At 34.7% G+C, this 263,605-nt stretch overlaps 1 protein-coding gene and 1 long non-coding RNA gene across 3 annotated transcripts; one reads left to right on the top strand and one right to left on the bottom strand.

The window, feature by feature from the left end:
- Window positions 1–44,871: 44,871 nt before the first annotated feature.
- On the top strand, window positions 44,872–215,681 carry LOC111053334 (plexin-B-like). Of its 2 annotated transcripts, none has more exons than XM_039441246.1 (22): window positions 44,872–45,612; window positions 53,342–54,523; window positions 56,461–56,637; window positions 57,214–57,342; window positions 78,760–78,860; window positions 81,839–81,971; window positions 82,621–82,986; window positions 102,514–102,750; window positions 104,251–104,508; window positions 116,240–116,917; window positions 153,868–154,134; window positions 154,842–155,018; window positions 156,545–156,788; window positions 157,857–157,957; window positions 158,709–158,842; window positions 160,628–160,976; window positions 161,252–161,311; window positions 164,187–164,331; window positions 166,448–166,633; window positions 207,182–207,527; window positions 210,321–210,675; window positions 211,482–215,681. In XM_039441246.1, exons 2-22 carry the CDS (start codon window positions 53,372–53,374, stop codon window positions 211,587–211,589), a joined length of 5,703 nt encoding a protein of 1,900 aa, XP_039297180.1. In that variant the 5' UTR covers window positions 44,872–45,612; window positions 53,342–53,371; the 3' UTR covers window positions 211,590–215,681. The 2 variants fall into 2 exon arrangements, with proteins under 2 accessions (XP_039297180.1, XP_039297179.1); XM_039441245.1 differs by having other exon boundaries at window positions 157,815–157,957.
- Window positions 172,024–193,504, bottom strand: LOC120354313. Its single transcript, XR_005572941.1, has 4 exons — window positions 193,373–193,504; window positions 172,528–172,638; window positions 172,261–172,404; window positions 172,024–172,140 (listed from the first exon to the last, which is right to left on the bottom strand). It is a non-coding gene; the product is annotated as an uncharacterized LOC120354313 (long non-coding RNA).
- Window positions 215,682–263,605: the final 47,924 nt, after the last annotated feature.

Genomic DNA, 263,605 nt, shown 5'->3' with positions numbered 1-263,605 from the left:
AAAGTTTAGAACTTGACTATCAGTTAAGTTAAGGAAGACTGACTATGAGTGAGGAGAAAGAGGCAAAGTTTCTGGGTTTCACACTTGACACTTGCCTTAGTTGGTCCCAGCATATTGATATTGGCGCTAGCAAGCTGAATAAGGGAGTCTTCTTAATTAGAAAACTGAGGTCATATGTCAGTTTGGATGTTTTAAAGGTGATTTATTATGCTCACATCAATTCTCATCTGTCATATGGCACCATACTTTGGGGTGCCAGAGCTTACAGTGGTAGACTTTTTAGAATACAGAGAAAGGCTATCAGACTGATTTGTGTGCTTTCCAAGCGAGCACAGTGTGATGAGCATTTTAAACTTCTGGGAATATTGACTCTACCTTCAATATTTGTTCAACAGAGTCTTATTTATGTTGAGGAGAATTTGGAGAAGTTTGTGGAGCAGGGGGTAGTTCATAGCCATTACACTAGAAATAGGGGTAATTTGACTACTTATCGGTATACCTATTCTAGTACACAAAAAAATTCTATTTTTATCAATAAAATTGTTTAATTCACTTCCTGAAGATCTTAGAAATATGGAGAATGCCGAGAATGGAACTTTTAAAAATCATATGAAACGTTTCTTAGCAGTTAACCCTTTAAACAAGATTGAAGATTTTTATACATTAGCTAGGAATATTCGGTTATAAGTTGAAAATCAGGTGACATATTATCATAGGGTACTGTACTGATAGTGTAACTTACTGATGTAATATATTTGTATTTTGTATCATGTTGTATATATGTGACACTTGTATTGTATCTAACGACCTCAGATATTGATTGCTGCAATAAATTTCTATTCTATTCTGCTATTCTAAAATTTGAAACATCGCAAAGATTTGTTTTTCTTTTTAATATCACTTCACACAGAATCATTGGGCGTCGTAATGCGTAATAATGTTGTATCAAATTAAGGGGGAGAATGTCTCCTTTATATTGGTGTCTGCATCATTTTTATCCGACCCATAGTTAATTTTTAATTAATGTTCAAGTTCGTCAATGTCGAGATTTCGAGCAGCAAAACATGAAATTTTTGACATGCAGGAAACTTTTTTGTTTCGAAAGATAAGTGGATGGTGTATGCGAGAAAGTTTCTCAGAAATGATTGAAATTACTTTTCCAACTATCAAACGTTTTTATAAGAACGTATTTTGGCCTCTTAGGAGTTCCAAAGTCAAGGATAGCGGCTGAATCGTGTGACACCATATTCTATCAATAGCTGGGATCAACAAAAACAAAATAGCCTACAGAATGCTTTAAAAATTCAGCGATTGCAAGCCACATGATTATATATAGTGATAATGGCAACCTCGCCTCGAATAATCCAAGCAGTGTTTCATTACAGCCTTTCTAGAGGCAATCAGCTGCTTGCGTTTCAAATAATTCAGTAAATTGCCAGCTTTCGACCTTCCGACTAATTTTTACAATTAAAAAAATAATTTCAATTATTTCTGAGAAACTTTCTCGCTTTCACCACCCACTTATCTTTCGAAACAAAAAGTTTCCAGCATATTGAAAATTTCATGTTTTCTGCTCGAAATGTCTCGATATTGACGAACATAATCATTAATTAAAAAATAACTATGGGTCGGATAAAAATGATCCAGACACCAATAGAAAGGAGACATTCTCCCCGTTGATTTGATATAAAATTGTTACGCTTTACGACGCCCAATGATTCTGTGAGAAGTGATATTAAAAAGAAAAACAAATCTTCGCGATGTTTCCAATTTTATCATAAATGTTAAATTTCCTTTTAATTCTTCTACCATGAAACTTTTTTAGCTCTACTTGGATATCGGGGATGATATTCTACATCCAATTCTGATGTTGAATTGGAAATTTGAGAAAGTTGCAATCTTACACGAATTGGCAACCTTGTAATTTCTTCAGATGGAGGGCCAAGTCTCAACTTATTTTACACAAACTATAATGTTTTTATTTTTAATTATGTACCCGCAATGCGAAAACGCATTTATGATGTGCTTATATTTGCCCCAATAAATTGTAAATCTCTATGATATTTTTATTCAATTACAGGCTAATCTTTCCAGTCAAGTCACTGATAGACTGACTGCCGCACTGTACAGTCGGCCGAAAACGCTGTGGAGTGTCGTGCAGAGTACAGTTCAGTACTGTTCCGAATGTTGCATATCGATGAAAATGACACTCCCTTATTCCTTGATCAAAACTTTGTTATTGAATAGCAGATAACCCGTGCTCCGCAAGAGGCTATTTCAAAACTTGACAAACTGAAAACTTTACGTAATGAAAATTTGAAGAATTTAAAATAGGCCTATAACCATCCTCAGTTAATTAAGAATCTATAGTCTATGCAAAATTTCAAGTTTATCAGTCCAGTAGTTCAGACGTGATAATGCATCAAAAATAATTGTCCTATCCCGTATTAGTATAAGCCAGTTCTGTACTTTATTATAATATAAATAGGTGAGCCTAAAAAGGTCCTATCCACTTGAGTGTTTTTTTTTTTTTTTTTTTGGGTTGCCAAAACATAGACCAAACCAGACACCTTTTGGGGGAAATTATTCTACTCTACCTACTTTTTCGTGAAATAACAATGATCAATGTTCTTACGAACAAAAATCTATGGCAAGTGGAAAATATTTATAAAGGAGTCAATTTTTGTGAGTTAGTATATGCTGTAGTATTCATTAAAATAAATAGGATATGGAAATCACAGAATCTATTCCAGTCAACTTATGGTTAGTTGGTGAAATAAATTAATTATTAGTTGAAAAATAACAAAATGATTCTAATTTTAAAAGGGAATAATTGTCATGATACTGAGTTCTTGGCCAACAATATTTTAGTATTGAAATTTATCCAATCATTAATTTTTCAGAAATTATTCTATTTGCATTAACATTATTTATCGATTCCTATAAATTTATTATTCATGACAATGAATTGTTCAAAATATAGATTAAATAGAATGACAAGAGGCCTGTACTGTATTAATGTTTGCGAAAGTATTCGCATGTTTTCCACTTGTGATGGATAGCCAAAATGGGACCGCAAGCTGCACGGCGAATTTTAATCGAGGGCTCTGATTGGCTGAAAATTTCGGCGAATGGCGCGTAGAACGGTTAAAAGAACTGCGCGGTGGTTGTTTAACAGCTGAGTTTATTTATAAAACACATATTGAAACTTATGGCTAATGTTCGATGCACGGCGGATTGTACGATTCGAGATTGCTGTTCGAGGTTCGGTTTGGCATGTGTGGAAATACCTTTATATCCGTAGGTATAATTCCGTATCTGATGTAGGTATTATGGATATAGAAATTATTTATAGTAAATCAAATCACTTATATGTTTTTTAGAACCTAAAATGTTCTGTTTAATAATAGTCCAGTCAATATAGACATGAAAAAGGGGATGTGCTTGCAATATAAATATTGTAGTTCTGTTTTTTCAATATATTGTTTGGATACATAAGAGAAGTCCAGACTCAATTTTTGCAGGCAAAATTCCTTGTGCTAGTTACAGAGTGGCCCAAACACCTCGTATTTTCGGTTCATCTTCTAGTTTTCATCTATTTCCGCCAAATCCAGTCGTCAGACAATAAAATTTGCTCTCGCTCTTTTCAGATTATAAAAAATACTGAATGTACTAAAATGAAATCATCCGGAGCTTTCTATATCGAATGTGTTCTGATTTACAAAAACGACTAAAATTTCAACAAAATAACAATTTTAATGAATTAAAATTCATTAATCTTAGTTTTCACATTACACATCTTAGTTTTCAATCAACAATATCTTCTGATTGCCACAATTCACATGTATAATTCAAAATCCCTCTGGGCGTAATTTTGTGAGCTCTCTGGTCTCAGGTTGAATAACACAAAATTACGCCCAGAGGGACTTTGAATTATATTTAAATTGTGGTAATCGGAAGATATTGGAAATTGTGCATGCAAAATTGATTCTAGACGTCTTTAATGTATCCAAACAATATATTGAAAAATCAGAACTACAATATATGAAAACACCAATGTATATACCGGTAGTGACTGGACTATAATGTTTTAAAGGTTAAAGGGTAGGTTAGTGAGTTTCGTTTTTTCTTATAAATTCCCTTTCTTATATTATTCGAAATACAGTGTACAGTTATAATTGTATAATGTTGCCACATTTTGACGAAAAACATACTTGTGCACTTTTGAAATTGTTATTCAAGAATATTATATTTATTTCAAATTGACCCCCCTTCTTAGTAATCCCTTAAATCCCCCACCTATTAATCATGTGTTTTAGCCAGTGAGGAAAACCGGGAAAACATGAAATATAAGGGTAATTTTCGGGAATTTTAGGAGTCTGATTCAGTGGACACCCTGATATCAAAAGTTCTCATCCCTACGGGTGCTAGAGGGATGAGGGTGGTTTAGAATTTGCATTTTCTTTCTTAAACACTTGAGCCCGGTTGCACAAAACCCGGTTAAATTTTAACCGTGATTAACTTTATGAGAACCAATCAGAGAAGGCTTTTTTGAAAAGACTTCTCTGATTGGTTCTCGTGGAATTACCGGTTAAAATTCAGCAGGCTTTTGTGCAAACGACACTTAGCCTATAACTTGGAAACAATGCACTTGACCGTTGACCAACATCCAACATGACTTACGATTCAAACATCTTGATGAATCTTGATAAATGTTCTACAAGTTTTGTGATATATTCAATAGCTTTCGCGATATCTGCTCCTGAAAGTGTGAATATTTCACATGCTTTCATCCAACTTTTTGCAGGTTAGGTTATGAAAATCTCTTTCCGTATATATTCCACCTTGGACTCACACAGTATCTGTCCACACCAGCCGCGTGAATCCACTGTGGACTCACACGTAATTCTCTCAGATACAGTATGGTGTCATATTGGCTTCACATTTTGTATTTGTTTGTTTGCTATTACAAAGTGCATGGCCAGTAGGTCCTGAAACCGCCGTGGCCTGGGCAAATTCGAGTTTGTTACATTTTTATCATGTCATTGAAAATAAAATATTGAAATGAAACTTAGCCTCAAAAACATTATTCTATCACAATATTATTTGTTTTATAATTCAGATGTTTAGCATTATAATGAGATCAGCTGCTTGCTTTGTTTTTATAACACATGTTATTCACTATACTATCATTTTGTGCAGTTGGTGCCATGATAAAGCAGTCTGTTTATTACAAGTCTGTGTTTCCAATGGGCCTGTTCTGTGTACATGGAATGTGGTAAATTGTCCGATTCACAATTTACCAAGTAAAAAGTTCCACGTTCCATGGGAGGAATTTTGACAGATTCTGTTCCAGAATCCTGTTCCAGCTCCAACTTTCTGCCCCACAGTCAAAGTGTGGTAAATTGTCCAACCTGGTACAGTTCCAACAGGTTTCAACTATCTGAGCTCTGATTGGTCGATTATTGTAGTCTGCTTGCTTCTCTGCTCATGCGCTGATAGTTTGTTTACCATAGCATAGCATAGAATACATAACCAACAATATGATGTTTGATAACCATTCATTAAATGAATTATTCTCGATAGAAAATTTGAGAGTAATGGAATAGAAGAAATTTACACTTTTCTAGACGGTAGGTTTGTAAAACAGCCTTTCTTTATTCACGCAGCTATAGTGAGGTCCACGTTATAATGGCAGTGGATAAAGATAGAAGAATAGTGATGCCAATTCTCTGCATTAATTAATTATATTTCTACACTGTCAAAAACATAATTGGCGTCGTTGTGGACCTAGAAAAGGATAGTACCACCGGCTTTATCGAATGATAGACAAGGATAGCAAAACAAAAGTTGATCAAATACTGTCATTATAACGTGGACCTCACTATAGTAAACGACACAGGTTAGTGTAAATCAACTTTATATGTGCGCGCCAAAAGCTTGAACCAACGATTTTGAAATGGCATTCCATGGTAACATTTTGCACTATAGTGTGGTCCACGTTATAATGGCAGTGGATAAAGATAGAAGAATAGCAATGCTGATTCTCTGCATTAATTAATTATATTTCTACACTAACAAAAACATAATTGGCATCATTGTGGACCTAGAAAAGGATAGTATCACCGGCTTTGTCGAATGATAGACAAGGATAGCAAAACTAAAGTTGATCAAATACTGTCATTATAACGTGGACCTCACTATAGTCATGTGATGGAACAATTTACGATTGGAACTGGAACAATTTACTGTACACAGAACGTACACAATGTTGACTACGTAAACATAAAATTAACGCAGTGGCTAGAGTTATGGTAACCGTAGCTCCAGTTCGCGTTCCGGTAAAGTTATGACTTCGTTTGCGCATGCGCCAACAAACTTCGTTGTCACAGCACAGAGAAGAGGAGGCTTTTCTGATTGGTTCTCGAGGCATTTTATCACGGCTTAAATTTTACAGCCCATTGTGCAACCAAGTCTTTAAAGTAGTAGTCTAAAGTAGTATTCCTCCTACTTTGTAGTCACAGCAATCATTACCGGAGCTTACCTTGTCTAAATACAGCATTGTAATGCCTATATTATATATCCATATACACATTACAATGAGTCCGTATCACAGAGACAAGTTCTCACAGAGACAAGTAGTGTTTTTGAACGATATTAGTGTCACAGAGACAAGTTTCATACAAACAAGTATTTTTATAAATGGCAGTCTCACAGGAACAAGTTCTCACAGAGACAAGGTGAGTCTCACAGAGACAAGGTCAGTCTCACAGAGACAAGGTCAGTCTCACTGGAACAAGTAGTGTCAGTGGAACAAGAAGAGGGGTAGAGTCCCATTCGAAAAAGTGGAGTGTCACAGAGATAAGGTCAGTCTCACAGGAACAAGGTTGGTGTGGTGTGTTGCCTACACATGAAGATGAAGGCATTCCATTTGTTCTAATAAATTGGATGTCATCTGTTTTTTAATATATATACATATATATTATGGTGACATGAATATATTAGAATGACTGCCTTTATTTCTCTTACAGAGCGAAGTTAGGACGCAGTCGACCCTCTCTTACACTCAACTCTCTATCAAGTATGGTAACAATACAAAAATAATACAAATAATATGATTAAAAACAAACAATAGTTAAGTTATCTACTTATTTAAAATAATAACAAATTTTAAATTATTGAAAAGAAAGAGAAAAAAATGACATTGAAAATAATACATAACAATGCTGAATAATAGTATTTTCTGATACTTCATCACTTTAGTAAAAAATAAGACACTACAGAATACAATACAGGCCTACATAGCAACTGAAGTGTTTGCTATACATTTCATTTCCTACTTATTATCACTATGTAAATCTCGAAGTGGATAAGTAAATTACATTATGATTTATTTAAATAGTAAAATAGAATTCCTTCAATCAACAATCAACGTGACAAAAAACGCTCCTTCAATCCACGTGACATACATATATAAATATATATTTTACATATATAAATTTAATAATTATTTCACACACATTATTTAATAATGTGGTGACATCATTTGATGCCAGCTTTAAACGTTTCTCCTGGGGAGAAAAAACGATGAATTTAGTAGACTGTTTAGTGGATCCTAGACATTCAGATTCAAATCTACATAACAATTGATTCCCCTTTTCATCCAGGATATTTGTGGTTTCTTAAAATTTCGATTTATTGACCGAGCGAAGTGAATTCTGAGATTCAAGTCGACGGCTTTGCATTTCTCTTTATGTTTATATGTTCCGCAATTACGGCGAAACGCAGCAATAGATTACCATGAAATTTGACAGGTATATTTCTTTTTAAATTGTGCCTCGACGTATATACAAGGTTTTTTTTTGAAATTTTGCATTTTAAGGATGATACAATAGGTAAAGTCTCCTTCGAATGCCAATATTACAGTAAAAATCAGAATAGAATCATTCATCATAAATCAGCTGTCGAGTGGATTTTTAATTGCATGGATTTAATTGGATTTTTTTAATTTAATTGGATTTTTAATAAGGGTTAACCTTCTAGTCCTGACCCTATTTTTTCCCGACGTTAGTCGTGACCCTGGGTCCCAGGGACCCGCTTCTTTCATATTGAATATCTCAATATATTTCAAGATATAATGTTATTCCATGATTCTAATATGTCCAAGGGTTATTGACAGGACAGTTGAACACAACGAGCACTAATGTAAAGCAGAAATCGATCTTTATTATAATTTTAAAAATAAATTAATAAAACCTTGCATTCTTAGGGTGGTGGAAAAAACGTTCGGTTATTATTTTATATAAAGTGAACAAAAAATGATAGTGATGAATACAATATTATGGATCTCACATGCAACATTACAAGAAAGATGGGAGAAAAATTGGAAGGTCATAGTCCAATCTTAGGGTAGTTTTTACCCTACCCTCAAGTTCATGTTGCACAATATTTGCAAAACTTATGAAATTATAGTGATGAACATTGGCGTAGATAGCTGTTTGACATTGTAGGGGACGTACTGGGGTGCCTGGGGGGCCTGCCCCCCAGTCGAGGGGGGTCTCGGGGGTGCCCCCCAGCGAAGATTTTTTTGAAGAATAGCTTATTAAAATGATGATTTTTTACTTCAAATCAGTTTTAAATCCTCTTATTTGACAGTGGTAAATTAGTGGGTAAATAAAAAAAATCCGAGTTAATGGTTTTAAGTTTTACTAAATACAAATAATTATTTACAAAAAAAACAGCATTAGTTGTATTGTTTGTTTTGATTACCAACCAAAGCAGGATAGCTAAATAACCATAAAAAAGTTCTCCACTCACAAAACATACAAAGATGTAATTTTTACTTAATAGCTTAAACTGTGTTACAAAGATCAACATGAATTTTCATGAGTAATTACATTTTTCAAAACGAAGTCTTAAATCTTTCTGATTGTAACTCTTGTAACTGTCCTTGTTTGAAGAGGGTTTCAGATACAAAATACTTAGGTAACAATCGTAACATAATAGATGAACTCCTTAAATGAAAAAAAGATCATACTAAATTCTTGTGCGAAAAATTGAACTAATAAAAATGTGTTATCATAATTAAAAACTTGGAAAAAATATCCGAGGGACATAGCCTATACCATAGAATATTGCGGGGACGCGTCCCCCGTGTCCCACCAGGATCTACGCACATGGTGATGAATACTACTATAAATCCTGAAACTCTACTAGAAACATGAAAAATATATAAGGTCATATAAAGTTTACTTTTAGGGGAGTTTTGGTATCCCTAGGATCACTTGAAGCTCATAGGTTTCACTATCATCCTACTCAGGGCCAGTATACTTATCTTGAACTATGAATTTATTCTCATCATCACTAATGTCATTGAAATAGAGATCTAGAGGTCTCTGTTCAAAATGTACATGTTGACTGCTTGAATCCAATCACTATTGCATGAAAATGTGCATTTGAAAAAATGAAAAAAAGTTACGTTAGTCGTGACCCTTGGGTCCCAGGGACCCAAAAGCATCATTTCACGAAAACAACAAGTCACAGAGCACTAACACTCTACATCAAGTTTAAGTGTCCACTAACATGAATTTACATGGGTCACAATATACAGTAAAGTGAACGGAAGCAAAATTATAACTAAAAAAAAGATTGCTGGGTCCCTCGGACCCAGGGTCACGACTAGAAGGTTAATATCTCAATGTAACTTAGTAAAAAATCAGCTGTCGTGTTGACTATTCATTGCATGCAATTAATAACGGAAAGTAAACATAGTATTTTCTCTCGACCTTTCTCTGCTTTCAACTTGGGCTGACCTGTTGCCAGTGTGTTAAAGGAGATTAGCTTTTGATGTTAGCATATTTTTGATACACTAACCCCAACAGCCATTAGCCTTTTCCACACCGACATCTTGCCGACACGACATACAGACAGGATTTACTCTCATGGACAGTATGAGACGAGGCTGTGTTTTATAACTGAGCGAGGTCTACTGTTGACAGAACTACTAGTCCAGGATTAAAATGTTGTTTTACCAGAATCATAAAATATTTAATAATTCAATACAATGATACATGTACAAATGTGAAGCTGACTAGCACCGAGGTAGAATCAATTCAATCTTAAATAATTAGAACAATATATTTCAAGTTGTTAGGCTTCATTCATTCATTCAACACCTATTTTATCATTATGGATTATCAGAACCTATTAGAATTATGCAGTTAGCCTTTAATGAATAAATTGAGTTCCATGTAAATGTATCTCTACCAAACTCCAAAATAACTATTTCAATGTGACTTTTAATTGTTCAGGTCAAGGACAAATTCTGATACTGCAGTAAAATTAACTCATACATAATTGATATCAATGTAAGAAAGAACAGATTATATACTTCTAGATGAATGAAACAATATTGGATAGATGTTATCCAACGGTATTTGAATACAACCCTGACTGTTACTGTATGAGAGTACCACCAGTAATTTATAAGTTCTCAATTCGTCAAAAGAGTGGTCATAGATACAATAGTGTAATCAACGGTTATAATCTTCTCCTATCTATATCTTCTAAATTGTTATTTTGGTGATAGTAGCTTAACCTAGATTTTGATTTGGACTGTAGTATTAATTTGAAAAGTGACAGTTTTGGGTCTGTCAGTGCCTCCTCATATCACTGTAAAAATAATTCTACGACTGAGAAAATGAATAAATAAATATAAACTATGAATTTAATCTTTCGTTACAAATTTTCTATGCTTTCACACCCCAGAGCAAAGCTCGGTCCCCCGATATTTATTATTAAACGGAAATCCAAATTAGATGCTGTAATTCACCCCGAATACTTCTGCTACTGCAAATATTGACAACAGGGTAAACAACAGGGATTTAATTCAATTCATAATTTATTATTAATATTTAATTCGGATTTTCGATTAATAATAATAATAATTTATTCATTAGCATTTGAATATTTGCAATATCTCTGTAATTTCGATCTGTAGACTGGCTGGCCGCTATGGCTTTGTATAAAATGAGCGCTGCTATCCAGAGATTGTCAGTTTGGTGTAAAGGTAAGCATTCCTGACCGGCAATTAGGAGGTACTGAGTTCGATTCCCGGTCTGACAAATAATTCTTGAATAGTAGCGCTCATCGAATTTCCATCAAACTGTTTACCCTGTTGTCAATATTTGCAGTACCTAGCAGAAGTCTTCGGGGTGAATTACAGCATTTAATTTGGATTTTCGTTTAATAATAATGATTAATTCATTAGCATTTGAACTAGTAGTTCTGTGAACAGTAGACCTCCGCAGTTATAAACCGCAGCCTCCTCTTATACTGTCCATCAGAGTAAACCCTGTCTGTATGTCGTGTCGGCGAGATATCGGTGTGAAAACGGCTAATGGCTGTTGGGGTTGGTGTATCAAAAATGCTAACATCAAAAGCTTGATCTTCAAGACATACTGGGAACAGGACAGCCCGAGTTCAAAGCAGAGAAAGTTCGAAAGACAATACTATGCTATTTTAGTTATTAATTGCATGCGTTATTGCACGCAATCTATAGTTCATTTAATAGTGCATAAAAAATGTATTCAATGAGGCAAGCAATTAATAGTCTACACAGCTGCTGATGTTTTACCAAGTTACATTGAGATATTGAATTGCATGCGTCATGGCATGCGATTTATAATTCACTCGACAGCTTATTTATGATGAATAATTCTATAGTCTGATTTTTACTCTAATATTGGCGTATGAAGGAGGCTACTTTTTCTTTTTATATTATCCTTGAAATGCAAAATTTCCAAAAACCTTGCATATACGTCGACGCACAATTTAAAAAGGAACATACCTGTCAAATTTCATGAAAATCTATTACCGCGTTTCGCTGTAAATGCGCAACATATAAACATTTAATCATAAAGAGAAATGCCAAACCGTCGACTTGAATCTTAGACCTCACTTTGCTCGGTCAATAATTGCAACATTCAAATGATTGACATCTGTACAATAATATTGTAGGTTGAAAACGTAATTGAATATTTATTTTAAAAATCTGGTGTGGCGCACTCACACAACTTTCCTTGCCGTTATGAAAAGTTATCACCTGACACTATAACGCTGGAGACACACGAGGTCTGCTATCTCTTCATAGTGAATGATTTAATAGAATCAACAGTTGCCAACAGTTTGCAATTAAAATAATAGAATTTTCTCGAATTTCGAGCTTATTTTAAATTTTAGGTAAAACTGTTACTGAACATTAATTGTAGAGATTTTCATGCTCAATCTTTCCATTTGGAATTTTCTGTTTAAATTGTATCTGAAGCCTGATAATAATTGAGAATCTAAAATCAAACTTTGCATAGATGGGGTGGGGTGGAGCTCCTGGAATTTTTACAGATATAAAACTTGTGGCAGTTGATAGAGCTTATCAATGACTATTTTTGGTATGCATTTGATCAAAATCCTTGAAGCCGTTTTCGAGAAAATTGCAAAAAACCCCGTTTTTGACAACATTTTCGCCATTTTAACTGCCATTTCCAATTGCATTAGATCGAAATTGTTCGTGTCGGATACTTATATCGTAAGGACCTTGAGTTCCAAATTTCAAGTCATTCCGTTGATTGGGAGATGAGATATCGTGTACACAGACGCATATACACTCATACACACACACACACACACACACACCACACACACCACACACACACCACACACCACACACACACACACCACACACACACACACACACACACACACACACACACACACCACACACACACCACACACACACACCACACACACACACACACCACACACTCACACACACACACACACACACACACACACACACACACACACACACACACACACACACACACACACACACAGACCAATACCAAAAAACCACTTTTTTGGACTCAGGGGACCTTGAAACGTATAGAGATCTAGAAATTGGTGTACCTTAATTTTTTTCGGAAAGCAATACTCTCCTTAGGTATGGTAATAGGGCAAGGAAAGTAATAAAATATAAATCCCATTTTCCCGGTGGTCTAAACTCGTTATTTGATAATAAGTCTGCCGTTTAAGAGCCATCACTAATAAATACGTCACTTAGTATAAATACAGAAGAACAAAAATCATAAACTTTATTCCAGGCCACTTTCTCATTACTTCTAAATTCTCGTATACGTGTGTGATAAACGAAATTTGAATTTGAAATCACATTTTTAGAAAAACGTACATTTTAATTACGTGCATATTCTACGAAAATTGAAACCCCTTTCTTAGTTGGCGTCTAGAAATAAGAAATATATTGACCGATAAATACAAACAATTTGGATGTAGATTGGGCGATTAGGCCTTGTCTAAAGAATTCAGCTTATAGTCTGTTATACAATAAATGAGCAATTCAATTCATAACATCTTAGTAGTCATCTTATGAATTGTGTAATCATTCATCAAACCAGTCTTAATATTATCAAGTCATAATATTATCATCACCCATTACAATTGAATAAATTAAATCATTCATTGAAAAAAAAACATAAATTATTGATAAACTCACAGCACTGAATATCACATTTTAAACAATTTGAAAATGAATTTACGGAATAATAAGCATTTTTATTCAGAATTAGATTTACTGCGTTTTTTTATTTATTTAGAGGCAAGTTTCTTCTAATATAAGATAGTGGCAGATTATTAAACATGGAGTACACTAAATAGGAATAAATTTCAAGCTCTAGCTCGATAGGAGTAACAATACTCTAGTAGTCCACATAACAGTAGACCTCACTGAACATCCTTTGCAATGTAGTAACGAGAATATTCAGCCATCTACTAGAAATGCTATCTACTAGGAATAAAGTCATTGTTATAATATCATGGCTTTTTTAAAATGTTTGCCCATATCAACCATACGATCACATTTCATTACATTACATTACCAGGGCTACCAGACATCGTTTTGCAGTAGTCAATATACTATATTATCATAATGGAAAAAGTAGAACTTTGATATGAAAGTAATGAGCTTACTTCGTTACAAATAAAATCTATTGATGTGCTAATCTAAATGTTGTACTACTTCAATCCTGTAAAAATGAATATATATAATACTTATACTGAATTGATGGAATCCCAAGTCCCATTGCGCTAATGATAATTTTAAATGTTACTTTATTAACTCAGTAAGTTCAGAATGTCATTGCTCAGTTGAATCATAGCTACGATTAAAAAGATGATTTGGGAATTATCAAGTGGCACTTTTTGTTTTTCACTGGGATTTTCACTTTGTAACATGTAGAAACGCTTGTAGAACAACAATCTGTTAAAATTTTTATGGGAAAGATTTCATGACGATAATGAAGTTCTTCATTGACATTATTATCCGTAACTCGGAACGCCATGATAAATCTTGGCATCTGAAGCTGCGTTTACACCAAAGCTATTAACAAAATGTTAATAACTTAATCCTCACAGATTCTTATAGATTGAACGGCACTTGAAAAACACATATGTTCATCATGTGTATGATAAGTTATGTTCAATCTAATAGAATCTATAAGGAATCCATAGAATCTATTGGTGTTAACGCAGCTTTACTCTGTGACTGCCTGAAGTTAATATTATATCAATTTGAATTTACAATTCGAGACCGCAGCTCGGAAAAAGAAGAAATGATTAGCTCATAATATCTGGGACCGAGCTTCGCTCAGGAGTACAAAAGCATAAACAATTTATTACGAAAGAAGGAATTATAATGAAAAACCATTTTGGCCACATGGTTTTTAAGAAGCGGTGATGAATAGGTCAGTGGTAGGCTATTTGGCTTTTATATATTCCATTTCATATTCATATTAATTATTCTTTCGGGTTGAAGGTCTAATATATACTTATTAGATATATTGGAATAGTTATCTTGGAGTTTGGTATAAATATATTACATTTGCATAGAACTCAATTTATTTATTTAAGTTATCTTCATAATTCTATCTATCTTCTATCTAATTCTAATAGGTTACCAACCCATCCCTATCTTATATGATAAACCTTTAATCATAATCATATACCTGCATGATTAAAAAACAGCAGACATTCAATTTACTAGAACAAATAATGGAGTGCCTTCAAGTTCAGATGTAGGCAACACGCCTAACTTCTTCCTACATTCGCTACCTTGTCTCTATGACACTGACCTTGCTTCTGTGAAACACCTTGTTCCAGTGAGAACTTGCTTCTGTGAGACTGCCATTTATAGCACTACTACTTTGGACGGAGACCTTGTCTCTATGAAACTGCTTGTCTCTGTGGGAACTTGTTCCTGTGAGATTGCCATTTATAGAAATACTTGCTCCTGTGAAACTTGTCTCTGTGACACTAATATCGTTCGAAAACACTACTTGTCTCTGTGAGAACTTGTCTCTGTGAAACATCCCCATTACAATGCTGTATTTATGAAAGGTGAGCTTAGTGCGTATATATGCGGATGTATGGTGTAGCATATCTGAATAGAGCATAATTATATTAGAGCAGCTGAAAATTGAAGACCAACTGAAACTGAAAGTATTACTTCTGAAGTTGTTTCCTAATCTATCTTTCGGGGTTTCGGGTACAGAAACCCCTACACCACCCTCCAACACAAAAAAAATTGGGAGTTCAGGTAATAAATAGCTTAGGTCTATAATGATTTGTTTAAAGGCTTTTCGCATATCTTTTTCCTTGAACTTACTTTTTTTGGTCTTTGTCACTTGGACTTACTTTTCATTACACCACCATGAGTACATTTGTACTTCAATTTATAATACAAGCTCATCTTTTGATTTTTTTCTTTTTCCCCACTATATTTTTTCAAATCCTGGAAGGATGTAAACTTCATGATTGAAACATTGAAACGATAGGTTACTTATAGTGCAGTCCACGCTATAATGACAGTATTTGATCAACTTTGGTTTTGCTATCCTTGTCTATCATTCGACAAAGCCGGTGGTACTATCCTTTTCTAGGTCCACAACCAAGCCAATTATGTTTTTGACAGTGTAGAAATAAAATTAGTTAATGCAGAGAATCGGCATCGCTATTCTTTTATCTTTATCCACTGCCATTACAACGTGGACCTCACTATAGAAATCATAACCATGTGACCAAAAACACAACAATGCACATGTAAATAGCGGTAGCCGCGCATGCGGAAATGTTTACCGGAACGCGAATGGAGTTACGGTTACCGTAACTGTAGCCACAGCGTAAAATTAATGCTTGCAGTGTGTTTCTGACTTTCTGTCATTGATATATATAGTCTCTATATATATTCTCTATATCAATGCTTTCCAAAGACCTTAAAGATGCATATATCTTTAAGGTCTTTGATGCTTTCTGTTTGTTTATAAATATTAGTTTATAGTGAGTTACAAATAAGTGATTATAGTGAGTCTATCATAATATAATATGGCAGGGGACTATGAATCAGAACAAAATCAACTACGAGATTTACTTCAAGAGTTATTGTCAGATGAGGAGTCAGATTCACCATTGGACAATATCTATTTATCTGATGAGTATCATCCTTCTGGAAGTGATGATTCTGAGGACTTTGATAAGCAACCCCAACGAAAAAGACAAAGAGCTGTAGAAAATTATGAAGCAGGTGAGCCAATTCCTTCTACTAGTGCAGCTTCCACAACATCACTTTCGATAAGAGAGTCAATTGAAAGGGTTATACGGGATTTTCAGTGTGATAGTGATAGTGCCAGTGATAATGAGGATGATATAAATGAGGACAATCTAGACTGGTATCCAGTAACAGGAATGTTTCTTGACCCTTTTCCATTTACTGAACCCGATCCAGGGATATGTGATTCCATAAAAACAAATTTCAAGGACTCCCTATTCCTACTTCCTCAATGACACTCTTCTCGAGTACATTTCTGATGAAACTAATAGGTATGCAGGACAGCTTATTTGAAAGGGAGTGTCAAGAAAAGCCAGACTGAGTGATTGGAAGGACACAAATCCAGATGAGTTACAGTATGACACTTTTTTGGCATAATAATATGGATGGGGTTGGCAAATTATCCAAGCATCGAGTCATACTGGTCGAAAAAGGAGATTTACAAAAATTGCATTTCAAAAGTAATGTCAAGAAATCGGTTTCAATTGTTATTGAAGACAATACATTTCAGTGCTAATGAAGTTATATCCACTGATAGACATTGCAAAATAACTCCATTACTTACGAAACTACAAGAACTCTACAAATCCTGCGTGGTGTCTGGAGAAGCAGTTTGTATTGACGAGACTGTTGTTCCCTTTATAGGCCGGCTATTGTTCAAACAGTACATCCCCAACAAGTGACATAAGTTTGGGATAAAACTATTCAAGTTATGTCTGGATGGAGGTTACACCTATGATTTTAGGGTCTACTGTGGGCAGAGCAAGCAAAAAGACACTTCTGTTGCAATACATATAGTGATGGATCTGATGAAAGATTTGTTAGGGAAAGGGCGAACGCTATGTACTGATAATTGGTACACATCAGTTACATTGGCACACCAGCTTCTTAAAAACAAGACTCATTTAGTAGGTACTTCGAGGAGGAATAGAAAAAATAATCCCAAAGAAGTGGTTGATGCCAAATTAGAGGCAGGTCAGACTGTGGCTAGGGAGAGCAACAGTGGGATTCTTGTCCAGAAATGGAAGGACAAGAGAGATGTTATAATTCTGAGCACAAGACACACAGACGAAATTAATATGATCCAAAGGAGAAGTTCAACAGTTTTGAAGCCTTGCAGAAATTAGATCATAATAAATGGAAAACCTTCATTGATCTTTCTGATCAGAAAAAAGTTTACCACTTCTCTAAGAAAAGGTGTAAAGTGGTATCGGAAGTTGGCCATTGAACTTCTAGTGTGTACAAGCTTGGTCAATGCAATGCATGTCTATCACTCCTTGGGCAATGTTCAAACATTGATGACCCTTTTCTAGGAAAATGTTGTAGAGTAAGAATAAGTGCAACAACAGCTCCCACAGCACCACAGCCAACATCCAACAACCCTCATCACCTTACAGATGTTAGTCGCAGTGGAAGGAGAAGATGCTGCTGATGCTATGAGAAGATTACTACTTAGAGTGGCAGGGCAGTTGCCATGACCAAAACACCACAGTCCAAGTATAAGTGTGAGGGTTGTGCAAAATTCTACTGCCTTGAATGTTTTTTTTATGCCCATTCATGTAATACTGAGTAGCATAAGTTTGATTTTTTCCATATTTTATCATGACTAAATAAAAGTGTAACTACTTATCATATAATTTATCAATTTTTTTCAAATTAGATACATAAATCAATTTTATAATATTGACATGGATATTTGCCTTGAATGTTTTTTTATGCCCATTCATGTAATATTGACTAGTCTAAGTTTGATTTTTTCCATATTTTATTTTTACTAAATAAAAATGTAACTTATCATATAATTTATCATTTTTTCAAATTAGATAGGTACCTAAATCAATTTTATTATATTGAAATGGATATTTTATGTGAATAGTGATCCATTTTGTCCACAAAAAGACATTAGCAGCAATTAGAAATGTGTGGTGCCACATTGGCTTCACATGGCCCTTATGATCTCCAAGTTCAATTCTGGCCGCATATGACCAACATGTCACCACATTTTAAAATTTGGATTGAAGCTTCAATTTTTGTCAAAAGTTGTTCTAATATGAATAATTGTTGATTACATATAAAATTGCATAGGTATATGTGAAAAATGGAGGTTGGCCGGAATAGACATTTTTTCTCAGGTATAGGTGGCAGTCAAAGTGTTTTAAAGCGAGCTCTTTGTCCTGGATTTTTCTCAGTTGAGCATTGGACTTCAAAGCAAATGGACGTTATCTATTAGCCGGCAGTGTCATGTCAAATGTTTTAGTTCATATCAAGTTGGACTGTGCCTTCTCCAACTAAATTTACTTTTGAAACAGTTCAAATAGCTTATTTTCTTTTTTCTCAAGTACCTATTTTTTTTTTTTCAATGAGTGCATGCGGCAAGTGTGGGCTTCTCATTAAGCATTTGGAAAAGGTCAAAATAAAGTGTAGTCGATGTGAAACATATTTCCTTGGTAAATGTGTTAACGTAACTGAAACCGAGATCGAGACCTTGAATACTCGGGGATGGTTGTGAAGGTCCTGTGATTCCAAGTTTCGTTTACAATGTAGTCACTCGGATTCTACACCAGTCAAACTAACAGAAATGGATTCCCCTAAGCAAATGATCACGCTTGAAGTTCTAAATAAATGCCTTGATACCTTGAAAGAGGATCTCTTAAAATCACAGGATCTTGAATTTAATGCACTTCGCGATGAACTCACAGCTTCCCTGAAATTGTGTCATGAGAAACTGGACCAAAGTACAAAGCTAATTGCCAAACAAGATGAAAAAATAGCATCCCAACAGACTATCATCTTAAAACTAGAAAAAGAAAACCAGTGCTTGAATAATACTATCACATATTTGTTCATGAACTATGACCACCTAGAGCAGTATACTCGATGAAACACAGTTGAAATCCATGGTGTACCAATGTCGCCAGGTGAGGATACAACAAGCACAGCGGTTAGCATGTGTAAAGTGCTTGGAATGGAGATTAATAAAAAAGACATTGATTGCTGTCACCGTCTCAGGAAGCTTAAGGACCAGCCAACGATGGGAATCGCTGAACTGATGCCGATGAGATTCTCCGACGGCGATGAGCCGACAAGCGAAGCGCGACCTCTCAACGTGACACATAGGAATCGCTGGCTAGTCAAATCCCATCTATGTGAACCAGTCACTTACAGCAAGGATTGGCAAATTCTTTGTAACAAAATGACACTGACTCCCGGTGTCAACCAAGAAACGAACATCACAAAGCTGATCATTACAATCTCGAACATGTGCAGTGACGGTCGACAACACAATGGTCGAATTTTCTACATCGATGGATGTAGAACAACAACTAATAGGTGATGTGCCACCTGCCTTGGAGTTCGACGAGGACGCAACACCTTCATTGGAACTTGATCTGGAAAAGTGCAATAAAGAATGATGAGATTCTCGACATTGAGCACACTGAGTTTTACTATGACAATTTCTACTCAAATGATCCACATCAAGACAACGAAAACAACAAAACTTTCCTTTAATCAAACAATAACGATCCCAAGGAGTCATTTTCAAGAAACTTGCACAATCTACTAACCGATGACCCGGTTTTGAGCACTTCAGACAATTGGGATTTTTACTAGATGCATCGTTAGATGAATCATTAGATTGAACCACAAACACCTTTGATTTATTATCCTTTTTGTGTTTCATATTAAATGATTCAGTCTGTTTCTCATCAGAAGGAAGAGTCTTAATTTGCTTTTCAATGAATTTGACATAATCGGTATAAGTTGGCATAGCCTTGTCACGGACGGCCGATTCAAAATTTCTATGAGAACTTGGATCCAGCAATCTCAAGCCATGATAGAGGAATATCGAGTCTGACAAATCAGTGAGTTGAAATCTCTTCAATGCATTGATTGAACTGCAAAACCCATCCAAAATCGCAATACAACCTGCCTTGGATTCTGATTTTATTGGACAAAATTCAAAAATTTGTTTGAAATAGGCATCGACTTGCGCCCGTGGATCGTTAAAGCGGGTCAATAATGCCTGCCAAATTATTTGATAATTGTTAGCCAATGGTGGCAAATGACGACAAATATTTGCTGATTGTCCAGTAAGTCTACTTACAAGATATTGGACCTTCTGCTGATCGTTCAAATTCTTGTTGTCATGTACCAATGCCTTAAATAGTTCATAAAACACCGAACATTGAGTCTGGTTCCCATCAAATTTCGGAATGTCGATTTTAGGCAGTACCGACTTGGACACGACCGGCTGTGCACTAGCTGCTGTAGCTGCCGAAGATTGAGCAATAGCAACAGTCGCCTCTTTCTGTTTGAGAGTGTTACCCGCTACTTCAATATACTGAAACAGATCTAGGTGTGAGTCGTTGAATGCTACAACATGATCTTTATTCAACTTAAGTTCCAACTCATTAACCACTAATTCTGTCTTTTCATAATCCGAAATGGTCTGAGACACCCGAGGATACAAGATTGGAAATTGCTCAGCAACTTTTGGATCAGAGACATTTTTAGACAGGTCATAAATTCTTTGCAATCTGGCATACAATTGTTCCAGTTTAGCGCGATGCACCCTGATTTGTTTCTGTAATTTTTCCTCCATCTTGAACTCATACACAAAACAATTCAGCCCCAACAATACAAACAACAGACAACAAAACAAGAATGAGTTCAAAACTAGATGAAAGGAAGAATCATGAGTTAGTAAGTTATCAAAGTTAAACTTTGATTATCAATTCACAAGATGAGTTATTGCTGAAAACAAAACTATATGATTAGATAATGTTCTTCCAACAACTCACAAACAAACGATAACTTGTTGAATTGAACAAACAAAATCATGCTGGTGATTAACCTTCACTAACATGTATAAAAAATGGACAATACAAATTCCAACAAACAAACAAATTCCTGAAAAAAGCACAATGAGCCCAGTTTTAGGAAATTATAATTTCAACTGAAATAAATTTAATTTCAGACAAATACAAATTGACAAGAAACCTTGCTCTTAGAACAAGGCTACAACAAACTTAAGTTGAGCATGGATCAGACCATTCTCAACATGCCAACATTGGACAAATATGAAACTGCCTAAATCCAATGTGTGTGAATTAATCAACAAATTACAAATTTAAATTCATCCCGGCCTGGCAGGATAATAAAATGTTCTGAACAAAGCTCAGGCTAGAGCTACCAGAGGACTGTAATTTACTATTTAAATAATCAAATACAAACAAGGGGCAAAATTTAATCTTCAATTTGAGCCAGGTTATTTGTACAGTTAAACTCTGCATTAATGAAAAATAAAAAAGAGCAAAAACTCACCAGATTTATTTCAATCTTGACTACTTGCCCTTCAAAGCCTTTATTAGGTGTTTTGGTCAGGTTCATGGGTGGGACGAAATCTGGGAAGATAGGTTCTTGCTTCTGGGCTGCCTTTTCGTGTTCAACTTGCAGGCTAAGCACTGTGTTTTGAACAAAGCTCAAACTGGATTCTTTATAAATTCAAATCCAATTCAAATTAATTCAATTCAATACTATTTATGCTGTTATATTCATAATTCACACACACTACACTCAAACAATTTACAAGAAATTTCCGATCGAAATTACATGACAAACACAAATTTGTTCTTGCAACAGAACGGGCTGACGAGACAAGACAGACAAGACTTACAAAAAACATCCACACAATGCCACGCAGCAGGATGGTCTGCGCCAGCGCAAACACAAGCCTGCTATTGGCAGAATTACAGTCTGGTATTCTGGCACTACAATTCAAGTTCTCTGGCCAGAACAGCTAGGAAGACATGGGATACGACTAACGAAGTACTTGACATAAAACAAAAAATTTTAAAGCCAGATATTGATCCTGAAATCTTAAATAAGCACTTTAAGAAATTAATCCGAACAATAAATGAACTGAAAACTAACTCATCTCCAGGTATTAATAACATTAACAACACCTGTCTAAAAAAAAATAGCCCATTCAATTGCAATGCCTTTAAAAACTGTAATTAACAAATGATTTGAAAAGGGTTTCTTCTCGAAGGAATTTAAAATCGCCAAAACTATCCCACTCCACAAGTCTGGTGACACCAAAAATCATACAAACTACCGTCCAATTAGCCTACTTAGTGGTCTATCAAAAGTTATGGAGAAACTTATTAAAAAGCGTTTGATGCGATATTTGAAGGAGAAAAATGTGATTCACCCAAATCAATTCGGTTTTCAAGAGGAGAAAAGCACGGAGGATGCAATTACATTTGTAGTTAAAACTGTAACAAATAATTTCACTCTCAGTAGAAAATCAATTGCAATATTCATCGATCTCAGTAAAGCTTCTGATTCCATTCCACACTCAAAACTTTTAGAGATGCTCAACCACATCGGTATCTGCGGTTTGCCATCAAAACTCTTTTCAAGCTACCTTGATGGACGAACGCAATTATTATCTATTGACAAAAAAAACCAGTATTGAACATCTTTTTGACTACAGCTTGCCTCAAGGAACCGTTCTATCCCCGGGTACGCGCCACCTTAGTCCTCCGACACACCCAGAACCTGACAGGAGTGGACAGCGACCAAACAGCGACTATCTCATCCATCGACACTGTACGCCAGCGACAGGGAAAGACTGTTTTGAAAGAGTCTCGAATTGGCGTGTGCGTTAGGCGCCAAAACCGGACACTTTTACATCCGTACAGAAACGACAAAGTCAGACACATCGAATCTCTGACACTTCAAAAACAAGACGGTCAGGTTATACTTCTTGGACGGACTGTACTACGCAGAGCTGTCTGGTTTTCAAACAATGTTATTGTTCTGATGAATCCCCACATGTAGGCTATTCTTAACAAGACCATTGACAATTTATTTCTGAAACCTATCACTCTTTTCTATCCCTCTTCGTAGTAATATCAGGTGATGACTTATCTTGTAACTGTATAATTCCTATTTATCAGTCCTATATATCTATTTATAAGTCCTATATATCATTCCTATTTTGTGCAGTTGTCTCTCTTTTCAGCAGTTATTTGGAGCTTAAATAATAGAACTATTAGAAAATTTCTTGACACAAAACAAAAATAACTTCACTTAATAGGTCAATTGTCAATTGGTCAAGGTATTGGTCAAGGCCTATTGTCGTAGGTCAATTAGTGAGTACACTGAAACTTCTCTATGATTCGTAGTTTTGTCATCAAAAACACTGTAATTAGTATTCCCATAAAGATAAATACACTAATATGCCATAGTAACTAACTCCAGTAATGAGTTCATCGAAAATTATGCTACAGTAACTAATAACTCCAGTGATGAGGAGACCGAAAATCACATCAACTGATGAAGTGAATTGGAAAAAAGGGTGTTGTGATTTATCATTATTAGTAAGCTGGAATATTAATTGCATGCAATTACCACAATATACCCATTTATTCATAACAGCTAATGCTATTTAAGAATAATCACATAATACTGTCCTTATAATGCCCCGAATTCAGAAGATTAATATACAAATTTTACATTAACTCGCTTTCGTTAATGTCTGTCTGCCTGTCTAGGTATTGTTTGTTTCCAACATAGCCTATATGTATTAGATAATACAACTTGTGATAGCAATACCTTTAACGTTATAGTAATTGGTATTATTAGTTTAGGGATTTTGAATTCTGATTGTGAATTATTTACCCATACGGAGTGAACTTTAAAGTTCTATGGATTCACATATAATAATATAACTAGAGACACCCTTGGTTGAAGAACTCGCTCATGAACAGTTGTATTGATCTCTGAAATCTTTTACAAGTATGTGAAATTAATATTTAACAATATTTTCTAATATTCATTCATAGAGGCTATATTATGAATTAATTATGGGCAATGATGGGATCAGTATCAATAATATAATTTTCTCGTATTTTGTTTTATCAGCCTCGATATTGCAGAGCTTGATATATAATTCGTTACCCTCCAAAATTCGTATTAAATGCTTGGTCCCGTAAGCTACAAATTATATAGGTTCTACTGTGTTGAATGTAGTCTAGGCCTACTGGAGGGTTAATTACTCGAACATTGAGAATTTTTAATATAATAAAATTATTCAGTATTGTTTTTCATTTTGAATTTCATTTTCAATACCGGTACTGGAAGATATACAGTTATCATTTCCCAAAATAGCGGGAAAATGTTATTTTTTCATGATAATATTTTGATGATTGATTTTTCTACGTTTCAACGACGGGATTTGCTTTTGTCTGTATATGTATGTTGGCATGTTTGTAAATTAGCTTTTGATGATTACAGGTTGGCAATGCTCTCGGTTTTATTTATAACAGGTAATATTGTCATCGTCAATACACGCCAATCAGTCATTGGCCTTTTCAACACTTACGATTTCTCGTCACGGTACCGGTTTCTTTTTTCCGATGTCCGAAGGGCTAATTGGGGTGACATATTGACAATGAGATCGGTTTATAAATGCTGTACGAGGTCTACTGTTCACAGAACTACTAGCTACAAGTATTCAACTGCAGAAGTCGGAAATAGACATTTCATTTTACTCATGGAAGACACCGACCCTTATCTATCTACTTCACGTCTATGAAGATAACAATATCAAAGAAACAGAGTTGAAAGTACAAAGACATATAGATGGAAATTTAGAAGTGAATGAATTGTTATAATTCAATTACTCAGGTATATTAAAACTGACTACTTTAGCATTTACCTGATTAATATTACCGCAATCATTATGTTTCAAATTCAAATTTGCGTTGCGTTGCTGTCACTCGGCTGCTCTCTGCACCTATTTTCTCGATTCATGCAATAACTTCAAAAAATTGACGTCAACAAACTTGGTAACTCAACACATCTGTCTCGTTTTCAACTGACAATGGCAAACTCTCTCGATCAGCTATTTTCAACTGACGATGAAAAAATCTCTTGATCAACTGTTTTCAACTGACGACGGAAAACTCTCTCAGTCAGCTGCTACTCGGTTGATGAATATTATTACCGTACCTAATCATTTTTAAGTTCCCTCAGTGAGTTATCCTAAACATGAGTCCTAATCCAAATGATGATTTTCTTATCACAAACTCTATATTTCAAACTATATACTATATTTCAAACTCAATCAAAATCGTTGGAGCCGTTTTCGATTTCCATCAGACATACAAACAAACTAACAAACGGAAATTGAATACGATGATAAATACGTCTATAGTAACATCCATATGGGAACGTCTGTTATAGTAGACTGCACAAAACTAATCCGATGTTAGTTGGAAGAGCTGAGTACCTCTTCACCCCTTACCATAAACTTTGCCAATTGTTCAGGTGTACTGTATTATGAAAATATCAATATTAATTCTTACTTTATCAATATTAATCAGCTGCCTAGGGGGCCTAGGCCCCCCTCAAGGATCAGATAAATAATGAAAATGCGGGTCTATCTACACGAATCCTTAGAGTCTCATAATGATTTAATACTTTTCTTTATCAGCAGTAGTATAATTCCTTCTACAGTATCAACAATGTAGCAAAATTGCCTTGAAAGTATGGATACGGGTACAGAGTAATAAATAATATATTTTTCCTACAGTTACGTTGAAAAGTGGCCATTGCTGCACTGATTACAGAACGCAAAGAATCACTTTTCCGCTCTAGTGCGGGAAAATTTTTTCTGCACTCCAGATTTGCAACATGGCAACGCAAAATACTTAGTAGGTTATATGGAGCAACAGTGCAGCAAAATCAAATTGAAGTTGGTAACAGTGAGTGGGCTGCTATAGTGAGCAGAGGTGCAACGAAGCACAACGCTCTAATTATTATTCATTATATATTATAACCAAGGACAACGAGGACTTTAGGATTTTAGGATTAAGTTTTTTATCAATAATAAAATTACACAGAAAAACATTTGATGGATTTCAGGCAATTTTACCCATAATTACCCACTTTTCATATTCAATGGTAACTGTAGGAAAAACTTAATGTGAAATACGTGCGCAAAGTTCCTCTGCTGCACTCAAGAAACCATTCCACCCTCGCCTACGGCTCGGGCGTAAACGTTTCTTTCGGTGCAGCAAACTGTCACTTTGCGCACTAGTTGCACAAATAACTATTTCTCTGTACGGTAGTATAGTTTGAATACAGAATGTGTACACTTATTGATCAGAGCACAATAAGTGAGTTATTGAATAAATTTCAATGTGAGATTTAACAAGTTGCTAGATGTCACAGTGAAAGCAAAAGAAAGGGCACAATCAGACAATCAAAAATGTATGTAAAGGGTTGTTGAGAATTATGGGAACAGCTTGATGTATCTTTAGCTTTCTAACTGAAAGTTATTTTCCAATTAGAATATGATTCCCAATGAAATTGTTGAAATTGTCATTCTAAAAGAAAAATTTATCTTTTTCCATGATTCTTAAGAAATCTGTTTCAGTGTATTCCTACTTTAGGGCCTCTCTGTAGATCTATATTTCTAATAAATATTTCATGATTGAATTTAATAACTAATAATGTATATGTTTGTATTAATACTTCAACCACATTTGTATAAAATTGGAAAAAATGAAGCATATAATAACATCTTCTAATGTAACATTTATGGAGGAAAACCCAGGTCCCTCTATCCTTTGGGGGTATTCCTCCCCCCCCCCAATACCTCTTGGTTTTTGGTGAAATGGCACCACTGACGTTGAATGAAATCAACTTCAATTATTGTATGGTAATTGTATGACAAGATTACGATACTTATGAGCTCTACTTAGAAATGGATTGTGAAACAAGATAATTGTACTGGAATGTAATACCTTCTCAATTTTCTATATTATATTAAATTTTAAATTAATGAGACTATTTAAATTATTTAAATCAATTGAATTTTTTACCCTTAAAAACCAAAATAACCATAAATCTAAATATATTATCCCTAAGAGGTCTCCCCCCCTTTTAGGAAACTGTGATATTTTCATGATTATATAAAGGTTATTAAGCCATTCATTTCAATCATTGAGAGAAAAACCAATAAGATGCTCATATTATCTTCTCAAATCTTAATACATTAACAATACACTACCGGTAACGCACGTGTAAATAATACTGATGTGGTCGATTTCAATGAACATTAAATGAAATGTTTGTTTTCTTCTAAATGTCTATACTTGAGCATTCTGTTAATTTCGAAAAGAGATCACTTTTACGGAGTTTTCTCAGATGATGCAGCAATCACTGAGGAATATCCAACACATAACTCAATAATCCAGGAGAGAGTCATCTAAAATTAAAACTATTAATATTGCTAAATTATTAGTGTTTTTCAATAAATTATTAATCCCATAAATGTCTCTCAATTAAATGATAAGTTATGGAGTTCCAAATATTATAATATTTTTCGCATTCCCATTTTTCTTTTTTTTTTATATTTGAATCGCTTCATTTGGGTCACTCGTTGTTTAGTCGAATATTTATTAGTATTATTCAGGTATATCTATCACATAAATCTCTCTCAGCAGCTACTATATAAACGCTTAAAATAGGTTGCTAGGGAACGATAATGATAAGAATATGTGATGAATAATCTATCCTGTTCTAGGCGAGCAATATTTCTGTATCGCAGATATCCAAAAACTTCAACACTAAAATGTGAATATCTTTGAAACGGTTTGATATATTTATGAGCGATTTCCACCATTCATTGCCTATTGAAATTCTTTATTATTTGAATCTTGTATAAAAACCTTCCCATAGAAAATTTTTGATTCAATGTGGCGGAACGAAGATGGCAGACCAAAATTATTTTGAAGCTACCTACAGATTTTTTTTTCAATTTGAATAAGAATCCCAGTGAAGCCCACTGTTATATAATCTTTGGAAAAGGAACATTAAGCTGTTTTCCTATCAATATTACGCTGTAGGCCTACGTGAATCCAAAGGACTTCATAGGTTTCTCCGTATGGGTAAATGATTCAGAATCAGAATTCAAATTTTGTTAAATCAATAATACCAACGACATAGCAACTGCCATCACAATTTGTATCATTAATATTACGCGTATGCTACTGAAGGATAATAGTCAGGCAGACACCACAGGAGCAAGTTATTTTGTCTCATGCAGTACTTTCAATGTTACTTTTATATCCTTAAAAAAGACGAAGAAGTGAGTAAAATATTTTGTTGTTCAACAAACTTGACCTGTGTTCGAAGAGTGCGTGTTCAAAATTTGAAGCTGATCGATCAACTCTTTCTAAAGTTATTGTAGTGCATTCAAACAAACAAGCAAACCCACAGACTGGCAACAACTTTGAACTTGAGTAAAAAGTAAGAACTTGCTAACGCTCGTTCAACAACTATTATTGAGAGAACAACGGGCGGTATTGTCAAGTTGGGAGCACATAGCTTGAAGGAGTCAAATTATTTCAGTGTAGGGGATTGTGTATTTCACAAGAGAGTGTGGTTCTGAGGGATATAGGCCTATTGTGAGAAAGTGAAGAAGTGGGGATTTAATTGAATTGCAGTTTTAGTTTTTTTTGCACGGCCGGCCCTCTCTCACATTCAACCATCAACCCTCCAGTACGATGCTACATCAACTATATTATACAATCCTACTTGGTGGAATGGAGGAATTCACAATATTACAAGCAAGAGTTGATAGTAATGAATATTATTGACACAAAGAAATTTACAAATCTAGGCATGGGAAAGTCAAATTCAAGATAGGTTGTAGATAATTATGTCTGAAGCATTGTATGAAATAATAACAAAACCCTGAGGGGTTTTGAAGAAAGGAGAGCATTAGCACACAACCGGGTAAGAGAGAGAGTTAGAGAGAGTGAGTGTGTGTGTGTGTTAGACAGAGAGAGAGAGTGTGAGAGAAAGGCGCAGGAGTGATAGAGAGAGGGTGATTGAGGGGGATTGATTGATTGATTGATTGATTGAGTACTTTATTTATGTAGATTACAATATATACTGGCTTATACACTTGTATACAATAGCTTACAATACAGCAAAGTTATAGATGAATTTACATAATATAGACTAAGAAAATAACTATTGAACTGTATATTATATGAAAAAGCAATTGTAATATAATAACTATAGATAATAATCATATTGTTATGCATCTACATAAATTGGCGGAGCTTTGGACATATCAATGTCCATTCTTTGGGAAGAATATTAAAAATATCCTCCCCACTAACTCTCTACCAAAACGTTAATTTCGTTATTTAAACTAAGGATTTATTTATTAATGGAAATATTGTAAAAGTTTTAATCAATATGAATATTGAAGAGAAAAAAAACAGAAAATTGATAAAGTAAAATAATTATATAGGTAGATAAGATCAAATAATTGATTAATAAAATGAAGTAGGCTGAAAGTAGATCAGGGTTATCAAATTTCAGTAATATACAGCAGTATGCAGTGGATAATTTAAATAACATGAGTTATATAATATATATATATATATATATATATATATATATATATATATATATATATATATATATATATATATATATATATATATATATACAATTCGTTCTATAACATGGTTTAAAGGTTTATATTGGTGGAATGGGTGAGGGATGGTTGTCATGTGATCGTTCTAGGGCCGGACAGTTTCAGTCATTTGTTCCAAAATATGTTTTTTTAAAGTCAGGTTGAAGCTCGCTCGGCTCTCGATAGACCTGATAGAAACAGGAAGTGTATTCCATGCACGACAGGCACTGACTAAGAAGGATTTTGTGAAAATAGTAGTTCGATGATTGGGTATCCTTAAAGTACTTTCTCCGGTTCTAGTATGTGAAGCATCTATCCTCCTACCTTCAGAGACAAATTTGAAATCATCTTTAAAATAGTTCGGATTACCGTATTTCAAGATATCTCTAACAAGCTTGACTATTCGAAAAAGCCTCTGATCGGGAAGCTTCAATGTTGAACTAGCAATGTGGGCTGGGGTGATATGATCATGGCGTTGGAGAGAGTAGACGAAAGGTAGACAATAATTTTGGCAACGCTGTAGTTTATCATTCAGAGTGACTTGCATATCATTAAGAACAGAATTACAATACATTAAATGTGGGAAGATGAGAGATTGAACCAATAATAATTTAATGTTTCTAGGGAGGATATCGCGCATTTTCTTCAATGCATGCATGGCTGAGAATACCTTTTTACAAGTTTTGTTCACTTGTTCTGACCAGTCAAGAGTATTATTCATAATAATGCCTAAATTTTTAACTGAGCTACAGTAAGGAATGTCATTACCGTCTACACTAACTTTGTGAATCGATTCAAGGTCAATATTGTTTATAAAACGAGAATATCCAATTATAATGGGTTGTGTTTTGATGGGATTAAGCTTAAGGCCATTTTTCTTTGTCTATTCCACTATCGAATTGATATCCTGATTCATTATTCCAACTGTTTCATTAATTTTTGTTATGGGACAGCTTAAATAGATTTGAAGGTCGTCTGCATAAGTATGGAAACTGGAGAATTTGATAATGGAAGAAAGGTCATTAGCATACAAAGTGAAGAGGAGAGGGCCTAAAATTGAACCTTGTGGTACTCCATGCATAACGTTTTTCCAAGTTGACTTTTTGTCACCGACAGATACACATTGTTTCCTACCTAATAGATAGGATTTAAACCAAACTAACGAGTTGTGACTGAAACCAAGAATAGCCAACTTATTCAGAAGGACTGTATGATCAACAGTATCGAATGCTTTAGAAAAATCAAATAGGGTGAGGATGGTGCATTTTCTTTGGTCCATAGCTAACCTTATATCATCAGTGACACGAAGCAGAGCTGTCTCAGTTGAATGGAATTTTCTAAAGCCTGATTGAAAGTTATGAAGCTTACTATTGTTGTCTAGAAATTTTACAACTTGAGCATGAATGAGTCTTTCTAGCACTTTGGACAATGCAGGTAAAATACTGATTGGTCTAAAATCCTAACCTTATTGGGTGATGGAACTTTATTTAGAGGGCGAACCAGAGCAAACTTCCAGTTTTCAGGGAAAATGCCTTCTTCAAGTGACTTGTTGAAAATGTATGTAATGGTTGGTAAAACAGCAAATAACATCTTCTTGATAAATTTAATAGGAATTTTGTCTACAACCATAGCATTACTATGAATACGTTGAATTGCTTTGAAAGTGTCTTCTTCTGAGATTGGATGGAAATGAAATTGATCAGTGATTGGTAAATCTAAGTTTGTAACCTGCTCTTCAAGATCATCGATATGATTAGCAATGACAACTTCGTCGCGTTGGTTGGAGTGTGAAACGAAATGGTCATTTATATTGTTCAATGGTGAGTCAATTTGGGGATTCAATTCCTGTTTGCCAAGCCCGAATTCTTTTATTCCCTGCCAAAGTGATTTAGAGTCTTGTCTATTGTTTGTCATGAACGAATTCAAGTACCTAGTATTTGAGTTCCGTAATTCCTGTTTAACTCTATTTCTAGGGCTCCTATACTCTATCAAACTGTCCAAGTCAAATGTCTTTTTAAATTTTCTATGTGCTTTGTCTCTACGTCCCATCATCTTAAGTATGTCTTCAGTCATCCACGGTACTCGTCGTTTTCTATTAATCCTCCTTGTCACATAAGGTGCATGTTTGTCATACAAAGTCAAAGTCCAATTCTCGAAAGTCTTGACCATGTCATCAACTGAGGGTAATGCTTCAATTTGATGCCATGGAGTCTGAGCCACATCAGTCAGGAAGGCGGCTTCATAAAAGTTTTTGAAGTCTCTATAAGTGATAATTTTATGTTCTGGCTTGGGTATCTTATGGGAAAGTACACAGTAGATCAAATCATGTCTAGAAATAGCTGGGACTGAGATTTGGCCTGCTTGAACAACCTCATTGGGATCACTAACAATGGGAAGGTCAATGAGTGTGTCTGATTCATTAGTATGATGAGTTGGATCGAGAGGTAAAATAGTCATGTTTAGGCATTGGAAAATTGTAGTCAGTTGATAGTAGTCAAAGTTCTGATTTGTCATGTTCAAGTCAGTGTTCATATCCCCCATAACTAGTATACGGTTATAACAAGGCATAAGAGAAAGCAAGGCACTTTCGAAATCTGTGAAATGACCTATTTTTGGTGGGCGATAACAGATACCAACGAGTAATTTATCAGTACTAGATAAGGATAATTCAAGTAGCATAAACTCTGGTCTGGAACAATACTCTTGTTTAGATGTGATTAAAACTTTTGTTTTGATACCATCTTTCACATAAATTGCTACACCCCCACAAGCTTTATTTAATCTATCATTCCGGAAAAGATTATATCCAAGCAAAGCAACAAAATTTGATGGAATACTAGGCTTCAAAAATGATTCGGAAATTCCGATTATATTGAAGTCCTGAAAACGGAAGATTGCTCTGAGTTCATCAATGTGGCAGCTGAGGGATTGTACGTTAAGGTGAGCAGCCTTGAAAAGTTTTTTGAAAGAGTGGAGCTTATTTGCTAGAAACATACCTGCGTCATTATTACTATTATTGAAATAATCATACCTACTTGAGGGCGAGCGAGCTGACGTGTCAGTGAGAGGCATCATGGAAGCAGCAGACAAATCGTGAACCGACCTCAGAACGACACATGACGGGGAAAATGGGGATGAAACTGATAAAACTTAACCTAAATGAAAAAGTCTCTTGATTCGAGTGCATTCAGTATGCCTTGGCATTTCGGCTCCCTTCACTAGTTTATAGCACCAGTTCAAAAAATTCACTAAACACAATAAGATGTAGATGTGTGGAGTTCCGGTGATGAATAATCCTAATGGTGAATAAGATGAAGATTGAGGAAGAACTTGTAGTGGGAGATCTAGTCCAAGTGGAGATACAGCGAGTAGGTATCCGGTAGTGGAAGAATCGGGTCCAAGTGGAGGTAGAGCGAGATTCAGATTCAGAATCAGATTCCTTTATTCATGTCAGAGTCCAGCAGATAATCCAATGTGGTGGGCAGTTTGCAGTGGTAGATGCTGATGGGAGCGAGCAGGTGGGGGAGCGAGAGAGAGCCAGGGCGGCGGCAAGAGAGAGCGCGTGCGAGAAGTCACAGGAACCAGGTCTGAAAACAGGAAGAAAACTCCAGCAGAAACACAGCAGAAAAAAGTACAGAAAGTATATGAAAATCATTAAGAGGATAGACAATTAAAAGAGAGTGTACAGAGAGATGGAAAATGAGAACGAGAAATATGAATCAGTAGATTGATTTCAAATTGCAGTTGACGGTTGTTAGAGAGAAGAATGTGAAGAGAGGACTAAGCTGTGTGAGAATACACAGAGATTATGTAAGATTATTGTCTAAAAAGGTGGATGAAGAGAGAGATATTAGAAGAAAGTAGTAAATATCCGGTGCATAAAATGAGGTAGATAATAAGAAAATGAAATTGGAGGGATGAGAAAAACCAAAGGAGAGAGAGAGGGAGTGAGTAAGAGAGAGCGAAGGGATTGATACAGATAGCATAGAGTACAGTGTTAATGATCTGGTATAGAAATGAAGTAAGCATGTCTATATTATTAAAAATATACAGTATAACTAGTTTTGAGCATGAATTGAGCTAATTTGGAGGGAGGTCAGAATGAGAAGAGGTAGGAAGAGAAGAAATAATAGAAGTTACAGACAGGTAATACTGCATAAAAGAAAACAGAATAACGAATATATAAATAGAATACGCGAATAGAAGGTTGGAATGTGACTATGGTGAAAATCACAATAGAAGTGCCAATCATAAGTTTACCGTCATTATTACGATGACTGTTATTTCTGTTATTGTTATCAATTCCACGAAAAATCAACTTGAATCCTGCTGTAAGTTTTCTATACACACTAGTAATATACATGTGGAGACTGGATTCAGGCTTTGTTGATAAACAGAAATGAATTTAATAGATTATGGATTGACAATGAACTGAGATGAGGAAGAAGCGTTATAAACTCAGCAATTCGAAATAGGTTATAAATGTATTATTAAAGTGAACTTAGGTTTCGGAGCAATTTTCATAATTTTATCTGCAGTTGAAAAGGTTCTATTTTTGTACTATGCTATCGTTAGATAAAAAGTGACACATTGGATTAGCTGGAAACATCATTCGGTTATGTCTAATGGAATACTAGTTTCCTGATTGAGTATTGGATGATTCAATCAGTAAAAACGTTTCAGTATACTAGATGAATAATTGCTATAACTAAATTGATATAGCTTTATTCCAGTTATATTTTTTCCATGAAAACAGTATTATATATGTTCAAAAAAACAAAAATTAATTTTAAGATTCGTAAACATAGAATCCAGTTATATTTTTTCCATGAAAACAGTATTATATATGTTCAAATAGCAAAAATTAATTTGGTAAAAATGGTATCTATAGGGCAATTGTCCAACAAAAAATAAAAGACTGAAAAAATGAAAAGAGAGAAGAGTGATGATTACATGAAGAGGCACAATTGAAATAATGAGAGCTCACCTTTAGTAGGAAGATATGACGTGCCAACACCGTGAAGTGTTTACTGGAGGTCGGCAAGAAACACGGCAGTGTAGATGCGTCGTCCAGGTCCCTCTCCGACGGCGTACTTGATGCGGCCATCGACTGTCCACGTGTTTGTTATCCCGTACTTGTTTGCTGCTGCATTCAAGAGTGCCAGTCGGTGTTTCGTCAAGTCCTCCCTCACGGTGATGCCAGTGTTCTTGAGCATCCGCTTGGCTGCGAACACCCTCTGCCTCGTCCGGTAGCCGTCGAACCTCACAATGATGGGACGATGACGAGGATAATTCAAGTAGCATAAACTCTGGTCTGGAACAATACTCTTGTTTAGATGTGATTAAAACTTTTGTTTTGATACTGACAGAATCCAAGGTCAGGGCAGTGGACTGTGAATGATAGTTGGTATTAATACCTACAAATAAATCTTTGAATTCTGTGCATAAAAATACTGATAGCTTGAAGTGTGGTAAGTACGCCAATAAAAGACTAAATGAATCAACAAGATGAGATTTAATAACAATAAAATAATAATAGGCAGATGGCCACATACAAAAACAATTGTGAGTAGACTGAGTCAAATATCTTGGGATAATTACAACATGATAAAACGTTAGAGAAATACAAAATTTAAATGAAATTAGGTCAATGACATTGATGACTATTGAAGCCTGACAATAATCGAAAAGGTAATATTAATGATACCTGAATTGCGAATATAAATTGAGTGCTATAATGAAAAGTTATTGCTGCAAAGTTCAATCTTAATGATTTATAAGAGGAATACTAATAAATGACAATGATTTACAAAAGGAATAATAATAAATGACAATAAGCTGCAGATAGTGCTCAACAAATAGAGTACATTAAAATATAGGCGGCATAGGCCTTCAGTAAATTAAATGTCAAGTAGATATCAATTGAGCAATTAATAGGCGTCAGTGGCCTCAGTGAATTTGAATGTCAAGATAGACATCAATAGTACAAAAGGAATAATAACAAATGACAATGAGCTGTAGATAGTGCTCAACAAATAGAGTACATTAGAATATAGGCGGCATAGGCCTTCAGTAAATTAAATGTCAAGATAGACATCAACAAAACAATTAATAGGCGTCATTGGCCTCAGAAAATCACTTGTAAAGCCAAGGGTAGCTGTCAAATCCAATGAATTAATAGGCGTCGGTTGCCTTAGTGAATTGAATGTCGAGATAGACATCAACAAAACAATTAATAGGCGTCAGTGGCCTCAGAAAATCACTTGTAAAGCCAAGGGTAGCTGTCAAATCCAATGAATTAATAGGCGTCGGTGGCCTTAGTGAATTGAATGTCAAGATAGACATTAATAGATCAATTAATAGGCGTCGGTGGCCTCAGTGAATTGAATGTCAAGATAGACATTAATAGATCAATTAATAGGCGTCGGTGGCCTCAGTGAATTGAATATCAAGATAGACATTAATAAAACAATTATGTAATACATACGTAAAGAAAAATTGAATAGAACGATTTACATAACCTGAATAAAATTTTGAAGAGGAGATGCAGCCAGGCAGACAGGCAATGACTCCGCAATACCCACAGGAACAGGACATCAGCAAGCGATGATGTGATCTGGCCATGCGATGACAAGCATGGAAGCGTCCACCACAGCAGGCAAATCCCCCAGTGGAAATGAGAACAGGAGCAAGTAGAATTCCAAACGAATAATCCGACCTTCAAGTTGTGGAATTTTTAGAATGATTTCCAAATGGTAGAGATGATGAACTTGAAAGTTTGAGTTTCAAGAGGTGAAGCCAATTGTAGAAGAATGGCAATTGAAGCCCACACGAGGTTGTGAACTTGACAAAGTTTATCAGCGTAAATATGCGAAGAAATCTATGAATAGTTGAATCACAATTGAAGAATAAAATAAATGAATTAATTTGAAGGAGTAATTCACACTTTAAAAATGTTCCGTAGATCAGATAAATAGCGAAAAACGTCCACACGAGGTTGCAATTTTGACAAAGTTTATCAGAGTAAATAAGTGAAGAAATCGATGAATAGTTGAATCACACTTGAAGAATAGAACAAACGAATTAATTTGAAGAATAATTCACTTTTAAAAACGTTTCGTAGATCTGATGAATATGGATAAAAGGTTTAGACCGAAAGCGTAAATGCACTCTCGACTGGGAACCATTGCAAAAGACATGGAAACCGCTAATGCTGGTCAGAAAAAGGAAGATGCCGGATGTGTTTGAAACGTAGGTAAAACGTTTGCAAACGTTTGGTGAAAAAGTAGCAAATATCTAGAAAGTAAGATGCCTAAAGACAAAATAAATTCCAAAAAATCGAATAGTATAAATATTAAAATTGAAATGACAAATAACACGACTAAAAGTATAGAAAACCAACTTGATTAAAGCAGTACCGTAGACCGTGACTGTGACGTCACCAGTCAGCACAGACAGACAAAATGACGACATGATGTCTACGTAGTAGCGGAACGAGTAACAAGTGGAACCATTCCAATAAATGCTTTGTCAGATTTTACAGATACCATCTTTCACATAAATTGCTACACCCCCACAAGCTTTATTTAATCTATCATTCCAGAAAAGATTATATCCAGGCAATGCAACAAAGTTTGATGAAATACTAGGCTTCAAAAATGATTCGGAAATTCCGATTATATTGAAGTCCTGAAAATGGAAGATTGCTCTGAGTTCATCAATGTGGCAACTGAGGGATTGTACGTTAAGGTGAGCAGCCTTGAAAAGTTTTTTGAAAGAGTGGAGCTTATTTGCTAGAAACATACCTGCATCATTATTACTATTATTGAAATAATCATACCTACTTGAGGGCGAGCGAGCTGACGTGTCAGTGAGAGGCATCATGGAAGCAGCAGACCAATCGTGAAACGACCTCAGAACGACACATGATGGGGGAAATGGGGATGAAACTGATAAAACTTAACCTAAATGAAAAAGTCTCTTGATTCGAGTGCATTCAGTATGCCTTGACAGTTCGGCTCCCTTCACTATTTGAAGCACTAGTTCAAAAATTCACTAAACACAATAAGATGTAGATGTGTGGAGTTCCGGTGATGAATAATCCTAATGGTGAATAAGATGAAGATTGAGGAAGAACTGGTAGTGGGAGATCTGGTCCAAGTGGAGATAGAGCGAGTAGGTATCCAGTAGTGGAAGAATTGGGTCCAAGTGGAGGTAGAGCGAGAAGGAATCCAGTAGTGGAAGATAGAGTCCAAGTGGAGACAGAGAGAGATGGAATCCAGTGGTGGAAGATTGTGTTCATGGTGGAGATAGAGCAAAATGGGATCCAGTAACAACTGAAAAAGAGAAGAAGAAGCCAGCAGAAAAACGAAAAATCTTTGAAGAAAATTATCAATAGAGGAAAGATACATAATACAACTGATAATGAATAATATTCGCATAAAATTGAAGAGGAATAGTAGGATTTAATGTGGGAAAGAATCGAATATTATATGGATAAATATATGGATATTATAATATAATATATGGATATTAGTAGAAGGTAATCAGATAGAAAGAGAGAAGGTAGAAAGATAAATAGATATAGAAAGAGAAATAAACATTTTAACATGCTGGATAGCAAGTGGAAAAATCACAGGGAAAATAATGATAATAATAGGGAAGAAAAGAAGAGAAAGAAGGAATGTGCACAAATTGCGAAGAACTTATGAAACTGAACTATAGAATAAGAAATAGAACATCGCATTGTGATCTTGAATTAATCAAGGAGAGAAGAAAAAGAAGAAAGGGAAAAGAAAGAGAAGAAGAAGAAGAAGGAGAAGAAGAAGTAGAAGAAGAAGAAGAAGAAGAAGAAGAAGAAGAAGAAGAAGAAGAAGAAGAAGAAGACGACGAGAGAGAAGACGAGAAGACGAGAGAGAGGGGAGAGAGAGAATGAGAGAGGAAGCAATAGAACTAAATAAGGTTGAGATAAGAGACAATGTCACGCAGGAGTATTGTCCAATGGTGGTCGCACACACACACTTCTACAGTCACACTAAGTTCTAAAAAGAATATTTCAAAGAAAGTACAGTCTGTGCCAAAATTGAAACCAGTTTACTTCCAAGCTATTCTGCCAGCTTAACAGACATAAGCGTCAAAAGCTGATAGCGACAACCAGAGACTGTTTTCCAGGTAGAGAGATTAGTCACGAACTCGCCCCTCCAAAACAAGACACTTCTTTTTCAGCACAAGAACGACAAAAGTAGCCACCGCCAAAACAAGACTGATTTTCAGTGCTAGGATGGATGTGTCTGACTTTGACGGTAGTGTATCCTGACATCGCCCCTCTATCCCCCATCCTGTTCCTAATATATATATATCAACGATCTCCTAAGCATAAACATTCAAAATGGCCAAGCAATCTCCTTTGCTGTTGATACCAGGGGGTGGAAGCCGACCCATCACTCTTGCAGAGAGCTTGAAGCTAGTTCGACGCCATCTTGCGATAGGAAAAACCGGCGCTAGATTCAAATTGGGTCTTCTCTTATAGCATTGCAGTAGTAGTTTGTAGTTATTCAGCGAGAAGACTCACAGAGTAGAAATTCCTTCTACTTTGTGGAAGACTATACCAGAAATACAATGCAGCCTAATTGATATTACTAGTAGTTCTGTGAACAGTGGACCTCACGCAGTATTCCAATACCTGATTGAAACTATAGAGCTTATGGTAATACAGCAATAGACTGGCTTCTTCACACAATCTGTGTAATCACTTGTCAGCTGATTTATGATGAGTAATTCCATAGTCTGATTTTTACTTTCCTTGCCCTATTACCATAGGTAAGGAAAGTATTGTTTTCCGAAAAAATTAAGGTACCCAATTTCTAAATTTCTATACGTTTCGAGGTCCCCTGAGTCCAAAAAAGTGGTTTTTGGGTATTGGTCTGTGTGTGTGTGTGTGTGTGTGTGTGTGTGTGTGTGTGTGTACACACGATATCTCATCTCCCAGTTAACAGAATGACTTGAAATTTGGAACGTTAGGTCCTTACACTATAAGGATCCGACACAAACAATTTCGATCAAATGCAATCCAAGATGGCGGCTGAAATGGCGAAAATGTTGTCAAAAACAGGGTTTTTCGCGATTTTCTCGAAAACGGCTCCAACGATGTTGATCAAATTTATACCTGGAATAGTCATTGATAAGCTCTATCAACTGCAACAAGTCCTATACCTGTAAAAATTTCAGGAGCTTTGCCCCACCTATGCAAAGTTTTATTTTAGATTCTCAATTATCAGCCTTCATATTCAATTAAACAAAAAATTTCAAGTGGAAAAGATTGAGCATGAAAATCTCTGCAATTAATGTCCAGTAACATTTCTACCTAGAATTGAGAATAAGCTTGAAATCCAAGAAAATGTGATTATTAATTAATTGCAAACTGTTGGCAACTGTTGGTTCTATTCAATCATTCACTACGAAGAGATAGCAGACCTCGTGTGTCTTCAGCGTTGTTGCCCTGTCACCATCTGGCTCAAATCTTTGAATAGTAGACTTGAGATGCACGGGAATACTAGCGTCAGGTGATCAATTTTCATAACGGCAAGGAAAGTTGTTTGAGTGCGCTACACCAGATTTTTACCCTAATATTGGCATATGAAGGAGGCTCCTTTTTCCTTCTATATTATCCTTGAAATGCAAAATTTCCAAAAACCTTGTATATATGTCGACTCTCAATTAAAAAAGGAACATACCTGTCAAATCTCATGAAAATCTGCTACCGCTTTTTGCTGTAAATGCGGAACATATAAACATTCAAACATTTAAACATTAGGAGAAATGACAAACCGTCGAATTGAATCTTAGACCTCACTTCGCTTGGTCAATAAATGGATTTGATTTCACAAATGAATTACGAGCATCGATAATAATGATAAAAGATAATGATGGTCAACTGAATACTAATAAAAATCATAACAGTTCCTTACCAATCTAACTAGTGACCCCCTGAATTGGAGAACTCGCTCATGAACTGTTGTATTGTAATTATCTTTGTAATCTACAACTTTCAATTATACAGAGTTGGTGAAAATTACGAAAACAGCATAAATTCCTTTTCAAGAATAATTTGACAGTATGTTTCATTGGGGATCCCATTTGAAATGGAAAATTAATAATTATGAATTCAAATTATTTTTCTGTTTAATGAAATGGTGGTCATGTTATACAGGATTTCGATACAGAGTTCCAAGAGAAAATGAATGGCGAAAACCACACATTGATGTCTCAACTCCAGTTTGTTGATGTAAAAGTTGTAAATTATGTAGTATATTAACCATCATCAAGTGTGTCAGTGCATGAAAGACTGTGATCCCTCCCAAATTGCCTCAGCTGATGTTATGAATGAATAGATGGAAAAACTGTAGTACCTAATTGCATGCAATAAGTCAGCTGACTAAATGATAAATAACACACTTTTTTTCTTATGCACTTTCAATGTTATTTTTATATTCTGAAAAAGAACAAAGAGGTGAGTCAATTTTGTTGTCCAACGAACTTGACCTAAAAAAAGGTTTTAAATAAATTCATATAACTATTATCAGAATAAAATAGCAATTCGATAACAACAATAAATTTGAAGCAGGTGAACTAGCCTACATCAAAGTTTAGTGTAGACATGATTAGTGGCTAGTCACATTTTTGGTGAATTCTTCAATCACCCCCACAGTTGACATATTATTAAAATTGATAAATATAAAATGTTGTTTATTCATACAAAATAAATTTTCAAGAATATCTATCCTACTATTTCAAAGAAAAATCATTGACTTTCTCATAGTACCTAAACAAGTAAGTGCTCCTTTATAGGTTAGTTGCTATATACTTTATCCTCCTTGGTTGATACCACGCTAATCTTTTCAGGTAAAAAGTGGGAGGAAACTAGAGCTGCAGCTGAGAGAGGAATCGCGGATGTCAAAGCTTGGCTTGACTACCATACCTTAACATTGAGTCATAAAAAGTATTCTTTCATGACATTTACTCCCAATGCTGCCACTCAATCAATTACTCAAATATCTATAGAAATCCACAAGACTGGCTGCATTAATTTAGTCTCACCTAATACAAGTTGTAACTGTCCTGCCTTAGAGGACTCAAAATCTGTTAAATATTTAGGGGTAATGATTGACCGGCATTTGAGGTGGGATTGCCAAATTCAATCGTTGTGCAACAAGACCAAGTATTTAACAAACAAATTCTATAAAATAAGTCAACTAAAACTGCCAAATCTTTCTATGATGATCTATTTTGCATACGCTCAATCTGTTCTACAGTATGGAATAAGGGTAAGGGGTGGTGCAGCTAAACAACACATAAATAAAATTTTCAACATGCAGAAACACATTATTAAGGTTGCACTAGGCAGGCCAAGGCTGTACCCGACTCAAACTCTTTTTCAGGAAACAAATATTCTCACAATCAAACAGTTATACATAAAGAATCTAATATTGTACATAAATAAAAACAGGAACCTTTTCAACATTCGAATCACACCCTACAACACTCGTCAAACATTTAGAACATCAGTCTTAACCCAAACTAATTTACAGATTTGTAGGATGCAATTCCGCTATATGTGTGACAAACTGGTAAATACCGTTCCACAGGACTTTCTCTCATGCTGTTCAATGAATATATTGAAAAAAGGAATCTTCAGATGGATTAAAACGTCTACAGACTTATATGGAGACATAACTTAAGGCATTAGTACAGTAATTTATGTAATATAAATTGTTTAGCAGTATGGTTCATGTGTTGGGGTATTAGTTTGAGAACATGTAGGCAGGTTTAATCCTTTAAGAAGGTTAAATGCTGCAGGACAAAGTATTCAGATATTTTTCTCCCAATTAGAATTAGTTTATTTGATCTGTCGACACTCTAGTGGTTTCTTTTCTCTCTTTTGTTAACATATTTAATCTTACTATAGCTTCTTTAGTTTTTTTCAAACCTTTGTTCTTCCTCTTTTGCTTACCGTAGTTATTGTTTTTCACCTTTTTTGTAATTTCTTGATTGTATTTTCCCTAGGCTCACGATCAGACGAAAGTCTTGTGGGTCATTTGATTCTTTTTATATTTTTATGATATATACAAATTATTTTGTGTTTTTTCAATTGTTGTCAAAGTGAAGAAGAATCAATAAATTTATTATTATTATTAACTATTAACTGGATATAATTGATGACAGAGAGAGAGGGCCAGTTAAATTTCAATTGTGATTAATTCCACGAGAATTAATCAGAGAAGCCGTCTTATCAAAAAGGCCTTCTCTGATTGGTTCTCGGTTTAATTAATCACGGTTAAAATTTAACCGCGTTTGTGCAACCAGGACAGAGTTTTTTAAAACTTCGCTCCCCTGTCTTGATTATCCAATGTATTTGCAGAATTAGCCCGTCTGATCTTCTGAGTGGATTTTAATGTTCCTTCTGCCCTCAAATTCCTATGAACATTTACAAACAGCTGATTAGAATCAAATTATATATTTTTTTATCCAAGCACAAGAAAATCATAATTTGATGTTTAATACAGACTGGTAGGCTTCCTTGCTATTTACAACGAATTTGTATTTTGCTGCCTCGTAGCACACATTTTATAGTATCTCTGTGATGCTTTGTCTGATTCTCATTTTTATGGTGTTGACTGATTGTAAAAAAATTACTTAAAAAAAATTGTTCTTGGTAAATTTCTCTATAATCACCGTTCTCCCACAATTTTGGATTGAAAGTTTAAAATGGCAGCCATTTCGAATTTTCGAATTGGGCAAAGTTGAATATTTTTTCTACAGTTCATCACTCTTATTTGAACATAGGTACCTACCGATTTTTATAGTGATCGGTAGGAAAACTTTGAAGTTGAAAATTAATTTGTAAAAAAATACAAAATGGCAAATATCTCGTAAATGAAGTGTTTCAGGTAAAAAAATTATTTCACATTTTCTGTTTATTTTGACCCATAGAAGCTATTTCCGAGGTTTGGCACTTCAATTTTGGGACAGTCTGTATATCAGATAGCTTTTAGAATGCTGAGGTATGTGTGGAACGCCTACTAACGGACACACAAAGAACGCCGAGGCATGTGTCCGCACGCATGCTCGCAAGAATCTGTGTGCACGTCGATACGGGCCTTAAGATCAGTAGATCTATTAGTAAGCCTTTATAAAATAAAAATGAGAATAACCCTACTAGAAAAAAATAGAATAGGATTAGTTAAATAAACTAGTAAGTAAAAGTAGCTGGAAAGTAAACCTAGACAAGAAGAATACTAGAAATAAAAAAAACTAGTTTACTGAACTCGAAATTGAATCAACTTCCTCTTAAATTATAAAAAGCCTACCAACCTACACAGGTCGAGTATTATAAACTGAGGAACTTAATTTATAAATAATTTATTTTGAATTTAATAGAATCATTAAATAAATTTTGTAGGCTAGCTTTCAAAAATTATTGGCGAGAATTTGAAATACTATTTCCTCTCAAAAACAAGTCAATGTTTTGCTGCTTGCACACAATCTAAGCAAGGAAATTGACAACTTGAACTTTCCAAATATTGACAATGAAAAATTATAAAATATTGACATAACTCTTTAGAAATTGACCACGGCGCTATTAGACTAAGGTTTTTGGCCTATGAACTCTGGGCGTTTATGTTATTTATAGTTTGACTGGCAGGCAGTGTTGGATTGGTCAAGATGGCGGTCGTTTTCTTTGGACCTCGGACGAATATTGAATAGCAAGTTTTCAAGTGGTTTGTGTTCAAAAGTTTAGGATTCAAACGCATTTATGTTGTATATCTGATCCATTGATTCAATTATTGAAATTGGACATTGTTTTGTGAAAAACATTTATATCGCGAGCTAATTTCATTAAATCACATTAGTACTTTAGGCCTAATAATCTACGTATCATCCACTATAAAATTCGTCCTAGAAACCATCTAAATGAATATAAAATATAGTGAAAACATTTTTAATTTTCAATTTTGAATTCTTTTTACATTATATTATTCATCAGTTGTGCGTTGTCTATGATGAAAGTAGATCGTGAAGTAATTGAACATTATGGACATGGAACAGTGCGTCAATAAAGAATTCTGTGTTTACAAGTGAATACTAGGCCTACGACTGAAATAGTACTTCAATGATGAATTTAGGCTTTTTTAGTGTCGTTGTCAATGTTTCTTGTATTGATGAAATGTTTTAGCATTAGGAATGGCTTTAGACTTGTTTACAAAACATTTTTTTACTTTAACTCGTCTTCATTTCAAGTGGACTTTACTATTTGAATTTTATTGTGTGACCAGTCTTTCAAAAATATTGAGTCAAATATTAATTAGTTAATTGTGGGCCTTATGCATTGGCCAGAGGCCCTTTAAGGCCTGGCCTTAACAGGCCTTTATTGGTAAGTAAATTTTTGATTATGATTTCCTTCGTTAATGATTCTATGGTATTTTGAATTCTCACACTCTGACGAATAAAATTGCAAAAATTTGAATGCTTTGCTTGTGTTGCAACAAAGTTTAATCAACAGGAGTCTGTGATTGATCGTGTCGTATGCCTTAGATAAGTCACAGAAAATGCCTACCAAGCTACCCTCCGTGACTCAATGCCCCAAGAGTGCTTTCAATCATATCTGATTTTGCTTGATTTGTCTACTTACTTTTCTTGGAAAAGTAGACTACAATAGATAAAAAGGTTTTCTCATATTATATATATTTTCCTAACCTTAATATGTAGTGTTGAAAATGATGATTGTTGATGGAAAGTGGTTGGCCCAGAGGTCGTGCTTGTATTTGATTAACACGATTGGCAAGCGCATGTGATCGCTTGGTGTTCAATGAATAAGTAGATAGACTAGTACCTGAAAAATCATTTCTCGGTGGTTCTGAACTTTTCCAAATACTGTATGTCCACAGTTTCGCGAGTGCGGGCATCATTGCCTCCTAAAAGTTAGATTATTAATGCGCCGTTATCGAAATAAATTGTTGATATTAAAAATCACAATCAGATTATTATACTGATCAATCATACTGATTATGATGCAATGAAAAATGTACAGGAAAGAGATTCAATGTAATTGGTACGGTAGTTGTTTGCTTCAAAACGTAACATGACAAAATAAATATGTAATGAATTTTTGGGATGAAATATGTATAGTGAGGTCCACGTTATAATGGCAGTGTTTGATTAGAAATGGTATTGCTATAGTGAGGTCCATGTTATAATGGCAGTGGATGAAGATAGAAGAATAGCGATGCCGATTCTCTGCATTAATTATATTTCTACACAGTCAAAAACATAATTGGCATCGTTGTGGACCTAGAAAAGGATAGTACCACCGGCTTTGTCTCTGCCTTGGCACTGCCTGCTATAGATACCGGTATATCTGGGGCCTGTTTCACAAAGCTACAAGTAGGTTACAAGTCTTGTCAACCAAGGTTTTGGAGAACAACTGCTTACAAGTGTTTCAAAAAAGCAGGATTGTAAACTTGTAGTTACAATGAATTTCTACTTGTTTACAAGTGATTTTCTTGTTAAGAACAAGTTATTTTGCCTGTTTCACAAAAATTTTCATTGTAGCCAACAATTTTTCTAAAAATCACTTGTTCATAACTAAGAAATTATAGGCTACCGATGTGGAAAACTATATAAATGTTTTACAAGTGATCATTGATCATTAAAATGATTATTTCTACTATCCAAAAATGTCCTATATTCCTCTATAATTCATTATTTTAGAAATATATGTATGGGGAAATTAATTTCAATAAATCTCCAAAATAGTCATTAATGTACTTTAGTATATATACACAGTATATATAGTATACATTATATATAGTGTATATAATACACTATATAAATACTGTGTAGGTTACAAATTTAGCAAACAATAAGTAGACTGCTCAAAAAACTTTAGCCTATATTGCTTTCAAATGTTTTCGAAGTACTTATTAAAACGTAGCCTACAAGTAGTCTTTTAAAGGATGAAAAAAGTAAATTGTCATGAAAATAGGTTATGTTTACTATTTTACAAGTTCTTACGTCCGTAACCATGGTTGGTAACAATAATTGTAGCTTTGTGAAACAGGCCCCTGATGTAATGTTAACTTTTCATTATTATTTAAAATACTCAATCATATGCTATTCGTCAAGAAAAAATATTTTTCAATTATTTAATAATAAATTTTAAGAATAAGAAGAATTTTATCGCCATTAGGCCTAAACAAAATCAATAGCAATAGGCGTTTTCAAAAATTATACATTCATTATTCAAATAAAAATGTATATAGTATACGATACAATAACAAATCAATACTTGTAAAATAGTTTATGTAGGCTGGCTAAAAACATGTTCGGGTATGTGGCTTTATAAAATTGATTATTTTTGTATTTCATTTTTATTTGCGCCCAGATATTCATTTTGGCTGTAAAATGGTTGGTTCTTCAGCCACCTACCAATCACTGTTTCAGAATATTTTTCCTGTAGAATGTATATTAATGGGAGTTTATCAAATATCAAACAACTGTGGAAGAGTTGGCTCTTGTGAGTTTTTGACAACCTTACTTGAGCAATGGCAAGATCAGACCTATGTTAAGTTATATGATTGGTCAATAGTTTTAAAAGTGTTGAAATTATTTTCTACTTGAATAAAATTATTATTATGTATAGAGTTGGTAATGTCATTATTTGAAATTTTACAAAACTGTCTTTGTATGATTATTTATCAGTATTTAATCAAAGACTTACTTTATTACTACATGCACCTCTCTATAGATAGTGACTACTTATGTAGACTGTTCTCACACTTGTAGTCTGAGAAAAACCCTGATACACCTAAGTTGATAAACTCAACTTAGCGTGTTTCAGTGATTAACCTACAAAATACCCATTTATATCTGTATTTAACATCTTCCAACTATTCAACCCAAACAATTTCAATAAATAACCCAAACAAAACCTCATATCAAAATCGCTAATACAATCGATTAAAATTATTATTTTACTAGTTTTCAACCATACTTTATCAAGTTATGTTCATGATCCAATAAATAAATATAAACTTCTACGCTAACAAAGCCAACTTATATTATGCAAACTTTTTAGCACGTAGATTACTGATATCAGTTAACATTACTGATATCTGATAATACTGATAATAATATTCGTGCTAAAAAGTTTGCATAATATGTTAGCTTTGAAGTTTATATTTATTTATTGGATCATGAACATAATAATGAATGGTTGAAAACTAGTAAAATAATAATTTTATTCGATTGTAGAATATAAAATATTTAGCCAGTTGCACAAACTTCGATAAGTGTTTTCTTTTTATCAATATTAATGTTTCAATACTGAAAAGTGATAATACTTCTCCACTTGCAACTTTTCCTGCATCAAGTACCATTTTTGGGGTTGTAACCAATCGGTCGACCTGCAAATTTGTCCATCTGAGTTCAGGATCTAAATGTAACTGTAATATGTTTTTAAAATAAAAAATCTAATCAATTTTAAATTATGCTAAGTAATACCATTTATAGTGATGAAAATTCCCGGGAATTTAGGATCGAGGAAATATTCCCAAAATTAATAAATTCCTGGCAATTCTTTATTATTTTTCAAAATGACTAAAAAAACTATTTTTCCTCAAAACGAGTTCAATCACAAATCACATGAAGTTATAAGTAAATGTATTATAAAATGTATTATATTAAAAAACTGCAATTAGATAATAATAATAAATAATTTTATTTGTACAAGGTATAACACCATACAAATGAGTTGAGTATAACAAATTCTAACAATGACTAAATTAAACCACATGAATAAAATATTTGGCAACAGATCAAACTAATAAACTAAAAAAACTAATATCAATAAGATAATAGTAATGGGTTAGAATTCATCAACTTGAGTTTATATAATGATGATAATTTCATGATAGGTGTGAATGGAAAGGATGAATAAGCACTCATTTCCAATCATTTAATTACACCACTATTATCATGCTACATTCAACTTATGACTTGAAAGTTGAATCTGTTTCATATGAAATGTCTGTCCGTCAGATAATAGTAGTAAAAAAATTGTGGGTGTACTTCGTCTTGTGCTGCACAAGAAGTTAAATGGTATAGTTATTATAATTATAAAAAATCTATCAATGTGCAGAAAAAGAGGCTGACAATAATTTTATCCCAAAAATTCAAAATCCACAACAGTGTAGAAGGGGACACTTTACTCCGAGTGAACCAGTAAAGTCGATAGTATCGAATTCCAGAGTAGATACTATATAACCAAACTTGAAAATATCGATACAAGTGATCACTTGTTTGCCAAATTTATTGATGTGATGTATGAGCTATTTACTCTGCTTCTATGAATCAATGTTAAATTGATTATCATGTCCAATTTGAACTATTTTAAAGCAATTTTTTAATTTGTAAATCCACATCACTGATTTAGAACTGTATCAACTCTATGGACATGAGCACTATTAAGCCAAACAGAAGATCAGTACTCTGCAGGAAAGAAAACCAGAGCTAGAAATAACTCACTCTCCACTCACAGACTCAAGTCTTAGTGGAGAGTATTCACTGTTGAATGTGTAATTGAATTTTATAAATTTATATTATGTTTTGTGAATAAAAAGCTATTCGATTTGATTTAGAGAAGATATACTCAGAACTAGGGCTGATGCACCCCAAGACACTCCTGCCAACTTCTTAATTATGCTGTTTCGTTTTTTAGTTTTCCAGCAGGTTTTTGGAGGTTTAGCCTGAATGAAAGTGTATGATCATGTGTAACTACCAAATATTTAGGGGATGATTGAATAAAACACACATATGTTGTCAAATTCTACACAGTTTTGACTGTAGACTGTGTATAATTTGACAACATATGTGTGTTTTCATTCAATCATGGAACGGTTCTACAATATTGACAATGACTCAGTCGAATTTTTATTTAGGGGATGGATTGAAGGGGAGAAGATAGTCATTCAATCTTATCCTAAATTGTGCTCCAGCCTGTCTGTTGTTGAGATGGAAGCAACTTGTTTCTGTCTTTGTAACACTTGGATGTAAACATCATTCCTGGAAGAAACTTTTAAGACTCTGTGGGTCTTTTGAAAGTGTCACCTCCAAATCTTGAAAACGTTTACTCTGTGTTGCAATGGTGGTGGCATATTGGTCTGCATAACCAAATTTCCTAGAAGTGGTGGCTGGTAAGACAGCTATGTATACATTGAAGAGCAAAGGTGCCAAAACTGAACTCTGAGGTGATCCATTGTTCAACTTCCTCACCACAATTGTATCATCTCCCAGTGTCACTTTATGTGACTGTCAGCAATCATTCTGTTTATGAGGTTGACTGTTTTTCTACACTTGTTGATTTTTATAGGTTTGAACAGCAATCAAGAAAGCCAGACAGTGTCAAAAAGCTGCTGTGATATTTAGGTCCACAAACACTGCGTCTTTCTTCAATCCCTTCTCATACCCTGCTTTGATATAGGTAGTTGAAGCCAGTATTTGATCTTACAAAATTGAAAGAATCATATCCAAACCCTTCTGACTTCATCTCTCCTTTCACACCTAGAAGAAGTGAATCTAGTTCTAGGACTGATGAAGGCAGGCAAGAGGTTCTTTTTTAAAAGAAATATTCCGCTGTTTCTAACTCTGAATATAGTGTAGATATGGAAAAAGACGATATATAGATAGAAGAAGAATGATAAGATTGAAAAGGAAACCGTTGAATGCACTTTTGTATCTATGAACACTCCTCAAGCAAAGTTGGAAAAGTATAATAAACTGGAAGATGACGAATTGAAAACTTGACGTAATGAAATCTTGAAAAATAGAACATAGGCCTATGAATACCTCAGTAAATGCAGAATCTAAATTCAAAATTTCAAGTTAATCAGTTCAGACGTGATGACCTATCCCCTACATGTATAAGCCGATTCTTTCCTTTATTATAGATTAATAATCAAAGAAGATAGGAGACTATACTGAACGTTTTGTTTACCAGGTCAACCATTTTGCAGGTTGTCCAATTTGTGTCGCCCACTCTATTTTGGACGAAGTGAATAACGTTTAAGGCGAAATTTGATAATACTTTTTTTGTCATTCTCAGATTTACTAGGTTGTTGGTTTTTCAATTAAATCCTTGTCTCTGTTGAGAGACACAGATAACTCAAGATTTATCTACTATAATCTCTATTTTCATTCCAATTGACAAATTCCAATATTTTTTTATTACATGTGGTAGGTCATTTTTATTGCATGCTCTGCTGGGAAGACTATATATGAGTTGTGTCAAGCAGTCGCACGTTTCCAGGGAGTAGGCTAAAGAGTAAAGCATTAGCATTTCAAAAAAACGTATTTTCATAGAATGTATTCCTAAAATCTTTGAACTGATGAAAATGAATGAACATGATAATTAGATAACTTCTCTTTTATTATGAAGAAACCTTCAACACTAGAATGTATATTTATAGAAAAAATCTTATCAATAATAAAATTTATCTTTTCATTAACTATCATAATTACTTTCGACTCTCATTCATGATTTATTCAACAAATTAGTTTTAATGCTGTTATCACATACGTTCTGAGAAGAATGCTGCTAATAAAATGAAATATTGCAAACATGAACATCATTCTAATTACAAAAACATTTCAATGATAGGATGGCACTTAGGAACTAGTATCTTACGAGTAGTTTTTTCGTTTATTAGTATTACAAAAACGATCTTGAACTCTTACAATTTTATGAGTTCCGTTGGAAGTTTTCACTACATGCTTAGGGTGAACCGTAGACTACATACTTAATAATTAATCTTAATTTTCCTGTATAGGTATCAAAAGATATTTTAATATTCTTATATACTAAGCAGTTTGCAAAACTAATGACAGGCAAGGTATCTTTAATATCAGATTCATCTTGAACAAAACGTTAAGCAGTTGGTTCGAAATTGGAAATAAAGGCGTTATCTTACAGCATTTTTAGCCTCAGGTTAGCTGAGCATTTATTTTATCAAGTGGCATGATTTGATATCCGTTAAGCTGGATTCCCTCGTATCAGTATCAGTGAATGGGACCATCAAAGTGATCACAGTGAAAATTTAATTTCCATGAGTTCTGATTGGACAATTCCTACTCGAGCGATCATAAATAGCCCATTATTAGAACTTATTGGAATAATATTCTCACTGCACAGGTCACTTTCACTGGTATTAGTGCAGAATTGGAAAAGGATAGAACTGCTTCGTCCAATGACAGACAAGGATAGCAAACCAATTTTAATCAGCTGCTAACTTCATAACGTGATTCTCACTGTGCAAAAATCACTGATTATTGGCTCTCTCTCTTTTTCTATCCGTCTGTTCATTCACTTCCGTCCATCATAAACTTGTCCAACCTCTTTCCCCAAAAGACTTCATTGAAAAAATGATGTCGTTGAAATAGATGTAGAATGATTATGGTTTATTGGCATTAGGCATAACTCAAATATTTATTACAACCATAAATTGAACATCAGTCTGGAATAATTTATCTTCTACGGATCCATTCTTATCTCACTTGAATTGAACTATTTGATTGTTAATTATAATCTGTGATCAAATGTATGTAATAAAAACTACTCACTCAGTGTAACTAGTTGCGAGATGTAATTATTGTTCAGTTGTTACTGTCCACTTGAAACTATCAAAGAAAACTTATATCCTTTAGTAACATATATCATGAACATAAATGGAATATTTTAAAGCATATTCATTGACGATTGTCTTAATTTAATGCATTCATACATTAATAATGATATTTAAGTGATTTTTCAACATATTTTTTGATATTTTTGACTATATTATGAAAAGATAAATTCATGTATTAAAGATTGAGTAGTGATGTAATTCAACTATAACCCTTGCTTTTTTCTAATGTTTTTAGTTACAAGGTGTTTCATGACCAAAAGTCTTGACCAAATTCGAATATTTAATCAACGATTATAGTTGTATTTGTTGTTAAGAAATTTGTGGTAGATTAAAAGTATGTTGAGCTTCTGTTTTAGTCTCGAATTTCTGATAAAATAATTGAATGAATTGATAGTGATGCAATGTGTTGTTTGATGGTTGCAGGTGCGGAGATGAGCTGGTAGAAGGCACAGAATGGGCCCTGCACTGGTCACTTGCACTGCACTGCTGCTTGTGATTGGAGCCGGGGGCAGCGCAATAGTATCCCGGTTCCCGGGAAGCGGGAGCAGTGGGGGTGAATGCGGCTCAACCAGCACACGGCTGCGACTCAACCATCTAGCCGTCGACAAGCAGACGGGCAAGGTGTTAGTAGGAGGTGTGAACAGGCTCATCCAGCTAGACGCTTCACTGCACCTGGAGCAGTGCGTTCTGACAGGCCCCAAGCAAGACAGCGTGCTCTGCCACGCCAGGGGTTGCGACTCACCTGACATCGAGAAGTCGTCCACTGACAACATCAACAAGGTGCTGGTGATTGATGGCGAGTCGCGTATCGTCATCGCCTGTGGCTCGGTCCTGCAGGGCGCTTGTGAGAAGTACAAGGTGGACAACATCTCGCTGTCCAGTCAGTTGTTGCCTGTCAGTGTGGCTGCTAACGACCCCTCCTCTTCCACTTATGCCTTCATTGGGCCTGAGGACTACAGTGGTTGGCGGCCGTCCAATGTGCTGTATGTGGGCACCACGTTCACCCGTAATGGCGAGTATCGACACGATGTGCCTGCTATTGCCAGTCGCAGCCTCTACAACTTAGACATTGCCGAGTACTCGTTCTCAAAGCAGTCGTTGCTGCGTATTGATGTGAAGTACCGTGATCACTTCTTGGTGGAGTACGTGTATGGCTTCAACTCGAGTGACTTTGCCTACTTTGTTGTTGTGCAGAAGCGTTCGCATTTGCCCGGTCAGGAGGAGCTTGGATATGTGACTCGGTTGGCTCGGGTGTGCATAGATGATGCCAACTATGACAGCTACACCGAGGTGACGTTACAGTGTACAATGAGTGGCAGTGATTACAATCTAATCCAGGATGCTCAATTGGCCAAGGCTGGAGCTGACCTTGCTGCCAGCCTGGCTGTGGATGCTGACGACTATGTTCTGGCAGGTAGCTTTTCACCGAGCCGTGGCATCACTGATGAGCCGCAGTCCGAGTCTGCGCTCTGTATCTTCAGCATGGATGATATCGAAGCCAAGTTCAACGAAAACATCCATATGTGTTTCAATGGCAGCACCAAATACCGTAACATGGGATATGTTTCTGGGCCTATTCTTAATGGAGATTGTCCTACAGCTGGCGTAAGTTGAAATCATTCTTTCATTAATTTCAATTAATGCAATATTTAACCCTATCATCCATCCCTATCAAACACGAAATATGAATATATTTGGAATATCACAACCCAGATTAGTTAGCAACTGCCACAGATTTAATATTCATAACATATGCTACATTCTTTATAGAAATATACCAGCCCATATAAAGCAAATAAAACCCCTTAGCCTTAACATTTACAAACCATCTTTAAATATGTGGTTATTTGAAACCGGCAGGGATGCCGCTGATCAGCTCATCTACTCCTCTTACCGATTTTAATAATATGTAATGAAGTTTTAAATTTTATCATGTGCCTTGTTAAAGCTGTATACCGTAATTTTTATATTGCGCTACTTAAATCCAAACATATATCTTCTTCATTAAATTTAAGTTACTTTTTATATGAAGTTTATTTGTAAATATTGATTTTTTTTTCATAGTACCAAATTATGTTTCATTATAACTCTTTCCCCACACACAGATTTGTCTATGTGGGGAAAATTCACAAGTGTTGTATATATTTTTTATTTATGTACTGTTTACTGAATTTGTGAATAAAACTTTATTTGATTTGATTTTAATTTTATAAGCTGTTTAGCGATTAATATTGAGAATTTTCTTGAATTGAAAAAACAAACCATTACAAATATAAGGTTGGAAAGTACTTCTATTAAATTTTTCATTGATTATGATAAGAAATTAAAATCTGTTGAATAGTGGTTATTTACATCTGAACACTTCTGCATGCGTTATGAGAATTTGTGTATATTCGTCTGAAGCATTTCACGCGTATACACAAATCTACATAAACAAACCACGTACACAGAAGACTTGGGGACTATGGAACAAGAAATTTGAGTTCCTCGTGAAATGCTTCAGATGTGTTTCGTAAACTTCTCAAAACGTTTACCGGAGTGTATCGATCCAAAAGTCTCCATTTAACATGATTTATGTTTTCCATAAAACATTTTTTTAAATATATCTTGTTTGAAGTTGCAATTGTTAAGATGAAATTCGAGTTAGGTTGAAAAAATCTCGTAACAGTTATTTATATTTTATCCATACTTCCCTGTTTAACTCAGTACTTTGGGTGCGAAAAATTTAAGCTTTGTACAGTATTGTTGATTTTAAAAGCTTTGTTCTGCACACGACAATGCAATGCTTGCACAATTAAAAAAGTGTTATTCCACAATAATAGCCAATTGTTGTGTATTTGCAACCTACATAATTATGACGAAATGAATAAAGAGTGATCAAAATCTTCAACAGATGAACAAAACAGCAATCATTCTTGACTGTGACTCATTCTAGTGTACGTTACTCTTCGTTTTACTGTAGAAACATAACCTATTTTTTGGACATTTTATTAATTTATCAAAATTTGGGAATGGAATAGATTTGGGCCAAGCCTGTTGTTCCTTCCTAATCATATTTAGTCTATATGATGTGTGATTCTGTCCACGAATAAATAAATAAATAAACTTCTACATTTGCTAATGCTTAGCAATAAAATCAAGTTCAGTACACTTGAGATGTAATTTTTCAAGTTGACATTTTCCTTTTTGATGATTCTATTATGGTAGACTATTGAACGAAGCCATACAATTTATTATAGCTCAATTATTAATTTTAAAAACTATATTATTACTTATGGCTTATTTTTATAAGGATTCTTATTACTTTTTGACTGAGTAAACTAGTACCCTTCATTATGTTTTTTTTCAGAGACGATTATTATAAAAAAATAATATCGTAGGCTATTATTAAACGATTATTATTATTATATATATTATGTTATCGGTTATCATGCTTTGTATTGTTCAGGCTTCAATTATATTTCCATCTAAAGGTGCTTTATGTTTTTCTCTTGATTCAATTTCTCACATAATTCAACATGCTGGTTGTATTGGTTTTTCAGAGTACTGGAAATATTTTAAACTTCTGTGAAGTTGGACTGAAGATTTCTGGTGTAGCCCCCATAAGTACATCGTCAGCTATAGACTTTCCCAACACGTTGGTAACGTCGGTTACTGTCACAACGACTGAAAGACATACTGTGATTTTCTTCGGAACATCCACGGGTTATTTGAAAAAGGTGGGCTCTAAACTTGACACATTTGGTATTGATTGACAATATTATTGATTTGGTTAAATATTGTAATGCTTGTAAACAATCATTTCCTTATTCGATTATCAATATTAAGTATTAAGTGACGAGCTATCGAGTTATCAATCATCAAGTAATAATAACAACAACATGATGACGAGTACTCGGTCCTCCCGTTGATGGCAAGCATCGCAAACTAACTCGATTTGCACCTAATTTGGATCATTCATTCATCATCAATCATAGTCTTTGTTGATGTGTGATATTGATGTTATCATGATGTTACTCAAGAAAATATTCCTTTTTCGTCACTTCGGTTTTCAATTATCTGGTTGTTTTTTACGCCCTTTATATCAGAAACATTTATTGTGTAGTATGTGTGTTACTGACATTGTATATTTCTTCAACATTATTTGCAGTCAATCTAATATTTCGTTGTTCAGAGTTTGTTGAAATTTAATAGTGAATCATTTATTCCTTCAATTTTGTTATTTAGTGATTTTTTACTAAAAAAATATTACTGATAATCAAACTTGTTACTTCTAATAGTATTGTTTCTCACAGGTTTTAGTCACTACTGCCAATTCAGCTATTGAATATGAAGAAATGTTAATCGATGAAGGGAACAAGGTTTTACCAGACACCGTGATAGCTCCTAATGGCGAGCACTTTTATGCGCTCACAACTGCCAAGGTATACATGTCCAATCATTTTTTGGAGCATACTCCAACTCTGGAGCATAGATAAATATTGAACTTTTTTAAGCTTGTTGCATGGATGTTGTGTAAGTAAGAGCTCTTGTTGTCATTAGATGTTTGACTCTACCACTTGCTCAAAACTTGGTCAACTGTTTAACAAACTTTCGATTATAATCATTCTTTAATTTCCATTCCTACTTGCTCAAATATTAAAAGCAATGTTATAATTCGGAAAAAGGGCTGAAACAGGCACTTTGTTCTAGCGTGTTTCAGACGCTATTTTCCAACCGATAATCATGAAAATGGTATTAAATTGTTCAGAAAGATTAGGACATCTTGGGCCGTACCGCCAAATTTTGATATCACTTATCAATTTTTTTCTATTGAACGTCAAACTTTGCCAAATTTTCTCCAAGTTCATCGAATTTTAAAGTTGTAGAATCGAATTTTATAGTTGGAAAATTGGAATTTGGCGGTACGGCGCGAGATGTCCAAATCTTTCTGAACAATTTGGTACCATTTTCATGATTATCGGTTGGAAATTAGCGTCCGAAACACGCTAGAACGAAGTATCTGCAAAGTACTCTCAATCGAGAAAGCTTCAATTCCGTACTAGCCTTTCGAAAAAGTGTGGTCGAACTCACTAACACAGTCCCAAACTGCTATGATTGTGAGTACACACACTTACACACAACCGGAAAACTGGTTTTCGGTCGTCGAAACAATTGATTGTTTTTGTTCAATGAGATATTACCCGTCTTCTTGTCTGCGCTATTGTGTTTTATGTTATATACTATATTCATATATGCTCTATTATTCTATATGCTTATACAGTAGTTTGACATCCATATTATTATTTATTCCCATTTCATTTCAATATCACATGAAATCTCTACTATATTCTATTTGTACAGCGATTTGGGAGACATGGTTCATTCTTCTCTCATCGAATTCTTTATTATCCACGTTCGGCCATGCATGGCAATTCAAATTCAACCCAAGAACTTTACATGATAACACCCGGGAAAAATTTAGTTTTGGAGAGATCAAGTTTTACACGTTTTTTCTTATACTGTAATTAGAAAACCACCAATCATTCGTAATTCTCGAGAAAAAGTAAGTTATTGGCTAATATGAATGAATAATAGTTTATGCTTCAATGAAAATTTCTGCAATAAAAAAATACTTTTAGTATACTGCAAGATTTCCAAGATAAGCCAATTATCTGTTCACTGTTTATTTTTTCATTTACATTTACTTTCTATGAAGTGGTAATAGGGTACAAGTGTTCATTTGGAAGAAAGGTGAAATGCAAAAACTAATGTATAGTATGTCACTGTACATTGTTATTGTCCAGGAGAGCTAACGTGGGGGGGGAGATTGCGCAGACTGCGTCCTTGTCATTGTAGTGAGGGGGGTTTCCAATAGGGTCAATATTGTAACGACTGACGATATTTTCGTTTGGAATGTTTTTTGAATCGCGCTAATACATTCACAAATACTTTGCTTCTGAATAAAACTATGCTTATATGAATCATAACTTGTTTTGGGTTTAGGCGCCTGCTGGCGCCTGCGCGGTAGATTCTATTAAATTCATAATTGACCAGAAATGAATTCGATTGTTTATAAAATAAGAAAAATAGACAGTTATCAACTGTCCATTGTTCAGTTGTTTACAGGCCGTTGAACATGGTGATCTGCACTTGTTTTGGTGAATCAGGAATTAGGTAATTCCCGTAATATTTGCTACCGTATATTAGTCCAGTCAATATAGACATAAGAAAGGGATGTGCTTGCAATTTATATTGTAGTGCTTGTATTTATATTGTATTTTAAATATATTATTTGGATACATGAGAGAAGTCCAGAACCTATTTCTTCATGCAAAATTTCCTTGTGCTAGATACAGAATGGTACAAAAACCTCGTATTTTTGGTTCATTTTACAGTATTCAGCTATTTCTGCCAAATCCAAGAATTGGACGGAAAAATTTTCTCCTGCCAATTAGTACTGAGTTATGATTTTTCGAAAATGAGTAAAACTTTAAGAAAAAATCAATTCTGATGATTTTTAGTTTTTGATCAGCAATATCTTCCGATTGTTACCATTTAGATGTATGATTCAAAATTCCTCTGGGCGTATTTTTGTGCTCTGCAATCTAAGATCAGGCAAAGCGCTCCTTATCATATAGATTTCCTGGTACACCTGACAACAATGCTCCTTTTATTGTGAAAAACACCTGATTTTCAGCTTCAACCATCATCACCAGCTACATTGCCTTCACATTGATATTTCGCAGAATTATATAAGTTCTTGAGATTATGTTCTATAACAATTACCCGTTAGATGCACTTCATTTCAGTAATAATAAATAATAATAATAATTAAAAAATCTTTATTTCACTTTCTTACATAATTCATCTTTGAAAAGAATACATTTTTTACAGCAATGGCCACACGGCCGTCTGCCAGGAGTTGGCTTTTAAGTAATACAATTTTTCTTTATTTTTTAAATCATACATACATTTTATTTACATTTTATCTGCAAACCTGAAAAAGAAATTACAAAATAATAGATATATATTATAATTAATCAATCATTGTGTTCTTCTTATTTCTAAATTCCTATCTTATCTCTATTTCATGTGTTAAATTCCTCAATGAGTTGCGAGCGATATCTTCATGCAATTCTCACATATTTTATTAATTTCTCCCAGCTCTCACCATTTAACTGCTCTATTACTTGCTGCTCGGTCAATTCACGTTTATCCCAAACCTCCCATCTAATTTCTGATAAAATAGAACATCTTCCTAAGAAATTATATGTGTCCTCCTTCAATCTGTCATTACACATTGAACAAAGTGCTTGGTCTCCGTCTCTATCTATTCTATAATTGAGAGGCCACAAAGCTGCTCTTGACTTCAGTATCATGGCTGTTTCTGCTCTATCAAACTTCGCATTTATATAGTCCCTGCCACCTAAATCCTGTTTTAATTTTGCATAGATGTCATGATACCTTGCCCTTTTTGCCCTCTCGCTACACTTTTCACGAAATTCCTTCATCATGCAGTCCATAAGTAGTTCTTGTTGTGCTTCCTGATTGACAATACTTGTTCGGCTCACGCCTACTTCGCATTGATATTTGTTGCCTAAATTCTTCCATTCCTTGAACCAACCCATATTTTTCTCTATCATGACATCGGCTAAAAAACGAGGCAAACGAGATGTTGGCAACTTCAATACTCTAAGAATGTATTTATAGTGCAATCTAAAACTATGAAAAAACAGAAGATTTTTCCCTGTTTCTAAATACAAAATGTAGTTGGGTGTACATCTAGGTAGGGAAAATAACTTTTTGATAAAAAATTTCTAGCTCTTCAAACATCTTGTAACCCCAGACCTGTCCACTATAACTCACAATCGCTCTAATTGCTGCATTGAATACCTCCCATTTAGCTTTGACTGGAATTGTGTTGTTAGTAATTATACTGCTCCAAACTGTATTCACTCCACACTTAGCTGCTGACACCCTATCTTTTATGTGAGTTCCGAACCTCATGGTGGCCGTGAAGATAACCCCCAGATATTTATATGTTCCTACTATTTCAATTTTCTCTCCACCCCAAAACCATTCTTCATGACTAGCCAATTTCCCACCCTTTCTAAAAACCATTATTTTTGATTTATTCATATTTATTTTGATTCCCCATACCTCACAATACGATTTAAGTTTATTAATCATTCTCTGCAGAGCTTTGGGTGTATCTGACAGCAGCACCAAATCATCGGCATAAAGTAAGCCTCTAATATTTCGATCCCTAATCCATAACCCATCTCCTACATAATCTAATAAATCATTAATGAATAAGGAGAAGAGAATCGGCGATAATAAGCAGCCTTGTCTTAAGCCGCAGTAAGTTTCGAATTCCTGTGTTAGCCCCTTAGTGGTCCACACAGCTGATTGTGTGCATTTATATAATTCCTGTAACATTTTTATTAATTTAAATGGTATTCCTATGTTATATAATTTGAACCATAGTGCCTTTCGGTCAATGACATCGAACGCAGCCCGGAAATCGACATACATACAATACACTTTAATGCCTTTCTTCGCTATTTTTAAAGTAACAATACTGTACAAATTGAAAATGTTGTCTACTGTAGAGTAACCCTTTCTAAAACCGGCCTGACTCTCTGTTATAACATTGTGTTATAACATTCTCTACTAGTGCCACATCTCCTTTTTTATGGATTGGGAAAATTATGGCTTTATCAAAACTAGAAGGTAACTCACCTTTTTCAAAAGCGTGATTGAAAAAGCAGCGCAGCAATGCAAAAAAGCTTCTAGGGGCATATTTGAAAAATTCTCCTGGTATCCCATCTATGCCCGGTGCTTTACCCTCTTTCAATTTTTTTAACACTTCCAATATTTCGGCATCCGTTATTTCGGCATCCAAGAGTTGATTTTCGCAACGGGGCGCTGCATACAAGAACTCATCCGCCGCCCCTTCTAATGACAGTAATCTTTTAAAATGGTTAACCCAATCATCAGATGTTATATCAGCCGAGCATTTAAGTTTACTAGGTTTAATAGTTTTTATCAGTTTCCAAAAATTCAGTTGCGTCTCTTATCTCTCTGAACTTATCACCTAGAGTTTTGAAATAATTCTCCTTTTTCAGTTTACACAGTAATTTATATGCTTTATTTGCACTGAGATACATGCTCCTAGTTTCTTCATTATTACAGGCTCTATATAATTTTAAATTAGCAAAACTTCTATCCCTAGCCTTCCTACAGTCCCAGTCAAACCACATTTGTTTACAAGATTTCCCATTCCCTTTTGTCTGATGCGCCTGTTTCCCTGCTGCTTCATAAATCATTTTTAAAATATCTGTCCACTTTCGCTCAATATCCTCTTCCCAAGTATTGAATTTGAATTGAATTTTTTATTGTTTCCGAAAAAAATACAATGTAGCATACAAATGTAAAAAACACATGTACACAAACTTAAAAAATAAAATAATAGAAACCACGCACACATGAGCCTAAAAGGTTTGTTCGTGAGTCGTGAGTTGAATTATAAATTAAATATTGAAATGAAAGAAAGGAGTTCTGAATTTTTAGCCGACTATAAACAAAATAAAACATCTTATAATAGAAAGTAATTATTAAAAGCAGAATTACAGTTTAAAAGACATATTGAAATTATGTGATTGTCTATAGAGAAAAAAAATGAAACAATAATAAACAGGGCACTCATACCATCACATACACACAGGAGGGGCACAAGCACTCACACATACACACACAAACACAGCACACTCACACAACACACACACCAACACGCACATAGCACATAGTACAGTACTATGAATGCAAGGATGAGCACTATCATAAGTACAACGATCTGAGGAGACTGGAGCAATCGTCATCGTTTAAAGTGGCTAACCACGATTGGATTGCTCTCTTATAAACTTGAATGGAGCAGTTGCCAGGTCGACTGATGCTAGGAGGCGCATTACGAATTAATAAATGTATTAAATATGTTACATTCCTGTCACATGCAACCCGAGAATTACGTTCAAGCCCTGACTGATGTAGTAGAGAGCCTCTTGTAGGGTAAGGATGAGAAGTGGAATTATTGAAATAAATTTTATTTTTGAAAGCAAAGGAAAGTGCGGATTTAATAAAAAGTTTTTTTATAGTGAGAACATTGAAAAGGAGAAAAAGACGATTAGAAGAGTATGTTCTAGCCAGGCCCAACCCGGCCTTAATTATGGCTTTTTGACTTATTGCAAGTTCTTTAATCAAAGTATCAAATGCACCTCCCCAGGCAATAATTCCGTAAGACAAAATTGATTGCACATACGCGTGATAAACTGTTCTCATTTCATTAATATTGAGAATTCCCTGTAGTTTTGAGAATACATACATAAGTTTACGGAGTTTTTTCTTGAGGTAGAATATATGAGGAGACCATGTCAGACTATTATCTATTATTATACCAAGGTATTTAAATTCGTTTACTGACTCAATGATTTGACAATTACAATTCACATTCCACGCTTCGCCGCACGTATGTAATTTTAGACAGAGATTTGCCGTAGGGGCTATGGTTTTGTGGAGAAAAATTGGAAGAATTTTTGTTTTATTTGTGTTCATGCTCAAAATATTAGTATCGAACCATTTTTTAAGTTTAATGATGTCATGGGAGGCCGCCCGGTAAACGTCTTCCCAGCTGTCAGCTTCAAAATATACAGCTGTATCATCAGCGAATAGGAGCATATTTCCTGTAATGTTACATTTGGTGATATCGTTGATATATAGAAGAAATAAAATCGGGCCCAAGGTACTTCCCTGTACCACTCCATACTCAATATCACGAATATCACTATTCACACCCCCAGTGTCACTGGACCTGTTATTGTCACTGATTGCATAATCAAGAGAGCCAGTTGTATTGGAAGAGCGGTAAACATCAGGGATGTTCACCACCTGCCTGCGACCCGTCAAATAATTCTCGATCCAACTGTAGGAAATTCCCGAGATAGGCCTACCCATGGATTTTAATTTGTCTAATAAAATTCTACGATCAATTGAATCAAAGGCTTTCGCCAAATCAACGAATAACAAAAAAGAATATATTTATTTTTATTTATTCCTACCCTCAAGTAATCACTTAATTGATAGAAACAATTAGCGGAGTTGCAGTCATCTCTGAAGCCAAACTGACAGTCAGTAAGTAAATTAATAGTTTTTAAATATTGAGTGAGCTGTTTTTTGAATCATTTTTCTATTACTTTAGAGAGTACACTTAATAAAGATATTGGCCGATAATTGTTCACGTCTCCCTTCTGCCCCGATTTATACAAAGGTATAACTTTTGCCAGTTTGAAAGCATCGGGGAAAATACCAGTTGCAAAGCTACGATTGATGATATGTCACAATGGAACAATAATAAAATCAATATAGGTTTTAATCAAATGGGCAGGAATATTGTCACAGCCAGGAGCAGAGCGCCCTCGAAGCTCGAGCACACACTGCCTCACCTCCTGCTCAGATACCCCCCTCAAAATGAATCGCGAGTCGCAGACAGGTTGCGTCGGAGCCCCCACCACCTCACCATTCTCTCTTATCTCAGCGGCCAGTCTCGCTCCAACATTTGAGAAAACATATTAAACTCATTTGCTGCATCAAGAGTTGATCTGGTATTACTGTTATGATTATCATTATTATTTTGAGTATTATTATTGTTATTATTATTATTGTTAGACCTAATAAAATGATGTAGAGGGAATGATGCGTTCCTGGCACTTGACCCAGCTATCTCGTTGATAGTCCTCCAAAACATTTTAGGGTTGTTGGTAGATTCTATTATTCTTCGCTTGAAGTATTCTTTCTTAGTTTGTTTCAACAGCTTACTCAACAACCTGCGATATTCGTTGTATTGATTAATAAGATTGCGATTGAAAGGCTGACGTTTTATTAATCTACTGAGTTTATTTCTTTTAGAAATTGATTTAATAAGCCCGTTTGTAATCCACGGTTTCAGTTTTTTCAATCTATTATTATTATTTTAATTATTCCTATTATTTTTATTACTATTATTATCATTATTACTACTATTTCTATTATTATTATTGTTGTTGTTGCTACTACCTCCGTAAGAAGAGCAGCTCAGCTGCAATCCTGTTATAATCTCATTGAATTTACCAGCACAAAAATTGGGATCCTGACATGATGTAATTTCATTCCACGACTGCTCAGCTATTAGTCTGGAAAATTTTGCGTAATTAATTTTATTGCGTGAGAGGCTTTGAGCATGAACATTTTGTGTTCATGTTTATAGTAATTCCAACTGCATAATGGTCGGTAATATCAATTTTTAACACTGCTGGTAATAAAGAATTAGAATCTGGATGTTTTACAAATATGTGATCTATGCATGAAGAAGACATAGAAGTTTCCCTAGTTGGCTTATCTATACAACAGATAAAGCCCGCTTCATAAAGAACGTCAAGATACCTGCTGCTAAGAGTATTTGTTTGTTCGTTGAGAATATCACAATTCATATCACCGATAACCACTTGGACTTTATTGTTATCATTATTTTGACAGTAACGAACCTCCAATCCGTCGATAAAACTGGCCAAGTCAGTACCATGGCAACGATAAACGCAAAGTAGATTGTAGTTTCGATTATCCTTATCACATTCCAAGTTTAAGCAACGCAGGTCGCCAATATCTACTTCCTGGCAGGCGGACGGCAGGCTAGAATCTACGTAAATAACAATTCCATCGTTTTGATTAAATTGACTTGAAGTAGTATATGCAACATACCCATCTATCTGGTTCACACAGTCATCCTCATTCATCCAAGTTTCAGTCAACACAATAATATTGAATTTAAAATCTAATCCATTCAAAGATACCAAAAAATCATCAAAGTTCTTATTGTAGCTTCTTATATTCATATGTATCACACTCAAACCATTCATCCCATTCACACGAAGGAAATCACCATACACACAACAATCATCAAACACACTACAACTCACATGCCTAAAATCATTCAAATCATCTAAAACATTCATAGCTCATTTAATTCGCTCGAGCCGTTAATAAGTGGAATTAAATTTTAACTGCAGGAAAATTTAGTACTTCATACATTCATAATTAATTCATTCATTATACATTCATTCATTATTCATTCATTCATCGTCACTCATAAATCAGTTTACACATTCGGCTATTCTTGAAAATCAGCTGAGATGAAATTATTTTTACTTAACACCTGAATGATTATTAATCCATGTTGGAAAATTGTAACTTAAATTATCATCATATAATTAAAATTAAATATTTTTATAATAATTAAGTAATTTGAATTTAGTTATATGTAATAAAAATCGATGATGAAATCAAAGAGGAAAGTATTTAGAAGAATCTCTTTAGAACTCTTTTAGAGTTATAATAACTAATTATAATTGCAAAAAATGTTGAATGAGTTTTTAACTAATTTATAAATGCAAAAAAATTGAACTTGAGCTTAGGCTTTATCCACTTCAATTTAAAAGTCAAGTATACTAATTAAAGAGTGTATGATTTGCGTGTCAGTATTGATTAAAAATTCTTGAATAAGATATTCAGCTTTTGTGGAATACTTAATATAGAGGTTGTAAAATTGATAAAAAATTCCGAACTAGAGATAGTAAAACCTGAACCATAAATTACATATTAAATAACTTATTCGAAAATAAAGACAAATACTGCAAATAAATAATATCACATAAAACACGATATGAAAAAAGTAGATGATAAATAAATTTTCAAGTTCGTGATTTGAAAGAAAATAAAATTCAAAAGCACTCATTGTTAATGTCTCTTGTATAACATGATTAGTATTAAGTAAGTTTTTTGCAAAGTAGATAAAATAGTTCTTGGAAAGAATCAATTATCTCTTGTTGATTAAACATATTAGTAGCTCAAAAATTAAGAAAAGTTTCTCGATTTCATTACTGGTATAAAATTGTTATGTTCGTTTCAAGTAGTCTACTTCACCATCACCATTCTTTATCCAAGTCAGCTGGATCGAAGATCGCTCTGATGGGACCGTCACTGGTTTTCCGAATAAAGAGCTTTCCCTCACGATCCATGCATATGCTAGTTTTTTCTCCTTAACGTAGCCTTTAGCTTTGCCAAGCAATATTTTATTGTGAACCGTGAGGTGCTCATTGATATAAACTCTGCCATCCCCAAAAGAACCGTTAAGAAGATTTGCCCGAATAACCTTCATTTCACGCGCCGCCCTCAACCAGATAGACCTACGTTTTCTAGAGATGAACTTCACAACAATTGAGGGGTGGGAAGCATCTTTCCTCTTGGGAATTCTATGTGCTATAGAAATGTCTGAATGATCATAAGGCACTTTTAGAATACCTGCGAGTTTTTCAACGATGAAATAAACATCCTCCGCCTGGGTCCTAGGTACTCCCGAAATTTCTAAATTAGTATTCCTCGTATATTGTTGCATTTCGCGTATTTGATTTTTTAAATCGGTATTCTCGGCTTTCAGAAATTTATAGTCTTCTTTAAGTGAAGCACAGTCTTTTTTTACAGAGTTAATTTCGTTGCGAAAATTATTGAAATCCGATCTAAGTTCTCCGATTTGAGTTTCGATTGATTCAAATCTCGTATCAATTTTAAGACTAAGGTCTGTTATTGATTTAGCCAGCGCGCTAATACCAGAGTCATTATTTGTGACCGATACTTTAACAGAAGACATAGAGTCCTTGCACTCACCGCACTTCCAAGACTGTATTCTGGCACCCATTTTACGAAGATTTTCTCCATTCCCAATTTGGCAGCACTCAGAATGGAAAAGATTCTTGCACGCTGAGCACTCAATTACGTTTTTTGGGTCCGCAGATTCCAATTTGCACTTGAAACACAGTTTATTCATTTTGCAGTTATATTCAGTAACGTGGAACGACACGAACGAAAGTTGTTTACAGAGCCAGAGCTACCGATAACCTTCCTCTCTGATAGTCGAATCGCAACTGAAAATCTGAAAGTAAAATCTCTACATCTTATTTCTAAACTATTTTTATAATTTTCATCATTTTGTTTCACCCATTTTAATTTTGGTACTGACTTAAGCGTCCGCAAAGACTGACTCTCTTCTACCTTCAAATCAAGTTGTACAATAATAGGCATATGATCGGAAAAAATATGGTTACCAACACTAAATTCGCGCACAAGCCCTAATATATTCAATGACATTAAACAAAGATCAATAACGGAAGATCCCATAGCTCCAACAAAAGTATATTCTCCCATACAGTCACCTCTCAGTCTTCCATTTATCACCGTCAAACCAAACGTATCACACATATTCAAAATCATTCGCCCTCTTGTATTTACAACTTTATCTTTCGAGCTTCTAACTGCTTTGATTTCCCAATCACTTTCTAAAACCTCCTCGTGGATAACCTGTCCCTCCCCAATCCTCCCATTAAAATCCCCTATTAGCATCAACTCCTTGTCTCCATCACAAGTTTCTAAAAATTCCCACATATATGCATAATTATTTTCCCACAAAGCGCTACTAATGAAATAACATGGCACTATATACAAACAATTTTCTCCTTCATATTTTAAACTAATAACCTGCATTTCTCCCAATTTAACGAAATTACAAATACCCTGCATATAATTTTTAAACCCTATCAGCATACCCCCACTCGCCCTACCATAATTACTTTCTCTTCTAGCAGGCATCCAATGAAGCTTATAGTTTAAAAAGTAATTTTCATATTTACAAAAATCTTTTTCCTCCACAAATGTCTCAATCAAACAAAATATATCAGAACTCTCAATAAATGAAATAAACTCTGGGACACAGCATTTACCTCGCAAACCTGCAACATTAAGCGCTACTATTTTACAGTCTCTTTTAATTTCTATCGCCTGACAGACGACGTTTTCCTATTTATCATTTTTATTTTCCTTCACAGCATCCTCCAGAATCTTGGTAAAATCGTAATTGAACATCTGTTTCAATTTTTCGGCACCGTCCATTTGACCGCAGCGGAGTTGCATATTGTCAGTGAGGGTGAACCACATGCCCTCCACCTCCAGGCGATCCACAACGAGCGCCATTCTCTTGTCTCCAACGACGCGGGAAATCTCCTTCTTCAAACGGGCCAGTTTTCCTCGCTTCCTTCTGGTCTCGAAGCTAAAGTCTCGATGCACTATATAGCCAGTATCTCTTAGCTTTTTTACATTTCTGAACACACAGTCCACATCTTCATCTCGAGGAATGTGCGCTATAACGGGAGCATTGCTTCGATTTTGTCCTAATGTATGTGCTCTATTGACAACAATTTCTTTTTCACATTTGAGCACGTTCTTACAGAACCCTGCTACTACTTTTCTACAATCTTCACTAGCATTGTACTTGAGTCCTTTAAATATAACGTTATTCCTCCTAGCCCGATCTTCAAGACTGGTGACTCTTTCATTCACTTGGCTGATTTCCTTTTTCAGATGGTGAACCTCCTTTTTGAGACTAATATTTTCCTCGACCAATCGTTGCATCTCCATGGTTAGACTTTCCAAATCTTCTTTTTTTGCTAAGATGTGAAGTTTTTCATCGAGTAGCTTTCCCATAATGTCTGCCATGTTTCCGAGAATATCTTGGTTGTCAGTACCGGTATTTGAAGTTGTACGCTTCGCTGCGCTCTGCGAGGTTTCTGGTGAAGAATGCGAACGCTCACGTTTTTCTTTTCGAACCGGAGTAAAAAACTTGTCCATGCTTTTATTGGTTTTATCCGCCATTATGTACTGTAAATATTTACTATCCACTACTAAGTCACACGTAATACGAGTTAGAATAGTCTAATTCGGAAGCTTATTAAAACGGGGAAATTGTTCTATTAAGATGGAATTATCGTAGTGAGAAAGATAGCTCAGCTTTTTGACAATGTCCTGTCCTATTGCCCTATTTAACGAGTGATAAGCCGCCGGCTGTTGAATTGATAGTCTTTTACACAAGCTATAGATATTGGTGTAGTATATATAATAGTGCTCCTACAGACAGACCGCTGCTATGGATATGTCAATTTTCTATGAGTTTTGTATCAGAGCTTCCTGCCAACAAAGTCAATTGTTCCACTTCACTAAGTTGGTATAACTGCAGAGCGCCAGATTCAAAATATCCAACACTGACGCACTTGGGGATGATAAGACAGTATTTACACACTAATACAAGCACACCAATCAAGCGATAGCACAAATTTCGTCTTGTAGCTTGTTCGAATCACATTCGTAAAGCAGAGTCCTAGCCAGACGAGAACTTTCTTTTCCTTAGAAAATGTTGTACTCACGTGAGATCGCCTTAAATGAAACACTCAACTCACAAACGACACCTATACATCCAATAAGACGAAACACTTTTACGCAACAGCACGAATATATTTAATAAATTGCTAAAATTCACAGAGCCAACAATTTCTGTAACCTTCAACAGCAAGTCAGGCTTGCCAACCCCACTTCATTTCAGTATTTCCTAGTCGAGAGACGTGCATAAGGACCCCTGAAGGATCAAAATTTCAAACACTCATAACTCAGATTCCATCGTACTACACTTCTCTCGGCTAGTCAAGGCGGTCCAAAATCATGCATCATGAGTCAAATTCGGTCGAAAAATTGCAAATTTATTGTTTAGTGTACTTTAGCCCATATTCCAATACACAAAAAATTGCCAAAAATGGAGTCTGAGCTTTGTGTCAAAAGTTATAAGTGTTTGAAATTTTGATCCTTCAGCAGGGGTCTTTATGCACGTCTCTCAACTAGGAAATACTGAAATGAAGTGCATCTAACGGGTAATTCTTAAAGAACATAATCTCAAGAACTTATATAATTCTGCGAAATATCAATGTGAAGACAATGTAGCTGGTTATGATGGTTGAAGCTGAAAATTGGGTGTTTTCCACAATTGAAATTGAAATTATCTCTATTCTTCTTCTTAGAAAAGTACAAACAATATACAAAATGCATATGCAAAACTTGAAGAAGGTTCCTCACATGGACAAAGCCTGTGTGCTAGGAACGAGTTATCTACAATTCCATATACAATTATGTTCTCTACATACAATTCTCTACATATACAATTATGATAGGTATAGCAATGATACAATACAATTGAAAAACAAAACAATTTCAACCAATAATAAGCACTAAACCATAACATATTACCAAAACAAAAGAAACAGAGCAATAATAATGATTAATTACAAGATGTATTACTTACATACGTAAAATGATAATTAATGGTATAAGGATACTACAAGAAATCAATCCTAAAAGAGACATCCCAAACACATTCAAAATTCCTCAACACACCGTACACATTGAATTTCGTATAAATTCATTTGAACTTCCCTATTTATATGTTCTATTTCAATTTTTATTCATATCTATATAAATTTTTAATATTATAGTATACTTGCGATCTTATCACACCACTCGACCACCATGGATCAGAATAAATTGATACTACATAATTCTCCATTTCCTCACGATTCACACTAGTAAAGTAAATTCGTATGGCTTTTGTTGGTGGGGAGTCCCTTGCGGGAAGGTCCCACCGCCTGAATATATAATTTGAGCCGTCAATGGACCTTACGACTGTCATACTTTAGCCAGGACCGACAGTTTAACGTGCCCATCCGATAACACGGGAGTGTTATCACTGACACTCACTGGAGTGTTATCATGATTCACACTAAGTATCCATTTGTTGACTATTTGCTTGAGATGGCTTATTTTATTATTTTCGGGATTTTTTATTAATTGGTAGCTTAGGGAAAATCATATTGATTTTATAATGCGAGGATGTAGTTGTAAATATTTCAAGCAGTCTAGGAGTGATGATACCTGTGTTCAGAGAAGTTCTTGTTTGGTAATTGTGGCGGTTATTAGTGAATAAAGAAAACTTGCGCTTAAAAATATACCAAATCAGGGTTTTGACATAGATTTGAGTAATGTTGAGAACTTGAAATTGGTTAAATAGTGCGTCTGTGGGATATTGTTGAGGCTGACGAATTGCAGTTTTCATGATAATTCTTTGCATGACTGATAAAGGGGAAAGTAAAGTCTTATATGCACTACCCCGAGCAATAATTCCGTACAGCAATGTTGATTGGATATATGCGTGATAGACCGTTCGATACACGGAGCATTGTTGTCATGTGTACCTGGAAATCTATATGATATAGAGCGCTCTATCTGATCTCAGATTGTAGAGCAATATGCCCAGAGGAATTTTGAATCATACATCTAAATGGTAAAAATCGGAAATCGAAAATTGATCAAAAACTAAAAGTCATCAGAATTGATTTTTTCTTAAAGTTTTACTCATTTTCGAAAAATTATAACTCAGTACTTATTGGCAGGAGAAAAGAGTTGGAGTTGAGACACGGTAGAGAGCAGACGTGTTTACGGTGCACTCCGTTATCGGAGAGATAGTGGCGTTGAATAATACTGTTACTCTCGCAAATAGTTTTCAAGCTAGGTTATGTTCAAAGTTATAATTTATATTATACTTAGTGAATAGTAATTCTGTTTTATGAGTGACAAAACAAAAAAAAAACGCTCGCGTGAATCACCGGGAACAACACAAAGTGCCAGTAAACGAGGACAAAATATGGCGGACAAGCAAGTAGGCAATATGACCGTGGAACAGTTGATGGAAATGTTTGGTGCGTTATTGGATAGTAAATTAGCTTCAGTGGCATCGAAGGAAGATGTTCAAGTGTTGAGTACTAAAGTTGAGACGTTGGAAAACAAAAGCAAGGCGTTGAATAGTGAAGTAAAGAGACTGACTCAAAAATTAAATGAACTGGAGGGGAGATCGCGTAGGAACAATCTGATATTCAGAGGTTTTCAAAACATACAAAAGGAAAATTGTTTGGGGCAGGTCAAATCTTTTTGCAAGGAGATACTGGGAATTACTCACGAGATACAAATAAACCGTGCACATTTGCTAGGCCGTTCGAGCTCAGTGATTATTGCTCACCTGCCAAGAGACGAAGACATAGCAGAAATATTCAAGAATGTGAAGAAACTTAATAATACCGGATACGTCGTGCAACGAGACTTTACAAGTTTAACCCGTATGAAAAGGAGTAAGCTGCTGTCTTTGAAAAGGGAAGTGGAGAGTGTGACCGGTAGGAAAGACGTTTGGATGGGTCATGATTTTCTAATGAGTAATGAACTGAACCTCAAATTGTTTTGGTGTGAAGAGGAAAGGCTGGTGACGAGTGCAGGAGAGAATGGGACAGAAGCATTGAAGCGACTACTACGCTACGATTTTGGAGCCAAAGTGGAAGAAATTGCAAAGAGAGGAAATCGGCGTCGCGACGACCAGCCTCAGGAGGACGCAGCACAACATTAGGGAGGGCTGCCGTCAGTGGAAGAGAACTTGGATAATGAAGCGGTCAAGGTAATAAATATTGTCTACATTAATGTTAATGGGTTGAAAGCAAAAGTCAAGGACAGTAATTTTTTAAGTTTTATGAATGAGCAAGATATTTTTATTTTAGCAGAGACATTTGTGACAGAAATAGAAGTAGATTATTTAAGTAATTTTTTTAAAAATTTTGAAATGAGATGGGTGTATGCAGTCAGGACTTCACGGTTCGGTAGGGCGAGTGGAGGTATGCTATGGGCAATAAATAAAAGTTCTGAAGTGTCTAGTTACATTAGTTTTAGTAAGATTAATAGAGTAGATGTGATTAGATTAGAATTAACCGATAAAGAGAGCGTTAATATTTTGCCGATTTATCTCAATTGTAATGACTGGACGAATGAGTTTAATACTTTAAGTGATTCAATTTATGGGAGTGAAATACCCAACTTAATTCTTATAGGGGATTCAAATGTTAGGATAGGCGAGAAACAAGAATTATCTGATGAGATATTTTTTAACGAAGAATCGTCTTCGCTAGTCAATCTGTCCTTAAACAGAAAATCAAAAGATAAGATATCAAATAGTAGAGGACAAAAATTTCTCGAACTATGTGATGACTTTGAATTAATTGTTTGAAATGGGCGAGTAAAGGGTGATACAGATGGCAATTACACATTTATAGGAAGTATGGGAGCATCGGTGATTGATTTGGTTGCAATTTCTAAAAATGGCATAACATTTTTGAATGGGTTCATTGTTGTTCCACAGATTTTTTCTGATCATTTGCCAGTGCAACTCCAGTTGAAGAAAATTGGCGCGGCTCAGGACAGGGTTAAGGCATACAGTCGTCTGCCACCGAAATTAATTTGGAGTAAAAGTGATGAAAAATATAAAGATAGAGTTATCTGCAACATTCAGCAATTGAATATTAGAGGAAGAAGTTTAGATAATGTCGATACAGAACAATTAGTTTTTGAATTAACCGATTGCATTAAGAAATCTTCAAATAAAACCTTACAGATAGGACAGCAGAAAGTAAAGTTCAAGCAAGAGTGGTTTGATGGGGATTGTGCTAGACTGCGTGATAAGATATTTGCATTATTGAAAATATTCAGAAGGAATAATTCTGATTATATCAGAGAAATGTTATTGACAGAAAAGAAAAAGTATAAGGAACTTTGTATAGCTAAGCAAAAAAATTATCGTGCTGTTTTGTATAGTAGATTGGAGACTGTAAAAGATACAAAATCGTTTTGGGAGGCGGTGAATAAATTGAAAAGACGTGACTGTCGACTCGTTAACAAAATTGGAATTTCAGATTGGTTCAATCATTTTTCAGAGTTACTGAAATCACCCTTGAGTTCAGAGACATTTTCTTTTGCTGAACCATACATAGAAAATGAGCAATTAGACAAAGACTTGACACTAGAAGAGCTTAAAATTGTATTAAAAAAAAGGCTAAAAATAACAAAGCGGCGGGTAGGGATAGTATACCATATGAATTTTATAAGAATGCACCAGACCAGCTGCTGAATGAAATTGAGTTTGCAATGAGTTATTTTCAAGAGGAGATGTTCCATCGAGTTTTAGGCATTCCATAATTTATCCATTGCTCAAAAAAGGTGATATAAATTTGGCTTCCAATTACAGAGGTATTTCGTTTATTGATGCGATTACTAAGATTTTTACTGGCCTTCTGCTTCTCAGACTGGAGTGTTGGGTGGAAAATAATGGGATTCTGAAGGAAAACCAAGCAGGATTTCGCAAGGGTTACTCGACAGTGGATAATCTATTCAGTCTCATCTCATTGGCTGAGTTGAAGTGCGCAAAAAAGGGGGCAAGTTGTATGCTTTCTTCGTCGATTTCCGTGCTGCATTCGATACAATTCACAGGGGGGCGTTGTTATACAAGCTTTCTACTATGGGATTGTCAACTAAGGTTCTCGCAATTATTAAAAGCTTGTATAGAGATACAGCGTCGAGTGTGTGGTATAAAGATGGTATAACGGAGTCGTTTTGTACAGGTACTGGTGTCAGACAAGGTTGTTTATTAAGTCCATTATTGTTTGCACTTTTTTTAAATGATCTAGAGGATGAATTGAGAGGGGGTTCTTGTTTGGTAGGGTTTAAAGTAAGCTTATTAATGTACACAGACGATATTGTTATATTGGCAGATTCCCCAAAAGAATTGCAAGGCATGATTGTTAGGTTGGGAAAATATTGCAAGATGTGGAGTCTTTGCGTGAATTTAGAAAAGTCAAAGATAATGATTTTTAGGAAGGGCGGAAGAATGAGGAAGGATGAAAAATGGATTTTCAGAGGTGAAGCTATTGAGGTTGTAAATAGATATAAGTATTTAGGTATGATACTTACTCCAAATTTGAGTTTTACAAATCATATGAGTGAAAAATTGAAGTGTGCAAAGATGGGATTGAATGCAGCATGGAAGCATATGGTCAGTGAGGCGAGTGTGCCTTTGTCGTCAAAGTGGATATTGTTTAGAGCGGTTGCTAGGGCAGTTATGTGCTATGGAGCGCAAGTATGGGGATATAGAAGGTTTGATGAAGAGGAGAAGCTTAAGCGACTCTTTATAAAGCGATTGTTTGGATTGCCCTCGAATACACCTAACTATCTTCTTCTCTTGGAAACTAGGGAGTTGCCTTTATATGAATTCACCCTCAACTTGCAGGTAGCTTACATTCTTAAAGTACTATCATATAGAAATGGGAGATATCCGAAAAAGTTGGCTTTCCAGATAATTAATCAACGATTGTCTTGGTATAAATCTTGGAATGAGATAGCCGGAGATTTGGGAATTGAGATTAATTTGGGTGTTCAAAGTGTTCCTAACTGGAAAAAAGAATTGAAAAAGTTGACAGAGGGAGTGAGATTAAAGAATCTGGAAAACTTGCAGGCTAAGGCGAGAGATGCAGAATATCATCTGATATACAAAAGTCTGAACCATAGCCTGGGAAAGGATAGCTATCTTGGAAGCGACCTGAAATTTACGGAGGTTCGATGGATTATGAAGGCGAGAGGAGAATTAATTGACTTGAACTACAGACCTTGGATGCCGGAAAGAAATTGGTGCTGTTCGCTATGCAATAAAAAAGAGCAGGAGGATATCTATCATTTTATAGCAAGATGTCCAGTGTTGGGAGAATGGAGAAGGAAGTGATTGGGAGAGGCATTTTTGCAAATGGATGAGTTCAAGGACTTTATGAATGGCAAAAATTGGAAGAACTTAGCATTATATTGTAGGGACGCATGGAAATATCGATGGTTTTTAGTAGATAATTTCAATAATTGATCATTCGCATTGTGCTTTGTTTTGAGCTTTTCTCTAAATTTAATATTAATCATAGTTTTAGTCTCATAATATGTTTCTTTTATTAAATTCTGATGAAATTTTGTTTAAACTGTATAACTTTAAATACTACTATAGTCACTAATGTATGATTGAAATATATGCATAACTAAATAATTATGAAACTCCATCTTCAGCTGACGGCTTAGAAGCCAAGCTTACGATTTAATTTATATTTGGAAAGTGTGTATTGTTTTGTTTATGTCAATAAAGCATTATTCTATTCTATTCTACTTATTGGCGATAGAGAGTTCCGGATGATCTCATTTTATTCAGAATTCTATAATCTGAAAAAAGGCGGGAGAAAATTTCTCTGTCCGATTCTTGGATTTGGCAGAAATAGCTGAATAATTTAAATTGAATAAAAAATACGAGGTTTTTGTGCCACCCTGTATTTAGCACAATGAAATTTTGCATGAAGACATTGGTTCTAGACTTCTTTCATGTATCCAAATAATATATTAAAGATCAGAACTACAATATAAATTGCAAGCACCAATGTATATAGTGACTGGACTATATTCTCAGTAGATATGCTTTTTTGGTTCATGTAAAGGATTGTATCCAGAAGATGCAATCAGGGCAGAAACGTTTCCTTTGATTTCTGTTGATCGTAACTTGGTTGAAAACCAAGTTACGATCAACAGAAATCACAACTTTTTCTACCAAGTTCAGGGGCAGCTTCATAAATATAATTTAAACTTATACTCAGATATAAATATACTTCATATATCTCTTTATTCACATTTTCAAGTTGAATTATTATTTCCGCTATATGATCAGGAAAATATAAATTTCCAGTTTTCATTAGATCAAGAAACTTAGATCTAATAACATGTAGGAAAAGAGGCCTTCTGCTTGGAGATTATCTACTCAGTTGACCTAACATAACTATTTCCAAAAATGAATCGATGAATGGTTTTCATTCATTGACAGAAGCCTGTGAACCTGTCGAAAGGGCCGGCTATTGTTTGCTAATCACCTTGCAGGTAGAGACCCCAGATATGGTCCCAAAATCCCTCTTTTTCATAGTTGATTCCACAATTACTGGTTCCAAAAATCCGGTCACCTTGCAAATCTGAACGCAATCTGAAGAAATAATTACTTTTAGGCTTCTTTTTATGAAGTGATTGAAGGGTGCAAGTAGTGCTCAATCGGAAGAAAACCTAAAAATCTAAACACTAATGTACAGTAGTCTAGTCCTTCTTGGCCTTTGATTTTTAGAATGATTCGGAATGTTTTCCAAATCACACTAATACAGTCACAACTACTTATTATCACCCTTCAGCACTTACTGCATGTATCTATATATTATATGGTGCACTCGTATATTGATGAACTTGTAAGTTGATTTAGAAAAATAGTGTTTAGTAAAATGAAGTGTTCTTTGATAACACTGTTGAAGCAATAAAATAGCCTGGCTACTTGAAAGCAGATCAGTCATATTGTTAGAAGCTTAGAACAGCAGTAGAATGAGTAGACAATGGAGTGTATAATAATAACTTCTCTAGAAAGAGAAGGTCGATGTGTGAGTCAGCGAGTCAATTGTGAGAGAATGTTGCTACTGTAATAATGAACTTCTCTAGAAAAAGAAGGCTGATGTGCGAGTGAGCAAGTCAATTGAGAGAGAGTACTGCTAAGAAGTCCGATGTTTGTGAGCCAGCAAGGTTTTTTACTCCGTTCCCCATCTCATCCGATATTCTAACGAGTACGACTTTCCTTGGAAGCCGAAACTATACATTAACCTTAAGCGCAATGTATAATGTGTGTTAGCCTTCACTGATAAGAATGCATAACACTATTATATTCATTGTTTTCGATGGATTTAATAACTTGAATTTGATGGACAGACACATATAGAATGTGATACATTTTTTTGTAAATTAATTGCCGATAATGCATCTATGATGTAACACCACGATAATGAAATAATGTGACAAAAAATTAAAAATGACGCAATATACTTGTAACGCATTCATTAGGATTAAGACGTATACTTATCATTAAAGTTTTATTAATACATAAATAGTCAATTATTTTGGTTATATATCAATAAATTATGTCCTCGCAGGTTTTGAAAGTAGCTGTTGAACATTGTAGCAGCTACGGTAACTGTTCCGCCTGTTTGGAATCAAAGGATCCTTATTGTGGGTGGTGCTCTTTGGAAAGGAGGTAAATTTTAAATTTCACTAGGCTATTTTCTCATTTTTTATCTAAATTAGTATTTCAATCATTATTATTATTGCAACTAAATTATACATGTAATCTTAATCATTATCATGATTCAAAGTATGCATCTTCAAAATTTAGTTTACTTCATTGTACCAATGTGAGAATTTTGTTCTCATTAGAAAATAATAATTGACCATGAAGAGAGGAAAGCTGAGGTCTCACGGAAAAATGAAAAGCTAGTTTTTTGATACTTTTTTATTATTGCTATCTATTAATTTATCAATAAATTTGTAGTAATCAAATAATAATTCTTCCAGAGTTTAGATATCATTTCAGAAATCTACCTAGATTTCAAATCAGAAACCTTTGCATGCCTTTGTTGAATTTCTGCATGATAATAACAAAGAATGATCTTTGAACATTCTAGACGCTTTAAAAATAACAAGAGTAATTAAAGACAATTCCCAGTATAGTTTAAGTTAAATGACCAGATTCATTTCAACCAATACAACACTGTGAATTCAGTTTTATCATAACCTTGCTAGCATACATTAGTCGATAGTTTTTCCACTTACATAAGTGTTTTATTTATTATCTTTCACTGTTTTCTTGTGTTTTATTTTGTACTGCAATTAAATTTTGTTATCATGGCGAGTCTGTTGCTTAAACCGCCATTTTGTGACGTTTCTATTATATGCACCGTTAAGTGGGAGGAGAATGTCTAGCTGGGCCAATAACAGGCGTTCATGTGCTTGACCAATAGCGGTACTTGCCTACTAGTATAAATTATGCTGCTCTTGTATTTAGTTTTAGTTTATCAGAGATTGACAATTGTGTACCAACTGAAACCGGTTTTTCTACTTTTAATAAATTCTGTGGTTTTAACAATTTCTTAGTCTTTTTATTTAATAATAGAAAAAAGAATTAAATCAAATAATTCATGAAAAAAAATGTTTTAATTTTTTTGAAAGATCATTCTCATGTTTCAGTAATGTAAGGGAATGACAGAAATCCATCATTTAATGACTGATTATTAATTCTCTCACAAGTCTCTGGAGCTCACCACTTTAAGTAAAAGTGACTGAATCTCTATTTAAAAATCACTTCGGGCTCAGGAGGCCTCAAAACATATAGAAATCATAAGTTTTTGATACAGTACCTTGATTTATTTTTGTGAAAGCAATACTTTCCTTACCTATGGTGCTACGGTAGTAGGGAAAAGAAAGTAAAAATGATGGGATGTCGTATTAGATGCTCAAATTTCGGCGTTTGATTCAATAGATAGTGACAAGCTACTTGATAAACTTGAAGCTATTGGTGTTAAAGACACTCCTATTCAGTGGTTTAGAAGTAATTTTTGTGAACGTTAACAATTTGTTCAGATTGATGGTGAAGACAGTGATAGGGATAGTGTGGACTATAGCGTCATTCAAGGAAGTACGCTGGGTCCGGTACTGTTCCTGATATACATAAATAATATTTCCCGGCTCAATACTACAAGCAGGATATTCCTATTTGCTGATGATACATTGATTATTTCCACAGTGAATCTAGGTGAAACGAAGTATGGTACTTGCCAGTTGTTTCAAGAAATCAACCAGACCGAGGGTGAAAACTGTTAAAAATGCACTGATGTAGGGGACGTTGGATCTTTAGCCTGTGCTTGTGGAGTAATTAGCAGAGTAGATCAATATACAAATCGGGGGATCTTTCAACGTTGGATCTTTAGCCTGTGCTTGTGGAGTAATTAGCAGAGTAGATCAATATACAAATCGGGGGATCTTTCAACGTTGGATCTTTAGCCTGTGCTTGTGGAGTAATTAGCAGAGTAGATCAATATACAAATCGGGGGATCTTTCAACGTTGGATCTTTAGCCTGTGCTTGTGGAGTAATTAGCAGAGTAGATCAATATACAAATCGGGGGATCTTTCAACGTTGGATCTTTAGCCTGTGCTTGTGGAGTAATTAGCAGAGTAGATCAATATACAAATCGGGGGATCTTTCAACGTTGGATCTTTAGCCTGTGCTTGTGGAGTAATTAGCAGAGTAGATCAATATACAAATCGGGGGATCTTTCAACGTTGGATCTTTAGCCTGTGCTTGTGGAGTAATTAGCAGAGTAGATCAATATACAAATCGGGGGATCTTTCAACGTTGGATCTTTAGCCTGTGCTTGTGGAGTAATTAGCAGAGTAGATCAATATACAAATCGGGTGATCTTTCAACGTTGGATCTTTAGCCTGTGCTTGTGGAGTAATTAGCAGAGTAGATCAATATACAAATACCTGGGGGTCATATTTGACCATCGACTGAGTTTATCTCCACATATACAGAGTGTCAGACAAAGGCTTCTACGGATGCTGTATTGTCTATTCTATCTCAGTTGAGCCAAGTTCTGGATACCAGATTAAACAAAATAATATATCATGCTTATACACTATCAGTGTTAGAGTATGGTATCATTGTCTGGGGAGGGGTATAATGTGTTCCCTTACTATCTAGCACAAATTGTTTAAAGAAATTTGCCTAATGACATCGGGGAAGCTGAGAGTTTCAGCGATGTGGTGTATAAAAAGAAGCTGGTGAAATGGCTCATTCGCATAGGTAGGGCTGGAGCCGAAGACTTACTCAATTCCTTTGCTTGTCAAAGCGGTTCTGGAAACTCTACAATTCAATAAATACATCGTCACGGTCTTGGGTCCTCTTGCTCTTTTTTAGCTCCGTCTTTCCTTTTGGGAATCTTAATTATGTATTATCCATAAATAGAGACAAAAACAGCAGGGAAGTGTAATGGTCTGTAGGTTGTACTCAGCATCATTCTAGTATCTATGAATTGAATTAAATTGAAAAACTGTAAACTTTACAATAACTGTTATTTTTAAAACTATTTTCAGAATGTTGGTTGAGTTGAGAAGCTCTTTGAAACTATAGTTTGATTTATGTTGATACATATTTATGATTATGTTTTGCCTTTCAGATGTACCATTAGGAGTGCATGTCAGAAGGCTAGTCACAGTTCGCCAAGATGGTTGTCCCTTGGAACTGGACAACAGTGCATTGATTTCGAACAGATTCTGCCTGATCGGATACCTATCAATCAAATGACCATGGTATGTTTCATGCAATTCTTGGTAGTATATGATATTTAAAATAAATCAAAAGTCAGAGTACAATACTTCAAAAAGTGAAAAGAAATCAGAACATACAAAGGGTCGTTTACTCTTTAGGATCGAAAGTTATCAAATAGCCTCTGGATAGGATGGAATACAATACCCAATACCAAAATATTAATTTAGTAGTTGAAAGATTCATAAAATGTCGTTATTTTTACACTCTCACTTAGAGTTATGGGTAAAGTTGAGGTAATAAAATTATATTATTCTAAAATGCCCAGTCTCTCTGCGCTAATCTGTATCCATTGATGCAGACTATCTGTATTCCAGATGGCGTATACCACATCATGAGTACACTGAAGCAATTGCTCTCAATGAGCAGTCAGTTGAACTTTTGGGGAACACTAGACAGTTTAGTGGGTATGCATTTAGTGTTGAGAGTGTGGCAATGCTGGGGACGCTCGTGTGCGTGTGTGTGTATCAAACGCTGGTTGGGCTCTTCTCAAAAATAGACAGTCCCACATAAGGTGGGTTTAGCTTGCTAGGTTCATATCTGCGCGTAACGCATTCTACTGTCCTTTAAAAAAAAACATTTGCATCTATTATGAAACATCAAGTACATTTATTGGATGTTTTGGTTTGATAGGTTCAGTTGACAATAAGAACGCTGCCGGAATTACCGTTAGGTGCCAAGTACCGATGTGTGTTCGGAGACGCAGAACCGATCGACGCACAGCTGACCGCACAAGGCTTGTCGTGCGGCACCCCCGCCGTAGCAACGCGACCCGTCATTCCATCAGACGTAGACCATGTGCTTGTGCCATTGGCCGTGCGATCGTCCGAGACCAACAAGGACTTTGTGTCACGCAACTTCGCCTACTATGACTGCTCGGCGCACACCAAGTGCGCGGACTGTGTTCGAGCGCAATGGGCGTGCAACTGGTGTGTCTACGAGAACAAGTGCACGTACAACACCACCAACTGCCAGCGCACTGTCATTAGTGGACAAAATGTAGGCAATCAAACATTTACTTCACTACTTACAAGGCATAAGTATAAATATAGGTTGTTCATGCTGTAAATTAATATCGGGGTTTTAACTCTTAATAATATTTATTACATTGAACTTACAGACAGGTTAGGTTAGATTAAAATATTACATTAAACTTACAGTTCAATGTAATTCGACTTCAATTGAAGATTTATTTATTTATTTACTAGAAGGTAACTCGTGCTCTGCAAGGTCATGTTTAAAGCACAAATAGATCGAATTCAGTTTTATAGCCCCGTTATGATATTTAAGGTACAATAGCAAACCTATTTGATCGGTCGTTAATATTACGTAAACATCATATCACAAATTGAATAATTGTTTTTTAATTATTAAAATTATAATTAATTGCTCTAATGTCTTCATCTGCTCTGATGAAAAATAAAATATAGTAAGATCCACATCAATGTGTCAGCATTGTTTGAATAGGAAGCATTGATGCTATTAATATTGAATGCTACCAGAAAAGTAAATTCGTATGGCTTTTGTTGGTGGGGAGTCCCTTGCGGTAAGGTTCCACCTCTCTAGTGGAACTTCTACCAGTTTGAAGTGAATATCGACAAACTGTTACACATATTTTTCAATAATTTTATCAAAAGTTACCTTCTGTTCCCTTTGGTAAATCAATCAATGTTTGGGAATAATTGATCCATGGAGAAGTGCCTCAGTTCTATTGAAAATATTTTTACATTTGGGACAACAGCTATTTGGCCGTTTCAATAAAGAATCCCATTGTTTCCCCATGCATGTTAAATCTGGAACTAATTCTCTAGGCTTTGCACACATATTCCGTAACAAAAACTTCTGAAGTTTCAAAAATATCCTCCACCTATCATACTGGATTCAAATTCAAATTCAAATTTATTGATTCTCAAAAAAATATACAACACTTTCAAGACAAAATATATATATATAAGAATCTACACCTGCAAAGAAACCCTGTGCGCAGGTGTGAGTTGCAATATAAATGTTTTCCAAAAATATTTAACAAAAATGATCCAAAACAAATTTATTAAAAAAAATACAGAATAAAAACTAGTACTTAATAATAGAGGATACTAAAAATAAAGGAACGGAAGGAGAAAAGACGGAAAAGGCCAAGAAGAAAGAAGAAGACGAAGAAGAAGGAGAATGAAGAAGAAGAGAACGGTAAGAGGTAGGTAAGTCAACTGCAACCATGGAGTAGACGAAAAATATGGGATTGACATCATTAAGATAAATCTTCTGAACATAGGTTTTCCGTTGTCTTGGATCTTTTATTTTCTGTAGCTCTACTACTACACTGCATCATCTTTAGTTTAATGGATGCTCCATCCACAGTGGACGCATTTTGATTCAGACTTCTTTAGTTTTGTGCAGTTGATTGTGTTGTGCTTCCCAGCACACTTCACACATCTTGGCTCTTTGTTACAATATTTTTGTGTGTGTCCAAAACCTTGTCACATTGAGACACTAATTTATATGAAACCATGACTCATTCTCCACTTTGCATCCCATGATATGTTTTATTTCATATACTTTTTTAACATCTTCTCCAGTGCTAAAAGATAAAATAAACATGTCAAGTGGCTCATTGGTCTTCCATTTTAATTTATTTTATTCACAGCATTCAATATCTTGAATCCTCTATTTTTGAGGTCAGCAACTATGCTTTCTGGTTGACAAGTGCTATGCAGTTTCTTGGCTATCACTCGAGGATCAGTTGAACCCAATAAAATAATCGTGAGAGCACTAGTACACAGATCACACTCTTCTCTCCAGGGCGATAGGACTAGCCCTCTTGCTTCAACTAACTCCACCAACTATGTAAGTCATAGTCAGCTACCATCTCCATCTCAAACTAGGAAACGAAGAGTTGTAATTCTGACTGATAGTCAAGAAATCTCAATTCCTACTTGTACTTGACCACAAAGATTGTGATTTCTTTGTGTATTCGAAACCAAGTGCCAAGCTGAAACACATAATCGAAGATGGCAATGCATTCATAAATTATTTCACAAAAGATGATTTCGTCATTGTCCTAGCAGGTTCAAACGATTTGCATGGAGATGACCCTACCAGCTAACATTGAGACAGGGAATTGATGCATTGACAAGCTTGTCAATTGATACAAACGTGATCTTCCACACAATTCCATACAGATCGGGAGCTTATTTGATAAATTTAATTAACGGGAAAATGACAGTGACTGTGAAGGATACTAACCGAATTTTAAATAGAAAATGTTTCACCCGTCACGGTCTGCACTCTTGCAAGCTGGGAACGCGAATTCTCATGAAGTCAATTGGTGATGCACTGAGAGACGTTTCTGGGACTTGGACGGAAGCACAACACTCATTTCCATCGCCAGTATTGCGGCCCGTCAACCATGGAAACATTCTGACGCAAATCAATGTGTCTCGCGTCCCGAGAGCATCTGCCATAAATGGTTACGCAAGAGGTCGTGAGGAGTCTGCTTCCCCCATTTTTTAGTACGTGGATTCCCTCCCTTCCGATCACACCCAATTCTTCCGACGAGTCTCCTGTGTCCTGCGGTTCAACTCATGACGTGACGGACTCTATAGGTACCGTATCTACTCTTTTATTCATTCAGACCCACATCAGTCAGATGAAGAGGCTGATTTTTTAGATTTATGGACAATAACTTGAAATTTTTTCTGATGAATTGAAACACGAATTGAATCCGAGTTGATTTTAAACAGTAAAATAATAGATATCCTCTGTATAAATGAACATTGGATATGCAAAGATGAAGTATCATTACATGTACCGGTTTTACACTAGCTGACTGATATTCAAGGAAGGCGCCAAAAAACATGGTGGCTCATTCTGGTTAGAGAATCAATTGAATTTAAAAGAATTGAAGTATCAATGTTCTTGTCAGATAGCATTTTTGAATTATCAGCCATAAAATAACTGTCATTAGATTGTATTGTACTGTGTTTGTATAGAACCCCAAACTCTAACGTTAACAAATTTTCAAATATGCTGTCTTATCTTTCCGTCTTCTGCCCAATGAAAAGACGCAAAAAGGGAATGTGAGACACAAGAGCACAAGGTAATGGTAAGTGGTACACTCTGGAACTGAAGGCAATGAAAAATCACATGTTAGTCCTGTATAAAATTTGGAAGAGCCGAGATGAAGTAGAAGACAGTGTTAGATTCGAACATTTCAAGAAAATATATGCTGAAGATGTGGAGAGAGCAAGGCTAGCATATAATGACAAGTTGATAAAGGAGTCAGATATAGTATATTTTGCACCTAGGGCCGAAAATGAGTCTTTTCCGGCTCGAAATCGGTTTTAGAAAAGATTGAGAGCCGGAAAAACATTTTTGCCCGTGGTGCGAACGCTATTTTTCACCACACAGAAAAATAAACTATATATATATATATAACAGTATAAACAGTATAAACAGGATACACACGACACGGATAGATTAAAAACACTTAAAAACTTACATTTTAACGAGAATTTTTAAACGAGAAAACGACAAAGGGAGCCCAGCTCCCGAAAATTCTCGTTTAAATGTAAATTTTTAAGTGTTTTTAATCTATCCGTGTCGTGTGTATCCTGTTTATATTTATATTATATTAAGCACTTCCGAAAGCAAAACTGGAGGTCATAGCTCTAGCAAATCTGAGGTAATCTGAATATCAGGAAATTGTCCAAGTATTTTTTTTATTCTGATTTGTCTAAATAACCTAAAAGATTATGTTCAATTATGTGGGAGGTTGAGTTTATACTTTTTTATTCTTTCAAATCACAATAAGATGATATTATTATAAATGTTTTAATTATTGAATAATAAAATCAAATAATGAAAAGTTTTTTGATCAGCTGTTTTAGCACACTTGAAATTTAGCGGCCGGAAAGGGTATTCTTTCCGGCCTTAGCCGGAAAGAAACCTGTTCTGACATCAGTCGAGAGTCGTCTGCAAACAATGTCTTTCAGATCTACGTAAGGACTGGAAAACAGCTGCTTTCTGTGCAGTGTGGCGAACATAAATATAAGGCGGCCTTGAAAATGATAAACAATGAGTCAAAGCAGAAAGGTTCATCAGCTCCGATAGATTATTCCTCCAGAGACCCTGAACGATTATTTTGTCAACGTAGGAATAAATGTACAGAATATACAGCCTACTACTTCGTCATCAACAATGGAAGAACTGTTGAATAATTTCAAGTTGGTGAATTTACAGAATACTGCAACTCCGAAGTTCCAGTGGAAGGAAGTGGACATTGGTACGGTGAGGTCTATAGTAAATAATTTGAGCTCCTCTCGCAGCGAGGATATATTTGGCCTTTCAAATTATATAATAAAGAATATTATTTATTCCATTATATTATCAGACCATTGACCTGTATAATCAACCTTATTATGCTACTTGGTACTTTTCCAGATTGCCTGAAAATGTCGATAGTAAACCCGATTTATAATAAAGGTGAAAGAGACCTCCCAGAAAACTACAGGCCTATAGCAATATTTGCAATCATAGGTAAAGCTATCGAGGCTTGTCTCCTGAAACAACTGTATGCGTACTTTGTGGAAAATAATTTCTTGATTTCAAATCAGTTTGGATTTAGACCAAAGCTTTCCACAACTATGACGGTGGAAAAGGTTGTTGACTTCATACTGGAAAGCTTTGAAAAACAATGTATGGTTGCTGGCAGTCTCTTGGACCTGAGCCGAGCATTTGGCTCCATGTCACACTCACTGCTCTGTAAAAAGTTAAGGTACTATGGCATAGAGGACAAAGAGTTGAATTTGATCTAAAGCTTTCTGAGCAATCGGGCACAGGTTGTCAAAGTAAATAATAAACTATCTTCCCCAAGAACGGTAAAGACTGGTGGTAATCCCGTCCTGTCCCCAAACCTATGGATTTAAGATTTAATTCACGAAAACGTCGACAACCCCAAAAGTAAGTCTTTAATTTGCACTAACCTTGGAACTGGCGAGGAAGTGGACTGTATCTCGTGTGTAGAAGTTACTGCTGACGATATCCTGTCTTTATGCGTAGGCCTATATGATATTGCACATATATCACAAAACGAAACGAGGTAATTGCGTTCAGCTTGAACGCCACGGAACGGAACGAAAAACGATGTTGACTTCTCGACAACGCTTCTTGAAGTGGTGGTTAGAAAGATAAACGGGGAGGATGAAGGAGGGGTGAGGGAGAGAGGTTATCTTGCCTCTTTGGGAGAGGGGGAAGGGGAGGAAAGCACAAACTAAATCAACCCACAATCAAGGCTGCCGATCCTCCGTGAATCCACCATCTCCGCCCGCCTTGGAATGCCCCATTTCCAAGAACATAAACTCAAAAAAAACTAAAATTTAAAAGTAAAAGAAAAACAAAACAACATGCACTGAACGGTAGAAAAGGAAAAACGAAGGGAAAAAGGAATAGGAAAGGAAAACGGAAAACTTAGGGTGTGGGTTAAACTAATAGGGAAGTATGGGGCAAGTTTCCTAACTGGCCTAACATACTCACCAGAGTTAGTTTTCACATGAGCTGAGCGCACAACACCCTTAGCATCACTTATGATTTGGGTGACTCTACCTAACGGGTATGATAAGGGTGATGAATTGTCCTCTTTAATCCATACTAACTGCCCTACCTGAAGGTTTGTGTCACTCTCAAACCACTTATTCTTCTGTTGAAGAGTGTGGAGGTATTCACTCTCCCACCTCCTCCACAATCTCTGAGTGAAGCGATTAACCTTTTCCCAACGAGACAGTCTGTGCTCGTTGACATCACTCACGTCAATTTCAGGAACCGCCAACAGAGGGCGATGAACAAGGAAATGACCAGGAGTCAGCGCCTCGTAGTCATCAGGAGATGAAGAGAGCGCATATAACGGTCTCGAATTGAGTATCGCCTCAATTTTCACCAACAGAGTGGAAAGCTCAACAATAGTTAGGACCGAATTTCCCACTTCACGAAACAAATGGAATTTCACATTTTTAATATTAGTCTCACAGATTCCATTCATGAAAGGAGCATGTGGAATATTAAAACGAAATTGGATGCTTTTAGATGACATCGCATCACAGACGTTGGATTGATTTTCTGATGATCTGAGAAATTCAACAATTTCCTTCAATTGTCGTGCAGCACCTTTGAAATTCGTCCCTTGATCACAGAATATTTCTTTAGGCAATCCACGCCTAGAAACAAAACGATGGAGAGTGTTAATAAACTCTTCGGATGAAAGACTTGTAAGCACCTCAATGTGACAAGCTTTTGTTGCCAGACAGACAAACAGTGCAAAGTATGCCTTGTACGTACGAGCTTTGGGCCGAATACTCTCTTTGACAGTGAAAGGACCAGCTAGATCGACCGCAGCCTTCAGAAAGGGAGCACTGGGAACAACACGAGAGCTGGGAAGATCACCCATGACGGGAGCAACAGGAGTTGCATTGAATAAACGGCAACGAGTACAATTGAAAATCACATTTCTGATAACACTGTGTGCTCCAAAAATCCAAAAATAACGCTGAATAAGAGCACGCACTATTCTTGGTCCAGCATAAAGATGAGAAATATGATAATACTCAATGAGGAGTTTAGTAAAATGACTATCTTTATGTATCAAACAAGGATGCTTGGCTTCATATCCTAAAGATTTACCAATCTGCCACCAACACGAATCACACCATCACAATCCAAGAATACAGACAATTTTTGGAAACTCTTATCACAAGGTTTACCCTCTTTCAATAGGTCGAGTTCACGATTGAAATGACACTTTTGAACAATTTTAACACAATAAATTTGTGCACATTTCAACTCTTGAACACTAAGTGCGCCTGATTTACGACAGACACCACTAATTGATGCTTTACAGTTATTCACGAAACGTAAAGCATAAGCACAGGAACGTGACAATCTCATGTATGAGGAGAAACGTGTTATCTGAATAACAGCAGTCTCTTCAGTGATATTCAAAACAACACCTTTATTTTGTTTCACATCAGGCAGAATTTCAGTAGCAGGGTAAGTCATAGATGACAACGGCCAACATGACAACGAATTAGAACACCACGTATCCCAATCGATGTCCAACATCCACAGCTCTTGTAGAAAACATTTCATTTTGAATATTACTGGAGCTATAAAGCCGAGAGGGTCATACAGACGCGCGATAACGGACAGAACAGTGCGCTTAGAGTTTTTCTTTTGAAACTCTGGAACGGAGACTTTAATATGAAAACAATCAGTAGTTGGGTTCCACATTATGCCAAGGACTTTCACATTTGAATTAGGCTCATCACTGATATGAAGTGGTACTTGAGTGTTTTCAGAACGAATCAAATCCAAGAACTCAGGAGAATTACTGCTCCATTTATTCAACTTGATATGAGCACAGTTTAGAAGATTACAAAGTTGTGATTTTATTTCACAGATTTCTTCCAACGAATTAGCACCTGTGAGAAAATCGTCGTGATATATATCATCACGAATAGCTGCTGCTGCCAACGGAAATTTATTTCCTTCATCTTTCGCCAATTGAATGAGAGCACGTTGAGCAAGAAAACCAGACGGTTTCAAACCATATGTGATTGTTTTGAGCTCATAAACGACAATATCATCGGAAGGATCTTTACGAAACAATATGTGAAGGAAAGAACGATCTTCTTCATCAACGAGGATAGCACGATACATTTTCGTAACATCACACGTGAATACGAATGAGTGAAGTCTGAATCTAGTTAACACATCACATATGTCATTTAACAATTTTGGACCTGAATGAAGAACTTGTTTCAACGAAATGTGACTCTTTTTTGCAGACTTATCAAATACAACACGAACCTTTGTTGTAGGTGATGACGGGTTGAATACACAAAAATAAGGAATAAAATATTTACCTGGTTTTTTAGCAACTTTCATATGATCCAAAAGAAGATACTCTTCCATAAATGATACGCAATCAGATTTCAAACGAGCATCACGCAGCATACGACGCTCCAACGACAGAAAACGATTTAAAGCAACATCATGAGATTCATGAAACTTGAGTTGATTAGTGTCAACTTTGAAAGGGAGACGAACAACATATCTTCCTTCAGTATCACGCGTGTAAGTTTCAGCAAAATGTTTCTCACAAAACTCATCATCGGGACTAGGAAATTTATGATTAGGAATTTCTTCACTTTCCCAAAACTTATGAACCAAATTATTCAACGAGTTCTCAGAGGTGGGACACGTCATTAATGCAGTCAATGACTGATTAAGAAGACCGGAATGATTTGGAAATTCACCCAAAATAATGTCACCAAACACGGTAGGAATCACGCAAAACGAACACTCTTCACTAGATGAGACTTGACTATGATGACGTAATATTTTGTTGAATAACTGGCATCCCAATAGAAGATCAACGGAACGTTGTTCATAGAACACAGGATCAGCAAGGTTGAATTTTTTCAACTCATTTTGCACTTTCGAACTGAGATAAATAGGGGGCAATGAACCAACTATTTTATCAATCACGTAAGCCTCAGCTTCTAGACGAGGGTGATTTGAGCCCTTAGGTTTCAACAAACATTTCACAACACCAGAAGAATTCCCTACACTCGAGGAATTCAAACCAGAGCAATTTTGTTGACAATCATGAACAGATAAACCAAGTTTGATAACAAGATCTTTTGTGATGAAATTAGCAGTACTACCAGAATCAATCATTAAACGAACACCAATAAACGAACCAGATGAATTTTTAATAACTGCTTGAGCAGTACCTAGAACAACACTCGTTTTAGGAATTAAACTAACAATTAATGACTTATCAATAACATTATCAGTGATACCACTATGCTTAGAAGAATTTGAATTCTCAACAACATTCATAGTGCTGTCAGTTTGAGTGATCGAATCAACGGATTTCGATTTCAAAGCAACTTTAGAGATGTTATCAGTAGACTTCTGATAACGAACAGGAGAATTCGAACGGCTATTATCACTACTACGAGGATAATGAAGTAATTTATTATGCATACGACCACAATAACACAACGATTTAGACTTGCATTGGTTTACATCGTGAAATTTGGAGAAACAATTGAAACAGACTCTCAATGATTTAATAAATTCATTCCTAGCTTTTGGATCTCTTTTCAAGAAAGCAGGACATTTGAATAACGAATGATTCGTTGAGTTGCAAAATGAGCATTTTGTTTCAGCACTATCATTCAATTCTCAAGTAACTAAGCTGCTTTTATTTTGAACGCTGTTATTAGCCTGAGTAGATAAGACAACCTTTTTCTGAAAAGACTTATTTTTCGGCTTTTCGATAGATTTTTGTTCATTAACAGACGGCACATCAGATGCAGATAATTGATAAGATCTAACTCTCTTATTCACGAAATCAATCAACTGTTGACAAGAAGGAAAGCTCTTATCAGCTACCTCGAGCTCAAACGATTCACGTGATATTTTGTCTAATTGACGAATAGCTAATGAGTACAAGATATAATCAGCCAAATCAGGAACTTTCAACGATTTCAGAGTGGTAATACTATCACCTACTTTAACAAGAAAATCTTGAAGCGATTGTAACGAAGGTTTAAATGGGATTGAACTAGTTTTCAAAATCTCATTTACGCAGTAGTTAGCTAGCACCCTATCACTTTCATAACGCTTGCATAGAGTTTTCCATGCCAAATCAAAATCACTACTTATCTGAAAAGATTTTACTACTCTGGCTGCTTCGCCTTTCAACAAATTATGCAAGATATGGGATTTATGAACAGGAGAATAATATTTATCATCCACAATCAATGATGAAAAGATATTTTTGAATCTAGGCCAGTCTGAAATATCAGAGCCATCAAACGGTTTTATTTCAGTTGGAGGTAATATCATGTTCAAACGGGGAGAATGAGAGGTTGAAGGTGAGGGTTCACTTTTCTCCTTCGGCTTCTCATTTTTCATTTGATTCAATTTATCACGAGCATTTATTATTGCACAGGATAAATTATCAATAACGGTAAGTGATTGATATTCAGGTTCTTTAGTAGGTTCAACTTGAATAGATAATTCATTGATTTCATCTAAGAGTGCAGAATATTCTTTCACAGTATTTTCAATAGATATGCTTCTTATCAAGAATTGAGATTGAATTTTAGGGTCATTGATGTCCTTCAACAAGTCATAAGCTTGTTGAACACGGCTAAACAAAGTTTCTTTCTTCTTCACTCGAATAGTAAGCAAGGCTTGTGGGCTTGCCATTGAAACTAAGTAACTGATTAGATAATCAAGGAGATTTGGAAAGGAACTTTGTAACTGGATTTAACATGGATATCCGTGCATGTATCAACAAGTAACTGTACTATTAACGAATTGAAATTTAAGTTAAAAAATAAATCTCTTGGAAATAGAACATATCCCAGGCCTGGTGGACCATGTGGTAATCCCGTCCTGTCCCCAAACCTATGGATTGGGGTACAGTTAAGATTTAATTCACGAAAACGTTGACAACCCCAAAAGTAAGTCTTTAATTTGCACTAACCTTGGAACTGGCGAGGAAGTGGACTGTATCTCGTGTGTAGAAGTTACTGCTGACGATATCCTGTCTTTATGCGTAGGCCTATATGATATTGCACATATATCACGAAATGAAACGAGGTAATTGCGTTCAGCTCGAACGCCACGGAACGGGACGAAAAACGATGTTGACTTCTCGACAACGCTTCTTGAAGTGGTGGTTAGAAAGATAAACGGGGAGGATGAAGGAGGGGTGAGGGAGAGAGTTTATCTTGCCTCTTTGGGAGAGGGGGAAGGGGAGGAAAGCACAAACTAAATCAACCCACAATCAAGGCTGCCGATCCTCCGTGAATCCACCAACTGGAGTACCCCAAGGCTCAGTTTTGGGGCCATTTCTACTTGTTGTATTTGTGAATGATTATAGTTGTTACATCCCATGTTATTCGGTACTTTATGCCGATGACACAACAATCCTGAACTCTGGAACCAATCTAGGAAATCTAACTCGTGACCTTAAGCTATCATCTGAAGCATCGAAAGCATGGTACATCTCTAATTGCCCATCACTTAATGAAGACTAAAACGTAGAAAATATTGTTTTCATTAAAGAGCAGTCTGAATACTGAATTACAAAATTACACACAACCAGTTAAATTACTTGGTATAGTGCTGGACAGTTAACTGTGTTGGGATGAGCACGTTGAATTTCTTTGTAAAATACTTTATTGAACAATCTGAATCTCATGAACATGATACCAGGAAAAAGTTCGATTTGGTAAAGCCCAACATAAGACTGCGCAAATCCTACAAAAGCCATAAATATCAACAGTTTGTACTGTTCAATAAACTGCTCTCAGTAATCAGAAACGGGGCGATGTCAGTATACACCACCGTCAAAGTCAGACACATCCATCCTAGCACTGAAATTCAGTCTTGTTTTGGCGGTGGCTACTTTTGTCGTTCTTGTGCTGAAAAAGAAGTGTCTTGTTTTGGCGGGGCAAGTTCGTGACTAATTTCTCTACCTGGAAAACAGTCTCTGGTTGTCGCTATCAGCTTCTGACGCTTATGTCTGTTAAGCTGGCAGAATAGCTTGGAATTAAACTGGTTTCAATTTTGGCACAGACTGTACTTTCTTTGAAATATTCTTTTTAGAACTTAGTGTGACTGTAGAAGTGTGTGTGTGTGACCACCATTGGACAATACTCCTGCGTGACATTGTCTCTTATCTCAACCTTATTTAGTTCTATTGCTTCCTCTCTCATTCTCTCTCTCCCCCTCCATCACCCTCTCTCTATCATTCCTGCGCCTTTCTCTCACACTCTCTCTCTGTCTAACACACACACACTCACTCTCTCTAACTCTCTCTCTTACCCGGTTGTGTGCTAATGCTCTCCTTTCTTCAAAACCCCTCAGGGTTTTGTTATTATTTCATACAATGCTTCAGACATAATTATCTACAACCTATCTTGAATTTGACTTTCCCATGCCTAGATTTGTAAATTTCTTTGTGTCAATAATATTCATTACTATCAACTCTTGCTTGTAATATTGTGAATTCCTCCATTCCACCAAGTAGGATTGTATAATATAGTTGATGTAGCATCGTACTGGAGGGTTGATGGTTGAATGTGAGAGAGGGCCGGCCGTGCAAAAAAAACTAAAACTGCAATTCAATTAAATCCTCACTTCTTCACTTTCTCACAATAGGCCTATATCCCTCAGAACCACACTCTCTTGTGAAATACACAATCCCCTACACTGAAATAATTTGACTCCTTCAAGCTATGTGCTCCCAACTTGACAATACCGCCCGTTGTTCTCTCAATAATATTTGTTGAACGAGCGTTAGCAAATTCTTACTTTTTACTCAAGTTCAAAGTTGTTGCCAGCCTGTGGGTTTGCTTGTTTGTTTGAATGCACTACAATAACTTTAGAAAGAGTTGATCGATCAGCTTCAAATTTTGAACACGCACTCTTCGAACCTTTTTACAGGTCAAGTTCGTTGAACAACAAAATATTTCACTCACTTCTTCGTCCTTTTCCAGGATATAAAAGTAACATTGAAAGTACATGAGATAAAATAACTTGCTCCTGTGTGTCTGCCTGACTATTATCCTTCAGTAGCATACGCATAATATTAATGATACAAATTGTGATGGTAGTTGCTATGTCGTTGGTATTATTAATTTAACAAAATTTGAATTTTGATTCTGAATCATTCACCCATACGGAGGAACCTATGAAGTTCCATGGATTCACGTAGGCCTACAGCGTAATATTAATAGGAAAGCAGCTTAATGATCCTTTTCCAAAGATAATTTGACAGTGGGCTCCACTGGGATTCCTATTCAAATTTTTAAAAAATTCTGTAGGTAGCTTCAAAATTTTGGTCTGCCATCTTCGTTCCGCCACATTGAATCAAAAATTTTCTATGGGAAGGTTTTAATACAAGATTCAAATAAAGAATTTCAAGAGACAATGAATGGTGGAAATCGCTCATCAATCTATCAAACCGTTTCAAAGATATTCACATTTTAGTGTTGAAGTTTTTGGATATCTGTGATACAGAAATATTGCTCGCCTAGAACAGGATAGATTATTCATCACATATTCTTATTATTATCGTTCCCTAGCAACCTATGTTAAGCGTTTATATAGTCGCTGCTGAGAGAGATTTATGTGATATATATATATATACCTGAATAATACTATTAAATACTATATTCGACTAAACAACAAGTGACCCAAATGAAGCGATTCAAAATATAAAAAAAAAATAAAAATGGAAATGCGAAAAATATTATAATATTTGGAAATCCATAACTTATCATTTAATTGAGAGACATTTATGGGATTAATAATTTTCTGAAAAACACTAATAATTGGCAATAATTATTTAGCAATATTGCACTAATAGTTTTAATTTTAGACGACTCTCTCCTGGATTATTGAAATCTGTGATTGCTCAGTGATTGCTGCATCATCTGAGAAAACCCCGTAAAAGTGAGCTCTGTTCGAAATAAACAGAATGCTCAAGTATAGACATTTAGAAGAAAACATTTAATGTTTATTGAAATCGACCACATCAGTATTTACTCGTGAATTACCGGTAGTGTATTGTTAATGTATTAAGATTTGAGAAGATAATATTTTATTGATTTTTCTCTCAATGATTGTAATGGATGGCTTAATTGCTATTATATAATTATAGAAATATCACAGTTTATTACATTCCAGTACAATTATCTTATTTCACAATCCATTTCTAAGTAGAGCTCATAAGTATCGTAATGTTGCCATACATTAATTGAAGTTGATTTCATTCAACTTCAGTGGCGCCATTTCACCAAACTTCAAGGGGGGGGGCAAAAACCAAGAGGTATTGGGGGGTGGAGGAATACCCCCAAAAGATAGAGGGACCTGAATTTTTCCCCATAAATGTTACATTCGAAGTAATAAACAAATGATAAGTCGAAATCACAGGCAAACACCTCGGAAACAAGATGGCCGCTAAAATTTTCAGGGTTTTGCTATATCGCTTGTATTTCAATAACCGTTCAAGATATTCAACCGTTTTTTAGACGAGAATATTTTTAAAATCTTCCTCTACAATTTTTGTTTCATAAAACTTTCCTCTAAAACGCATATTTTTGCAATATCGAGGCTGATAAAATAAAATAGGAAAATTATCATGGATACTGATCCCATAATTACCCATAGTTAATTTATAATGAATGGATATTAGAAAATATTGTTAAATATTAATTTGACATCTCTCTCTTGGGTTAACAGCCGTAGGGCTGGTTGGCAGCAGCTCTTCATGCTTTTCTGTCGTCCGCTTTCCGCTTCAGCTCGTAGTATGATCCACATCTCATATCCCGTAGCAATTGTTTCATATACTCCAGCCTAGGTCTTCCTCTCATATTCCTTCCCTCAACCATTCCCTCCATTATCCTTGTCAGTAGAGTGTCATGTCTGATGATGTGGCCAATCATCTGTGCTCTTCTTTGCTTGATCCACTTCAAGAAGTTCCGGTTCTCTCCCACTCTTTCAAAAACTTGCTCATTTGTAATCATATCTCTCCAACTGATCTTCATCATTCTTCTGTAGCACCATGCCTCGAATGCAGCCAATCTTCTTTCCTCTCTCACCCCCATTGTCCAATTTGACATACTTGTAAAAAATTTCAGAGATCAATACAACTGTTCATAAGCGAGTTCTTCAACCAAGGGTGTCTCTAGTTATATTATCATATGTGAATCCATAGAACTTGAAAGTTTACTCCGTATGGGTAAATAATTCACAATCAGAAATCAAAATCCCTAAACTAATAATACCAATTACTATAACGTTAAAGGTATTGCTATCACAAGTTGTATTATCTAACATGTAGGCTATGTTGAGAACAAACAATAGACAGGCAGACAGACATTAACGAAAGCGAGTTGTAAAATTTGTATATTAATCAGCTGAATTCGGGGCATTAAGGACAGTCTATATGATAATTCTGAAATAGCGTTATCTGTTATGAATAAATGGGTAAATTGTGGTAATTGCATGCAATTAATATTCCAGCTTACTAATGATAAATCACAACACCCTTTTTTCCAATTCACTTCATCAGTTGATTTGATTTTCGGTCTCCTCATCACTGGAGTTATTAGTTACTGTAGCATAATTTTCGATGAACTCATTACTGGAGTAATCAGTTACTATGGCATATTAGTGTATTTATCTTTATGTGAATACTAATTACAGTGTTTTTGATGGCAAAACTACGAATTATAGAGTTATCGAGAAGTTTCAGTGTACTCACTAATCTTGACAATTGAACTATTAATGAAGTTATTTTTGTTTTGTGTCAAGAAATTTACTAATAGTTGTTCAGCTCTGCGTAGTACAGTCCGTCCAAGAAGTGTAACCTAACCGTCTTGTTTTGGAAGCGTCAGAGATTCGATGTGTCTGACTTTGTCGTTTCTGTACGGATGTAAAAGTGTCCGGTTTTGGCGCCTAACGCACACGCCAATTCGAGACTCTTTCAAAACAGTCTTTCCCTGTCGCTGGCGTACGGTGTCGATGGATGAGATAGTCGCTGTCCACTCCTGTCAGGTTCTGGGTGTGTCGGAGAACTAAGGTGGCGCGTACCCATCAGAAACCTACCAAAAGATATGTTCAAGAAAAAAGTGAAGGAGCTACTAAAAACTAAGGTGTTCTATACTGTTACGGGTTTCTGCACTAATAAAACACTTGAGGCGATTTATACTGATTAGATGTATTACTTACAACACTATAACACATGGAGTTGAACTGGAAACAACTATAAACTGATCACTACCTTATAAATTACACAGAGTTATCACAATGGTATGTTATATAAAATAAATAACTGTCACTTAAAATAATAACTGTTTCAACAACTACAAAAGTCTATTATCACGTTATCACTAGTCTGTCACGATGAGATGAAGTGAACACTCCACTGTAGTTTCTTAACTATACGCCAACTGCAACACACGCCATTTATATAAGCTCTATAGAACAATCGCGAAGGATCTGGAGATGTGGCAAACTTCCAACCAATCGCAGTGCATGGAAACCTGTAGAAGATCCGAGAATGCATTTGCCATTGGTTGATGGTTCCCTTCACCAAAGCCTGAATGCGCTGAAATAGTCTCGAATCCCCCCTGCTTCCCCGCATAAACCCTCTGTGGAAGCCCCCCCTGATTCCCTACGTCAACCCTCTGACGGCCCTGTTTCCGCTGCATCCCCTCTGAAGGCACACTCATAATAATACATTAGAGGAATACCTCAGCAGCGAATTTGTTACCACATAATGATTAAATTGTAAAGTAGTCTTGATTTGGCAAAGATCTTTCATGTTATCTTATGCTGTTTTATGTTATCTGACATTGTTTTATATTGTACGGTAGCCTATCTGAGTTAATTCATCTACGTAAATGTCTATCACTTTCCTTTGTAAATGTCACTTTCATCTACGTAAATGTCTATCACTTTCCTTTGTAAATGTCACTTTCATCTACGTAAATGTCTATCACTTTCCTTTGTACCTGACCTACGTGACGAGATCCATGTATATGTTATATATTTGTTGATCAATAAAATGTATTCTATTCTAATCTATTCTTATTGTTCTCATATGAGTATCATGAGTATGTTGCTTCATTCAACCATTTTGTTGCTTTTCTGAAACCTTTTTCTGACTGAAAATTTATTTTCAACGAATTTCCAGTCAACACTCTGGAATTGAAAGATTCTTTACTGGAAAATTCTGTTATCTCCTCATATAATGATTGAAAAGATTTAACGTTTTCTACTATCCTTGGTGGAAGGTGTGGAATCGTTTTTGCTTTTAGCTGGCAACTTTTCTGCATCCGATGAACCATGTTGAGCAACATCTGACTGCTTTTGAATGTCATGACGTGATGAAGCAATCGGAGGGGAATTCAAGAGCTTCCTCTTCTTTGTTGATCGTTTATTGCGAGCTCTAACCCACTCAGTTTCCTCTGCTAAAGTGTCGTCATCTGTTTCTTAGATAATAACCTGGTTTGATGAAGATGATTTTTCTCTATTCTCCGTAGCTTTGCGTGACGCACTAACTTCTGCTTCAAGATTTTCAATTCTCTTGATTAATTGGTGTTTTTCTTCCTCAGATTTCTTCCAATTGAATTTATTGCCAAAAATCACAAATAAATATCTGTACAATATAATTGAGTATTCAATACAAATATTTCAGCTCAGTTTCCTTCCAACCATTATAGAGGGTTCTGCTGCTAAATTGAGTTTGTTAATTCTGATGTACTTATCTGGTGAACACTACATTGATGAACAATCAGCAGCATTTGATGGAAGCTGTTGTTGCTACTATTACTGAAGACAGTCTTAGCAAAGTTTTGGATGAACTCGTCTGAAGACTTGATGTGTGCCATGTGACAAATAATGGTAGTTACATTGAGTTTATAAGATTTCCGATAAAACTATTTTGAGTTTTTTATCCCTTCGACGTATAATTTGCAACTGCAAATATTCTTAAGGCTGTGCAAAGGCTAAAAATAAACTTTCTACTCGTGATATTTTTTCAAGTTTTTCGATTTGTATATCATCAAGCTATCAAAATGTAGAAGTTTTCTCAGGAAAACATTTTTTTCCCGATCATTACTTTTTGAGATATGAGCGCCTGAAGTTTGAATTTTTGGGACAGAACATTTCAAATTCGGTAAGATATAAATCCATGAGATTTAGAAGATGGATTCTTCATGGTATTGTTGATCTAGTAAAACAAAAATATTCTGAAAATATTATTTTTTAAAAAAGCTATTCAATTTACCAAAAATAACAAGTAAAAATTATTTTTAGTAAATTGAATAACTATCTTAAAAATTGATATTTTCATAAAAGTTTTGTTTTATTAGATCAACAATACCATTAATAATCTATCCTCTGAATCTCATGGATTTATCTCTTACCGAATTTGAAATATTCTGTCCCAAAAATTTAAACTTTAGGCGCTCATATCTCAAAATGTAATGATCAGAAAAAAATGTTTTCCTGAGAAAACTTTTTCATTTTGATAGTTTGATGATAAACAAATCGAAAAACTTAGAAAAATATCTCGAGTTGAAAGTTTATTTTTAGTCTTTGCACAGCCTTCCCACGATACTCATTTATAAACACCTTGTACTTGGGGTGAAAGAAACTCTTCACTTCATCTTTCTCCAACTGCCACACTACGTGACTGATCAGTTGGATAACTTTGATAACAACCAATTGAAACTGCATACCCACGTTAGGGTGCTCGCATAGAGAAGAGATAAGAGTAACATGTGTTTATGGAGCGTCCGCATGGAGAGGTGTCCGAGGTTAGCTGCACAGTGAACCTCTTCCGTTACCTCTTCACATTCGAGCACCCTTACACTTCGCACCACTCCTAATGTAAATGCTATATTTATTACAAGCTTTTATAAAACAAGTCACTTTAAACTTGAATGTCAAAAAAATGTACTTGACATAAGTAAGCTGCGGTAGCTATCTTTTTCAGTCAGGCAGCGTCAAGTCATCCAATTCACGAAGATCTGCTTCTGGATTTGCCTACTCCACTGAGGCTCAAATCCAGAAAACTTTTTTGGCAGTTCACCCCACAGGCAGAAACCCCTCAATCACATCAACAGTGGACTAAGGCTTGGCAATCTGTTTCAGTGAGAAACACAGACATAGTTTATGATCCTACTTGGAGGTTGAATAGTTTTGAGGCTTGGCAATCTGTTTCAGTGAGAAACACAGACATAGTTTATGGTCCAACTAGGAGGTTGATTAGTTTTGAGCTGCCTCGACAGATGTGAATGAGACTGAACAGATTCAGAACAGGGAGATGCCAAAAAAAACATGCATCGATGGGGTATTTCAGACACCCCTCTTTGTGAATGTGGTCAGGAGCAAAACATGAACTACATCATTACCAAGTGTTCTTTGTCAAAATTCCAGGGAGGGCTACAGAAATTGCATGTAGCAGATGACGAGGCCATGCATACTCTGGCTCAAAAACTTGAAAATACATGTATGAACTGTTTAATTGTTTTTATCTCTCTCTTTTTTATTTGTTTCTGCCACTGTCTATCCATACGACATAACGACAGAATTCCGTGTTGCATAGTCTATCTCCCGTGAGGCTTCTCAAATATATAAGTAAATGAAAATTGTATAAACCGTCAAATATACAGATTCTTCATTGATAATAACTTACTATTCATTTTATTGTACTGTATAAGTAAATACGATTATATTCTTATCCGTACAAAAGCTGTGCATATACAGCTTTTAAAGAGAAGTAATCTTGAAAATAATGAAACAAACTTGAATCTTGTATCTTGTATTCTAGGATTGTATCTTGTATTATGTTGTATTTTACATATTCCTAATTATTGTATTTATGGTTTACATTACTTGATTCTTCATTCTAACCATTGATTTTCTCATCGACAGAATCCCGTCCATTTGAACTTCCATGGAGTCGGCGATTGTCCAAGGATTCGTGATCCTGACCAAAAGATTCTTCTGCCCAACAGTGTTCTCAAAGAAATCGTGGTCGAAGTTGAGAATCTGCCACATCCGCAAGTTGGCCATACTGGATTCCAGTGTATTGTCAATATTGAAGGTGCCAAAATGATGATTAGTGCCAGAGTAGATAAGAATAAATTTGTTATCTGCGATAAAACAATGGTAAGTCAATAATACCGAATTTCAATTCAATAATTTTTATTTATATTTTTTTATCTTATTATTCTGTCAAGAGAAAATACAACGAGAGACCCGTTTGAATACAGAGTGGTAATTCATTTCTAACAAAGGAAAATATTGTTTTGTCGGATGATGGGCTAAGATAACGACTGCCTAATTTAAGACACTTCTTCTGCAGCATAAAGACAAGTCCTTGCATGGCTTATTCTATAAGCATATTGAGTAGCAGGGCTTGTCCAAAGAGCTGACCTTTGCTTTCTTGAAGTCAGCAGTCTTTGAATCCGAGACTGAGGCGGTTCATATTAGCATTTCAAGACGGTGTTATTAAAACATTGTCTTACCGCAGCAGAGTAATGCACTTGCCTGTGCTTGATGTTAGTTGTAGGATGTGTCATAGAGCACCAGAGACCGTGATGCACATATTGTCAGCTTGTTCTGTGCATGCAACTGCAGGCTTCATCCACAGGCATAATGCTGCACTGCTAGTGCTGTATTACCATCTAAGGCACTCATACTGTATAGACAAAACACCAATGCTGCCTTATGTCCCAGGAGATATGGAGTCTGTTGTGGAGAATGATTATAAATTCCGATTATACTGGAATTATATTCAGTGTCCATCACTAGGCTTTTAACAGCAACAAAGCCTGATATTTTACTCCAGGATTTGGTTGCAAAGTCAATATTTGTTATTTGTCATTGAATTCTCAGCACCAGCTGAATGCAATATTGCTGCAAAGGAGGAGGACAACTGGATCAATATCAGGAGCTTCTTGTGGAACTGCTCAAACTGAATCCAGGTTACTCAGTTGAATTGATCGTGCTCATAATTGGTGTCCTTGGAGGGGTTCACTCATCGCTTCAAATTTGAAAACAGTTCCTGCTTGCGAAAAGAGTGTTAACTCACTGGCAGGCTAAATGCAAAAAACAGTTATCTTGGGCTCACTCCGTCTGCTCAGAGCAAACGATTTGTGGATCACGGACATGGCATGATTGCTCACCACACAGATGTGAGGAGTAGTTGTGTCACAATTATTATGTTTTCTATATAATGTCTTCCAGTTATAATCCAGTTTTTAACGGCGGTTATGAATTTTCTTGGATTTTGGATTCTTGGACTGAATAATCTTCAGTAACTAGGAAATGAGTAATAAAATATAATATTATGTCTTTTATGTATAACAACTATACATTTCTATTACAACAAAATGTTCGTTTTATAAATTCATTAAAAACTGTCTACAAAATACTCCTGTAGCTAGTTGGTATTTTAATGTATTCCTTATTTACTTATTCACACATGTAATATGTCATTACAATACTCTACATTTACAATACTCGACAATACTCTACTCTATCTCATTACAATACTCTATGTCATTGCATTACTCTACACATGACAATACACTATCTAATAATACAAACATATATCAATCAAATAAGTGGATGTAACAAGCTTATGTGATTAACTTAATGTTGCAGTACTCATATGAAGCAAACACAGGGGAATACGAGGCGAGCGTGAGCATTGTATGGAATCGCAACCATCATGTGGACACGATCGGAGTAATGTTGTACAAGTGCGACATACTGGGATCTCACCGCGAACATCCGGACTGCTCGCTTTGTGTGACCCGCCACACCAAGTACCAGTGCACATGGTGCAGAAACACTTGCAGCTTTACCGAGACCTGTCAACATCAGCCCCAAAATGAGTGCCCAAAACCTCGCATTGACATGGTCAGTCCTAACACTATTATGTTAAATTAATATGCATTCATCAAATTGTTGCTGATTTCGATATTTGATTGATTCTTGCTGGTTAATATTCGATAAAAATTGTTTCCACTGTTGACTGAACTACTACTACTGGATTCTACTGAATTCTCCTATGGGGTAATTCTTGCCATGCATCAAAGGTATAAAAGGCAAAAAAGGCAGTGAGAGTGTTAGGAAACTTGAATAACAGAGAGTCATGTAGAGAAAGCTTTATGAGACTGAGGATATTGACGTTCCCTTCCCTTTTCATAATGAACAGCTTGTTGCACGTTAAAAGTAATGAATAAGTTTTCTCATGTCAGGGAAATAATCATGACTACACTATCCGGCATAGGAATGATATTTTAATCCTACAAATAAGATCAATCAATCAATTTATTTAGCCTGAAGATACAATCGTATATAAGGATACATCACAAAGTATTTTATAAAATTACAATACATAATCAAATCATAATGCACCAACTTTCTATACAATACAAAGACTTTCCAAAACAAGGGATAGCCACATATTTCAGCGAATAAAAATCAACAAGTCTTTCTTCAGCTGTTAAGATAATTTATAAGGTTTAACGGCCGAAATTATTTTGTATAAATTGAAACTAAGAGTGCGTGTGCGTGGTGGTAGCAGTCAGCTTGAACTTTGAATCTTTTGGAACACATAGCGCCCTTATTCGTGATGTGGAGAGCGAAAAGGGACCAGTTGTCGGAAGAGTAAAATGTTCAGGGCAGACAATAATAGAGACTAGGTTCAAAAATATCGATTTCGAGTTTTCAATCGATTATCATGCAGTAACATTTTCTTTGTTGATCAGAATCGATTGAAAAGTTGACTTTTTCGTCGATTATATGAACAGTCTATTATATGAACACATGTAATGTTGCAGAAAAGGGAACAGTTGTCGTTATGGAGTTATAACATTGTCCTGTTTTTATGTTTGAATAGGCATAACTCAGTCATTTTTCAAGATATCAATCTGATTTTTTTTTAAATTGTTCTTTATAGTCTCCTCTATTGAGAAAAATTGATATTAGTCCAGTCACTATATAAATAAATAAATGTTCATTTTCCAAAAAAAAACTAAAACTACAACATCAATTACACAAAATATTAGATAAATTACAATATTACACACAATAGTTAGTTACAAAAAATTCTTATAATGTGTCCTCTACTTGTTTCGTTTTTTATGTGTGGAAATTGACCTACTCCACTATGGCGTACCATGTTCTAGAGTAGGTTTGTTAGTTTTTTTGTGCGTATTATTAATTAGTTAGTGTTTAGTAAGTCATTAGGTGGTTAGTTGTTATTTGAAATAATGTTTTCTATGTTCTGTCTTCCTTTGCTCATCAACCAATTGTGTACTATTGTTTTGAACTTTCTAGGATGATTAATCTGTTTAAAGTTTGCAGGAAGTAGATAGTATATAATTTTGGTGCTAAATGATTGAAATAATGTCTCTGGTATAGTGCCTTCCTTGCAACACTGGTGATGAGAAGATTCCTGTATCTGGTGTTGTGGTTGTGGTTTCTGATTTGAAATGTTGTTGGGTTCTTGTGTAATGTGCATAGTATCTCCTTGGAGTAAAGCTGTCTTGGACCCATCACGTCAAACTCATTGAATAGCTGGTCTGATGAATAGCGTGGAAGCTTCTGGTTGATGACCCTCATGATCAGCTTCTGTACCCTGAGGAGCGGTTCGATGTGCAAGAAGCTTGTACCTCCCCATCCTACAATCCCATACAGCATGAGGGACTGTGCTAGAGAGAAGTAGATAACTCTTAGACATCCCTTGTAGACCAGTGTCCTCAGAATCCTGAATCTGCAGATAGTCTTCCTCAGTCTCCTGCATAATTCATTGAGATGATGATCCCAGCGCAGAAAAGAGTCCATTGTAACTCCCAGGTATTTCTGTGACTGTTTCCTGCGAACTGTGTATGAAGTGTTATTCCGTTGATTCTTGATTACTACTCTTGATCTCATCTACTGTTGGCTGTCCATGTTGAGTCGCCGAAAAGGTCAGAAAGAAGGTTTTCTCATAGTTCAATGTTGGCAGATTTTCAGCCAACCAGCGAGACACCCTCTGAAGTCCTGTCTCGGCTTCTCTCCAGCTCATCTCCCAGGTCGGTTCAGAGAACAGTAGAACAGTATCATCTGCAAAGGTGGTGATTGATCCATTAATTTCCATGTTGCATAATGGATTTATGTAGAGAAGAAAAAGAATTGGTCCTAGTATTGTTCCTTGTGGCACTCCAAACTTTACAGTCAGCTTGTTGCTTATACATCCATTGACTCTGACACATTGTGTTCGGTTTGATAGGTAGCTCTTGAAAAGATTCCATGCGACTCCTCTTATTCAATAGTTATCAAGCCTTGAAAGAAGAATGTCATGTGACACCGTATCAAAAGCCTTCTTTAAATCTAAGATTACTGCTATGGTTTCTCTTCAGTGTTTATTTTATCGGCAATCTGAGTGGTTACATAGTGGATAGCATCATTTGTACTGCGACTAGATCTAAAACCATATTGGTTTGGCGATAGAAGATTATTTTTTTCCAGAAAGCTGATCAGTCTTGTTTTGATACACTTTTCAAAAATTTTTGATAATGTACTGAGTAATGATATGGGTCTGTAGCAATTCATATCTTTCTTATCTCCTGTTTTGAAGATTGGACAAATGACAGCTTCCTTAAGACACTGTGGAAAAACACCTTCCTCAAAAATTCTGTTTGCAATATGTGTTAAAGGCTTGGCAAGTATAGTATTATTCTGTTTGAAAAAAATCTGGTTTCAAATTATCGAGTCCAGGTGCACTATTAGCTTTAAGACTATTAATGATTTTTACCATTTCGTCCTCACTGACAGGTGTAAAGAATAATGACCGGCAGACTATCTGATCAGCTGCCGCATGCTCATCTGCGCCATTACAATCGTTATTTAGAATGTCCTGGGCCAGTTTTGATCCAATACTAATAAAAAATTCATTGAAAGAATTGGCCATATCTTTATCATCATCTCCCAATTTCAATTCTCTCCCTTCCAAGTTGATTTGGTGGATTTGTGTTCTTGGCCGTTGCACTTCGGTTATTTCTCTTATTACTTCCCATGTTTGCTTAGAGTTGCTGGAAGTCTCAAATCGCCTTGAAAAGTATTGTTTCTTCGCATTTTCTATTACAGTTGTTAGTAGATTTCTGTACCTTCTATAATACTCTCTAAGCTGTAGATTCGCTGTATTATTCTTGCTTTGTCTGTGTAATTTATCTCTCTTCCTTATTGATGTAATTAATCAATTTGTAATCCAAGGCTTAATTTTTCTTTTTGTGTGCGATACTCTATTAATAACTTTACATTTTTCTGTGTATTTCTTCAGTATTTCTATCATTCTCTTCAAAGCACTATCAGCGCATTCCTGCAGGTACACGGAATTCCAGGTCTCATTCGTTAGTGCTAATGAAAGTTTATTATAATCAATACTTTCATAGTAGGGTTTTCTTCTGTTGTGATTGTGTTCCACCGCATCATATTTAATTCCCAGAATAGTTATAAAATGATTTGTGAATTTGGGAAAACTATTAATATTATATCTTTTTTAAAGTTTATCAGAATATGATCTATACATGAAGCGCTATTATTTCCAATACGAGTTGCCTGCTATATACAATGTAGGAATCCATATTCACTGAGTAGATTATCATAGTCTTCCAGTTGCCTGTGCTGATTTGGTTCTTTTGTGTTGATGTTCAAATCTCCTAGAACGATGTGAAAATGCTTTCCATTATCATCCAAAATCTGCCTCAGATCAATGAGAAATTCTGTTAAGTCCAAGTGTGATGGAGATCTATATAACGCTGTTATAACAAAAGTATCTTTCCCAATTTTCAAATGCATATTCAAACAGTTGACTTGCCTAACTACAATTTTTTTATTTCGACAAAATAGTCGGATTTGACATAAATTATTACTCCATCATTCTGTAGAATATTGTTTTCTGTTTTGTGGCAGGTATAATTATTAATTGATTTCAAGGAAACACCACCAGCAATCCAGCATTCCGTTAAGACTATCACGTCGAAATCCACGTTCATGTCTTCCAGTTGAATAAGAAATTCTTCAAAATTTTTATTGTAGCTCCTGATGTTGAAATTGAAGAATTTCAAGTTGAAAGGTTGGATTGTATTGTTGACATCTTGTGAATTTGGAATCGAAAAGCCTTCAATGTCTAATAAATCCAAATCCTCCATCAAATCAGCCATTTTTGTTTTTGTGTTTATAATTATTTGTGTGCCAATTGTAGATATCCTTGTCCTCAACTGATTGTATTTTTTGAGGTTATGACAGCATGAGATCTTGCTCTCCAACTGTTAAATATCTGAATGAGTTGGTATACCTACTAAGTGCTACTATTACGTGCTGAATTCTATTGTAAATCTTGAGTGGTTTAGTATTTTTCCTCACTAGGATAACATCTCTAAACGTTAAACCCTGAGCTTTATGTATAGTTAGTATTGTTAATGAGCCAGAGGGAGCCTTGTTTTTAACAGCTTCCAGTACCATTTGTTTTTCTGATTGCATGAATGTGAGGGTTGAAGTTTGTGGTTGTAGGTTGTGAGGTTCTCCGTTAGTTATTGTTGGTTCAATTGATAGAATAATTTTATTTGTAGTGCAGATATCATTGTAGTAGTTAGACAACAGACAGCACACATCCATTGGACACCTGTTGGTTACTGATTGGTAAGAATCCGGATCCGCGAAAACAGAAATTTTTTTCCAGACTGCTGGTAAACCACTTCTCTCAATGTAAGATATTTATTTTGAGTCTCCAACCAGTACTATCTCGTCTGCGCCTGTCAGCTCGGAGACGAATCCCACAAAACCGGCGTGCATAAGGACAGCTTCATCGATGAATACGCGCTTATATTTTTTGTGGCAGCCATTAATTACAAATGACGTCACGGTTCTGTAATTTGAATTGATGATTGAGTTGAATTCAATTCCGTGTTTCTCCTGTATAGTTGATCTTATTCCTTTGATTGCGGCTCTTGTTTGAGTTAGTATGAGGTCTTCCATTGGTCGATGTTTATCAACAATTAGATGTGTTTTTCCGCTCCCTGGAACTCCATCAATCCATCTGATTCTTAGTATCTTGCATCGAGATATATCAATTTTCAAAACAGCATCCAACAGTTCCTCATTAAGCATCACTTGAGTGTCTCGACTAACCATAATATATTTTTCATTGGTCCTAAATCTGCGAGAACTGTTGTCAAATGATACGTAAGCTCCGCCTCCCTCCATACTGAATCCCATTCTATATTTTGAAGTAGTTGGTAGATGAACATTTTCAATTCATTATCGTAAACATTCATACTCCTCAATTCAATTTCTCTGAAGACTGTCGATGAAGCATGAAGATTTTCGGTTCGAAGTGTTAAAAGAGCTTCTTTGAAAATATCTGCGTTCATTTCTCATATTGCTGTAAAAGATTCAATCATGCAATTTAGAAAGTTATGGTGCTTGCTATCTTCTGTTTGATAACCTCTTGGGCATACTATTTCTTCTGGCCGATCTGGTTCTGGAATATTGAGAAAATTCATGCTGTTAGTGCCCCTATGATAAAATATATATTTCAAATGATTAGTTTATAAGATAAAACTGAGTAAATCAATTGAGGATAAATCTGCTAGCTGGCTGAATTCATCTATGCCTACGACAAGTGGATAATTCATTGATGCCCATTCATTTATTTCCAATAGCACTTTTTTAATTTCTTCTAGAGCATTATAATCATTTACTGGCAACAAGTAATTCCGAATTAATTGTCTACTGTCAGGCGTGTTGATTGTTTTCAGTAAGATCGCCGAACATTTGTTTTGTAGACTAATTGGCTCAAGGCTACACCACTCCTCTAGCGTCAGCGATTTTGACTTAAGTACGTGCGAGAATCCATCTGAGACTCGAATCTTATTTTCTCCTACGTAAGCTAACGCTAAATTAATATCGGAATATTCACCGTAATTCTGAATTAATGATACTCTACTTTTTGACGTTTGTCTATTTACATGTAGCTTATTTATCTTTTTTAGAGATTTTTCAATAGTCGACGGCTCTCTTCTATTGATGCTAGGCTTAATTAGAGTTTCTTTTTTCAATATCCTATTTTTAATTTTTTTAAGCAATCCCATAGTTCGTTCTATCAATAACTTGTTGCAGTGCTCTTCTATAACATGGGCATTTTGCGTCATTAGCTTTATGATTAGCTGGCTTGTTATTCTTTTTACAATTAACACAAGTTGGAATTTCCTTTTCGGAAGGGCAGTTTTTAGAATTATGTCCTATAACTGAACAGTGCCCGCAGACATCATGTTCTTTTTTACAATGCTTCATCACGTGATTGAACCCATGGCACCGGAAGCATCTCCGAGCTACAGTATAGTCGCTGGCTTTGCAGCATGTAAAGTCGATAAACAGCTTTACCTTGTTAATTATTAGCTTCCTTATTTCAGGATCGCATTCAAACACCCAATGAAGGGTATCTTTATCTCTCGGGCCTAACTTGAATGATGGGACGCAGCCTTTGACAAAGTCTTCTTTTTAGATTCCAGAGTTATAGAAATTCTTTTCATAGATGATCTCTGACAGCTCCTCTTTATTTACATCTGATGGGACATCGTACAAGTTTATCCTTGGCTTCTTGTTTGCAGGCTCCGTGATTTTTATCCCTCCTTTTTGTAAGCTTTTGTTTGTTAGTATTTTTTTCTTATCATCCAATGTATCCAGAACAATAAGAAGGCCGCCGCCTCGAACATTAACAGTTTTCTTCACTCTTATATTTTCTTTCTTTGGAATGTTTTCCTTCAGACTTTTCTTTTTTTTCACTACTCTGCTTCTCATTATCTCCTACCAATTCCAATTTTGTTGCTTTTAGAAGAAGTACATGCTCTTTAGGTTGGATTCTTCTTACGTTTCCTATTTTTTCTGCTGTTGATGCCTTTTTTGGTAACTTAATCAATTCAGCAAAACTGGGTGGCTTATTACTGATTTCCTGCATTTTTTTATTTAAGCTAACTATTGTTTCTTGTAACTTTGGCGCACCTGAATTGAGATTTTCTGTCAACTGACTGATAGTAATAGCCCTTGTTTCGATTCTAACGACAGATTCCGTTGTTTCAACTAACATCTCTGAAAATCTATCATAATCTACTCTTAAAAGTATCTTTCTCTCATATTCAACTGCAGCCCATTTTTTAAAATCCAAGAGTTTATTATATAGTTCCTCAATATCCTTTTTGAATTCATTGGCCATAACTTCACTTATAGTATTCATATTATTACCTTTTTGCAGCTTCACCTCCTGGTCCTGTTTCTGCTCCAAAGGGCTGATGTTAAAGTTTTGTTGAAACGCCTCACCTTCTTCTTTCTCCTCCTCTTCTTCGTATTCTGGAATCACTCCATATGGTGGTTTTTTTGGTGATTGCATTTGTTGAAAAGACACCACACTATAATGTTGATGTTACTACACTATATAGCTGATGTTAAACTAGCACTATTCAATTGACCTACTTTTCACTGATATTGAAAGCTACTCTACTCACTAATTTAGATGTTTACTGTACGACTGCTCGACTACGACCAATATACATTGGTGCATGCAATTTATATTGTAGTTCTGATTTTTTAATATATTATTTGGGTACATAAGAGAAGTCCAAAACCATTTTCTTCATGCAAAATTTCCTTGTGCTAGATACAGAGAGGCCCAAAAACTCGTATTTTCGGCTCATTTTCCAGTTTTCAGCTATTTCTGCTAAATCTCGTAATCGGACAGAAAATGTTGCTCTCGCCTTTTTTTAGATTATAAAATTCTGAATAAAATGAGATCATTAGGAACTTTCTTTCATCAATGAGCACTGAGTTATGATTTTTCAAAAATGAGTGAAATTTGAAGAAAAAATCAATTTTTAAGAATTTTAGGTTTTGATCAACAATATCTTCCGATTGTCACCATTTAGATCTATAATTCAAAATCCCTCTGGACGTATTTTTGTGCTCTACAATCTGAGATCAGGTAGATCGCTCTACCTCATATAGATTTCCAGGTACATCTGACAACAATGCTCCTTGTATTGTGAAAAACACCTAATTTTCAGCTTCAACCATCATCACCAACTACATTGTCCTCACATTGATATTTCGCACAATAAAATAAGTTCATGAGATTATGTTCTATGAGTATCACCCGTTAGGTCCACTTCATTTCAGTATTTCCTAGTGGAGAGGCGCGCTTAAGGACACCTCAAGGATCAAAATTTCAAACACTTATAGCGAATTTGGTCGAAAAATGGAAAATTTATTGTTGAGTGTACTTAAGCCCATATACAATACACAAAAAATGGCCAATTTCTATATTCAAAGCTGCATGTCTTGTGAAATACTTCTGATAAAATGTCCAAATCTAGTGAGGATGTGGAAATTGGCCCCCTCTATCCATTCCAATAAATAATACTTTCGATTCCAATAAAATTCAAAAGTTACAAAAGATTTTGAAAATGGCGATTTCAGGTTTTACATTTTTATTCGTGTTTTTACTGTTGATCAAGAGTTTCTAAAACGAGTCTGATACATCATAGAAACTCACGATTGATTCCAAATTGTAGAAAAATTCATCCTTTACGAGCTCAGTTGCCTAAAATCCATCTTGAATCACTCTTCCTTATCATAGAACTGCCAAAACCGTTAATATGAGTAAAATATCTACAATTTCCAGATTTTTTTTCAACAATCAAATCTCACTTTACGAACATATTTGTTCATGAATTGTTTACAGCAGATGAAATAGAAAATTCTCTTGTACATTTCAAGATCAAGTAATGATTTTCAAAATAAGGGGTTACCGAGATACATAGCTATGAATATGGAAATTGGCCATTTTTGTGTATTGTAATACTAGTGGGTAACCCGTGCTTCACAAGGGTCTATTTTAAAACTTTGCAAAATGAAAACTTGACGTAATAAAAAATTCGAAATTTGAAAATAGGCCTATAACCATCCTCGGTTAATGAAGAATCTTTATGCTAAATTTCAAATCAATCAGTCCAGTAGTTCAGACGTGATGATGCGTCAAACATAATTTTCCTACATCACGGAAAATTGGCTGGCTGTATGAGCCAGCTCTTTCCATTATTATAGTAAATATGATGGATAGATGGATGATTTATCAGTATCTTTGAATAAGAATAACTTTTGAACGGTTTGAGAAATCGGTGCGGTTTTGATGCGACAGAAAATCAGTTATTTTTATTCGAATAGGATCCCCAATCATACCTATCATCTAATGTCCCTTTTAAAAGAAATGTTCAGCTGCTTCTATACAACAACTGGAAGCATGACAAATTGAAAACTTGACGTAATGAAATCTCGAAGAACTGAAACTAGGCATACCATACCTAACCATCCTCGGTTAATTGAGAAACCATATGCAAAATTTCAAATTAATCAGTCAAGTATTTCAGACGTGATGATGCGTCAAACATAATTCCCTATTCCTTACGTGTATAAGCCAGTTCTTTCCTTTATTATATAGTATAGAAAACTGAAGAAGACATAATACTTGAAAACCTCACAGAATCATATTGATTTCTTTCAATACATCAATAAATTTAAGTATCGATTAGATCCTCCTCAATTTGAATCAGGCAGCCTTTTGTTTTCCCAATTTCAAACAAAATACCTAAAATACTCGTTTCATTGCGAATTTGTGTTTGATAGTACATTATAACTGAAGAATATAAATTATTACTTATTTTATTGTGATCTATTAACAATATTATTTGTTAATAAATATTGACAATATTGTTTTTCTTATTAAATTCAATGATAGGCCTACAGCATGAAGATGGTGTCCATTTCATTTGTACTGGTGGCAAAATTTTACATTAAAGATAAATTATTTGATAAAATCCAAGTTCAATTGTAATGAAAACAAATTCCTTCAAAAAATAATTGATAATAATACGTTTCGACGGAAAAAATTAAGAACAAAAAATTGGGAAGAATCGGGATTCGAACCGAGGAACCATCGCTCCGATAGCGAGCGTTTTACCGTTACGCCACACGGACGTTCGAAAATGATTGTCTTGTAACAGCATTATAACCTTCTCATAAAAAACACACTTCTGAGCTACAACAATGTAGCCTATGGAACTTCATGTACGTTAGCATAGATGAAATTTGAACATTAATTCTGTAAAATCTAGAAGGAAAATTGAAATTTGGGCTTCCAGGTGCACGAGATTGATATTTTTAGAATCTTTGTGCAAAATTTGGAGATCTAAATCATACCCGTTTTTCCGGTATGCAATCCACAAGTTGACATGTTTTTTGGTGCAAACAAACGAACACACGAACAAACATAACCCTACTCTCTCTTATTATATAGATGGGCGTAAGTACAATCAAGAATAAATTTTCCATTTTTCGACCGAATTCGACTTATGATGCATGATTTTGGACCGCCTTAACGAGCCGAGAAGAATGAAGTGTAGTATGATGATAAAATCTGAGCATTGTGTCAAAAGCTGTAAGTGTTTGAAATTTTGATCCTTGAAGTGTCCTTAAGCGCGCCTCTCCACTAGGAAATACTGAAATGAAGTGGACCTAACGGGTGATTCTCATAGAACATAGTCTCATAAACTTATTTTATTGTGCGAAATATCAATGTGAGGACAATGTAGTTGGTGATGATGGTTGAAGCTGAAAATTAGGTGTTTTTCACAATACAAGGAGCATTGTTGTTAGGTGTACCTGGAAATCTATATGAGGTAGAGCGATCTACCTGATCTCAGATTGTAGAGCACAAAAATACGTCCATAGGGATTTTGAATTATAGTTCTAAATGGTGACAATCGGAAGATATTGTTGATCAAAACCTAAAATTCTTGAAAATTGATTTTTTTTCAAATTTCACTCATTTTTGAAAAATCGTAACTCAGTGCTCATTGATGAAAGAAAGTTCCTAATGATTTCATTTTTTCAGAATTTTATAATTAAAAAAAAAGGCGAGAGCAAAATTTTCTGTCCGATTACGAGATTTGGCAGAAATAGCTGAGAACTGGAAAATGAGCCGAAAATACGAGGTTTTTGGGCCTCTCTGTATCTAGCACAAGGAAATTTTGCATGAAGAAAATGGTTCTGGACTTCTCTTATGTACCCAAATAATATATTAAATAATCAGAACTACAATAAATTATATTGTAAGCACACCCCCTTTTTTATGTTTATATTGACTGGACTATATCTCAAATTTGATTTTTTGAGACAACTGGGGCCTGTTTCATAAAAATTTAGAAGTCCTGTAATACAGGAACAGCTGATTTTATCGGCTGTATTGACCATGTAATTGGAATGGTGATTCTCCTGTATTACAGGACTTGTAACTTTTATGAAACAGGCCCCTGGTCTCTATTTGCTTTCCACATCCCATTTACAGACAAAAAAATCAATAACGAAAGCAAAAGTGAGCAACAAGTTGTTTATTTTTTTAATATTTCTGGAAGCAATTTTTAAAATCGGAGCAAGTAATTGCCCTGCTGCATTAAATACTTCGACGTGTGTGTAGCTAGCCTAAATCATCATTTTGACCACTGTGAGATTAGAGTTTTGTTGAGTTGATACAAGATGCTGATGTTGTTTGCAGATCAAACCTCTAAGTGGGCCTGTTGAAGGAGGAACTTTGGTAACGATCGAAGGAAGTAATCTCGGCCTGAAAGAGGAAGACGTCAAGGGAAAAATTCGAATCGGAGACACTCCATGCACTCTTGTCGAGTACGAGGTCTCTGTCAGAATAGTTTGCAGGACGGGGGCATCGGCCACTGAGAAGGTAGCTGCAGTCATCATTGGAAATCAAGCCGGCTACACTGAGTCATCAGTGCACTTCAGTTACAAGAACATAGTAGTGGTTGGAGTGTCGCCGTCAGTGGGACCAATAAGTGGGGGCACACAGGTGGCAATCACCGGCCAATACCTGAACATCGGCAGTGAAGTGGCGGCTTGGCTGGACTCGGTGCCCTGTCAGGTTGAGGCCGCACAAGCATCCAGCAGTCGCCTCACCTGTGTCACTTCTAATGTGCCCACACCCACTGCTGTCTCCACCATCACTCTGTCCATTGATGCGGCCAACCGCACTATAACTGCACACGACAACTCTCCACCATTCACCTACCGCCAGGACCCCACTGTGCTCGAGATCAAGCCGCTCAAGAGCTTCGTCTCTGGCGGCCGCATGATCACTGTGCATGGCACTAACCTCGACATCATTCACAATCCGGAGATGTTCGTCTATGCCGATTCCTACACCATGCCCATCAACAAATCCGTAAGTTCTGTCATTAAATAGTATTTCACTTCCTGTACTGTATTATTCTCGTGACTATTATAAACTTAATAGTTGTGATTTTCTGGACAAATAAGGACTGTATTTCTATTTTGAAAATAATTACATTAGTTAGATCAAACATGTGAAATACATTTTATGAGCTGACAATAGTTTCATGAAGTAGCAAATAACATTTTATTATTGACTAGCAGGTAACCCGTGCTCCGCAAGGGTCTATTTTAAAACTTGACAAACTGAAAACTTTTGACGTAATGAAATCTTGAAGAATTGAAAACAGGCCCATAACCATCCCCGGTTAATTAAGAATTTATATGCAAAATTCCAAGTTGGTCAGTTGAGTAGTTCAGATGTGATGCGTCAAACATAACTTTTCTATCCCGTACGTGTATAAGCCAGTTCTTTCTTTTATTATAGTATAGATATATGTAACCACCACTGTTGTATTAATGTGGTGATGCAACCATAGCAACCTTATTTTTTCAGTTTGTTATTTCCTCCTTTTCAACCATTCATGCTCAGTTCTAATTGATTGAAGCCTACATTTCTAAAAAGGTCTCTAATTCTATTATAATTATTATCAAAGAAAAGGTTGGGTCGTAATAGATAGTGATATTTTCCAACTTTTCAGGTATAAGTTTTCTAATTTTTCGACATCTGTTAGCAAATTCTCCATCTTTTTACTTTTTAAAATAATAATAATTAGCATAAATAAACTACGTCAAGTTTTTTTATGTTTATAGAAGGCATATTTAAAAAATTGTTATTAACCGATTTCCCCTGAATTGTATAAGCGATTGCCCTGCTACATTATATACTTCATCCAAATAATTTTTTTCCAAGATAATCCAATGTGAACTTTAGACGTGATGTGTTTCAAAAAGAATACATGATTTGACTATTTTTACATAGATATTATGTGTCATACATGACATGACAATGGATTTTTTCTTGAATTCAATTTTGAATATTATTTTAAAACTTGAAAGTTATAGTCGTGGAATTAATATTATTGACATAGTTGGTAAAGCCATTCAATTTTCAACGTGCAAGATAGATGTATGCTTTATCACGTTCAGAAAGGCAATATTATGATTTAACTCCATGCATCAAATACAAACTAGAGTGAGTTGGCTTTTGGTCTGTAAATCAAGCTCTTGGATGGAATCACATAAATCTTGGGTGGAATCACAGTTTTTGAATCTTCTGTTCGTGGTCCATCATCCGTCTGTTGTTAAAGGCTAGTTTTACACACATTCGGTTTCATTCGGTTCGGTTCGTTTTCTGTTCGTTGCCGAAAACAAATGAGACATTCATACATATCAGGTTCCAATTCGTACGGTTCTAACAAGATAATTTCTTCTCAAACAAAGCTGTGTTTGGATTTTCACAATTCATGCTGGTATTGAAAAGTAACAGCTGGTGTTCAAATAGTAAGATATGATTTCTTCAACTACAAAATGTTCAAGTTAATTTAAAATTGTGAACTTTTTGAATGGTTTGTTTTGGATTATGTTAATTTCGGACGTTCAGAGTGATTATTTTTTAAACTGAAAATTTGTTTCTTGTTTTATTTATTTATTCACAATGGAGATAACGTGTTTCCCCAAACATGTCTCCTTTACAATAAAAATCGTACAAATTCAAATGAAAAAATAATACAAATGAAAGATAATACTTATGCAAAAAGAAATAATACAGATAACAAAAATAGTACCTAACTCAAGAAATACAAAGATTTCAAATACTCATTGAAAAAAGTAAAAATAAAAAATATGAAGAATTCAATAATGTCAAAACTTATTTTGCTAAAATAAAAATTGAAGAATATATTAACAAATAATAAACAAAAATCTGGTGTGGCGCACTCACACAACTTTCCTTGCCGTTATGAAAATTGATCACCTTTCGCTAGTGTACACGCGCATCTCAAGTCTACTATTCAAAGATCATAGCCAGCTGGTGACAGGACAATAACGCTGGATACACACGAGATCTGCTATCTCTTCATAGTGAATGATTTAATAGAATCAACAGTTGCCAACAGTTTGCAATTGAATAATCACATTCTCTCAAATTTCAAGTTTATTTTCAATTTAAGGTGAAAATGTTTCTGAACATTATTTGTAGAGATTTTCATGCTCAATCTTTTCCACTTAAACTTTTTTGTTTAGATTGTATCTGAAGCAAGATAATTGGGAATCTAAAATCGAGCATAGATGGGGCGGAGCTCCTGAAATTTCTACAGATATGGGACTTGTGTCAGTTGATAGAGCTTATTAATGACTATTTTAAGTATAAATCTGATCAAAATCGTTGGAGCCGTTTTCGAGAAAATCGCGAAAAACCCTGTTTTTGACAACATTTTTGCCATTTTAACCGGCATTTTGAATTGCATTTGATCGAAATTGTTGTTCGTGTCGGATCCTTATAGTGTGAGGACCTTAAGTTCCCAATTTCAAGTCATTCCGTTAATTGGGTGATGAGATATTGTGTACACAGACGCACATACACACACACACACACACACACACACACACACACACACACACACACACATACAGACCAATACCCAAGAACCACTTTTTTGGACTCAGGGGACCTTGAAACGTAAAGAAATTTAGAAATTGGGGTACCTTAATTTTTTAACCTATGGTAATAGGGCAAGGAAAGTAAAAATTCAAAGAATACACTATCAATAGAATAATGAATTTATCTGAGGATTTATTTGGCGATTGAAACTTAGGAATTTGCATTTTGTAACATTTATCTTTAGTCCATTGACTTCACACCAATGGGAAAAATTGTCAATATCACCCTGCAATGCAAGTCTATCATCCACGTTCCTGATCTCCTTAAATAATTTAAGATCATCTGCATACATTAGGCAAGAGGAATTCTTGATATTGGAAGGAACATATTTATGTACAAAATGAACAAAAGGGGACCAAGATTGGATCCCTGAGGCAAACTCGAACAATCTAGATTTAAAATTTTTAATTTTAACATCCTTCATTCTTGATTGCAAGTAACTCAGTAGAAGGCTCACTAAATTATTACTGAACCCCATCTGCCCAAGCTTTCTCAACAATAGTTTATGACTAATAGTATCAAAAGCCTTGGATAAGTTGGTATAGATTACATCAACACGGCCTCCTCCATCCAAAACATGTGATATTTCATTACTGGAAGTTATTAGGTTGGTCACCGTTGAGCGACCTGGCAAAAATCCATGTTGCTCATCCGAGATGGTACTCTTGACCTGCCTAAATATAATTGTATGCAAATTTTTTTCCAATATTTTTGAAAATCAATTTAAAATAGAAATTGGTCTGTGATTTACAATATCAGTTCTTTTACCAGATTTAAAAACAGGTGTTATTCTCCATTTTTCCACTTTTGAGGAAATCTGCCAGATTTGACAGATAGATTTAAAATATAATGAATAGGTTTCACAAGAACAGGAGCACAGCCTTTTACAATAAACGTGCGTATTGCATCAGAGCCCTCAGAGCAGCAAGACCTTAAGGTACCTATAGCGGTAATAATCTCATTAACAGATATTGAACCTACACTAACATTCAAACCTGGGCTCCCAGACGCCTCCGGCCCCCTCTCGCGCCTTTCAGAGGCGATTGGCTTATCAGCCTCATATACAGATTGAAAATATGTTGCGAAACCCTCGACAATGTTTGAACGGGGCGATGTCAGTATACACCACCGTCAAAGACAGACACATCCATCCTAGCACTGAAAATCAGTCTTGTTTTGGCGGTGGCTACTTTTGTCGTTCTTGTGCTGAAAAAGAAGTGTCTTGTTTTGGCGGGGCGAGTCCGTGACTAATTTCTCTACCTGGAAAACAGTCTCTGGTTGTCGCTGTCAGCTTTTGTCGCTTATGTCAGTTAAGCTGGCAGAATAGCTAAGAAGTAAACTGGTTTCAATTTTGGCACAGACTGTACTTTCTTTGAAATATTCTGTTTATAACTTTTATATAACTTTGAAATAACTGTTTCGGTGTGACTGTAGAAATGTGTGTGTGACCACCATTGGACAATACTCCTGCGTGACATTGTCTCTTATCTCAACCTTATTCAGTTTTATTGCTTCCTCTCTCTTTCTCTCTCTCCCAATCTCTCTCTCTCTCTCTCCCTCCCTCACCCTCTCTCCATCACTCCTGCGCCTTTCTCTCTCTCTCTCTCTCTCTCTCTCCCTCTCTCTCTCCCTCTCTCTCTTTAACTCTCTCTCTCTTACCCGGTTGTGTGCTAATGCTCTCCTTCAAAACCCCTCAGGGTTTTGTTATTATTTCATACAATGCTTCAGACATAATTATTTTCAACCTATCTTGAATTTGACTTTCCCAAGCCTAGATTTGTAATTTTTTTTGTGTCAATAATATTCATTACTATCAACTCTTGCTTGTAATATTGTAAATTCCCCCATTCCACCGAGTAGGATTGTATAATATAGTTGATGTAGCATCGTACTGGAGGGTTGATGGTTGAATGTGAGTGAGAGAGGGCCGGCCGTGCAAAAAAATCTAGAACTGCAATTCAATTAAATCCTCACTTCTTCACTTTCTCACTATAGGCCTATATCCCTCAGAAACACACTCTCTTGTGAAATACACAATCCCCTACACTGAAATAATTTGACTCCTTCAAGTTATGTGCTCCCAACTTGATAATACCGCCCGTTGTTCTCTCAATAATATTTGTTGAACGAGCGTTAGCAAGTTCTTACTTTTTACTCAAGTTCAAAGTTGTTGCCAGTTTGTGGGTTTGCTTGTTTGCTTGAATGCACTACAATAACTCAAATCAAATTTTTTATTCACAATAAAAACAGTTGAGGGTCCTGCCAAACCCAAAGGTTTTTCGGCGGGTGCCCAATTACAGGAAAAAAATGAGTTACAAAAGATAAATAAACTTAGACAAGATAAATATTACACTTCAAAGATTTTAAGTAAAAAATGAAAGAAAACTAATACAAAATGCAAAAATAAAATAAGAAATATACATAATATTTTGATACAGAATTGATAAAAAAGGGAAAAATGAAATTTATTAGAAAGGAATGAAATAATAAGGAAAAGGGAAAAATTGTTTTACACAAGTCATAGAACATTTTTATCGTTGAGGCAGGCGGCAGTGACAATAAAAGGAAAATTTTAAAACTTCAGCCAGCAAAAATTGAAAAACTCTAATAATGTAAGCATATGCTGTCATTTTTTCTAACTTGACGTCTCTTAAATTATGTGTACGTTGGTAATATTACTAGTTTTATAAATTGATTGTGCTGTTATTATTGAGATACAACATTACATCCTTCTTAGAGTAATCACAAATATTTGGAGGTAGTCTGTTAAATAAGTAGGGAATTACATAATGTAGGGATCTTCTACCATAAATATTATTGAATCGTTGGGTACTACATATATTGACGGAGATCTTAAATTTTAGGGTGAGGGAGGAGCAAGGATTCTATAGTATAAATTTTCTTTGTGGATTATTACAATTTTGAAAAGATAGAAATGTTTGGGCGGTAAGGTATGATAGAATATTTGTAAGCTACGTGGGTTGTATGGATCAACATAGAATTCCTTATGTTTTCACTTTGTTCTAATAAAGATATACGTTTTTTCTTATCTATGATAGTTTTGAATACTTTTTGGTCATGATTGGGTTTCATTGCAACCAATGATATAATGATCGGAGATCTTTACATTGATGACTCCGATATGAGAAATAAAATTACTATATAGACGTAAGAATAAATGATCAATACAAGTTTGAGTGAGCAAACTTTGTCTGAGCTCTTCTCTTGTGACAGCAGAAATACCTTTTTTGCAACCATAAGAAAAAAGCATTGATTCATATAACTGTACAAATTGATCATTGGATTTAAGAATATCTAGGTTCGCATCACCGATAATGATAAGATTAGCTGTATTATCAACCTCAAGAATTAACTGCTCTAGTTCAGTAATGAAATTATCTTTATGAAAACTGTGTGGTCTATACAAACTTATTATATTGAGAGTCAGGTTATTAACATTGAAATTCAGCATAATATATTCTAGATTTTCTGAACTGAAATTTACAGATACTTCCTTGAAATTATTATTTTTTCATAAAAGCAACAAGGCCATGATAAAATGTGCTTGGAGCACACTTGAATACAGCTTTATAACCATTTATTTGAAAAAGGCTACTTAGGTCAGGATCGATATTGATTTCTGATAACAAAATAACATCGATATTCGCATTATAGATAGCTACAGTAAATTCGTCAAAATTCTGTCGCAATGATCTAATATTAAGGTAGATAATTTTGAACGGATAACTAATCTGTTGATTTAACAAGGAAGGGACGCTCTTATCAGCAAGCCAGCTATCGATTGTCGGAAACGTTTTGCATGGCAAAACCATCTCCTCAATTTGAAAATCATTGTCAATCATGATTGTAGTTGTTGATTAATTAAAAGGGGATTGCAATTATAATTTTGAGTTTACCTGGGATAGTATGTTCATGCATTACAGAGAATAGGGTGATAATACACATTATATAAAAAGAGATTTGAAATAGCAGATAACAGGAATAAGAAAACAAATTATGTAACTACAAAGCACTACAAGTACAAATATCTTTAAATAATTTTGTCAAGGTTATGTCATTGTTAAACAATATTGTCAACTTTATAGAGTTGATCGATCAGCTTCAAATTTTGAACACGCACTCTTCGAACCTTTTTACAGGTCAAGTTCGTTGAACAACAAAATATTTTACTCACTTCTTCGTCCTTTTTCAGGATATAAAAGTAACATTGAAAGTACTGCATGAGACATAAAAAAATTCTATAGGTAGCTTCAAAATTTTGGTCTGCCATCTTCGTTCCGCCACATTGAATCAAAAATTTTCTATGGGAAGGTTTTAATACAAGATCAAAATAAATAATTTCAAGAGACAATTAATGGTGGAAATCGCTCATCAATATATCAAACCGTTTCAAAGATATTCACATTCTAGTGTTGAAGTTTTTGGATATCTGTGATACAGAAATATTGCTCGCCTAGAACAGGATAGATTATTCATCACATATATCATTATCGTTTCCTAGCAACCTTTTTTGAGCGTTTATATAGTAGCTGCTGAGAGAGATTTATGTGATAGATATGTACCTGAATAATAATACTATTAAATACTATATTCGACTAAACAACGAGTGACCCATCTGAAGCGATTAAAAATATAAAAAAAGAAAAATGGGAATGCGAAAAATATTATAATATTTGGAACTCCATAACTTATCATTTAATTAAGAGACATTTATGGGATTAATAATTTTCTGAAAAACACGAATAATTCAGCAATATTGCACTAATAGTTTTAATTTTAGATGACTCTCTCCTGGATTATTGAGTTATGTGTTGGAGACTCCTCAGTGATTGCTGCATCATCTGAGAAAACTCCGTAAAAGTGATATCTGCTCGAAATTAACAGAATGCTCAAGTATTGACATTTAGAAGAAAACACCATTTCATTTAATGTTCATTGAAATCGACCACATCAGTATTTACTCGTATTTACTCGTTAATGTATTAAGATTTGAGAAGATAATATGAACATCTTATTGGTTTTTCTCTCAATGATTGAAATGAATGGCTCAATTGCTTTTATATAATTATGAAAATATCACAGTTTATTTCATTCCAGTACAATTATCTTGTTTCACAATCCATTTCTAAGTAGAGCTCATAAGTATCGTAATCTTGCCATACAATAATTGAAGTTGATTTCATATAACTTCAGTGGTGCCATTTCATCAATGCCAGTGGGGGAGGGGGGCAAAAACCAAGAGGTATTGGGGGGGGGAATACCCCCAAAGGATACAGGGACCTGGGTTTTCCCCATAAATGTTACATTCGAAGATGTTATTATATGCTTCATTTTTTCCAATTTTATACAAATGTGATTGAAGTATCAATACAAACATATACATTATCAATCAATCTCTTTATTCAAAACATACATCAAAATGTACATGAATGCGTCTTTCTTTATTATTTTCAACAAAATAATAAAATAAATACAATTAAAAAAACAAAATACATCAACAATAGGTAGTCTAAATACATAATGGGTTGGCACTATAAAATTCTTCATAACTGTATAATTCTAATTCCACGATATACTTTTTCAGTTTGTTTTCAAACCTAGTAATATCTTTTTCATGATTGATCTTAGTAGGAAGGTAAGTAATGAATTTGATGCCCATATAGGTTGGGCTTTGTTTGTACTTCTCTTTACTATGTTCTTTGATGATAAAGTTGTTCCTATTTCTTGTATTATAGTCATGCACACTGGATTGCCTGGGGAATTTGTCTTCATTATTTTTTACGTGTAATATTGTTTTATAAATATAAAGTCCATACACCGTCATTAATTCTAACTTTTTAAAAAATGTCCTGCACGACTCTTGTCTATTTAAATTAAATATTTTTCTTACTGCTTCTTTTTGGAGTTTTAATATCCTATTCAAGTTGAATGCACTAGTCCTTCCATAAATCTAAATGCCATATGAAATATGAGAGTGGACAGTGGCATAATACACGGATCTCAAAGTTGATAAATTACAAATGGGTGCCAGCCTTCTTAGTGCAAATATTCCTGTACTTTTTTTTTACATACTCTTGATACATGCTCTTCCCAATTGAGTTTGTTATCTAGATCTAGGCCTAAGAATTTTATGTTACTTAGGTTATTTAGCTTCACTGTACTTTTTCTTTTGGGACTTCTACAGGTGAAATGTACAAATTTCGTTTTATCATTATTCAGTAAAAGGTTCATTTTACTTAAAACGTTTTTTAAAAGCAATATTGTGTCATTACATTTTTCTTCGATTATATCAAAATCTTTGTCGAATATGCTTAAACTAATGTCATCAGCGTACATACAAAATTTAGTATTTTCAATTACATCTTTCGCATATTTTGGTAATCCCCCCAAGTATCAAAGGAACAAAAATGGCCCCAAAACAGATCCCTGCGGAACAGAGTAGTTCATGTACTTTAAACTAGATTTAATATCACTTACTTTATTTTCATCATAATACTTTATATTTACATATTGACTTCGACCCACCAAATATGATTCTATCCAGTTGAGCTCTTTTCCCCAAATTCCATAAGTTTCTAGTTTTTTTTTTAATAATATTCTGTGATCTACAGAGTCAAATGCTTTTGTTAAATCTAGGAAGGTGCCAACAAACATAGTTGCTTCTGATGGTCAGTGAGTGAACACGTGTGCAGTTCGGCTCCATTGAAAAGCGTTATTTTGTAGAGTTATCTTGTTAAAATCGATTCGAGCTTTACATTAGTGCATTAAGTTTTTCACATAGTTTAATAAAATATTTTTAAAAGTCTGATTTTCTTTGTAATTACGCAGTAATTACAATAAATAGTATTACATAACCTCCAATTAGTTTGACCACAGTTTGGTTTATCTATTGCAACATGGTGAAGAGCAACGGTAAGAAGCAGGAAACTCCCACACAAAAGGCAGGTAGGCGTGCAACGGTACATGTGTCAACGACCCCTCCCTGTCAAGACACAACGCAACTGGCCGACGAAATTCTACAGAGGATAAACAAGGATCTTCCAATCCGAATTGGATCGATTGCAGGGTGAGAATAATGAACTTCGGCAGAGGATGGCAGCAATTGAGAAGGAGACAGAATTAAAAATCGACGATCTTGAACAATATGGTCGCCGTACCTGCCTGCGATTCTTTGGAATTCCGGAGACCAAGGGGGAGTCCACCGACCAGATTGTTCAGCGAGTCTGCAAGGAGAAGCTGAACGTGGAGTTGAAGATCGACGACATTCATCGTTCGCATCGAGTGGGACCAATCCAGCAGCCAGGTCAGGACACGGGCAGAGCAGCCGGCAAGGAGCGTCATCGTCCCATCATTGTGAGGTTCGACGGCTACCGGACGAGGCAGAGGGTGTTCGCAGCCAAGCGGATGCTCAAGAACACTGGCATCACCGTGAGGGAGGACTTGACGAAACACCGACTGGCACTCTTGAACGCAGCAGCAAACAAGTACGGGATAAGAAACACGTGGACAGTCGATGGCCGCATCAAGTACGCCGTCGGAGAGGGACCTGGACGACGCATCTACACCGCCGTGTTTCTTACCGACCTCCAGTAAACACTTCACGGTGTTGGCACGTCATATCTTCCTACTAAAGGTGAGCTCTCATTATTTCAATTGTGCCTCTTCATGTAATCATCACTCTTCTCTCTTTTCATTTTTTCAGTCTTTTATTTTTTGTTGGACAATTGCCCTATAGATACCATTTTTACCAAATTAATTTTTGCTATTTGAACATATATAATACTGTTTTCATGGAAAAAATATAACTGGATTCTATGTTTACGAATCTTAAAATTAATTTTTGCTTTTTTGAACATATATAATACTGTTTTCATGGAAAAAATATAACTGGAATAAAGCTATATCAATTTAGTTATAGCAATTATTCATCTAGTATACTGAAACGTTTTTACTGATTGAATCATCCAATACTCAATCAGGAAACTAGTATTCCATTAGACATAACCGAATGATGTTTCCAGCTAATCCAATGTGTCACTTTTTATCTAACGATAGCATAGTACAAAAATAGAACCTTTTCAACTGCAGATAAAATTATGAAAATTGCTCCGAAACCTAAGTTCACTTTAATAATACATTTATAACCTATTTCGAATTGCTGAGTTTATAACGCTTCTTCCTCATCTCAGTTCATTGTCAATCCATAATCTATTAAATTCATTTCTGTTTATCAACAAAGCCTGAATCCAGTCTCCACATGTATATTACTAGTGTGTATAGAAAACTTACAGCAGGATTCAAGTTGATTTTTCGTGGAATTGATAACAATAACAGAAATAACAGTCATCGTAATAATGACGGTAAACTTATGATTGGCACTTCTATTGTGATTTTCACCATAGTCACATTCCAACCTTCTATTCGCGTATTCTATTTATATATTCGTTATTCTGTTTTCTTTTATGCAGTATTACCTGTCTGTAACTTCTATTATTTCTTCTCTTCCTACCTCTTCTCATTCTGACCTCCCTCCAAATTAGCTCAATTCATGCTCAAAACTAGTTATACTGTATATTTTTAATAATATAGACATGCTTACTTCATTTCTATACCAGATCATTAACACTGTACTCTATGCTATCTGTATCAATCCCTTCGCTCTCTCTTACTCACTCCCTCTCTCTCTCCTTTGGTTTTTCTCATCCCTCCAATTTCATTTTCTTATTATCTACCTCATTTTATGCACCGGATATTTACTACTTTCTTCTAATATCTCTCTCTTCATCCACCTTTTTAGACAATAATCTTACATAATCTCTGTGTATTCTCACACAGCTTAGTCCTCTCTTCACATTCTTCTCTCTAACAACCGTCAACTGCAATTTGAAATCAATCTACTGATTCATATTTCTCGTTCTCATTTTCCATCTCTCTGTACACTCTCTTTTAATTGTCTATCCTCTTAATGATTTTCATATACTTTCTGTACTTTTTTCTGCTGTGTTTCTGCTGGAGTTTTCTTCCTGTTTTCAGACCTGGTTCCTGTGACTTCTCGCACGCGCTCTCTCTTGCCGCCGCCCTGGCTCTCTCTCGCTCCCCCACCTGCTCGCTCCCATCAGCATCTACCACTGCAAACTGCCCACCACATTGGATTATCTGCTGGACTCTGACATGAATAAAGGAATCTGATTCTGAATCTGAATCTCGCTCTACCTCCACTTGGACCCGATTCTTCAACTACCGGATACCTACTCGCTGTATCTCCACTTGGACTAGATCTCCCACTACAAGTTCTTCCTCAATCTTCATCTTATTCACCATTAGGATTATTCATCACCGGAACTCCACACATCTACATCTTATTGTGTTTAGTGAATTTTTTGAACTAGTGCTATAAACTAGTGAAGGGAGCCGAAATGCCAAGGCATACTGAATGCACTCGAATCAAGAGACTTTTTCATTTAGGTTAAGTTTTATCAGTTTCATCCCCATTTTCCCCGTCATGTGTCGTTCTGAGGTCGGTTCACGATTTGTCTGCTGCTTCCATGATGCCTCTCACTGACACGTCAGCTCGCTCGCCCTCAAGTAGGTATGATTATTTCAATAATAGTAATAATGACGCAGGTATGTTTCTAGCAAATAAGCTCCACTCTTTCAAAAAACTTTTCAAGGCTGCTCACCTTAACGTACAATCCCTCAGCTGCCACATTGATGAACTCAGAGCAATCTTCCGTTTTCAGGACTTCAATATAATCGGAATTTCCGAATCATTTTTGAAGCCTAGTATTCCATCAAATTTTGTTGCTTTGCTTGGATATAATCTTTTCCGGAATGATAGATTAAATAAAGCTTGTGGGGGTGTAGCAATTTATGTGAAAGATGGTATCAAAACAAAAGTTTTAATCACATCTAAACAAGAGTATTGTTCCAGACCAGAGTTTATGCTACTTGAATTATCCTTATCTAGTACTGATAAATTACTCGTTGGTATCTGTTATCGCCCACCAAAAATAGGTCATTTCACAGATTTCGAAAGTGCCTTGCTTTCTCTTATGCCTTGTTATAACCGTATACTAGTTATGGGGGATATGAACACTGACTTGAACATGACAAATCAGAACTTTGACTACTATCAACTGACTACAATTTTCCAATGCCTAAACATGACTATTTTACCTCTCGATCCAACTCATCATACTAATGAATCAGACACACTCATTGACCTTCCCATTGTTAGTGATCCCAATGAGGTTGTTCAAGCAGGCCAAATCTCAGTCCCAGCTATTTCTAGACATGATTTGATCTACTGTGTACTTTCCCATAAGATACCCAAGCCAGAACAGAAAATTATCACTTATAGAGACTTCAAAAACTTCTATGAAGCCGCCTTCCTGACTGATGTGGCTCAGACTCCATGGCATCAAATTGAAGCATTACCCTCAGTTGATGACATGGTCAAGACTTTCGAGAATTGGACTTTGACTTTGTATGACAAACATGCACCTTATGTGACAAGGAGGATTAATAGAAAACGACGAGTACCGTGGATGACTGAAGACATACTTAAGATGATGGGACGTAGAGACAAAGCACATAGAAAATTTAAAAAGACATTTGACTTGGACAGTTTGATAGAGTATAGGAGCCCTAGAAATAGAGTTAAACAGGAATTACGGAACTCAAATACTAGGTACTTGAATTCGTTCATGACAAACAATAGACAAGACTCTAAATCACTTTGGCAGGGAATAAAAGAATTCGGGCTTGGCAAACAGGAATTGAATCCCCAAATTGACTCACCATTGAACAATATAAATGACCATTTCGTTTCACACTCCAACCAACGCGACGAAGTTGTCATTGCTAATCATATCGATGATCTTGAAGAGCAGGTTACAAACTTAGATTTACCAATCACTGATCAATTTCATTTCCATCCAATCTCAGAAGAAGACACTTTCAAAGCAATTCAACGTATTCATAGTAATGCTATGGTTGTAGACAAAATTCCTATTAAATTTATCAAGAAGATGTTATTTGCTGTTTTACCAACCATTACATACATTTTCAACAAGTCACTTGAAGAAGGCATTTTCCCTGAAAACTGGAAGTTTGCTCTGGTTCGCCCTCTAAATAAAGTTCCATCACCCAATAAAGTTGAGGATTTTAGACCAATCAGTATTTTACCTGCATTGTCCAAAGTGCTAGAAAGACTCATTCATGCTCAAGTTGTAAAATTTCTAGACACCAATAGTAAGCTTTCATAACTTTCAATCAGGCTTTAGAAAATTCCATTCAACTGAAACAGCTCTGCTTCGTGTCACTAATGATATATAAGGTTAGCTATGGACCAAAGAAAATGCACCATCCTCACCCTATTTGATTTTTTTAAAGCATTTGATACTGTTGATCATACAGTCCTTCTGAATAAGTTGGCTATTCTTGGTTTCAGTCACAACTCGTTAGTTTGGTTTAAATCCTATCTATTAGGTAGGAAACAATGTGTATCTGTCGGTGACAAAAAGTTTACTTGGAAAAACGTTATGCATGGAGTACCACAAGGTTCAATTTTAGGCCCTCTCCTCTTCACTTTGTATGCTAATGACCTTTCTTCCATTATCAAATTCTCCAGTTTCCATACTTATGCAGACGACCTTCAAATCTATTTAAGCTGTCCCATAACAAAAATTAACGAAACAGTTGGAATAATGAATCAGGATATCAATTCGATAGTGGAATGGACAAAGAAAAATGGCCTTAAGCTTAATCCCATCAAAACACAGCCCATTTTAATTGGATATTCTCGTCTTATAAGCAATATTGACCTTGAATCGATTCACAAAATTAGTGTAGATGGTAATGACATTCCTTACTGTAGCTCAGTTAAAAATTTAGGCATTACTATGAATAATACTCTTTACTGGTCAGAACAAGTGAACAAAACTTTTAAAAAGGTATTCTCAGCCATGCATGCATTGAAGAAAATGCACGATATTCTCCCTAGAAACATTAAATTATTATTGGTTCAATCCCTCATCTTCTCACATTTAATGTATTGTAATTCTGTTCTTAACGATATGCAAGTCACTCTGAATGATAAACTACAGCGTTGCCAAAATTATTGTCTACGTTTCGTCTACTCTCTCCAACGCCATGATCATATCACCCCAGCCCACATTGCTAGTTCAACATTAAAGCTTCCCAATCAAAGGCTTTTTCGAATAGTCAAGCTTGTTAGAGATATCTTGAAATCCGGTAATCCGAACTATTTTAAAGATGATTTCAAATTTGTCTCTGAAGGTAGGAGGATAGATGCTTCACATACTAGAACCGGAGAAAGTTCTTTAAGGATACCCAATCATCGAACTACTATTTTCACAAAATCCTTCTTAGTCAGTGCCTGTCGTGCATGGAATGCACTTCCTGTTTCTATCAGGTCCATCGAGAGCCTGACTTTAAAAAAACATCTTTTGGAACAAATGACTGAAACTGTCTGGCCCTAGAACGATCACATGACAACCATCCCCCACCCATCCCACAAATACAAACCTTTAAACCTGTTATAGAACGAATTGTATATATATATATATATATATATATATATATATATATATATATATATATATATATATATATATATATATATTATATAAACTCATGTTATTTCAATTATCCACTGCATACTGCTGTATATTACTGAAAGTTGATTACCCTGATCTACTTTCAGCCTACTTCATTTTATTAATCAATTATTTGATCTTATCTACCTATATAATTATTTTACTTTATCAATTTTCTGGTTTTTTCTCTTAAATATTCATATTGATTAAAACTTTCACAATATTTCCATTGATAAATAAATCCTTAGTTTAAATAATGAAATTAACGTTTTGGTAGAGAGTTAGTGGGGAGGATATTTTAATATTCTTTCCGAAGAATGGACATTGATATGTCCAAAGCTCCGCCAATTTATGTAGATGCATAACAATATAATTATTATCTATAGTTATTATATTACAAATTGCTTTTTCATATCATATACAGTTCAATAATTATTTTCTTAGTCTATATCATGTAAATTCATCTATAATTTTGCTGTATTGTAAGCTATTGTATATAAGTGTATAAGACAGTATATATTGTAATCTACATAAAGTACTCAATCAATCAATCAAACAATGCTGTACCCTTTGTCCAATTTCTCTAAAATATTTTCAATAAACTATATCAAGGTAGTCGTTGTAGACCTGTTTTTTCTGTAACCATGCTGTTCCGCGTCTAGTAATTTGTTTGTTTCAAAATAATTAATAAGCTGTATTAGCATACTTTTTTCAAATATTTTTGCTATTGAAGGTTGAATTGCTAAAGGTCTATAATTTAAAAAATCGTAAGGATCTCCTTTTTTGAACACTGGTATCACTTTTGATACTTTTAGTTCATTTGGATACTTACCAAGAGTAGTATGAGTGATGCGTTAATTACATGTAGTAGAGGCTAATTAGGAATGATTTAGCTTCTTTTATAATTCTCATGGGAATTTCATCATACCCTGCTGACCACTTTGGTTTAATTGAATCGATGATATTGGAAAATGGCTCTTCATCAATTGTTTTGGAGATAAACTTGAAATTTGTAATATGTAGCTCTTTATCATTTATTGGTGTGCCAGATTTGCTTAGATTCGGTACAACATGAGTATTGACCATTTCTACAAAATTAGTGTTAAGCATATTTGCGACATCATATGGATTATCTATAACTAAATTGTTATTCCTGAGTAAAATATTCTTGCAAACCTTATCATTTTTGTTTTGTGTCTCGGTATTCACCATATGCAAATTGTTTTATTTACATTTGTTGAATTTTTTAGTTTAGCTTCAATGTGTTTGGTTTTCTTTAATTTAATAGTTTTTCTAAAGCGTTTCTTATGAGCTTTTAAATTTTCCTTCAAATTGATATCACTTTTATTTGTCCTAAATAATCTATTAGCTTGTATGAGAATTTGAAAGCATTTTGAATTGCATTGGCAGTCCCTTCAGGCCCACTTGTGAAGTCAATATTAAGTGACTTCTGAAAATTTTCAGCAACTTGTTGATAATAGTTATTAAAGAGATTACAAATATCTGTACTATCATATATGAACTTTCCACAGTTTTTCATGTTTTTAGGGGTAGTGGTAAGGACATGCTCTTGAGCTACGTTCCTGTCCCTATTTATCACATCCCACACTGCAGTGTTGAAGTTCACACTACTTTTCAGTATTTCTGCTGTTTTTTTTTTGTATTTAGCTTCCTTAACTTCTTTCATATAACTTTTTTCTACAGCTTTATAATTTTTCTCACTTATAACATTTCTTGCTATTTCAAATTCATTGTATGCTTCCCTTATCTCTTTGTGCCAGAACATCTTCAGTAATCCACTCTTCCATCTTGTTCAATTTATTTTTTACTAGGACGTTTTTTAAAGGGCAGCAAATACTAATGTGAAATCTTGAAATACTAATGAATTTATCATATTTATCATTTAAATCGTCTATGCCAGAAACAATACTCCAATTTTGCAATAATAATTTCTGTTTCAAACAATTAATATTACCTTGTTCACATTCTTGAATTACCTTCATTAATTTACTGACTCTAGCTTTATTATGACCCTGAATTCTTACATCTAAACTTTGGTAATCATGGTCAGATAGTTGTGAATTACCTAATCTGATTCTACAGTTATCTATATTTGTTAGGATGTTATCAATAATTGTACATGAGGTTCTCGTCACTCTGGTATATTCATGAACTTTTATTTCTAAGTTATTCATATTTATAATATCTTTAATATCATCCGTCATCTTGTTTAAACCTGATGGAATTTATTTATAAGTGTCAAGTAGGCGTTCGGTTCTATGCGGTTTTTATTCGGTACCGAATTACCGTTTCACACTGTTTAATTCGACAGAGGCTGGCTCAAACAGCACTCTGGTTTGTGGACTGTATCAATTACATCGAGAATTTTTTGGGTTGTCTGGTGTCGGGTAGCAAGTTGAACAATTAAAATGGCTAAGTGCACAATAACATAGGCCTACCTTCATGTCCAAATCCTCCTTGCTTCCAGGATCCCGGGTCCAGATCACAATACGAGACGAGACGACACTTATAATAAATCACAATAAATAATCAATAGATCACTTTGCAAAAATCGACATTAGGAGAAGTGAGCTGTTCGATTGGCTGTCAATCAGCAACTGGCGGCAATTATGCTATGCGCATCACCCTTCAATTGCCCCCTCTACCACACAATGCCAGACAACAGAGCAACATTGATATAACATCTGAACATTCCGCCCACCTTGGAAGAACTTCCAATAACAAAAAAAAAAAAAAAAACCACCAATAACGAACCCTACTAGGGAAACTAGGAAAAAAAGGAAAATATCTTCACTTCTCAGGGGCCCTTGAGGAGACTTATAAAAAAGGAGTAGGAGGCCCATGGAAAGGAGAGGATGGGACGAGAAACAATGACTATATACAACCACTAGAGATAAAAACAAGAAACAAAGCAACTTGGGAACCTTTCCCACATGTAAAACGAGAAACAAAAAAAAAACTAACCACTAAACTTATTGAAGTTCCCTTCAATAAGGCCTAATCTTCATCAATACATACCCTATTGACAGCCCTAGTTAGACTTCCCTTTGCAGTCTGTACCTCCACCACTCTCACAACTCCATCCTGTCCAGGGAATATCTTTGTTATTCGGCCATGCCTCCATTGTAGAGGGGGTAGGTTACTTTCCTTTAAGAGAACCATACTTCCAATATTAACATTACTTTGTTTTTTGTACCATTTTGTTCGGGTTTGCAAGCTAGATACATACTCCAATTGCCAACGTTTCCAGAATGAAGATACAATTCTTTTGAGTAAACTCCATCGATTTCTTAAGTTCACCGGTTCAATTGATTCCTCTGGCTCTGGCCAAACCTTTGGGCTTTCCATGAGTACAAAATGACCTGGAGTTAACACACTTAAATCTCTTGGGTCTGAACTAACAGGAGTCAATGGTCTTGAATTCAATATCCACTCAATTTGGGTTAATACAGTACTGAATTCTTCATACGTTAGAATTTGGTTACCAACTGCAGCCTTGAGCAATCTCTTAGTAGATTTTATTCCTGCTTCCCAGATTCCTCCCCAATGTGGAGCTGCTGGAGGGTTGAATACCCACTTGATTCCTCGATTACCCAGCTCTCTAGTCATCTCCTCATTGAACCTTGATGCTTTTGTGAGCTCATACAATTGTGACAGTTTTCGGCTTGCTCCCACAAAATTGGTACCACAATCACTATACATAGTGTGAACAGTGCCTCTTCTTGCTAGGAATCGTTTCATAGCAGCTAGAAAAGCATCTGTTGATAATTCCGAGACTAATTCTAGTTGTACAGCCCGAGTTCAAAGGCAAATAAATAAACAAACATATGCCTTGTATATTCTAGCCTTCCTCAGTCGCCCTAGCATTATATCAAAAGGTCCACCATAATCAACCCCTGTATTTAGGAATGCCTTGACTCCTTGCAGCCTAGCAGACAGGAGGTTCCCATGAGTGGTTGTTGCCCAGTGGGTTTTGCACAAAAGCATTCCATGCATTTAATTGTTCTCTTACGAATTATGTCCCTTGCTCTCAAGATCCAAAATTGTCTTTGAATGACTGCTTGCAAATTAGCTGGGCCAGGATGTAAATACAGTTTATGGTAGTGATCTATAATCAAATTTGTCACATGATGAGTTTTTGGGAGCAACAATGTGTATTTATTTCTATCAGATAGGCTTGAATTTCTCAGTCTTCCCCCCACTCTTAGTAACCCAGTTGAATCCATAAAAGGGTTCAACTGTTCAAGACTTTTTGTGATGGATTTATCGTTTGATTGTATAGCAGCTATAGCATCGGGAAATGATTCTTTTTGTACTAATGCAATTATAGAGAGCATTGCTTCATTCAACTCTTCAGTGCTCAACGGACCTGTATGTTTGCTAGCTTTATTACAACAATTGTGAATGAACCTCTAAATTAGGGATGGGTATTGAAAGACAAAACATCGATGTTTTGAACATCGATGTTTTTTTCATCCTAACATCGATAAGTGAAAAACATCAAACAGTAAACATCGATGTTTTTGAACATCAATGTTTTTAAACATCATTTATTGCCCTACGTTTTTATGGATGATACATAAAAAAGGGGGTGTGCTTGCAATTTATATTGCAGTTCTGATTTTTTAATGTATTATTTGGGTACATAAGAGGAGTCCAGAACCAATTTCTTCATGCAAAATTTCCTTGTGCTAGATACAGGATAGCCCAAAAATCTCATATTTTCGGCTCATTTTCCAGTTTTCAGCTATTTCTGCCAAATCTCTCCCAGATTATAAAATTTTGAAAAAATGAGATCACTCGGAACTCTCTATCTCCAATGAGATATTAGTTATTATTTTTCAAAAATGATTAAAATTTGAAGAAAAAATCAATTTTGATGAATTTTAGTTTTTGATCATCAATATCTTCCGATTGTTACAATTTAGATGTATATTTCAAAATCATTCTAGGCGTATTTTTGTGCTATACAATCTGAGATCAGGTAGAGCGCTCTATGTCATATAGATTTCCAGGTACACCCGACAACAATGCTCCTTGTATTGTGAAAAACACCTAATTTTCAGCTTCAACCATCATCACCATCTACTTTGTCCTCACATTGATATTTCGCACAATGACATAAGTTCATGGGTAAGAATCACCCGTTAGATGCACTTCATTTCAGTATTTCCTAGTAGAGGCACGGTTAAGGACACTTCAAAAATCAAAATTTCAAACACTTATAATTTACTTTTGACACAATGCTCAGATTTCATCGTACTACACTTCATTCTTCTCGGCTCGCCGAGGCGGTTCAAAATCACGCATCAACAGTCAAATTCGGTCAAAAAATAGAAAATTTATTATTGAGTGTAGGTACTTAAGCCCATATTCAATAAATAAGAAATGGCCAATTTCTATATTCAAAGCTATGTATCTCGGTAACCCCTTATTAAAAATTATTACATGATATTGAAATGTACAATAGAATTTTCTATTTCATATGCTGTAAGCAATTCATGGAAAAATATGTTCTTGAAGTGAGATTTGATTGTTGAAAAAAATCCGGAAATTGTAGATATTTTTCTCATATTAACGGTTTTGGCAGTTCTATGATAGCGAAAAGTGATTCAAGATGGATTTTATGCAACTGAGCTCGTAGAGGATGAATATTTATCTACAATTTGTAATCAATCGTGAGTTTCTATGATGTATCAGACTCGTTTTAGAAACTTTCGATCAACAGTAAAATTACAAAAAAAATGTAAAAACTGAAATCGCCATTTTAAAAATCTTAACTTCCAAATTGTTTTGGAATCGAAAGTATTATTTATTGAAGTGGGTAGAGGGGGACAATTTTTACATTCTCGCTAGATTTGGAAATTTTATCAGAAGTATTTCACAAGACATGCAACTTTGAATATAGAAATTGGTCATTTTTTGTGTATTGGAATATGGGCTCAAGTACACTCAACAATAAATTTTCCATTTTTCGACCGAATTTGACTTATTATGCATGATTTTGAACCGTCGTGACGAGCCGAGAAGGATGAAGTCTGATGAAATCTGAGCATTGTGTCAAAAGTTATGTGTTTGAAATTTTGATCCTTGAGGTGTCCTTAAGCGCGCCTCTCCACTAGGAAATACTGAAATATGAAATAGTGTATCTTAAGGGTGATTCTCATAGAACATAATCTCAAGAACTTATGTCGTTGTGCAAAATACCAATGTGAGGACCATGTAGTTGGTGAAGATGCTTGAAGCTGAAAACTAGGTGTTTTTCACAATACAAGGAGCACTGTTGTCAGGTGTATCTGGAATATGAGATAGAGCTCTCTACCTGATCTCAGATTGTAGAGCAAAAAAAGAGCTTTTAAAGTGACTACAATTTTATCTGGAGCTATTGTTCCAATATTCTAACAGTTACTAACTGGAATCACAGCAATTTTGGACTTGTGGTATTCAAGTAACAGTCTTTCTAATAATTGAAGTCAGGTTGTGACTAGAAAGATACATCAACTCTAGTTCACAAGATTTGTCATTTTCATGGTCTAGTCTGAAACCTCTCGGGATATCCTTGAGGATTCGGTCTTGAAATTTCACCCAAAGCTAATTTAAGCAATCATTGATACTCATATCATATTCATTCAATAAATGATAGATTTTTTAGGAAATGGAAATGGATTAAGTTTTTTTATATTGATATCTGCACTCCTTACAATATGAGGATCTCTTTTCCAGAGCTAGATTGATTAGTGTTAAACACATGTTGAGTAAGTAAGAAAAATTGTAGTAAGAAAAAACTCTTTCTTCCTAAGAAACGAAGAATCCGACCTCTTATTCAATTCTAAATAACTGACTATCTAACCTTGACACAGACCACAGAAGTAATGTAAATCTTCAAGAGTATCCAACAGTCTCACATAAAAATACAGAGAGCCTGATTGAAAAATAAGAATAGCAATCTGCAGGAAATCAAAACTTATGCGAGATCTTTCACAAGAGTGATCTATATTCACGAAAAACACTTAGCAGAATACTACACTAAATATGATAAAGATAATTATTATAATTCTGTTACTATTGCTTATTGCCCTCAAGATAATCCTCTTCAAACAAAAATATAAAAAAAAACTTGTATCAAATTAAAAAATTAGAATTGTTTTTACTTTTTAGTTGGGAAAAACATCGGATGACCGATGTGTAGGTAAAACCATCGATAAGTGAAAAACATCGAACAGTAAACATCGATGTTTGATGTTGAAACATCGATGTTTTTAAACATTGATGTTTTTAAACATTGATGTATCGATACCCATCCCTACTCTAAATCCATGCTGTCACTCTCTTCAATACAGTCAATGAGGAAAATTTATTTATAAGAAGAAGTTCATGTGAGGGCTCTTTACTCTGTGTTGCTAGTGTAATTTTTCTTGCTTCCAATTCAATCTGTTTGGAATTTTCATCATCATTACCGTGGAGTTGGTGTGGCCAGCACTCCAGTGGTTTGGCTAACCAATCAGGACCATTCCACCACAGAGAATTACCAATCAATTCGTTGGGCAATAGTCCACAACTAGTACAATCAGCAGGATTACATTCGGTTGGCACATATCTGAATTGCTCTGTAGACAGGTGTTCCTGTACTTGACTTACACGATTTGCCACAAACATAGCCCAACAATGAGGTGAAGACCGAATCCAACTCAGTACCACGGTTGAATCAGTCCAAGCTGCAATATAATCTATGTTTATAATTTTTGAGAGCACTTCTTGAACTTCATGTAATAATCTAGCTACTAGGACAACCGCACAAAGCTCCAGACGTGGCAGTGTGATTTTCTTCAATGGAGCTACCTTGGCTTTAGATCTTAGTATTGTGCATACCATGCTACCATCCTTCAATTAGGCTCGCAAATAAACCACTCCAGCATAGCCGCGTTCTGAGCTGTCAGCAAAACCATGCAGCTGTATATTTTCACACAGCTCAAAGTTCAAGCAAGGAGGAATATTAAGTTTTTCCAACAGGGGTAATTGGTTGCAAATAAACTCCCATTTCTTCACTACCTCCACGGATGCTATATCGTCCCAGTCACATCCAGATTGCCATAGATATTGAATTATACTCTTGATGGTAAGCATGAAAGGTGTCAAATATCCTAATGGATCAAAAATCTGTGCTAAAGTTGATAAAATGTTTCATTTTGTAGCTAGCTTGGATGGAACCTTTACCCCGTAGAAGAGGTAGTCACCAATTCGATTCCACTGGAAGCCAAGAACTTTAGTGGTTTTGTCAGACTCCAAAGTGAAATCTTTTGCTTCAATAGCACAATGCTCAGGAGGGAGATTTGATAGAATGGCAGGATGATTGCTGGCCCACTTTCGCAATTCAAATTGCCCTTCGATTAACAATTCAGTAAGCTCGGACTGCAGTTGCTTGGCTGCTTCCACTGATGGGACTGATGTGACTATATCATCCATGTAAGTAGAAAACCGTAAAGCTTCAGAGGCTGCAGGGAACTTTTGTCCTTCATCTTCAATCAACTGATGCACGGTACGAATAGCTAGAAATGGTGATGATGATACTCCATATGACTCAGTTGTTAGAGTATACTCTTTCATTTCTTCTCTATCATCAGCTCGCCGAAAAATCCGTTGGAAGTCATGATGTTTCCTATTCAACGAGATATTTCCATACATTTGTCTAATATCACAAACAATTGCCACCTCCTGAGATCGAAATCTCAACAATAGACTTGAAATATCTAATTTTAAGCTGGGCCCAATGTGGAGAATCTCATTCAATGAAGGATCATTTTCAGTTTTCATTGAGGCATCAAAGACTACCCGAAATTTACTGATGTTTCCATCCTCTGTTATACGACAAATACAATGATGAGGAATGTAAAAATTGTATTTTGTTTGGTTGACTGGTTCGGGTGCTAGCACCATGTGCTTTTGTTTTAAATAATCCTCCATAAACTCATTATACAACTGTCTCAATACAGGATTTTTTGATAACCTACGTTCCAATAGTATAATTCTTTTCAAGGCTAATTCTCGACTCTCATTTAATAATTCTGGTGTTTCCTTGAATGGTAATTCTACAATGTATCTACCAGTATTCGAACGACAAACAGTTGTTTTGTATATCTCTTCACAGGCCATTTCACTTTCCGATTTTTTTTTGTCATAGGTGGCTCTTCTACGGCCCAAAATCGCTTCAACAACTCTTCTAAATTAGAATTGGAATATGTGCACAGAATATTTGAGATAGTAGAACTCTCCTCTGATACCTTACCCATCAGGCAGTAGCCCCATACAGTTTCTAGAGCAGATGGTGTACCCGCTGGACCAATCACCTTTCTTCCAGTCAGAATGAAGGGGAAGTATTCAGCACCCAATAAAATATCAACCTCCTCTGAAAGGAAAAATTCAGGATCTGCTAGATCCAGTCCTTCAATATGTGCCCAGTATGCATTTCTTATCTGATTTGTAGCTGCTATCTTGTTGACTACCAATGCAGTAACTTTTAATGGAGGGGAGTTCGGTGTTTCAAATTCACAGTTAGTGATTTCATCTGCTACTTCCAATTTAGTATCAGATAATCCATAGATTAGCAAGCTATGTGTTTTCTGCACCACTAAACCCAGTTTTTTCATGCATTGCCTTGTAATAAATGACTCGGTGCTTGCACTATCCAATAATACGTTGACCGTTTGATAATTGCCTTATCTCGAACTTCCGTTCTAACAGTTGATAACAATACTACGGAACTCTTTACATTCGAGAAAACCTTCTTAGCTGAGTCAGTAACAAATGTTTGATGGCCTTGATCAGCGGCATCGTGCACGTCTACCCTGCTCATTTGTTTATTACCGGCCAATGTGTTGGTGTTTTCAACAGGCGGCTGTCTCGGCTCTAAATGGAGGAGCGAATGATGATGCGAATTACAGTGACTGCACGGCTTCCTTCTTCTACAATCTCTTATAAAGTGCCCTGCCAATAAACAGCATAATACATAGTTTCCATTCTTTTACACGTTTTAATCTATCAGACGGTTTGAGATTCAAGAACACTTCACAATTTTCCAGTTCATAAGAATTATTACATTCAATACATTTCAACTCGTCCGATTTTGCTTTAACAATCATAGCTGAAGCTTTGTAATTTCCCATAGTGGGTTTCGATTTCCCAAATTGCTTACGTGAGGAGGCTTCTGACGATGTAGATGACCCCAATAAATCAATGGATTTAGTAGCCTCCAAAATAACAGCTTCATCATTCAAAAATATTTGGAAGTTTTTCAAATCGGATACTGTTCCATTTCTTAGCAGTCTCTGCCACTTCTCTCTCAATCCTTCAGTCAGGTTTTTACGTAAGACAAATAATAACAGAATCATCCAGTCATTAACTGAATGACCAATTGGTTTTAGTGCTGCAATATACTCAGCTAAATGAGTGATGAATTTTTGTAGTGAGTCTGGTTGCTTATTAACTGCTGGCATATCAAAAATTGCTTGCAAGTATGCGTCAGTCAGCTTGTAAGAGTCATTGTAGCGATTCAATAATATTTTCCATGCCTCAGCATAATGATCACTTGTCAATGGGACTACAGAAATGACTGACAGTGCATCGCCTCGCAGTACAGACCAAAGATACATATGTTTTTGTATGTCAGCAATTTGACCATTATCATGAACCGTGGCTTTGAATAAATCTTTAAATTGACTCCAAATTTTCAAATCGCCATCAAAGGTCATTAAAGGAAGCTTAGGTAGGGCTACTGATGAGATATTTCCAGTTGTAGGTGAAGAAGCTACATTGGAAGAACTAATATTCAAATTTGTTTGAGTGGATGGTAAGGTTTCGAGAATAGCCTTGACATTGAAATAAGTCTCATCAAATTGGCTCATCAAATTTTCAAGCTCACTGGTTTCCAATCAAGGATTTTGTTAGTTATAGTAGCTCTGCATCTTATCTATTATATCATTGACTCCACCTGGTGGTGATCGATATGCTCACCCAGAACTTTCAATAAATTCTTCATTTTTTTATTTTTCGGATCCTTTTCGACAGCTTTGGCAATTTCATTAATCCGTTTTATTTTACAAATTAATGCATCTCTTTGAAAAGTCAAGTCTTTGATAACACCCATAGTGAGGCGATAACAGTGAGCGCTCGTCAAGAGAGAGAGTGAGACAAAGAACCAAACAAGAATAAGAGGGAAAACACGAGAGCAGGCGACACAATGGAACGAACAATGGCTGGCTTATCTAATCATACAAGCCTAGCCAGCACTTCAACTTATGCTCGGTAGAGAATGATCGGCTATGAGGCTAATAATACCATATCGATACTCATTGGAACAAACTATAACTGCTATTAATAACGAAGTAATGACAATAATCAATGCAAATAACTGCAAGTATCCTTTGAAAAAAGTAACAGTTCCAGTTACTGTTACAGCTAGACGACGTATAAGTCTTTCTCTACTTATCGACCCGAACTTGCCAGTCCAGCCTTGTGGCGCCAATGCAACAATCTTACACAATAAAACTACAACACAATTATTTACGAAAATATTACTTGTTCTACTCAATTTCCAACTTAAATTGAGCCCAAATTTCTTAAGAATACCACAAATAAAGCATATATTCATCTATGACGACAAAAAACAAGCCATATACACAGAAAAACCAAGAATAAAATGGGCATAAAAAACGACAAACCTATTAGACGATATTTCAAACTTATGTCCTATTCAAATTTGATTAACAAATCAATCCGGCCCGGAGGACCATGTTTAATTCGACAGAGGCTGGCTCAAACAGCACTCTGGTTTGTGGACTGTATCAATTACATCGAGAACTTTTTGGGTTGTCTGGTGTCAGGTAGCAAGTTGAACAATTAAAATGGCTAAGTGCACAATAACATAGGCCTACCTTCATGTCCAAATCCTCCTTGCTTCCAGGATCCCAGGTCCAGATCACAATATGAGACAAGACGACACTTGTAATAAATCACAATAAATAATCAATAGAACACTTTGCTAAAATCGACATTATGAGAAGTGAGCTGTTCAATTGGCTGTCAATCGGCAACTGGCGGCGATTATGCTATGCGCATCACCCTTCAATTGCCCCCTCTACCACACAACGCCAGACAACAGAGCAACATTGATATAATGTCCGAACACACACTTATCGGAATCCGCCTAAAACAAACAGAAATTAAACCAAACCGAATGTGTGTGAAACTACCCTAACAGCTGATGATTGTTCGAGATATAGGTTTCCTTAAGGAATCTTTTCTCTGAGAATCAATTATTTATAGGATGTCTCAGTCCAGTCAGTCCAGTAATAGAAACTTATATAATTATTGCGCTCTCGGATTCTTGTAAGGAAAAGTGGTGTTTTGAACATTAATTTTGTGAAAGCTTTTGTGAAGTTTATTTCATTTATTACACATAAATAAATTAAAAAAATAGATCACAGTATCATTTTTATTACACATATATGTTTGATAATGCCCTATATAGGCCAGTTTCACATGGCAGAATCCTGCCTCCTGAAGATCATATTACAGAATATTATATTTCATATTTTGCAGCTCTCCTTTGCTTTCACATGGGGATCTTTCAATTTAGCCGACGGATCTAACAAGTAAGCCGACGTTTGCTCAAAGTATGACTCATCACTTTTTCTCAAAGTCTAACTTCCTTTAAAATATAGATAGAAGATTTCTGATTTCGGATTTGGATTCAGCGACCCCAAATTCTATGAAGCGTAAGTCCCATTTTCAAAAATACCCGAAAACAAGGGAGTTATAGCTGTTTTTAATATAGCTTTCCATTATCATATGATTATATAGTAAACGTACAAAGATAACAATACTCCTGCCTCACGAAGAGACAGGCAAAGGGTTTAAGAAGTTTTCAAACACCTAAAAAGTTTAAACATGAACATTTTTAATTTTTAAAAGTTAAAAAAATTAAACTTTGAAAAGATGAATCCAAATATGAACTCATAAATCATCTCTTCTCATCACCGAATAAAATACGAGGAAAAGGACAAGTACAAAAGGACAAATACAAATAGTACAAAAAGGACAAGTACAAATACAAAAGGACAATCATACTACTTCACTGAATTTCAATTGTCATTCAACAATCTAATTTATCAGGTTCAAATAGTTGATTATACCAATAATTATTTCTTTGCAACAATCAGAAAAATCTATTATGAACTTACAGTATAAACATTGTGGTGATCTGAATCGATCTATGGTAATAATAGGAACTGAAAGAATAAAAAATGTCATTCCATTCCAACTAAAACGAAACTGATGTCTGTGTTTGTATTAGAACTGCTGAGTGGATAATGCATACTGAGAAAGTTATGAATAGTCCAGACCAGCCTGGCGACTTTGATGCTTTTGACACCGGAATCTCGTTTTATTTTTATTAAAGAATGAAAACCATGTATCATAGTAAAAAGCAGTTCTATACTTTGTATTATTATATGAGTATTGATTAACAGAATCATGGCTTGTCGATTTTAGTCGCTGAGCTGAATCCTCAGTTGTAGAACTATGGACCAAGCGCGAGCTTTTGCTTTCTATGTCGTATACCGTCGACACAAACTTCGGTTTTTCTGTTGTTCGATTTTTTGCCGTTCTTATGAATTCTGTTGAATCAAACATAATGATACAAGTTGCGCTGAACCTGGTAGAATTCATAGGAGCGGTAAAAATCAATTTTACGGGAATCGATGTGCATGTAACTTGATTTAGAAGATCAATATGATAATGTGTTCTATCATAATTTAATAATTATCTCAGAAATGCTCAAGTGAAAACGTTGGGGGCAGAGCTACTGCCATGGGGAGACAAATAAATTTATGAAAAGCTTGATAGCTTGAATAGTGATCTAGATATCTGTTACACGTTTTCAGTTCAAGACATAATATGTCTTGGAATAATTTTTAATCTGTTTTGTCAATCGGCAGGAAAACGTTGGTTTTTCAAAGTTATCATACTCCCTTATTTTTGGGTATTTTTCAGAAATCAAGATAAATATCCTACCAAATTTTTACCGTATAATTATATGATATTAGGAAGCTTTATTAAAAACAGCCATAACTTCCTTGTTTTCGGATATTTTCGAAAACGGGACTTACGTTTTAAAGAATTTGGGGTCGCTGAATCCAAATCCGAAATCAGAATCTTTCTATCTTCATTTTCAAGAAAGATAGTTTTTGAGAAAAAGTGGTGACCGGAGAGACGTAGAATCACCATGTGAAAACGGCGATTTGTCCGCTAGTATCTCGATCCAAGCCGGTTTCTGCTTGCCTCGAGGGGAAAAGACGTGACAAAAGGAGGTTCCTGGCTAGGGGTCACCATGTGAAAGACACGATTTGACTCAATGTACTTCGACAAAAAAACGTGAACACTGTTCAGTGTTCAAGTTGCACGTCCCCTATCGTGTGAACGTAGTGTGGCGTGCGTGGCGAGCATGACAGTGCTCTCCAGTAGAGCTGCCACCACCTGGTTTTTTGGGTCCTGGGCCCTGCTACTTTTATAGGATAATATTATTAAATAAATACGCAAACTCACCAAAACAATCTCACTCTATTGAAAAAATCCCATAACAAACATCTATACTCTCTCTCTAAACTCAATCACATTACTAAAAACTACATCTCACTATCTCAAGCACAACCTTCCTCTAGCGCGTCTCGGAACTTTCTCTCTCTAGTTTCGCCTCTACGCGGTCATCACTCTCTCAGCTCACCAGTTCAAAAGTCCAATTTGGTGGCCTGAGTGATGACTCCGCTATTCTAATAATTAATATCCTATGAGAGCGGGGTGTTTGAATTGTTACATCACCCCTCCGCATGAAAAAGATGTGGCATATACAATTACTGGCACATCTTTAAACTAAGTTGAAATCAAATAAAATTTAAATCTTCACAATATCGTTAAATATAGTTAGCAAATTTTTATATTCATTACATTTTAAAAATTTATATCATAAAATTCAAGGAGAGAGAGTATCATAGTTATACATTTGAATAATGAATCTAGTCTAATTTTACAAACAATAAATTATTGGCACAGAGCAAAGCAGAGTCCATCTTAACACATTAGGCTTCCATAAAGTTCTCCCACATAAAGTTTTAAATTGCTAATCATTATAGTCCCCACCACACATTGGTCACTTTTGAACACCCAGCGATTTTGAAACTGTTGAGTTGACTGTTAGGCAGTGTCGTTGCCGAATGTTGTCTCCTGCATTATCTTCTCGAGGTGACCGTCTCCTTCAACTCGGATGGTGGTGTGCCTGTGGTTCTGTTGCTCTGGCCTCTCTGTCCGTTCGCAAAAGGCACTCCTGCGAGACAACACAAAAACTTCGACCAGTATCAAGCTTATACTTAATATTGTATATATCACTAAATACAGCAATAAATTGTCAATTTCCTATTACACTAAACATAAATTATTATTCTCATGTTTCAATATATTAGATTTTCCTAAGTCAATGCTGATGACTTTATTGAATACATTTCAACTAATTTTCAACTCCTAAATTAATTTTAATATATAATAATAGCATAAGGTATAAATATACTACAAGTTTTCATAGTTCCTTTGGTGTGAATTAAAGCAAGACATGAAAATTCTTCAATAATAGAATATTATGCATTTCGTTTTCATTCACAAAATTAGTGAATCAAAGTTCCATTGGTTTCCCCATGGACATGTTTAGTTTCTTATTATTAGTTTCAATCACACACATCATTCTTCCACAATCATCAACATTCACTGGCCATCACTTTCACACTCCATACTTACTCAACATACTAATCATTCACACCTTGTTTTAGTTCTTTATTTTTGTTCCTGTCTCAAGTAAACTTGCTTTAATTCTTTCTCACCAACATTTAAAGTTATCATCTTGAAGTAATACAAAATAAATGTCCATAATAAAAATAAACTTCGACATATATAAAGTTCCTACTGAATATTATAATTGAATAAATAAATGAATAATCTATCGTATGGGGTCATTCTTTTACATTTAATTATACAATATATATTTATATCTCAATAATCATGGACATAATCAATACACTACATAATCGTTATATCTTCTTGGTTTTTTTCCTTTTTCTCTTGTGTTTCGAGTTTGCATCGTTATCTGATTCATTTTCATCATATGCTTCCTCTTCTCTTACTTCGTCATTGTTATCGTCGTCGTCTTCATCTTGCTCTTCTTCGTTTTCCTCATTGACTTCTATTTGTTCTTCATCTTCCTCCACTTCTTCTTCTGGCTCGTTTCCTTCTCGAACTTCATTTGCAGCTTGCTCATAGTACAACGCTGGTTTTATTCTGTTTACATGTACAACTACGTTCTTTCCTCTTACTCTCAATACTACATTCAGTTTCGATTTAATTTCTACAATTCCATACGGTCCTCTCCATAGCTTTGACAATTTCTTCACTCTCTTTCTTTTAATTTGTGGTACATAGAGATAAACTTTTTGTCCTACACGATATTCACTTGTTTTAGACTTTTTATCGTACTGCTTCTTCTGCGTTTTCCTTGCCTTCTCTTGGCACTCAACTGACATTTATTTTATAGTTTGTAGTCTACTTCTAAGATCTTCTATATAATTCGAATAAATCTCTGTATCTTCAGTTAATGTGAGATCAGCTTCAAGCGGTGTTCTCATTTTCTTTCCGAATACCATCTCATAAGGTGTGTATCCAATTGATTCGTGCTCTTGCGAATTGTATGCCATATTCACCATGGGAAGCAACTCATCCCAGTCATCTTGATTTTTGTTGACATAATGACTCAACATTTTTGGTATAGTTCTGTGAACTCTTTCCGTTCTACCATTACTCATTGGGTGATAAGCTGTTGTTTGTAGTTTTCTTATTCCTAGAAGTTTGCACATCGATTTCATCAGATCAGACGTAAAATTAGTTCCTTGATCAGTAATTAATTCCATTGGTACGCCGATTCTTGTTATCACTCTCTGTATTAGTGCTTGTGCAATCAATAGTCTCAGAAGTTTGATCCGGTAGGGCGATAAAATCCCCATATCTAGTAAAATGATCAATTACTGTTAGGATGTATCTGTTTCTTGACTTTGATAACGGAAGTGGACCTAGAATATCACATGACAGTCTGTATCCAAACTCGGTCACTTCTTCAAATTCTCCTAAGGGTGCTTTCGATTTTCCGTAATCTGTTCTTTTACTACATTCTTCACACGCTCTTATAAAATTAGTTACGTCATTCTTCATTTTAGGCCAATAAAACTTTTCTTGAATTCTTACAATTGTTCTCTTAATGCCCCCATGACCGGCAGAAGGAAGATCATGGTGGAGACGAATAACTTTCTTTCGAAGGCTTCTTGGTATAACAATCAACTTCTTATCATGTTTCTTGAAGTGAATGATCCCTTCTGGACTCAATTTGAAACTAGGATACTCTCGAAGGCGCTGACACTCTTCGTCTGCTCACTGCTTCTCTCTTATGATTTCCAAGTCTAACAGTGGAAGATTCTCAACTGTATTCTTGTATATAACTCTGCTTAAGCAGTCTGCATTTGAGTGTTTAACACCAGGCTTGTGAATTACTTTATAATCGTACTCAGCCAACTTCAAAGCCCATCTGGTTAGTCTACTTGATGGATCTTTCAGTGATAAAAGCCACTTGATAGCACTATGATCAGTATATAAAGTGAATGATCTACCATAGAGGTAACATCTAAAATATTTAACAGCCCACACAACTGCTAATAGCTCTCGCTCTGTTACACTGTAATTTTGTTCTGCTGAATTGAGTTGTCTAGATGCATATGCAATAACATGTTCAACTCCATTGATTTCCTGAGCTAAAATTGATCCAATTGCGAAATTACTGGCGTCTGTGCTAAGAATAAATGCTTTTGAGAAATCTGGATAAATAATTAGCGGCTCTGTTATTATTACTTTGTTTTCTAATTCATTTTTCAATTCTTTATTGTTTTCTCCCAATTTGATTTGTACTATTCTCTCCGACCTAGCAGGTATTGTGAGATTGGTTCTACAATACGCATTAACATGAACTGTCGATTCTGAGGGTAATTTTGAAGTTATCGGTTTTGATTGGATATAATTTTCTTCTATCTTTGAATTTGTAAAATCTGTTTGAGTACTTCCTTCACTTTTCATACTTATAGTTTTTGATTGAGTATTTTTTTCTTCAACCTTCATATAGCCACTCTTTTTGTAATCTTCATTGGAACTGTTTCTTTCATAAAGTCGCGCAACTTGCCTTCCCTCCATAAATAATATACTACGATCAAGGTCTATGACTGACTTTTTAATTTTGAGAACATCATATCCCAGTATTGCAATATAGGTGTCTGGTAAGTCAACTACTATTAAGTCGCATTTTACCTCCATCCCATTCAGTTTTATAACTTGCCTCACTGTCCCATGCACTCGCATAAGGGCTCCAGCGATGCCTCTAATTAGGATGTTGCTTGGAGTGATTGTGCCAGTTACGATTTGTCTTGTGATAAGGGATACTTGTGCTCCCGTATCAACTACAATCTTTCTTCCACTCCTCCAATACTACCATCCACAACTAGTTCTTCGGCACTATTTTGGCATAATGTAGTTACAATTTTGGGCTTACTTCGTCTCGCCTGTCCAGACCTATTACAAAACTGATCTGAATTTACTAATGTTTGGGGTTCCCAACGGCGGTCTTGAGCTCCCCGTTGTCGTTTAACAACTTCTCTTGATCTTTTCGGTTGTCATTTATCTTTTTCCCACTTCCCCAACAATTGTGTGCAAGATGTCCTCGCTTGTTGCAATTGTTACAAATTTTATCTGCGGAATATTGTTTCATTCTACATTCAATTTCTAGATGACCCTTTTTCTTACAAAAGTTAAAAACTCTAATGCCCACTTGTTGGGTGTCAGTGTGTACAACTCTCTTCCTACAATGTCTAGCGATGTGTCCAATCTTCCCACAGTTATAACAATTTTTTTGAGTTATTGTGCTAAATACTTTTCTAGATGGCTCCTGTTCATTTTGGAAGGGTTTTCTATCTAGGTTGGAAATCGCTATGGCTGTTGTTACTGCTTCTTTAAAGGATGTTGGGAATTTGATTCGAGTTTGTTTCCCTATTTCGCCAAGTAATCCTCTTAGGAATGACTCCATGGCTCTCCTATCAGCTTCTTCCCTTAGTATTTTATTAGCTTCATCACTTGCTGTTACTCTAATCGTCTTCCTACTAATGTTCATGACTCGGTCTGCATATTTTTCAATTGACTCTCCTTTATTTTGTTGGATTGATGCCAATTGCTCATAGTAATAGCGACTTGGTAGGCTATCACCAAAACGCTCAACCAAAGCTGTTCTAATTTCAGCTGCAGATTTTGCATTCCTACACCTATCATCTGACTTGAAAAACAATAATGCACTTCCGGTAAGTTTTAATCTGATAATTTGTGTCTTTTGAAATTCTGACCAGCCACACAATTGAGAGATTCCATCAACAGTGTCAAGAAAAGAATGAATTTGATCTGACTGCTCTCCATCGAATGTTGGAATACTGCTAACTAGATCGAAATTTGGTTTGACATTTTGCTCAGGGGGTGTAACAAGTTCTACATCTACTAAATTTGTATCTGTTCTATTTAGGTCTCTGTTAACAGTTTCGTTTAGTGTGATACTAAGTTGATTTAATCTAGCTGATAGCGCTTCAAAAGCAGCTTGAACTTCTACTTCCTGCCCTTCAAAATTAACTCTCTCAGCCATTTTAAATTTTTATAATTAACCTTTCATTTGCATAAATAAATAACTCTCATAAAACAATAAATTTAATCTATTTGTGTGACCTAGATAATTTCCTGAAATCTTTTCATCTTAAATTATTTTATAATAAACAATATTGATATCTGACCTGATCGATTCAGCATAAAAATGAACATTAATAATTTGATATGAGCTCTAAATAAACGAATGTAGACCTATCATAAAATGAATTCATTGGGAAGTCTATCTCCAACATAACAATTCGATAAATATATAAATAATAACAATTATATTTTCAATATAGAAAGAGCTGTATAAATTGCTCACCAAATTTAATTGAATCTACTTCATTCTACTTCATCTCCATCGTAGAATGCCGCAAACGTTGCCCCAGTAGTAGATCCATGTTATTACAGTTGTCATCCGCCGAACAGCTGGTAGAATGACAGCGACAGTCTCTATGGAGTCGTGTAGCCTGAAAAGCGATGAACCTGGTGACGTATTCGCCAACACCCAAAAGTTGGAGGAAGCCCACGTCACACCTCTGCCAATCCCCACCTCAACGTTTCGCTGGTTCGCTGCCCGCGTTCTGCTGACTCAAGACACTTCCGCTTTCCACAGTTCAACAATCGCGCGCCGGTTTCATATTTCATCCGAATAATTTTCGAACTCACTGTTCAAAACTCTTTAAAATTGAATTTAATAATTTTTTTAGCTGCATCATTTTTGAGACGTCAACGTTATTTAGAAAATATTTCTGAACGGATTTGAACTATGATATTGATATTGAACTATGAGTTTAAGAAATTTCACCTTTTGTCCGAATACATGTAGAAATAAATTTATACTGATCATTATTTGGTAGTAAAAAGTTCTCTTCTTCTTCACAAACTAACGAAATACATAATACACATAATCAAGAGTTTAACACAATCACGTACACACATTTAAAAGCGAATTAAAATTTAGTAATGCTTAACAATGAACTTTGAAACTATCACGGCACCAATATTATCTTTCGGAGACAATTTTTACTGTTCTTTCACGGTTGAAATACTTTTAAAAAGTTTTCAGAGTTCGGATCCCACCGCCAAGTCACCACTTGTGGCGTGCGTGGCGAGCATGACAGTGCTCTCCAGTAGAGCTGCCACCACCAGGTTTTTTGGGTCCTGGGCCCTGCTACTTTTATAGGATAATATTATTAAATAAATACGCAAATTCACCAAAACAATCTCATTCTATTGAAAAAAATCCCATAACAAACATCTATACTCTCTCTCTAAACTCAATCACATTACTAAAAACTACATCTCACTATCTCAAGCACAACCTTCCTCTAGCGCGTCTCGGAACTTTCTCTCTCTAGTTTCGCCTCTACGCGGTCATCACTCTCTCAGCTCACCAGTTCAAAAGTCCAATTTGGTGGCCTGAGTGATGACTCCGCTATTCTAATAATTAATATCCTATGAGAGCGGGGTGTTTGAATTGTTACAGTAGCCTATCTAATATTTTGTTTTGTAAATTCATCGTATGTTTTGAATAATAAAATTGAAAGCTAGTAACATTTGTTTTTTGTGATTATCACTTGTTTCACGTTGAACGTAATTGAAACATGAATTATTTATCTGTTAACTTTGTTCTCAGTAACACATACCATCTATTCAGCTCTCTTCTACTTTTTATTCACATTTTTGCTGGAGGCATATTTTTTATATTACCGTACATAATATGTAATATAAAAAAATATTATGGAACATCGATTTTATGAATCACTGACTGCTACTACGCACTCAAAACAACGACAGCATTAATGAAATGCGTTTCTCATGTTCATCAGAAAATAGATTATTGTGATGAATTGCATTTTTCAGGACTGCACTGTTCTGAACCCAACGCAGATGGAATGTCCGTCACCAAGTGTGAGCTTCGAGAAGGTATTGAAACAGTCACCGGGCAAGATCCAAGGCACGAGGTTGGGATTGAAGATTGGATTCATCATGGACCATGTTGAAGCTTTACTGGACCTAGAAAAGCATTTCAAAAGCCTAAGGTGTCAGCTGATCTATTATGAGGATCCTGTCGTTTTTGTCTTCACTGAGAAAATAAAATTGTACACGGGAGATCTACTTGTGATTGAGGTAATTATTTCAATCATTACTCTGATTTTTTGTGTTGGTTTGTCAAGTTGTGCGTAAATTATTTACATAATATCAAAATTAATAATTTTGTATTCATGTCTGTGAACTATTTTCTTAAAAAATGACTGCATTTTATGAGCTTGCATTAGGTCGATTAAATAAAAACTTGAAGCTAGTGGCCATTAGTTCTAGCTAGTGCAAAAATTTAATTGAATATCATGTGCTAGTTCTAGGTAAATGCAACTAGGAGTAATCACATGTTCCCGGAAAATTCTTTGGGTATGATCACATTCGATGCACATATATTTGAAGGTGCCATTAAAAATAGTAGATTTCGCCTAGTGGCGCGTCTTTCAAATTATAGTGAAGCATATCGTTACAAATAACATTTTTTAATAGTTTCATTTACAATTTTGAAAAAATGCTCATTTATCAAGATTCAAAAGAAAAATTAATTTATATGTTTTGGGGCTGTCTGTACGGGAGTCATCCGTAATCTGTTCTTACACGTCGGATCTCGCACATGTGCACTGGAAATTGCCAAATTTAGCCAACTTTCCTTTCTGGTTATTCAGTGACAGAGTAGACATTGCTGGTCAACAAAAGGTCACAAATCCAACGGGAGTATTTCATAGTATGACAGCCTGTGAATAATATCCAATGAATATTGAATTGAAGCAAATTATTGATTGATATTTTGTTGACAGGGCGACAACCTGAACGTAGCTACTGATGAATCGGATATAAATGTGACAATAGGTTCGGCACAATGCAATGTCACGTCTTTGGCTTCAACTCAGCTCGTTTGTTCACCTCCCGATGCTCAGCCGGCTCCATTCGACGAACTCAACATCAACACTGATAATGGACTGCCTCTTGTTGTTGTAAGTTGCCTTTTTTCTCAATTCAGTCGGGCGCAAATGTACTAAAAAAGGCACATCATAGAATTATCGGCGATTTTTTTTAAATCAACCATTTTTTGCCGCCATATTGTTTTTTTATGATGACAAATTCTTTTGAGACTGCCATCATGGATATTCTCTTTCTACACATAATAACGAGGAGGATTGATATCATTTCCAAGTCTGTACCTTCAAGGAGTCATGAGACACGCTTTTATAATTGTTAGGTTTGGCATATGGTGGAAAAAACGTGTTTTCCGCTGCATTCTGTACTTTTCACTCTTTTCACTCCGATGACGCTCCAGTCTTGGAAAATGAACGTACACCTTCAACTAGTCATTTTGAAACTGCGGGAATAATCTACGACACTGTCTGAATAATATGAGTGAATGTTAACTGCAATAGTATCTTAAGTCACAAGGCCGAGAAGGGGCCTTTTGCCCCTTCGAGCACTGCAAAAGGCATTCACGTCCAAGTAACTTACACTATTTTTTGTCATAATAATCTAGAAAAGAATAATTGAGAAACAGAAAACATTACCTACACATTACTACATGCATTCTATAAACATAACCTAGTTCTAGCTTGTTACCTCATGCCTATGGAAAAACGCACCATAAATCATGCAAGGTTTTCTTTGGAGGACGCTTAAGGAAACATTTTTCGACTTACAGCGTGTGAAGATATATCATTTTGAAGCTGAGAAAACAATCTGAGTTTCATAGATTCAGCATTTCCCTGTATATCTTGCACAGAAAAAGTTATATAGAAAGACATTTGAGAACATGGAAAAAGACTATTTCTTGTAGGGTTTTGGGAGGTTATAACTAACGAAATATTTGTTTTAGAGGAAAAATTCATAAGATATAAATAGTAGTGAAAGGTTTATCGAATATTTTCGTACAATAAAAGGTGGAATATCTTTAACGGTTACCAAAATTCAGGCGATAAATAAAACCTGAAAATTTTTGGCGGCCATCTTGCTTTCGAGGAGTTTGCCTGTGATTTAGACTTATCATCATTGGATTCCTCATTATACCAGTCCTCACGAAGAAACGACAACTTCCACGGTTGTTTCCCAAAAATGACCACGGAAGTACTTTTGCGCCCGGACAAAAAGAAATCATGAATCATGTCATGATTTTTTAAAGTCCAGTTTATCGATTCATAAATTTCAAGTACTGCCACACCATGACAATAGCCAAGATGAAATGGATGTTATGATTTATTTTTTAACATTTCACAACAGAAATTTGTAGTCTGAAAATAAATATTCTACTGGGAGTTTGAATCCTAATCAGATTAGGAAAAATGAACACTCAAGGATTCACAAAAATTTGAGAAATATTGAATCAGTTTGATGAAATTGATAGTACGTGATAACATTTCAATATTATGCAGTTGTATAAATGAATGAATTATTCAAAGATGAATAAACAATGAATTTTGTTATTTGTCATCGACTATGTGATTTTGATTTGATTGAAGTGTGTGTGATTTTGTTCTAGGTAAGAATTGGTCGCTCACTTCGTTTTCCTATTGGATACTTGAGATATGAAATGATGAATGCGTACTTTTTTCCTCCGGAAGCGATGGCTGGAATCACGGTTGCAGTGGTCTGTCTTCTACTTGTTTTCATAATGGTTCTTGTACTGTATCGTCGCAAGTCCACTCAGGCGGAGCGAGAGTACAAACGCATTCAGATACAAATGGACACGTTGGAGAGCAACGTCCGCTCGGAATGCAAGCAAGGTATGCAATATTACATAACCACCCAACTGCTCAATAATTAAATAATTTTATACATAAGATTCAACTACCAGATATTCTGATTATGTTTAATCTGGTACTCTATAAACGGCGCTAATTCGTTATAATTAGATAAAAATATTTAGTATTTGCGATCAAATTATTTATTCTCAAGTGCATGAGAAAGCATTTGATGAAAACCGTCAATGAAAAAACCTTTACTAGTGAGCCCCTGGCTGGAGAACTCGCTCAAAATGCCTCTGATATTCTGTTAGCTGTTCTACTGAAAGCACTGGGGAAGTCTAGGAAAGTTGTATTGAGTTATTAATTGCATGTAATTGATAATCCAGCTGACATCTCAGCTGCGATTTGTAATGATCTTCTTATGCACTTCCAATGTTAACCAGTGATTTCCTAAAAAGAGATGGAGTGTGCCAATTTGTTTTTGGCCTACGAATTTAATCTGTATAATATAATACTAAAACTCAACAAAATACAGCATGGATATAAAAGAGGACATTTCACACATTCATCAACGGAATAAAAGCTCTTATCCATCAGATATTTCTTAACCTGAAATTTAAATTTATTTCTGTGTATTTTTAGATATTTCAATCAGATGGGAAGCTTATTGAAAAATGTTATCCTTGATATATTTCTAAATGACAAATATTTGTTACTGAAACTTTAGTTTGATTCAACATCTGACTACTTTTACATAATAGATTCATAAATTCACAACTTTATTATTTTAATTCGAAATTTTGCACATCATTCATCATTGTTATAATTATTGCTTGCAACTGTTGCGGCTTATAGTGGTGTAGTGAGACATAGTTAATGATAATGTCAACACTTAATATTGACAATTCATTATTTCAACAAATATTTCAAAGAAAGACTAAAATAGTGATTGATTGGCTATTAGCGATGTGAGGATTGATACTCAGTTGCTCACATTATTAAGATATTTTTGTTTGGCGCTGAGTGTTTTTGTTTATTAAGTTATATTATAATTTATTGTTGAAGCATTTGCTGAACTACAGACAGACATGACTGATTTGACTGCAGATCTGGAATCGTCCGGAATCCCCACTTTGGACCACAACGAATATATCCTCAAAGTATTCTTTCCTGGCGTGCGTGATCATCCCATACTCACTAACCCAAAGGTAAGGACTTTTAACTGTTTGCCTTTGTTCTTCTACACAATTATTCTCCTTTTTTCTCATTCATCAAAATATTCATTTGACAATAAATACTCTCATGCAAGGGAAGCTTCCCTACGCATGGAGAAGTTGCTGCAGACCTGAGAAAATCCCTTATAGTGAAAAAATCAATTTGATTAACGAAATTCCTAACATACTACTAATGTATCCAGTAATTAGAATTGAGAAATGAATGATATGGCTTTGAGATACAATAACAATATATATTGTTACAATAGTATACAATATCTTATTCCTTTAGTTGTCATGATAGATGCATCCAAACGTCTGGTAATTGTTTCCCAATGTACAACTATGGTACAGTTTATTATATTATACGAGTACGTTTTCATAATTAAATTTATCATGACTCTAGAAGAGTTTATTGTGGAAAAGTTTGATTGTTGTACTTGTATATACAGTTAACAATGGACCTTGGTCCATGATCTATCTATGCAATTTGATTTTATGTTTTAATTTTAGTTACTAACTAATATCATTTTTTCACATTATTCCAACTGATTGAAGTTTTGCGTTCTTGGAAATAGATCATTTTTAAGTTTTCTCTCGCATTGGCAGCAAATAATAAAAGAAACACCAAGTTAAGGTGTGTGTTGAAATATTTCTCTTCCGTCATCTATAATTAACTGTCAGTCACTGGAAATTGGAATTCTCAAGCCATTCCATTTATTAATTGGATGATTTTATTTTGCAGGTTCGAATAAACGGGCCTCCAACAAACTATGATGCAGCGATGCTGCAATTTGAGCAACTAATTGATAACAAGAATTTCGTCCTAATTTTCATTGAAACTCTTGAAGCCCAAAATACTTTTAATATTAGAGATAAGTAAGTGATTATTCCATTTTTTGCAGTTCTGTTTCAAATTATTAATTATTTTTGGACGAGTGTCATCAATTTACGGGATACTCAGTGCTACTTTTGTAACGGTACGCGCTGGTACACCGTTCCGGCACCACTTGGGACAGAAAATTTAAATAAAACTGTTGATACTTTAGGTGAGCTATTATGCGATTGAAGTTTGATAGAAATAGAAAATTTCAAACTGACTCAGATAAATATTATTTAATTTACTCTAATCTTATTAAAGATTTAGCCAGGTATGGTTTTTTTTAATTTCTTATAGTGTACCGGAAAAATTATTGAAAAACTACTGTAATGGTGTAATTAGTATTGGTAATTCGGGTTATATTATGTATGGTATTGAGCTGGTATTATAGTAACAATTTATAAAGACGGAATCGCTTGGTTTGCGAGAGGTTAAATTGATCTAACTCTATAACTCATGAGTTATAGAGACCCGAAGTTATCAAAACAAATTACAATTCTCTAATCAACAATGCTTTATGTTGTCTCGGAACAGAGGGGTAGAGCCGGGCCCGATTATCTGCTGTATATAGTTCCAGGTCCCGTCCTCGTAGCCGACTGCCAAGAGGCATACATTTTCAGTCCAATTCTACTTGTCATGAATTTTCACCGTCGTCGACACTTTTAATTTTTAAACAATCGATGATCTCGGATTGTGAAAATTCATGTCAAATAATCGGCTACATTACACTACTGAATTTTTCTAGCTCCTAAATAGCTTTTAAAAATAGGCCTACCACTTTTGTGGCTAAATTGAAATAAATTCTTGGGGGAGGACCCCAAATACCTGTTCTGAATACCCCTCAGGGCTACTGGTACATTGCGTTCAGGAACTGTTATTGTTACAAAAACAGCACTGGGAATACTTGGATTAACCCTTGTTTCATGTTGTAAATTAATAATTTTTTGCCGATTTTAAACTCTGCTATGACTTGATATCAACCCTTTAAATCATATGTGTTAGTAACTTTAGAAAAATATACAATTTATTTGATGTAACAATTGAACAATTATACTTTATACGGGACTAAGGATTTTCAATTGCCTGCCAGATGTATTGAAAAGTATTGTCGGTCTCAGAGCAGTCATTATGGTCCTCGAAGATATAGGCGACGAGTTATAACATGAACCTCCGACTCCCACAACTCGACTTTGATTTTTTAGAGTAGGGGTAAAAGTTAGGTCAGTTTGTTGTCAGCAACCGGTAACCTCACTTCGAACATTTTGTACACTGGCCTTATCAATGCAGAGTGAGAGAGGATGATGTGTGAGAAACATTCCTATCACTACCACGCCAGTCACTCTCACCGCTTGAGGGGTTGAGATTCATCTTATATCTTGTAGTCTATATCTTGGTAGAACCATTTCCGTGTTCGTTGAGAGAGTGCTGCGAGATACTCTCCGTTTCTCATTGAGTTGAATGTTTATTGGCACTTTGACACTAGTATTATTCATTTTATATTGTGATGAAGTTACACTTTGTAGAACGAGATAATTTTCCCCCTCATGAAGGTAAATCCATTTAACATGTCGTACACCGTTGGAATTGTGCTCATTGAATGCGTTATAATGCAATCAAATAATAATAATAATTTTCTTGCTTATCATTTGACTTACTGATTTCTAAATTTAGTACGCAACTCGTCCGAATATATGATTAGGGTAATTGCGCATTCGACATCCATTTCTATACTTTACTAATGAACTATAAGGAGCTCACCAATTTTTACTGTATGTATGTTTCAGGGTTAATGTGGCGTCTTTATTGATGGTTGTTCTGATGAGCAAAATGGAATATGCAACCGATATACTGCGCAATTTACTTTTAAGACTGATTGATAAATCTGTAAGCACGAAACACCCGCAGCTAATGCTAAGGCGAACGGAGTCTGTGGTGGAGAAGATGCTCACCAACTGGATGGCACTTTGCATGTACAAATACCTCAAGGAATACGCCGGGTCGTCGCTGTTCCTGCTATACAAGGCGATCAAGCACCAAATTGAGAAAGGACCTGTCGATATGGTCACTCACGATGCTCGCTACTCCTTGTCTGAGGAGCGACTGCTCAGGGAGCAAATCAATCATGGAGTAGTGGTCAGTATATTTGCGTTCTTATAGTACTTGTGGATGCTAGGACAGCACACCTTTGCCTTTCTCATTGCTGACGAAAACATCTAAAAATGTACTAAATGTTCTGAATTTGATTTGCTACAATGACGTGAAGAAATCTTCCACAAACATTTCAAGTACTTTAATATCGAATACCATAGTAATATCAGTAATATGTATTGTCTAAGAGAAAAACAATAAGAGTATTTGTAATTCTATAAAAAACAATAACTTAATTGGTTCATTTCATTACTCCCCAGACTATCCGGCTAATCCAGGAAGATCCACGTTATGAAAAGATACCGTACCAAACGTATCAGGTATGTGAACCGAACAACAAAATTATTTATTAAATCATTCTTTATTTTCAAAAGTCTCTTTTCTGAATAATTTGTTGTATTTTGCGTTTCACTTTGTTCACATTATCCTTGTAAGTTTATTATGGTTGCTTAACTTGAACGTAAGTTTATCCATCATACCATCATCACCTTCAATTGCACCAAATTCCTATAGCTAGCATGTTTTTTCAAGTAACATTATTTTTATTATATGTTTTATGCTATGTAGATTTACTAAAGTGATCTAAGTTTTCAGTGTAATGAGTAAATAGTTTGTTTTAGTAAGTGATATGGCATACTGATTCTGTAGCAGAATTAAGAAAAGAAAAATGATAGTTCCCATTAAAAAGATACAGTTCCCATTCTGCCACTTAATGCAAACGAACAGGCCCTTAAACCTCTTATTTCAAAGCATTGGATGAATATGAGTAAGATCTAATTTCCATTTCATGTTTTCACTCTTGTCAGCAAAGTAATTCCACCACCTTATAATATGAAATCAGTTGGAAAATCACCGACTGAAGGATGTAAAATTACGTAAAATAAATAACATGATGGAAAATAGTAATAATCCAGGATAAAGATTGTGATATGTATATTTTTATCGAACTATCACTTCATTGCCCTGGGATCTGCTTAGCACTGTTGTCCATCATTTAAACATTTTCATGAGCCTATTTTCTGACAGATTGTATGAAGCATTGAGTGATATATTTTTAAAACAAACATTTTTCAAATAATTTTGATTTTTTAAAAATTTTTGATTGAATGATAGCAATTGTTTTAAACTCAACGTATATACTTGGAATTGAATTATTCAAACGTTTAAAGGTTATTTGATAGATGCAGTACCTTATACCTTTAGGCACCTGTAATAATTTATAATATATTATATAAGCACCCGCGTTGGAAAATTCGGGGCAAATTGGTTAATCTAATGAGCTTCTACTGAGGGAATTGTTTCAAGCGTTGTTGTCCGGTGTGGTGTTTGCAACTTGAACCTGCTATGCTTGCCTCACTGCCTGGTCGTGGGTTCAAATCCCACCGGTAGGAATGGATGTTTGATCATTTCATCAATCATCTTCGCACTCATTTCATTACTCACCCACAAGCAAAAACTTATATGGGCAACATCCACAATAGAGATGGATTGATGCTCACTTTTTAATTGGTCAAGTTGTGATAACTCATTTTTTGAGGTCTTTTTAGAATTAGAAAATTTTATTATGATATATAAAGATAGAATATTTCAATATTTTATTTTAATTTAAAGATAGAATATTTCAATATTTTATTTTAATTTAAAGATAGAATATTTCAATATTTTATTTTAATTTATAACGCATTTTATAAGTAATATTTTCTTACTCATAGAGAAATCTATTATAAGTTGACCCCTATTCGTTATTTTTTTCTCTTTGGTTACTTAATAAGGGATGATTAATAAGGTTTCCTTATTTAAAAATATTGGCTGTAACAATAATATTTGGAGTAAAATGGCTTGCTGGGCATCCTATTCTGGAGCTGAAGTGTTGAGTATTACTATGATATGTGCTCACAGCATGCTGTAGACTCTGCAAATGCAGTCGATCATTTTTGTAGACAAGTTTTTGAAATTGAATCTTTAAAAGAGATGGGGGATTCAGCTTGACTAGCTTAACTAGTCTTGTTTTAAGTTTGTTTGTCTTGTTTTAAAAACAAGTGACAGAAATATCTATCTCATACAGCCCCTTTGCTTGTTCAACTGCTATTACTATAAAATGCAACCACATTTTACTTCTTCGAATTACTGTTATTTAGGGCACTGTTGTGTAGTACAGGGACCGGCATATATCTGACGATTTTGTAGTAATTGTTATGTTGGCACCACTGTCATTGAAAAGGCGTGAATGTTGTACATCGACAGGTCTATTCTTGCCATTCCAGTAGCCAGTATGTCGTGGTCAAGTAAACATCAAGCGTTTGTGTTTATAGCTTATTTTAGAAATAATGACTCAGTTATTTTAACACAGCGTTTATTTCGCAGAGATTTCAATTTAAATCAACACGCGCCTGTTCCCAGTAGGAATACGATCTTTTTGTGGGTAATGAATTTTAGGAGCACGTCGTCTGCTTTGAAAACGAAACCAACAGGACGAAAACGGACTGTGAGAACGCCTGAAAACATTAATGCGGTAAGAGAGCTGTTACACGGTCACCACGACGTTCAGCAGCGAAACATGCTGTTGCGCTAGCCATTTCTGATCGAAGTGTTCGACGAATTCTTCATTCCGACCAAAAATTCCATCCGTATATATAGTGTAGATAATTTTAGTGCAACAACTTAATGCAAATGATTGGGCACATCGCAAAGCCGCTTGCGAGATCATTCTCGAAAATGTCCACCAGGATTCCGTTATTCTTTCAAATGAAGAGACACATTTTCAAAATTGTCGTGATTTGTGAATTAACAAAATTATCGTTTTTGGGCAGCCAACAATCCACAGAACTAAAGGAAGTCATTCAACAAGAAATTGAAGCAAATCCACAAGTGATGATTGAGCAAGCAATGGCAAGTTTTAGTATTAGGTTAAGTGAGTGTGTGAAAAGTAACTTAAAACATTTGGATGACATAGTCTCCAAATAAAAAGACTTTGCGAGTAATCTATGTAATTCACTGTTCATTGCAAAATTTGATATATTACATGTTTTAATTGTACGAAACACACTTCAATTATCATCCCTTAAAATCCGTCAGGTTTTTATGCCGGATTCTGTATAATATGCATTAATTTCATTTTTTAATATAATTTATTAGATAGGCTATATGTTTTATATGCTCTATGGAATCTATAAGTAATTGGATATGGCTTTGCAGGCAGTACAAGATGAGTTGGATGAGAAGACCCAGTGCAAAGTATTAGATTGTGATACTATAAGCCAGGTGAAATCAAAAATATTAGACGCCCTCTACAAAAATACACCATTTTCGTTGCGTCCTTCAATCTATGATTTAGATCTAGGTAAGTTTTGTCAACAACGTATGTATTGTACACGATAATATTTATAATAATATTAAAACTTTACAATTTTATATATATATATAATATATTATAATATTTTATATATATATAATATATATATATATATATATATATATATATATATAATATATATATATATATGCGTTTGTTCAAATGAATGTCAAAAAGCTTTCAATTTCAATTCATTTATTTTAAAATACAATTTCAATAAAAACATTATACATATTATATTCAATCCCTCTAGGTATCAGCTATTTGATAGATATTAAAAGAAATACCTTCAAATGCAATATATAAACAAATATATAAATATGTAATACATTGGATGAATATTATTAAAATGTAGAGTGCAAAATTAATAAATAATAATTTACAACATAATATGAAACCTTATCCTATATTCTCATTGAATGATTGCCTGTCTGACTAAACCATTGTAAGCTTGCTTTTTTACTCTGATATCCAACAGTATGTCTCAATCATTAATTAATTGTCATAAAGAATAACTTTAATTTTGTTCAATTTCACTTTTTCTTTGTAAGTTACACAATTCAATAGGCACTGAGTTCAAAACATATGAAATTCTGCATTCTGGAGCTCTTTAACCATACTTATTGTTGAATCTGTGAGGTCTATAAATTCTATTTCTTAATTCATAGTTTATTTATTGATTTCTCTGAATTGGTTTTTGAAATAACCCATTGACATAATTCCTAATAGCTGACGTTCGATACTATTAAAAAGAGTTCTTATTATTCTTTTTACAATATTCTGTGATGGTTGTTTCAAATACAGTATTTTGGTTCTAAATTTTGTATTGAGATGCCATAGTATAGCGCACTTAGTATCATTAATTCTTATAGTGCCAACAGGAAAATAGCTACTTATTCTAGAACACTTGTAAAGTGCTGCTCTCATTATGGTTTTTAGTGAATCGTTGTGTGATTTGAATTTCATATCAGAATCGAAAGTTATTCCCAGATATTTTATACTTTTAACATATTATACAGCTCTTTTCACCTAAGCAATTAAGTCTCCTTTCTGGGAAACTAATAGGGGGTCCACTCCATCCTTGAGAAATTGACTTGTAACCTCCTTCTCGTACATTAGGTAGGTAGGTAGAGCAGTTTATTCAAAATAACACATAGTCAAGATATTTCATCTGTAGAACAGCTGTTTTGACGGCTTTTAAAAAATCATCGAATTTCACAATAATTTACAAAAGGAAAATATACTCTGAAAACAATTATATAAAATAGTATGATTTTATTTTTAAATATGTAGCCGCCAATCGTCACTATGTTATTCGCCTATATTATTCTCGTTTAAGAATGAGGCTTACAGTTCGATGAGCAGGAAAAGTTGTGTAAGTGTACCACACCAGATTTTTAAATTTTATGCCCGAGATGTATGCAACATGAAAACCACATTGTACTTAATTTGAATGAGACATTCTGTATTTAAACTAATGCAACGGTTTTAATTAATTAATTTCATTTATTGACAATCACAAATCATGATATTATAATATGATTGGGAGAAGACAGGCATAGCCAAAAACTGCCTTTCTCCCAAATTTTGATGAATAAACGTTTCGATAAAGAATGAGGTTATTTTCACTTTTCACTACCAATTTAAATTTTCATTCTACAACTAACGACTAAACTAGAAATTTCAAATGTTGATGTTTGAAAACTAATGAGAAAACAAAAATAGGATTTTATTCAAATCTCTACTAATTGGAAATTTTTGCAAAACCTTGAGCCAAAAATTTATTGGAGCATCATAGGACTACTTCATCTTCAGCTTTGCAACACTAAATTTTCATTAACTTGAATATAATCACTTAAATTAGATAAGAGACAGAACCAGCGTTTGGGAATCCACTAAAAACTGTTACTACTGGAAGTTTCAAACATGGTTGAAGAAGTTTTTCATCTTTGTTCGAAGAAAACTTTAGAGAACATACATTTGAACTTGAGATGTTAGGTTTGCCAGCTCTTGGCGAATAATTTGAAGTTTGAAAGCAGTTTATCACAAGTTTAAATTTTTACTGGTTGTTATAAATGTTAATTAAATTAGTTTTTCTATTTAGAATGGCGGCATGGAAGAGGCGGACATCTGACATTACAAGACGAAGATGTGACGACCAAATCAGTTTGTGGTTGGAAGAAACTCAACACTCTAGCTCATTACGGAGTCAAAGAATCAGCTGTCATGTCTCTTATTCCTAAACAGAATGATGGCTACAACACAAACTGTAAAACACTTTGTCAAAACTGTAAGTACTCTCAACAATCACTCTAGTTTAACTAACCTCAACCTGAAAAATTCTATTAACTCCGCCTAATAAGGATTTTCAATAATTTTTTTGATGAGGCAGATGATGGATAAACCATATATCGCACCAGGAGATCATTACTGTAGTGACTCAAAAAAGCTGTTTTGTGGGAAAACAGCGTTTAAGTTTTTACTCTAGGGGAATCTTCAATAAATAATAAACAAAGTCCAATTCATGTTTATTTGATGGGTAAATAGATTGCTGTGGCATTTCTTCCCAGATTACCATTCATAAAAACGACTTTTATAGGTTAAATATTTTTTTATAAAGGAAAATATCAACTTAGTTTTAGTTGATACAGTAATGCATTGAAAGTTCAGTTCAATTTTTTTGACTCAATATAGTACGTATTTCATCGAGTAAAATTAAAACTATATTGAATTGGAATTTGGAGATTTATTTATTAGTTCATTGATCTTATTAATAATTAGTTTTCTATTCCATTTCAAATTAAGGGTCTCAACTATCTAATTTGTTACTTTCTCACACTAATCTTTCAAAGCAATGTGAAGCATCTGTATTTTTTTCAATTTTTTTTACACTTCAGTCTATTTCGAGCGATCGAAGAGTGAACATAGTTAAACAGTAGTATAGGAGTAGTGTAGTTAGTATCAACCATAGTGATTACGGAGTCAGCAGTTATTCGATTCGATTCAGGTCGGTTCGGTATAATTGTCAGCAATTAATCTCTTCAGTGAAAAACTATTTTCTTTTCGGAGTGCGGTTATTGACATCGGGTGATAATATAAACGTATGAAAACACCAGAAAGGCCGTCTACTTTTCTAATTCCGGATTACGAGATAAAGATGGATGAAGATAAAGATAAATGAGAAATTTCAAGTATTGATGTTTGAAAACTAATGCGAAAACAAAAATAGGATTTTATTCAAATCTCTACTAATTGGAAATTTTTGCAAAACCTTGAGCCAAAAATTTATTGGAGCATCATAGGACTACTTCATCTTCAGCTTTGCAACACTAAATTTTCATTAACTTGAATATAATCACTCAAATTAGATAAGAGACAGAACCAGCGTTTGGGAATCCACTAAAAACTGTTACTACTGGAAGTTTCAAACATGGTTGAAGAAGTTTTTCATCTTTGTTCGAAGAAAACTTTAGAGAACATACATTTGAACTTGAGATGTTAGGTTTGCCAGCTCTTGGCGAATAATTTGAAGTTTGAAAGCAGTTTATCACAAGTTTAAATTTTTACTTTTTTAAAAAATAGGATTTTATTCAAATCTCTACTAATTGGAAATTTTTGCAAAACCTTGAGCCAAAAATTTATTGGAGCATTATAGGAAACTACTTCATCTTCAGCTTTGCAACACTAAATTTTCATTAACTTCACACATTTTTTTCACATAATCGAGGTGCAGCTTGAGTGTGTACATAAAAATGGGTGTCAATCCAGTCTCCAAATACAAAGCAAAATTTTGAGAACATTTTGGTAGATTAAAAACTTTTCTCAAGAAAAATCGTTGCAGCATCTCAACTTTCTCCTGCCACACTCATAGCCCCACGCTTGTGCACCGTAACAAACAATACTTTTACAGGCTGCATTGAAAACATTCAACTTGCTGCTGAAATTCACCTCCTCACTTGCGATGATCCTGGAGAATGAGTTTAGTGCAAACTTTGCCTTAGCTACACTTGAGTTAAATTGTTCCTCCGGTGAGAGTGATGAAGTTAGGGTTATTCCAAGGTACTTGTAGCTATCAACAACTTCTATTCTGCGACCCTTGTACCACCACTTCTCAAACTTGGCTGGCCTCCCACCATTCCGGTGTACCGTAATATTCTTAGTACGTTACGTCACAGGGCAACCTACGCACGCGCATACACATGCAGTGATATTCTTAGTCACTATGACGTCACTAGAATATTCTTAGGAACTATGACGTCGCACAGAATGCCGAGTATCCATAACCAACAGTAAAATAACCTAAAGGGAATGTTTATTGCTCGAAGATCCACTTGTACCCAGAATTATAGTGCATAACGGAATGGTCCCTTGCAGCCATTTGAAAATATAATGACAACAGGGCCCATCTTGCTATTCGCTACCTATGAAGTATATTGATTTATGCAAATAAAAGCTCCAAATCGATTTTCGTAATAAAACCAAAGGTATTGTTCAATACATATCAACTGATTATTATTTTTTTACAGTGTTATGAGAGTTATGACATTATTTTCAGAGTTATAACACAGTTATAACTTGAATATCTATCTAATTGAAGAGAAGCTTCAAATCAGATGAATTTGGAGAGTTAGGCCCGGTTGCACAGAAGCCGATTAAACTTTGACCGTGATTAACTCCACGAGAACCAATCAGAGAAAGCCTATTAGAAAAAAAAGGCTTCTCTGATTGATTTTCGTAAAATTAATCACGTTTAAAATTTAACCGGATTTTGTGCAACTGACTCTTAGTGCCGTTTGAACAGTCACAGTTCAAACTAAATTTCATTTTAAGTGGATTAAATACGTATCAAGTCGTGTTTGTTATAATGTGTTTCATTTTGAGTTTAAGCCACCAGCTGATTTAATTTCCTTTAAGCTTTGACCATGCAAACGGCCCTTAGTGTTTTTCTTAACCTTACTATAGTTTCTTTAGTTTTTCAAGCCTCTTGTTCTTCTTCATTTGCTTACCGTAGTTGTTTTCACCATTTTTGTAATTTCTTGTTTGTATTTTCCTTAGGCTCACAATCAGACGAAAGTCTTGTGAGCCATTTGATTCTTTTTATATTTTTATGATGTATACAAAGTTTTTGGTTTTTTTTTTCAATTGTAGTAAAAGTGAAGAAGAATCAATAAATTATTATTATTATTATCAGACACTTTTTATTTAATGCCATAGGTCCCTATAGTTAACCGCACGAGAATAGTCTGTTGGAAAGGATGAGTGCAAATTATGTTTATTATTGAAGAAGTTGTCAAATTGATAAATATTTTTCTAATACCGGTATATATTTTGACTTGTAAACGTCTATGGGTTCGGGGGTGAGAAGGTACTCAGCCATTTCAATTTCCATCAGACTATTTTTGCGCGGTCAACTATAGTATTTGTATCCTATTATGCTGAAAGGATAAATGCACATGCAGATAAAAACTCCAATGAATCAGAATAACCTTGTGATACTGTTATTTTTTTTTTAATATTCATATTTATTACAGGAAAATCATTTTAAACTAGTTATTCTTGATTACATACTATTAGAATAGAATAGAATAGAATATATTTTTATTCAACATAATATAGAACAAAACATCCATATAGTTGAACAACGTCAATTATCAAAGTCAAAACAATTCATAAATCAATCAATACAATAGTCATATGAGAGTTTCTATAAAATAGAATTTTACATCTAATTACAAATTACTAGTCTATAAGAATAGGCTACGTCATGTATCATTAACGAATTCTTGAAGACTATAATACCTCTTCTCAACCAAAAACCTATATAAATCTGTTTTGAAAGTAGCCGATGTATGGTTTAAATAAGTTGGAAGACCATTTAATAATTTCACTCCTTCATAACTAGGTTTTTTCTCAAAAAGAGAAAGCCTGTGAGCTTGAACACTAAGATTGCCCCTATACCTCGTATTATAATGGTGCACGTCTGAATTAGTATTAAAATTATTAATATTCTTAACTACAAACAAAATTACTCTATAAATAAAAATACAAGGAACCGTAAGAAGTGATAGTTCTCTGAATGCTTCTCGGCATGTGTGGTTGTAGCCTAATCCTGCCAGGTATCTTATTGCCTTTTTTTGTAAAATAAATATTTTATTAATGTTTTTCAATGAAGAGCTACCCCAAATTTCTATTCCATACACAATATGGGAATATATTAAAGCATAATATAATAATTTCGCTGTGTCATTTGGCACATACCTGACAATATTTCTCAATATAAATAGATTCCTACTAATTCTAGTTGCCAGACCGTCAGTGTGTGCATTCCAGGACAGATCCTTATCAACAATCAATCCCAAAAAATTTGCCTCTTTTACATTTGCAACAGTGGACTCGCCAATGCTAATCACAGGCTGGAACATTTGATGCTTAGAACCAAACATAATATATTTACTTTTTTGGGGGTTTACTGACAGAAGTGACTCATTGTAATATTGTGCTACCATATTTGTTTTTATATTAGCATCCACTTCAAGATCAGCTAAATTTTTGTTGTTAAACATCAATGTCGTATCATCGGCATAAAGTGTTATGTTTGAACCCACTGGGACTGAGGACTGCACATTGTTAGTGTACAGAACAAAGAGCAGGGGCCCCAAAATAGAGCCTTGGGGCACGCATCTTGTAGCACGCCTCTTGTATTGTATAATGCAGTTCAAATTTAATCATAGATTTGAACATATGGAGAACATGCTAAGGCTAAGTAGTAAGAGTCCCCCAGCTAGTGCTGTATTAACTGCTCAATGACAGGGGTATGAGCAATTCACTTTTAATCAGCTGACTATATATGTATTTTTACAGAAACGGTAAGATTCAAGTTAATTTTATTCAAGTAAGTTACAATACATTCTGGTTCATACACGAATCTACAATAAATTACAGTACAACAGCCAATTATGCAACAAATTTCACATATTATGAAAACTTATTAATTACAATGAAGATTGAATGCAACATTAGAATATTGATAATATAGTATTGTAATATAACTACATAAATCAGCGGTGTTTCAACAATGAATAAATGATAATTTCAATGAATAAATATACACCCCACTATATATTATATGTGTTGGGGTATAAGTAATTAGTTGCTTATTGCGTGTAATAATTACTATTTACAAACTTCATTCACTGATATGGGATTAAAGTTTTTTATAATAAAATTAGTAAAAATGTATAATACAAACAAACAAAATTATGGAATTAGTAAATAAATATTAATGTTCTATTAAGGATAATAATAAGAAAGGTTATTTTTAGAAAAATGAAAAACAGTAAAGAGTGGAATGAAGAATAAATAGTTTCAATATTTACAGTCTAACTAAATTTTCACAATTTTCCACTCCAATATCAACCAACCAGGAAAATAAACTTTTCTTGAACCTGTGTCTATTGAATTCTTCCCTAATGTAACTTGGTATTGAATTATAAATTTTTGGTCCCAAATATGTGTAGTTTCTTTGCCCAAATGTAGTGTTCATTCTTGGTACTATTGAATACGTGTTTCTCTGCCTTGTTTGATGGTTATGATCTGTGCCAGTCTTATGTGTTCGTTGTTTCTCCTCATTCGCGTGATGATAGCCTGGATGTAGAGTTGTCTTACACTCAGTTCTTTACTGTCCTTGAAAACTCATCGGCGCCACCCGACTCACTGTAGCCCATTTCTGCTATATTGATTCCATGCACTATCTACAGATGTTTGATTCAGTCTGTTGATGTTGATAGGAGTTGGGTGCTGAAAAAATCAAAAATTTTCATTAACCGGATAATTAGAAGTTTATTTAGTAGAAATATTAGTAAAAATTTAAGTTGAAATCATATCGTTAAAAAAATGTTAATATTCTTATCAGATTACCTCCTGAGGGTGTTGATTTGAGTATTATTCGATTGGCAAAAATTTATTGAGATGTCCTTGTACTAAACTTCAACTTATATTCATTCATCTTCTACTTTTTATTCTTTTCGTAGTCCTGATATCATCTTGATCCTAGAACACAATCTGAAACAGATGAAAAAATTATTATTTTCCAATATATTTGACTTTCATTATTAATAAAAGATTGATATTTCATATAACGGTTATAACTGTTAAAAGAAAGGATATTTTATTACTTCAACTTACCTTTGAGGTGTTTATTTAAGATTCAAATCAGTGAAAATTTTTCATAGATGTTTTTCTCCATTTACTTTGTTATATTCATTTTTAACGTTTTCACAGCATTCATAACAAAATCTGCAACAAGAAAAATGAGTTATTTCGAGAATACTGATATAATATTATTAAGATAAGAGTAGATTTTTTTTCATATTACCTTTGAGGGTGTTGATTTGATTTGAGCACAAAAATATGCTTATAGATAGATCATCGATTATGAAAGTTCAATGAAGAGGAGGTCAGAACCTGTCCTGTCCATTATAAGTTCTAATGAAAAAAATTGAATATGTATTTATGGCTAGTTTAAACTCGTCAATCGAGATAATTCACGTTTTCACCAAAATAATACTGAATTTGAATATTTGAGAGGTGAGAACCTCAGTTCTAGGCAGGGGGAATCACCCTGATTACATAACTGTTGAGTTCCAATCGATAGATTCCACAAAAAATTATTCATGGCCATTTTTGATACTCGGAAATCGAGATAATTCACGTTTTTTATCATAGATTTAACAGGAAAGATATATTTCAACTTTGCGAATGAATATGATTATAAGAGAAATGAATATGATTGTAATTCTCTTCTCCATCCTTATTATTAGTAAATCATATATGGACAATATTGCATTATCATCTTGAAATATTCACTCATCTTCTTTGAAGAGGAAAGAAGTTCTTTCTATCCATGTTTGTATTGCTGTTTGGCTTTGAAAGTTGCATTCTTGTTCGAATTACATAAATGAGTTGAAAGTAACCTGCTAAGAGGGAAATGGGTCGCCAAAAACATGGGGGGATGTTATCGGAGGTTCAAACGTATTCCATAACAAGACCTTTTCTAGCTGAAACTCTTCTCGGAAGGAACATTGTGCTTTTTCTCACAACAGGGCTTATTGTCTGTCCAGTCTACAATCTGGAAGGTTTCGAAGGAAAGTGTCGAATATTCATAACAATAAGAATATCCCAGGGGTGCCCACAAGAGGGGGGGCATGACGCAATTTGCGCCATCAACATTTTTGGGGCGGGGGCATGATTTTTTTTATATTTTATGTCATTTTGAATCATGGCTAAAAAATCAAGGTATATATCCTAATGTAATTAATTTTAATACTTTCTTCCACCTTTACAATGCTATATTTTGCTAAGTTTAACTCAATATAAAGCATAAAAAAAACAATTGATAATATTTTGTATGCAGGAATTTTAGTCATTTTAAGCCCATGAGTTTGAAGGTAGATCTTTGACAAAAATAAATTATAACTTCATCATCCACTATTATTCTGATTTCCTTTGCTTAATTTCAATTTTTAATGGTCCTGTGTTTGAGTTTCCTTGCTGTTGCAACCTAATTTTCTTAAAAGCACAATGATAAGTTAAATTGTAATGTACATGTTAATCTAATAATTACTTTAATTTCGAAGGCGTTTCATGATGATATTAATGTCTTTGAAATGGGAATGCATTTATAAACAACATCGCAAACTCTAGTGAATTTGACAGAAGGAAAAACTTCTCTTGTCAAAAATTTGTGAAAAAAATTAAATGAAGCCAATTTCAATCTTTCAAATTTACACCCTATTACCACACAGTGATCAAGTAATTATTGTAATGCTTCATTACTTTTTTCTGTTTTGTATAATAGTCCAGTCAAATGGTCGTTTTTCAGGAAACAGCCCGAAAGAATTTTTCGCAATGGTTCTATATGTATTTTGGGGTGCTGAGTTCTAATCTGAAATTTGCTGACACGCCAGAGGGTGGCTTCACCCCCAAAACTCCCAAAAAACCCCAAAATTTCGGACTTTTCTCAAGTTTTCCATTTAATCTTGAGAACCTTTAACTTTTCGAGAAAAGCATTCTGTAGAATATTGAAAATAATAAAATTTCCAATAAATTGAGTGGTCGCGCAGGACTCTACGATTTTTGATTCCGGAGGTAAGAGTTTTCAAAAAAGGGGTATTTTTTAAGGGGTTTCCAAAATTATGCAAACCTACCACTTCTACCCTATACAACTAGGATCTTTTTCTAGTAATGATAGAAAGCCACACATCACGTGAATTAACAATATTAATTCTGAACAGAATTCCTTAGGTACCAAATAATGTCCTACAGCCAAAATTCAAATTCTCATTATAATACCTTTTCATGGCCTTCCTAACAAAAAAGAAACATTTCGGCTTAAATCACCTTACGAGGGTTATGTTCTATGAAAATCACTCGTTAGATTTCAGTATTTCCTAGTGGGGGGCACACATAAGGATACGTCCAGGATCAAAACTTTAATCACTTATAACTTTTGACTGAATGATCACATCTCCTCGTACTACAGCTCGTCAAGGCGGTTGGAAATCATGTATCATATCACTAAAATTTGTTTAAAAAATAGGAAATTCCTCCTTTAGTGTATTTTAGCCCATATTTCAATGCATAGAAAAATGACCGATTCCTATATTCAAAACTGTGTGTCTCGGTAACTCAAAATGATACTTGTTCTTGATTTGAAGAAAAGAATCTCCTCTTTTATGAGAGGTGAATGATTTTTGTAAAAATATAATCGTGAAGTAAGATACGTTTGTTTCAAAAAATCAAGGAATTTGCTATATTTTTCTCATTTTCACAGTCTCGACAATTTTTCGATATAAACAGTAATGCAAGATCAATTTAAGGCTACTCAGTTTATAGAGCATGAAATTTTCTCTCATTTAAGACCAATCGCAAGTTTCTATCATGTATTGTACTCATTCTAGAGACTCTTTAATAACAGTAGAATCGCAAGAAAAATGAGAAAATAAAGATTATCAATCAATTGGCTGTAACTTTTGAACGGTATTGAAAACAGAAGTATAATTCACGGGAGTCAAAAGAGGAGAAAATTCATCACATACACTTGAATGTAAGTGAAATTTTCAGTCCAAATATTTGAAAACATAAAACTTCTAATTTAGATTGTTTACATACCAAATTGAATGACAAAATAACACCTTCTAATCACTTAGAACTGTAAAATAATGATTAACTTTGAATATTATGATATATAGCATCTCATGTCAACAAATCAGATTACTGTATTTTGATCGAGTCAATTAAAATTTCTAGATTTCTCGCGAGATTTATTTATTTACATACAAAAGCTCACAGAATAAATCCATGAAGAGCCTACGGTAAGCTAATTGATTACACAGCTAATCTCCCACACAGGCACACGCATCTTCTGTTATCGACAGACGATGAAATCATCATCTGTTTTTACAAGGATGAATTATCCTTTTCATGTCCTTCAGAGAGTTTTCTCAGGGATGAGACCTAGTGCAATCGAATTTTGATATGATAAACCTACTATATTCCGAATTTCGTGAAAATCGTTAGAGCCGTTTCCGAGATCCCTTGAACATAAATTACAATATAACCAGATAGCCAGATAACGAGATATAAAAATGGAAAAATATAAACAGATATACAGAAATTGCTCGCTTAGTATAATAGGATAACAACTTACAGTCCAGTCAAATGGGCATTTTTCAGGAAACAGCCCCGAAATAATTTTTTTCGATGGTTCTATAATATACATATTATGTATTTTGGGACGCTGAATTCTAATCTGAAATTTGCTGACACGCCAGAGGGCGACTTCACCCCCAAAATTTTGGACTTTTTTCATGTTTTCTATTTAATCTCGAGAACCTTGAGTTAATGGAGAAAAAGCATTCTCCATATAATATTAAAGATGATAAAATTTCCAATGAATTGAGTGGTCGCGCAGGACTACTTTTTGGATTTTTTATCTGAAGTGTTCCACAAGATACGCAACTTTGAATGTGCGAGAAATTTCCCCCATTTTCACAGTCTCGCATATGCAACGTTGCGTATCGGGGAAGAAACAGTTTTGGGCTGTGCATATTAATCCTTCCCCAATCATTTTAAAGAATTGAGTTCTGTTTATCAATGAATAAATAACGAGCAAAGCTCGGTGCCCCGATATTTGGTATTAATAGATAGAATTTACAAAATGTACTTGTTCAAAAAAGCTAAATAACTAGAAAACTATCTGTCAAAATCTCCTCTGAGGATAGATATCTTTTTTCCAAAAACCAAACCATTTAAAGATACATTTTGTTCGACTTGTGTTATTTACTCCTTTAATGTTAGAAAGTAAATACTACCAACAACACAACATCAGTGACAACCTGTTCCAATTTATGATAAATATCGGGACACCGAGCTACGCTCTGGAGTACCTACAAAAGCATATAAAAATTATTACGAAAGAAGAAATTATAATAAATATTCATAGTTCATACAGAAAGGTTCTATCTAATCACAGTGGATTGAGATTAATTCCCAGAGGAATGCAAAAAATTTCTCTCACAAAAGCATGTTAAATTTTAATCCTGATTAATTTCACTTGAACCAAATCACAGAAGACCATCTCAAACAGATAGCTTATCTGATTGGTTCTACTGGAATTAATCAGGATTAAAATTTAACCGGCTTTTGTACAACTGCCACTAAGAGTACCTGATTGAATTAGGTACAAAAGTTCAACAGCTGAGTCATAATATTTTGTCTCAGTTCCACACACATGCACTCGCTCACTCACTTCCATCATCAACAGACGACAAAATTATCAGCTGTTTTTCCAAGGATGGATAAATTCTTTTAATGTCTAATGTTCTTCAGCGAGTTTCCCCAGGGGTGAGACCTAGTGCAATCGAATTTTTATATTATAAACCTACTATGTTCTGAATTTCGTGAGAATCGTTAGATTCGTTTTCGAGATCCGGTGAAATACAAACATCTGAACATTTAAACATCAAAACATCTAAACAGAATTCGCTCGTTTAATAGTATAGGATTTAGAATACCTAAACTTGCCGACATTATATTGTATGAATAAAATCGTTCCAAATTTGTATGAATGCTAAGGTACCAAAATTGCTATGCAATATTCTTTTGCAATAAAGAATTATCAATGATATTATTAATTAACTTTTTATAAGTAACCTTAACATTTAAAAAGCAAAGCTTCCCTTACTCATTTTTTAATATCCTATTAAAATATTTGTCATGTAGTTTTTCCTGATGTAATGTAGTACTTTCTAGTCCTCCCGAACAAGAACGGGTGTACTGCTAGTCTCAAAACGATACTTTATTTTATTTTAAAAGAAATAAGAAACGATGGTATATATTTTTACAATATTATGAAAACAGAAAGAATTCCTCACAAGACCAAAGGTAAATGATGTCCTTTGGAAGATTAGAATGTAAGATGTGAATTTTATTGTCATACACTGACTAATGTTAAAAACTAAAGGGTTGGGAATTGGGGTACTTTGGGGGGGGGGGGCATTACACTTGGTTTTGGGGTGGGGCATGCGCCATTGCCCTTGGGGGGCTGGGCACCCCTCAGAATATCTACAACAATAGCTGACCCTCACACTATAGTATAGTTTCTTCGAATTCTGGGAGTACAGATGGGACTATTGTTTCCCTAGCCAGTTTGCAAACATTTTCTTCAACTGTTCCATTGAGAGGGTAGTATTTATTTGTAAGAAGAGGCAACATCAAAGTCGCAGTGATATCAATACATTGAATACTAGAAAAGTCTTCTACAATGAACCGGTGGAGATGTTTTATAAACCATTTTACCTCACACCGGATATCAATCTGTAACCGGTGGCGGCAGCTCTGCAGAGTCTGTGGATGGATGGATGTAAAAAGATCTGTCGCTGGCTTAAGCAATGCAGGTGTTCACATCGCCCTCTGCGTATCTGCCAGCCGACGTTTCCAAGAAAACTCTGCTAGCCTGCAGATGTTTTCGAATCGCTCTGGGAGCAATTTTCTCCAGGCATCCGAGCGGACGTTTCCGATAAAGATCTCTCATCAAAAACCTAAATCGCGTAAAAATGGAGAAAAAAGAATTCTAATTTCAGATTCGGATTCAGCGCCTAGAAATTAATATTTTGGCTCGCGTTTGCTTGAAAAAATGAAAAATGAGGAAACGGCAGAGATTTCAAGATCTCGCCTTCTAAACATTACCTAAAACACCTAATAGAGAAATTTGCTAAGAACAAAGCTATTTTTATCATTCTGAAGTTGGTAGGCATGCTATTGAAGTGGAGATTGTTTTCATTAATGAAATATGATCCTAGTAATGTATGATTTATTTTATTTATAGACATAATAAATCACTTATTCAACTGTATGTAATTTTCTTTTTATGAACGTTTCTCTATTATTATTATTATTATTATTATTATTATTATTATTAATGTATTATCAACATGTAATAATAATTCACGGAAAATATCATTGAATTGCTGTCTTGCAGGCTAGTCAAGTCAGCAATTACTTGTTGACTGCTGCGATCATTATGAACTACTAATACCCAATTAATTCAAACAATCGAGAAACTCACTACGTAGTACTTCAAACTACAATACAGTGGATTAATTAGGATAATTTAGAGAAATATTACTCCTGAAGTATAGATTGAGTAGGTATGAAAGATTGTATATAATTTTTCTATGATATAACAAACGATGCAAAAAAATGTTTCAATAATATATTTACTTCTAGCATATAATTGACCGAGCGAATTGAGGTCTAAGATTCAAGTCGACGGTTTGGCATTTCTCTTAATGTTTGAATGTTCAAATGTTGCGCATTTACGGCGAAACGCGGTAATAGATTTTTATGAAATTTGACAGGTATGTTCATTTTTTAATTGCGCGTCGACTTATATACAAGGTTTTTGGAAATTTTTCATTTCAAGGATAATATAAAAGGAAAAAGGAGCCTCCTTCATACGCCAATAATAGAGTAAAAATCAGACTTCAGAATTATTCATCATAAATCAGCTGACAAGTGATTACACAGATGTGTGGAGAAGCCAGTCTATTGCTGTATTTCCATAAGGTCTATAGTTTCAATCAGTATTTGTGGATGAGAATACTGCGTGAGGTCTACTGTTCACAGAACTACTAGTATTAATAAAATGATAAATGAGCAGTAACTATCAATATACTATCATCAATATTATTTGTCTGCACCTTAAGCAGACAGCTAGTCGTTCTCTGCTACTTATAGATTCTCTGTAGTTGGTATCTTCTATTTTAATTTTATCATTAATAAATCATAAAACTTCACTGAATTGGTCCTTACTAAGTCTGAAGTACCCCCTAAATTTGTCTTCATCAGCTTGGAGATCTCGCATCAAGTGATGGAACTCGCCATATTTTTTTCTTTTCTTATTTCTTGAGTGCACCCAATGAGATCAACCACTACTACTGCAAGAGTATAGCAAAAGAAGATCATCGTCACTGCTATCATCGTTGCCCCTAATGAGCCAAGGAACATTTTTTTGTATTGCTACGTATATTAAAGTATTATCGAGTATTATCTATATATATAAAAGCGAAATGGCACTCACTGACTGACTGACTCACTCACTCACTCACTCACTCGCAGAACTAAAAATCTACCGGACCAAAAACCTTCAAATTTGGTAGGTATGTTTAGTTGGCCCTTTAGAGGCGCACTAAGAAATCTTTTGGCGATATTTTAACTCTAAGGGTGGTTTTTAAGGGTTTAAAGTTCGTCTTTTAGCATGTATATTCTTCTTATTCCAATATCTTATAATTATAATCACAATGTCCATACCATATGTTAATATAGAACTATAATCTAGAGAGAGTACCTCTTCGAAACAGTTGTTCTGGTAACTAAATTAAAAATTTTGTCAAGTAGGCATTAAGTTGAGTTGACTTTGTTAGGTTGGCACCAAGTTGAAGATTATTATTATTATTATTATTATTAATCAGTCATCCATTGACCGCCCATGGAGGGGGCATGCGGATTCGTCAAAATTTAAGTCCATTATCTAACTAGTCATATTTTAATATTTTTCTAACTTAACTTCCCAAACACTCATAATGAGCAATAAATTCCTCCCTTGAGTATGGAGATATATCTAGTAACTCCCTCTTCAATTGAGCTCTAAACTCCCTACCTGTGATTGCCTTCAGTCGTCGTGGTAATACTAGCAGGAACCCGTGCTTCGCAAGGATCTATTTTCAAACTTGATAATCTGAAAACTTGACGTAATGAAATTTTGAAGAATTTAAAATAGGCCTATTTTAACCATCCTTGGTTAATTGAGAATCTAGCCTACATGCAAAATTTCAAGTTAATCAGTCCAGTAGTTCAGACGTGATGATGCGTCAAACATAATTTTCATATCCCGTACGTGTATAATGATGACCTTGATGTGATGTGAATGAAAGTCATACATAATTTCGCTCCTGGGTTTTGGAAGATTTTGTGTTATAAATAGTCAAGGATAAGTACAAATTTTGTATTAATTTCATTATTAATTGTTTCTTGATCACGTTTTATCATTTTGTTTTAGATTTTAATTCTTAATTCTATTTTATAAGCCAAACATCGTTTAGAGGTTATTTTGAGGTTAGGTTTTCGAGATTTAAAAATAAACATAGATAGTTTACTTGACTAAAATTATAACCAAATTAAAATCCTATCATTTATAAATCAATTATTATTATTGCAAGTAATATAATTTCTTAGATAGGAAGATGAGCTCAAGTAAAACACCGAAGGTTAATAATAGAAATGTAAACATAGCGAGAGTACTTACGCGTTCCCAAAACCAAAATTCAAAAACGCCAAAACCAAAAACCCCAGTTCTTCAAACTACTTTAGCCGAAAAAGTTGCTCAACTACAAAGTAGCCACACTAATTTAAAAAACCAATTAGAAGTAACTTTAAAAACGTCTGAGGAAGAAAGGTTAGGGATGGTAGAAGAAATTAAATCTTTGGAACTGATTATAAAATTACGAGATGAAGACCATAAAAAAGAAATACTAAATCTAAAAAATCAATGTAGTCTAATGTCGGAGGAAATAAAGAAACTAAAATCTAAATTTGATAATACTAAATGTATGATAGAACCTCCGTCCAAATGCAAAAAAATAGAATCTAACCTAAATGATGGGAAATGCTCTGAAAATGGTCGAAATAAAACATACAGTGAGGTTTTGAAGACAGCAACCAAAAATATAGCTGAGGGAAATAAAGATAGGAAAGGGAGAGTTCTGCTACTGACGTCCAGTCATGGACGTGATTGCAGTGATCTCCTTGATAAAAGATTAAAAAATAAATTTGATGTCCAATGTTTTTTCAAGTCAAGTGCATCAATTAATGCAGTTGTAGAGTCAGCTAGGGAACAAACTAAAGATTTTGATGAAAATGACTATCTAATTGTACTGGGTGGCTCAAATAATATAAATGAACCTAACTTGAATCATCTTCCTCAAGTAACAGAAAAAATCAAGGAAATTGTGCCACTCAGCAAAAAAACAAACTTAATAATAAGTACTATTCCTAATAGGTTTGATAGGCCAGAATTAAATGAAGCAATCAACTCGACAAACAAATCAATCCATAATACAATCAACAGCCTAAAAAATAAGAATTCTAAACAACTGGGGATTTGTTTTCTAAATGAAAGGCTGAAAAGACATAACTTCACTAATCATGGGTTGCATCTAAATCGATCTGGCAAAGTAATCTTTTGTAATAGATTGGCAGAGCTGATTGAAAGCCGTTTGCAATCCTCTGGTTTAAAAACAGTCAAAAAAACAAATAACGATTTTTTAGTAAATTGGCTCAAAACAGGGAAAGGGAAATAGCTACAAATGCTAGAGATAGAGTAGCACAAGATGGTAAGGTTTTTAGTATTTATCATCAAAATATTCAGTATCTTCGCAACAAAATTGACAGATTAGAAGTATTTCTTAAACAGGAGGATCCTGACATTGTTATTTTCACAGAGCATGGCTTAAAAATAAAGGAAATAAATCAAGTTAGGATTCCAGGCTATTCACTGAGATCAGAATTTTGTAGAATAGCTCATAGAAGTGGTGGTGTATGTATATTCACTAGCAATGCTAAACATACCCAAACTTATGAACTGGATTTTGTTAAGAGATTTTCTGTTGAGATGGATTTAGAGGTGACGGGACTAAGGTTAAAAATTGATGATCGATTTGAGGTAGCAGTGTTAGGTATCTATAGGTCACCAAATGGAGACTGGCAAAAATTTTGTGAGCTGCTCCATACACTTTTGGAAATTACAACCGCTCGTTTCACAAATGTTATAGTAGTAGGAGATTTCAATACCGATTTTGCCAGGCAGGATAAAATGACAGAGGACATTAGAGATATTATTAATATGAATAATTTAGAAATTAAGGTCCACGAATATACAAGAGTAACTCGAACTTCACAGACAATTATTGATAATATCCTCACAAATATAGAAGGTTGTAATGTTAGGTTAGGTAGCTCAGATCTGTCAGATCATAACTATCAAATTTTAGATGTTAAGCTGCAGGGCCAGAATCCCAGCAGAAAAAAAACTTTTGTGAAAGAAATTCAGCAATATGAGCTAGGAAATATAAATTGTTTGAAGCAGGAACTGCTTCAAGAAAATTGGAGTAGTGTTTATAACAGTAGTAACCTAAACTACAAATATAAGCAATTCATTGATACTCTAAGATTTCACATTAGTGTATGTTGTCCAATAAAAAAAGTCAAAGTAAAAAGTAAATTAAACAAAGTAGATGAATGGATAACTGAAGATATTCTTACTCAAAGAAATATTGTTAGGGAAGCTTATGAGGAATTTAAATTAGTGAGGGATGTTCCGAGTGAAGTCAAATACAAATGTCTAAAGAAAAACTATGCAAAAGAAGTGAGGAAAGCTAAGTGTAAGAAAACAGCTGAAATATTAACAACTAGTACCAATTTTAACTCTGCTGTTTGGGAGGTAATTAATAGAAATAGGAGAGCAGCTCAAAAAGATACAGTTACTAATGTCCCTAGGATAATCGATGAACATGGAATTTATATGGATGATAGTATAGACATTTGTAACTTTTTCAATAAGTATTATCAACAGGTTGCATATAATCTCCAAAAGTCACTGAACACTAATACTTATAATACAACTACATTAAATGCTGAGCCAATTGGAAAGGTATTTAAATTTCATCCATTATCAAGAGATGAGTTGTCAAGAATAATAAAAAATTTGAATAACAAAAAAACAGTAGGATTGGATGGGGTCTCAAGCAAAATTTTAAAAGAATGTGAAAATGAATTACTGGACCCTTTATTGCATCTCCTTAATACTTCACTAGAGCAGGGTATTTTCCCTGATGATCTGAAACAAGGAAAAATTTTGCCAATTTTCAAGAGCGGTGATTCTGAAAGAGTTGAAAATTATAGACCCATTAGTATTCTAAATGTAATAAGTAAAATTTTTGAAAGAGTAGTTTTAAATAGGCTATTGATGCACCTGGAAGAAATTAACTTCATATGTGATGAACAGCATGGGTTCCAGAAAGGGAAATCTACTAAGACTGCAATAGTATCCCTTGTTGAAAGACTAATAGATATAATAGATTCAGGTGAGAAGGCAGCCGCAATATTTCTTGATTTATCCAAAGCTTTTGATTGTGTGAACCATAGAATATTATTGGAAATACTAAAAACTGTAGGTGTGAATGGTATAGAACTAAAATGGTTTGAATCATATCTCATAGGTAGAAACCAGTGTGTTGAGCTTACCAAGGTGGATGGGAATGAAATAGTAAAAATTAAATCTCAAAAACTGGAGGTCCAGGCTGGAGTACCTCAAGGCTCAATTCTGGGTCCCTTACTGTTTCTGTTGTATGTGAACCAATTACCAAAAGAGTTAAAAGATCACAGAGCTCTGTTGTTTGCTGATGACACATCGCTTATCTTTAACAATTATTTATTAGATAGTCTAGAAATAAATGCTTTTACTGGAGTACAGTCAATTGTCCAATTCTTGAAACAAAGGCAATTAACAATAAATAGTAAGAAATGTCAATTCCTACAATTCAAAAGTAAATATAATTCAGTAGAGGATAGAGAAATAAATGTGTTTGTAGAGGAAAATGAATTAGACCAAGAAGAGAAAGTAGCATTCTTGGGAATTTTATTGGACAGGAAATTAACATGGCATCCTTACATTGAGAGGATATGTAATAAGATATCATCTGGAGTATTTGTCCTGCGGCAGCTTGCTAGGCTGAATGATAAAAAACTACTGTTAACTGCTTACCATGGACTTATACTATCTCATATTAGGTATGCTATTTTAGTATGGGGTAATTCATCTCAACAAAATATGGACAGGGTGTTTAAGATTCAAAAGAAGGCACTCAGATGTATAGAGAAAGTGAATAGGTTAGACTCTTGTAGGCCTTTATTTAAAAAGCTTGGTCTATTAACTGTGCCATCTTTGTATGTATATGAAGTTGCATGAATGCATGTGAAAACGAGTGGTGTGATCCAGAATTCAGATGTTCATGAGCATAATACGCGAAACAGAGCAGATTATCATATAATGGGACACAATAGTAGGTTATTTGAACAAAAACCAGATTATATTGGTAGGAAATTTTATAACAAGCTACCTCAAATCTTGAAAAGTAATGATGATTTGAAGATTTTCAAAAAACAAATTAAAAAATATTTAGTTGATAGAGCTTTTTATAGTGTACAAGAATTCCTTTCAAACCTAAACTAGGTTGAACTACTTAGTGTTAGAATTATTATGTAATAACATGACTTGTCTTATACTCCATGACTGGAGTCTTTAGGACGTAATCTTAAAAAAAAAAAAAAAAAAAAAAATAAGCCAACTCTTCATTTTATTATAGATATGGTTAACGACTGCAAGAGATATGAGTGTGGAACAGAATAGTTATGAAACTATGATAGCGTCAGAAGTGTCTCAAAAACAATAGTAGGTACTACATGAACTTTTTGAAAGTGATTTGAAAAAGAATGTTAAAACAACAGAACTAAAAGCTGTCAACCTTATCATTCTACCTCCATTTAGAGATGCTTTTGTTTGAGCCAAATGAAATCTTCTATATATATATATATATATATATATATATATATATATATATAAATGAATGTCTGTTTGTGTGTTTGTTCCCTATGACTTGAAAAATATTTGGCATAACGGCATGAAACTTTGGGAATATGTTGTGTGAATATTGGGGAATGGTGGGGATATTGGGGACGAACAGAAATTTTAATAGGGCGGCTAATAATGATTATTTATTAATCCATTTTTTACAGACCTATGTTTTCGAAATTGTTGGCCTACGGGCTACCAAAGAACGGAAAGATGATCATGATTCAAGATCATATTGAGATAATATGATTTAGCATCTAAAGTTACCAGTTGTAATAAACACGCCATCCTATGATAAATTGTGTAGGCTACTGGTATTACAACGGTAGTTTGGAGTTGAAGTGTAGTTGATTGGTACCATCTGTAGATAATGGTTCCTTAGAAGACCTATACAAATAATCACTCCCCTATCATTGAGTAACCGGAAAATGTTAGAAAAAAATTATTCACCTGATGGAAGAGAGTTGTTCATATTGCATTCATTAATGTCAGAATAGTTTCCATTTTTTTTTAATTTAGCTTAGCTTATATTCATCCTAAAATGGAATATGGAAAGAATATGTAATTCTGTGTGATTCATCGTACATCGCATATTTCCTGGACCATCTATTGACAATCAACACTATGAAAACATTGAATTCATCTTTGAAACACTCTTTTATCCTATCTATTTTTTTTAATTCAACACTTTACTGTTAGATATAACTACCAATTGATTGAGAAGAATATGTTTCGGGAATAATGAATGCTGCATGACCAAGCACATAGGAAGTCCGTATTCAGATGTAAATGAAAATATTGATTGTCAGATAAATTTCATGATTCACCAAATAAAGTAAAGTGTGACATGAGATACATTGACTTTTTGGCGGTGCGAAGTTCGCCAGGTAAGCTAGTTGTAAATAAAGCTTTATTATCAATAGTCAACGCTGAAAAAAGACAGGCTCAATCACCAGGAATACTATAACTATAAATTCTATGAAGAACCAGTAAGCCAATAATTTTAAGTAGTTCAATCACTTCCATTATGTACACTGGATACATTATGGACAATCAATACGTATTAAATTTATTAGCTACAAAATGAAAAACTTTGATTGAAGTGACCCAGACTACTACAATGTGAATAACCATTTAGATCAAATATAAGAAACTACTCACATCTCTCATCAACTCGTACTTTTTGTTCACAAAATAACACAAAAATATAAGTTATATTGAATGAACTCATGGCTAGTAGTACTCAAGTTGGTATTTTTTTGGCCGTGCTACAAATAAATGTAGGTTTATGTTTGACATCTTGTTTTTGTAATCTTGTTGTCTATTAAGAAATTTTTAAATGTTTTTTTGTTTGCAATAAAATTTAAATTTGAAAAAGAATTATCAACAAACTCCTAACCAAAGAAAATCTCTGTGCTTAGTTCTAATCGGAATGTATGAGACTCCATTTACAGCTGATAGAAGGCCAAGCATAAGCATACAACAATGGAACAAACACGTGGCAATAAGCTCGCGCTTTTGATCCACAGAAAATTAAATTCGATCAGCTGATTGATAAAATTATTTTAAGCTTTCCAATGATTACAACATATGTTAGAATATCATGTGTCAATTATATCAGTTCCATATGGCATTCACCTTATCATGTTCATAACCTTACTAAATAGGATCCTTTTTCATCCTTTGAAACCCTTAGAGGCAAAATATCTCGAAATCCGTTCTTAGTGTGCCTCTAGCATGTTTGAAGAATATTTGTGCAGAGTTTTAAGTCTGTCGGCCAATTAGTTGGAGCTGTAGTGTGATTTTACGTGAAAATTTTCAAAAAATTCCCTCTCCTGGATCCCTCTCTGCTCCTGGTCGGATTTTTTCTGCATAGATCTGATTTTTTTTCGTAGCTGAACAAAAAAGTTCCTCATGACTTTGCTGTGCGATGAGCGGTTAAAAAGTACACAATTTTTTGGGGGCTCCAGCTCCCTCAGGGGGGCAAATTTCTGAAAATCCTCTCTTAGTGGATGTTTTGAGGCTATCATAAACAATTGTGCAAAATTTCAAGTTTGTAGGCTCAGTAGTTTGGGCTGTGGTGTGATTTCAGTCTGTCGGGGGTTAGCCTTTTATAGATATAGATATAATCTTATAGCCTATCAGAGCTTTTTACACCTCGCTCATATAGAACCGTATAATGGGCATCATCCCTTCAGTTTCGCCCGTATCTTGTTTCATAATTATAGAATAATGCTCCCGTATTGAATGAGCTCTCATATTTTTTTATGAAACATATAGTTTCAAGGATGTATAGGCTAGGCAATGGTAGGATTTTAAATTCCTTAAAAAGTGGCCGACAACTATTCCTTATTAATTTTGCTCTCCTGCTATTACTCTTATCGCCCATTTCTGAAGTCTGAATATCTCGACAATACCACTCGAATTGCCCCAGAAAACAACCCCATACGACAAGAGGGAATGGAATATTGCAAAATATACCTCTCGGAGAGTTTCTCTTTTAAGGAGTGATTTTAAATTTCTAATAGCAAAAATTGCCGAATTCAGTCTTCCTTTCAAGTATGTCAAGTGAGGCTTCCAGGAGAGCTCGGAATCTATTATTATTCCGAGTACTTTAATGTCTTTAACGGACTCTATAGCGCAGTTTTTAATCCTTAAATCAAATTCTCTCGTCGTCCTGAATGGAATCTGTTTATTTCTATTAAAATTTAAGTACAACATATTGGCAGCTAGCCATTTATCGAGTTTATGAACGGTCTCTTGACATTGTGCTTCCATTTTGGATTGACTATCATTCTTCAGTAAGATGCTGACATCATCTGCATATAGAACACAGTGAGCTGGCTCGAGATAAGAAGGTAAATCATTTATGTATAAGATAAAAGCAAGGGTCCCAGAACAGATCCTTGGGGGACTCCGCTTCTTGTTTTTAACCATTTAGAGCTATAAACACATGGGTGAAACTCTATTACAATATTCTGAAATCGATTCTCAAAGTAAGACTCAAACCACTTAAGCACCGGACCCTCTAGACCATAAAACTTCAACTTTTCCATTCTGTATTAACCAAGTCGAATGCCTTTGATAGATCAGCTATAAAACCGCTTACCTTTGATCTATTGTCCACCGAAATCAATATCTCGTCCATTAGAGAGAATAATGCGTCATTAACAGAAAAACCTGGCCTGAATCCGAATTGCTTGGAAGAGGGCAAACCTATTTCGTTTAAGTACTTTATCAATCGTTCTAAGACAGCATATTCAAAAACATTAAGAAACACTGGAGGATTGGCAACAGGACGGCGGTTTTCCGGAAGGGTGCTATCACCTTTTTTATAAATTGGTACGATCTTTGACAGTTTCATCTTAGACGGCACATAACCTACCTGCATTGACTTATTGAAAATAAATGTTAGTGGCTCTAATATTGGCAAGGCTGACTGTTTTAGTAAGTGGTTTGAGATGTTATAGCAATCATAAGATTTTTTGTTCTTCAGCGATTTTATTATTCCCCTAAGTTCTTTCATACTCAATGAATTGAAGTATTTTAGTCTTATTCTACTATTTTGGTGAGAGTCATCCAAGAAATTGAGAAAGTTGTGCATATTGTTCTGTTGTATAAGCTCCTTCTGAATATCTAGTGGCGTATTTACAAAATAATTATTCAATAAATCAGCGTCCTCGTTACCTGTTTCGACTATTCCAGTATCAGTGGCTATATTGGTTTCTGATGTTAGGTCTTTGCTCGTGGATAACTCATTTCTAACCAATGTCCAAGTGGCTTTTGTCTGATTATCAGCTCTTTGAATGAAGATACTGGCGGCTTTTTGTTTGGCTGCTATTAAAACCTTTCTATATAAACTCTTGTATATTTTGTAATAGGATGCGAAGCTAAAATATCGAATACCATTTCTTATAATAATGTGGATCTGTGAATCTCTCATATTTGACTTTTTTAGAAGAGAATTCAATACTTTTAACCTATCTCTGGAGACTTTTATGCCCGGCGTTATCCAAGATAACTGCCGCTTTCGTATCGCTTTTGCTGTTTTTTCCGGAACGTACCTGTTGCAGTGATTCATGTATATAGATAAAAAATTGTTGAACATATCCTCAACGTTGTTACAATTATAAACGGCGTGCCAATTTTCATTTGCCAGACCACAATTCAAGTCTTCAATACTAGTTCCGTTAATGACTCGCATGGTTTTTTTCCTCTCTCCTTTTTTCTCGTAATTACCATTAGATATTTTATCAGGTTTATAATTTGGACTGTTAGTAAGAAACTTAATACTGCTTCCCTCATGGTCAGAAAATGAACAGGGAATTATTTCGCCATTACATAAAAAAAGGCATATAATTTGTAATTATATAATCTATTTCCGAAGCAGTATTTGTAGTTATTCGTGTAGGACCACTCGTTATTTTATTCAGGTTGAATGTCGAGATAAGGTTTTTAAAAATATTACTATTCTTATCATCTTTGTTGATAATCTATATTGAAATCTCCGCAAAGGCACACCAGTTTTCGCTTTTCTTTTGTAACCCTTGAAAGTACAGTCCGAAGCAATGCAATAAAAATGTCGCAATTTGAATTTGGAGCTCTGTAAACACATAGGACTATTATTTTTCGACATTGCTTTCAGTTTTATTTCTACTGCCGAGGTTTCAAATACACTCTCCAATGCCAAAGATGCTAAATCATTTCTAACATTACAACAACCATCAATAAATTGATTCCTCTCGCATAAATATACATGATCCACCTCGGATTTTGACTATTCTGCTGTATTGAGCTTTTAATGTGTAACCAGGCAATGACATCATTTTCAGTTCGCTATCTCGTAACCAGTGTCCGTCAGACATAATACATCAATATTATTAGATTTTCCGCATGATAACATAGCTTCCAGTTCCAGTTTTGCGTTTGAAAGGCCCTGACAGTTTATATGGAAAATTTCGCATTTTATAAAAAATGTCCTCTACTGTTATCATCACCCAGACTCGAAATGTTATTTGCTCCTTCTGTATCTAATCTAGCCATTTGTGCACCACCGTGAGATTTTCCAAGTGTTACAACTGTATCACTAGTGTGTCCACCAACACCAAGCAGATGATTTCATATGTATTTTCGGATTCTTGTCTTTCCCTTACTCTTATTTAAATGAAGGCCGTGACGAGTGTAATCCCCTATTTCAAAGTGGCCAAGGTCAAGTAGGTCTAAATCATCACTACTGGAAATCTGATCTGATAGCCATGATTTCAGCTTGTTGACGTTCACATTCATAAGGGGCTTATCATATCTGTACAGAATCGTTGATATAGTTACATTTGTGCGCTTCGAAATGTCCATAATTGGTTGCAAATTTAATTCAGTTGGCTGTTTAGTATTATTTACTACATTGTTAGCTCCAGCCAGTACAATTACCCTGTCATTTAAATCTAAGTCGTTTGTAAATTCAGCAATATCATGTGTGACCTTGCTGAAGTTAGCACCCGGTCTTGCCACTACAGTTACTTCGAAACCATCGTCACAGAGATCGTTATTTAAATCCCAACCTAGGTCTCTACCATGACTATCAGCCATTACCAACACTCTTTTATTTTTTTCGACTTTCGTAGTTTTACGTTTCTAGGTATGTCCCCCACCTTTTTAATAAAATTCTTCTTTGTAGTTTTGGTTTGATTATTACCTATCTCATTCTGTGCTATATTGTAGTCACTTTCCGTAAATTGTGAAAGAGTTTTCCGTAACAGTTACATTAGTGTGTGATGCCCCGCAATTAGAAACGGTGTCGCCCGGAGAATAGAAACACTTGAGATCTTGTATTTCTATTTCCAGGGTTTTTTCCCCCTTTCAGACAATTATTTTCAGCCTCCAACACTTCGATGCTAATTCTCATCTGATCTATAGTGGATTTACTCTCCATCAACCTTTTATCTATGTCGATGGAGTGATCCACAACATCACTCCATTGTTGCTTCAGTGTGGCCATATTCTCGATTAATTTACTATTCTCACTTCTCAGCAATTCAATAACTTCATCGCGCTCGTCGATTGAAAATCTAAAATCAGAATTAGATGGTAATTTCGAAAATTCCGGTGTGCTACATGAGTTTGTATTGTTAAATATTTTAAGGATAGCAGATAAGATATCAGCTGTATTATTAAGATAATTATTTATGGATCTCTCAAGTACTGCATCATTGTCAGGAGATTTGCTAGTTGAATCGTTTAGAGATAATGAACTATCTTCCATAGCGCTGCGTGAGGTGTTAGGTGGATGATTATGCTTGCAGGTTGGAGTGGACTCAAGAGAATATGCTTGGTCAGTTTTTATTGAAATTTTGCATTCCTTTTTTAAACATCGCCAAATTATGTAACCCTGGGATGAAGTTCTATCTTTCCTAAATTTATATCCATTGAGAATCACCGCAGGATTACCCTTACTAGTTATGGCCTCTTGCAACTTCATCGCGGAGTAACTCCCTAAAATATCTACTAATAATATCAATTTAATTATTATTATCACTAATTTGAATGCTATTGTTTTGAGCTACTTTTATTTAGTTATGTAGAAAGCAGTTAATTTAGAATGAAATCGGAAAATAATTTGATTTATCTATTTTTAGCCTATCAAAAATTATAATTTTATAGAAAAAACCTGAAGAATTGACGTGAAAAATTGGGTTTACGTTCGTTCGATCAATTTGAACCTTAAAAACAAAAATGTTCAGAAAAGTTTTTAGGTTTTGTGGAAGAAGAAGAAAAGAGGATTTTGTGAAGAGAAGGTGGCAAGGAATATAAGGAATAATAAAATACAAGGATAATCTACAGACCGGGAGAGGTTGAATTAGTCGCTCAAAAACAGATAGACACAACTAAAAAACCCGAAAATGTTCAAAATCTACGGCATATAACAATTCAATGAAAAATTAGAAAATCTATTCAAGTTCCTAGAGAGAGTGGCTTGTGTTGAATTCGCGTGTGCCCCGTCCCACCCCGGGCCAAAGGCGAATGTCACAGGGTGCAGTGTTTACAGATATTACACGGCAACCTGCTCATTCAACAATCCACTATACAGTATACAGTCAAAATTATACGAACTGAAGTTGCAGCTTTTAGCTGATCAGACAGATATCTGTAGATAGTTAAGAAAACCAAAGCAGGAAAGTGGAAGAAGGAAGTCAGGGGTTCAGGATTGACAAGCAAAAAGCAACTATAAGCTCTATTATGAACTATTTATTATTATTCAATTCGTTTCGAATTATTATAGTCTTTGTTACAGATATTATAGAAAAACAATATTATGAAGCTCAACTTATCAAAAGGGAAAATTATGGAAATGTTGTTTAACCACAGTTATTACTAATTTTGTTTTTTTTTATAACAGGAATGTTTAGAAGAGTAAAATTATTTAGCAAAAGACAAATTTATGGAATGCACAGTGTTCTAGAAATAATTTGACGTTACGGTACTTAATTTATGATTAGAGAATTGAAATGCTGTAAGAAAAAAAGGATTCGAAAATTGATGCTCAATTGAAGAGAAACTGTTATCTTTAGTGTTCACACCAATATCAATCGGAACCAACGATTCTTATCAAGACGATAAAGGCACATCCGAAAAACAAAACCAGTGATAAAGTAATATTATACTGAAAGGTAAATTTAAAAACTCCCTATCGGTCAACCTGTCTTCGAAAATCCCGTCACTCACTCAAGAATCTAACCTCCAACTCCAATTAAGCTACTCCAGAAGGACATACAATAGAATACTTACAGTTTCCAGGATCAAAATATGCAAGTACACAACCAAGTAACACCTGAATAAAAACACCACTACTCTTTTGGAGACATAAAGATTACATTTTATCGAAAGTAAACACCATTTATTGTAGCACAATTTCACTACCAGCTTCTCACTGCAGGCAGGTCTGCCAACTCCAACTGATTGAAATGACCTCCTAAATACCAATTCATCCAGTACCTCCTAAATACCTATTTAGGAGGTCCTGATTTATCGCGGAAAATTGATTGGGTACTGCTACTTCAATCAGTGCTATTCCTGGGAATATTACATTACTAGCCGACAGGCTCGCTTCACTCGCCATATCCGTTTAGCCAATATCCGTTTAGTCTGGACCCCCGACTGGATCGTCCTAACATATGATAAAAATATGACATAACATTTCAAATTTGGTAGGTATGCTCCACAGAGTTCCATGATGATTTTGTAATTAAAAATTCGCAATTGCATTTCTTTTGTTATTCCAAATTCTCCAATAACTCTTCTGTTAATTATTTATTAACATATAATTATATGAAAGATTTTGAATATTGACATTAATAACTAGAGCTTACACATAATAATTGTCATAAACCATGGGTTTTGACAGCTCCTCAAGCACATCAAAATTCAAATTTATTTTCCTTTTTAATTTTCAATGATAAAATCAGGATCACTAGAAAGCCAAATTGCGCTGACTGAATGAAAAATCGCAGAGCTTCAGAGTGGTGGAACTTTCCAGTCTCCCCACAGGCCGGAATTTTTATATTAGATTTTCCCACTTTTTCCACTCTTTCGAGTTAGTCTCTTTTGTGGCGCTCCTCCGAACACCCAAAAGACTCTGACTGGCCAGGACCTGGACCTTCCTCTAGACCTCACCTTCCAGCCAAAGCTGACGAGATGGTCATCATAAGGGGCTTATCATATCTGTACAGAATCGTTGATATAGTTACATTTGTGCGCTTCGAAATGTCCATAATTGGTTGCAAATTTAATTCAGTTGGCTGTTTAGTATTATTTACTACATTGTTAGCTCCAGCCAGTACAATTACCCTGTCATTTAAATCTAAGTCGTTTGTAATTCAGCAATATCATGTGTGACCTTGCTGAAGTTAGCACCGGTCTTGCCACTACAGTTACTTCGAAACCATCGTCACAGAGATCGTTATTTAAATCCCAACCTAGGTCTCTACCATGACTATCAGCCATTACCAACACTCTTTTATTTTTTTCGACTTTCGTAGTTTTACGTTTCTAGGTATGTCCCCCACCTTTTTAATAAAATTCTTCTTTGTAGTTTTGGTTTGATTATTACCTATCTCATTCTGTGCTATATTGTAGTCACTTTCCGTAAATTGTGAAAGAGTTTTCCGTAACAGTTACATTAGTGTGTGATGCCCCGCAATTAGAAACGGTGTCGCCCGGAGAATAGAAACACTTGAGATCTTGTATTTCTATTTCCAGGGTTTTTTCCCCCTTTCAGACAATTATTTTCAGCCTCCAACACTTCGATGCTAATTCTCATCTGATCTATAGTGGATTACTCTCCATCAACCTTTTATCTATGTCGATGGAGTGATCCACAACATCACTCCATTGTTGCTTCAGTGTGGCCATATTCTCGATTAATTTACTATTCTCACTTCTCAGCAATTCAATAACTTCATCGCGCTCGTCGATTGAAAATCTAAATCAGAATTAGATGGTAATTTCGAAAATTCCGGTGTGCTACATGAGTTTGTATTGTTAAATATTTTAAGGATAGCAGATAAGATATCAGCTGTATTATTAAGATAATTATTTATGGATCTCTCAAGTACTGCATCATTGTCAGGAGATTTGCTAGTTGAATCGTTTAGAGATAATGAACTATCTTCCATAGCGCTGCGTGAGGTGTTAGGTGGATGATTATGCTTGCAGGTTGGAGTGGACTCAAGAGAATATGCTTGGTCAGTTTTTATTGAAATTTTGCATTCCTTTTTTAAACATCGCCAAATTATGTAACCCTGGGATGAAGTTCTATCTTTCCTAAATTTATATCCATTGAGAATCACCGCAGGATTACCCTTACTAGTTATGGCCTCTTGCAACTTCATCGCGGAGTAACTCCCTAAAATATCTACTAATAATATCAATTTAATTATTATTATCACTAATTTGAATGCTATTGTTTTGAGCTACTTTTATTTAGTTATGTAGAAAGCAGTTAATTTAGAATGAAATCGGAAAATAATTTGATTTATCTATTTTTAGCCTATCAAAAATTATAATTTTATAGAAAAAACCTGAAGAATTGACGTGAAAAATTGGGTTTACGTTCGTTCGATCAATTTGAACCTTAAAAACAAAAATGTTCAGAAAAGTTTTTAGGTTTTGTGGAAGAAGAAGAAAAGAGGATTTTGTGAAGAGAAGGTGGCAAGGAATATAAGGAATAATAAAATACAAGGATAATCTACAGACCGGGAGAGGTTGAATTAGTCGCTCAAAAACAGATAGACACAACTAAAAAACCCGAAAATGTTCAAAATCTACGGCATATAACAATTCAATGAAAAATTAGAAAATCTATTCAAGTTCCTAGAGAGAGTGGCTTGTGTTGAATTCGCGTGTGCCCCGTCCCACCCGGGCCAAAGGCGAATGTCACAGGGTGCAGTGTTTACAGATATTACACGGCAACCTGCTCATTCAACAATCCACTATACAGTATACAGTCAAAATTATACGAACTGAAGTTGCAGCTTTTAGCTGATCAGACAGATATCTGTAGATAGTTAAGAAAACCAAAGCAGGAAAGTGGAAGAAGGAAGTCAGGGGTTCAGGATTGACAAGCAAAAAGCAACTATAAGCTCTATTATGAACTATTTATTATTATTCAATTCGTTTCGAATTATTATAGTCTTTGTTACAGATATTATAGAAAAACAATATTATGAAGCTCAACTTATCAAAAGGGAAAATTATGGAAATGTTGTTTAACCACAGTTATTACTAATTTTGTTTTTTTTATAACAGGAATGTTTAGAAGAGTAAAATTATTTAGCAAAAGACAAATTTATGGAATGCACAGTGTTCTAGAAATAATTTGACGTTACGGTACTTAATTTATGATTAGAGAATTGAAATGCTGTAAGAAAAAAAGGATTCGAAAATTGATGCTCAATTGAAGAGAAACTGTTATCTTTAGTGTTCACACCAATATCAATCGGAACCAACGATTCTTATCAAGACGATAAAGGCACATCCGAAAAACAAAACCAGTGATAAAGTAATATTATACTGAAAGGTAAATTTAAAAACTCCCTATCGGTCAACCTGTCTTCGAAAATCCCGTCACTCACTCAAGAATCTAACCTCCAACTCCAATTAAGCTACTCCAGAAGGACATACAATAGAATACTTACAGTTTCCAGGATCAAAATATGCAAGTACACAACCAAGTAACACCTGAATAAAAACACCACTACTCTTTTGGAGACATAAAGATTACATTTTATCGAAAGTAAACACCATTTATTGTAGCACAATTTCACTACCAGCTTCTCACTGCAGGCAGGTCTGCCAACTCCAACTGATTGAAATGACCTCCTAAATACCAATTCATCCAGTACCTCCTAAATACCTATTTAGGAGGTCCTGATTTATCGCGGAAAAATTGATTGGGTACTGCTACTTCAATCAGTGCTATTCCTGGGAATATTACATTACTAGCCGACAGGCTCGCTTCACTCGCCATATCCGTTTAGCCAATATCCGTTTAGTCTGGACCCCCGACTGGATCGTCCTAACATATGATAAAAATATGACATAACATTTCAAATTTGGTAGGTATGCTCCACAGAGTTCCATGATGATTTTGTAATTAAAAATTCGCAATTGCATTTCTTTTGTTATTCCAAATTCTCCAATAACTCTTCTGTTAATTATTTATTAACATATAATTATATGAAAGATTTTGAATATTGACATTAATAACTAGAGCTTACACATAATAATTGTCATAAACCATGGGTTTTGACAGCTCCTCAAGCACATCAAAATTCAAATTTATTTTCCTTTTTAATTTTCAATGATAAAATCAGGATCACTAGAAAGCCAAATTGCGCTGACTGAATGAAAAATCGCAGAGCTTCAGAGTGGTGGAACTTTCCAGTCTCCCCACAGGCCGGAATTTTTATATTAGATTTTCCCACTTTTTCCACTCTTTCGAGTTAGTCTCTTTTGTGGCGCTCCTCCGAACACCCAAAAGACTCTGACTGGCCAGGACCTGGACCTTCCTCTAGACCTCACCTTCCAGCCAAAGCTGACGAGATGGTCATCATAAAGGGTATGGGTATCGTACTCAATTAATTATTCATCTTTTTAGTAGTTATAAAATTATAATGTCATGTTGTTTTTCTTTCTTATAGGAATTTAAAAATAATAAATAAAATGTAGAGTATTTCAACTAAGAGGAAAATCCTCATAATCTTAAATAAATAATTATCAGAAATTAATCAAATTGAAATAAATAGAAACTCCTTTTTATATAACATAAATAACGACTTGTTCGATAATAATCTGTTTTCCTTTTCTTCATAGCCTAAATTATATAACTTTTTAAACTATACATTTCCAACTCAAACATACATAAACCAATAAATATTGTATTTCTTAGAATGATTTCTTCTTTTTATTTCTTTAAAATATCTGCTCTACCATCTTCAGCTATGTATCTCTTTGTAACTCTTCTTCCCATCTGGGAAGTGGTGGAGCCCCTAATATTTACAAAAAATTATAACTTGGTTACAAATGGTGATACATATCAATTGTTTTCTTTTAACGAAATGCAATTGTAAAAGCTTACTGACTTATACGTCATATAATATTAAAATTCATATTCATAATCATATTATGATGACTGCTACAATAGATTTAAATATAAATATTTCGATACATTTGTCTTTTCAAGTTTTCTTCAATTTTTAAATGAGAAAGTAAGATTTTTAAAGACACAGAGAAATTTTAAGACTTTCAAGATACAGAGTATTAAATACAGACTTTTGATGTTTAAAAATGCATATAGAACTTTGATAAACAGAAAATAGACGATAAATAAATGAATGAATTTATTTCTAGTTAAAAAATATCATAACATCCAGTAGAAATTAATTCATTAAGAAAGATATAGTAATAGTAACTCTATAATATTATAAAGTATAGAATTGGCTTACACACATATGGGATGGGAAATTCGCGAATGAGGCATTCGCGTGAGAACTACTCAACTGATTCACTTGAAATTTTGTACGATGATTCTTGATTTACTGTGGAAGATTATATTTTATGCCTACCTACATCATGTTTGTTAATTAATGAGTAATAAAAACAAATTTATTTATTCTGTGATATCTGTAAGTATATTATGTGGGATGAAAGAGCCAATCGAATCGTTTTATTATTGATTGTCAATATTTACAATTGAATATGTTCAATATCAAAACCTAAATTCAATCTGAACCACTATTCAGTGCTTTAAAAATACCCTTGCGGAGTATGGTTTAACTGCTGGTATTATTTATATTTATGATTATAATTATTCTATGAGTCTAGTTCAAGCAGCATAATTATTCAAGGTTTATTGGTGATAATAAACTGGGCTTCTGTATATGGCACAAAAAAACTGAAATCCATTCGAAGACAAAAATTTAGATTCTATCATTTTAGATTATTTTGGATTATATTTATTATGTATTCCAACGCTGGTGAACAGTGAGTAAATAAACTAACTGTTGTAGCTTATAATATTGTTTACTTATTATTAAATAGTATAATAATATATAAAAATAATATTGTTTAATTATTATTCTAGAAGAATCGCAAAGCGTAGATTTGTAGAGAGAAGAATAAAAAGAATTTGATTTATGTAGGTACTGAAATTCCAATTTCCAATACAGTTTATCAATATAGATGTAATAACGACATGATAGTCATTATTCAATAACATTCCTAATTAGCCAGATATAATCGATTATATCTGTATAATCAGTATTTACTCACTGTTCACCAGCGTTGGAACACATAATAAATATAAGCTCTTGTCCTATAATGAAAGTTGTTCTATAAAAAAAATTATTTATTTATGTCAAGTGAATAGTAAGGGAGAGTAGGTGAACAAGAGTGTGAGAGAGAAGTACTGTATAGACGTGTGTGCTTGTGTGAGAAAGAAGGAATGTATAGGATTGATTGAAAGATACATTGACAGAGCATCAGGTACGCGCGCGCGCGCGCGGAATTATTATTTTTTCCTTATAATATTACTATTGTGTATGGTGTACTATGAGAGAGAACGAGGGAGAGTGAATGTCGAGAGAGAATGATTGTACTGAGCGAGCGGTGGGAGGGGAGCACGTGTGTGAGAAAGAGGGAATGTATATGATTGAGAGGAAGAAACTTTGACAGAGCAGAGTCTTCTATGAGAGAGAATGAGTGAGAGTGAGGTTTGAGCATGGTGTCGAGAGAGAAAAAGGGTATCGAGCAAGCGGGGGGAGCGGAGTTGTGGGGAGAGAAATACCCCTCAATGACGTCATTGTTTCGATAGGATAGGTGTGACGTCATTCATGGGCGTTCTGTACATAGTGGGCGATCTCCGCATACGACACCGGAATACCATTATTTTAGATTTTTCCAAGTTGACCACAAGATTCCAGGTCGTACAGTAATCTTCCAGTTGTTCTATCATTTTCTGTAGAGATATTCTATTGGTAGCCAGGAGAACAATGTCGTCCGCATAGGTGAGTAGTTTGATACGTTTTTGTGAATCCAGCCTGGAAGACTTTCAATTTCTTGTTTTTCTCAACCCAATCAGTCAGTCTCTCCAGAAGTAGCCCTGCGTACACTTTACCAATAGTATTTCCAAAAGATATACCTCTGTAGTTTGATACCTCACATCGCCTTTCTTGAAAATAGGAATATCACTGATTTCTTACAACCCTCTCGTACATCACCCAAACTGAAGATGCAGTTATACACTTCAAGCAGTTTTTCAAGGAAAATTCCAGGCACATTCTTGAAGAATTCATCAGCCACCCTATCTTCTTTTGGAGCCTTATTATCTTTTGCACCTTTCAACACTAGAAAGTTCTGTCATACTGAAATTTCTATGAAGCTCCTCATCCAAGATATATGGGTCTGCGCTGGAGATCCTATCACCACAGTTTAGCGGATTCAGCAACTCCTCAAAGTGAATCTTTCATCTCTTATTTGATATACTGCCATCAATGATCAATTTCTTGCTGATGAAAAGTCTTACCAGTTTCCAAAATTCTTTTGCATTTATCACCTCTGAGATTTCCTGAGTTGTACTCCTCCAATACTGACTTTTTTATCCAAGCAGGGCGACTTATAAAGTTTGTTTTGTTCTCTGTATTGCCTTCTCCACTGAATTACTTACTTACTTACTTATCCTGGCGCTACAGCCCTATGTGGGCTTTGGCCTCCTCCACAATCCGCCTCCAAGCTTCTCTATCTCCTGCCTTTTCTTTCCATCCTCTCACTCCAATTACTCTCAAGTCTCTTTCCACATCCTGCATCCATCGTGCCCTAGGTCTCCCTCTTCTTCTCACAGCCTCCAACTTCTCATAGAGCATCGTTCTTGGCATTCTTTTCTCCGGCATTCTTTCGACGTGTCCAAGCCAATCTATCCTTCTCGCCTTACGCTATACGGAGAATATTTTTACCTTGCAGGATTTCTTCAATTTCAGGATTCTTTCTGATTCTCCACGCACCATTCTCCTGCACTGGACCATATATTTTCCTAACCAGCTTCCTCTCAAAGACCATCAGTGCTTTAGCATCTTCTTGTAGTACTGTCCATGCTTCGCTACCATATGTGACAACCGGTCTTATTATAGTCCTGTATATTTTCATTTTAGTGTTCCTGGTTAGTAATTTGTTATTGTCAAAATATGCTCGATTGCCCAGCATTATCCTGCGCTTGATTTCCGAGGATATTCTGTTAATGCTATTGGTTATTGATCTCAGTGCCCAGGTACGTGAAGGTTTTAACTTTTTCGAATACTCTTTCTCCAATTTTGACAGTTTCTTGCTCTCTCACTCCTCTAGGGCTCATTTCCAGGTACTTAGTCTTTCCTTCATTTATTTCCAGACCTGTTACCTTAGCCTCATCTCTAATCTGCAAGAATGCTTCTTCCAGCGAACGCATGCTTCTCGAGATTATGACAACATCATCTGCATTTGCTAAAACTTGTGTCATTCTGTTCGTGATGTTGCCTCTCTTGTCAATGCATTTCATTGCTTTCTGGAGGACTATGTTGAAGAGCAAGGCTGATAGTACATCTCCTTGTCTTACGCCGTCATTGATACTGAATTCCTTACTCACTCTTCCTTCACTCAACACCGTACCTTTTGTGTCATTCATGGTCAATTTCATCAGCCCTATTAGTTTTCTTGGAAATCCGTACATCTCTAGAGCATCCAGCACCTTACTTCTCCTCACCCTATCAAAGGCCTGCTTGAAATCGATGAATAGCATATGTAAATTGGTATTGTGCTCATAGAACTTTTCCATTATTTGTCTGAGGGTAAATATGTGCCCATGCCAGGTCGAAATCCACACTGATACTCATCTACTATGCCTTCTGCTAGACTGCTAATTCTTACTGTCAGGATGCGTGAAAATATTTTATAAGCTATGTCCAACAAAGTTATTCCTCGATAATTATCGCAAAGCAACTTGTCACCTTTTTTAAAAATTGTGCATATCAGACCCTTCTTCCAATCCTTTGGTATTTGTTCTGTTCTCCATATCAGCGTTATTATCCTGTGCAGACACTTTATCAATGCTTCTCCACTATATTTCCACATTTCTGCAGTGACATTATCCTCTCCAGCTGCCTTCCCATTTTTCAACTTACTCACGGCTTCTTTTATGTCATCAAGACTTGGTTCTGCTACCTTCAGGTCAACCGTATGATACTTTGACGACCATTGTTCTATGTTTCGTGGATCTCCAGTACTTGGGCATATGTTTTCAAAGTGTTCAGCCCATCTTTCGATTTTCCTCCACTATCACATTACCAGCTTTATCTCTGCATGCTCGTACTTTTGGGCTGAAATCCTAAGCTCACAACTTTTTGTGATTTGTAGAACTTTCTAGTCTCATTCAAAGAATTTAGTTCTTCCAAATTTTTGAACTTACTTTCCATGTGTTCTCGTTTTGCATTTTCTTATAATTCGATTAGCTATTCTCCTTTTTTCTCTACTTCTTTCCACATTTTGACGGGTTTCCCTAGATTATCTCAAATCAATCAACATTTTTATTCATGATACAAACAATTGAGGGTCCTGCCAAACCCAAAGGTTTTTCGGCGGGTGCCCAGTTACAAAAAAAATACGAGTTACAAAGATAAATAAACTTGGACAAAATAAATATTACACTTCAAAGATTTTAAAAGTATGAGATGAAAGAAAAAAATACAAATTGCACAAAGAAAATAAGAAATATACATCAGATTTTGATAGAGAATTAATAGAAAAGAGAAAATAACGAAAATTTATTAGAATGAAATAGAAAGGAAAAGGGAAAAATTGTTTTACACAACAGTAATAATACATTTTTATCGTTGAGGCAGGTGGCAGCAATAAAAGGAAAATTGTAAAACTTCAGCAAGCAAAAATTGAAAAATTGTAATACTGTAAACATGCTGTCATTTATTCAACTTTACATTTCTTAAATTATGTGTACGTTTGTAATATTATTATTATTAAAAATTATCAATTTATTATTATAAATTGATTGTGCTGCTATTATTGAGATACATTACATCCTTCTTAGAGTAGTTACGAATATTTGGAGGAAGTCTGTTAAATAAGAAGGAAATTACATAATGTAGGGATATTTTACCATAAATATTGAATCTGGGTACTACATATATTGACAGAGATCTCTTTTCTGTATAGGGCTACTTTTATAGAAATAGAAAGAAAAATAAAAATCTTAGTACCCTTTTTGGAATATTTAATCACAACATGTTTCGGACATTGATGGCATTTTCAAGTGATATGAAAATAAATAAAAATAAAAATCATATTTAAATATTTCAAAAAGGGTACTAAGATTTTTATTTTCCTTTCTATTGACAGAGATCTTAAATTGTAGGGTTAGGCAGAAGTCTATAGTATAAAATTGTCTTTGTGGAGTATTACAATTTTGTAAAGGTAGAAATGTTTGGGCGATAAGGTATGATAGAATATTTGTGAGCTATGTGGGTTGTATGGAACAATATTATTAACATCAAGAACTCTAGTAGTTATACATTTCAATGTTCTCAATTGTATTCGTTCAACTCTAGATAAAAGATAATTGGCTGCACTTCCCCATGATTCAATGCCATATTATAATTATTGGTTCCATCAAGGACTTATAAATGAGTTACAAGCAGTCAGGGGTGATATTTTTATGCTAATAAAATATTTTTATGCAAATAGAAGACTTTTGCGTTAAGCGCTTGAAGTTTTTTTGAAATGTAGTCTATGTGAGGACACCTGTGTAGCCTGAGATGGCTACTATCGATTATAATGCCAAGGTAACGGGTACTATTTACTAAAGTAAGAGACGGAGAAGTGCAGATCTGAGAAGCATTCGCATGAAGGCAATGACAGTCGTGGCTTGATACAGTTGGATTTACGTTGCATCTTAGATGTGGAGATTTAAAGTGCATTCGTACAGTTTTTTCCTTTTGATTATGAGATTTCTGTCATGGGACCATTTCAGAATTCTGTTGTAATCAAACTGTATTTATTGCTCAGCCACTTTTAAATTCTTATGTCCAACAATCAGAGCTGTATCGTCAGCATACATTAATACTTCTCCATGTCTGATTACTTTGGAAATTGAATTTACATGGATATTGTACAAAATGGGACCTAAAATGCTTCCCTGCGCAACCCCAAAATCGTCACATTTATATAATCCACTGTGATTGCCCCCAAGGTTGACCATAAAGTGTCTTATCACTCAGATAGCTCTCAAACAATTTCAATACATTGCCAGTAATTCCAATATTTAGTAATCCTTCTAGAAGTATCCTATGATCAAGTGTATCAAATGCTTTAGAATAATCTATGAATAGCGCAGGAACATGATATTAGTCATTCAGGAGAGTATTTATTTTATGTGTAAAATTTACTAGAAGTGACTCTTTTTTGGAATTTTGGCATTTTTCTGTTTGGAATCCATATTGATAATTAGAAATAGCTAGAGCTTCTTGCTGCAGGGATCCATCTACATTCAAACTCTGGAAAACACTCTTCAAATTATATATAATTCAATAACATCATCCTGCTATATTATAGGCTAGGACGCTAATTTCGACTGCGTCCAGCCAAGGCATTGCTGATTGCTAGTTCTTCTTTGATGGTCCAGCTTTAGCGCTAGAATGGAAAAACTCTCGAATATTGGGCGTATTATTTAGCTCTTTATTCTTCCTCCTTCTCTCCTTTTCTTTTCTTGCCACTGTTTCCTCAGAATAAGGTTCAGCAGTCCGTGACGGAGGCGACAATCCTGTTTGTCCTCCCTCACTCTCCGAGACTAAATTCCACTCATTTCTCTCCATCATATTCTTCACTTGCTCATCTCCGAAAAACTTTCCGACCACCACAATACCAACTCCTTTAATTCTTGAATTCTTACCGCACCTTTTCAATTTCCTACTAATATCTCTCAAATCCGCCAACTTATTTCTAGTCTCTCTGTCAAAGTCGTGTGAGACATATATCCTTCTTCCTTTCAAAGCTTTTGCATTGGCAAGTACACGGGTCTTTTTATTATTGGTGACGAATGTTACAAGTATGGGGCGAATGTTACAAGTATTTGCGGCCCGGCCTACACGGCACACTCCATCCAGATCAGCCTCACCTATATCAACATCAACCTTCTTCACCTTATTACATAAATCCATTATAACAATTGGAACATTCTCCCCATTTACTTCATCAACACCAAAAAATATCAAGTTATTCCTTCTTTTACACGTCTCGGTTGCTACTTTGAGCTTATTAACTCCCATTCTCAGCTTAGCATTTTCCTCCTCCAATATAACAATTCTCCTGCCTTGATCCTCTACCTCGGATTTGATGGTCAATGCACTGATTTCTTCGCGAATAATAGCAGTCAGAGTCTCAATCATATCTCTATGTATATTGCCACACATTTCCAACATTTCTTCCTTATTCATCCTTTAGATGTGATTGATGCAATATAAACTGACAGTAGAGTCTCTCTAAAGGAAATTTAAAACGGAATTTCAAAGAAATCGCTGAGTATTGAACTGTAACGGAAGAGAAAAAAGGCTAAATATATATTCAACAAGAATAAGAAATCAGTCTCTTATCATTGAAGGTTGAAAACAATGTTTTGAAGATTGGAGATTGAAGATGTCGTTGTTGTGAGTTGATTAATCTCGGAATTTTGCTGGTGGTTGTGATTGTGATAAGGGATGGTGATTGCCGCTTCTTAACTGTCAGCTGAGAGTCGTCGATTCAGCACCGTAGCAATCTAGCACGAGACAGCCACATTCCATTTGTTCAGTTCAAAAATAAGTTTGTTTACAACGATCGGGAAGAAAGTATGTTTATGTTAGTGTTTTTAGTTGTAGTAAGATCACAGCTGATTTAGAATATCACTGTTCATGAATATTACGCGGTGAGCAACAAGCAGACGACAAATATGTGACGTCAGGGCTATGACAAGTCCTGTGCAGTAGTGCTTTTAGTGATAAAGAGCCGGTAAAAATACCGTAACTTGCTTGTACAGTGGTCCAGTATGAATAGAGGTTATCACACAGAGTTAGTTCAAAATTCAAACACAAACCTCACGCTCGAAAACTTCTGGAAACAGCACAGCAAGCACAATCCAACAATTGAAAATCACAATCACAAGAACTTTACGTAAGTAATATACTTTAGAAAATTAGGAAATTAAGTAGAGAGAAAGCCCACACTTCATGAACTTGCACTTCAGGCCGTCCCAATAAATTATATTAGATTAAAAAGATGATGTTTGTCAAGTTCCGTTCAATCTGATAGAATTCATAAGGACAGCAAAAAATCGTACGTCCAAAAATCAATGTGTGTGTAACTGGCTTTAGAGTTCTATCTGTTGAAGTGTATTACCATACTCTATAATACTTCGTCCCAAGTTCAATATTTAAATTTCTTCTTGCTATCTCCTACTAAGTGTTTTTTCAAATTTTTCGTATGGCCCCAACACCTTTGATCCATCTGAAAACAGCCGCGTCAGACCGACAAAGTTCTTACTGTTGAATTATTTCAAATATTCATTGAATTGTTATTAATAGTAATAATGTTCCAGCATTTGGTTAACTGTAATTCCTAATAAAATTTTCTAACCGACAAAGTTCCTCAATGCCATATAATATAATTTATTACATAATATCACCCTATATATATATATATATATATATATATATATATATATATATTATATATATATATATATATCACATATTATCATATAAAGATGTAAAGAAATAAGATAATTATTCTTTTCAATTATTCAATGAATTGAAATAATGTTGAGCGAAAAACCGGATAAATTGCTGTCAACTATGCTGAAGACTTCTGTTACTTCACATATTGACAACATGTAGAAGTAATTTCGATGAGAGCTACTGTCCAACAATTGTTTGCCAGTCAGTTAATCGAACCCGTGCCTCCTGGTTGCCGGACAGGTATGCTAACCTATTACACCAAACTCAGAATGTGTGATTGGTTTGTCTGTTACAGGCACTGGCACCTATTTGAGCAACTCACTATCGCCCATCATGGCAACGAATGGAGACATCGAGTCAGGCTCGAATGTGCACGTGTACCACCTGGTCAAACCACCCGACGACCACTCCTACAAGTCGACCGAGCATACTCACAAAGCCATACCAGAAATATTCCTGACACGGCTGCTGTCGACCAAGGGCACCATACAGAAGTTTGTTGACGATTTCTTCACAACAATTCTGACAGCTAATGAAGAACTGCCACCTGCTGTCAAGTGGCTGTTCGACTTGTTCGATGAGTCGGCGCGCAGACACAACATTGTCGACCCAGAAGTTATTCATGCTTGGAAATCAAATAGGTAAGTGCTCAAGCAGACACTCTTTACCGATAAGAGACTGCATGGTGAGTGAATAATATTAGGTTAAAGGCTATTGTTAATTTATTATTAATTGAGTTATTTCAACACAGGGGAGTAGCTAATGTGAAGTTAGGTTTATATTAATTGAAAATTAACAAAACTATATAACATATAGTTATCATAAAACAAACAGATTATAATGATAAAGTAGAGAAATTCATTAGAGATAACAAATTTGAAAATTTAACAAAAGATCCAACTCTTGAATATAGTAAAAATATTAATAATATCATATCTAAATGTAAATCAATCTCCAGAGCAGAACAATTCAAAATGAAGATGATAAATCCTTTATCTCCAATGTTTAGAGGCCAACCAAAAGTACATAAGGTTGGAATACCAATAAGGCCAGTAGTAAATTATCGTAATGCTCCTGCATATAAAGTTTGCTAATATTTGAATAAAATAACACCTCAAAAGACAATAATGAGAGAAAACCATAGCATAAAAAACACACATCAAAAAATTGAAGACATAAAAATTCCAACTGATGCTATTTTCCTATCATTTGATGTAACCAATATGTACACTAGTATTCCAATAGATGAAGCAATTAGAATTCTGAAACAAAATTTGATAGATAATAATATAAATAATGATCTAATAGCATTGACAACAATATGTGTAGATCAAAATTATTTCAAATTCAATGAGAAAAATTACAAACAAAAGGAAGGTTTAGCAATGGGCTCTCCTTTATCAGGTTATCTTGCTAACATATATATGAACAATTTGGAAAATTCTAAAATAATGAATGATAATAATCCTCTAAAGTAAAATATTATTTATTGACACAGATATGTTGATGATATAATATGTTTGTATAATAATGAAGATAAAACACATGAAGATTTTGAATTATATTTAAATTCAATATCACCTTCTATAAAATTTATGATGGAAGCTCAAGAACGTGAAATAAATTTTCTTGATTTATCAAATAGTATGAAAGATAACAAACATGATTTTTAGCATTTATAGAAATCCTACACATACAGATTGTATAATTCCTAGAGATTGAAATCATCCTTGGCAACAAAAAATTTCAACTTTCAATTCAATGATATATAGGCTAATAAATATTCCCATGTCAAAAGATAATTACAGAAAAGAGAAGAAAATAATAAAATACATGGCAATAACAAATGGATATAATACCAAAACTATTGATAGAATGATTTACAAACAAAAAGAAAAAGTAATACAGAATAGAACTCAAAATAATCAAGGAAATGTAGGAAATAAAGAATATTTTGAATTGAATTACTGCCTTTATTTTCGTAGAGAGCGAAGTTAGGGCGCAGTCGGCCTTCTCTTACACTTAACTCTCTATTACAAGATAACAATACAAAAAATACAAATAATATGATAAAGAAAAAAAATCCAAACAATATGAAAAAACAAACAATATCTACTTATTTAAAATAATAACAAATTTTAAATGAATTTAATCTTTCAATTTTATAATATAATTTTAATTTTTAAACCCCATTCATTTGTGTTCCATATAACACAATATTTAATAAAGCTATAAGAAAAATCTTTACAAAAAATAAATTCATTTTAGGTTATAGGACAACAAATAATGCATTCGAACTGATGAAAAAGAAATCAAATTCAAATGTACAGCAAGATAATTTTAACAAATCTGAAATCTATGAACTTAAATGTAGTGATTGCGACAAATTCTATATCGTATAAACGGGTAGAAATTTCCATATCAGGTAGAACATATCCAAGCACTAAAATCTAAAAATTATACACAAAAGTCGGCATTTGCTGAACACTTGATAAATTCAGGCCATAATTTTACAGATATAATTTCCAGTATGAAAATACTAAATTATGGTAATAAAAGTGGAAAACTGAATGTTAAAGAAGAATTTCATATTTATAAAGCAGCAAAATTAAACAGAGATAAAATAATAAACTTAATCCAATTAGACACCAATAACCCCATTTTTGATAGAATCATGCGAATTTAAAACCACAATATTTATAGTTCTAGTTCATAAAATCATATGAATACACTAACATATGATCAAAATAAGAATCTTCCAGCAGTATTTATTTATTTACTTCTTATCACTTGAAAATGACATCAATGTCCGAAACATGTTGTGATTAAATAATTCATAAAGGGTACTGAGATTTCTATTTTTCTTTCTATTTTTATGTAATGAAGTATGAGATAATCTTATGAGAGATGAGTAAGTTGGATTATAGTTCAAGTTATATGATATTAGGTATGAGAAATAAACTATTGGGACTATGTGAATTGGGATGGATAATAGTGAAGTGATTGTTGACTGTTAAGTGATTGACCATTGATATGACCTCCCTCTACACATCCATCCCTCATTCTCAAAGCCTGAAATCCCTCGAAATATTCACACACAACATAACAAAACTACAGCTAAATCAGCTCTAATGAAAGACTAGCTAACAGTTGCCCTCTCCAACTATCTAACAACTTGCTCTCTAGCTGTCTTTAGCTGACACTTGTATTTGGCATTCAACACTCAGTTGCCAGCTTAGAAGTTTGGGGACCTAAAATTTATCCAAGTATTACGACTATCTTCTCAAACTTTCTGTTGCGTCCTTAATGTTATTTTAGAGACGAGAATTGGAGTGAAAGAGGAAAACTGTTATACATCCTTGATGTATTTATTGAGAATTTTTTATCTGTTGCCATTGCATTGATGACATCCTATTACTTTGTTATTTTTGCAGCCTGCCGTTGCGGTTCTGGGTGAATTTCATCAAGAATCCGGACTTCATCTTCGACATAAACAAGACAACAGAAGTGGACTCGTGCCTGTCAGTGATAGCACAGACATTCATGGACGCTTGTTCGACATCAGACCACCGTCTCGGCAAGGACTCGCCCTCTAACAAGCTGCTCTTTGCCAAGGACATTCCACACTACCGCCAGATGGTCAGTCGCTTCTATTGCGACGTCGCAATGCTGCCGCAAATCACCGACCAGGAGCTCAGCTCTGCTATGCATCAGTTATCCACTGACCACTTCCATTCGGTCTCCGCCTTGAAGGAACTCTACATCTACGTCAACAAGTACAGTCAACAAGTAAGCCAATAACTATTATCCAATAATACATAAATATTAAAGCCACTAGTATGAATGTACTAGTCTTAAAGGTGGCCAGTTAGTATGTACTATTATCTAATGATACACCAATTATAGTATTTTTATAATATGCCAATACACTATATTATGTGGCTTTACACATACATCAACTTGCAAGCGGCAAATACTATAATTCAAAAAAACATTCAAATTCAATTCAAAATTTATTTATTTTGCACATCAATACAAAATCTATGACAAAAAATAATTGTTTGTTTACATAATTTTACCTTATGTATAATTACAAAAATAACTTAATAACAGTGTATCAGTTAACAGTGTATTTCAATTCCTTTTCAAAGAAAAGCTCTTCAAAAATCGATTCCATATCTTTTTATTATAAAATAACAAGTTGTAAAGTCTGGAATAACTTTTCAATATACAATCAAGATATACAGCAAACAAACATTTCAAAAATGTTAACAAAACTTGCTTGATTGAAGATCCCTCTGTGGACATGCAACTCCTATCTAGTGGGAAAATTCAGAACTTAATGTGAGGTGATCTTTGTACAGTAAAATTCAACTGTACAGTGTTGTTTTTCTCTGTATATCTATTCTCTGGTAGTAATTACCAGCTTTTATTCTCTTGGCCTATAGTGGCACTTATAATAGACGTTGTGGTATAGAAATAATCATAATTATATATAGCATAGAGCGATCTATCTCTATCTATTACCTGTATATTGATGTAGGTACAAAACAATTGCTACCTCATTTTGCTAATATACTTGAATGTGTTCACAGATAGTGGAATCGCTGGAAAGTGATCCTATCTGCCAAAAGCTGCACTTGGCCCATAAGCTGGAGAACGTGGCTTGCACACTGGAGGGGGAAGAGACTTCGACTTGCTGACATTGCCAGTTGCTGCCCTTAAGCCCTCAAGCCTCAAGCCCTCTGAAGCCCGACTGTGATATTGTTGCACAACTGTGATTTAGTCAGCAGTGTATGGAGAAAATACAGCAACATTGTTCATATTATATATATATATATATATATATATATATATATATATATATATATATATATATATAATATCGGTTATAATGACGATGTGATACTATCATCATCATTATAATCATTAGAAATTAATACGAATGAATTACCATTCAATATTATGTATAATATTTATTTTATGTTGGAGCACTATTTCCTAATATGAGTGCCTCGAATATTGAAAACTATGGAGAATATTGGAACTTTTTCAATTGTATGATATATACATTTAAATGAATTACACTTTGTGTGTGTACATATATTACTAATAATTTCGTGAGTTGGAACGTAAGGGCATACTATTGATATATTTTTAACAATCTCCAGTAGAAAAAACCAATGCGATTTTTATTTTAACTATCTCTAAATTTCCTATTGTACTATTGATAACATCTTGACATTCCATAGTGTAGTAGTATTCAACAGTAGTTTTAAATTGAAACTTTATTCCATCCAGATTTTAGAACTTTTCCGTAAGTTCAAATCAACTTGAGATGTGATCTATTCAGGGATTAACATGTTTAATTACTTCTGTTTTCAAAACTATTGAGCTATGAAAAGCTAAAACTGACGTACAATATTGATTTTTCCAGGAAAGAGTATATTCCTTATCACCCACGCACAAGCCCAGGGCTCATGTGGGCATCAAAACATCAATCTACTGTAAAGTAATCTCATTGTGATTTTATTTTCATAACTCAAGCAGTAGGATTAATTTGTTGATTTTAGATTGAGTAGATATAGTCTTTTTATAGAAAGGAGAGACACAAAAATATCATGAAGTTGCGCTTGTGTGCGTCTAAAATATAAAAGCTGTCAAGTTTTTTTGGACTTGTACCAGTCCACAATGCTTTCATTCTTACTGAATCATGTACTGCAATTATCCAGTTTAAATCATACCGGGAATGACAAATTGCAAAAGAAGAAAAAAAACGTTTCTGCCTCAATAATTAGCCTCATTTTAATGTGATGCATTTCCTGTGATGTTCTCCTCTGTTGTAACTTGCGTTTCGTGTCAAATGAAACATATTTTTCATTTTCCATAATCCACCACAGTTCAACTGAATCTTATCAACTTTCAAGGATATCTTTAATCCTTACCTTCCTGTATAGCCTTGTTGATTTGCATTCTTTCAAGTTTGAGGCGAATATATTCCCGTTTCCACGCCTGGATTACTCAGCTTCAAATTTTTTTCTCTATAAAAATATATCAATAGTAATTTATTATTATTATTCTCTGGTTTGCAGGTCCAAATTCAATGTACATTTTTGTGAGCAAAAATTGATAATTTCAGAAAAAAAATTCAAGAGTAACATGTGTAGCGTTTTTGTATATTTTCTTAGCCATTTTATCTATTTCGTGAAGTAATAATTGAAGAAAATGTGCCAAGGATAATGTTGTAATTGTTATCATAACGTAATTTCAATTTTTAAATGGCTCTTGTGTAAAATGGATACATTTTACCTCTTTGAAACTACCTTTACAGTAGCTTTTAGTTCACGAACTGATTTTAACTATTGTGTAAGTTTTACAACATTTTAATAGCATTTAGAAGTTTTTTTTATGTACTTAAAAATCAATGCAACAGGTGTATAATCTCGAAAAAAATTGAGTCCTACTTTGAATTGTTGCTATAAATTTCTTGAGCACCTTTAATACGTACAGTACAGTACCTTTTGGCTGATATAATGTGTGAAATTATGAATCTCTGATCACATATGTAAGGAACCGATTTTTTATTTGGTGCTAATAAATCACATAGGAAAACCTAATCCTCAACGGAATTCCATGGGAATCCCTTGTTCATACCGGCGATTGAATTTCATTGACTGGGATGAATCAGAATTAGAACTAGCAGGTCAAATTAAATTGAATTACAATCAAATTATCAAATTAAGTATTATATTCATAAGTAATATTCAAATAGAGTGTACTATAATTTCATACAATAGAAAAGTATATTTTATGACGAGAAATGTAAAATACATCATGATATAATATTGTCATCATCAAGTAGCCTATCACTCGTGAACTAAGTAATCAATTACATCTTTCATTTTCCATTTCAAATCTAAGCTTGTGATTCTATTATAGTTCTTACAAGTTAGTAAGACACATTAACTCGTATTGAATTAATAGACCACCAATTGATCCAATTTCAATTTTACAACTATAGAATGCCTATAATAATGCGCAATCAAACTCATAGTATACTATTTTTGCGCTTTAGAAAATGTTATGGTTTTAATAAGTATCAAGTTGTACATCGAATAGGTTTATTGGCATCAAGGCAGACATTCCTTCGGACATAAATAACTTTACCTCCGAATTCAATTAACAGTTTTAGTGAAGCATTCCCTCCAGGCTGGTGCGCTTATAGAAGGTTCTAACTATTCAAAAAGACTTTGTTTGTATTGGATTTTTTTAACATAATTATTTCAATAAAAGCAAGTAGTATGTATTCGAAATTAGTACTCTATTATAAATTACAGTCAACTTATTTCGTTAGTGTTGGGATAATTGAGAATCTCTCATTGGAAAGACTCAAGATAAATATTATGTTTGATGTCTATCACTGATAGTAAAATTAAGATTTTTTACCTCTATCGAATCTCGTAGATACTTTGTATAGTTCATTGTATTTATACTATTCATTCATTCAGATCAATTTATTACTCGATGACGAAATAATTTAGAACATTGATGTGCTTTATAACAGTTGTCAGTGGTACTTAGCATTTTATATTGAGCTTTATCCTCACAAGTACCAGTGAAGTTTGTTTTTTATATAAACATTTAATTGTGCTAAGTAAACCTAGCTCTAGTACAAAGTGTAGAACAAAGTTTAAAGAAGATGGAACTGAAGCAGCCGTCTTAAATTTTTATTCTGCTTTTTCAAGTGTGTAATACAGTTTATAATTGATACATTGTTTTGGTTATTCTATTGACGCATATTGTTAGGGGAATTCTGTTTGATTCCCATCCAACATTATAAATGAACCATAATTGGTTCATAAATCTATTTCATAGTCTGACTGATTACAATATAGGAGATAGGGAGATATAGTTTATAAATGTATAGTTTGAATGATTTCTTACGAGAATCATAATATTTTTTTGTTCGAAGTAGTCGTCAAATTAATTTAATCTGCTACTCAAAGTCACTGATTTCACATCAAGTGCCATGTAGTACTACATCTAAACTAGTAATTTATTATGTACACTTTCTCTTCTCTCTCTCTCTCTCTCCTTGCTATTAATTGATCTTATCTCTATTAATAATACCTCAATTGAATTAGTTTACAATTACTAGAATGTTTAATAGGCCTAGCGACTTTTTTAATATTTTACTGTAGACGGCTGGCTTTCTTTTCTCTATTAAAAAAAATGCTGAAATTGACAGCAAGCAGTAAATTTTCTTGAAAATTCGATACGTTTTGTTTAAATTTTGTAACTATACAATGTATATCAAGAACGTTTTATGCTTTAACTAATTTTATATATAGTGTTTATCTTCTTTTACGCTTACTATAGTTCTTGAAAGTTTGACATTTTTTTGTTGAATGGTTTTTAGTTCTATTGTAGTATAATACAATTTAATTATTTGTTAATGCGATGACTTAGGTTTTCAGATGCCCAGGCATGACAAATGACGAGTTCTAAGGACATGTATGCTATTATTTGTATTTGTCATGGCTTGGGTTCCTTTATGATTTGCATCACTTGTGGTTGGAGACGTTTAGAAATTTGGAAAACTCTGATTTTTTGTATATTAATTCATATATAGTTATTTAGACGTATTGATTGATGTGTGATTCAACTTGAAATTGTAAAAATAGTCTTTTCTGTTCTTTTTAGATATTTCATTTTACATAATGTTACATTTTATAAATGCAGATATTAGAAGAGTCGCATAACAATATTGATATAAATGAATTGTTTTGTATAAAGTTGAGCTTTTTCTTGAACTTTCCTTTCACCCATAGAGACAAGGCATTCTTTGTTCATTTTTTACTGTATATTTTAAAATAATTTTCAAAAGAACTTTTTATTTCAAGCATGAAATTTGATGCCAAATTAATTGTAACCGATCGGTTACCTTATTGTAATAAAAATCTGTTTTAGATTTAAAGTTACAAAATTTCAAATTATCACAGATTTAAACCAATGGAGTTGGCAGTTAACAAATTTTATTACTGTCTCATTCAAATACTTGAACATTAAATAACTTAATATTGTAATGCAGAGTACAGCTCATCATCTTCTTTCTTATTAACACATGTATATGCAATAGAAGCATTAATCACTGCAAAAGTTTACCATGAAATAAAGCTGATAGAATTTATGAATGAATACACTTGAAGGAAATATTCGTATGATGTACTATATGCTAAAAAATTATATATATATATATATATATATATATATATATATATATATATATTATTTCCTATATTAAAAATAACAAGAATTACTGTCTAGGTAAGATCTTTGTATATTTATGCGTTTCAATAGTAAACTTCATTGAAATGTGAAAAAGCTTTTTAAAAACTTTTTTAAATTTCGACAGTGATTTGAAAATTTAGAAATTTGTTAAATTTATAGAGAGAAAATTTGTTGATTTTTTGTAGATTAATTTTTTCCACTGCCCCTTCTTCCTCCTCAGTCAAAAACCTTGCGCGAGTTTGGAGTTGTGAAGGGAGGCTTTGAATGTCGTGCTACTTTGACATATTTGGCATAAGTTATTCCATTAGATAGAATGCAGCGCGAAACACCGCTATTGGACAGTATTGAGCGGGAAATTTCAAACTACTCAATTGCTTGGAGGCAGTTTGATTAATAATGGTAATATTCCTACCGGTATGGCTTTCATTGGTGGGGAGTCCCTGACGGAAGTTTCACCTCGCCTGAATATATCATTTCAGCCGTCAATGGGCCTAAAGTTAGTTTGATTAATTCCTTTTGACACAGAAACATCAATATACTACAGTATTTTATATATTCATATTATCCAGCTCTTGACTTTATTTTGGGCCCCATTAACGTACTGAACTTACATTTTTATTTATAAGACTGTCAATAAGTTATGACAGAAATAGGACAGAAATAAACTACGATTGTTTCAAAGGCTCTTCAGCAAAAGGCATGAAGTTTTCTGTCCTATAATGATTTGCAATGATAGATACAAGTGCATGCAAGTTCATATATTTTATTACAATTTACGAAATACATTATTATTATTATTCTCTTGACATGGGAATAATTGCAGATATAACCAACTTGCTGGAATATTATTAGGTACTGTTCAATAATTATTTCAAATATCCAATGAAAGCGATATGAATAGAGAACTAAGGACTTCTGCTACTGCAAATATTGACCGAAGAACTCAATAGCAGAATGAAGTTTGAAGAATGAAACTGTCTAAAAATTACGCCCAGAACGGGATCGACCCCCGGTACCTCTCGCATGTCTGGGGCACTGAACTGTATACTAACTGGAATGGACTAGCAACACAAAGAAAGTGAGGCACCTGGTAAAGATAGGCAACCCGCATTGCTGTGGGATTCGTCATTTTGTAACACATTGGCTCTTATGGAAAAATACATTGCACAGTTTCAATTTCTATTTTATTTCTATATTGTATGTCTTATTCCATGGAAGCGTTATTTTTACTTTATCAAGCAGTTCACTGTTAACTTTTTGAGAGCAAAAATAATAAAATAGGTTGAATATGAATAAAGAAAAGATTTTTTTCATTTGTGACTACAGTAGTTTTAGTATTGTCAACTTTTCACAAGCAAGGGAATAACTTTGGGCCAGATTTCAGAGAAGCGTATCATCTATTTATTTTTATTTATTTAACAAGGACAAATATAAACTGTCATGAAATGATTGGGAATGAAAAAACAGGCTCATAGTCCTTATTATTCCAATCCCGAATTTTGTTCGTACACAGTCCAAAGGAGGGCTGTGTTTAATCGAAACTATTAAACACAGTCTTATGTTTATTTTGATAGGATATACTATTGTTTTTTGAATTATATGATTTATTGTTATTGTTAAAGGAGAGATTTATGATTTATTGTTTAAGGAAATATCTTAATTTAATAATATAGGCCTACTTACAGCAGGCTATAAATGTAGAATTATGTAGGTGTGCATTAGTGTGCATTTAATAATATAGGCCTACTTACAGCAGGCTATAAATGTAGAATTATGTAGGTGTGCATTAGTGTAATTTCAAATCATGTAAGAGTGGGAGTTACAGAAATGAAGCAAATAACGAAGAAACATTTTATTATATTATATGACTATGATAAGCAAACAGTAGAATATGCTACATAATTACCAGAGCAAAATGAACAATTTGAAATTGAAAGGTTTCAAAAATTAATTACAATCCAGCTGATAACAATCTCATATTTTTCACAATAAAAGTAGGTAAATAAAATGAATTATTTATCTCTTTCCTGTATAGGGCTACTTGTAATATAAATATAAAGAAAATAAAAATCTCAGTACCCTTTTTTTAAAATATTTTTAAAAAACATATTGTGATAAAATATTTTAAAAAAGGGTACTGAGATTTTTATTTTCTTTATATTTAAAATGAATTATGCTGACTCATGATGATTATTAACACAGGATTATTAAAAATATAATAATAGCAATGCACTAGGTATTCTGATAACATTTCAAATCATGTAAGTGTGGGAATTTCAGTAATGATGCAAAGAAATCTATGAAAAAACATTTATATTAATTGTATTATAATTATGACCATATGATAAGTAAACAGTAAAATATGCTAAATAATTATTATAATATTGTAAATTGAACGATTATTTATTTGAAACGTAAATGTTTCAAAAATTAATCAGAATTCAGCTGATAGCAATATCATATTTTACAAAATAAAAGTAGGCTACTAAAATAAAGTAGGTACCTAAAATAAATTATGTCATGTCATGATGATAACACAGAAATTATTAATCATTATTGTATTTATTCTTTTTTGAATAAGGATTCATTTGTTCTTCAACTATGTTTTTTTATTTTAGATGCTAAGTAAGTAGGCCTAAATTTTCAATTAGCATAAAAACTATCACAGTATATTAGGAATAAAACCAAATTTGTTGTTTTATTTTTGGTCAAATAAACTGATCAATATAGAAAAAAGTATTGGAAATGCATGTAAAACAAAAAGGTTTCTTCAAATTAATTATTAGACTAAAAATGTTTGACTTACCAGTGAAATGGTATTTCATTTCCTTTAACATGCCCATTCTTGCATCCAAATACAACACAATACATCACCATTTTTCGGTCGTATTTTTATTCAATTCTACGCATTTTACAACAAATACATCACAATATTTAAGAGAAAAGGTTGTGATCTAATACTGATAGCCCCAATACTCATTCAAATCCATTTTTTAACTTAAAAAATGAAAAATCGTCCTCAAGAGCTGCAACAACCTGCTTAAATGTATGAGTACTAGAGAGAAGGGAATCCCACACGGTATGCCTGTCTCTTTCACTCCGCCTTACACACTTTTAGCTGTAGCTTAGCATTGGACAGCCCGGTCCAGTTAGTATAGAGTTCACTGGTCTGGGGAGGGGTTTACCACTTTGCTCACCAGGCACTCTCTGAACAGCTTCAATTATGATGTTAGCCATCCGGCCAGGTATCAAAGATGGAAAGATCTTATTAGAGATTTCAGTTTTAACCAACTTGCTGGAATATTATTACTGTATAGTAATTATTTCAAATATCCAATGAAAGCTATATAAATGGAATTAAGGACTTCTGCTTCTACAAATAAAAATATTGACCGAAGAACTAAGTAGCAGATGGAAATTTGAAGAATGAAACAGTACAAAAATACTCCTAAAATTATCAAAATGTACTTTTCAATGTTTATTAGATACTGCCTGTGTTGGTTCCAAGTGTATGTCTCCTATTTTTTTCAAATTTAGTATAATTTGACTGACTACTGATATTTCGAATCTAAAAACACAACTCTCCCAAAAGGACGCTATTATCAACGATATGGAGACACAAATAAATGATTAAATAATATAGATTAAATAATTTAGAAATTCACTGTCTTGAAGTATCTGAGAGATCTCCGATGGAGGATTTGAGATTGATAGCTGAAAGAATTGACATGGATTTTCAAGTGAGTGATATTAGTGTGGTTCATAGACTTCCTGTTCGCAAAGCCAAAAATCAAACAAAATTGAGCCTGTACTAATAGTACAATTTGTCTCAAAAATAACCCGTTCCAATTGGCTCACTAAGGGCCGTGCTGCAAAACTTACAAACAAAGTGCTAGGAAATCCTTTGGATAATATGATCTTCTTCAATGAAAATCTGACACCTTATAATAAAAACTGTTTATGCAAGTAAAACGTAAAGCTAGACTCCTGGATTACAAATATGTTTGGACATCGCAAGGAAAAATCCTTGTAAGAAAAGAAGAGAAGGCGAATATTTTGCGCATGAAATGTTTATCAGATTTGGAAAACATTATTTAGGCTATTGATTAGATTGAACTATAGTATAATGGCATTCATTGCAAATTTTATCTTATTCAGCTCCTGTCATCAAAATTAGATGTTAAGTCAAATATTAATTATTTACTATACCATATTCACTTTTCTTTTTCTCAATAATAACAATAATAATAATCCACTTTTTCGTTTTTTCAATAATATAAGAAAGATAATAATTTATTACTGACAATAATTTCTGACAACTATGCTTGAGGAAGACTTTAATGTTGAAGAAATCCTTGCAAATCATTTCTGACAGTTGATAACTGGCTTGCTGATAAGAGCGATTGTTCGCCTCCTTTCAATTTATCAAGACAGGCCAACTCTCCATTAAAACTTATTTATCTCAATATCAGGTCTTTGAGACAGAATTTGACGAACTAACCTTGGCCATCAGGAATGCTAACATTGATGTTATCTTGTTATCTGAAATTAATATTCCCGATGAGATAAGTAGGTAGTCTTTTTCAGATCACTGGCTACAAATCCGTTTACAAATGTAGTTCAAATAGATTCCAATACGGCCTTGCAGCTTTTATCAAAGCAGATATTTTCTGCATTCAAAAATCAGTTACTAGGAACGTAGAAAATCTGGAGTATATTTTGAACATAAAATTAAAAAAATTACATATTGATATAATAAGCCTCTATAGACCTCACACTACTAATAAAAACAACTTTATCACAGATCTAGAGAAATTAATCTCTGAATTGGACAATAAATCCAATCTCATTATTGTAGGTGATGCCAATCTTGATCTACTGAAGCATGACGATCAATCTGTACAGCTGTACGAGTCTATGCTTCTGTCGTAGGGGCTTAAAAAAGGTGTTTCTATTGTCACTAGAGAGGAACTAAGGCAGGATATTCTCACACTGACGTGTATTGATCACTTATTCTTGAGATTTACAAAAAATCTTAGTTCTTCTACCGGAGTGATTAAATTGAAAATTTCAGACCATTATGTTATTAGTTGTAAAATTTACTATAGCTTTTCAGTGGAGAAGGAAAAGGAAGAAGAGCTTAGAAAAGTTGTAATAAATAAAACGAAACGGATAAATTTATTGAAAGAAAGTGAGTGGAACAGCTGTGATTTACTTTCCTCCCCCAACTTAATTTTTGATAATATTAGGTTAAATTTTGAAAAGGCAACTAATCGATGTAAAAAAGAAATTTCCTTTAAAAAAACAAATTCCAACTTTAAAAATAACTGGATGTCAAAAGAACTTTTTAACAAACTTAAAATAAGAGACAGATTATTCAGATGCACTAAAAACAATCCCACTAATAGCATTTACAGAGATGAATATCGTAACTATAGAAACATACTTGATAAAGAAGTCATACAAACTAAAAGAGATTATATAATTAAACATTTTCAAGACTCTCAAAATAATATAAAACTAAAATGGGAGTGCATTAATGGCATTTTGGGAAGAACCTCCGAAGATTCCGATTACCGAATCTTGAATGATTTTGTGAATAAAACCCCAGTCACCGAGGTCTGTTCAGCTTTTGCTACTTCCTTTATCAGAAATATTAGGGAAACTACACAAGTAGATAGATTATGACAGAACCCAGTTCAAATCAGCTGATTTGAATCTATCTATCTAATCTAAAATTACTTTTTCGTACTGTCAATTCTATTTCAAACCATAGTCTATTGTTAATATTAATTTTGAATATGAATTTATCACAAAAAGTTCCACAATTTTCTTGTTGAACACAAGCTGATACAATTGCAGTATCTGCATGTCTTATTCTCATGCATTGTTGGTCAATATTATAGCTTACTTCAATGGCATCAACATTCAACCTAATAATCTTTGATATCATCTGTAACACAACACAATAACACAACCAATAAAATCATTGCTACTACCACTTGTTTCTTTAAGGAGAAGGAGAGGAGGAGGGGGAGGAGTTGGAGGTGGAGAAGGTAGAAGAAGATGCATTAGGCAAATTCTCATCTGTTAAAAGTGGAATCTTATAGTGTCCTAGAACTAATATACTAATGTTATCACTACAGATATACCTTTTTTCATCTTGACAACTAAGTGCCTTTCTATTTTGGCAAATTGTCATTACGGTACTTTATGGTTTTTTGATCTAATCAAATTCTGTCTTCTGTACACTTCTCTGCCTTCGAATAGACAATTTAAATAGTCTTGAAATGAAATGTATTGATTAGACTTTGGATGTTGAGCTGTTAATTCACGTGACAATATACATCGTTTTTCCCCTTTAGCCTTTTTAATTAGTCCTACTCTATGTTCAATCTCTAATCTATCTTCTGTTTCTTCATCAAAATGTTGTTGATGTTGTTGTTGACTAATAATTTCATTATACAATCTACATGCCCATAGCTTCGACCATAAACCCAGAAACTGATAAGGAGCTTTAGAAGCAAATTCATCTTTCATCTTACCAACAACCATATGGTTATGTGTGGAATAACATGGATGATCTACAGGATAATTTGATGTGTCTAGCCAATATTTTAAATCTTCATTTGTGCACATGTCACGATACAGATCCTGTGTTTTAATCAGGTAAAACAGACTATTAGTGTCTTGATACAAGAGTTTGGCATGGGGACCATATATCTTTTTAATTACATCATAATGGAATGAATACATTACTGTTTTACTCAAATCTAAAACCGAAAAACCAATGTAAATAAGGTTGTTTAGCAAAATATTCTCTTTGTGTAGAGTTATAGCGCATATCTTCTTCCCAAAAATCAATCGATCTTTGAACGAGGGGCAAGCAATATATTTCAATAGCGATTTCTAGTTATTAATTAACTTCAAATCCATTTGTTTCCATAAATTCATATAAGATTGACCGAAAATAACATTGTTGAGTAATTTGTGGAAATCTTTTTGAAATTTATTCTTAGACTGTTGTCTTAGCTGTGTGTTCAAACTTATGTATGGTTCTAGAAATTTGCTTTGTTCAAAAGAAATGCCTCTAGGAATGTTTGTCAATTCCAATCTGTGTCCTATTGCTTGTTTCAACAGTAAATAGTGACATACATAATTTGTGTGATTTGTAAGTGAGGTTATGAGACGAGTCTGATTGGATGGGTAAACTTTTTGATTTCTTGCCAGAAAAGGCAAATCATTGTGCATGTCGTGTAATTCTACCAGATATTCAATGTCGACTTCCAAAACATAGCCTACTGTTTGGTCTTTGCTCCAATTTTTCATGTTGGCAACAGCATTGTCTATTTCGTGTCGACTCATCCAAGCAAAATTTTTTAATGGCAAATATTTACTTGAAGAAATCCTGTATAAATTATTATCTAAAACAGCTAGAAAACTGTTGGGTATTGTAAGGTGCTCCAGTATAGTGATTATTTGCAACTGCATGTCTGTGAACACATGTAACTATTCCGCCCCTGATAGAGGATTGGAAAAATGCATATATCGAGTAATCTGTCAAAAGTTCCAACTTAATTTTAGTATATTTAAGCAAAGGGTCAAAAGAAAAGCCAGGCAGTGTAAAATAGTGAACTGGATCAAGTTTGAAAATTTCGAGACTAATGTTACGAAAAGATTCCATTATGTCAGCTAGGAGTAGGACGTCTGTTTTCAAATATAAGTCACTGTATTGACCAAGTGTGCGACAATTGAAGTGTTTCCAAACCTTTTGTGCATGCTGATAATCGTCTGCACTTATTGTACTATCACAAAGAGAACTGTAAAATTCTTCTTCAGGTGGTAAACTTTCATCATTCATTTTAGCCCAAGAATCACAATATTTGTATGGGAAAATTCCTTTACGTGATACAAGAGGTAAACTTTGATGTTCGAAATGTTTCGATGTGTGTTTGAGAATACAAGCTATTTGCTCAATAGTTTGTGTAAGGCCAGCAGGTTGAAGTAGATTGGAGGTTAATGAATCCAAACTATTGGGTAAAAATTTGTATGAATCAAGAAATCTGAGATGGAGTTGATTGGACAATTTTATAGTAAATGATATATACTTTTCACTTGTCTGAGGAATTACTTATAATTTATCAAAATTATTACTACAAACGGAACCGAGTGCAGAGACAATTAGGTGGGTATCATAAGATGCTGAATTGTGTAGAAATACTGTGATGTATGTTGGACATTGTCTTTGTAAGTTACATGCATTGCAAAGAGCAGTCCTGTAGTATCCAGTGAGATGACAATGATCATAAACTTTATCGTTTTCAGAAAGGCTTTTCGCATGCATCGCAAAATTTTGCATCAGAATGCATTTGCTCTTGTTCTCTAGTTAATGGAAACATTCCAATATGATTTTCATCTATCAATTCTATAATCTGGGTAGCATATTCAGTTAAAGTGGTTAGAAAATGTATGGCAGCATTTTCACCTCTATAGAGTATAGGATGCGATGGTAATTTCTGTGATAGAGGCGAACTGTCCGGTATTTGTGTTTCATCTCTAACAAAATACAAACAGTAGGACATTACAACATGATTATGTTCAGTTTTTGTTGCTCGATTCCCTCTCTTCAACCTCCTCCTCCTTGCAGTGTTATCGATTTAACCCCAACCTTGGCTTCTCCAATATCACCATCATCATCATCATCATCAGACACAGAGTTTGATGGTGGTTTAACAAGAAGACATTCGAAATCAGCATAACAGCTTAGGGGTAGCTTATATTTTCTTAATGGGTTTTTAAATTCTAAAACTGGTGGTGTTCCATCCTCTTGCATTTTGGGCATAGTAACTCTCGTAACTTTTTGTTGAGAACAATATTCTTCGTGTTCTTTCATTCGTCTTTCTCCATCTAGACTAAGGGTATAATAAGTAAAACATCTTCGACAGATAATTATTTTTCTGTCATGTTTAGTTAGTTGTTTCCTAATAAGTCTTTCAAAATTAACAATTGAACAATAGTGAGTTTTGGTTTCTACTTTACATGTAGCTACATCAATGACAACAGTTGCCCCCTCCTCCTCCTCATTCCCCTCACTCCCGCCCTCCTCCTCCTCCTCATCGTCATCCGCTTTTTCAACAAGCAGTAATAGATCAAAGTGGTCTTGTCTAGTTGTTTTGCTAATTTGGCACAGATAAATTAGATTTTTATCGTCAATTCCATATATATATATATATATATATATATACAGAAACTGTCGGGTTATCCTTTTCGAATCTATCTAGTTGATAAATTGGGGTTGGAAAATCAATGTTATTGAAATTATATAGTTGATTGTTCTTGTTTAACAAATGATAATAATGACTATCAACATGATATTTACAACTACCTTTAATGTGTCGCGCTAGTATCCCATACATGAAACATTTAGAATCTGTTTGATTCTGTGGGTTTATAATACAATTTTTAGACAATATAATTTTGGGTAGCTTAATATATGAAGACCCCTCTTGATCTTTCAATGGTCTGTATCTATTAATTCTTAACATCAATCTGTCAATATTTCGTAATGACCAACCACTGGATTTACCTTGATAATTTGTCTCTTCTATGAGTAAATTAAAAAATGAATCGTGAATCTGTTCTGGTAGATTGTCTAGTGTTGTTACAATGAAATTGATTGTTTTAAAAGCCACATCGGCTAACTCAACAATTTCTTCACTGTCTTTATTGATTTTCTGATATGTACATTCCACAACAATATTGAATTTTATAGCCCCGCTTGCATGAAATTTGTGAGCCGATAGACTGTAAATATAATTCTTCAAACCATTAAACATTGGGTTATAGTCTATAAATGGTTTGTGACCGGTTTTACTATGTGCTGAATTATTATAATAATAAGTTTTTAGACAACCTCTAAATACATTTTCTAACAAACTAAATGGATTATAATTATCTGTTGTGTCCTTTGAACTTCCTGCTCCACTAACACCTGGCTGCAGCGGTGGCAGCAGTGGTCTTTCTCCTTCTGCAGTTTGCGCCAATCGTTTCCTTTTAATAGGGGCCATATTTTGTAGTTGGTTTTGTACTACCACAATTACCTACAGTAGAAAAATAGAAAAACATAATACAGCAACAATATTTACATAAGTGTGTATGTGTGTGTGTAAAGTGACAATAAAATAAAAGATTATTACCTGTTTTTTTTTTCTATTGTGATGATGTACACTTGGTTTTGTATATTTCAATATTAAATGTTCTACCATATGGTTGAACAGACATCAAATAACCAGTCATGTCGATTTTATTCTTTTTTTGTCAAATTTGAAAATTTTCTCATTGAAGTAGCATTCAGCTATAACTCACAAACGACGGTGAATTTAGTGTGTATTTATGAGTGATATATGAGTCCAAGTGGTATAATCGAAAAGTTAATTTTATACAATTGCAATACCAGATTTCACCATCCATGGCTAGAATATGTTCGAAAGAACATGGAGGTATGTGCAACAATCTAAATGGAAGATACCAACCATTATTAGCAATCCTTTTAGCATTATTCAATGCTAAACTATAAGATGAATAGGTTATTCTCATATTTCTAACTAAATTACACAAACTTTCCATATCTTTTCATAATTCAACACAGGTCCATCGTTCATTTGGTGTCATTATTATTTTTTTACACTAGAAAAAAAAATGCCATGATAATATTTACTTTATTATTTTTCACGTTAGTGTGTGTGTGTGTGTGTGTGTGTGTGTGTGTGTGTGTGTGTGTGTGTGTGTGTGTGTGTGTGGTGTGTGTGTGTGTGTGTTTTTATCTTGTTATCATTATTAGTGTCCACTACCTATAGTGAAAATACATTAGGTTTCTCATAATATAATCAAAAGTATACTCTTAAGGTTTTCTGTCAAATGAACAATATTTCTCCAGGTTAATTTCTCTTAAAATGAATGGATTGATATATCTACTCTTATTTTGAAATTTAAACATATGCGATGTAATGTCAAAGAATTCCTGACAACAACATTTGTATGTTACTATTGTATTTATTGGACACAAACACTGATGGTCTAAACATGAAGGAAGATGAAAATCTTTTGTTAAATCTATATGCTGTTGTTTATCAAATGATATGTAATCGGCATCTTCTTCTTCTTCTTCTTGGAAGTCTAGATTTTACAGATACAATGCTGTAACATCTTCACACGTCAAGTGTTCAGCTGCAATCATGTTCATGAGGTCTTTAATATCAAGTCTTCTGCATATAGCATACAATTTAGAAAAAAGGCTGTTGCTGCTAGTTGTATGTTGTAATTCACGATTTTCACCATATTCTAAACTCTGAGATTGCATTGATTTGGGTATGCTGCTCCATAAAAAATTGCATTTATGCTAGCCTCTTTGGATAAAGTTAGGAAGAGTGGTGATTTTAGTTTGTTTAAACCCATTTTTTTTAATATGTTTGGCATGTGTCTTCTCTTAGACGAGAACATCTGCAAATAGAAAAAACAAAATATGTTTGAATGTGTGTCTCTCTCTCTCAATATAAAAGAGTTTTTTTTAGATTTTTTACTTTGGAATCAATTTAATGAAGAAGAAGAAGAAGATACAAAAATAATATGATATAGTAGAGTTGTGAAACATACCTTTGAATTTTTGTTAACGAAGAACAAATATATGTGTAGAATATTACAACAATATCTCTCTCTCTGTGTGTGTGTGTGTGTGTGTGTGTGTGTGTGTCTGACAAAGTCACCACTTTCAATTGTTATTCTCAATCAATAATGAGTGCGCACACAAAGGCTGCCTGCTGCTGGTAAGTGCTTTCAATGGAGTTTAGAGAGTGAGAAGTGTTTCATTCAAGTTTTCAGGCAGCAATAAACATTCTGGTCAAATTGAAACTGTTTCATGACGTTCACGAACAGAAGAAAGTACAGGGTGGAGGTAAGTCTCAACAGAAGGGAGGGAGGAGGGATAATGATAATAATAGGGTAGTAGTAGTATTGCTTCTTGTCATCATCAATTATTCAAAATTTTTTGCTTCTTGCATATTTTTTCTGCTGATGCAAGAACTCCACCCCCTTGCCAGACACAGCAGCGAGTGACAACAACAGTCAACTTATTTTGTGCTGTGGAAGGGATGCAAATAACACACCACAACAGTGTTAATTACAGTTGGGGGGTGCACCAAATCGAAGTGTGTGTGAGGTGTGTAATTATGTGTTGAGATTCACATGAAGCAGCAGGCATGTTTTGTGACACTCGATAAGTACACACACACACAAATTAGGGGGTATTGTTTTTACATGACTACAGAAAAAAATAATTGTAGGTTGTTGACGATATAGTTGCCCACCCGCCCCCTGCCCCACAACCCACTCTGTCACCACCACCACCACCACCATGCGCCCCTCAGCTTGGACAATATTCTATAAAATGGGATAATACTTTGTCACTTGTGCACACACACACACAATCGTCTTTTCTCTCTCTTTGTGTGAGTAGTACACATTTTTGTGTGAATTGTAATCAGTAAACTCAGACGACCAGTCTCTCTCTCTCTCTCTCAACAAAGTAAGTAAGAGTTGTCTTATTGATTTTTTGTTTGCTGGTTAGTGACTCTTTGACCCAGTCTCTCGACAGAATAAAGAGACTTATTGATTTTTTGCTGGTGAGTAGTAGTTTTTTTATGTGTTGCACTTTGTTTTTAATAAATTTCTATTGTTAAAAAAAAAAAAAATGAAAAGACAATTAGATTTCGGCTTTATAGCCTTTTTTGGTTTATCATCAAATGGTTATTTCAAACAACATGTGTTGTTTTCAGTAAAAAACACGAGTGATGAGAATAGTGAGAGAAAAAGTAATTGCCAAAGAAAATGAAAGTATGTGGAAAAACCATAAGTTTTGAGATGAATTCTTGTGGTAGTGGCAGCAAAGAGGGAGGGGGAAAGCTTATGTAACTCAGTACTTACTTGCTTAACTATTCATTCTGAGCTGCAGCTGCTGCACGCTTGTTCTTTGTGAGTGTGTGTGTGTGTGTGTGTGTGTGTGTGTGTGTGTGTGTGTGTGTGTGTGTAGGGTGGTGGAAAAATGGATACACAAGGAACAACATCTTCTTCTTCTTCTTCTTTCTGTTTGGAAGCTTTCAACTTGAAAGCCAAACAAGAGATTTTTACACTTCCTCCTACACTAGTAGTAAATTGGTGGCCACAGGAGATATTTCGAATTTATAAAGCGAAAACTATTCTCAGTCAACACTGTTTAAAGATTGTGCTAAAATTAGTGGACCCTGACTCAGAAGGCGATATTCAGTTTGAACTTCTATTACCAGATACATTTTTGTGTGTTTTAGATGCAGACAACATTGCAGACTTCAACACACACTGTTATTGGATTAAATTTGAAAAGAGAGAAGGTTTACAAACTCTGGTAGAAATCTATTAAAACAAAGTGCAACACACACAAAACCACTACTACTCACCAACAACAGCAAAGATCAATAAGTCTTTCACTCTATTGTGTGTGAGAGAGAGAGACTGTCTCAAGATAACCGAAAAGAGAGAGACAACTTTCGTTTCCTTTCAATGTCTAACAATTCATAAATGGTGGCGGCTAACCAATTTCTATGTTGTATTGTGATGCTACAAATAAATGTAAGTACCATAATCGCTAATCATTCTCAATAAGTGCATATTCCCCAGTTTTTCTTCTTGGCACCGTATTCATTATTAATAACTCTCACTTCAAGGGTTAGAGTCACGTGAACGGAGAGAGCAGTATAAACAATTTTACTTAATCCTATTTGATCTGAAAATGTATGAACATTTTCTATTCTTAGAAGAGTTTCAATGTAGACAAAAATTTCGTTCCTTAACCCCTGAACATTCCACAACAAGAAGTTGAACTCAGTGGGCTGACCAACTTCCATATCAAAATTGGCAGAGCTAATATTTATATTATTATTCCTACTACTACAATAATTCTTGTCACAGTCTATGTTAAATAGATCATTATGTATAAGTCTACAAGCAGAGTTACACTCTCTTTGTCAGTAATTCTCAGTTTAAATTAATTATATTTCCTATTGGAATGGTGGAAATATAACGCTTCACAGTTAAGGCTTTAATGACACTAGTAATAGTCTGTATCTCTTGTACTTGGCGTTTTTTGATCAACTTTTACTGATTACAAGTTCACTAAATGATTTGTCAGTGTTCAGTCACTGTTCATATAGGTCAAAAATCACCTTACTTTACTTTCGGCGATGCAATTTCAGTGACCCCCACTCCACCCCATGAGCCCAAACTTAGGTGTGGATAGGATTGTTGGGATATATAATCAAAGTCAAATAAGTTACAATAATTTCTTTATTAATATTATAATGTTACATTTTCCACTATTTACAATACCTCAAATTAAATACAAAATACAACTCTTTCCTTATGTCTACTGGGATTATGCTTTAGAACATCTAGCTTAATTCTAATTTTATAATTCAAATCAATGTTAGAGCTCTCAAATTCCTCCTCTAACCAATAGTTAGACACATACAATTCTTCTCGGCTCTCAAACTGTAAAATATACCGTATCTTGTTTCTATTGTACACTTCTTTTATTGCAATAATGACCAACTCTGTACCTTCTGGTAACTCTTCTAATCTTTTGCACTGTCCTATTTTTACTTTCCCTTTAATTTCCAGCATAGTAATTTTGTTGGATTGCTCCACTTCTGTCTGTGTGAATGGGGTGTCTTCCAAGTTTTTCCATACATCTGACAAAAATTTTAGATTTTGTATTTTTGGAAATGTGTTACCATTATAGCTTGTCATGTCATTGGTGGTAATTTCACAAATAGTTTCTCCCCTTGGTAGACAAATAATTTCTTTTTGGTCATTGTATGGGATTACAAAATAACCCACTTTCTTAAGGTCTTCTATTGCTTTGTATGCATTTAGAAAAACATTTTTGTGATACCCTTCCACAATGTACACATGTTTTGAGCCTTCCTTTTCTCCTAAAACACCTACATATGGAAATTTTCCCTTATTATTTACAGAAAATGCAGTCACATTATAAACCCCACTAGGCTCAAAATTCCACCAATGTGAATAAAAATATGGTTCAAGTTGCTCTCTTAAATTCCCAATCTCCTTCTTAAATTCTATAAGTTGTTTGTGCTGCTTCTTTATGCTCTCTGTAGCCTCTAAAAACTCTACCTTTCTACGTTTGAGATTAATCTCATCCAACTCTAGCTTATGCTTTCTGGTAGATAGTATTGTGATTGGAGACAGAGGTTCTATCTCCTTAACAGGAAAAGGTGCAAGCTTAGAGTTAACATTTGTTTTTTTTCTCAAAACTAATGGTGTTACATTACTCGTTTTTACAAGACCTAGCTCCTCTAGGTTAAACTCTTTGGATATTGTAGAGAAAGCTGTGGTTGACTTGGAGAAATAAGTCTCACCACTCTTAATATAACACTTTCGTATAAAACTAATATTGTCCTTGTTGTCTGTATCCTCGTAAATTTCCACATAATTAATTGGTAGTAGATTAAAGCTAAATGCAGAGATTACATAGGATATTATTTTATTCCATTGTTGTGGATTGGTAGGCAGATTTAATTGTACTCCGATCAATTTCTTGGTATTGCTATTTCCCCAGTAAACATATTGTGAGAGATTGTTAAAAACCAAACAACAGCTATTCTTTAAATTGTTTGTCAGTTTAGTCCACATTTTAGCTAAGGATACAGAAAATATAGGAGCATTTTGGAATTCTTACTGTCATTTAAGAGTGACAAGCAATCTTGAATAGAGTTGAATTGATTAGAGCTATAGTTATTTCTAATGCTGTAGTTATAAATTGTTGCTTCCAAACGAGTAATACCATGCATTTTAGCCAAGTCAGAGGTAAAGGTTTCACATAATCTTGTATCTGGACAGGCAATAAAGTCTACAATATGGTTACCTAGCTGCTTATTTACACCAGGGCTTGTCATTTGACAAATAAACTTATTAAAAATTTTTACTCTCACATTATTATTAACCCAAGTCAAGCAATCAATTCCAACAGTTCCATCATTATTCACAATTACATTATAGTCTTCTTTATATTCTCCTTGGAAACGAAAACAATGATTTGTAGTTAGAAAATCACACATTCCACTCTTGTTAAATATTCCAGCAAAGTCCTGTGTGATGTCCAAGTCCAGAAGATAGAAATGTTCCTTCCTAAGCTGCTCCAATATTGTTGGTAACTCCTTCATTAATGTAGCATTAGGGACATCGGCAAGCTCTACTTTGTATGGTATCCCCACTGGATTGTTGTACTTCTGCTGCACTTCTCTATAGTTGTCCTCCCCAAGCAGTTGTAGAATCTTCTTTGACATATCACTTCCACTGTCCATTAAGTAAGGCAACTTTGCTTTAACTCCATGCTTAGCTGACACCATTTTGGAGAATTTTCCTCTCAAGTACAAATTGAATGATCCACACTTCTCCTTCTTTAGAATAAAACGTCTTTTATCCAGTTCTTGGCAGTCCTCCAAACCACAAACCTTTACCAGCATAATGTTGTCACAAAAGGGTTCTGTTATAGGCACAAGATTTGATTCATCCTGCACCAACAGTTCTTCTCCAGCAGTGTAATCATTTCTCCCAATGTCTGTAATAAGGTTGTCATTGCACAGATTTTCTGTCAACAGCCACAAACCAAACTGCTCATTGGTAGGCTTTATTTTATTACCACAGAGCTGAGAAACACTAAACACTTTGGAAGAAGCTATGTTCACTGCTTTGCTGCTACTATTAAACTGAGCAAATGTCAATTATTCTGGAGTATTTATAGGGATACAGCTAAGGAGAAGGATACTGCACATGTGCAAAGATAACTAGAAAATTGTTGCATAATGTTGTACAATGTGAGCAGAGAAGGTTGTAATCCAATGTGACATCATCCAGGCTAAAGGGCAGGTCACACCGAGCTTGCATCTGTGGCGGTAGGGAAAACAAAATTTTTTTGGAAAACAAAGATTTTATTGGTTGTGTTATTGTGTGTTACAGATGATAACAAAGATTATTAGGTTGAATGTTGATGCCATTGAAGTAAGCTATAATATTGACTGACAATGCATGAGAATAAGACATGCAGATACTGTAATTGTATCAGCTTGTGTTAAACAAGAAAATTGTGGAACTTTTTGTGATAAATTCATATTCAAAATTGATATTAACAATAGACTATGGTTTGGAATAGAATTGACAGTACAGAAAAGTAATTTTACATGTGTTGAAACAATTGTAAAGTCAAACAGTGCATCATTTTACTTCTCATCATTTCTTTTGAGAGGTACATAATTAATGGTAGTAAATACTATGGTTCTTGTTCTCCTTCTCCTTTTCCTCCTCCTCCTCCTCATCAACCTCATATTGTGGCTTGTATGCCACTAACACTCTATAGTGTTCATGTTTTATATAAATCTTTCACTTATTATTGTTAATATTATATGTTACTATCAACACTCACACTCTTGTTTGTTATACAACTGTCACTCTTGTTTGTTATTCAGAAGAAAATCAAAGTTTTGTGTGTTCATTCCATAATGTGTTAATAAAAGCATAACTAACTCACACTGTCTCTCTCTCTCATTTCTCTTACTCAGCCACTCACCACTAGATGACTATACTTAAGTAGAGGGATTTTAACAGTTTAAGGAAGCTTTTTTGCTCGAAACCCCCTCCACCCTCTCACCCCGCGTCCATCCCGCCACCCTTCCCCCCGCCTGGAGGGTGGGGGGTGTTCTAAAAATAGATTTCCCCTCCCTCTCACTCACTCTCTCTCTCTCACCCTCTCCTTCTCTCTCTCCCTCTCCTTCTCCTTCTTCTTCTCCCTCTCCCCCTCTTATCTTATCTTATCTAATCTTATCTTATCTTATCTAATCTAATCTTCCCCTCCCCCAGTGAGGACGAGGGGGATGAAGAAGGAGAGAGTGATCTCTCTCTCTCAGTGAGGGAAAAAAAAATTTCCCTGTGAGGGAAAAATTCTCTACTGACAGATCAAAGTGAATCCATATTTCTACATCTAATGCTATACTGACAGATTGAAGTGAATGCTAGATGAGGGAAAAAATCCCTTTGAGAGGGAAAAATTCCCTTGGTGACAGATTAAAGTGAATCCATTCGCTGTCAAATTAAAATGAATCCATATTACTACATCTATACTGTCAAATTAAAGTGAATCCATATTTCTACATCTATACTGTCAAATTAAAGTGAATCCATATTTCTACATCTAATGCATAATAATAATAATAATAATGGTTTGCTTTCCACCTGACTAGTTGGAATTGAGAATTCAATTGAGAATTCATTGAAACTTGTACAATCAAAATTCTCACTAATTTTTGGTCTTATTAGCTTGAGCGATTAGAGCCAAGTGACAAGTGTGTGTGCTTAATGAAAGTACATAGCGTGCTACACAAACTTTCCTTATCAACATGTTGATGGTATTAACTTAATGGATAAGAATGCATGTTACGCGGGCTTTCCTTATCATGATGGTGATGTCAAACACTTAATGGCTAGCTCTCGGCTCAAGGTTTTAGAGAGAGAGAGCAGGATACGCCCCCTCGCTTCTCACAAGTAGCAGACAGAGATTGAACAGCTCTAGCCAGATGGCACATCTGCTCTCTCCTTCTTTTACTCACTCCATCTCTTACTGGCACTCTTCCTTCTAAATTCCTTTTTTGCTATTCTCTATTACGAAAGGCGAGTGAAGCAAGAATACAGACAACGAGTAACTAAGTTCCATTTTGATCGAGCGTTCCTATACTGTCAGATTAAAGTGAAACCATATGCTTCTCTCTGCCCAGCGATCTTTGCGTTACGAAAGGCTAGAGAAGGAGAATTCAAACAACACCTACAAACCGCAGGCGTTATTGTTTAAGTGTTTCTCCGAGAATATCTATAGTAAATTTAGAATGAGCTAGCATATCGAAAAATAGGTATAGATATCCTCAGACCTATTTCACTTGGGGAAATCAAGCTCTATTGATGTCTGACATATCTCAACAGAGAGAGGTCAATGATCTAAGTTGTTCATTTACATTTTTTATCTGCAATGTCATACAAGCATTTCCAAAGTTCGTCGGAATTTGTAACAATAGTTGTCAAATCATTTGCACTACAATAATGTAGATGGCCGCTGTCTAGAATATCGAGCAATTCGAAAATCTCAGATAAAATCGGAAAGTGTACATTTTCTGTTTTTGTTAACGGTAAATCAACATCTTGGAATCCTGTTGAAAATTTAATATTCTTTGCAATTGAATCAAATTCATTAAATGAAATTGACATCAAGAGGCGAGTTAACTTTTTGAATTTTGCAAAGCTAAAACACTGCATTTCCTTGATTGCTATGAACTATAATTGATAAGGTAGGAGGTGCACTTAGCTGTAACAGATGTCTGTGAGGGGGGGCGTATCTCGCTTCTAAAAAAATTAATTGATAAGGCACGAGCTCTACTTAGCTGTAACAGTTGTCTGTGAGGGGGGCGTATCTCGCTTCTAAAAAATTAATTGCAGCTCGCGTGCTAACAGCAAAATGAGGTGGGCGTAACTTTTTCGATACGTGCTTGCTCAATCAAGTCTAGACTGAAACTAAACCAAAATGCACAAGGAAATATCTGAATGAAAAATTTGTTTTCAACATAGAAAAAGTTTATTTACACATTTCACTACAACAATACATAACTTCATCTTCAATTCTAATTAGCTTATCTATAGACAAATTATGAGGACGATAATAACATAGATAAACTCTTATGTCATTTAAATTAACCGTGCTTAGAAAAATGTCTTTCAATTGTTTCGCCAAACTATAATTTTCACGAGATGATTTCTTAATAGCAATTTTGCATTCATCATACCAATCAATACAGTTTTTTAACTTCACTTCCAACTCGTTGTCGGCAGCTAACCACTTTGTCGGATCCATGTTGTTGAGGGAATGAAGAAAACTATGTGTAGGCAGGTACTATTATAGAGTAATTAAGCGGCCTTTCTTCATTAATTGACGACAGACAACATGTACGTGCTTTATGCAGTCTCAATGCATGCATGCAATAAACACACTGAATCTCTTTTCCGTTGTAGAAGAATCCATAACGAGCAAAGTTTCTTTTCTGTGAATTCGTGTACATCAGCGCCATTTTCATACTTTGCATTCGATTGTTTTCGCACAAGAAATTATTTGTTTGATACATATTTTTAAACAACAAAGAATTATAATGTTGCGCAGAGAATAAAGCACAGCGAGAATGTGGTCTATTTTTATGAATGTTACACACAGCATAACACCATGAACTAGTGAAAAAGCTGAAATAAGGTTTTGGAAAATCCTCAGGTATACATTGAACATTAGTATGTAATCTTCTTAAAAACTTTGCTTTCTCAGTTCCTTTTGTGAAAATTTTCTCATAACCTGCAAGGTAATCACGTATTAATGAGTCACTGTATTCTAAATCTCCATCTTCCCATTTTATTTTATGATAGTGACGTTCTAACCATGTTACATCATTATACAATTTTGCACTCAATTCTGTCTTTGCGAATGGTGATTTGAAATTGAATACAATATAATTATTAAACTGATCAATTATGGCAAGTTCTTTCACAATAATTTGATTACAATCTTGTTTAAACCAGTGAAGATCAACTGTAGCAATTTTTGCACTCGCTTCCTTGTCCACTTCTTTATCTTCGGCGGGCTCGTTGAATCCTTCGTCTTTCTCCCTCCCCTCCTCTTCTCGTTTCTCCTCCTCCACCTGCAGCAGCTTCGGTGTACTGCACCTTGCTTCATAATAGAAACTATCAGAATCAAGATTGCACTGAATACCAATAGAGCGAGTTTGTGGCTTGTCCAAAATATCAGAACACAAAGAATAGGACATGTTGTCTGTTCAAAGGTGAAACTGATAATGAACCAAATTTGTCAGAGTGCACACCTTATATACCCGGTGCGCAAATTACTAAACTTCTTCCACCATGCTCATTAGAGGTGTGTACTCCATCACAAGATCACTAATTAAAACGCAATAGGCAGAAGTATTTGCAGGTACTGCACTATTAAACTCCATTTCAATACGAACATGATGATTTCAAATGACTTGCTTGGTGTGAACAATCTACAACAATCAGCGGTGTTTATTCACAAAACGTTTTAAAGTCAATTTCTGTTCTGAGTTCGCTATTGATTGAATGATTATAATACGAGGGCGCGAAATCCAGGAACATAATACCTCCTTTTTACCTAGCAGATTTTCATATGGATAATACTCGCTGTCCAAATATACTTTAACATTGTAAATACTGCAGCTATCGAAATTAGATATTGATTTTTTAATTTTATTCTTATGATCAGTTTGAAATGCAATTATAATGTATTTTGGATTATCAAAACTCGATGTGGTGCGAACTGCCCAAGTGAATTTTGCAAATTTGGTAATTCACAAATTTCCCAATGACGGAAACCTAATTTCAGTGGAGTGTCAGCATCGAGCAGTCTCAAAAATTTCAGTCCTACATGATCTTCTAAAGTTATGTAGGGCATTCTCCATTGCAGTTTTGTAATTTTCACAGTAATGTTTGTTCCACTTGCCGACTCAACACAATTTAGATCTGTCGGCGACCTCAATAAGACGAGTTCCTGTTTCAAATTTAAAATTATTCTTTGAAAATCTTCAAAAAACGGGAGGATTAATTTGAGCGGTACACAGAAAGTGAATTTATTATCCATTAGCTCATATCCTGCTCTGTCAAAACCAGCCAAGTGATATGTGTTTTTATCGAAAGTATTCTTCACTAGAATAGCTTTAATTGTGGATGTTAATCCAATCAATCTTGATTTAGAAATTTGCTGACCTGCTAATTCATATCGTATTTCATCAAAAAGGTTGCCGATTACGTTACTGCTTAATTTATAGTCTGCTGCAACTGGTGCATTGGCTGGGTCTGTTCCCGGTTTTGTACAGTTAACTGTTCCCTCAATAAATATGAATGATTTGCAAGGTAAAGAATAGACATCTAAAGAATTTATCCCAATACGCGCCTCGTCAGAGTTTTTTTTTTCCTGTCCCAAATAAACTGTATGAGTATGAAATTGGAATTTAGTAATATCATTATAAAACTGAAGGTCTGTCTCCACATCCAGAATTTCACTAATTGCTGCGCCGTACATGACGCCAATCAACTATAAAACCCAACTTTTCTAATATTCTCATGCTTTTAGCTGACAAAGCATGTTTGTTCTTAGGTGTTGATGCTCTCACGTTCGTCTCTCTAATGACATCACGTGTACACGACTTATTTGAACGTGGATTGAAAACAAGATAACCCATTACTTTTCACGTATGTGTAACCAAATTGTAATTGTATCTCCACGGAAATCAATAAACGATCCGTTCTGGTCCGTTACCTTTACATTAATAGTTTGAATTCGATGTGTATTCAAAGGTACATAGATAATTGGAGAGGGTACTTCGTTTATTAAATAGCCGCTAGGAACCTTTGGTAAAAATTCGTAGATTATATACATTAGCATTACACTCAACTACAATACTACCAATGCTTGTTATGTTAACCAAATGCTGAGAATAATGCCATTTATTTGGCTGCAAAACAACATTATCAAAACCAAGTATCTTAGCAATCGAATCAGAACGTGTTAAATCAATAGGCTTATCAGAATGAATTTCAATCTTCATAGTATTTGCGTTTGCACGTATAATAAGTTTATTCTTCTTCTAATCAATATTCAATTTATTCTTTAGAGATTTTATAATATCTTCAAGTTCATATGCACCCGTATCCAACTCGATTAATCTATCGCCATATTTGAAGCTGGAATTTGTTCCTTTGTTAATGTTTGCAATACTATTGTAACTACAAAAATTAATCAAACCAATTTCCCATTCACGATTTTTATCCAATTCTATAATTTCTTGTAAATGTTCATAGAGGTTACTCGTGTTAGATCTTAATGTAATAACAACCATCTTGTGTGTGTGTGTGTTGTGTGTGTGTGTGTGTGTGTGTGTGTGTGTGGTGTGTGTGTGTGTGTGTGTGTGTGTGTGTTCAGCACAAACACTTAATTATAACTGATTTGCAAGAAACAATAATGTGAGATGACCACAAAAATCGCTATTTAATGGTTGCATATGCACTACATTATAAAATATATTTACTCCATTTTCTTTTTTCCAATATTTGTCCAATTCGTATGGCAGTTGTAAATTTCCAATTGGATCAAAATACCAAACATTAGAGCCAACTTTCTTATATGCTACCCAATGTGTGCCATCCTCGCTTTCCCTTGCTAAATTCACAATGGCATTCTCGTTTTTTAGAATTTTTTTGGGTAATGCATCTAGCATATATATACCTCTTAGCTGAATCTGTAATAATTTTGACCAATCAATCAAATCATAATTACTCAATTCTCCTTCAATATTCATATCTTTTACTTCTTCCTACTCTTCTTTGTCTTCTTCCTACTCTTCTTTGTCTTCTTCCTACTCTTCTTTGTTGTTGTTGTTCTTCGTTTCTCAACTTGGGGGAATAAACTCACTCCATATGATGATGGGGGTAGGGGTGGAATTAAAATTCTGCCCCCACTAATACTAGGAAAAGGCTTCAAAAATTACCCTTTTCCTGCAATATGCTTTTTCAACTGAGCTATAGCTTTGCGCCTAATATCATTACTATAACTTTTCCCCTCATTCTTCTTCTTCTTCTTCTTTCTCAAAGAACCACCAAAGTAATTTTTAGCTTTCATCACGTTTGTAACTAGGTAGCTGAGTCCTCTCTCTGCAAGAGGAGTTTTCGGATTTTTAAAAATCTCCCACGCCGCGTTCGCTAGTGCTCTGTCAGCTTTCGATCGATTTGCATTATCACTATATTGTGAATATGCTATATCGTGTGCCTTACAAGCCTGGTCAAGTTTGTTAATTCCCGGGTCACCTCTTGCTAATCGCTTTTCAAGTTTCGTGCCAGGGCCACAATACTGGTAGCCAGGGGCTATTGGGATCTCCACAGGTGTGATATCAATCAATTTATTTAAAATAGTTGAAGTAATACCTGTAGCAGCACCCGCTTCCCCCTTAAGTACTCTGGCAGCAGAGCTTAAGATACCTCTGCCTCGTTTCCTCGTTTGCTTTCTCCTACATACCATTTTTCATTACCTTTCAACTCAATGGTTGAACATTAACTAAAGTTAATTAATCATTACACTAACTTAATCTAAAAGAAAATTGAATACGCTATATCTGGAACATCCAACCCCCGCTCTTCTTTCTCACACTCTTCATATAAACAAAACGGTAAATGTATTACTTTTTCAAATGGATTTTCGATAATATATTTGCAATAGACACATTGCAGATAGAATGGATTTTATGTAAGAAATAACCATTTCTCGCAAAATACTCTGCTTTATTGCATAATGATTTACAAAAGTCACAATGTAGATGATGCTTTTCAAAATACTCTCCTTGAACGGATGAATCTTCTACACAATTAAAAGTTAAATATCTTTCTTCATATTCTCGTAGAATATTATTATTGAAATTCTCCTCTTCAATTGTTATATTATCTTTCCTTCTACAGTTCGGGCTGTACCTTGCATGTTCTATTGCTGGTATGTCACTTTCTTCCCATTTTCCCAAACAAATTGAACAAAATACACATCGCACAATGTCTGGTGCAGATGAGAATATAAATCCCTCTTTCGCCATGTTTTCCGCGGACAAATGCAGAGAAGATTTCGACCATCTTTTATCAAAAGATAATAATCTTAATCTTTCATACAACATTATGTGATCTTGAGATATCATTTTCACACACAGCCTTCTTCTACCAATGTCAATTCAGAACTAAACATGCTGTTGTACTCTATCTCATCCTGATCGTTATTCTTTTGTTTTTCAGAATCATGCCGAGGGAACGCAGACTACGTGGCGTGAATTCAAGCGCAGTCCGTCATCGCATCACCCTCGATGACGAGGCTGAGGATATCGACATCACCAACGTGCTTGAGAGGTCAAAACGTCGAGTTTTCAATATAATTAGGGAACATGCGGCACGCCATGATGGGAATGTGAAGTGGTTTATAGTATTAAATGTTTTGCTGTATAAATTAGTGGTGATGGATGACAAGCAGGTTGGTGAGACTGTCTCATCTCTAATAAATCTACATAGTTACTCCAACATAGCACTAAACGTGCTTGAGAACTATGAAGATTTTAATGAGCATTTTTTCTTGGCTGTGAAAAAAATCCTCTCATCTTTCGAAAATTTTGTAAGACATGGGAGTGGATGGGTGCTAAAGAAAATTGAATCACTGGATGTGAACGTGATTAAATTTAATCTTATATACACATCCAGTTTCATTCAAACACCCCAGTTTTTGAAAAACAAAAAATGTATTATGAATGTCAAAAATTTCTCTGACGAAAAATGCTTCTTATGGTCAATGCTCACGTATTTCCATCAGAAGCCAAAGGACTCACACCTGACTGTAAAGTATTTGAGCAAGTTTGCTCACACACTTAATACGCGAGGAGTAAATTTCCCGGTGACGACACGCGATATTAAGAAATTTGAAATGCTAAATCCGGATATTGCAATTCACGTGATTGCGTACGAGAACAAAAAGTTTTTCCCCTTCCGTACAAGCATTTTCCGCACGCGTAAACACCAAATTAATCTTTTAATGGTAAAAGCCGATGCAGGAAAAACTCATTTCTGTTTAGTGAATACCGCGAACGGGAAAAACAGGCTATCGCGTCTTCTCTCCCACCTTTCAAAATGCGACGGTCAAGTACACGTATGTTATTTTTGTTTCCATAGATTAACATCGAACAAATCTGAAAATTGTGATGGTAAAGCAAATTTGATGAAACATGTGGAACTTTGTTCCAAGTTTCATCACAGCAAGTTTCATATCCTAAACGCAGAGAGACAATTGAATTCAAGAAACTAGGCGCGACGTTGAAGAAAAAGTACACCATTTACGCGGATTTAGAAACTTATGTTGTTAATATCAGAGATGATGATGAATCTGATTCTGATGAAATTACTCGTAGTTACACAAAGAAAACGGCCCGCCATATTCCTTGCGGGTATTTTTTCGTTGTTATAGATGTTAACGGGGAAATCGCCTATGGACCTGTACTCCATAGATCGAGTAGTTTAGATGAAAAATAATGGAGAAATTTCTTCAGGAAATTACAGATCTCAGCGACATTTTGTATGAGGATATGAAACGAGAAATTCTGATGCAAGCTTTATCCGAAAGTCAAGAGCGCGAATTTCAAAATTCGGTAAACTGCGGGCTTTGTGCTAAACCGTTCTTAGACAGCGATATTAAATGTCGTCACCACGCGCATGAAACCAGTAATTACTTGTGTGCGGCACATGTTTCTTGTAATTTAACAGCTCATACTCCGGAGTACATTTCGTGTTATTTTCATAATTTCTCCGGTTTTGATTCGCATTTTATTCTGAAATCGCTCGGTAAATGTAAAAAAGAAATTTCCTGCATCACAAATACGTCAGAGAGATTTTTGACACTTTCAGTAGGCAAAATTAAATTTTTAGATTCCTACAAGTTTATGTCTGAATCCTTGGAAGTATTGGTGCGTAATTTGGTAGAAAGTACGGACATGGAAAAGAAGTTCGAGCGATTATTTTCAGTATTTCATGATCCACCTCGCGAACACAGACAGCTCTTGTTGAAAAAAGGAGTATATCCTTACTCGTACATGAGCTGTCCCGAAAAATTCGCGGAAACAGAAACATCGCTTCCTCCCATCAAATGTTTTCATAATGATTTAACTGATACACCTCTGTCTCGCGAAGAATATGAGCATGCGCAAAGAGTGTTCTCAACATTCAAGCTGAAAATTCTGGGTGAATATCACAATTTTTATTTATGTTTGGACGTAATGCTATTAGCGGAAGTTTTTGAATCCATGAGGTCTACGCTTTTTAGCCCATACGGCCTTGATGTGACCCATTTTGTTTCTCTCGCTCACTTTAACTGGAATTGTATGCTGAAACACACTAAAGTCGAACTAGAATTGATTACTCATCCTGACATGCATCTTATGTTTGAGGCAGGGATGAGGGGTGGGGTGTCATTCATCGGTAAACGTTATTGTGAAGCAAATAACAAACATCTACCCAAAACATATGATCCCTCAAAACCGTCTAATTATCTCCTTTATATCGATGCAAACAGTTTATACTCGGAAGCTATGAGCCGAAGCTTACCTGTTGGAAATTTCAAATTCCTCTCAGAGGAAGAAATTTCCAAGCTTGATTTCGCGAATTTGGACAGCAATTCAGAAACCGGATATATAATAGAATGTGATCTCAAGTACCCTCAAGAGTTACATGATAAGCATGCCAGCTTCCCACTCGCACCTCTCAACCAAACACCGCCGCACGAGTTGCTGTCAAACTACCAAACAAATGAGAACAGTCAAACTGGAACCAGAAAACTTATGAACACACTTTTTCACCGTGAAAAGTACATTGTACACTACGTCAATTTAAAGCTCTACCTTCAGCTCGGTTTGAAATTAATGAAAGTGCATCGTGTCATTAGCTTTTCCCAATCTCCCTGGCTGAAAAGCTACATCGACTTCAATATCCGGAATAGACAGAACGCGAAAAATAAATTTGAAATATCCTTCTTTAAGGCCTGTTGCAATCTGATCTTTGGCAAGACAATTCAATCTAGTCGTAAGCAAATCAATGTTAAAATTATCACGGATGAAAAACGGTTAGATAAGTACATTTCAAATCCACTATGTAAATGCTGGCAAATAATTAGTCTGGACATGATCGCGGTTTTCTCTCGCAAGTTGGAATTAAAAATGAACAAGCCTGTCTATTCCGGCTTTTCCGTACTGGAGTTGAGTAAATTCCATATATACAATTTTTTCTATTGCAAATTACAAAAAATTATACAGTGGGATCGTATTGAACTCTGTATGACTGATACCGACAGTTTTCTTCTAAACCTAAAAGTTGAAGATGTGTATCAGTTGATTAAAGAAAATTTGAGCCTTTTCGATACTTCTAACTATCCACCTTACCACACTTGCTTTTCCATGGAGAGAAATAAAGTTGTAGGAAAGTTCAAGGATGAGACTGCCTCAAAACCTGTCCATAGATTTGTAGGCCTAAGATCGAAACTTTACTTCTTTTTAGTATGTAACGAGAATGAAGAACCTGTAAATAAATGTGTAGCAAAGGGTGTACAGACCGGAGTGAAATGTAGAAAACTTAATTTTAATTTATATAAGAAATCATTGTTTGAACGTAGTAAACATTTAGAAAAATTTAATATGATGAGGTCCTATAATCACACCATGTATCAGGTTGAATGTGCAAAAATCTGTTTGAGTCCTTATGATGATAAGAGGTACATTGCTGAGAACGGTGTTGACACTCTCCCTTTTGGACATTATAGAGTGCCCACAACACTAACTGATTGCTCAGTATGTTCCGTGACAATCATCCAACACCACAAATTTTGATTTGACTGTTGTAAATATCATGAATATTATTAGATCTAAGCTAGCTTTAGAGCTTCATAGCGTGCCGCATGTGAACTATGCCACTCGCAAATATGAACTGAAAAGTGAAAAAGACCTGCTTCAAGCCGACCTTATTGAGATGACAAGTTTATTGCGTTTTAATAAGGGTTATAAATATATCTTAGTTGTTATTAATTGTTTTTCAAAATTTGCATATTGTGTACCATTAAAAGACAAGACAAGCCAATCTGTATTTAATGCTCTTGAACCAATTATTTCTAAAAATAAGGGAGTTAAGCTGTTCCAAACAGATCAGGGAACAGAATTCTTTAATTCAAAAGTTAAAGCGTTATTAGATAGATATAGTATTAAACATTACCATGTTTTTAGTGATAAGAAAGCCTCCATAGTTGAAAGGCTGAATAGAACACTTAAAGCAAAAATTTATAGATATTTAACTGAGCGTGGAACCAAAAACTGGATATCAGAGCTAGACAGTTTAGTTCGTGATTATAATGCAACAACACATTCATCCATTAGAATGAAACCTAAAGATGTGAGGAAGAAAGATCGTAATCATGTTTTAATGTCATTGAATTCTGCATTCAAAAGACGATATGAATTGAAAAATTCAAAACCAAAATTTAAGCTAGGTGATATCATATGAATCTCGAAGAAACGATTATTTTTCGATAAATCTTATAACATAAACTGGAGCGCAGAGTATTTTGTGATTCACTCTATATTTCCTTCTAAACCTATAACCCACTCACTGAGAGATCTAAACGGTGAAGTAATTAGTGGTCGGTTTTATGCAGAAGAAATTAAAAAAACACAATTAAACGAATCAGAGAGACAAGTGTATTTGATTGAAAAAATATTAAAACATGATAAAAAAGGATTGTTAGTGAAATGGATTGGATTTTCAACACCTAGTTATATTAGTAAAGATCAATTATTTTGATGAAAAATAACCTTTTGTAATCTATTGTAAATATCATGTACATTTATTGTAAATAATCTATTGTAAATATCATGATGTACATCCGTTGAAAATATAATAGAAGTATTATTATTGATATGATAAACCATATGTTTTTGTTGTCATTGATTCATTCATAAATATCAAATGTTGTTGATCCGTTACTAGTAGAAAGTCATGTTCAATTTTATTTGATTAAAGCTCTACAAATGAAGAGTTTACTTATTTCAATTGAATCAAATAAAATGCCGACAAAGAAAAAGACAAAAATGATTGAAAACCGTAACTACAAAGAAGATAAGATGGAATCACATATTGACAAGTTTCTCAAGCCAAAGGAATTATCTATCGACCCAGATTCACCTATGGCAGAGAGAGAGTGGAAACATTGGAAAAAGACGTTCGAAAATTTCTTAGAAGGAATGACAACCAAAGACAAAATGAAAATATTGGTAAACTTCTCATCACCTGCTTTATACGAAATTGTGGAAAGCTATACTTCATATGAAGAAACTATATCCATGTTGGAAGATATGTTCGTTAAACCAAAGAACAAAATTTATGCACGATACTGCCTTGCTAATGCAAAACAACAAATAGGTGAGTCCATTGATCACTACTATTCTGAACTAAAAAGATTAAGCTTATCATGTAACTTCACTAGAGTGTCAGCCGAAGAAAACAAAAACGAGCATATTAGAGATGCTCTTGTTTCAGGGTTATGTTCTATTGAAATTAAAGAGAAACTTTTTCAACAAGGAGATTTGAGTCTACAAGAAACCGTTTCCCAAGCACGTGTTCTTGAATCCGCAAAAACATATGCCGACTCCTTTAAAAGTACTTGTTATACAAACTCTGTTGAAGAAAATAAAAACATAAGCTTGAGTGAATCTTTCTCAGATGTTTATGCTGTAACCCAAAATCGACAGGCAATTGTAGAGAAATCCGTTCAATGCCAACGTTGCGGATATAAAAAACACTCAAATTCTCAAGAATGTCCTGCAATAGGAAAGATTTGTCATAAATGTTCCCGAATTGGACACTTTTCCCATGTGTGTAAAAGTAAAACGCTCAAAGAAAAACTAACTACGTCAACTATTACTGCAGCTGGTATAGCCAGTAATCTTTCTAAAGCTACAATTATTGTTTCGGTGAATGGAATAAATACACCAGCTCTTATTGATACTGGAAGTGTTGCCAGTTTTATTGATGAAAAATTTGCAAAAACAAATAAATTTAAAACTGCATCAGATTCTTGTTTTATAAGATTTGCATCTGTTCAACATAACACCGCTACAAAAGCATGTGTTTATAGCAATATTGTGTACAAAGGAAATGAATACAACAATATTAAACTCTTGGTATTAAAAGAATGCTGTTGCAATGTGATACTTGGTCACAATTTTTTGATGAATCACTCTACAATAAGTTTAGCATTCAATGGTAATAAACAGCCTCTTGTAATAGATAATAATTCTACAACCACACCACCCTTGAAAGATTGCCTCTTGGTGGAGGCCATGATAAAACCATGTTCCCTTTTCAATGACTTGACTCCCGATTGCCACCCAATAACTACCCGATCCAGAAGACACCCACAAGATGACTATGAATTCATGAAGAATGAGGTCAATCGCCTCCTTACAGAAGGAATAATTGAGGAAAGCCAGTCCAGTTGGCGTGCCCAGCCTTTCATTGTAACCAATGGACAGAAGAAACGAATGGTCATAGACTATTCACAGACTATTAATAAATTCACAAATTTAGACGCATACCCTCTCCCATTGATCGAAGATCTTGTAAACACAATTGCCAAGTACAACATTTTTAGTACTGTAGATTTCAAGTCAGCTTACCATCAAATACCGATTCTTGAGAATGAACGACATTACACTGCCTTTGAAGTAGGCCGAAAACTTTATCAGTTCAAACGAATACCATTCGGAGTAACCAATGGAGTAGCTGCCTTCCAACGTACAATAAACGTACTTATAGAAAGAGAGAATTTGAACGACTGCTTTGCCTATTTGGATGATGTTGTCATTTGCGGTTCAGATCAAGAAGAACATGACAGAAATCTTAAGAAATTTCAACAAGTAATTGAATTGTATGGCTTGACTATAAATGAAGAAAAATGTAAATTTTCAAAAAAATCATTGAAGTTCCTTGGGTATGAGATAAAACATGGAGAAATTAAACCTGACCCAGAACGCCTTGCACCACTCATGAACTTTCCATCCCCAAGAAATGCTAAAGAAATGAAACGACTCATGGGATTACTGGCTCATTACTCCCGATGGATTAAAAACTTTTCTTAAAAGATTCACCCCCTTGTCCACATACAGAAATTCCCTCTATCTCAAGATCAGATGGAAACTTTGGAATTGTTGAAAAATGAAATTGCTTCCGCGGTACTGCTCTTTGTTGATGAAAATGTACCATTCATAATTGAGACAGATGCATCAGATTTTGCAATTGGTGCAACATTAACACAAAATTCTCGACCAGTAGCCTTTTTCTCACGAACTTTGTCCCAAAGTGAAACCAGGCATTCAGCTGTTGAGAAAGAAGCCTATGCCATTGTGGAGTCTATAAGAAAATGGAGACACTATTTACTACAAAAACAATTCACTTTGATCACTGACCAAAAATCAGTCACATTCATGTTTGGCACTCAACACAATAGAAAAATAAAAAATGAAAAGATACAAAGGTGGCGCCTAGAATTATCTGAATACAAATTCAACATAGTCTACAGACCTGGAAAAGAAAATGCACCAGCTGATGCACTCTCTCGTATATGTATTACAGCTGGTTGTTCAACATTGAACTCATCTTTGGCAAAATACCATGATGAACTTTGTCACCCTGGTGTAACTCGTTTCTACCACTGGCTCAGAATGAAAAATCTCCCCTATACTGTAGATGATGTAAGGAAAATTTGCTCCAATTGTGCAATTTGCTCTGGAATAAAACCACAGTATATGAAGACAAAAGGAAATCTCATAAAGGCAACAAAACCTTTTGAACGAATTAATATGGACTTCAAAGGACCCGTACAATCAAAAACAAGAAATAAATACCTACTGGTGATGGTTGATGAGTACTCAAGATTCCCTTTTGTATTTCCTTGTCCAGACATGACTGCGAGAACAGTCATAAATTGCCTGGTCTCATTAATATCAATGTTTGGCCTTCCAAGCTATATTCACACAGACAGAGGAACATCCTTCATGTCAACTGAGTTGAAGAGCTTTCTTGGCTCAAAAGGGATAGCAACTTGTAGATCAAAGCCTTACAATCCGAGAGGGAATGGTCAAGTAGAGCGATATAATGGAATTATATGGAAAGCAATAACACTAGCTCTAAGATCACGAGGACTTGATTCAAATCGATGGGAGGAAGTGTTGCCTGATGCAATTCACTCTATTCGATCTCTTTTGTGTACTACAACAAATTGCACCCCTCATGAACGAATGTTCCTACACATGAGATCCTCAACAAATGGACAGTCACTACCATCTTGGCTAATGAGCCCAGGACCAGTTTGGCTGAAGAAAATGAACCGAAATTCAAAGCAAGATTCATCAGTAGAAGAAGTTGAATTGATTGAGGCAAACCCAGAGTATGCTCACATTCGTCGCCCTGATGGACAAGAGTCCACTGTGTCGCTCCATCATCTTGCCCCTAAGATAACACGAAAATCTAGCCGGGTAGAATGATATGATAAACCATATGTTTTCGTTGTCATTGCTTCATTCATAAATATCAAATGTTGTTGATCCGTTACTAGTAGAAAGTCATGTTCAATTTTATTTGATTGAAGCTCTACAAATGAAGAGTTTACTTATTTCAATTATCAAACATTGGTTCTCATTTCAATCCATAGTTTCATTTCGTAATATAAGAATCTTTGCACACTCAATAGCCGATAAGCAGAAAAGAGGGTGAGGAACAGAGAAGGTAGATACATCCATCCTCTGTCTGATGATGATGACAGGAGGTGTCTACATTCCAATCTCTTGATACGCCCCTCTATGCTAATGCATGTGTGCTCGGTCATTGCTCTCATTCATAGCGGCACTGATCTAACTTTTGTAAAAATTTTCAGTAGCTTATCAGATCACGTTCTGTACGTTTGTAATCATGAGTCAAATACCAATTGTTAACTTTGATAAATTAATTACAGATAAAGAAAAGCCTGCATTTTGTAAAAATGGAGACTTACTTCCTCATAATGCAAGAATGTTAATTATTTCTCCCAGTGCTGGAGGAAAAACAAATCTCTTATTTAATTCAGTATTTGCTGAAAATGGCTTAAGATTTAAGCACATTTACTTATTTAGCAAGAGCTTATATCAACCAAAATATGTATTTCTCAAGAAGGTATTTGCAGGTTTAAAAAATATCTGATTTCACATGAAAGAGGATGTGAGCCAAGTTCCCCATCTGAACCATATCCCCGAATATAGCTTAGTAATTTTTGATGACTTACAACTGAGCAATGTGCCACAGATAAGAGAATATTTTACTATGGGACGTCATCGAAATATTGACACAGCATATTTAATTCAGAGTTATGGAGCTACACAGAAACATTTCACTAGAGACAATGCAAATATGATTATAATTTTTAAGATGGATTTATTGAGTCTCAAATTAATTCACAGAGATCATGTTGGAGGAGATATTTCTTATAAAGATTTCAGTAAACTTTGTCATACAGTTTGGAATCGTAAACCGCATAATTTTGTTACAATTTTGAAAGAATGTGATATAAAGGAAGGAAAATATCGGGATTCACTGGACACAATTCTTTCCGTTCAGTAGAGATTAATTCTTTGTACAGTCATGTTGTCTAAAACATATAGGAGGAGGAGAGGAAGGAACATAGTAAATAACAAGAAGGAGAGTTTAATCAAAAAGATTAAGAAATTGAGAAAAGTAATCAGCGACAAGCATAGAAGCCTGCTTAATTTTGAAAGATGATCAGAGGAATACAATAGGAAAACGCTCTCACCATTGATAGAACCTATAATTGAATTGGGAAAAACCAAATCTAGTTTTCACTCTAATCATGATTTTACACCTAAAAAGGAAGAAGTAAAAGAGGAACAAGAGAGTATGGGAATTGATGATAATGAGGAGGATGATGAGGAAGATGAGCAGAGTTATGAGAGTTCAACAGACAATTTTTTAAGCTGGACTAAATTTGAAAACAGTTTACTTGGTTCTAGTAAAAACGATGATGTGCTGTCACAATATCTAAAAACGTTTCATGCGGAAAAATTGAATAATTCAATTAGTTATGGAATTTCATACAATTCTAAAGATGACGTGTATTATATTGGGAATCAGCAAGTAATATTCGATGATGGTTATATAGATATTGGTAAAGACAGATTTTGAATAACTCACGGTCTACTTGAGCTATTATTCAGTTCAAGACCGAATTCGAATCTTTATAATCAGAGAGATCTGGATAAGTATAAAAAAATCTTAACACTTACAGGCATACATTTAGATCGAAGAGGGTATGTTAAACGAAATCAGGGAATTAAATCGCAAATGATTCAGAAGTTATTTCCCAGTAAAAAAATTAGTAAAAAGAAGGGATGGGGTTTATTGAAATTTGCAAAAAATAATTCTCATGATAGAATTTATCAATACTTTGATAATTTTGACGAATTAGTAGAAAGATTAAATTTACTCTATTCCTCAAAAGCTTCTGGCAACACTGGACATGATATTGAGATCGCGTCTATAATTGAAGAGCTAAAAGAAGGAAAACTAATTGTTTAGTGTTACGATGACTCTGCATCGATTCGGTCAAATTGATACACCTAGTGCTGGGCCTGCTGTTGCTAATCTTACATGTGATATTGACTCGATAACGCAGAAGATAATCGAATCGATAAATCAACAAGGAATCAGCGAAGCTGTGAAATTTTATTTAGATTTGCAAATAACCAAACTCGTTTCGGAAAATACAAAGAATATTGGAGTGAGCATAATTGAAAGAGAACATATTCTAAGTACATTACAAAATTTTAGTGCTAATATTGATAAAGCTATTGGAGAGAGAACTCTAACTTTAGAATCTGCTCTAGGAGAAGTGAAAACTTTAACAGACAGCTTTTCATCCCAGTTGGTGAGTATTAACAATGATAAAGTTGATAAAGCTTATTTAGATGAGAAATTGAAAGCCATATCAGATAAAATTAAGAATTTGGAGGTATTGACCCCGAAAACATAAAATCTCAAAAAGACTGGTAAGCGGTGTAACGCGTAGCTGCAAAGATCAGAGTGCAGATCATGGTTTCACTATAATCTGGCAGTAGAGTACGCTCGATCAAAGGAGAGTTTAGAAAGGTGTTGTTTGAATTCTCCTTCTCTAGCCTTTTGTAACGCAAAGATCGCTGGGCAGAGAGAAGCATATGGTTTCACTTTAATCTGACAGTATAGGAACGCTCGATCAAAATGGAACTTAGTTAGTCCTTGTCTGTATTCTTGCTTCACTCGCCTTTCGTAATAGAGAATAGCAAAAAAGGAATTTAGAAGGAAGGGTGCCAGTAAGAGATGGAGTGAGTAAAAGAAGGAGAGAGCAGATGTGGCATCTGGCTAGTTAAGGACACACACTTCCCACTTGCCTCTAATCGCTCAAGCTAATAAGATCAAAAATGAGTGAGAATTTTGATTGTACAAGTTTCAATGAATTCTCAATTGAATTCTCAATTCCACCTAGTCAGGTAGAAAGCAAACCATTATTATTATTAAGCATTAGATGCAGAAATATGGATTCACTTTAATTTGACAGTATAGATGTAGAAATATGGATTCACTTTAATTTGACAGTATAGATGTAGTAATATGGATTCACTTTAATTTGACAGCGAATGGATTCACTTTAATCTGTCACCAAGGGAATTTTTCCCTCATCTAGCATTCACTTCAATCTGTCAGTATAGCATTAGATGTAGAAATATGGATTCACTTTAATTTGACAGTAGAGAATTTTTCCCTCACAGGGAAATTATTTTTTCCCTCACAGGGGAATTATTTTTTCCCTCACTGGGAGAGAGAGATCACTCTCTCCTTCTTCATCCCCCTCATCCTCACTGGTGGAGGGGAAGATTAGATGAGATAAGATTAGATTAGATAAGATAAGATAAGAGGGGGAGAGGGAGAAGGAGAAGGAGAAGGAGAGAGAGAGAGGGAGAGGAGAGAGAGAGAGAGAGGAGAGAGAGAGAGAGAGAGAGAGAGAGAGAGAGAGAGAGAGGGGAAATCTATTTTTAGAACACCCCCCCACCCTCCAGGTGGTGGGAAGGGGAGGCGTGATGGACGAGGGATGAGAGGGTGGAGGGGATTTCGAGCAAAAAAGCTTCCTTAAACTGTTAAAATCCCTCTACTTACTTACAGTAAGTGTTCACTCACCACCCCCCTCCCGTCCTTCCTCCCGGACTCCGAACCACCATGGAAGACACTAGTGCAGTGGGCATGGACCCTACAATTTTCAGGTGGACTCCAAGCCCCCATGTAAGACACTAGTGCAGTGGGTGTGCACTAGGTGCAGTTGTATCTGTATCTTATAACTATGTGTGTGTGTGTGTGTGTGTGTGTGTGTGTGTGTGTGGTGTGTTGTGTGTGGTGTGTGTGTGTGTGGTGTGTGTTGTGTGGTGTGTGTGTGTGTGTGTGTGTGTGTGTGTGTGGTGTGTGTGTGTGTGTGTGTGTGTGTGGTGTGTGTGTGTGTGGTGTGTGGTGTGTGTGTGTGTGTGTGGTGGTGTGTGTGTGTGTGTGTGTGTGTGTGTGTGTGTGTGTGTGTGTGTGGTGTGTGTGTGGTGTGTTGTGTGTGGTGTGTGTGTGGTGTGTGTGTGTGTGTGTGTGTGTGTGTGTGTGTGTGTGTGTGTGTGTGGTGTGTGTTGTGTGGTGTGTGTGTGTGTGTGTGTGTGTGTGTTGTGTGTGTGTGTGTGTGTGTGTCTAAGAAAATTTTTTTCTCTCTCTTCTTCTTCTCTTAAATACCTACTCTTAACACTACAGTTGGTGGATTCACGGAGGATCGGCAGCCTTGATTGTGGGCTGATTAGTTTGCACTTTCCTCCCCTTCCCCCTCTCCCAAAGAGGCAAGATAACCTCTCTCCCTCACCCCTCCTTCATCCTCCCCGTTTATCTTATAACCCATCACTTCAAGAAGCGTTGTCAAGAAGTCAACATCTTTTTCGTTCCGTGTCTCCCGTTCCGTGGCATTCGAGTTGAACGCAATTACCTCATTTTGTTTCGTGATATATGTGCAATATCATATAGGCCTACACATAAAGACAGGATATCGTCAGCAGTAACTTCTACACACAAGATACAGTCCACTTCCTCGCCAGTTCCAAGGTTAGTGCAAATTAAAGACTTACTTTTGGGGTTGTCAACGTTTTCGTGAATTAAATCTTAACTGTACCCCAATCCATAGGTTTGGAGACAGGATGGGATTACCACATGGTCCAACCAGGCCTAGGATATGTTCTTTTTCCAAGAGATTTATTTTTCAATTTAAATTTCAATTCGTTAATAGTAGAGTTACTTGTTGATACATGCACTGATATCCATGTTAAATCCAGTTACAAAGCTCCTTTCCAAATCTCCTTGTTTATCTAATCAGTTACTTAGTTACAATGGCAAGCCCACAAGCCTTGCTTACTATTCGAGTGAAGAAGAAAGAAACTTTGTTTAGCTGTGTTCAACAAGCTTATGACTTGTTGAAGGACATCAATGACCCTAAAATTCAATCTCAATTCTTGATAAGAAGCATATCTATTGAAAATACTGTGAAAGAATATTCTGCACTCTTAGATGAAATCAATGAATTATCTATTCAAGTTGAACCTACTAAAGAACCTGAATATCAATCACTTACCGTTATTGATAATTTATCCTGTGCAATAATAAATGCTCGTGATAAATTGAATCAAATGAAAAATGAGAAGCCGAAAGAGAAAAGTGAACCTTCACCTTCAACATCTCATTCTCCCCGTTTGAACATGATATTACCTCCAACTGAAATAAAACCGTTTGATGGCTCTGATATTTCAGACTGGCCTAGATTCAAAAATATCTTTTCATCATTGATTGTGGATGATAAATATTATTCTCCTGTTCATAAATCTCATATTTTGCATAATTTGTTGAAAGGCGAAGCAGCCAGAGTAGTGAAATCTTTTCAGATAAGTAGTGATTTTGATGTGGCATGGAAAACTCTATGCAAGCGTTATGAAAGTGATAGGGTGCTAGCTAACTACTACGTAAATGAGATTTTGAAAACTAGTTCAATCCCATTTAAACCTTCGTTACAATCGCTTCAAGATTTTCTTGTTAAAGTAGGTGATAGTATTACCACTCTGAAGTCGTTGAAAGTTCCCGATTTGGCTGATTATATCTTGTACTCATTAGCTATTCGTCAATTAGACAAAATATCACGTGAATCATTTAAGCTCGAGGTAGCTGATAAGAGCTTTCCTTCTTGTCAACAGTTGATTGATTTCGTGAATAAGAGAGTTAGATCTTATCAATTATCTGCATCTGATGTGCCATCTGTTAATGAACAAAAATCTATCAAAAAGCCGAAAAATAAGTCTTTTCAGAAAAAGGTTGTCTTATCTACTCAGGCTAATAACAGCATTTGAAATAAAAGCAGCTTAGTTACTTGTGAATTGAATGACAGTGCTGAAACAAAATGCTCATTTTGCAACTCAATGAATCATTTGTTATTCAAATGTCCTGCTTTCTTGAAAAGAGATCCAAAAGCTAGGAATGAATTTATTAAATCATTGAGAGTCTGTTTCAATTGTTTCTCCAAATTTCACGCTGTAAACCAATGCAAGTCTAAATTGTTGTGTTATTGTGGCCGTATGCATGATAAATTACTTCATTATCCTCGTAGTAGTGATAATAGCCGTTCGAATTCTCCTTTTCGTTATCAGAAGTCTACTGATAACATCTCTAAAGTTGCTTTGAAATCGAAATCCGTTGATTCGATCACTCAAACTGACAGCACTATGAATGTTGTTGAGAATTCAAATTCTTCTAAGCATTGTGGTATCACTGATAATGTTATTGAAAAGTCATCAATTGTTAGTTTAATTCCTAAAACGAGTGTTGTTCTAGGTACTGCTCAAGCAGTTATTAGAAATTCATCTGGTTCGTTTATTGGTGTTCGTTTAATGATTGATTCTGGTAGTACTGCCAATTTCATCACAAAAGATCTTGTTATGAAACTTGGTTTATCTGTTCATGATTGTCATCAAAATTTCTCTGGTTTGAATTCCTCGATTGTAGGGAATTCTTCTGGTGTTGTGAAATGTTTGTTGAAAACAAAGGGCTCAAATCACCCTCATTTAGAAGCTGAGGCTTACATGATTGATAAAATAGTTGGTTCATTGCCCCCTATTTATCTCAGTTCGAAAGTGCAAAATGAGTTGAAAAAATTCAACCTTGCTGATCCTGTGTTCTAGGAGCAACTTTCCATTGATCTTCTATTGGGATGTCAGTTATTCAACAAAATATTACGTCATCATAGTCAAGTCTCATCTAGTGAAGAGTGTTCGTTTCGCGTGATTCCTACCGTGTTTGGTGACATTATTTTGGGTGAATTTCCAAATCATTCCGGTCTTCTTAATCAGTCATTGACTGCATTAATGACGTGACCCACCTCTGAGAACTCGTTGAATAATTTGGTTCATAAGTTTTGGGAAAGTGAAGAAATTCCTAATCATAAATTTCCTAGTCCCGATGATGAGTTTTGTGAGAAACATTTAGCTGAAACTCACACGCATGATACTGAAGGAAGATATGTTGTTGGTCTCCCTTTCAAAGTTGACACTAATCAACTCAAGTTTCATGAATCTCATGATGTTGCTTTAAATTGTTTTCTGTCGTTGGAGTGTCGTATGCTGCGTGATGCTTGTTTGAAATCTGATTGCGTATCATTTATGGAAGAGTATCTTCTTTTGATCATATGGAAGTTGCTAAAAAACCAGGTAAATATTTTATTCCTTATTTTTGTGTTTTCAATCCGTCATCACCTACAACAAAGGTTCGTGTTGTATTTGATGGGTCTGCTAAAAAGAGTCACATTTTGTTGAATCAAGTTCTTCATTCAGGTCCAAAATTGTTAAATGACATAATTATGTGATGTGTTAACTAGATTCAGACTTCACTCATTCGTATTCATGTGTGATGTTACGAAAATGTATCATGCTATCCTCGTTGATGAAGAAGATCGTTTTTTCCTTCACATATTGTTTCGTAAAGATCCTCCCGATGATATTGTCGTTTATGAGCTCAAAACAATCACATATGGTTTGAAACCTTCTGGTTTTCTTGCTCAACGTGCTCTCATTCAACTGGCGAAAGATGAAGGAGATAAATTTCCATTGGCAGCAGCAGCTATTCGTGATGATATATATCACAACGATTTTCTCACAGGTGCTAATTCGTTGGAAGAAATCTGTGAAATAAAATCACAACTTTGTAATCTTCTAAACTGTGCTCATATCAAGTTGAATAAATGGAGCAGTAATTCTCCTGAGTTCTTGGATATGATTCGTTCTGAAAACACTCAAGTACCACTTCATATCAGTGATGAGCCTAATTCAAATGTGAAAGTTCTTGGCATAATGTGGAACCCAACTACTGATTGTTTCCATATTAAAGTCTCCGTTTCAGAGTTTCAAAAGAAAAACTCTAAGCGCACTGTTCTGTCCATTATCGTGCGTCTGTATGACCCTCTCGGTTTTATAGCTCCAGTAATATTCAAAATGAAATGTTTTTTACAAGAGCTTTGGAAGTTGGACATCGATTGGGATACACCGATTCCTGTTGAATACAACGAATGCTGGAAGGAGCTGATGAGAGAGCTTCCTGCTCTAAGTTCAATTTCAATTCCTCGATGCGTTTATGGTGATGCATTTTCTTGTCAAATACTTGGGTTTTCCGACGCATCGCAGAAAGGAATCTGTGCTTGTATCTTCTTGAGAGTTGTGTCGTCAGAATCTACGGTGAAATGCTTCTTGTTGAAAGCTAAAACTAAAGTTGCGTCGTTGAAAACTCTGTCAATTCCTTGATTAGAGCTTCAAGCTGCGTTGTTGCTTTCGCGATTGTATGTTTCAGTCCTTCCTTCACTGGAAAAAATCAATCTTCAATCTACGTTTCTGTTCAGTGATTCAACTATTGTTTTATCTTGGTTGCATATACCTCCTTACAAGTTGCAAACGTTTGTTGCAAATCGTGTTGTGAGAATATTAGAGTTGACTAATATTTCTGATTGGAATCACATTGCTACTGATTTCAATATTGCCGACGTTGGTTCACGAGGCATTTCTCCCAAAAATTTGTGCAATTCGCAAGATTGGTTCAATGCTCCAACATGGTGTTCTAATTCATTATCATGTTGGCTGTTGTCATCTATGACTTACCCTGCTACTGAAATTCTGCCTGATGTGAAACAAAATAAAGGTGTTGTTTTGAATATCACTGAAGAGACTGCTGTTATTCAGATAACACGTTTCTCCTCATACATGAGATTGTTACGTTCCTGTGCTTATGTTTTACGTTTCGTGAATAACTGTAAAGCATCAATTAGTGGTGTCTGTCGTAAATCAGGCGCACTTAGTGTTCAAGAGTTGAAATGTGCACAAATTTATTGTGTTAAAATTGTTCAAAAGTGTCATTTCAATCGTGAACTCGACCTATTGAAAGAGGGTAAACCTTGTGATAAGAGTTTCCAAAAATTGTCTGTATTCTTGGATTGTGATGGTGTGATTTGTGTTGGTGGCAGATTGGTTGATAGTGCTTTAGGATATGAAGCCAAGCATCCTTGTTTGATACATAAAGATAGTCATTTTACTAAACTCCTCATTGAGTATTATCATATTTCTCATCTTCATGCTGGACCAAGAATAGTGTGTGCTCTTATTCAGCGTTATTTTTGGATTGTTGGAGCACACAGTGTTATCAGAAATGTGATTTTCAATTGTACTCGTTGCCATTTATTCAATGCAACTCCTGTTGCTCCCATCATGGGTGATCTTCCCAGCTCTCGTGTTGTTCCCAGTGCTCCCTTTCTGAAGGCTGTGGTCGATCTAGCTGATCCTTTCACTGTCAAAGAGAGTATTCGGCCCAAAGCTCATACGTACAAGGCATACTTTGCACTGTTTGTCTGTCTGGCAACAAAAGCTTGTCACATTGAGGTGCTTACAAGTCTTTCATCCGAAGAGTTTATTAACACTCTCCATCGTTTTGTTTCTAGGTGTGGATTGCCTAAAGAAATATTCTGTGATCAAGGGACGAATTTCAAAGGTGCTGCGTGACAATTGAAGGAAATTATTGAATTTCTCAGATCATCAGAAAATCAATCCAACGTCTGTGATGCGATGTCATCTAAAAGCATCCAATTTCGTTTTAATATTCCACATGCTCCTTTCATGAATGGAATCTGTGAGTCTAATATTAAAAATGTGAAATTCCATTTGTTTCGTGAAGTGGGAAATACTGTTGAGCTTTCCACTCTGTTGGTGAAAATTGAGGCGATACTCAATTCGAGACCGTTGTATGTGCTCCCTTCATCTCCTGATGACTACGAGGCGCTGACTCCCGGACATTTCCTTGTTCATCGCCCTCTGTTGGCGGTTCCTGAAATTGATGTGAGTGATGTCAACGAGCACAGACTGTCTTGTTGGGAAAAGGTTAATCGCTTCACTCAGAGATTGTAGAAGAGGTGGGAGAGTGAATACCTCCACACTCTTCAACAGAAGAATAAGTGGTTTGAGAGTGACACAAACCTTCAGGTAGGGCAGTTAGTATGGATTAAAGAGGACAATTCATCACCCTTATCATACCCGTTAGGTAGAGTCACCCAAATCATAAGTGATGCTAAGGGTGTTGTGTGCTCAGCTCACATGAAAACTAACTCTGGTGAGTATGTTAGGCCAGTTAGGAAACTTGCCCCCATACTTCCCTATTAGTTTAACCCTCAACCTAAGTTTTCCATTTTCCTTTCCTATTCCTTTTCCCCTTAGTTTTTCCTTTCCTACCATTCAGTGCTTGTTGTTCTGTTTTCTCTTTTATCTTTAAATTTTAGTTTTGAGTTTATGTTCTTGGAAATGGGGCATTCCAAGGCGGGCGGAGATGGTGGATTCACGGAGGATCGGCAGCCTTGATTGTGGGCTGATTAGTTTGCGCTTTCCTCCCCTTCCCCCTCTCCAAAAGAGGCAAGATAACCTCTCTCCCTCACCCCTCCTTCATCCTCCCCGTTTATCTTCCAACCCATCACTTCAAGAAGCGTTGTCAAGAAGTCAACATCTTTTTTGTTCCGTGTCTCCCGTTCTGTGGCGTTCGAGTTGAACGCAATTACCTCGTTTCGTTTCATGATTATGTGTAATATCATATAGGCCTACGCATAAAGACAGGATATCATCAGCAGTAACTTCTACACACAAGATACAGTCCACTTCCTCGCCAGTTCCAAGGTTAGTGCAAATTAAAGACTTACTTTTGGGGTTGTCGACGTTTTCGTGAATTAAATCTTAACTGTACCCCAATCCATAGGTTTGGAGACAGGACGGGATTACCAACAGTAATAGATAATAGAGATGATATTAGGAAGAACTACAATAGGGAGAAAATCAATTCAATTACAATTGAACTAAGCTGCTTGACTGGTCAGTAAGGGTTTACCTGTAATATAGTGTCTGAACAATGTACTAAACACTGACACTTAAAACTGAACTGGCGGTTGTTGTTCTAGAGGAAAATCAATATAGCAAGTTTGTCTTGTGACAGTTTTACATGCCTACCCCAAATGGGATAGTAAAAGTAGTAGGCCACCAGAGCAATTTAATCCATAGTGCCAATTACAATTGAACTGAGCTATGCCACCACCCCCTCTCACTCTCTCTCTCTTTCTCTTACTCACCAACTGAAAACACTACAGTAATTATATTATAAGGAAAATGAATAGATGATATTATGAAAATATTGAGGTGTTCCTCTTTCTAGGAGAAAATCAATAGCAAGTTTGTAAAGTAATAGCCTTGGTCAATGAACTAGTCACTGACAATTATCAACTGAACTGAACAACGTTGTTGTTTCTCTCTTTCTAAAAAAAAGGAAAGTCAATATAATGACTGCTTGACTAGGCAGTAAGTGTGCACCTGTAATTGAGTGCCAAAGCAGTGTAATCTATAGTGACAAGTATCAACTGAATTAACAATTGTTGTTTACCTACTATATTATATACCTACATATTATACCTATATATTACCTACTATATCTTCTTACTTAACACTACAGTAATAGATAATAGAGATAATATTAGGAAGAACTACAATAGGGAAGAAAATCAATTCAATTACAATTGAACTAAGCTATGCCACCACCACTTCCCTCCCTTCCTTCCTCCCTAGAATAGATAGATTCAAATCAGCTGATTTGAACTGGATTCTGTCATAATCTATCTACTTACACATTTATGTCTCTTGATCCTTGACGACTCAGTCCATGTGCCATCTGAGCATAAATTCATCCTTAAATATGCAAGTAATGATGATATTATTCAAATTATCAATAATATGAGCACAAAAAAGTCTACAGGCTTTGATGATATTGGTGTTTCAGATTTGCAAGCCCTGAAAGAGCATATGGTAAATCCCCTTTGTCAAATGATGAATCTATCAATTTCTAAAGGCATATTCCCAGACTTTTTAAAAATAGCCATTGTTAGACCAATTTTTAAAACTGGTGCTCGAAATGACCTGGAGAATTTCAGGCCAATAGCTAAATTATCAGTGCCTGAGAAGATATTCGAAAGTTATTCATCAATCCATTCAAATCAATACCTATCTGATAATAATATCCTGTCAAATGTTCAATACAGCTTTCAAAAAGGGGAATCTGCAGAAGCACTTCTATTAAATTTCACCCACAGAATAAATAATTTTTTGAATGATAGATTTCATGTTTTAGTGATATTTATAGATTACTTGAAAGCCTTTGATACTCTGAAGCATAATATCTTTCTGGATGAGCTTCATGACATTGGAATCACAGGAAATGTTCTAAAGTTGTTTGAGAGTTACCTGAGTGACAGATACTTTCTGGTTAAGTTGGGGAACAATCAAAGCGAATTATTCAAAAACGACAATATTGGTGTCCCACAGGGTAGTATCTTGCTTGGGTCCTGTCTTCTACAATATATATGTAAACTTAATTTCAAGCATAATCAGAAATGGTGACATTTTTATGTATGCTGATGACACAGCTTTAATTGTTGGGCATAAAAATCTTAAAGTTGCAGAGAAACTGTTGCAATCTGACTATAATAGGATTCTTAGGTGGTCACATGACAGAAATTCAGTCATTAATAAGAAAAAAAACAGTTTTAATGCATTTTAAATCACCACATATGAGATGTAATGAAACTCCAAAAATTATCAGTCATGACTGCCTCTATCTTTCTAAATCATTTCAAACTTGTAGTTGCCCATCACTAACTCAAGTTGAAGATACCTGATACCTAGGTATGATAGTTGACAGTAGAATGAGATGGCATCCACACATCAACTACATATCAAAAAAACTTCAAGCATTAAGCGCAAAGGTATTTTACATTCATAAAACTATTCAAAACTAGCGCAAAGGTTGACTGTCTTCACCTAATTTATAAATCTCTCATAGAGTCTATCATTAGGTATGGTATAGATTCATGGGGCTGTGCAGCTGAATATTTGTTACACAGAGTAGAAAGAATTCAATTAAGAACCCTGAAGTGCATATTATCTCAATTGCCTCTTATCAACTTAAATATTAACTTCAATAATCTTTCTAATATACAATTTTTTCACCATACACTAACTCCAAAGAATTTCTATATTCACAAGATTATAATATTTTTCAAGAATAATATTCAATACAGATCCTTTGCTCCACCATCTTCTTACAATTTAAGATCACCAGTTATATATCAGTTACCTTGATTTAGAAATATATATGGAAAAAGATCACTCCTCTACATACTTCCTAAATTATTTAATAAATTGCCTCTGAATATTAGAGATTATTCAAAAAGTTATGTTCTTAGCTATGTAATAAATAAAAATGATCTCATACTGTAAAAACTCAGTCATACAGACTTTGGTCTTTGTATTCTGGCATCAAGCTCCTTTAGTTTGTAAGTTGTCTGCTCTGATGCTAGTTGTTTGTTAGTGCTAGTTGTCGTTCACACACTTTGTCTACTTCTAATTTTTGTATTTTAAGATGTGATTTTCTGATGTATTTTATTCATTCCATTGTTCTAGTAATTTATATTGCAGTTTTCGTCATATTCTGCAATTATTCGAGCCATTTTGCATTGGTTCTGTGTGATTTTTATTTTCATTACCTCAATCGGCCATTGGTGGGATCGATAGACACTTCCTCACTTCCCAAGAAATTTGCCTGTTCAGGCATCACTTTTTCATTTTCTTCAAATATGTAGCAATTTTATCTTTTTACCTAAAATTAATGTTTTAAAGTGTTCTCCTATTCATTATGTGCAAATAAGTTTCTCTGTGGGATTTTTTCTGTTCAAAATTTCTTTGTTGTTCCTAAAGCTAACCTATTAGTGCAGCATCACCTTGTGTTCAACTTTAAAAATGCAGAACTAATTTTCCACAAACTTTATCTTCAAAATTCAAATGTTTCCTGCCGTCATAAATTATTATGAACACTAAAAAGTTGTATTTGTGAGTATTTAAATGTAAGTTCAATTTTTTCTCTCTTGGCACTTTGTCTGATTGGTTCGGTTACAAGTCACAGTGAC

This window comes from Nilaparvata lugens, chromosome X (genome assembly GCF_014356525.2).
Source record: "Nilaparvata lugens isolate BPH chromosome X, ASM1435652v1, whole genome shotgun sequence".
NCBI lineage: Eukaryota > Metazoa > Arthropoda > Insecta > Hemiptera > Delphacidae > Nilaparvata > Nilaparvata lugens.
This window is presented reverse-complemented; position numbering and strand designations above follow the sequence as displayed.

What these genes read in the sequence shown, in the direction of transcription:
- LOC111053334 (XM_039441245.1), top strand. Translation starts at nt 53,372, where the DNA reads ATGGGCCCTGCACTGGTCACTTGCACTGCACTGCTGCTTGTGATTGGA. An exon ending in GAGATTGTCCTACAGCTGGC is followed by an intron (nt 54,524 to 56,460) that starts GTAAGTTGAAAT and finishes TTGGTTTTTCAG; the next exon opens with AGTACTGGAAATATTTTAAA. An exon ending in ATGCGCTCACAACTGCCAAG is followed by an intron (nt 57,343 to 78,759) that starts GTATACATGTCC and finishes ATGTCCTCGCAG; the next exon opens with GTTTTGAAAGTAGCTGTTGA.